Consider the following 281,977-nt stretch of genomic DNA (forward strand, 5'->3'; position numbering starts at 1 on the left):
CTGGGGGCAGGGATGGCTGGGAGGGAGGAAGGTTTTGGAGATGTCAGCGGTGAGAATGTATGTAACGGGAGCCTGGTACGGGCAGATATTCACTATTCGCTTGTTACACAGGAGTCAAGGGTGCAGGGGAGCGGGCACCCGATAAAACACAGCTGGCAGGGCTAAGAGCTGGCACAACCTCTTTGGAGAGCAATTTGATATTAGTGACCAAAATTACTTTTTTTTCAATAAAGATTTTATTTATTTATCTGACAGAGAGAGACACAGCGAGAGAGGGAACACAGCAGAGGGAGTCGGAGAGGGAGAAGAAGGTTTCTCGCCGAGCAGAGAGCCCGATGCAGGGTTTGATCCCAGGACCCTGGGATCATGACCTGAGCCAAAGGCAGAGGCTTATACTTTATACAAAATTACTTTTGAGGAGCGCCTGGGTGGCTCAGTGGGTTAAGCTTCCGACTCGATTTTGGCTCAGGTCCTGATCTTGGGGCCTTGAGATCAAACACCCCTTCGGGGCTCCTCTTGCTCAGGGAGGAGCCTGCTTGAGCTCCTCTCTCCCTCTGTCCCTCCCCCAACTTGTGCTTTCCCTCACTCTCTCCCATAAATAAATAAATCTTTAAAAAATTATTATTATTATTTTTAAAGTTTATTTATTTGACAGCGAGAGAGAAGGCGAGAGAGGGAATACAAGCAGGGGAAGTGGGAGAGGGAGAAGCAGGCTCCCCACTGAGCAGGGAGCCCAATGTGGGGCTGGATCTCAGGATCCTAGGATCAAGACCTGAGCCAAAGGCAGACGCTTAATGACTGAGCCACGCAGGCGCCCCTAAAAAATTATTTATTAAATACAGATACTTTTTTTTTTTTTAAGATTTTACTTATTTATTTGAGAGAGAGAGAGAGATCTCGGTGCGGGACTCCATCTGGGGACTCGATCTGGGAACTGCGAGATCATGACCTGAGCCGAAGGCTGTCACTCAACCAACTGAGCCACCCAAGTGCCCTGCAGATACCTTTTGATCCAGCAATTCCACTTTTAGGAATTTGTGCTGTGTATAAAATGTACATAGTATAGACTTGTATGCATAAGGATGTTAATTGCATCCTTGTTTGTGATAGCAAAACACTTGACATTAACCTGAGTGCCCGTCAGTAAGGGACTGGTTAAATAAAGATTGCTGTATCTATAGCAGAGAGTACCACCTAGTCTTGAAAAACAGTGAGTTGGAACTATTTGAGCAGCTATAGAATGATCTCCGGGACAGATGACTGGTAAATGAAACAAAGCAAGAGTCCTAACAATGGCGATGGTGAATGCCCATAAAGGAGAAGTACAGAAACAGACACAAATATATACTTGCTTATCTCCCATCGGGGATACAAGAAATGAGAACTGTTCCCAATTCTGGGAACAGGGCTGGGGGACTGGGTGGGATTCCTCTACCATGGAAGGGACACATTTTATTATACATCTAATTTGAATTCTCTAAACCAGGCATGTTCATTAATTTTAAAATAAAAATCAGTTGAAAATATATACCACAGCTTCCTAAATATAATATCAAAGATAGAAATCATAGATTCCATTTCTTTCCTTCAAACATTCTTGGCAAAGCCTACCAGGTACCCGGCACTAGGGTTTGGCAGTGGGCTAACAGATGTGGTGAGGAAATCAGGTGTTGAAAAAGCAATTACAGAATGAATATTATAAAAGAAGTTGGGGGGCGCCTGGGTGGCTCAGTGGGCTAAAGCCTCTGCCTTCGGCTCAGGTCATGATCTCAGGGTCCTGGGATCAAGCTCTACTCAGCGGGGGGCCTGCTTCCCCACCCCCCTCACCTGCCTCTCTGCCTACTTGTGATCTCTGTCAAATAAACAAATGAAATCTTAAAAAAAAAAAAAAAGAAGAAGTAAAAAGTGGTAAGTAAGGAATTTAAGACTTTCGTGCTTCTGGTGTCAAACCGTCACCCCAAGATGACTCCTAATTACAAAGGGAAGAATGTGCCTTTACGGAACCTAATCAAGTGTAAGATATACTTTCAGTTTGTGGGCAATACTGGGGGAAGAGGAACAAATTAAATAATACACAAGGAAAGAGGGGTGCCTGGGTGGCTCAGTGGGTTAAGCCTCTGCCTTCAGCTCAGGTCATGATCTCAGGTTCCTGGGATCGAGTCCCGCATCGGGCTCTCTGCTCAGCAGGGAGCCTGCTTTCCCCTCTCTCTCTGCCTGTCAAATAAATAAATAAAATCTTTAAAAAAAAAAATACGCAAGGAAAGACTCAGACAAATCCCCAATGTGAACACACGACGAGACATGTGTCCTTGACTGGGGTAAGTCAACATCAGGAGAAAAGAGGAGGACTGTTCTAGATTTACAAAATACTGAGAAGACGTCCTTTTCAAAGGAAATGCAGGATCTTAATTTGATCATGAGTTAATAAAACCAGTGGTTAGGGACACCTGGGTGGCTCAGTTGGTTGAGCAGCTGCCTTCGGCTCAGGTCATGATCCCAGCGTCCTGGGATCGAGTCCCACATCGGGCTCCTTGCTCAGCGGGGAGCCTGCTTCTCCCTCTGCCTCTGCTGCCACTCGGCCTGCCTGTGCTCGCTCTCTCTCTCTCTCTAAATAAATAAATAAAATCTTAAAAAAAAAAAAAAACCAGTGGTTAGAGTCCTTCTGGGACCAATGGCAACATTTTAACTATAGGCTGGATAGAAGATGATGTTAGAAATCACTGTGAGCATTTTCAGGTGTGAAAATCACATCATAGTTACAGAGAATGCCCTCATTCTTAGAATAACATGTGATAAACATTTTGGGTTCAAGCATCATGATATCTGCAAATTACTTCCAAATATACTGACTTCCATTAACGGGACTCCTTGAGTGTTGAGTATTATACTGTTGCGCTATTATTTACACTTTTCTATATATTCAACATTTACCGTAAGAAAGAAATGGGGAATGATTTTTTAAAAGATATTATTTATTTATTTGACAGACAGAGATCACAAGTAGGCAGAGAGGCAGGCAGAGAGAGGGGGGAAGCAGGCTTCCCACTGAGCAGAGAGCCCAATGCGGGGCTCCATGCGGGGCTCGATCCCAGGACCCTGAGATCATGACCTGAGCCGAAGGCAGAGGCTTTAACCCACTGAGCACCCAGGCACCCCTGGGGAATGATTTTTTAAAACCTATGTTCCCCCAGTAGGAACATTCCTGCACTGTTGGGGGGAATGCCAAATGGTGCAGGCACTTTGTGGAAGACGGTATGGTGGCTCCTCAAAAAATTCCAAACTAGGGGCGCCTGGGTGGCTCAGTGGGTTAAGCTGCTGCCTTCGGCTCAGGTCATGATCCCAGGGTCCTGGGATTGAGCCCCGCATCAGGCTCTCTGCTCAGCAGGAAGCCTGCTTCCCTTCCTCTCTCTCTGCTTGCCTCTCTGCCTACTTGTGATCTCTCTCTGTCAAATAAATAAATAAAATATTTAAAAAAAAAGGGGGGGGGCGCCTGGATGGCTCAGTGGGTTACAGCCTCTGCCTTCGGCTCAGGTCATGATCCCAGGGTCCTGGGATCGAGCCCCACATCGGGCTCTCTGCTCAGCAGGGAGCCTGCTTCCTCCTCTCTCTCTGCCTGCTGCTCTGCCTACTTGTGATTTCTCTCTGTCAAATAAACAAATAAAATATTTTAAAAAAAAAATTCCAAACTAAACTACCCTATGACCCAATAATCACACTGCTGTGTACTTACCCAAAGAATACAAAAACACTCCATTAAAGGGATCCCTATGTTCATGGCAGCATTATTTACAAAAGCCAAATTATAGAAGCAACCTAAGTGTCCACTAATAGATATGTATATCTCTATATTGGATATATCTCTATATATCAATGGAATATTGATCATCCATAAAAAAAATGAAATCTTGCCATTTGCAACAACATGGATGGAACTGGAGAATATAAATACGAAATAAGTGAGTCAGAGAAAGACCATGAGCCTATGACTTCACTCATATGTGAAATTTAAGAAGCAAAGAAACAAATAAAGGGGAGGGAATAAAAGGGGCAAGCCAAGAAACAGACTCTTAACTCTAGAGAACACACTGCTGGTTGCAGGGGGGCGGGATGGGAGAACAGGTGATGGGGATGAAGGAGTGCACGTGTTCGAGTGATGTGTTGAGCACTGGGTCATGTATGAAAGTGTTAAATTGCTTTATACATCTGAACCTGATATAATACTGTATGTGAACTACACTGGAATTAAAATTAAAAATAAACAAATAAACAAAACATATGTTCTCCCAAACAATCTTGAGGCTAAATTAAAAAGTCAAGAAGCAAGGGGTGCCTGGGTGGCTCAGTTGGTTAAGCATCTGCCTTTGGCTCAGGTCATGATCCCAGGGTCCTGGGATTGAGCCCCACATTGGACTCCCTGCTCAATGGGAAGCCTGCTTCTCCCTCTCCCATTCCTCTGCTGTGTTCCCTCTCTTGCTCTGTCTCTGTCAAATAAATAAGTAAAGTCTTCAGGAAAAAAAAATAAAATAAAATATTTCTTTAAAAAAAAAAGGCAAGAAGCAAACTGAAGAAAAGTACAGCATAAACGACAGGCAGATTACCAACCTTAATACATTAAACATATAAACAATACAACAAATTAATTAAAAACTCACAAAGTAGCCAAAATATATACATCTTAAAATGGTCTGTTCCACTGGTAATAGCATAAATCAACAAACACAATGACTGTTTTCTTTTTGGCAGTCAGACTGACAGAGATTTTCTTAAATCTCTCGACATCCTACCCAGCAGAGGATGTCGAGAAACAGGCAGTCTTCTGGGCTGCGGGTCATACAAGAAATTAATGTGACTTTTTCAGAGACCGATTTGCCTGTTCACGTCCTTGATCCAACAATTCCAGTTTTAAGAGTTCATCCCAAAGAAGTAAGAAGGGATGCAAGCCAATGACAAGGATTTAGCGGTAAGGGGGTGCTTGGCTGCCTCAATCGGTTAAGCATTTGCCTTTAGCTCAGATCACGGTCCCAGAACCCTGGGACCCTGGGACCGTGACCTTGGGCTTCCTGCTCAGCAAGGAACCGGCTTCTCCCTCCTGCTGCCCCTCCCCTCTGCCTGTGCTCACTCTCTCTCTCAAGTAGATAAATAAAATCCAGAAAATAAGAAAAAAGATTCAGCAATAAGAATACTCACCACGGCATTCTTTGTAGTATCAAACAAACGGATATAATTTGGAAGTCCAATAATGAACTATTGGTTATATAAACTATGCTCTCTGTCTAATGGGTTATCATGAGACAATTGAAATGCCGTCGGGAAGTAACATATAACATGTCACCATAAAAAGGATAGGTAGAAAAATAGACATTAGATACATAGAGTACACACTCACAGCATATGTACTTGAAAGAAATCCTTAAAAATAAATCTCTTGAAAGAGATACACTACAATAAATCACCGATTTATTTGTAAATTATTTCTATAGTGAACTTGTCAATGAGTTTTTCCTTTCCTTTTTGCCTGTCTGCATAACTGAATGAATATAGACTCCTTTTTTAAATGATTTTATTTATTTATTTATTTATTTATTTATTTATTTATTTCAGATAGAGACAGAGAGAGCAAGAGCAAGGGGAGGGGCAGAGGGAGAGGGCAAAGCAGACTCCCACTGAGCAGGGAGACCCATGCAGGGCTCCATCTTAGGACCCCGGGATCATAACCTGAGCTGAAGGCGGATGCTTGCCCCACGGAGCCACCCAGGCATCCCTAGACTTCTTTTCGTGCAAGAAAAAAGATGTTCTTTTAAAAAGCAAAGTAGCACCTGGCGTGTGTTTGCTCCTCTTCACAGACTGTAGGTGAGCACGCTCCCACGTGCACACACACCTACACTTGGCCTCCAGAACTCTGGGGAAGCTGCGGTCAGGAGGAGAGGCTGCCCTCACCCCGCCCACTCCATCCCTGCCCTCCAGAGCACCAGCGTTTGGAGGGGACAGGAGGATTTCTGCACAGGTGAGGGTTGGGGGCCGTTGCTCAAGGTGCTGATTTGTCGGCTTTTGCGGACTTCAGAGAAAAGACCCACCCCCAAGAGACTGCTCTGGTTTCCGGTCATCAGTAAGGATTAGGGCTTGGAAATGGAAGCCTTGGCTTCTGGGAGAAAGTGGCAGAGTCCAAAGGCACTGATTTATGGCAGCTAATAAACACGCCAGGTAGAGTCAGTGCCCCGGAAGGGGGTGGGCAAGAAAAGCCCCCATGCCCCCTCTGAGTAAGTGGCACGCCGAATGAAGGAGACCTGTACCAGTGCCAGGGTCCCTTCCATCTGGGAGGGGTCGCAGGTGTGAATCCCTGGGCCTTCCTCCCTACCACCTGCCCTAGGAACCTTTTTCCCAGGGAATGAGGGAGGACTGCCAAGCCTCGTCATCTGCGCTGGGAGGAGGAAGGGTCCAGGCTCCCCTGCCTTCCCTGGCCACTCATGCCAGCCTTGCGCAGTGAGGCCATGAGCCTTGGGCAGAAATGTACCCTATTCCTGGAAGCTTGCTCATGCCCAGCCAAGGGTGGGGCCTGCTGACTCTGGCTGTCAGGCTGTCGCTGGGCTCCACCAGCTCCCAGGGACCTGGCGGGCACCTGCCTCCCCACCCCCTCACCCATTCTCTCTCTCTCTCTTCTCTCTCTCTCTCTCTGGGGCCCTATCTTCCCTTATATGGTGAAGGCAGTTCCTAGAGGAAGGGGGTGGTGGGGACAAAGGTCGCTCTCCTGCAGCCAGCTTGCCACAACTCCCTGAGACCTCCCAGGTGGCAGCTGCCTCCCCTGGACAGGTAAGGCAACCCTGTGGGACACTGGACAGCAGGCTGTGGGAGACGACAGGACAGGGGTCCTGGCTTCTCCCTGGCAATGTAGGGCCTCCTTAGCACCCTGGAGCGGAGGTGAGGGAGGGGCTTGGCTTTCAGGAGCGTCTGGAAAGAGCAGGAAGCACACTGCGGCTTCCTGGGCCTCCAATGAAAGAATTTTTCAGTTTCCACTCTAGACAACTGCTCATTCAGAGGCGCACCTGATGCTAGCTTCACCTCAGGTGTCCAACCATCCCGATTGCTCTGAATGGGGACAATCTGGAGACACAGGACTTTGAGATTTAAAATTTGGACACTCCTGGGCAAACCAGGACCAGTCACCCTGACCTCACTCTGCCTCCCTTTCCCCTGCCCCACCCCGTTTCTCTGCCCATTTGTTCTTTATCTGAAACCGTTTATTTCTTTGTGCTGCCATTCCCCGTGACACTGCTGGGGCCTCGGCACCCTTGGGTCCTCGGGTGTGAGCAACAGCCATCAGGAATTGAATGGACAAAGGCAGAGAGAGGCAGGGGGCTGGTGACTGGCAGGGGCCTTTTGGCCCTGATCCATGCCTGGCCCCCCAGGCCTGAGCTTGTGTCCCATCTCCCCTCCACCAGGACCCACCATCTGGCCTTACCAGCCATGGTGGCTGAAATGGGTGGGTAGTGGGGGATGTAGAAGCCAAGTCCAGACCAGAATCCTGGGACATCTGTCCACCCCTTCCCAGAAAGCCTGTGAAGGCATCCCAGGTCTGGAGGGACAGAATCTGCAGGCTGGGACGCTGGGGTGTGTCCTCTCTCCCTGCTCTCCTGGGCTCGGGGAAGCAGGAGGCTGTCCTGGGTTTTAGGGCCTGCCGCATCCCTGTCTAGCTCATAAGAGCATGACTGGGGACTGAGAGCAGTGACAGTTCCCTGCAGGTCTCTGAAGCTGGAACACTGAAGACAACGGGGCGGCAGTTAAGCAAGGAAAGATGGGACCTGGGGGGGCGGGAGCCCTATCTCCCGATAGGGCTCCAACATGGTCCACCCCTTCCATTCCACCGTTCTGACTTTAAGCCCTGGGAACATTTGTTGAGCATCTACTATGTGCTAAGAGCTGGGGAGCTATACAGATGACACTGTTTAGGTCCTTGACCTTGGAGACCTCAGACTTAGAAACAGATCCTTTCATTACCATGTGGTCAAGGGGTCAAGAGAGGCATGGGTCCAGGGTGACTTGGAGCCCCCGGGAGGGGCCCTTGGTCTAGCCTGAGGATTCTGGGAAGGTCTCCTGGAAGAAATAAGAACTAAAATGAGTCTAGAGGAGCATGTAGCATTTAGCCACGTGAGGAAAGGTGGGGAGGGCATTTGGTAAAGGGAAGAGCAGGGGTAAGGACATAGGCGGAGGGAGAGAAGCAGCCTGGGAGGACCAAGGCAAGCAAGCAGTCCAGCATCACTAGAAGGCAGCGAGTGAGCAGAGAGAGGCAAGGGGCACGTTGGGGGCAGGCTGGAGAAACATTCATGTGGACAGAGGGGCAGGAGAGGAAGGGGTCCAGGGTGTTGCACAGGTAACTGACTTTGGGGCGTGGGAGGAAAGGTGCCCTTCCTCAAGTAGGAGGCAGAGAATACTGGGGACCAGAAGGGAGGGGGGCAGCCAGCAAACTCCGGTTGAGGGACGAGGCAGTGCATACCCAAACCTGGGGCCATGCTGTGGGCATGGGGGGAGTGAGGAGCCCATAATCCTCCTACCAGATCAGAAGCAACAGCCTCTCAGGGGAGGGCTCACCCGGGGTGGGGTGCAGAGGCATCTGCTCGGACCAACACGGATGAAAGCAGGAGCTGTTGGAGAGTATCTGGGAGGGTACCTTTGGAGTATGAGCTCACCTCTCAGAGCCACCCCCCTCAGGATCCCCTTGCCCCCCACCCCAGTGGAGGCTCCCTCTTCCCAGTTCAGGCGGCAGGAGGTCCCGAATCCTGATTTTCCTCTAGGGAGGGAGGCTTATCCAAGTCCCTGCTCCCCCAAATCTCCACTCATCCAATGGGCAAGAAGTGGCTCCTCCTGTCTCCTGTCAGTTCCTCTTGCTGCTCACTCCTAGGATCAGAGCATTTCCCTAGAGGTCATCTAGTTGACCTGACCCTCCCCCCATTCCTAGATGAAGAACTGGGACTCATGTTCATTCAGCCAGGGAGTGCCAAAGGGTCTGTCTCAGAGAAAGGAAGATATAGACCAAGGTGGAAAATGAAGTAACACAGAAAACCTTTTTCTCCTTTGTACCCAAACTGGTCCTACCGGCCCAGGAGTCCTGGGAACCTGCGGTCTCTGTGGGTTGAGAAATGCCTCAGAGAGGGGCCATGGCCCACAGGGGCACTGGACAGGACCCAGGCACCAGGGGTTCCAACAAACACAGTGCTGGTGACTGGACCTGGTTCCCTGAGCTGCCAGAGGGGGTGCTAATCAGAGGCTGGGCAGGGAGACCTTGCCCCAAACTCCAGAATGCCAGGGAGAGAGGTCACCCACCCCTCAGGACTCAGAAGAGGGTGTTTCCCAGCAGTAAAGGACCAGGTCATTGTTCTGAGAGGTGACTCAGAGTCAAGGTGCCATGAGAGATTAGATAGGGAAGTTCCAGGCTGTCAGCACCGGAAGCCTGACCCTTGGGGCCACATGACCTTTCATTTGTTGGTCATCAATCCAAGGAGCATTCAAGGAGTCTTCTTGGAGGGCAACTCTGACAGGTTGTGGCAGGCTGGGAGGTGGGCTTGGTGGGGAATGGGGGTGACCTTCAGCTTGACAGGGAAAGGCAGGAAACCAGGGATGAGAGTAACGGGGGACAAACGGATCTCCACCCTGGCTAATATCAGAGTCTCTGGGAAGTCTTTATTTTAAAGATTTTACTGTGTATTTTAAAGAGAGACCAACCAAGTGGGAGGGTTAGGGGAGAGGGGGAGAGAGAAAGAGAGAGAGAATCTCAAGCAGACTCTGCATTGAGCATGGAGCCCAACATGGGGGAGATCATGACCTGGGCCCAACCAAGGTTGGACCCTTAACCAACTGAGCCACCCAGGCACCCTCTCTGGAAAGCTTTAAAAACACCCATGACCCGCTTCCCAAAAGGCAGCAAATAAAGTACCCGTGCCTGGGCCCCACCCAGCCTAATTAAATCAGAGTCCCTGCTGATAGACCTGAGCATCATCAAAGCACTGATATTGTTTAAAAGCTCTGTAGGTGATTCTGGCGAGCCCCTGCAGCAGGGCACAGAGCCACAGGTGAAAACAGAATGAGCCGTAAAAGATACCATAAAAGAAGCTTGGGGAGGAAGGTTTCTTTCAGCTCAGTGGGTGAAGGCTGGTTTACACAGGGAGAGTTCACTCTGTCAACCACCCATCCATCCACCCACCCATCCATCCATCATCCATCCATCCATCCATCCATCCATCATCCATCCACCCATCCATCCATCCATCATCCATCCACCCATCCATCCATCCACCCATCCATCCATCCACCCATCCATCCATCCATCCATCCATCCATCCATCCATCCATCCATCCATTTACCCACTCTGCAAAGCGCCCACATGGTGTTAGATGCTGGGGGTTCAGTACTGAGCAATATGGTCTCTGCCTGTGGGGACTAGACCTTGAGCACCACCACAACAGTGACCGAGGGGTGTTTGGGGATAGCTAGGAAGGAACATGAAACTGCTGCATGTACTTTTTCCTATCATGGTAAAATACACATAAGATTCATCATTTTGACCACCTTAATGGACATAGTCCAGGGGCATTCAGGACATTCACGATGTCTGCTACAACCAGCACCACTGTCTAGTTCCAGAATTTTTTCCTCATCCCGAATGGAAACTCTGTGCCCACTAGCAGGCCCTCCTCTGCCCCTCCCTCCAGCCCCTGACAGCCACTGATCCACTTGCTGTGGGCATGGATTTGCCTGTGCTGGATTGTTCATATAAAGGGACTCACACAACACATGGCCTTTTGTGTCCAGTTTCTTTCACGAAGCCTAATGTTCTCAAGGGTCATTAGTGTTGCAGCCTGTATTAGCGCTTCGTTCCTTTTTATGGCAGAATAATATTCCATTGTGGGAGAGCCATATATATTTACACATATACACCATCTTTTGTTGATGGATATTTGGGTGTTTCTACCTTTTGGTTATTGTAAACAGAGCTGCTATGAATCCCAAATGCACGTTTTGTTTGAACACCTGTTTTTTCTTTTGGGTGAATACCCTTTGGGGCCCTTATTTATTTATTCTTTCCTTTCCTTTTCTTTAAACCTGCATGATTTTTTTTTCCCCAAAGGATTAGAAAAACTGTTTGAGGCTAAAGAAGGGCCTTGAACGGTAGGCTGAAGAGTAGGGGTTTAATCAGGTAATAGGGAGTTGGGTAGGGGTTTGAGCAGAAGAGTGACCAGATCGGAGTGTGGTCGGGGGGGAAGACTGGAAGCTCTGCCCTCAGCCAGCTGGGGGCGGTGGGGGGTGGACCGCCAAGCCCTTGCCTCCCCAAGTCCCTGAGCCCTGGCCTCCCGCTGGAGCTGTCTGGAGGAGCTCTCCAGGCCTGGGATGGAATGGCAGCGCCAGATGCACCAGAAGCACCTTTCCAGCTTCTCATCCCTTGCTCCCTGTCCCCTAGGCTCCTCCGCCATGACCAAACTGAGTGACCAGGTCAAAGGCTCCCTCAATGTCACCACCCCAGGGGTGCAGATATGGAGGATCGAGGTGAGCTCTGCCGGGGTGCTGGGGGCTCTGCAAGCTGGGGTGGACTGAGGGAAGGGAGGAGCCTGAGGTTACTCTGCCTTCCTGGGGTGCAAGCCTCTGGTGCCTATCCCCAAGGCTGTCTTCCTCTCTTCTCAGACCTCCTCCTACTATCCTCCTTTTCCTCTTCCCATCGTCACATCCATTCTTCAGGTCAGCTTCCTCAGGCCCCTCTCCTGCTGGTTCTCTGCCTCTCCTAGCTCTCCCTGGGGTCAAGGGCAGCAGGACAGCTGGGGGTTCTAGGGGTGCCAAGATGACCCCTCTGAGCTCCCTCCTCTCCCTAGGCCATGAAGATGGTGCCTGTTCCTTCCAGCACCTTCGGTAGCTTCTATGACGGTGACTGCTACATAGTCTTGGCTGTGAGTGGTGGTGGGGAGGGCGGGGCACGGGAGAGGCTGAGCTGAGAGCAAAGGCCTCTGTGGCATCAGGGAGGAAATTTGAGGCTGGGGGAGGGGAGAGGAGGGCTGGCTGGGCTTTACCCCTAGCCAGCATTCCCCGGGTGTGCCAGGGGCTGAGCCAGTAGGACGTCACCCTACCACGTTTCCGACATCCACAGTCCCCTTCGTCTCACCTTCTGGGTTTTGCCACAACCTGTACTATTGAAGGCATTTCTATTTGTCCTTATATTGCCTCACTTTTCACATTTAAATCCACTTATTCAAAAATGTAACTCCCCATCATGATCATGATGAGTGGAAGGCAGGGTCCCAGGTCACAAATGGAAAGTAGCTCTAGAATATTTACTTAATCCTTTCCTACGCGCATTTGTACACCCCCCAAATCGCCTCACAGGCCTCTGACCCCCCACCTCCCACACACCTCACCTTGGGAAATGCTGCTCATGAAACCAACTTATTTCCAAGATGAGAGGAGCAAGACCTCGAGGGTCTCAGAGAGTCTGTGGCGGGGCGGGGGGGCGGTCCTTCAGGTTCCTGACCACCAGCCCCGCCGGCTTCCCCGCCTGCCAAGCTCACCCCTGCCCCTGGGACCCAGGTGTGTGTGAAACCTGGCAGAGCAGGGAGGCGGCAAGCAGGCGGGTCTGTGAACCCAGGGCCTCGGGCACACCGTGCATCCCCTCTCCTCCCTAGATCCACAAGACGGGCAGCAACTTGTCCTATGACATCCACTACTGGATCGGTCAGGCCTCGTCCCAGGATGAGCAAGGGGCAGCTGCCATCTACACTACACAGATGGACGACTTCCTGAAGGGCCGGGCCGTCCAGCACCGCGAGGTCCAGGGCAACGAGAGCGAGGCCTTCCGAGGCTACTTCAAACAGGGCCTGGTGTACGGATGGGCGGCGCTGTGGGCGGGGAGGGGCCGGGGCACGGGAGGGGACCAGCTGGGGCCTTCGGGGAGCCTCTGAGGGAGACCTACCATGGGCCTTTGGAGAATTCTGCTCTTTCTGCTTCCCCACTCTCATTTATGTTGCTGCCCCATCCCTGTTCTATCCCTCTGAGTGTCTTTAGCTGCCCCAGAGGCTGTTGTGAAAGTCTGTACACCATGAATTTTTGCAGATCAACCCCTATTTAAACATTCTGGAGAGCTCAGTGCCAAAGGAGGCCTTCCAGGACATCGCAGCAAGTCTTCCTTCTGGCCCATGGGCAGTTGACTTGCTCCTCCATTCCCTAAAGCAGCACTTTCCACTAAACACTCCGATTGCTAGCTTTTCTTGAAAAGCCTAAAGTTCTGGACTCTGGGCTTTTCCTGTGGAAACACACAGTCAAGATCAAGTTGCAACTGACCAGTAGGATAGGCCAGAAGCTCTCTGCTGAGCCACAGTCCCCACCCCTCCCCTTTGTCTTGCTCCTCTTGTTCCCACACTTAGAGCAACAGCCCACCCCTTCGGGCACTGGAGCAGGCAGCTCTCTTGTCTGCTTGGGCTGCCCTAACAAAATACCACAGAATAAGTAGCTTAAACAATGGAAATTAATGTTCTCACAGTTCTGGAGGTTGGGAGATCCAAGATCAAGGTGGTCAGGTGATTGGGTTGCTGGTGAGAGCCCCCTTGCTGGCTTGCAGATGGCCACCTTCTCACTGTGTCCTCCCATGGTGAAGACAGTGAGCAAACTCTCCAGTGTCTCTTCCCATAAAGGCACTAACCTCATCACGGAGACCCACCCTCAGGACCCCTACTAAACTTCATCTAAGTCTACCCCCTCCCAAGGGCCCCATCCCCGAATACCACCACACTGCGGTTAAGGCTTCAACAAAGGAGTTGGGAGGAGACACAATTCAGTCCGCAGCACACACACACACACACACCCGCCTCCGAGTCCTGTCCTGTCCTTCCACAAATCCACATCACCATTTGCCCTTCTTTGCGGGGCAGGGACTACATAGGATGGGGAGCGAGGCATCTAGGACGCAAACTTTAAGAAGGCTGAAGAAGGCACGCACAGGCAGGCGGAACACTGACCTTGCACTTCCATGACCCGGAGAGGGAGAGCCTCAGAGCAGGCAACGTAGGCACCTGTGCCCCTCATCCTAATCTGGGGCCCCGCCCTCAGCTGGGCTGAGCCCCAACACCTGGGCTCTCTCACACTTCCCAGCCACTCCCTCCCTTGGGTCAACTCCCTCTCTTCTCAGGATCCGGAAGGGGGGTGTGGCTTCTGGCATGAAGCACGTGGAGACCAACTCCTACAAGGTCCGGCGGCTGCTGCACGTCAAGGGCAAGAGGAATGTGGTGGCCGGAGAGGTGGGCATCGCCCAGGGCCCTGGGGCAGGGCCTCCTGTCTCCCCTCCCAGCCTGGGCAGAGGGAGGGGATAGGAGGTGGGGATGGGAAGAGACGTGGATTGGGGCAAGTATCTGAGCAGAGGGGTCCTGTGGCCCTCCAGGTGGAGGTGTCTTGGAACAGTTTCAACTGCGGGGATGTTTTTCTCCTGGACCTGGGGAGGATTATCATCCAGTGGAATGGGCCGGAGAGCAACCGCATGGAGAGACTCAGGGTGAGCCCCAGCACTAGCCCTCTCCCCAGCTGCGCTCTGCCCTGGCGTGGTCCCTTGCACCCGCGCTTCTCCTGCCCGCCACACTCGCCAGACTTCTGCCGGCCCCTCGCGGCTGACTGCCCTGGACAGTGTGTTCAAAGGTAGATCTGAGTCTCCGTGGGGGTTCGCATGCGTTCCCGTGGCTCACCCAGGAGGTGTAACACGGCCCTGCTGCGGGGTGGGTCCCGTGCCAAGCGTAAATGAGGTAGGCAGAGCCCTGGCGCTGGCCTCCAGCCGGCCCTTGAGTGGGGAGAGGAGCTGAGAAGTGAGGGGTGGGTGTGCGGCACTGGGGGTTCTAGGAAGGCTTTCAGGAGAAGGTGGGGTGGGGTGGAGAAGGCCCTAAGGCAGGGGAGAAGTGGCTGGGGTGGGGAGGGCGCAGGGTGGCGATTGCAGGGAGCTGGGAGAAGAGAGAGTTCTCGCTCTGGCTCTTGGGGCATGTTCTGTGGCCAGGAGGCCGTAGGAGAGGGCTGGGGTCTGTTCCTGGTGCCCAGGAGCTCTGAAGGTCGTCCTGACTTCTGAGGGGGAGGAGGGGTATGGAGGGGCTGCAGGCAGTCAGGGAGCCAGCAGCCACCTGTGTGAAGATGGGGACGGGAGAGGTGGCAGGGCCCCTGGGACAGTAGGCACGGATCCGCTGGCCTTACCTGTGTGGCCGATGGGGCCGAGGAGAGAGAGGCCTTGGGCTTGAGTCCCATGGAAGGGACGCAGTCCCATTTCCTGAGATGGGAAAGGAGACACGGATTGGGGCGGGTGGGGGCGGGGTGGAGGGGGGAATCAAGTTCAGTTTGGGGCATCTTAAAACGGGTTATCACAGAGGTTGGGAAAATGAGAAGAGAGCAAGGAGCTGCGCTGGGACAGAAATAGGAGGAAGCCCCCGGTCAGGGGCTGGGTGGGGACTGAAATGCCAGTCCCCAGAGCGTAGGCCATCGGACTGAGAAGGGGGAGCCAGGGTGTGAGTGTGTGTGCACATGCGTGTGAACACACTTGAGGCCGTGTAGATGCACATGTGTGTGTGTCCGTGCACATGCAAGCTCATGCTGGGGCAAAGAGACTGAGCCCCCCGAGATCCAGGCTTCCGCTTTTGTCCCCAGCTGTGAAGTAAAATCACAAATTGCAATGTCAAAATGGAAGGCCCAGCAAGTATACCCCAAACAACCTCCTGCCAACAAGAAACCTGCTTCCCCAAATGGGGTTCACTTGGTGACCTCACGGAGGGGGGTGAAGGCAGGACAGATGCCTTGTCCCCGGGGTGCTGGAGTGGGGGCTGGGTTCTGTGGCTTGGGGGGCAGCCACAGCCCCTCCGGCCTGCCTCCCCCCCACCCCAACCGGGGCCTTCACGGGTCACTGGGCCCTCCCTGCAGGGCATGACCTTGGCCAAGGAGATCCGAGACCAGGAGCGGGGTGGGCGGACTTACGTGGGCGTGGTGGATGGGGAGAATGAGAAGGAGTCCCCGAAGCTGATGGAGATCATGAACCACGTGCTGGGCCAGCGGGGGTCCCTGAAGGCCGCGGTGCCAGACGACGTGGTGGAGCCCGCGGTCAAGGCCGCCCTCAAGTTGTATCAGTGAGTATGTGCCCAGCTGGGCTCTTCGTGGCCACGGGGCATCCCTCTGGGGGCTGGGCTATGGGACCCCTGCACCCCAAACCCTGCTGTGCCTTTGTCCTGCAGCGTGTCTGACTCGGAGGGAAAGCTGGTGGTTAGAGAAGTCGCCACAAGGCCACTCACCCAGGACCTGCTCAGTCACGAGGTGCGAGAATGTGGAGGCCCCCAGCCCCAGCTCCCATCCCACTGCACGCTGCCTGGAATCCCCCCAGCAGGATTACGGCAGGGGGCTGGAGCCACTTTGGTCCCAGCAGCTCTGTGGTTGGACACCACCCGCAGGCTCAGGTTCCCATGTGGCATCTCTCTCTCCCCACCAGGACTGTTACATTCTGGACCAGGGGGGACTGAAGATCTACGTGTGGAAGGGGAAGAATGCTAATGCCCAGGAGCGGACGGAAGCCATGAACCAAGCCTTGGTGGGCATGGGGGTCCAGGAGGGGAAGGGACAGAAGCAGACACAGCAGGGAGGGGCAAGTGGGGTCAGACTGGGTGTAGCACCAGGCAGAGGCCTTGGAAAGCTCTGGGCCTGACCCAGCTGGGGTGCTAAGGGTCAGTTCCATAGCCGTCTTGAGGGTTCTCTGTATGTCGGGGGCGGGGGGGGGGAAGGCTCCAGGCAACCCGGGGGCCCCCTCTCAGGATATGAGCTCCCACCTCAATTTGGTTCAGAGAAAGGAGGGAGAAACGGCGGCTGGCCTTCCTGCAAGCCTTCCTGCAAGCGGGGAGTGGGTTGGCCGGGGGCTGGGGCCAAGTCAGAGTTTGGGGTCATTATTAGAGCTAGACTCAGTAACCCTAGCTGGCTTGGGCTCAGCGTTAGAATGGGGGTTGGGCTCAAGGTTGGAGATGGCAGCTGGGGATTGGGGTTAGAATTGAGGTAGGCTCAAGTTTGGGATCTCTTTGGGGCTTTCGTGTTGGGACCAGAGCAGGGTTTAGCTTTGGGGTCAGCACTGGGACTGGGGCCAGGTTCAGGTTTGGGCTTGGGAACCAGGGGTAGGTTTGTGGTTGGGTCTGGTTGGGTTCGAGCTAGGCTGTGGCTTGCTTTTGGGGGCCTGTGGGGGTTAAGAGAGGGACACAGCCCCAGCCAGACCTTTTCCTTCCCAGAACTTCATCAAAGCGAAGCAGTACCCACCCAGCACGCAGGTGGAGGTACAGAATGATGGGGCCGAGTCGGCTGTCTTTCAGCAGCTCTTCCAGAAGTGGACTCTGCCGAACCAGACTTCAGGCCTGGGCAAAACCCACACCTTGGGCTCCGTGGGTGAGGACCAGCCCAAGGCAGGAGTGGGGCTCGGAGGGTGCCTACACCTGCCTCCTTGCCTGCTTCCCAGACACATCCCTTCCATGTGCGCCCCCCCAACCCTTGGCTCTGGGCTCCCCCAATAGGGTGGGGGCACGAGGGAACACGGGTAAACTCAGCTGTCCCAAAAAGGGAGCTGAGAAGCACCTGTCTGTCCTTTGGAATGGGGTTGTCTCCCTGGAAACCAGACAGCATCGGTGTCTCACCAGACAATATTTGCTGGAGGAAAGCTCAGGGCAAGGCCCCTGGAGGAAGATAAAAGGGCTGTTTCTCTCCTGGCTCCTCGGGGAGGCCATGGTGAAGCCCGAGTCTCAGGGTGGGAGACGGAGGTTCGCATTGTAACTGCCACTTTCTAGCTCTGTGACCTTGGGAAGACCTCCTATCTCTCTAGCCTTGGCTTCCCCATCTGTGAAATGGATCTAAGAATTGTAGCCATCACTCAGAGCTATTGTGAAGACCCTGGGGACCTCAGCTGCTGACAGCTGGTGTCCTGATGCCCCTCCCCCTTCAGCCAAAGTGGAACAGGTGAAGTTTGATGCCACATCCATGCACGTGCAGCCTCAGGTGGCTGCCCAGCAGAAGATGGTGGACGACGGGAGTGGAGAGGTGGAGGTATGGAGAGGGCAGGAGGCTGGGGCTGGGTGGGGTGAGGTTGGCAGAACCCGTCCCTGCCCTCTTACTGGCCTGGCAATGGCCCCAGGTGTGGCGCATTGAGGACCTAGAGCTGGTGCCGGTGGATTCCAAGTGGCTAGGCCACTTCTACGGGGGTGACTGCTACCTGCTCCTCTACACCTACCTGATCGGCGAGAAGAAGCACTACCTGCTCTACATTTGGCAGGTTAGGTCCTACCCTTCCCTGTCTGGACCAGGGCCAGCTCAGCTCCCACTCCAAGCGGCCCTCACCTTTGAGTTGAATACCTCCGGTGATGGGGAGCTCACCCTTTTCCCACCTTGGGAGTGCTTTGGCTATGAGATCCCATGGGCACAGGGTACCCCCATTCACGACCCTTGTCCCTTCTCTGAGTTCTTGGAGTCTCCCTTCCGATTTCCATGGCTTCCAGAAATTCCCTTCCTCTGCTCAAAGCACCGTGGGTTTCTGGGTCCAGATGTGAGTGTGCAGGGAGATGCTAGGGTGCTGGAGGGAGTGGTATGGTAGCCTTGGTGTTCCCCCGACTAAGAAGGGGAGGAGGTCTGGGGTTAAGGGCGAAGTAGCAGGGGAGCTAGGGTTGGTGGGGGGCTGGGAAAGGATTAGGTGTGGGGCTGGGATCAAACGGGTCTGGGTCACGTTGGGTTTGGGCTATGCCCAGGGCACTCTTTGGTGGGGCAGATAGTTGGGTTTGGGGCCAGGTGAGAATCAGGGATGGAGTTGTAGTTGCAGCTGGGGACGGGCTCAGGGCTAGGGCCGACTGCATCTCCCCAACTTCCATCGTGCTTGTCCCCAGGGTAGCCAGGCCAGCCAGGATGAAATAGCAGCTTCTGCCTATCAAGCTGTCATCTTGGACCAGAAGTACAACAACGAACCAGTCCAGATCCGGGTCCCGATGGGCAAGGAGCCACCGCACCTCTTGGCCATCTTCAAGGGACGAATGGTGGTCTACCAGGTGTGGCTGCTGGCGCGCAGCGCCTGGGAGGACCCATGATTGTGGCCTGGTGGGCAACAGGAGATGGGGAAGGAGGCCTGGGGTGGGGGCGGGGGGTGCCCAGGGGTGAAGCGCATCCTCCACGGGCAGGACTGTGTGAGGCCCCATCCCCCATGTGGAACTGGCAGTAGAAACCACCACACCATAGGAACCAGTATGCAACAGGAATGCCCAGCATGGGCAAGTCCGTTTCTGTCTACACCCCCCTCCACCCACACCCAGTCCTCTGCATGACAAAGGCACCACAGTGAGTCTGTCCAAGGGCATCCGTGCCTTCCAACGCAATGGAGCAGACATCTGCCCTCATTTAAGAAATCAACTGTTTCTCAAGCACCCAGGAGCCTGCAGCCCTCTGCAAGGCCTGTGTTCCTGTGTTCCTGTTGCCAGTCTTGTTGGGAGAGTGGAGGACAGCCAGAGGCACCATGTGGTTCAATGCAGAGTGTAAATACAATAATCTGGGGCAGGCAGGGAGTTGGAGCCCGAGCCCGAGGTGGGGTTTGGAGGGGCTCTTGACATGAGGGTCAGAGTTGAGGCGCTCGGCAGAGGTAAAATGAGGGCCCAGAGGAGGGGATCCGTGACACGGAGCAGGGAGAAGCCCGGCTGAGCTAAACAGGAGGGTCTAGAGAGAGCAGAGTGAGTCTGGGAGGGCAGTGTTGAGCTGGTTCTAGCCTATAAACGATGGGAGCCATTGAAGTTGTCTGAGCAGGGGAGTGCCGTGACCATTTGGAAAGGCTAGTCTGGGGATGATGCGGAAGAAGATCTGGGTGCAACCACACCCCATCCAACCTCTCCTCCACTCTGTTCTCCGTGCCTCTTTCCAGAATCTTCCATGGTCTGTACTAAGTTGCTCCCACTGCTCTCTCTGCAGGGAGGCACCTCGAGGGCCAACCAGCTGGAGCCAGTGCCCTCCACCCGGCTGTTCCAGGTGCAGGGAACCAGCGCCAACAACACCAAGGCCTTTGAGATCCAACCCCGGGCCAGCTCCCTCAACTCCAATGACGTCTTCATCCTTAAGACCCAGTCCTGCTGCTACCTGTGGTGCGGAAAGGTGTGTGCAGGGCCTGGGGGCCTCCCCTTGCCAAGTGGGTCTTAGGGGGTCCCCAGGCCTCAGGGGAGCCCCTGGCCTGTAAGTCCTTCTGGCTCATTTCCCAGCTGCCCTGAGCCAGTCTCCATCCCCCCTCACATTCACTGCCTCTATGCCTGGTTCAGTCTCTCTCATTCTGTTTGTCTCAGCCACTCCTGTCTGTCCCAGTGTTGGTCTGTCTTTGTGTCTGGGGCTCTCTCCATTATCCCCATACCTGTCACTGCCTCTCCTGGATCTCATCTTCTTGGATGTCTCCTCTTGCCCTGTAAGGAGAGTGCAGACTCCTGTCCCCTCTGTGTGCTACGGAGTGTCAAGGACAGAGGAAGGGTGTGCTTGGGGTCCTGATCCGGGCAGGAGGGACCCTCTTGGACCCAGGAGTTCTGGGCCAGTAAACATGGTGGAAGGGGGGGTTAGCCGTGGCCGTAGAGATGGTCTCCCCCAACACAGCTGACTCCCTTTCCCCAGGGCTGTAGCGGGGACGAGCGCGAGATGGCTAAGATGGTTTCGGACAACATCTCCAGGACAGAGAAGCAAGTGGTGGTGGAGGGACAGGAGCCGGCCAGCTTCTGGGTAGCCCTGGGTGGAAAGGCTCCCTACGCCAGCACCAAGAGGTAACTATGGGGTGTCTCTGCCCCCAGTTTGCCTTTTTATTTTTTAAAAGATTTTATTTATTGGAGCGCCTGGGTGGCTCAGTGGGTTAAAGCCTCTGCTTTCGGCTCTGGTCGTGATCCCAGGGTCCTGGGATCGAGCCCCGCTTCGGGTTCTCTGCTCGGCGGGGAGCCTGCTTCCCCCTCTCTCTCTGCCTGCCTCTCTGCCTGCTTGTGATCTCTGTCTGTCAAATAAATAAATAAAATCTTAAAAAAAAAAGACTTTATTTATTTATTTGACAGACAGAGATCACAAGCAGGCAGAGAGGCAGAGAGAGAGAGGAAGGGAAGCAGGCTCCCCGCTGAGCAGAGAGCCCCATGCGGGGCTCGATCCCAGGACCCTGGGATCACGACCTGAGTGGAAGGCAGAGGCTTTAACCCACTGAGCCACCCAGGTGCCCCACCAGCTTGCCTTCTGAGGCTGGGGAGCCTCCCAGCACCTCCATGCCTTGGCCCAGAGCCTGCAGTGGGCACGGACTGAGGACTCTGTGTACCAGGTCCCAGAGCTACAAGATGAAGGAAGAAGGGACAGCCCATTGGGCCCCCACACCCTTTGAGCCCAGGGGCTGTGTCTGTGCTGGTGTACCTGGGGCCCGGTACAGGGTCAGGGACGGCAGTTTCTTGGCCAATGGTGTTCACCAGCTAGGAAGCAACTCAAAGAGAGGGCCAGGGCTTGCCCTTGCAGAAATCCGCCCGAACCCCACTCTTTAGTCCTGACACAGGATCTGGATGCTGTGAAGCCCCGGCCGGAAACGCTCTTTCCAGGGGTTTTTCTAAAGAAAACGCAGGGTCCACTATTCCCCCACCCAGAAGCAAAAAGGCATTCCTGCAGTGGCAGGAGGAGGCCTAGAAGGAAGATAGCAGAACTTCCCAACAGTCCTACAGAAAGCCCCGGGAACGCACGTCCTGGAAAGGCAGTGGGATTTCTCCCTCAGAGCGCTGTCGGACTCCCGTGTGAGGAGGGGGCCGCTTTTCGCGTGATCAGAAAGAGCATTTTCCTAGAAGCTGGGCCTTCCGTGTCAAAGTCCTGTGTCCTCCGTTCTTCCTCTCGACACCGTCCTCCTGCCGCCACAATTTTCTCTGTATCCTGCAGGCTGAAGGAGGAGACTCTTGCCATCGCCCCCCGGCTCTTTGAATGTTCCAACCAGACCGGGCGCTTCCTGGCCACAGAAATCCCTGACTTCAATCAGGATGACTTGGAAGAGGATGATGTGTTCCTGCTCGATGTCTGGGACCAGGTACGGTTGAGGCCTGGGGCCCTCCCTTCCCACCAGCTCAAGCCCCAGGGCCAAGAAATAGTGACTTTATGGACAGGTAAGGTTTGGCCTTCTCCTGGCTCCCTCATTCGTCCTGGGAGTAGTACCCTGGACAACAAGAGCCTAAGAAGAAGGAGGCAGGTAGAGAGGAATTGTAATTGGCTTTATGAGCGGCGTATTTTCCCAAAGCCCTGTTTTTTTCATGTGGCAGGAGCATGTTTTTAAGGCTCTGAGGCTCTAGAGAGGTCAGGAGTCCCGCACTGGTAGCGTCTCCAAGTAGAGGGCATCTGTCCAACTTCTTCATGTCCCAGATGCAAAGTCAAGGCCAGATGGGGTCTGCCCGAGGTCACTAAGCTTCACTGTTGGTCACTGGAGCCTGATGGAAACGAGGTGGAGCGTGGTGGGCCAGGGAGCATGGGAAGGCCTGCCGGAACTCTGGATTCCCCACAGGTCTTCTTCTGGATTGGGAAGCATGCCAACGAGGAGGAGAAGAAAGCCGCAGCCATCACGGCCCAGGAGTACCTCAAGACCCATCCCAGTGGCCGTGACCCCGAGACCCCCATCATTGTGGTGAAGCAGGGACACGAACCCCCCACATTCACAGGCTGGTTCCTGGCGTGGGATCCCTTCAAGTGGAATGTGAGTGGCTACCCCCAATCCCAAATCCTTCTAGCCCAGCAGGATCTTCTCCAGGAGGCTGCTCACGGCACACCCCAAGGGCAGGGCAGACTTCCGGGCTCTTCTATCCGTTGTGATAGACGACCAGTGATAGATTTTTTAAAGGGGCCTGAGGGGGCCTCAAATAAAAAGGCAGACTGTATTAAGTCCATGAAGCCCTCTGGTGAGGGAAGAGGGAAGGAAGTTGATCAAAAACCCAGGCTCGGGACGCCTGGGTGTCTCAGTCGGTTAAGCGGCTGCCTTCAGTTCAGGTCATGATCCCAGCGTCCTGGGATCGAGTCCCGCATCAGGCTCCTTGCTCGGCAGCGAGCCTGCTTCTCCCTCTGCCTCTGCTGCCACTCGGCCTGCCTGTGCTCGCTCTTTCTCTCTCTGACAAATAAATAAATAAGACCTTTAAAAAAAAATACCAAACTTAAATAAAAGTTGTAAATCAAACTTCATAATCCTTTAAAAAAAACAAAACAAAACAAAACAAAAACCCCAGGCTCGTGGGTGCCTGGGCGGCTCAGGGGGTTAAAGCCTCTGTCTTGGGTCCCAATCATGATCCCAGGGTCCTGGGATGGAGCCCTACATCAGACTCTCTGCTCAGCAGGGAGCCTGCTTCCTTTTCGCAGTCTCTGCCTGCCTCTCTGCCTACTTGTGATCACTGTCTCTCTGCCAAATAAATAAATATTTATTTTATAAAATAAATAAATAAATATTTATAAATAAATAAATATTCAAATAAAATACTTATTTTATAAAAATTTATTTAAAAAAAAGTCTATCAAAAACCCAGGCTCATGACCGTGCCTTTCTTGAGCACTGGATATAGCTCAAAGCTGATGGATATTCTTGCTAAGAGCTGTACTGACCACTTGAACTTAAATTAACTAGAGTTAAACAAAATGGGGCACCTGGATGGCTCAGTTGTTAAGCATCTGCCTTTGGCTCAGGTCATGATCCCAGGGTCCTGGGGTCGAGCACTGCATCAGGCTCCCTGTTCAGTGGGGAGCCTGCTTCTCCCTCTCCCACTCCCCCTGCTTGTGCTCCCTCTCTTGCCAGCTCTCTGCCAAATAAATAAATAAAATCTTTCAAATAAATAAAGCTAAAATTAAAGCTTCAATTTCTCACAAGCCCCAAGGTAAGTACTTCGTCGTTCCCTATGGCTAGTGGCCCCAGGTCAGAGAAAGAACATTTCCATTGTTGTAGAAATTTCTTTGGGACAGTGTTGGTGGATCCTCAAGCCAGATGGGGATGACACATGTCAGTTCTAAAGGACGGACGAGTGTCTCCCTGGCACCTGCTTCTAAGCAAAGTGGGTCATACATGTGGACCTTACCTGAGGGACAGTAAGACTTCCACACGGTTCTCCTGAACTGGCCCCGGACAGAAGCAGAGAGCAGGTCGTCAAGGCGGAAGCCCGTGCGAGTTTTCTGCAGGAAGGAGGAAGGCCAAAGGTGGCTTTGGGTGCACGAAAGTGCATAACAGATGATTTGAGGGAATTAGAGCTTAGATGAATTTCCTCAAATGCATTTTTTGAAAGCATTTGTTCAGGGCTTGAGGGGCTAGATTAAGTCTTGAGTATAGATTAAACAAGTCTCCAGGCTGCAAATCTAACTGCCAGAACTTCTTAAATTCCTCTCAGGGTCCCTGGGCCCAAGCTCTGGCCGCCCTTCCCTCCCCTCCAGTCTGTGCTGGTTTCCCTTGCTGGCCGAGCGCCATGCTTGGGGCCAGGCCCTGGACATGTAGAGACATGCGGTTCCTCATGGAACCAGGGTTCCTCTGACTCCCTTCAGCCCTTTGCGGCAGGGACTCCTCCAGGCTCTGGGAGGAGCCCCCCGTTCTCCAGGCTGCCCCTATGCTCCCCAGAGCCTCCTCGGCGGAGGCAGCGTCTCCAGGCTGCACGTGCCTCTGAAGGCGGACTCCGTCCTTGCGTGGGGCCGAGCAGGGTCTTCCTGACTACTCAGCCCCGTGGGTCCCCACCCTCACCATTCAGCCTCCTTTTTCAGGGTCCCTGCCCCAGTCCCCACCTGAGCCCCCCTCCGCCCCTTTCTACCCCCAGGCCTGAGGCCAACCTTCTTTCAACCCCCAAAAGGAAGAAAATTCTGCCATGCCCTCTGCTGAGAGCCGGGTCTAACTTGTAATTGGGTTTATGTGCAGAACACCAAATCCTATGAGGACTTGAAGGCGGAGCTTGGAAACTCCAGGGACTGGGATGAGATCACTGTGGTGAGTACAGGGCAGGCGGCTAACTGACACAACCCTGTGGGAGTTGAGAAATTTCCAGAAAAGACAGCTGGGCCCTGGGCTTCCCTTTCCAAGGGGTCCCCCCACCCCCACCGGCTCAGAGAAGTGCTTCTCCCTGTTGAACTTCAAGGCTACCAGCTGTTTCTTCTGCTCCGTGTGCTAGTCTGAGCATGAGTAAGAAAGCCTCTGTCCAGGTGATGGGAGCCAGGAGCGAGGTGGGGACAGCCGGTTAAAACACAGATCCCAAAGTCCCCCCAATTCTGGTGCGTCGAATCAGGCTGAGCCCGGGAATATGCCTGTTTTAAATGAAGAGCTAGGGAATTTGACACAGTTCGTCCACTTCAAGAAAGAATGATTTGTCTACTGTGGTCACCCCTGGGGTCCTTTCTCCAGAGGCAAACTGTGGTCTCTCAATTAGTGACCAGAACGGCACTGAGCCCATGGGCGCAGGGTTATGGGACTCTGAAAGCAAAACCTTTCCTTCGGGAAGTTCACAGGCTCACAGGGGAAGGAGCCCCAAGCAGACTCTGTAGAAATGTGTCCCGAACAAGGTTTCACAAGCACGTGGGGTCATCAGCTGATAAGTCTGCTTCCTGGGCCCCACCCGCAGGCTGAGTGCCCCGTGCTGCCAATAAACCCTTCTCACTGGGCTGATGGTGCAGGCAGGAAAGCATGGACGGAAAGGGCAAGGCTGGAGGAATTTACTGATGACAGTGTCATAACAGATAAGAGAAAGAGGGTCATAAACGTCCAAGGTGGATCTTGAACATCTGTGGGAAGCCATGGAGAGAAGTTCATAAGTCATAGAACGAAATAATCATCTCGGACCCACGGGCTCTGGTTGGATACAAACCACCAAGTTGTAGCTCACAGGTCAAGCAGGTGTTGTGCTCTGAGGAGTGTGTGTATGGGCAGGTGGGGGCAGGTACTGAAGGCTTCTCGAAGGAGATGCCCTAAAATCAGTGCTGATTCTGGAGAAAAAAGGCAGCCTGGGAGGGAGCCCCAAACCCGCAGAATGAACCAGTGGTTTCCTTTTCTTCCCTAGGAGATCACCAGCTCTAAGCTGGACACATTCGATGTGAACAGCAACCTCGTTTCTGGGCCTCTACCCATCTTTCCCCTGGAGCAGTTGGTGAACAAGCCTGTGGAGGAGCTCCCCGAGGGGGTGGACCCCAGCAGGAAGGAGGTAGGTCGGCCTCTAAGGGGAGGGTGGAGAGAGCTGGTGGGCCGTGGGCTGCACAACACTGACGTTGGTTAGGTGAGTAGGTGCTGGGGATGTGCTGGGAAACAGAGCATATCTGGTCCCCTCCTTCCCGTGAGGGGACCTCTCAGTGGGGACAGAGGGTTCAAAGGACCCTGATTACACTATGATTTCATTTCAGTGATGATGAGTGCCACAAAGGTGAAGTACAGGTGCGGTGAAGGGTCTTCCAAGAAGGAAGCTAACTCAGTCCGAGATTTCCTTCTGAAAGGTGACCAGGAACTATTCAGGCAAAATGGATTATTCCCGGAGAAGGGGACAGCGTGCGTGGAGCCCGGAGGCAGGGAATGGGCACAGAGGGCAGTGTGGCTGTGGTGTGCGGAGCCAGAGAGCAGCAGGCCGAGGGGCCGGGGGCCTAATGGAGCAGGGTCTGCTATGCCCCGTTAGGGAATAAGGTGTCTGTCCTGAAAGTGGACAGGAGCCATTATGGTCGAAGCAGGGGTGCGGCGGGAGTGGCAGTCAGGTTTATGCCTTTAAAAGACCACGATAGGGGCCCCTGGCTGGCTCTGTTGGTAGGACGTGTGCCTCTTGATCGCGGGGTGTCAGTTCGAGCCCCATGTTGGGTGCTGAGAGTACTTGTAAAAAGTTTTAAAAACTTAACAAAAAAATAATAAAGATTTTATTTTTAAGTAATCTAGAATAGGTAGGTGGTGGCTGGGGGAGTAGAGGAAGGGGAGTGGTTTAGAGGAATTTTAGGAGGTCAAGTCAATGACACTGGATGAAGGGTGTGTGGGTAGGGGAGGAGGTAAGGGAATCATTTTTGGAGATAAAAAGATCCGGGGTCAGACTGAGCTTAGAGGGGGACGACCGTGAGTTTGGTGGTAGCCATGCCATTTGAGGTACATGGGGACATCCGGGGTGAGGCATATTTGGTGCCCAGGCTACTCAGAGACCTGCTGAGGCAGAGACCCGCCAGCGTGCAGTCCTCCTGGTGGCTGCGGCTGCAGACCCACGTGTGTCACTCGTGCAGAGAGAGTGTGGCAAGAAGAGAGCTTGTTAAACACCCATTTCCAATATTCACTCCCACTATAGGAAAATCCAAAGTGGGTGACAAATCTAGCTTCATGGGGGGATGGAGAGACAATGTGCTCTGGGTATGATAAACCATAAAGAATCTTGCTAATGAATTAAGGAATCTGTAGAAGAGAGATGCCCAATTTCTCCAACAAGTCTGCTACAGGTTTGGGCTCCATATATGTTTAAGTGTATTGTTCCCAGAGCATCTGTGGCCTGCCCTTCTCCTTGGCGGCCATGTTCATGCATTCTCTCCCCGATGGACCCATCTGTGTCCTCGCCGGAATGTGGAGATGATCCCAACATACTTTTTGTAACAGTGATGCTGTGAATATTGTTTGCCCAGCACCTTGTACGTGGGAAGTGCTGCGTAAATGTAAGCTGTTATGACCGCCTGGGAAAACTGGAGGGAGGGCGAGTGACTGGCCTGATGTGACTGACATAGCTACGGGGCAGCCGAGGCAGAGCCAGAGCCCGGTCCTCAGAGTCCTGCCGCTCCCATCGTGTCACGTAGCATGATGTGTTTCTAAAAGGCAGTGCAGCCAGTGTCATTGAACCAGGTGACTGAGAGGAGGCTGAACGGATGTTGAATTCTGACCGGGACCAACAGAATCGAGACAACCCCATCATGGTAGACAGTCTACAAAATCTAAGATCTTTTTATTTATTTATTTTTTAAGATTTTATTCATTTATTTGACAGAGAAAGATCACAAGGAGGCAGAGAGCAGGCAGAGAGAGAGGAGGAAGCAGGCTCCCCGCTGAGCAGAGAGCCCGATACGGGGCTTGATCCCAGGACCCTGAGATCATGACCTGAGCCAAAGGCAGCAGCTTAACCCACCCAGGCGCCCCTAAGATCTTTTTAAAAAGTCAGTAGTCTGTTGCTGATTTTTTTTTTAAGAGATTCATTATTTGAGAGAGAGAAAGAGAGTGAGCGAGTGCAGTTGCAAGGGGGGGGGGGGCAGAGGGTAAAGGAAGGGAATCCCGAGAGACTCCTCTTCAAGAGCGAAGCCCAAGGAGTGGGGCTTGATCTCCAGACCCTGAGATCATGACAAGCCAGAACCAAGAGTCAGATGCTGAACCGACTGTGCCACCCAGGCGCCCCAGTACATTCTTGTGGGAGAGCTGTCGGTCAATGTTAAGTGGAGAGAGTAGGAGGGGTCTTCAGACCTCTCTGGCGCTCCAGACTCGGAAGGGGGAGCCAGCGACAGGGAATGGTGGGGTGCTGGGTCTGGCTGCAGGCAGTAGCAAGAGAATAATCTGGGTGTTTGAGTATCAGTGAGTAAGCCAGAGAGAGGCGGATGTGGGTATGGGTGAGGCCAGTAATCAGCTGGCAGGACCACAGAGTCCAAGAGCAGGACAAGAGGAAAGATACAAGTCCACTGGGATGGGCAGTTCCTGCTATCCACCTTTGGGGTCAGAGTCCAGAAGTCTCGGCAAGCTGTGGAGCCAGCCTGGCGGGGGCCAGAGACAGACCTCGGCCTCCGCTGTGAGGGACCTGGGCCCCGGGCTCTGCTACAAACTGGTTTGGGGCAGTCAGCTCTTCCCCACCCACTGATGCCCAAACCCCTCCCCCTTCCTCTCTTCCCCTCTGCCTGGGGCAGTGGGCAGGGCTCTCAGTGGACTTGAGGACAGAATTGGGTGGGGGGTGGGGAGTCCAAACCTAGAGACGGAGCTTGAAGTCCACCTACAGAGGTTGTCTGAAACTGTTCAGTTTACGGGCTCTCTGCAGAGCTGGATCAAACACTGTCCTGGGGCGGCGGGAGTGGGGGCTCGTATTGAAAAGAAACCCATGGCTCTAACCACCTTCTTGGTGCCTGGGGAGCAGAGATGAAGGCTGGGAGATGCTCTTGGGTGCAGTTTCAGTTTGGGGTTCTCACGTTGAGTGTGCCTTGAGGATACCTGGCTTGCCTGAAGCAGTATCACCTGTTGGGGGGCTAAGGTCATTTCAGGCACTCCCCTCATCTAATGGAGGAAAGATACAGACGCCTGGCTTAGAAAGCTGTCTTCCAGTCCCGATCGCTAAGTCAAGAGTAAAAAAAGGTAGAATTGTGCTAGCCAAGCTTCTGTATCATTCATAGGTTGGGGAGAAGCTGGTAGAAGTCACCCAAATATTTTGTTTCTGCTCAGAATGGCCAGGGGTTTTGCAAGTGCCACGGCTGTATCTGCACGCTAGCTAGGCTGCTGTTTGCTCTGGGCCCGCGGTGCTGGGGCGGTGCTGGGGTGGCCAGCCTGCTCCCGAGATCCCCAGCAAGGCAGGGCCCAGGAGGGCCAAGGCCCTCCCAAGGGTCATGGTTCTCGCTAGCAGAGCTGGGTGTCCTTCTGTGGTGACAGCAACTGGGTCTCAAACATTCAGACCTGGGCAGGATTCCCTTCCTGGCTCATCTGCTTACCTGTGGGCCAGACTTAAAGGAAGAAGGATCCTCTCGCTTAGGGTCACTGTTTACTGAGTACAGACAGATGAACAAGATACCTTGTTTCCAGTACCCTTACATGAGTCATACTGTTTTCATCCCGTAAAAGCATTACAGAGATTTTTCTCAAGAGAGGAAAACTAAGACGTTCTCAAAGCTAGCGAATTCCCTAGCCAAGCGAAGCCAAATGTCCCAATTCCCTTTGCAGAGCTAGGTGCTCTTGGAGCTCAATCTATTTCATGCTCATCATGTTCCACATTCAGGGATCACACTTCTTGGAGCTCAGCATACCACCTGGCTTCTCCCCGTCTCTTCCCGGGGTCTCCAGACATTACCTGCCCTGTCCTTCAGGTGATTGCTATGCCACACCTACAGGACTCGCCTGTAAACCCTGAGGTAGGGAATGTGACCATTGCCCTCTGGTTCCTCTTCTTCTAGGCACACCTGTCCATCGAGGATTTCACCAAGGCCTTTGGGATGACACCCACTGCCTTCTCTGCCCTCCCTCGATGGAAGCAACAAAACCTCAAGAAGAAAAAGGCCTGTTTTGAGAAGCGGGAGCGGTTGTGGTTGGCGAGCATTTCCCTACCTGCTTGCAGTTTTGTTGTTTCATGACTGGTATATTAGTCCTATACTAATTTTGAAGTGAAATTTTACCTGTGAGCAAACCGCTCTACCTTCCTTCCAGAGTGGTACCTCCATAAAGAGACTGCCATCCCAATTTCAGCTCTTAAACAGGTGGTCGTATTGTTTCGACTCTGGCACGGTATGTCACTCTTGACCATCCTGTTCTAGAGCTTCCCTTCTTAGAGAAGAGCGAACACTCCACAGGACATCCTAATTCTGAGGAGTACTCCCTAGGTTTCCCTCCTGTAACTGATGTTTAACCATGAGAGTGGAAGGAAGCATTTTGTGGTTTCACATCTTTCCCCAAGTAATGGCTTTTCTTTCTCACATACTCTCCTCACTGACTTAGACGAGAAGTTAAAGGGCCCTCCTTTGCAAGAGCTGAATGGCCTGGGAAAGGGCCCTGTTAGGAAGTTTCACAACACTAACCGGTCCCCAGCGATAGCAGCACACCCACTGGGTCCAGAATGGAGGCCATTTCACCCCCGGTCTGGTACTAATAAGGCAAAGAGCTTAGCTAAGGCCAACACCGAGTTTCCAAGCCGTTATCCAGAAACCTCTGCCACGCTCCCCGAAGGGCCATTGTCGGTCTGCCCTTCCATTTCCTGGAAGGTGGAATGGTTGCCGCATGAAGTCCGAGTCGGAAAGCCACAGAAAGTGTTTCACAACCTCAAACACATGGTGGGTTAAGTGTCTGCAAGGTAAGTCCTTTCCAGAAATAACAGTCAAACCAACGCAAGGTTAATAAAGGCTTTAATTTCACACACACAGAAAACTCTATGCATAATTTAAAAAGGAAAACAAAAACAAGGAAAAACCGTAAAGGATACAGAGGAACAGTTCTGCTAAAACACAGATAAAGTGCCGCTCCATTACGAACAACATAAAGAATCAGAATCAAGTCACTCTGAACACAAAGAAAGAAAATCACCTCACAAAATAATGTGGCCAAAGCTGCCAGCAAATCTGGTAGTGGCTCAATTAGGCAAAGTGTAGGACCCTTCCTCCTGTTTTCCTCTCTATAGCATAAGTAAACAAACACTGACAACAGGCCAGAGGAACTGGGATGGAAGGACAAGGTCCGAGAGGGAGGGAAACCTGGGGACAGGAGGTGTGTAGTCTCACTCCCCGTATTGCCTCTGTTTCTTGAAAACCGGCCAGGTCAGTGGACTGCTCTTGTTTTGGCGTCTGACCTTCTGAACCTGGGTCTTGATCCAGACCTGCATCCCCTCTACTGTTTCATCAGTGAACATGCCTATACTTTGAACCTCTTAATGTACTTTAAGAAAAGTTCAATGTTACTAAAATCAACTGCTTTATACTTATACTGGCACACTTTTTATTAAAAACTTCAAAACCTCAGACATATAGCACACATGGAAAGAAAAACTTACTGTGTATAAATATGCTACAACGGAAGAGACGGCCAGAAGTCCAGTAATCAAGCATGCCGTAAAGGAGTCAGTGAGTGCGGTGACAACAGCAAAAGAAAGGTCACAAAACTCTCAAGGCCTACCAAACTGTAGTTTTCCAATAAAATCTGATGTTTTCCAGATGTTAATAAGACATACCAACAGAGACAAAATTAGGATTTTGAAGTACTGCATTCAAAAGACATCAGATGGCAGAAATCCATTAGCTTTTGTACTACTTAGGGAGCATTACTCAGTGGCAAAGCAAGATGGGAGAAGGAAGAGGACACGCCTGTTTCGTGGGGGATACTCAACGGGATTGCCCGTGGTACCGGGTTGTTGATTTTTCTAAAAATCTCCAGATATATACAAGATCCAAATGTACTTGGGAGATCTAGCTCTGTTTCCCTGATTTAAAACTCCACCTATGGGGGTGTGGGGTGGGGGGGCTGCCAATTAAAGCAAAGAGAAAAAAAAAAAGAAGTCTGGATGACTAAGAGCATCCACTGTGGTCATTTCAGAGGACAAAGAAGAGTAATATTTTTGTTTTAATATAAAGTCTTTTCAGATCAGGAATGAGTTTACAAATTTCTTTCTGTATGTTTCCAAACCTCACCCCCAAGCTTGCTCTATACTCGTAACACTCAACTATAGAGATGTGCCAAAAATCTCTCAGGTGTTTCCAAATCATTTTCATCATATGACTGTGTCTGTAGCTGTACATGTGCAGAGCTATGTTCATAGAGTTACATAACGGTCACTGCACTATGGAAGAGTAAGTAAATTCATGAATTCACTTGCTGAGGTTTTAATTCTTAAAGTTTCTCTTTTGGAAGAATTCTACACTTGAACAAGAAGAGAAGTAAAGAAATGTAGTCTAGTATTTGCCTTCCAGAGTTAATCAGCTGTTCTGTAAGTATCACTGTACAATTCTAAAAACGTAAACACATTTACATTTATTACATGTTACTGAGCCATTAAGTTAGGCCTGAAATTAACAGCCCATGGCAAGTAAACAAATAGCTTTTGGAATCAAAATATAAATAGAAGAACAATTCATGGGCTTGCTGCTTCTTATTCTCTCCTGCTGAGACGAAGCGCATGAGTGTGCACACACCTGTAAATACATTCCCCGCAAAACAGAGTCTGTCTTCTCACGGGCCTAAATTACAGTCATGGCTACTAATTAGGGACAGCAGTCACCTGGCCACATGCAGCTTCCAATTCTCCATAATACTAGGTGATAAGAATCAGTAAGTTTGAATTTTAGCTTAGTTTTCCCTTCCAAAAAATTTCAATTAAGATCAGCTGTCTGTAGAAGTAAGTGCTGTCAAGTTCCAATTCAACATCAGTTAAAGTAATGTAACCATTTTTGGGTATTTTCAGTAGAAAGGTGACTGGGTAGGCTGCCTGGGACTGAAGCACTCTGTCCCTCTCTGACTTGTCCCTTCCCGGCGCCAACACAACCAAATGCCCCATTCCCCCGATTCTGAGCAAACTGATCATACTGTGCAAAAAAATAATATATTATCTACTTACACTTTTTAAATATATACAACCAGCTCAAAAAAACAATAAACCCTTTTAATGCGGTCCAGCTGAAATGTCCACCTGTAGTCATGAACCCAAATGAGAACTAAAGCGTAGTGAAAGGGGGGATAACAGAGCACGGGAAGGGAGGGATGCTGACACGAGCACAACAATGCACGGCTACAGAGAAAAAGTCAAGCCCCAAATTCGCAAGCACATTAGCAGTTAAGATAATTCATCTACCTCAGTAACCTATTTTCAACTAGCAAGTCCAGCCCAAGAAATGAAGATCAAATCCAACCAGGTTTCTGAGCCATGAGTACTTCTAAACCACACACACACACACGCTACAAAAAGCAAGTCAAATGAGGGCACTTCATGGGCATGGAGCTAATGGCATCATTTCTATTTAATGCCCTAATGCATCCCCACTTCAAAATGTTTCCAGTCATTTCTAACAGCACCTTTCAAAGCTCTCAAATGCAAACACGCAGGAGAAGAGTCCTAACGAGCTATCGAATTTGATCACCACTTCACTCATCTGGGAGAAAACCAGTTATTTTCGAGCAAAAGCTATTGTTTCTAAACCAAGTATTTTCCTCTGCTCTGTTCTGCTCACGTGCAGCCGACCAGCACACCCTTTCGCTACATTCACTGTGGTAGTGTGTAGGTACACGGCGGGAGGCAGAACATTCATCTGTAGTTAAGCAATGTGCTGGGGCCATTTACAATGTAAAAACCAAGAATTTTAGAACAAGTTACTATGTCAGAACATGTCCCAAGTGTGGGATCTGGAGCTCTCTTAAGGTGATCTTCTAGAAAAGACGTTGCACCTTCTGTGATGATGGACTTTAACATGTTTCTTCCCCTTGAAAAACTGAGGTGGTTTTTGTCCCTACCTCAGAACTGAACCAAGAATTCCCTCCTTATTGAAAAAAAAAAAAAAAAGTAAAAAATGAAAGAATATACTGAAGGTTTCATTTTGCTTCATTTTGCACACTTAACTGTGCAAACCTAATGATTCCCAGGCTTACAAAGTTATTCTGTGGACAGAATTCACCCCTCGAACTCATTCTTTTTGTGGCTTCCCCGGCTCCCCAATATCCACGCTGGTCATGCCAGCTGAGTGACTACTGTGGCACGGACTGCTGCACCGCTGCTTAGCCTCAACTCAGAGCACCTAAAAGATAAAATATATTATACACCTTTGTTATCTTTTGGTTCTTGAGATTACTTAAACCAATCTCATTCTCGTTCTCATCCTGTTTTTAAGGGGAAAGATAGACAGCAAATGATAAATGCTCAAGCTTCATCTAAGTTCACGTACTTAATTTCCCACTTGCAGTAGGGCTTCTCGTGGTCCGAGTGTTTAGCTTTCACACAAGAATCCTCAGCCTGAACTCTCCATGTATGAGAGACAGATGCCAGCATTCTTCCTTATCCCCAAGTGTCCTTGCTGGGGAATCCCAACTGGGATATTATTTCTTACCTCTTAAATTTTGGTTGCAATCTTTTAGGGCAATGCTGCTCCATGGAAGAATGACACAGAAGAAAGGAAAAGATTCTATCTTCACTACCATAATAATATAGATGACATACAATGAATATACTGTGAAGGATATCTCTTTTAAAGAAAATACAAAGTGTACAATGAATACCAAACAGGGGACCATAACCCATTCCAGAGCACCAACAATCCATTTCTTGGGACTGCATGTAAACAGCAAAAGCGTTACAAATCCATGAAGTAATTTTATACAAAAAAGCTCCTCACGTCAGGTGGCAGAAATGCCTCTCCTTTGCAAGGAGGACAAAACTGTCATTAGTGTAACATGGAGAGCTGGCTTTCCAGTGACTTTACTAATAAGAAACACACATGAAAGATTATAGACTTGAGTGAAACTACTCAAGGAACAGAAAAGCTAAATGCCAACTGATATGTACATCTTTCCACCTCTCTCAGGTGAATGGACTCTGACACCTTCATTTCTTCTCCAAACTGCTGTGCTATTTGTTCTGAGCAGGCATACTGCGGTGGCTCATCCCAACTCTTTTAAGGCTCCATTCATTCCACATGTATGTGTGCGCATACGTATGTACATATATATATATATATGTATATATATATATATTTACAACATGTATCCTAAGACAAAAGGAAGTGCCACTCTTGTAGGAGAAGAGAGGGTATCAGCTACAGATGTGAGACCAAAGTTTCCATAAAACAATTAGCATGGAGCGTTCCACATAATTGCAATTTTCGTCTTTTGGTTTGGCCCTGAGCTGTTTGTTGCTCCCGCATCAAGTAGAATTCCGAATTCTCCTCCTGCAGAGGTGAGGTGAGGTGGGCAGCAGTAAGAAGGAATACGCAGTGCACACTGCCGACCCAGGAGTCTGTTCCTCACAAGGCCTGACGAGTGGTCTTCCCCCACTTCCATGCTAAGTGCCTGAGAATTCTTTTCCGTTTCCAGCAGCTCATCAAAGATCTCCCTTAAAAAACAAACAAGAAACAAAACAGGATATTCAGTGAGCAAAACCGAAGGACAGACAGAAGATAATGATAAAGCCTGCACAATCCCACTTGGTGCCTAAATTTTATTAAATAAGCAGCTCATTTATTTGATCACTATCTTAACCCCAAGTGCAGATTTTTGAGAACACTGGAGGCACAATGGCACTGGCTACCCCTGGTAACAATGCTATGTAGTTCCCAGCCATCCAGGGAATGCAGATCTTCTAGCTGCTGTAACTGGAAGACCAGAAAGGTTTACGAGAGGACAGCTTTATTATAGAACAGTCTCAAGTTCCACACCTCAACACTACTGTGAGATAAGTAATTAACATGGAATTAAGACATCAACACATGGGGCGCCTGGATGGCTCAGTGGGTTAAGCCTCTGCCTTCGGCTCGGGTCATGATCTCAGGGTCCTGGGATCGAGCCCCACATGGGGCTCTCTGCTTGGCAGGGAACCTGCTTCGCCCTCTCTCTGCCTGACTCTGCCTACTTGTGATCTCTCTCTCAAATAAATAAACAAAATCTTAAAAAAAAAAAAAAGACATCAACATATAAGCCCTAAGCAAAGATAACAAAAGTCAAAAATTGTCAACTAATAACTGATTTGTCCTTACAGGGGGGAAAAAAAAAAAAGGAAAAAGAAGAGTTTGGGAGATGTTCAGCCCACAGCTCCAGACCTGGCAGTATCTTACTTGTGCATATAAAAGAAGATATAACCACTCCGGTCCCGATCGCTCTGCACAGAAGCCTCTTGGATTTTAGACACCTCGAGATCGTTGTAAGTATACCATGCCTGCTTCTTAATGTCGTACACATCACTAATGTAGTGACCTAAAATAAATAAAATCTTAAAATTGTGGTTATTAAAACACACTGCATTTTTCTCAGGTATAGGAAGTTTTGGAGAGAGAAACAGCTCCCCCCATCCACCCTATCCCCACAACATTTCTAAGAACCATTCAGAAAAATGTACAGGAATTTAAGGGAGAAATATACTACACCAGCACAACTTCTGGATAAATATATATGTCTACATATATATATTTACATACAAACATAAAGGGGAATTTGGGTCGTTTATAAATAAAGAAGAAAGTTGCACCTCCAACACAATTCACACTGAGTGTGATCAAAGGAAAGATTTAAAACTTTTTCGTGATGCATTCCAACTTCTAGCTCACGGAGACAGGCACAGAGCAAACTAACAGGGAGGAAATGCTGGCTACCCTCATTTGTAAAATGCTGAAATCATAATGTCCATTTACCTGAAGAAGAGGTGCTACCAATGTGACTGACGACGCTAATGAGGTCGGTAAGAATGAGGAAGATTCCTGTCTGGAAAACCAAGTGGGCACAACCTTTAACTCTTAATTTGAATAAAAGCAAAACACTAAGTTTAAATTTATTATCAAAGCTAACAAGGCCGAGTTTCAGTGTGTGTGTAGTCAAACTCAATAAAAAAAAAATCCAGTGTTTATATTTTTCAAACCTTTTGACCCAAGAATTCTACTTCCAACTAAGAATTCATCCTAGGAAATTCCAAAGGAGAATTCCAAAGGAGAAAAGAGAAAAGAGTACATGTATAAAATCATTCACTGTAGCACTATCTCTAATAATGAAAAGTTGGAACTAACCACAGGCCCAATAGCAGTGGAGTGGTCAGTGGGATACCAACGCAATGCAGTATTATTTAGTGGGCCAGCAACACGTTCACTTGTTTTTCAAACCCACATGAATGCACACAGTAACCACAGCTCTAGAAAAGCAGGTATGTTAATGATTAAGTACTGGAAAAACACAATGAACAAATGAAAAGAGCTGCAGTGGTGCTGCAGGGATTACGGATAAACTTGTACATTCTAAATATTTTTTTAAAAATGCTATTAAAATACTGTTAGTAGAAAAATTGTAAAAACCTGGGAAGTGACATTCATGCACTGCAGGTAGCACTATAAGGTACAAATTTGGGAAGGAATATAGGTATATGTAAAACAGAAAACCATTAAAATGTTTCTCAACTTTGAAGCAGTAATTTACTTTTGGGAATTTACTCAAAGAAGAAAATCTTAAATACAGAAAATATACAATCATCCACAGTTCCTCAATGTATTTTTAAAGATTTTTTCTTTTCAAAGTAATCTCTACACTTAACATGGGTCTTGAACCTACAAACCCTGAGATCAAAGTTGCACGCTCTACTGACTGAGCCAGCCAGACACCTCCCAATGTATTCTTTATTACCAGCAGAATAACAGAAACTTAAATATTTGTGGTTAAAAATTAAATGAAATAACAGTATGTTGGTCTGAGGCAATATAGTACATACAGCCAAATAAAATGCTTATAAGTAATCTTTTACATCTAAGCAGATAAAAACTGTGCTTATGACGTTTTATTATTTTTTTAAAGATTATTTGACAGAGAGAGAGACAGCGAGAGAGGGAACACAAGCTGGGGGAGTGGCAGAGGAGAAGCAGGCTTCCTGCTGAGCAGGGAGCCCGATGCGGGGCTTGATGTGGGGCTTGATCCCAGGACCTTGGGATCATGACCTGAGCCAAAGGCAGATCCTTAACGACTGAGCCACCCAGGCGTCCCTGTACTTATGACGTTTTAAAAGCACACTTGGAGGTAGGGCTAACAAAATAATATGTAAAAATGCTAACGGTAGTTGCATTAGGATAGTGGAGTTCTGTGTAATTAGAATTATAAAAAAAATTGGTAAATGGTAAAAAGGTAATTTTTCAGAAAAAAGAAGGGCAAAAAAAGTTTATAATGTATTCTAGTTTAATGTCTTTAATCCAGGAGTTTTTACTAAGTAACAACCAACTAGTTCTGTTATTTCACTTTAAAGATAATACAGTTCTGGCAGAACTATGGGTGAATTCATATATATATATGACATCGAGAGCCATGTTACTCAGTTACTACCTCACACACACAAGAGGGAGTCAGGATATCTTTCTAGTTTTGTTTCATTTATTTTGAATCTTGTGTATACGAAATGAGGAGCAGGGCGCCTGGCTGGCTCAGCTGGTTAAGTGTCCCAATTCTTGGTTTTGGGCTCAGGTCATGGTCTCAGGGTCCTGGGGTCAAGCCATGCATTGTGTTCTGGGTACAGCAAGGAAACTGCTTGGGATTCTCTCTCCCCCTCCCTTTGCCCCTCCCCTCATCCACAGGCTCTTTCTCTCTCTTAAATAAATAAGTAAATAAGTAAATAAAATCTAAAGTGTAAAAAAAAAAAAAAAGGACAAGAGAAAGTGAAGAGCATCTGATGACTGCCACAGCGGACACTGCCAGTTGGGCCTTGGAAGAAAAACAGCAGGAGAAGTAATGCCGGCAGCCTGAGCAATCCTCCTTAGGAGTTAAGCAGCCTACCTCTGCATTCTTTTTAGTTCCCTCTGCCTCGGCTTCTGTGTACTCCATGTCTAAAACATCCTCATTGCCAGAGTCCTCATCGGAACCCAATGAATCCAGAAAAGAGTTGTTAAATTCTGCAGAATACAAAGTATTGTGAAAGTTCTTAGAATAGACACAAATGATATGATTAGAAAGAAAAAAAAAAAACAGCTTGGGCTACTTATTTTATCATCCTAAGGAAACCTAAATCTTTATTAGGATTTCAATTTACCCAGCCTGCTCTGGGAAGTACAATTCAGGTACCAGGTATCTGAAACAGAAATGTCCCTTTTCTTTTAAAGAAATTTATATGAAAGGGATATAATGCTAATAAGAAGGAATACAACTGAAAAAAGGATTATGATTTCACAGATAACCCAATTTCACTACATGTCACATTATATAACTGTGTGTTAGATTTCAAGTACTTGGTATGCGTCGTAGGTGCTCCCAGAAAATACAAATGATACAGACAAGTGACCGTGAAAAAAATCAGTATCCTTTCATGTTCTTCAATATTACATCTTTTGAAACTTAACAATACAATGGAAATTTAACCTTTTAAAAAAAAGATTTTATTTCTTTCTTTGAGTGGGGGTAGAGAGAGAGAGAGCACAAGCAGGGGGAGGGAGAAGCAGCTCCCTTGAGGTACGGCTCGACCCTAGGACCCTGGGATCACAACCCCAGTGGAAGGCAGACACTCAACCGACTGAGCCACCCAGGTCTCCCTGGAATTTAATCTTTACCTTAAGTTTCACTAAAATACACTACACTAACAACTAAATTCAAGATCTGCTTTTTTCTTAATAAAGTGTTTCCACTGGCAGAATCCATCTTTATGAATGACTTTAAATAAAGAATCATGGGGGTGTGAGGGTTGGGTGTGCACTGGGTGGCTCAGTTGGTTAAGAGGCTGACTTCAGCTCAGGTCATGATCTCACAGTCCTGGCAGCAAGCCCCACTTTGGGCTTCTTGCTCAGTGGGGAGTCTGCTTGTCCCTCTGCCCCTCCTCCTGTTCATGTCCTAATAATAAATAAAATCTTAAAACAAACAGAAAAACCCCAGAATCATTTGTACTTAAGTGTCTCTTTGCTTTAAAATACAATTAATTCCGGGGTGCCTGGTGGCTCAGTGGGTTAAAGCCTTGCCTTCGGCTCAGGTCATGATCCCGGGGTCCTGGGATCCAGCCCCACATCGCGGCTCTCTGCTCAGCAGGGGAAAAGCCTGCTTCCCTCCTCTCTCTCTGCCTGCCTCTCTGCCTACTTGTGTTCTCTCTCTGTCAAATAAATAAATAAAATCTTTAAAAAAAATAAAATAAAATACAATTAATTCCACTCAAAATCACAGTATAGAGTTATTTATAAGACATGAACACCTAAGAATGGGAAGAACAGAAAAAGAGACTGTAACATCAGAATTCTGGAAGCTGGAAAGCGGATGGTGCCTGACTTAGCAGACCTAGGAAAGCCAAAGCCAAATCCTAAGCCAGTAACAGAAAAGCTGAGAACCAATCCGATTTACATCTTGTTCAAAAGACATACAGTTTTGAAGTTACTAGGTACCCTTGAAACTGAGGCTAGGAGTAGACAAAAATAAGGATTGATGGAAAGTATTTGAGAAACACACTCCCAGGATCCCCTCTCTCCCCACTTCATGCTGCTGAGCAATGAGAGAAGTCTGGAGTTTTAACCTCTGGAGAGGATGAAACAGTGTCTGGATAAGGGATGTCAGGCACATATTGAAAATAGCGGAGGCAGCCACAGTTTGCATGCGTCAGATGAATGTGACCTCTAGCCCTAATGCTCTCTTTGGCTCCTGAACTTTGGCAGCCACATTTTTTACCTTTAGGCAAAGGTAAGAGATTAGAAAACTCTTTTTTAGGAATCCGACCAGCCCAAGAGAAAGGCCTAAAATAACATTAACATCATCCCTAAAACAGTTCTGCCTTGTAAAAACTCAGAGTTGACAAGCTCTAGCTTTCATGTGCTCAGGGCTTCCAACCAACCTTTTAGTCTCCTTTTCTAATCATGAACCTACAGCCAAGGACTACTAGGTATCTGAGGAAAGTCTCTAATAAATATAAAGAGCATAATAACCACATAGGAAAGAGCAGCAGCTGGAGGAAACAATCTATTCAGGGAGAAGAAAACTTCAAATAAACAACAAAGGAACTATACTTAATATCCTGATCTATTGAGATGGTATTGCTTCTACATAACCCCCCAAACACTTTAAAAAAAATTAATCATTAAAAATAATATTCACATGCTTTTCTGAGTGTGATACATTTCACCATTAAACAATGTAATTAAAAATAATTTCCACACCTTGAAGACTTAACGCTGTTGCTCTTTTGAGTCTCATCTTCTTTCTGTTCCCAGCTTCCTAAAGGGATAGAACACAACTAGGTTTTACAAGGTATTGAATAACTTGTTTAAGGAGTATAAAACGAGCTGTTCTGGAAGTATTTTCTAATATGTTTTCCATAACCTAAGGAATGTTTGAATATGACCTTCTGAGGGGTGTGGGAATTCTCCGTTTTTTCCAATGCTGCCCTCTAAAACATAACCTTGGGGTTAAAAAGGCTTACATGCGACCTTCTCTAGTCAGTGACATCTGATGTGCTAACCAAAGCCATTCACTGTGACGCCTGTGATGTAATTCCCGTTCTCCTTCCAGGTCTGAAATACCTGCACACAACAGGATCTACTTGGCAAATGGCTCTGTTTTCTTTCCTCTAATTTACAGCTTTTGCCAGTTTTCATGGGGTAAACACTCCCACGATGTATGGCCAGTCTGAAGCTACCGAAGGGATGCTGAGCGCGCAGCTGGGAAGTGGCAAGTATGCCTGAGCTGATGGCACGTGGGCTCCAGCACATCACTGGCCCCAAGTCTGGGGGCCAGTATTTCCACAAGACCATTATTCAAACACTTCTATTTTGTTCTTGCTAAAAAAAAACCAAACAGGCAAAACAGGACAAAACAAAAACGAAAAACAAAAAAACCACACAAGATACATACTAGATACATGGTGAAAACAAAATGATTTCGTTGTCTGTGGACTGTTATTTCTCTAATACATCTGAGGTTCTCTTAGGAAAACAAGTACCTTTGAAAATGTCTCACTGATGACTAATTGTGAAAATACGGAAATGTTGACTGTAAAAAATTTTTCCCTCTCTTCTGCAGAGAAAATATAATTTACAACTTCATGCATAAATGAAGAAACAATGTAATGTAAGCAGAATACTTTTCTCAAGTCTAGACTTGTTTTCAAGTTACTAAAGTATATAAGAAGCTCAGAATGAGCTATTCTGCCTTAAAGTCCTGGGAGCAAGAACAGTGTATTCAAAAAAGAAACAGATATTCTCTAAGAAGAAATATGATAAACTTAGGCCAGCTCTCAAGTCTATGTGGAAACCCAGGTGGTGAGAGTCTTCCAGCTGTTAACAGAATGACACAGGTACACCGGACTAAAGAACCGCATCTTCTATTTCTCAGCTATGGGAACAGGTTATAAGATAGTTTTAACTGGGTCAGCTGACAAAAAATAGGATCCCCGTCTTTGTATATGAAGAAGAGGGGTGCTGAATTTTCTCTTTCTCCACTATAAGGAACTATTGTTAAGAAATCAGACCTTGGTCTTTTAGACTAAAAATAAGTTTCTAAAACAAATGATCACTATCCATTATTTATAAAATAATGCAACTTGATGGCCAGGAGGCTAGGGAGGTACTTCTTATAAATAGAGGATACAGAACAGCTGGTTCTGAAATCATTTTAAAGCAGCAGTTCTCAACCTTGACTAAACACTAGAATCACTGTGGGAAGTTTTAAAAAATGAGGAAAGCAAGTCAGGAGGGAGGGGAGAGAGGGGGAGTCAAAGGAAGCAAGAAGGAAGGAGGAAAGGGAGGGACAGGGGAGTGAGGAGAAAGAAAAAGGAAGGAAATCTAGATGCCCAGACCACATCCTAGGATCAATTCTATCAGAATTCCTGAGGGGAAGAACAACCCAGGCATCAGTATTTTTAAAGCTCCCCAGATGATATTAATGTGTAGTTAAGATTGAACCCCACTGTTCTAGACAAATTCGATTTTTAAAAAAGATTTTATTTTTAAGTAATCTTACATCCAACAAGGGGCTCGAACTCACAACTCCAAGATCAAGAGTCACATGTTCCACCAACTAAGCCAGGCAGGGGTCCTAAGTCAAAAGCGATTTCTTGACCTGGTTATGTGTAAACATTAAAAATGTGTGTTTATTCTAAGGATTCTAGTAAACACTTTTCCTACTAATATGACTTGCATTACATTGGATTAGACAACCGTGAAGACATCACCTTTCAGTCAGATACCTCAGGCAACTGCAATGGTTGCAACCAACCAGGTCTGGCAAATATAAACATGAAGAACTAAATGTTTCAGCATAGGTTATTATATGGGGTGCGCAGCTGGCTCCGTGGAGCGTGCGACTCTTAATCCCAGGGTTGGAGTTAGAGCCCCATTTTGGGTGTAGAAACTACTTACAAATAAAATCCTACAAAAAATAGATTACTGTATAAGAGCAGATAAATGTTAGTCAATGGCTGAAATATGAAATTTCAGATAATATTCCTGAGAATTTCATTTTCAAATAATTCACAGGAAAGGATCACACTGTGAGAAGTGATGAGAACACTTCAATGCCTTAAAATATTAGTGACAAAATCATGGTGGTATGCTGGCTGTTTCTATAGCTTGCAAAACAAACTTGGCCTGGGGATGATCTCTATTAACCCACCTTGCTCTTAGCCAGGAATGAACTATAGTAATGGGAGGTTATCAACAATACATTTATTGCATTTGGATTTTCAAACAAAACCCACAAAAACCAAAAACCCATCCCTGTTTCTATTTCACACCCAAGGCAAAGCTCCAAACAAAGTTTGTTTTGATGTATCAGTGATTTACTGTATGTAAATCACCTGGAATAATGCTTGACACACACAGTAAGTGCTTAATACACATTAGCTGTTGTTATTCCTGGGGGAAGACAGGTATGGAGAAAATAGCAGTATAATCATCTCTTACTTGCTCTTGAAGGCTCTGAGCCAGTGCCTGCTGAAGCTCCTGCTCTTCCCTTTCACGCTCCATATCATACTGCTGGAGCCAATCGACCTCTCCTTGAGATCCTTCTGGAGTTTTGTTTTCTTTATTCTCATCACAATCTTTGGTTATCTCAGTAAAACTGGCAGAATCTGAGGAAGCAGAACAGGACATCACAGAAATCCTGGCTAATAAACTGAAATCTCTGGACTATAGTGACATCTACTGTTCAGAGAGTAATTTACCTGAGCCTCCTACGTAACTTGCTTGGGACACATGACTTCATCTTACTACATCTGATTCATGGTTTCTCAGTCTCAGCACTACTGACATTCTGTTTGAGGGGCTGTCGTATGCACTGCAGAAAGTCTGGCAACATCCTGGCCTCTATCTACGAGATGCCAGTAGCACCCCTCTCCCTGAGTAGTGAGAACCAAAAATGACAGACACTGTCAATGTTCCTTGGGGGACAAAACTGTTCTTGATGAGGATCACTGATCTACTGCAATGGTTCTGAAACTTAACCAATCAGAAGCATTATCGTTAAGGATGGAGAGAATGAATAGCCATATTCACAGCCAGTCATAATGTCACATGACCAAGTACAGGAACAAAGTATTGTTTAGAGTAAATGAAATAAGAATTAGGCTACAATGATTACATTAATACTGAGATTTTTTCCATCATTAAACTGTATGTCAAAAGAGTGCATATTTTCACATTAATAATCAAATAAACCCTGTATGTATTCTAAAGCCAAAAAAGCTACATGAAATATGTAATAAACACCTTATGTACTGCACAAATATAGGACACAGTATATATGTTTAAAACATTCTTCCAAGGAGGTAAGAAAAAAATTAATCTTTCATTTTTTCTTGTTCCTTCTCAATTTCTAGAACACAGCTAGCTAGGATAAACAGTATAGTCATGATTTTGTTCTGGTGAAACAGATTTTGTTCTGTGAGACGAGCAACATTTCATTATAATTTTAATACAGATAAGAGTGGTAGATATGGGCTTTCTCTTTCTCTAACACTTCACAGAAGCAAAAATTCTCATCTTAATAAGGAAATTCTCATAAAAAGAATTTATCAACAAGAATTACCTTTACAGATTCATTTTATATGGACTGCTTTAAAATCAGTATATGCTTGGGGTGCCTGGATGGCTCAGTCAGTTAAACGCTGGACTCTTGATTTCAGCTCAGGTCATGATCTCAGGGTCTTGAGATTAAGCCCCACATTGGGCTCACCACTGGGCGGGGAGCCTGCCTAGGATTCTCTCTCCCTCTCTTCCCTCACTTGTACTCTAAAATAAATACGAAAAAAAATAATAAAATTAAAAATAAAAATAAATAAGTAAATAAAATCAGTTTATGTGCTTTACCTGCCCTAATACTGCATTTTAACTACTTAAATGATAGACACTTTTCCACAGCACAGACTATAAAGTCTGAAGTTTACAGCATCTCTCTCTTTTTTTAAAGATTTTATTTGTCAGAGAGAAAGCGCACAAGCAGGGGGAGCTGCAGGAGAGGCAGAGGGAGAAGCAGGCTCCGCAATGGGCAAGGAGCCCAAAAGCGGACTTGATCCCATGGTCCTGAGGTCATGACCTAAGCTGAAGGCAGACACCTAACTAACGGAGCTACCCAGGCATCCCTGAAGTTTACAGCATCTTGATTTTAGACTCTAAGTAAGTAGTTCATCATTTTTAAATTATATTGAATTGCTGACTGAATATTTACCATTAAAACCAACTCTGAATACTCATTAAAAGAGAAAAACCCTCAGGATATATTAAGGGTAAGAGCAATATGATCCCAATTTAAAAAAATTAATATAGAAGATGTCAGTAATTTCTTCATTCCTCCATTCTTAGAGCAACAGTCATTTCCACAGTCTGGAAGGGACAGCTCTGAAGACTATTTGACCCTGCCTGTCCCTCTGGCCTTAGCTTACTGCCCCAGGAATGGATATTTGAGTCAACCAATCAGATTGTTCCTGGAAATCTGGAACTGAGGCATTCAAAGTTAGCTGATGTTGAACATTTCAAGTGGAAGAAAGATCTGGGAGTTAAGGCTGCTATTTTAGGGCCAAGATAAATATTACTTTTATTACCAAAATATATGCAATTTTAAAAAGGTGACAGAGGTAGAATTTTTCTTAATCAATAATTCTCAGCATTCCATTTATCAATGTGCCCCCACACAATCATAAATTATACTATCCATGTGACAGAGAACCAATCAGGAACGTTTCCATTAGAAAAAAAAAAGACTATTTATTTGTGTGTGTGTGTGTGTGTGTGTGTGTGTGTGTGAGAGAGAGAGAGAGAGAGAGAGAGAACACGAGAACACAAGCAGGGGAGAGGGGTAGAGGGAGAATCAGACTCCCCGCGGAACAGGGAGCCCAATGTGGGGATCCGGGCTCCATCTCAGAACTCCAGGAACATGACCTGAGCTGAAGGCAGACACTTAGCCAACTGAGCCACTCAGCACCCCAAGGAAGTTTACTTTGAGATAAACAAGACAGATTTATCTCCAGGACAAGATTATCAGATGTATACAAACATTACTTAAGATCTATGGGAACAAATATAACCATGGAATAATGACACAGCTTTAATACTGGATGGAAGGAAAACCATGTGTTAAAACTCAACATTCTTACACTGAATACAGATTATCTGCCTCTTCCCCTAACCCAAATGAAACCTCCTTTCCAACAGTCTTTATTTCAGTGAATGGGATCACCGCACACTTTTTTTTTTTTTAAGACAGAAAGCTGGTATCATTTTTACTTACCCCCTCATATCAAATAAGTCATTATTTCCTATCTCTTAAATCCATCAACTTCTTTCAAATGCCAAAACCTTGGCTTAAGGCACCATTAGCTTTTGGTCTAGACATTGCAGTAACTTCCTAACAGGTTTCAAAGGATTACTTTGGGTTCTTTAATTTATGTGCTACATTGCAGCCAGAATCATCTTTTACAAATACAAATCTTTATCAAACACTAGTCTGCTTAAAAATATGCAATAACTTCCTAATGCTTTTGAAATATAAGTCCAAACTTCTAAACATGTCTTTAGGCCACATAAAAGCTAGAGAATACATGTCTTTCTTTTGCTTTTCTTCCTCAACACCACGCTCCAACCGTGCAGATCATTCTGAATTTTTTTTGTTGTGCACTAACTTGCCAGTCTTTCTCACATCTGGGTCTTTGCAAACACTCTTCCTTCTAGTGTCTGGAGACAGCGAAACCTTACTTGGCCAGTCTTCCTGCCCCTCCTGAGTTGATTCACAAGACAATCTGTGGGGTCCCAAATATTTACTGAAAATCTACTATGCATTGGGCACTGTTGTAGAAGGTGAGGATATAATGATAATTAAAGGAAGATGGCCCTTGTCCTCAAGGAGTTTAAATACAAAGGCTCTGAGATGAGAATGAACTTAGCATATTTTGAGGGATAGAGAGAGACAAAGCCACTATGGCTAAGTAGAGTGAAAGAGTGGGAGAGTGGACATAGGTCATGTTGTTTGAGGGGCTGTCGTATGCACTGCAGCATGTTTGGTAACATCCTGGCCTCTATCTACTAGATGCCAGTAGCACCCCTCTTCCTGAGTAGTGAGAACCAAAAATGACAGACACTGTTAAATGTTCCCTGGGGGACAAAAATGTCCTTGGATGAGAATCACTGATCTACTGCATGGTTCTGAAACTTAACCAATCAGGAGCATTATTGTTAAGGATGGAAAAGAACGAAGAGCCATATTCACAGCCAGTCCATAATGTCACATCCAAGAAGCTGGGATGAAGTGTAGTGGCAAGTCAAATAAATTTTTAGCAGCATAATAATGTGATTTATGCTTCAAAAAGATTGCTTTGGGGACGCCTGGGTGGCTCAGTTGGTTGGACAACTGCCTTCGGCTCAGGTCATGATCCCAGAGTCCTGGGATCGAGTCCCGCATCAGGCTCCCAGCTCCATGGGGAGTCTGCTTCTCCCTCTGACCTTCTCCTAGCTCATGCTCTCTCTCACTGTATCTCTCTCAAATAAATAAATAAAATGTTTAAAAAAAAAAAAGATTACTTTGGTTGCTTTGTTCATCAAAGAAGGTCTGGAAGGACCTGGGTGGCTCAGACGGTTAAACAACTGCCTTCAGCTTAGGTCATGATCTCCAGTTCCTGGGATCAAGCCCTACGTAGGGCTCCTACCTCAACAGGGACTCTGCTTCTCCCTCTCCCTCTGCTTCTCTCCCTGCCTATGCGCTCTCAAAGGAATATATAACATCTTAAAAAAAAAAAAAAAAAAAAAAAGGTCTGTAGGGGGGCAAGAATGGTGGAAGAGGCGTTAGGAATCATTTATAGTGGCTCAGGTGAGAGACAGAAGACTAGAATTGTAGCTATGAAGATAATAAATGGGTGGATTTAGGACATATTTAGTACATCTGACCAGATGGACTGAAGGTAAGGTGTGAAGTAAAACAGAAAAAGTTAAGTGAGATGTGTTTTTTGGCTTGAGTAACTGGATTTATGATGGTACCATTTGGTGACATAGGGAAGGCGTATTTGGCTGGAGAGTGGGGAATGAAAAATTAGTCAAATGGACTAATTTTCAAGTAGGCATCTCAATAAAAAAATTTAAAGCTCATGGGAGAGATATCTGGATTAGAGGTACGAATTTGGTTATGTGAGGCTGTGGTAAAACACGAGATCACTCAGGGAGAAGCTTCAGCAGAGAAGATAGCTAAGGTTGGTGTCCTGGGAATACTCCAACAGTCAGAGTTCTGAGGTGAGGAGGGATGGATAACCGAAGTGGGTAGCTGGCTTAGTAGGAAGAAAACCCCCTGCCAAGTGTGGTATCATGGAAGCTCAGAGAAAAAAAGCTTATAAAAGTTTTAAATGTTAAGAAGCGAGTGGTGAATTATGTGAAATACTACTAATGTAAACTTGACAAACACCACTTCAGTGGAGTGATGGGGAAGAAAACCTACTTGGAGAGGGTTGACAAGAGAATGGGGAGGTGGTGAGAAAACAAAGAGAATGAATAAAACAACCTTTCAAATATTTTGCTGTGAGCAAAGAAAGGGGGCAGTAGCAGTAGGGGAATGTAAGGTCACAAGAGGGTTTTTTAAAGATTTTTTTTTTTTTTAAGATTTTATTTATTTATTTGACAGACAGAGATCACAAGCAGGCAGAGAGGCAGGCGGGGGTGCGGGGGGGTGGGGAGTGGGGGTGGGGGTAGGAAGCAGGCTCCTTGCAGAGCAGAGAGCCTGATGTGGGGCTAGATGCCAGGACCCTGGGATCATGACTTCTGCTGAAGGCAGAAGCTTTAACCCACTGAGCCATCCAGGTGGCCCTAAAGATGGGGTTTTAATCACTTTAAAATTAAGACAGACAAAGGGTGCCTGGGTCCCGGATCAGGCTCTCTGCTCAGCCCGGGAGACTGCTTCCCCCTCCCCCTCTGCCTGCTTCTCTGCCTATTTGTGATCTGTGTGTCTGTGTGAAATAAATTTAAAAAATCTTTTTTTTTTTTTAAATTAAGGCGGACAAGAATTATTTATTTATTATTAGAGAGAAAGAGAGAGACAGGGAGAGAGGAAACAGAGCAGGGGCGGGTGAGAGAGGGTGAAGCGGGCTTCCCACCAAGCAGGGAGCTCCATGCAGGGCTCAATCCCAGAACCCTGGGATCATGACCTGAGCCTCAAGCAGACACTTAATGACTGAGCCACCCAGGTACCCCAGACAAGAATAACTTAAAAGAGAGGGAAGACCAGATGCAGGAGAGAGTAAAATTTCAAGAGAAAAGGTCTTTAGATGGCACAGTGGGTGAAATTCTGAATATGAATAGAGGGATTGGCCTTACATAAGAGCCAGGCTAGTTCCTCCGTAACATAGGCAGAGTTTTCATCTGACTACATCTCTCCTCTTTGAAAAGCACACAGCTTAGCTATAAAGCTAGAGTGTGTGTGGAAAGAGAAGTGGAGATTTGAGGAAGACATAACAGAGAATGAGAAAAGAAATTTACTAAGGAAGTATGACAGAACTGACTAGTCACATTTAGTGCCCACTTAAGAGTGCAGTCATGAATAAGAGAGAAGTCTAGTCAGCACGAAATTGTGATTTTCTCCAGTAATCTTCAGCTGCTTGGGTGTACGTATGGAATACAAAACTAGTTGAGCTGGGAGCTAGGCTGTGTCAGGTGACTGTGACAAAAGAAAAGAGAGGAAGGAGAGGAGAGTACCAAGATCGGCCCACAGGATGGGAAAGTGACAAGAGTTGCTCAATAGCAAAAAAGAATTTTTTTTTTTTTTAAAGTAGGCTCCACACCCAGCATGGAGCCCAACATGGGGCCTGAACTCACAAGCCTGAGATCAACACCTGAGCCAAGATCAAGAGTCGTACACTCAACTGACTGAGCCACCCAGGCACCCCCCGACTGGAAATTTTAATGACATCAAGTTATCACTGAAAACAGAACATAACACTAAGTAAGCTGGAAGGAGAGAAGGATATACGAAATCAAGATTTCAAAGGCAGTACAGTTACTGATGAAGACAAAGTCAAGGGGATCAATTCTCAAACTACCATGCATCAGAATCATTTGGAATCAAAACACCAAACACTGACTCTTATATCCAGAGTTTCTTATTCAGTAAGTCTGGGGTGGGGCCACAGATGCATTTCCAGCAAGTTCCCACATGATACTGATGATCTAGGGACATACTATGAGAACCACTAATTTAGGATAGGACTTCTGTCAGTGATCAAGATGGGGTATGAAAAAGATTTAGAATTAAGATCAGGAATTAAGAAACCAGGCTGTTGAAAGGACCATTTATGAAGATGCTGAATGCCCTAAGAATGTTGATAAGAGAGAATGAAAGGTAAAAGACAGCTATAGAAGGAGAAAATAGGAGGCAAAGTTTCAGGTCTTATACTTCAAGGAGCTGGGATTTTTGCAGGATAAAAGGAGACCAAAGGGTTGGAGATGGCAGAGGGCAACAAGGAGAAAACCTATCCCATCTCCAGGCTCTGAATTATCAGGGTATAGGGGAAAAAACAACTTATACTTAAAGAACAGTAGGGCAATCCATAATGGGAGTCTTTCAAAGAAAAACTGGCCTTGACTAAATACTAACGGGACCTAACAACTAAATGCAGTGGGTAAGCTTTGGGTGTACATACATACACATACACACACACACACACGAATGAGACAATTGGGGAAATGCATATGGACTTCATACTAGAGTTATATATGGAAACACTGTTAGTATTGTTAGGGGCGGTAACTGTTATGTAGGAAAATTTCCATATATTTGGAGATTCAGGCTGAAGTGTTTTAGGGTGAAATATGTTACCTGCAATTTCAAACAGTTGCTTTAAAAAAGAAAAGTGCATGTGTCCACATGTGTAGTCTGCAAAGACGGCTTCCAATGAACTAGAGAGTATTGTCACTGTCGGTATTTGTACTCTTGTGTAGTTACCCCAGAGTGAATCTGGGTAGATTCTCACTGCGACTGCTTTAAGAACAAAATGTGGTGGAACTGATTCCCTGCTAACTCTGAGCCTAAACATTACATTAAGGAGGCCAGGCAGCTTCGTCCCCTTTTGTGCTCTGGGAGCCCTGAGCTATCATGTAAGAAGCTGGCTACCTTGCTGGAAAGATCATGTGGAGAGGGACAGGCCCTGAGATTACGTGGAGATGAAAAGATGAAGAGAAGAGGGGGAAGGGAAAGAAAGAATGGGGAGGATATCCAGCCACCCCAATGGACCTGTCTAGCCAACATCACTAAGGTGCCTAGCTGAGCCATCTTGGATGTTACAACCTAGTCACAACCAGACAATCCAGAGTTACAAGAGATATTAAAATGTTTTAAGATACTGATTTTGGGTAACTGCCATACAACTACATACATAGACACACACGGTGAGGGGAGAAAGCAAATGTGAAAAAATGTTAAATAATCAAACTATTTAATTTCTCTGTGGATTTGAACACTTTCAAAATAAAAGACTTACAGTGGATTTTGATATTTGATCATTCCTTGGTTTTATTGTTAATTTTTAAAAGTATGACAGTGGGATTGAGGCTGTGTTTTTTAAATCTTTTTTTTTTTTTTAAGATTTTTTAATTTTTTTTTTATTTGACAGAGAGAGATCACAAGTAGACAGAGAGGCAGGCAGAGAGAGAGAGAGAGGGGGAAGCAGGCTCCCTGCCGAGCAGAGAGCCCGATGCGGGACTCGATCCCAGGACCCTGAGATCATGACCTGAGCCGAAGGCAGCGGCTTAACCCACTGAGCCACCCAGGCGCCCCTGAGGCTGTGTTTTTTAAAAAAGAGTTCTTTTAGAGACACCTGGGTGGCTCAAAGTCCTGCATCAGGCTCCCTCCTCAGCAGGGAGCCCGCTTCTCGCTCTGCCTGCTGCTCCCCGGGCTTGTGGCCCCCACCTCTCTCTGACAAAAAAAAAAAAAAAAAAAAAAAAAAAAAAGAATAAAATCTAAAAAAAAAAAGTTCTTTTAAATATATTAAAATTTTTACTGATAAAATTATCTAATATCTGGGATTTACTTCTAAATAATCTAGGGGATGGGGTGAAGAAGGAAGATGGGATATATATGAAGCAAGACTGTCTTGTTTATGATAATTATTGTTAAAGTGTTTTAGGGTAAAATATGGTATCTGCAATTTCAAACAGTTGCTTTAAAAAAGAACATTATTGTTGATAACGGATACAAGGGGGAAGATTCATCACACTCATCTCTCTACTTTTGTCCTTGCTCCATATTTCCTGTAAGTTAAAAAAAGAAATGTTGCAGCAGAACCAATGTCTTTGGGTTTCAGTTACAGTAAGGTGAATGGAACAGTGATATTAAAGAAACAAGAGGCAAAAGAAGGCGTGCATCCAACTGGGGAAGACAGTCGCTAGAGAACAGGATTTTATTTAAAAAGGCTATAAAGTACTTACTAATAAGTTTGTTCTCCCCAAAGCTGCTATATGGTCGTAAGCCACTGTGGTTATTAATGATTTTGATAACTAGTGTTCTCCCCCACTGGCACAGAGAATCTAGAACTAACTATACGTAAAAATAACTTCCTTTGTTAATTTTAGGGAGATGTAGGACTGGGCAAAGATGTGAAAGGAAGAGCTGAAAGCAGGAATTACTGGCAAAAGGCAAAAGCAGTAATGTTAACCAATGATATCTAATGGCAGTGACTGTAAGTTTAATAAGAGAAAGGGACGTCCTAAGGATACTTGCATCAAAAAGGGAGGAAAAAAAGGACTATCTATATCCAAAAACCATCAGCTTTTTGCATCCAATTAGACTGAGGATATACTAATTCTTACACCTTTACTTGCACATAAAGTAATTCACAATTGATGAGGCTTAACCCCAAGAATACAGAAAATAATTGTGATTTACTACTATTCTCTTCACCTCCCAAATTCTAGGCTTGACATACTGAAACACATCAGCTACATAGACAGATAAACATACATTTTAGGGATATCTGGAGAAAAATATTAGAGTTGGTTATAGGACGAGGTAGTAAAAGTTTTCTACCTAAAAAATCTTTAAATACCCACAGTGTACAAGGCAAGGAGGGTCTGTTTTTCCCATTGACAGATTGAAAAATATCAAAATATGAATAATTACCACAAAATAAATTTTTGTCTGTATAGCACTTTACACTATATATGTATATAGGTGACCTAACATTCTACTCACAATCTTCTGAAGTATGGCTGGTGTATCCCCGTATAGAGATAAGAAAATTGAGCACCAAAGAGGTTAAATCGCCTGTTTAGAAAATTCTATGGGTCACCTGGGTGGCTCAGCTGGTTAGGCATCCAAATCTTGATTTCAGCTTAGGTCGTGATCTCAGGGTTGTGAGATCAAGCCCAGCATCGGGTCCATGCTCAGTTTAGTCTGTCTGTCCCTCTCCTGCCCCCTCTGCTCCTCCCCTTGCTCTTTCTCTAGAAATGAATAAATAAAACCTTTAAAATAAATTCAGAGGTACTGAGTGGTACAGCCAAGATGAGGGGCTTTAAACCTAACCTCTTAGTTCAGGGGTCTTTCTACCATTATAAAGGGATGAATCCAAAGGAGAATGGAGAACTTGAATTATTTTATACACTAAAACCTGGTACAAATTCAGATATAGAAAAATGAGGAAATAATTACAGATTTCTGAGAGTAGTGGGGAAAAAAAAGTGACCAAAAAAAAATGACATATTTACTTAACTGCACAAAAGAATCCTAACTTTTCTTCTGATGTACACTTAAAGGGATATAGCATACTTTACCAACAGCCTCTGGAAACTACTCACAATATATACACTTCTCATTTTTTAAACTGATTTTTTAAAAAAAGCATGAAAATATGATTAGTTCTATTACCCGGATCCATATTACCTCCCATTATTTACAAGCCACTTGTCCCTATAAGGACACAATTGTGCCTAACAGATGTTTATTTTCATTAAACCTACCGGGCTCTGTGACTGTTTTGGGCTTCTCAGTCTCCACAGGGTCTTGATTTTCAGGCATTTCTTGAATATCATCTTCTGCAAATCCGGTATCTGGGCTGCTGGTTGGTTTATCATCATCTTCATGACTCAGAGTTGGTGAAGCTTCTCTCTTACTCATCTCTAACACAGCTGCTAGAAGCTCTTCTTCGCTCATTCCGTCAAATCCGGAGTTTTCCAATTCAGACTTATCAGGATCTACCCTACATGATCTTGAATCCTGAAAAAGAGAGTCACTTTTAGAGGAAACCTGATTGTCTGAGAGTACAGCAATCTTAGAGTTTAAAGTGAGTTTATTTATTTCTAACATTTATTTCTAAAATGTTTCCTCTCTTTGATGTTTTGAGTTGACAATCAATAGCCAATATATGAACTCACTGGCAAGCCTAATTTTCTTCTAATAAATATATAGGGACACATGTTTATTTTATTGATTACAGTAAGTGTTAAGTAAAGGATTTGGGAAATACATAAAAAATAAAATAAATTCACTCAAAATCCATCACTCAGAGATAATTACAGTAAGTATTTTTGGTGTATTTTCTTCCAGATGTATGTGGGTCACACTATGGACACTGTCACCACACCTAGTATTTTTCTGTTTCTAAAAATTATTTTATATTTTTAAATTTTTTACTTAAATTCGATTTAGTTAACATACAGTGTATTATTAGATTCGGGGGTAGAATTTAGTGATTCATCAGTTGCATATAACACCCCGTGTTCATAACATCAAGGGCTCTCCTTAATGTCCAATTACCTCATTCCCCCATTCATCTCTCCTCCAGCAACCCTGTTTGTTTCCTATCATCAAGAGTCTCTAGCAGTTTGCTCCCTGTTTTTATTATTTTATTTTCCTTGGCTTTCCTTATGTTCATCTGTTTTGTTTCTTAAATTTCACCATACGAATGAAATCATATGGTATGTCTTTCTCTGACTGACTTATTTCACTTAGCAAGATACCCTCTATTTCTATCCACATTGTTATGAATTGCAAGATTTCACTCTTTTGATGGCTGAGTAATGTTCCATTGTATGTATATACCACATTTTCTTTACCCATTCATCCGTTGATGGGCATCTGGGCACTTTCCATAGTTTGGCTATTGTGGACACTGCTGCTATAAACATTGGGGTGCATGTGCCCCTTCAGATCACTATGTTTGAATCCTTTGGATAAATAGTAGCATAATTGTTGGGTCACAGGGTAGTTCTATTTTTAACTTTTTTGAGGGACCTCCATAATGTTTTCCAGAATGGTTGCACCAGTCTGCATTCCCACCAACAGTGTAAAAGGGTTCCCCTTTCACCACATCCTCACCAACATCTATTCTTTCCTGAGTTGTTAACTTTAGCCATTCTGACTGTACACCCAATATTTTTTCCCTAATATTTCTATTTAAATGTTGAGTCACCATGTTTTTCTTTTTTCCAAATGAGAAAAATAAAAACATCAATATTATATAAATATTCAGAAGTTATTTTCTCTCGTTTCTGGGAGAACTTCTGACTTTCTACCATTTCTCACTCAAGGTGAACAGCCAAAAACTATCTTCAGCTTTGAATAAGATGGGAAACAAGCCAATAAAAATTTACTAAATTGTTATCTTAATAAAAGGGAAATTTATAATCAGTCACATGAAATGATGCAAACTCCTAGGGAAACTTGTATCTTCAAAGTATTAACTATCATTATACGTCAAGATAGAAAATGATGAAGTTATGCCTTCTCACATTATTTAAACCTCTACATTACCTGCTTGACTGCTGATGTAAAACGTTTACTACAGTCCCCCATATATTTTTTTATTTTTTTATTTTTTATAAACATATATTTTTATCCCCAGGGGTACAGGTCTGCGAATCGCCAGGTTTACACACTTCACAGCACTCACCATAGCACATACCCTCCCCAATGTTCATAACCCCACCCCCCCTTCTCCAACCCCCCTCCCCCTAGCAACCCTCAGTTTGTTTTGTGAGATTAAGAGTCACTTATGGTTTGTCTCCCTCCCAATCCCATCTTGTTTCATTTATTCTTCTCCTAACCCCTTAACCCCCCATGTTGCATCTCCACTTCCTCATATCAGGGAGATCATATGATAGTTGTCTTTCTCCGATTGACTTATTTCGCTAAGCACGATACCCTCTAGTTCCATCCACGTCGTCGCAAATGGCAAGATTTCATTTCTTTTGATACAGTCCCCCATATATTAACAATTAGTATTAAATAAAGCAAATGATTACTTCAGATCCCACACGTAAAAGTAGCTCTGAAGATTAATAGGTGAAAGCAATTTACCTGTCACTGCTAAAGTATCAATCACAGAAACAACCCAAGTGTCCATCAATGGATAAATAAAAATGTGGTATACATATACAATAGGATACTATTCTGCCACAAAAAAACAGAACACTGCCATTTGCAACAAAATGGATGGACCTTGAAGGTATTAAGCTAAGTGAAATAAGTCAGATAGAAAAAGACAAATACCATATAATCTTGCTTACCTGTGGAGTCTAACAAAACAAAACAAAACAAAACAAAACAAAACAAAACCCCACCAAGCTCACAGATGTAGAGAACAGACTACTGGTAGTTAGGGATGGAAGCCTGTGTGTGTGTGTGTGTGTGTGTGAGAGAGAGAGAGAGAGAGAGAGAGACAGACAGACAGACAGAAATGGGTAAAGCAGGCCAACTTCCAGTTATAAATAAGTCATGAGGATGATGAGGATGTAATGTACAGAATTAGACTACTGTTTTTATTGCAGATTTGAAAGTTGCTTAAGAGAACAGATCTTAGAAGTCCTTCCCACAAGAAAAGAATTTTTTTTTGCTAACTATGTATGGTAATGGATGTTAACTAGACTTACTGAGGTAATCCTATTGCAAAACATACAAATACTGAATCAATATGCTGTACACCTGAAACTAAAATGTCAATTACACCTCAATAAAAAAAGTCCCAATCCATTTTTATTTTTTTTAAAGATTTTATTTATTTTTTTAACAGAAACATAGCAAGAGAGGGAACACAAGCAGGGGGAGTGGAAGAGGGAGAAGCAGGCTCCCTGCTAAGCAGGGAGCCTGATGCGGGGCTGGATCCCAGGACTCTGGGATCATGACCTGAGCCAAAGGCAGATGCTTTACAACTAAGCCACCCAGACACCCTGTCCCAGTCCATTTTTTAAACAGACTGGTTTTGTAGTTACAGAAAGTATACTCTTTCAAACTAGTGTTTCAACAGACCCATTCAGTTTATGAATTTATGATCTACGCTATTTTATTAAGTTTGCTTAAAAAAAAGTTTGCCAATGCTCATTATAAAGGCATTTGTTTGGACAGTAAGAGCTATACAAATATTTGTCAAGTATTTTGATGAGAAATTACTTACTTTTTCCAGGTCTTCCGGCTGCTGTTCGCAGCCTGACATTTCACAGATTCTCTGGCTAAGGGCCACAGAGCGCTTCAGCTCATCCTCACTGTCTGAATCAAGGCATAAAGCCAAGGAGCTCTTGGATTTGAAGGGGAAATTCCTGTAATTTAAGAAAAAAAAACCTCTATGAGTCTGATAAATTAACATTTGTCCTTGTTATTCCCTTGATGTGTAAATACCAAAATAGAAAACTTTTCCATTATTGAAAATGATTTACAGAGAAAAAAAGATATAGCAAAAGTGGTGTGTTTTAAGCATTACCTTTGCCCCACTCCAAAACAGCCATGCTTTGAAAATTTGACAATTGTTATGCTATAATAAAATCCATCTGTAAACCAATCACTTTGTGCCTTTTTTCTTTTAATGATCAACCCCAAAGTTTTTGTTTTTATAAAGCAAGTTCTCTACTGAATGCATGCAGACATAGCAATGAAAAAATGTTTTTGACAACACTGTGCATGAGGGCTAATTTTTAATCTTTTAAGTTATGATCCATGTATTTTAAAATTAACAGTAACATTCCACTTATCCAATTATATGTAGGTCAGACTTCTGGCAACCTCTACCTTCCAGAACACAGGGATTCAAAAGTAAGAAAAAAGGCTTCTGAGAAAAGCAGTAGTTTCAAAGCCAATGTACTTTACTCTTTAGACAGGAACCCTTTCTTTCCCAGGAAATGGTGTATAAAATAACATAGCAAGTTCATCAAGAAATGAGAGCTAGGAAATGAGAGAGAATAACCACAAAAAGGGCAATAAAGAACTATGAAGTCATTTAATATAAACTGTTTTATAAGAATTAAAAGCCTCTGAGGGCATTATCATATTAAAACACAGGGCAGTAAGTGACACTCATAATGCTGATTCTAAGTCATTAAAATATATTTAAATTATCTTCAGTGTTTTATTTAGGAATAGAAGGAATTCTGTAAGGTTACAGAGTATATAACCATCTAAAATGGCTAAGCATCTTAGAGATTAATGCTTAAAAAAGCAATATTAAGTTATGTAAAAATTTGTATGTGGAATATCAAATATCATTCTTCAGTGATACCAGATAAGTAAGGTGTTACTGCATTGTCTTCTAAGTGAGCTGAAAATAAACCAAAAGAAAAAGTGGTAAAGGTCAAAGAGCACGAACTTCTTTGATGGAGGTTAACATAAATTCATATACTATACTGGAAAAAAAAAAAAAAACTAAAATGGAAATTGGAAAAATGCAATTAATCTAAATGTAAAAACTGTAAATAAACATATAGAATGATGGCACCAAGAAATAAGAGGCCACAATGGAAACCAGGAGGATTGCATAGCAATGTAGATCAAAGAAAAGAGGCAAGTGGTCAGTGATAAACCCAAACATAGTCTGTGGCTGAGAGCACCCAGGTTATCACTGCACTCCAGCCTATACACTTAAATAGCCTCCCATTATGTGTTCAAAAGGGTTTTCAGTATAACTTAGAAATAGCCAATTAGCCATCTTAATTCCTCATTTCTGATTTCATGCTCACCAAGCAAAGCTGAATGTATTAATTTGTTTACCCACGTAAACACTTTGCTGAAGGACGGTGACACCTGGCTACAAATATACCAGGGTCAAATGTGACAAAGGACATTGCAGAAGAACCAACGGTATTCTTGTTCATAACTCAGCCTCTTTTAAGTTTGATCGGCATGACAGGTCTTCGAGGGCCTAATTATCCTTTTTTGACCAACTCTCAAATTCTCATACCAGTAGACCCTGGAGAACAGATGACCATGCCAAATATAATGATGCCCAATGAAACCCTCTCCTTCTTGAAACTATAGTGATTTGGTACATAAAGAGTGCATTCCATTAATAATTACTATATTCACAGAAGGCAGCTTGCCTGTAGTAAGGAAAAATATTCATCCTGTAAATGCATCACTTGCTCACTTTCTAAGCAGCCAAGTGGTATTGCTCATTTGTATCTTGAGAACGGGCAAGAGTATTCATATCGGTACCATTTCAGATTTCTAGTCATGTTAGTCATCTGGTTTTAATTGCACTGAAAAATAATTAACAGGAGGAAAAGAAAATAGCAGTTCCCAAATATCATTTTATGGTTATATAAGCCCCCCAAAGCCCTTAAACAACAGAAGTGTCTCTTTCCTAAAAGTACTTTGGGACATCAAATTTTCAGAAAAATGAATTTTAAAGATAAATGACAACCAAGTCATTTAGAACTGTTTAATCAAGAACTGTGGTTCTAGTTAAATCATAGAGGAGCTGTATTTTTTTTTAAAAAGTATCTGCTTCCCTTCTTGGACAAATTTTTCCATCTTAAGTAAAAAATATAGAACATCGGAATAGCTACATTTCACCGTGTGTTTGTTTTCTTGTTGCCTTTCAGAATTGCTCCAGTTCAGTGTCTAAGATAGGAAGTCCCAGACTGGCTAGCAACAGGTGAAAAGATATTTTGGGAACCCCATGTGTAGCTTTGAGGAACAGTGCTTTATACCAACAGTGGTTATCTATCCCTTCAGGCCTTAAAATCCCTTGTCATCAGCCAATTTCTATAGTTGTAGGTTGAAAATATAACGGATTAACAGATGATTTAAGAAGTTTAAAAACAAAATTTTGAGAAGATCATCTGAATGTGCTTCATTCTGTTAAAGATTTGTTATATCCTAGGTTATACTTCAAAGCAGATTCAGGAAAATTACAAAGTATAGTAATACAGAGCAGTTATCATGCAAAGAAAAACAAAGAAAAGGGGAGGGGATAATCTTGGAAATTAGGGTAAGCCAAATCCTTAAAAATACAAATTTTGGGTACACAAGAAATATAACTCACTTTGAAGGTGTAGAAGGGCTGGTGATGCAGGAATTCACCATTTGAGAGGCTTTCAATGGTCTAGAACTATCAGAAAATTAGAAAATATATAATGTATATAATTACATTATTAAATAATATATTTAACTTATAAACTGAATTATTCTATACTATAGCTCCTTATATATCCTTTTGAAAAGCAAATAATTATAATACTTCTACTAGCAATAGAGGCCAAAAGACAAAACAAAACACCATCTGTAGGCTCTTCCTGATCCAATGATCTAAAAAAACAGCATTGGAAATGAAGTCAAAGGTAATGCATATGAAAGAACAACTTGGGAAAAATTATCTTGCCTCAGTTCTTTACTTTTAAGCAATAAAATAATAATAGCTCTCATTTATTGAGGACTTACTGGCTCTCAGACACTGGAGTAGGAGCTCATGTGTACTACCTCACTTAATGTTCACACCATCCTATTATTTCCCCATACACAGGTCAAAGAACTTGTCCAAAGTATTCAAGCCATTCCACTGTGGAATCACAGAGCCTGGTCTCAGGCCTGTGATCATAAATCACCCACACTGATGGCCACAAAGAGTAACAGTTCTACCAGCAGAGGGCAGTTTGCATTAAGCAAAAACATCTATTCTGATGAAAGCCAGTAAGAGAAAACCCAGAAACACTCAAGACTCTGGGAAAATATCTTTATTAGTAAGAGTCCTTCAGTGTAAACTTACACAATGTAGCATATATTTCAATTATTAATCCAAGGAAAATACATTTTATAAAACTGAATCAATTATCGTTAGCAAATACATTCACCTTCTGAGAGGTCTATTTATTCTACGTTAGCCAAGAGACCTGGCTCTTCCAGTTACTAACTGCATCGTGACCTTAAGAAAATCACTTACTCTCCTTGGATCTTCTCTGCAAAGCTAAAAATTTAGACAAAATCTCTAAGATCCTTTTCACTTCTAAAGTTGGAGAACTTTGTGATTCTTCCAAATTAGAGTTCAAGTATAAAAAAGAACCACAATACATGGCTCCTAAGTAATGCAACAAGAGTAATGCAAGAAAGAGCCATGTTCAGAGAAGTCCTAAGGTCTTCCCAGCACACATGAGGATGCAAAATCAAAAGTAAAGGTTATTTCTTTTATCACAGAAAAATTTCTAGGAACCGCAGAAGTTCTTCATTCACACTGGTGATAATACATTTATGAAAATACAATCAATCTGGGGGGCACTAAATCAAATTTAGTACACCATTTCTCAAACTTGCATATCCCAAAGAGTCAGCAAAGGCATTTTAAAAAATACTTATTTTCAAGACCTATCTCAGATCTACTAAAACAGAACTATTAGGAAAGAACACAAGAATTAGTATTTTTTAGTGTTCAGTGACTCTTATGAACAAGCAAATTTGATTTATATTCCCCAAATGTACCAAACTTGTCTTCTAGTAATCTAAAAGATTAAGAGCACTCTCTAAAAAGGTTAACTTATTATGAAAGGCAATTAATGTACTCAGAAAAACTTTAAGCATTTTATTTAATTACTTCCATTAGGCAGGAATTTTGACACAAAATCCCAAAATGAAGCAAAATTAACATCTCCTTCTTGGTCCGATTTTACCTGAGAGTCCGTGTTATCTAGTTCAGTCATTGTTTTGATCAGATACTAAAGCCCTTCTACTTCAAAAGGAATGGTAAAGAAATTCTCTCTCAAGGACTTACATTGCCATATGTGCACTCCAACCAAGAGTGAAGGGTGGTTTTGTATTTTCAGTGCAATGAGAGGATAGGGTCAGGTATCTTGGGATGATGACTTGCTGCCCAATCTTGTTGTTAAGTGAGAGAGTAACATTGAAGCTATATCGTTTCAAATGCAGAATGAGGATCCTGAAAAACAGGAGATGACACAACTAATTCACACATAACAAAGCTAGCTCTCTTACCAGTAACTAACCATGTTAGACAGTTCGTGACTTAAAGAATACTTTTGGCTAAAGATCCTTCAAAGAACATTTACTGAATAGCTGCCACGTGCCAGGCATTATGCTAGGTACTAAGAATATAAATAAAAATAAAACATGGGCACTGGGTGGATAAATGAGGTCTGGGTAAAATATTTATAATGCTCACAGAAAAAATAGAAAAAACCACCAAATAAAACACACTGCATTTTAAAATGTTGGTATTGGGGGACACCTGGGTGACGAAGTTGGTTGAGTATCGGACTCTCAGCTTTGGCTCAGGTCATGATCTCAGAGTCATGAGACTGAGCTCCCAAGTTGGGCTCCACACTCAGCATGGAGTCTGTATAGTTTCTCTCTCCCTCTGAGCCCCTCCCCCTGATTCCCTCTCTAAAATAAATAAATCCTAAAAAAATATATTTTTAAATTACTAAAATGTTGGTATTGGGTTAAATCCTTAAATTATTTACTTTAATGTTACATAGTTTACAAAAAAATAGGCATTATATAACAATTAATGGTAATCTAAAGTGTTAAATAGCCCTTATGTTTGACGGTGAACATTAATTTTTCACGATGATTTTTAACAAGAACTGTTTTTTTTAAAAGTAGGCTCCAGGGGCACCTGGGTGGCTCAGTGGGTTAAGCCGCTGCCTTCGGCTCAGGTCATGATCTCAGGGTCCTGGGATCAAGTCCCACGTCGGGCTCTCTGCTCAGCAGGGAGCCTGCTTCCCTTCCTCTCTCTCTGCCTGCCTCTCTGCCTATTTGTGCTCTCTCTCTGTCAAATAAATAAATAAAATCTTAAAAAAATAAAATAAAATAAAATAAAATAAAAGTAGGCTCCATGCCCAGCATGGAGCCCAACACAGGGCTTGAACTCATGACCCCATAATTAAGACCTGAGCTGCGATCAAGAGTCAAACACTTAACTGAGTAACCCAGGCACTCTTGACAAGAACTGTTCTTATTTCAAAGTGTAGCACTTTCTCTGGAAAAAAGCTAAGAAAGAAATAGGAAAGTTTTCTCAACTTACAAAAAGTTCTCCAAAATTTACATGCCAAATCTGGGTTGCGGGTCTGAAAAGGCTTTTAGCTCTGTAGAAACACTTCTTTTTAGTTACTACTGTGCCAACCTTTTCACCTCTGATACAGACCATAATCTCTGCTTGATGGACTAAATATATTTCATAGCCCACAAGAACACTTTAAAATTTGAATTTCAGAACTCTTATGGGAATAAACCCCAATTCTAGGCAAAATAATGTCTGCTTTATGGAGAACGGTTTCCTTTCTTACCATATGTATCTTTATCACAGAAGCCATAAACTAAAAAAATTGTAAATTAAAGTTACTATGTTTTTCTTTAGAAAGTATGCTAGAACTCATAATCTTCAAATTCACAACTTGAGAGAACACAAGGATCTAAATGGTATAAAGAGATTAAAACTAATGTCAAATATTTCCACTAAATGTCCAAATAATCCTACCAAAATAAAAGGTAATATAAAACAGACAGATGATAGTCAAAATCACTTTTCTACAAAGATGAGGTGGACTAAAACTGAACATATTTGATAAAGATACCCGGCCCTTCAAGAATAAAAGTAAACTGGCTTTAATACTGAAATGCAAAAGTCTGACAATCAGGATTTATGATACAAAGGCTTCTAAAGTTCAGAATAAGTAGACCTGTAACACAAGCGACCTACCAGAAAAAAAGGAAAACCAAGGGAAAAAATTTCCCTTGGTTATTTTTTTTTTCTCACTAAAAGAACAAATAGCTAGACACTAGAAAAAGGATCAGACATTCAGCTTGCCAGGTCAAACAAGTATTTCAAATCGTACATGCTTCCCTTAGTTAATGACAGCTGGTAACAATCAATCCTTTGCCTTAAGGTTTGTCTCCTCCACCTCCTGCCTCAAAAACACTCACCAATAGGAAAGAATAAGTCTCTCGAGTAGGAAATGGTCAATATAATACTGCTATGATTTAGAAAGTCATTTCTTTAAAAGAAATTCATTTTCTAGAAAAGAGAAAATGGAATGTAAAAGAACTAGTCTCTAGGGGCTAGGTTCCAGAAACTCTACACTTACAGAAAAGTGAAGCTAATAAAAGAAAGTAAAGCACTTTGCAGGCAAAGTGCCACATAAATACTTAATAATAACAACCTTGTTTGTGGTTGAGATCTATTCTTGGAAAGAACTAGAAGCTGCACTATAATCACATCATATTTTGTCTAACTAGTTTGGTTTTATGTATGTTTACACAGAGCTAATGTAAGTTAATTTCATTCCTAATTCTGAATTGTTTTGATTATAGGAAACTTACTAACAAGATGCTTTGAATAAAGGAATAAAAAAAAAAAAAAACCCACAAACCTCTGCAGAAAACTACTCTTCTTGTTTTATTTTCATGCACACACACGTATGTATTTGTGGAAGATTTTTACTGCAGGTTTCGGAGAAGAGGAGGCTAGCACACAATCAAACTGCAAATTATAACTGGATGTCATACATTACCAAATTAAAAATCTACTACCTAGTCCCTACCATTGTTCCAAAGTCTCACCAGCTATGTCCTTACTGCCATCTTTCAAGGAATCTCAAGTGACTTCCCTTGTTCAGCATTCCAAATCGTCTTCCTTTCTTACACAAGAGCACCCTAACCTTCCATCTTCTACCTTCTCCTACCTCAGCTTTGCTTTCCCAATCCACTCTAGTGAGCCACTAACAAGTAATATCTGTGAGTACTTTAAAGAAGAAAAACTGGGGGCGCCTGGGTGGCTCAGTGGGTTAAGCCGCTGCCTTCGGCTCGGGTCATGATCTCGGGGTCCTGGGATCGAGCCCCGCATTGGACTCTCTGCTCAGCAGGGAGCCTGCTTCCTCCTCTCTCTCTGCCTGCCTCTCTGCCTACTTGTGATCTCTCTCTGTCAGATAAATAAATAAAGTCTTTAAAAAAAATTTAAAAAAAAAAAGAAAAAAAAAAAGAAGAAAAACTGAAGAGCAATTCATTTTACCTGGGTAGCCTGTTAAATTTGTGCCTGACAAGAGCACACTTCCCACCACACTTCTCACAGGAATACTCAAGTTCTTCTGCCTGTAAAGAGACAAGAGGGAAAAATAAAGAAGCATGAAGTTGAATCAGCACTACCCCATTATATGCTAACACTCTTTTCTAGTCAACTAGTTTAGTGCAATGACAACTCCAAACAGTTTAAATTTTGTGTCTAGAGTCACAAGCCTTACTAAATTGACCTAATCCTCAAAATAGATATAATATCATGCCCTATTTCAGAATTCCTAATTTCCTTTTTTACCATGGAAACATCTCAATTTATGACAGCAACTAGACTCTACAGTAGCAGATTCTCAACCTTTTCCCCATGGATGCACAAGAACCACTGCCAAGAGTATATCCAGATTGTAACATTTGGCCATAGCAGAGATAAGATCACCTTTGGGTTAGGCGGAGTTCCTGGTCTGTTAGGTGTAACTCTACCCCTTTCTTATAATGGAACTCAATCTTCTGGTGACAGCCCACTAAGAACTGTTCTAAAAGGACCAAAGTTTGGGGTGGATATCATTACCTAGAGAAAACTGAAACAAGAAATCCTTAAAAAATGGGGGTAAAGATACACAGGAAAAGCTTCAAATTCTATGATAATAACAGGAATAGTAAGGAATGATAAAACAAAAAGAAAAGCAGAGTATTTATCCTTGGGTGGAGCTGAATGTTCATCATTTAAAGAACAGAATTTTTTTTTAAACCTCAGGAAGACAACCCTGCCTATTTGCTACAACAAAACAAGACCCACTGTTAAAGAGACAAAGGGTGATCCTGGCAAATTTTCTCGGTTATAAAGGATTGCTACACAACAGGTCCAATTATGCCCCCAAAACTTGCTGAGTATCTGTGACAGAGGATCACAGAAACATATTTATCTACAGTTTTGACTAAATATGACTTTTCCCTTTTGTTTCTAACAGGTTACATACAACCTAAGGAAAAGAGTATTTTTTCATTCCTCAGATCTCAGATACAAACTCATATAGCATCTCTAATTTTTATCAACACTACCAAATTTTAGCAATGCTTCAAGTTAATATTTGTTTACAAATAACTGCTTCTAAGGTTGTCTAAAACACCTGCTATTGAATTCATGTATATTCTACTTAGCCAATCAACAGTCTTCTTCAATGAGTTAACAATTAGATTTATCAAGCTCTTAAAATTAAATTTTATAAATATTTCTCATTTGTTTTTCCCTTCATGTAATTTTGTTGAAACTCTGTCTTAAAGAAACCAATTTCAAATACAATTACCTATGCTATATAAAACTTAGGTATGTGAAGATACCAAAAGATATTATTTACCCTAAAGAAAAGATCAAGAGAATCTTGAATTGAACGAGGAGGGAGTGGCTTTTTCCTTCGAGGAAGGTCAATGGAGAGGTCATTAAACTGTTCTCTCTTGGGAATAATCTCTCCACATCTGTCCGAATAAAAGAACACAAATGGAAGCATTTAGAAGTCCAACTGTGCAATACAAAATAAATACAAATATACTTCAGAAACACTGTGCCTGCAGAGAACTTCGCAGGTACTGACAAAGACTATCCTTAGTTGATAAGCAATATACAACACGTGAGACTTGCAAGTATTTAAGTACTTTATCAGAATGCTAATTTTTTTTAAAAAGCCCCAAAAGCTAAAAACACTGAAGTACGACATACACATAGAAAAGTGAACCAAAGTTGTACAGTTGACATACACATAGAAAAGTGAACCAAAGTTGTACAGTTTCATGAATTATCAGTACAGTTTCACAAATTATCAGTTAACACCACTTACTTAAATCAAGAAATAAAACATTATAAACTCCCCAGAAGCCCTCTCACGTGCCCCTTTCCAGTCACTATTCCTTTCTCCCAAAAGATAACTATTATCCTGACTTCTAACACAACAGGGGAGTATTGCCTGTTTTTGAACCTTATATAAATGAAAGCATACAGTATGTTTAGTATCTTTTGTTCAACATGATTGTGAGATTCAAACATGCTTGCTGCACGTGGCTATAGTGCACCTTCACTGTTGGCTTACATTAAGCTGCTCTGAGCACCCCATAATTTATCTACACTACTACTGATGGACATTTGCATTGTTTCTAGTTTTTGATTATACAAACAATGCTTTAAAATTCTATGTGTTCCGCAACTCTTTCTGCTCACAGGTCCTGTACCCGTGCTTTAATAATAGAAACACCTTTTGCACTGAAAATAAAATAAAAATCCTGTGTGTTCTTAGGGTGCCTGGGTGGCTTAGTTGGTCAAGCATCCAACTCTTGGTTCCAGCTCAGGTCATGATCTCAGGTCATGAGGTCAGGCTCCATGATCAGCACAAAGTCTGCTTAAGATTCTCTCTCTCCCTCTGCCCCTCCCCAAGCATGCACTCTAAAATAAAATAATCTTTTAAAAAAATTCTAGGTGTTCTGGTGAATTTCTATTAGTAGAACTGTTTGATCACTGGATATATTTCTACAGAATTTTTAAAAATGGCTCAGAGATCAAAACACTGTACTTATCTGGAAGCAAATTCTGTTTTTTAAAAATAGTTTTAGTTGATGTTTTTCCTTCTCTCTGTATAGCAGCATTTTTAGTAATATTCAATCTCCTGCCCCAGTTGAAGACTGGAGATCTTCAAAATATATCCTTCATTCAGCAAATATTTGAGTGCCTCTGACAGGCAGAATTCTAAGATGACCCTTATCCTTTGTATAATTCCATCCCCTTTTTAAATTTTTTTTAAAATTTTTAAATGTTATTTATTTTTTTAAAGATTTTATTTATTTATCTGACAGACAGAGATCACAAGCAGGCAGAGAGGCAGGCCAAGAGAGAGGGGGAAGCAGGCTCCCCACTGAGCAGAGAGCCCAACGCGGGGCTCGACCCCAGGACCCTGGGATCATGACCTGAGCCGAAGGCAGAGGCTTTAGCCCACTGAGCCATCCAGGCGCCCCAAATGTTATTTATTTTTTGACAGAGATCTCAAGTAGGCAGAGAGGCAGGCGAGAGAGAGGGGGAAGCAGTCTCTCCGCCGAACAGAGAGCCTGACATGTGGCTCGATCCCAGGACCCTGAGATCATGATCTGAGAGGAAAGCAGAGGCTTAACCCACTGAGCCACCCAGGTGCCCCTAATTCCATCCCCTTTAAAGAGAACTTGTGACCATGATGAGCTTTTATTCCCATGATCAAGTTGCTTTAAGACAAAGGGATTTTGCAGATATGATTAATGTTACTAATCTTGAGTTGATTTAAAAAAAGGAGATTATCTGAGTGGTCAGACAATCACTTGAGCTCTTTAAATCTGGGTCTAGAGGTCTCAAACAGAGGAAGTCAGGGATTCAAACTCAGACATGTACTGCTGACCTGAAAGAAAAGCAACAGGACTGCTGTGAACTGCCTCTGTAAGCCATAGAGCATGAACCTACAGACAGCCTTTTGTAAATGAGTAGTTGCAGCTAACAGCTGGGAAGAAAATGGGGAGTTCAGTACCACAATCGTAAGGAACGAAATCCTGCCCACACCTTTAATGACTGTGGAGGGGGATCCAGATGAGAATAAGCAATACCTTGACTTCAGTCTTCTGACACCATGAGCAGAGAAATTGGCCACACCCTACCTAGACTTCTGACCTATGGAACTGAGTTAATAAATACTGTTTTGAGCTGATGAATTTGGGCAATTTCTTAGGCATCAGTAAACATGCCTCCTATATGCCAGAAACTGTTCTAGTAGCACTGGGGTTACAGCAATGAACAAACTCAAGATAAAATACCTCACTGCACAAAGCTATATTGGAGGGAAAAGACAGTAAAAAAACATATAAGTAGGGGTGCCTGGGTGGCTCAGATGGTTGTGTCTGCCTTTGGCTCAGGGCACGATCTCAGGGTCCTGGGATGGAGCCCAGTGCTGGGCTTCCTGCTCAGCAAGGAGCCTGCTTCTCTGTCTCCGTGCTCCTGTTCCCACCACCACCCCCACTATCTGTATCTCTCAAAATAAATAAATAAAATCTTAAAAAAAAAAAAAAAACCCAACCATATAATTAATATGTATGGTATGTTAAAGTGATAGTGATAAGTGCTAAGGGAAAAAAATAGTGAAAGATCAGAGTAGATGGTTGGAATTTAAATAGGGTAAATGTCTAGAAAATGAGTTGCTGAGCAAATGGCTTTTACATAAAGATATGGAGGGGAATATGGGGAAAGAGATTCTGAGATAAAGGGACGAGTAAGTGAAAAGGTCATTAGGTACCAGGATCTGGCATTAAAAAAAAATAAAGAAAGGAAGTTAATTTGGTAGGAACAGAATGAGGAAGGCCAAGAGTAGCAGGAGATCAAGCTAGAGTTAACTGGGGGAAGAGAAGCTGCTAAAAAACAGATCAAACAGGATTTTGCATATTACAGTAAGAAATTCAGCTTTTATAGGTTAAGGAGGAGAGGGCTAACATGATCTAACTTCCACTTTAAATGGATCACTTTGGCTAATGTGTTCAAAAAAGACTAAAGAGAGAGACAGGATAGAAACACAGAGACCAGTTTAGAAGGTATTCCAACAATCCAGGCAAGAGATGATGGTGGCTTTGATCAGAATGGTGGCAAGAGGTCAGATCCTGGGATATACTCTGAAGGAAGAGCTGAAAGGATTTCCTGACATATGAGATGGAGGGATGCAAGATAAAGAGAAGAGTTAAGAAACACACCAGGTTTTTGGCTGATAAGCTCTGAGTATGGAACTGTTATTACTGAGATTTATTACTGAGCTAGGGAAGACTGCAAAAGGTTTTATGGAGAATTCCACTTAGTTTTAGATAATTTAAGTTCTTTGAATGGAGAATTCTTCATATTCAATAATATACTGCCATACCAAAATACCTTATAAAGTAATTGAAAACAATTTAAACTACAGCATTTAAACTACATTCCATTTAAACTACAACAGTTTTGGGACGCCTGGGTGGCTCAGTTGGTTTAGCAGCTGCCTTCGGCTCAGGTCATGATTCCAGTGTCCTGGGATTGAGTCCCGCATCGGGCTCCTTGCTCAGCAGGAGCCTGCTTCTCCCTCTGCCTCTGCCTGCCATTCTGTCTGCCTGTGCTTGCTCTCTCTCCCTCTCTCTCTGACAAATAAATAAAATCTTAAACTACAACAGTTTAAAAAAATAAGTACACTTGGCAAATTGGCCAAACTAACCTATAGTGAGATAGGACAGAGGCTAAACAATGGAAATTACAATCTGAGGTGTATGTGATCTTCCGAGAGCCAAAACCTATTTTGTGTTTAAGAAACTGTCTTAAAGAAAATTGCTAATGAAGCAACAAAAGCAAGGTCTTTAAGGAGGTGGTTGTACCACTGCTGCTGTGGCCTCACAGTGTCTTGCTGCCACCCAGACTCGCCACACTCTTGGGCCGCTGCTCAGTCTACCCGCCTGGAGTATCTAACATCCCATGTGCTATGTCACTTCACGCACAGTGCACACACCTCAAACATCCACCCAATATCTGGGTGCTGCGTAAGGGGACGGCCTGACTGATGCCGCTGGCACAGGACAGCAGCCGCTACTTTGATGCGGCCTTCTTGCTTCTTGTGCTGCCTGTAGCCATTTCTGTCAGGGACCACTGAAATTTTCCCATAAAAAAAAATGTGGTTGGCACCCCCACAATTAAGTAACAATAATTAAAACTTTGCCTAACCTGAACAAATTTGTTGGTAAAGTATGTTAGAAGAAAAGGAAAAAATAACTAGCTATTAGCTGCTGGTGGGCTCTCCAGCTTTTAGGAGATGGACTACATTTATAAGATGTGGACTTTTTGGGACGCCTGGGTGGCTCAGTTAGTTAAGCCGCTGCCTTCAGCTCGGGTCATGATCCCAAGGTCCCAGGATCTAGTCCCACATCCGGCTCCTTGCTCGGCAGGGAACCTGCTTCTCTGCCTGCCACTCTGCCTGCTTGTGGGCGTGCTCTCTCTCTCTTGCTCTCTCTTGCTCTCTCTGACAAATAAATAAATAAAATCTTTAAAAAAAAAAAAAGAGTAAAATTTGCCTTTAAAAAAAAAACAACAAAACCTGGACTATAGAGATGTTTGGTAGAATCTATGCATTTATGTGGCCTTATGACAAAGAAAGGAAGAATTAAAACCTTCTAAAAGAATTTTGATCACTTGCCATAAAGAATTAAAAGGACGGAGAGTTTTCTTAGAGGCTACTTACGCTTTACAGATGATGGAGTGCTGAACCTCAAACTCCAAGTTAGTAATAACAGGGCAGGTGTACACTCTGGCGGCTGAAATATCTGACGAATTTTCTTCTCCAGGAACAGGTTCGGTCTTCCAAGTTTTATTTAACTTTTCCATGTCCTCTTTCAGCTGGTCTAAGCACTGACTTAAAAATTCATGAGCATCCTAAGAAGGCACAATATCTTTAATCATAAAATCAGAACATTTCCTATCACAGTGATAGCTTGCTAACACTGTGACTTACACAACTAAAGCACTTGGAGGTCAGTACCATATGTGAAAAAGGTCAGATTTACTCTAACAATCTGGGGGTACATATTTTGTGAATAAGACTAAATGACACTGCACCTGGTGAATCACCTAATTTTACCTCTGAAACTAAGAATGCACTATATTATTGTATAGTGTTGCATGTTGTATTACACACACAACACATAGTGTCTTATTACAAAGACAACACTATATGTTAACTGAACTGAATTTAAAGAAACATTAAAAAAAAAAGGACAGATTTTATATTCTTAACTACCAGTTGGATTAGCATGAATGTATAAATGAATCACTCCTTTAAGATAAAGTATTTTTTTCTAAAATAGCCTTTGTAGCTAAAAGAGCCTAAGCTCCTATTATGGCAAATGAGATTTGTATTTTCCAAATATGGTAAAATACACAGAAGAGTCTTATTAACCCTTAACGTAAGTCCTCAGTTCTTTCAACCTGTGATGAACACACGTACACAAATCTCATTTTTAAATGGAAATTAGATAATACACTGGTATCATTTCAATTTCCTTTATCTCAAAAATGTTTAAAAACAATTAGTACTCACATTCTGCATATAACCAGAGAATCTCTCTGCTGTAGCGGAAATGGCATTTTTAACCTTCTTGAGTAAATCTTTTTTGGTCTCTGAATTACAGATATCTTTTTTAACAAGCAAGTGTGCAAAGCGTCTGTTAAAAGAAGAGACAAGTTTGGTGTTATTTTACAGAAGTTTGGTTAGCATATTTTAAAGACTGTTAGCAATGGCACATAAAACTTTTCAGTGTCTATAACTCTGCTACTCCATAATCAATAAGGTAAAAGGTTACTTAGTAAGAATGTAACAATTACCTGATAAGTGCATTGAGTGGAATTTTCTTCCATGGGATACCTTGCTTAAGCAAGTCATTTGCAAATGATTGAAGTGAAAAAAGAGATTGTAAGATAGCATTCATATAGCAGGTATTTCCCAAATTGGAGAAGCTGAAAATGAAAAAATAGTACTGTTGAAGATTACAGTAGTTCCTGACATATGTTCATTAAAGTAGGGGGTTCTCCAGTACAGCACACATCAGAATCACATGGAGGGCTTGTTAAAATACATATCACTCGGCCCCAAATAGAAACTATAGATCTAGACAGAGAGAGTGCAAAACTGTGCATTTCTAACAGGACTCCAGTTGATACTGATGCTGTTGGTCTAGGGACCATACTTTGAGAACCACTGGATTATAAGATTATAATAAGGGAAATTATACATTTTCAAATGAAAGCTAAAAATAACTGGGGACTTATCCAAAGAGCTATTTGTTCTTGTTTATAATTTTAATTTTTTCCCTGAGATATAACTTAACTCATTTCTCTTTTGTATATCCCCAGAAGTAGAACAGCTGGGTCATAGGATATATGTGTTTAGGTTTAATGGGTATTGCCACTTTTCTAAAGCAAACTTTAAAAAAAAACTTTTATTTAAAAATATTCCCTTGGGGCACCTGGGTGGCTCAGTGGGTTAAAGCCTCTGCCTTTGGCTTGGGTCATGATCCCAGGGCCCTGGGATCGAGCCCCGCATCAGGCTCTCTGCTCTGCAGGGAGCCTGCTTCCTCCTCTCTCTCTGCCTGCCTCTCTGCCTACTTGTAATCTCTGTCTGTCAAATAAATAAATAAAATCTTAAAAAAAAAAATCCCAAACTCTCAAAAAAGTTGCACAAGAATATTCTTTATCCATATTCACCAACAGTTAATCTTCTGTACTATACGCTTTACCATTTAATGCACCTCTCCCTGTATTCCTCCTGAACCACATGAAAGTAAGTTACATAGATCACAGCCCTTCAGCCCTAAATACTTCACGGTGTATTTCACAAGAACAAGAAGATTCTCTTATATAATCAAAGCAAAGTTAGCAGCTTTATAAAATTTAATGCCGATATGCTCTTATCTAACATACATTGACATTTGCGAAGAATACAACCTCCCCCACCCCACCACTGGTTTTTAATGGACTGTTCCTCATGTTGGGTTTGCTATTTCTTCATGAAGAGATTCAGTTCAGGCTGGAAAAACACATAGTGACACAGTGATACTGTGTCCTTCCAAGGGTATCACACTCAAAGGTACATGATATTCCTGTGCTGATCACTGGCGATGTCAATTTTGAATACCCTGGAGAACTTCCACTTCAGACTATGAGAAAGTATCTGGGTCTGGAATTATCCTCCTATCATGGACAATGAAAAAAAAAAAAAAAACAGTGGACAAAACACTTAACAATAGGCAGCACCAAGACTATGATCCTTAAGAGAAGGGAAACAAACGGTGTGCGTACATCCATTATGCAGGGTTTCTGGCTGCAGGCAGTTTGTGAACTCTGTCCAGGGAGGGGTACCCAAACAGAGCCTAGAAATCATGCTGTACTGAGTTGAAAGAAACTGGAGTTTGATAGGCTGAGGCTGCTAAGATTTCTGGGACAGAGTATCTGAGAGGAGGGAGCTGTACAAAGAACTCCAGAAATACGCAGTCTGTTGAGTATTCGGCTGAATACCAGCCTGTGCATTCTTGCGGTAAAACCCCATGACACCAGTGAAGAACTTCAAGAAAAAGAATGATTACTGGGAAGCTATTAGCAGAATAATTCCCAGAGGTCATGCAGGACCCAAAATTGTTTGAGTTCCCACCAGAGTGGAGAGACTTAGGACATTACTCATAGGACATTACTAGAAATCCCAGAGGAGCCATGATTTAGAAAAGGAATTAAATTAGTCTTAGAATAAAGTCCTCTCTAGATTTGACACTAAAGAGCTTAAACACATGTCTCAGAATAATTAAACCCAACTGCAGATATTAAAACAGCTACTATAAATATGCTTCAGGTGATGACAGGTACAAAGGAAAACATTAAACCTTTAAAGGAAAGAAACAGAAGATACAAAAGAAGAGCCCCAAATTAATTTTAGAGGTGGAAAACACAACAGATGAAAATATTATTGAATGAGATTACCAGCAGATTAAACACTGAAGAAAACACCAGTGAACTTGGGGACACAGCAACTTAAAATTTTAAAAAGTGAAGTATCTATATATTTTATGTAATACACAAAATTCAGATTAAAATATTATAATTCAAACACATGAAATATTAAATATAATATTACACTTTAACATATTCCATTTTATATATTTGAAAGTTTATACATATAAGCAAACATGTATTTTATTATTTCTCCTTTTTTTCATAAAAAACAAAAGATAGAATGCTATACAGTGTATACTCTTTAGTGACTTTTTTAATTAAACACATACTTTGTTATTTTCAGGTTTCTTTTTTAAAATTATAGCCATCTCAGTGAGTGTAAAATGGTATCTCATTTTGGCTTTGAGTTCATATACCTTCTTCAACTTTTTATACTTTTTCAGAGCTGCACAATTTTCCCTTGTTTCTAGAAATCTGCCCATTTCATCCAGTTATCTAATTTGGTGGTGAAATCATAGTATTGTCTTAAAATCCTTCTTACTTTGGTAAGGTTGGTGGTAATATACTAACTTCTGTTTCTGATTTTAGTTATGTGAATATTCTCTTTTTATCAGTTTAGATAAAGGTTTGTTGATCTTTTCAAAGAATCAACTTTGTTGATTTTTGTACTTCTCTTGTATTTCTAGTCCCTATTTTATTTCTCTCTAATCTTCCTTCTGATAACTTTTGGGTTTAGTTTGGTCTTCTTGTTCTACTTCCTTAAGGTGTAAAGTTAGGTTATTGATTTGAGGTCATTTTTTTAAAATCATGATAAAATACACATACAATTTACCATTTAACCATTTTTATAAAAAAAATTTTAAGCAAACTCTATGCTGAATAGGGCTCAAACTCATGACGCAGAGATCACGAGTCACGTGCATGCCCTACTGAATGAGCCAGCAGGCGCTCCACTATTTTAAGGTACACGGTTTCAGATCCATCAAGTACACTCACAATATTGTACAGCTATCACCACTATCAATCTCCAGAACTGTTCCATTTTCTGGAATTGAATTATTGTACCCAATTAACAATAATTCCCTATTGCCCTCCCCTTGGCAATCACCACTCTACTTTCTGACTCCATGAATCTGACTATTGTGAGTAATTCATGTAGGTGAAATCATACAGTTTTGTCCTTTGGTGACCAGCTTATTTCACTTAGCCCGTCTTTAAGTTTCATCCATATTGTACCATGTGTCAGAATTTCTTTCCTATTTAAAGCTAAACAGTGGGCACCTCGGTGGCTCAGTCAGTTGACTGTCTGCCTTTGGCTTAGGTTGTGATCCCAGGGTCCTGGGATCAAGTACCGAATCAGGATCCTTGCTGGTCAGGAAGCCTGCTTCTCCCTCTGCCTCTGCTGCTTCCCCTGCTTGTGTTCTCTCTCTTTCAAATAAATAATTGAAATCTTTTTTAAAAAACTGGTTAAATAAAGCTAAATAGTATTCCCTTACATGTATAAAACACATTTAGTTTATTTACTCATGCACTGGACACTTGGGCTGCCTTCACCTTTAGGTGAGACATGGATATATAAATATCTGTTCAAGTCACTGCTCTCAGTTCTTTTGGATATATACCCAGAAACAGGCTTGCTGGATTGTATGGTCATTCTACTTTTAATTCTTTGAGGAACTGCTATACTATATCCATAGCAGCTGCACCATTTTACATTCCCACCAGCAAAGTCCAAGGGTTCTATCTTCTTCACAGCCTCACCATTTCTTTTTTAATGTAGGTGTTTCCTACTATTGATATCCCTCTGAGCACTGCTTCTGCTGCATCCCATCAATTCTGGCATGCCGCTAGAGTTTTCATTCATCTCTAAATATTTTTAAATTTCCCTTGTGATTTCTTCTTTGACATTACTGGTTAAGAGTGTGTTATTTAATTTCTACGTATTTCCAGTTTTCCATCTGTAACTGATTTCCAGCTTCATTTTATTGTGGTTCAAAAAGAAACTTTAGATGATTTCAAACCTTTAAAATTGAAACTTATTTTGTGGCCTAACATATGGTCTCTCCTAGAGAATGTTTCATGTCCATTTGAGAAGAATGTGTATTGTGTTGTTGCGGGGTGGAGTGTTCTATATACATCCATAAGATCTAGGAAACTTAGAGTGTTGCTGAAATCCTATATTTTCTTATTGATTTTTCTGCTTACATATTCTATCCATTATTGAAGGTGGAGTACTGATCATATTCAGCTATTATTTTACAACTGTTTTTCTCTCTGCAATTTATTTAAACATCTTGCCTATTGTGTTGCCTGGGTGACTCAGTCGGTTAAATGTCTGACTCTTGATTTCTGCATAGGTGATGATCTCAGGGTCGTGAGATCGAGCCTCCTATCAGGCTTTGAGGCTGCTTATGATTCTCTACCTCTCCCCACTGCTTGCATGTGCATGCACTTAGTCTCTCTAAAAAAAAAAAAGAGCTCAGAGAAAAGAAACAGGTAAGCAGAGAATAAAGTGAAATAGTTTCACTGCAAATTTTATGTTATATGCTAAGACATTAAGCATATATATTATAATGGATAAGCCAAATTGGAAGAGGTCACTCATTCAAGTAAAAAAAATAACCTTAAAGCTGGTACAAAAACAGTAATTTGAGTAATACTGAAAACAAGCTGATAGTTTGAGGAGAGCAATTTGGTAATAAAACATTTCAAAGTGCCTTCCTTTAATCTAAATGAAAATACACTTCCAAGAATTTATCCTATAGAAAAGTTTCAATAAATTTTTAAAAAGAGGGACGCCTGGGTGGCTCAGTTAGTTAAGCAGCTGCCTTCGGCCCAGGTCATGATCCCAGCGTCCTGGGATCGAGTCCCACATCGGGCTCCTTGCTCATCAGGGAGCCTGCTTCTCCCTCTGCCTCTGCCTGCCATTCTGTCTGCCTGTGCTCGCTCTCTCTCCCTCTCTCTCTCTGACAAATAAATAAATAAAAATCTTTAAAAAAAAAAAAAATTTTTAAAGATATGTATATGAGAATGTTCATTCTAGCCTGGATTGTAAAGGGAAATCTAAATGTGTACTAACATGGTTGAAGGTTATGTATTAATATATGAGGAAGGGGGCACCTGGGACTGAGCCCTGCATTGGGCTCCCTGCTCAATGGGAAGCCTGCTTCTCCCTCTCCCACCCCCGCAGCTTCTGTTCCCTCTTGCTGTGTCTCTGTCAAATAAATAAATAAAATCTTAAAAAAATACACACACACACACAGAAAAACACACACACGGGTATGTGTGTGTATATATACATATACATATATATATACATATTATAAAAAAATTTTTACGCAAACTCTATGCTTAATAGGGCTCAAACTCATGACCCATGATTAATGTGGAGTGATAAAATTAGGGAAGAGAGAATAGAGCAAAGTGGTTAAGAATGCAAGTGGAGGGGAGCCTGGGTGGCTCAGTCAGTTGAACATTCAGCTTTTTTTTTGGCTCAGTCATGATTGATCGATCTCAGGGTATGAAATCAAGCTCTGCGCCAGGCTCTGGACTCAGTGTGGAGTCTGTTTGAGATTCCCTCTTTCCCTTTCCCTCTGCTCCTCCCCCTGCTCATGCATGTCCACTCTTTCTTTCTTTAAAAATAAATAAATAAAATCTTAAAAAAAATAAAAAGAATGCAAGTGAAGTCCAACTGACTAGATTTACTACTGTTGTATCACTGACTGTATCACCTTGAGAAAGTTAACTTTTTTTATTTTATTTTATTTTTTTAAAGATTTTATTTATTTATTTGACAGAGAGAGATCACAAGTAGACAGAGAGGCAAGCAGAGAGAGAGAGGAGGAAGCAGGCTCCCTGCTGAGCAGAGAGCCCGATGCAGAACTCGATCCCAGGACCCTGAGATCATGACCTGAGCCGATGGCAGCGGCTTAACCCACTGAGCCACCCAGGCGCCCAAGAAAGTTAACTTTTCTAAGCCTTGGTTACTTCATTTGTGAAAGCAGATTTTTGATACATCTAGCTCACAGTGGGGCTGTGAGGATTTAAAGAAAAAAATCTATTTAAACACTTAGCACACAGTATTTGTCATATAACAAACACTTCAGGTAAGGCTGCTACTATTATCATTAGTTATTAATTATGATATCTTTATGTATTTAATAAAATTTTAGTATGAAGGGGATGGGGAGGTTATACATAAAATAGTGTTGAAGTATCTCAGGAGTATGACGAAGTGTATGTGATTGGAGAATACGCCTTTTCTACTTAATGATTAGTATGGTCTATACAAGCACTTTTTTTCAACGTTCAAAAATTGGAGACTAGATAATGGAGTTATCATTACTTATGGTGTGATGAATCTTTAATAAGTGAGTGCATATTTGAGAACTATAATTAATATGACTCCTTTCATCATTTTTTTTAAAAAAAGATTTTATTTATTTATTTGACAGAGATTACAAGTAGGCAGTGAGGCAGGCAGAGAGAGGAGGAAGAAGGCTACCTGCTAAGCAGAGAGCCTGATGCAGGGCTCGATCCCGGGACCCTGAGATCATGACCTGAGCTGAAGGCAGAGGTTTTAACCCACTGAGCCACCCAGGCACCCCTCCTTTAATCATTTTTTTGACATCAAGCAGAATATACTTCAGTTAATGACTTAATAAAAAGAAAGCAAACTATAAAGAATTTACCTACCCCTGCAGTTGCTGTTGTTGGTGAGAGGAAAGGGGCACTCTTGGCTTGTTCCAGCCAGTGTAATCCTGGTTACACCTCAGTTTTTTAACAGAAAGAGGAGCTGGTTGAGGAAGAAATCCCAAACTTCTTTTGGCAGAGGGAGTTTGGCTTGAAACATTAGTCCTATAAAAAAGAACAGATAGTGCATAAGCAAAACAATTTTGCATGCTATTTTTTCCCCTAGCAGATTCAGAGAAGTCAGTATCTGGGAAAAAAAAAATTCTAAACTTGAAGAAATATCAGTAATAATGGTCACCTCCGGAAAAACTCCCCAAGTGTAAATTAGCAAGTCTGTCAATAGACAGCTGAAGAGGCATATGATACGATACCTACTTAACCTATCGTTATTCATGACTTGAGAAAAACTATAATATAGTTCTAATTTGCTATTTACTTTTAGTCACTTAATGGATGTGATACATCAGTTTTCCTAGTCTTAAAAACATTTAGGCAGTTATTTTTTTCCTATTACAAATAACGACACAAAAATACTCTTTTACATCATCTCCTGGAGAACTTCCTTTAGTTTATATGCTTAGAAGTGAAAGTGCGAGAAGTAAGCATTTTTAATTTTTACTTTTCTGAGACCTTGTAATTGTTTTCCAAAAACACTGTACCAATTTTCATTTCCACTAACAGTGAACTACCATTTCACATGGTTTCCATTAATGAGTGAAACTGATCTCACTGTTGTTCTATTTTGCATATTCCTGATTACTGCTGAAGTTGAACGTATTTTTACAACTGTTTGTTATTCTCTGAACTGCTTCTGTGTACCCTTAGTTTTATATTGGGTTCTTAATGATTTGTAGTTTTCCATGTATTTCATATTCTAATCCTTTGTCTATTATATGTTCTAAGGTTTTTTTTTTGTTTTTTTTTTTAAGATTTTTACTTATTTGACAGAGAGCGCAAGCAGGGGGAGTGGCAGGCAAAGGAAAAGGGAGAAGCAGGCTCCCTTGCTGAGCAGGGAGCAGGCTGTGGGGCTTGATCCCAGGACACTGGCATCACAACCTGAGCTGAAGGCAACGCTTACCCGACTAAGCCACGCAGGAGTCCTGCATATGTTTTAAGTTTTAAGCCTTTACACAGTTTTTAATCAACCTTTTATGTTTTTTTTTTTTCTTTCAGAATTCACTTTCTACTGGTTGTTCTGAGGAGCAGTAGACATTTCAATTTGTACACAATTCTTAGTGTATGTACCAAAAATCTAAAAAATCATGTAGTTGTTAATTATTTTATAAAATTTCTCGGGACGCCTGGGTGGCTCAGTTGGTTGAGCAGCTGCCTTCAGCCCAGGTCATGATCCCAGCGTCCTGGGATCGAGTCCCACATCAGACTCCTTGCTTGGCAGGGAGCCTGCTTCTCCCTCTGCCTCTGCCTGCCATTCTGTCTGCCTGTGCTCGCTCTCTCTCCCTCTCTCTCTCTGACAAATAAATAAATAAAATCTTTTAAAAAAATAAATAAATAAAAAAAATAAAATTTCTTCCAGTGACCTTCCAGCTTAAAATTTGAAGGCAAATTTTCCTTAATCAAGTACCAATTTATGATAATTAATATGTGATAATTTTTCTTACCAAGTATCAATAGCTTCAAAAGGTGACATGCTGTTACACTGTTAAGTCCCACTAATTTGCAATTTAATATCATATACTCTACATACTCAAATTTTCAATCTTGCACAGCACATTAACAAGGTTACTAGGAAAACTGGACTGCCAGGACCAAGATGTTACAGAGTGTACAAAATTCTGACACGGGGAGCCAGGATCAAGAAGTGGTTTTCTTGGGGCGCCTGGGTGGCTCAGTGGGTTGAGCCGCTGCCTTCGGCTCAGGTCATGATCCCAGGTCCTGGGTTCGAGCCCCGCGTCGGGCTTTCTGTTCAGCGGGGAGCCTGCTTCCTCCTCTCTCTCTGCCTGCCTCTCTGCCTACTTGTGATTTCTCTCTGTCAAATAAATAAATAAAATCTTTAAAAAAAAAAAAAGTGGTTTTCTTTAGGAAAAAATTCTACCAAAAATATGGGGAAAGAGTAATTTAAAATGTTCATGACCTATTAAATGCATGACTAACTCCAAACTGCCATTTAGTATGCTTGGTATTATGGGTTAGAAAAAGTATCCCATCTAGGAAATGTTAAGCTGACACCCAAGACAATCAAAGCCTCCCATATTTGATATCCCACTACTTTCTGGCTGTACCAAGAAACAATTAGCAAATGATTTAACCTCTTAAAAAAAATACACTTAAAAAAATGGGATGTGGTGGGATTTCCTCCTTAAATATGTTTCTAGAGCTACTAAAAAACTTGCATTTATAATATAATTGATAAAAATCTTTCTCTAGATCATACAAGAAGGGAGAAAGGGACCACTGATAAGACATGGTTTATGGTTATTAATCAGATGTGGCTTTCTCTCCTGCTTCATCTGAGGCTGGACGCTCCTCATTTTTAGCTTCTCCATTTTCTTTCTTTTTTAAAAAAGCTTTTAATTATTTATTTGAGAGAGAGAGAGAGAGCGCCCAAGCAGAGGGAGCTACAAAGAGGGAGAAGGAGGACCCCCACTGAGCAGGGAGCCCAACATAGGGCTCAATCCCAGAACCCTGGGCTCACAACCAGAGCCAAAGGCGATGTTTAACTAAATAAGCCACCCAGAGGCCCCAGTTTGTGTTTTCTGCAGGTAAGTCTTTTGTTTACTGGTTAGCCACTTTAGCCTGTTTCACTTTGCTTCCCTTTTCTCCCTTTGTTTCAACTTTTTTTTTGGTCTGAAGGTTTGTCCTTTCCTACTGCCTTTTTCTGGCTTTGTTTAGCAGGTTTCTCCTCCTCTGCTGCCTCCTTGGCACCCCCCCAACCCCAGAGCTGACCTCCCTCTTGGGCATCCTGGTGGCAGGCCACAGCGCAACTAGAGCCTCTTTGCAAAGCTGGGCTGCCTGGCCACTGCCCTATGGTTTCAATTTTTGTGTCTTAAGAATTAATTTTATAATTCTGTAATGTAAAGTCACAGAATATTTTCCTCTAGAAGTTTTTTTTTTTTTTTTTTAAGATTTTTATTTATTTATTTGACAGAGAGCACAAGCAGGGAGCGGGATAGGGAGAAACAGGCTCCCTGCTGGTAGGGAGCCCAATGCAGGGCTCCTGCATTGATTCCAGGACCTTGGGATCATAAGCTGAGCCAAAGGCAGACACTTAACTGAACAACCCAGGAGCCCCTCTCCTAAAACTTTTAATTCTCATCTTCCTCCTACTTTAGTCTTTAATCTCCCTAGACTTTCTTTTTTTAAGATTTTATTTGTAAGTAATCTCTACACTCAATGCAGGTCTGGTACTCACAAATCCAAGATTAAGGGTCACATGCTCTACTGACTGAACCAGCTAGGTGTCCTTACCCTAAAGTTTATCATTAGCTTTCTATTAGTTTTATCTCTTACTGTGCATTACTACACACCGCAAGGTGTATTTGCTTCCATCTTTTTTCATCTTTATATTGTAATTGTTTCTTTTAAATAGAATATAGATTATTTTTCTTCCTTTAAAGTCCAGTCTTTCTGGGGCGCCTGGGTGGCTCAGAGGGTTAAAGCCTCTGCCTTCGGCTCGGGTCATGATCCCAGGGTCCTGGGATCGAGCCCCACATCGGGCTCTTTCCTTGGTAGGGAGCCTGCTTCCTCCTCTCTCTCTCTCTCTGCCTGCCTCTCTGCCTACTTGTGATCTCTCTCTGTCCAATAAACAAATAAAATCTAAAAAAATAAATAAATAAATAAAGTCCAGTCTTTCTTCCCCCCCCCCCCCTTCCAGTCTTTCTCTTTAACTGGAACACTTTGTATTTATATTTAATGTCATGACTGATTTGGACTAGTAACCTTAATTTTTTTTTTGGATTAGTAACTTTTAATATCCGTGTACTAATTCTATCACCTTTGTCGTTTCTGAGTATTTATTAATTTTTCTCCTCCATGTGAATTGTATTTTTCTGCTTGTCTGCCTAGTATGTTTCCTTGGACGTCAAACATGGAAAATTTTATCTTATTGGGTGCTAGATATTTTTGATTTCTATAAACATTCTGGAATTCTGCTCTGAGATGTGGTTAGGTTACCTGGAAACAGTATGTTATTTTGGGGTCTTTCCTTTTAAGGTTTCTTATATGGGAACAGAGCAGCAGTTAGTTCAGGGATAGATTTCCTTTCCAACAAGACAAGACCTTTCTTAGCACGCAAACTCCTGCTATCAGGAAAAGGAATGATGTCTGGCTTTATGTGAACTTCAAGTATTATTCCCTTAGATCCTGTGGGTGCTTCCTTCCCAGGCCTTGGCTAGTTTTCTCACCTGTATAAGCTGATCAGCAGTCAACCAAATACTCAAGGGGGACCCTCTGCAGATCTCTGCCATTCTTGCTCTGTGCAGTTATCCCCTCTCGTCTCTCTTCTGTGAATTCCAGATGCCTTGGCCTCCCACAACTCCTAGTTCCATCTCCTCAACTCAGGAAGAGCACAGGGCTCTGCTTGGTTCCCCCTTCTTACATGGCAGCCTGGGAACTTTCTCCAAGAAGCAACGTGGGGCAGTCATAAGGCTAATGTCATTTGTTTCCCATCTCTCATGGATTACTGTCCTTCATTGCCTCACGTCCAATGTCATGAGACCCGTAATATTTCATGCATTTTGTCCAGGTCCTCAGTTGCTTCATGAAGGAGGGCAAATCTGGTTCCTCTTACTTCATCTTGGCCAGAAGTGGAAGTTACCTTTAACTTTTTAATATGTGTTACTTGAGTTCTCAAAAGTAACTTAAAATGTATTAATTGCCCTACACTCTACCCCACTCCTATACTTCTCCTTATTGTCTAATATTTTATTAAGTTTTTTGCTTTCAAGCCTATTGTATCCTCATTTTATAAAAACTATCAAACTATTTAGATGTATAAAATAATCCCTAATGGATATTAGTAATAGTATTTGCCTCTGGAAAAATAAACAACTAGGAATTAAAATAGAAAGGGAGATTTACTTTCCACTGTACGTACCCTGCAACTTCTAAAGTTTCTACCATATGCACTTATTAATTATACAAAAGAATTTTAAAAGTATTTAGATATTTAAATATGCTTTTATAATTTTTTTGCTGATATTTTCATTCCTTCCTTTGTTCAGTTTGCTTCTTGCAGAATAAACTGTCTCTGTATCTAAAAACAGCATTATTTGTCTGCACTCTTGAATTTTAGCTTGGCTGGGTATAGAATTCTTTTATGCTATTACTCCAGTGTCTTCCGTTTCTGTTGTTGCAAATGTCAACTCCTTTCCCTTTATAAATGATGTATTTTCCTTCAAGGAGCTTTTAAAATTTCATCTACAATGTGGATTTTTTTTTTTTTTTTTTTTTTTTAAGTACCTGCTGTTTGGTATTTGCTAAAGCTTTTCACTGTGTGGACTTTCATCACTTTCATCCATTGTTTGTCTGACAAATTCCTTGTCTTTATGTTCCTTGGCCTTATTTTCTCCAAAATGCTATTAAGACATGAAAGATAGGGGTGCCTGGGTGGCTTAGTTGGCTAAGCCTGTGACTCTAGGTTTCAGCTCAGGTCATCATCTCATGGTTGTCAGATAGAGCCCTACATCCAGCTCTGTGCTCAATGGTGAATCTGCTTAAGAGTGTCTCTCTCCCTCTGCTCTCCCTCCCCCGCTACCTGGCTCATGTGCTTTCTCTAAAATAAATCTTAAAAAAAAAAAAAGACATGGAGGATACACCATGGAGCCCAACATAACTCTCCTCATTTCACTGCACACTAAACACTTTCTGTGTTGCATTCCACAATCAGGCACTCCTAACTTATTTAGTAGTTGCCACAGTATGGACCTCTAAGCTGCATGGGACTTCAGAGATTCAGAACTCCTGCCCCTATGCAGGTAACACAAATGCCAGTCACTGAAATTCCCATTTCTGTGTATCTGCACTCTGCTTAGGGAGCATTAGGCAAGCAGCACATTTATGGTTCCAAACCCAAGTGTTTTGCCTTGGCTTATTAGCACAGAGAGCAATTCTGAATTTGTAGCTTTATATAAGAAACCAAATTCTGGCCTGGGGTCATGTTCAGTTCCCTATCTCATGCTGGTTTCCTAAACACTTGACTCTAGTCTGTTTTCCATGTGCCCTATGACTTCAGTCTTTACTCAGTATCAGTTTTTTCTCATTGATTTGGAAATTTTCACTTCATCTTTGAACAAAGCTTTGCATTAAAAAAAATTTCTTTCCCTTAGCCAACCTGATGTGCAGTGAATTCTATTATTTTGAGGGGAAATTTGTACATTTCATTATTTACAAACTAAATTTAGTTTTTGTAAAAACTTGGATTCCTTTAAGTTTTTTTATTTTTTAGTTTAATTTTTTAAAAAAGATTTTATTTATTTGACAGAGAGGTAGTGAGAGAATGCAAGTAGAGAGAGCCACCGGCAGAGGTACAGAAGCAAGCAGGCTCTCTGCTATGCAAGGAGCCCTATGTGGGGCTTGATCCCAGGATGCTGGGATTATGACCTGAGCGGAAGGCAGCCACTTAACTGAATGAGACACCCAGGCACCACTAAGAATCTTCTAATAAGCAGATATATATCTTTCTCTTAAATCCAAATAACTTAGTTACCAGTGCAGTTATAAAGTGAAATACCACCCACGACTGAATATACCTAAAAACACAGTATCAAATTCTTTACTTCACCTCAATCATTTGAGGTTTTTCTTTTTTAACTACTTTGAATGAAATGCTACTAAAAAACAAAGTATCCATAGGTCATTTTATAGCCTATCTATTATACATCACCATTACACTTACCTTTTTATATTTACCACTGCCCCTCTGGACTACATTCCAAGATCATACCTTCTTCACAAGTACTCAGCAGTTGTCTTATATATTTATATTCAGTAAGTCTCAAAAAAAAAATTAAACTTTATCTATAGGATCAGCAGTTAAATTTCTGAGCAGCCTTTTTCAGTAAAAGATACTAATTGTAAAAATGTGTACAACTTGTTTTTTTTTTTTTTTTTTTTTTTTTTTAAAGATTTTTTTTTTTATTTATTTATTTGACAGAGAGAAATCACAAGTAAGCAGAGAGGCAGGCAGAGAGAGAGGAGGAAGCAGGCTCCCTGCTGAGGAGAAAGCCCGATGTGGAGCTCGAACCCAGGACCTGGGATCATGACCTGAGCCGAAGGCAGCGGCCCAACCCACTGAGCCACCCAGGCGCCCCACAACTTGTTTTTTTAAAGAAAATGTCTCAACTTTTGGTAGTAGCTTAACGAATACACAGGCAACGAAGGCAGCTCAAAAATGCCTTAGGAGAGATCTTAGTATGTTCATCACTTGGCATGATGGAAAATACACTGTCTAGAATGTGATCACTTTGCCAGTCACAACCTATGGCCTCAGTACAAATCTCCCTAGACCTCACAGTTTATTCATTTGTTGATAAACATAAAAAAAAAAATTTTTTTAAAGAAACATCTGAAAATTAAAACATTTCCAGAGTACTGTCTAACTAAAATGTCATGGGTCTCTGATTCTCATCAATTTTGTTATTTTAAAGTATTCTCTTAGACCATAATGGACAGCCTACCCCCTTAATTCAATATTCTGAAGAAGAGAGCACTTCAAGTTCTTCACAAGGTATATAACCAACACATACCTGTCTAAATTAGTGCTACCAGAGGTGTAGTCCTTGGATCCAGTTCTGCTACCATAAAAGGATGATGACTGTAAAGGTAAAAGCCCTTTAAAAAAAAAAGGAAAAATTTAATTCCTGAATCAACCATTCAAATTCACTTAGTCGTAAAATTATGCATTAGGCCTGTTCATATTTAACTCCTTTTCCCCCTTTTTTCTTCATCAAAGTAATATAGATGCATGTTAAAAGATCAACACTTTGGAAATGTTATTAACAGCAAAGAACACTCTCCTGCCCCAAAACTCTACAAATTATGCTTCTAAATTCTAACCATTTTTTAAAACTTAAGTTTTCCTCATTTCTTTCATATAGATAGATAGTTTCTACTATTTAATTTATTCATTATAGTTATCAGTTACCTCCATTATGAAAAATTAGAATTTCTCATTTACATCACCCAATTCTTGTTCTCTTCTCTCCTTATTCTCTTGTTAGTTTCACTAATTACCTTTGTGACTTTAACACACTTAAAGCTTCTACATTTGGTTCTATGAACCTTATCACATGACCACTTACTTCCTTCTCCTTCCTCTTCCACATCAACTTTTGAAAGACATACCTTAACTTCAACATTATTAAGGCTTATTACATCTTTAAGCATTCTGTTTTCTAATTATAGGTTGATTATAAAAGCTAAAAACCCATAAGTGGAGTTAATGTGATGTATTATTATTTCAGAGGTAAGAATTATATTAGACCCTTCTTTCTGGAGGAGTCGGATCTCACAATCCTATACCACTAAAAGAAGAATGTTCCTAGAGTCCTAATCAAATGAATTCTCTTAAACTCTCAAAATCATGCCATATTTTAGTTTGCTTCAATTTAATTTCCAGCTGACATATAACATTCAAATGAATGCCACATGGATGAGTCTCTAAGGAGTTCAGAGGATCAGAGAGATATGTTAAATGTGGGAAACACTGACATCAATTCGTGGACAGTCTTTTAGTTTTTGTAAAAACAGGGTACAAGGTGAGCTTAACAACTGCTTTAGGCCATAATTCCAAGATCTTCTGGAACTTCTAACATGTAACAACACTGATAAAATTCAGTTTCAGCCCCTTTAACTCCTTGGATTCACTCTATGATCCAGGTACTTTGATAATGAAAGAGTTTAATTTTAGGCAGTTAAATAGGGAAGAAGGTAAAGGTTAGATTCTTTGTCAAAAGAAAAAATATTCCCTTATATTTCTAATACTTTAGCCAAGTACTGGATACAAATTTGGCACCCAATAACTAGTACTGAATCAAGCAGTACTCCTGAATAATGTAGAGAGGTATGTCTCAGTTTAGGTTTTTATTTCTAATCTAAAACAATATATCATATAATAAATGAGGATCTTATATTAAGACCAAATACTTACCTGATGTCCTATTCTCTTCTGACTGTTTCAAACTCAGCTGCTTCTCTCTACTGCTGGTTAAATACTTTCTGGAAGGATCTGTCATAGCCTTGTTGTTCCTACAGTTAATGATTTAATTCAATATATATATATATATATATATATATATACACACACACACACACACACAAACACACACACACACACACAGGTGTATAAAGACATAGTTATCATTTCAGAATATTTACATCTCACATACAGTTAAAAATTTCTTAAGTCGCATTTCCCCCATCTATTATTCCCAAATACCTGAACCTACACAAGTGGAACGGGACCATCAGAGATGTGCTCGTGCTTTGATTAAAAGTGCTAATTTTAGAAGGACCATTGTGCATAAAGCCTGTGGCACATAATGCAGATACTCTACCCAGATTCCCTCTTACCCCATTTTTGTGTCCTCTCTTCCACGCCAATTTAGGTATGTATTTGACAGCGAGTACTTAGGGTTCTTTTTCACAGATTGTCCTCAAGCTACTAGAGATCCTTTGCCTACACTCTGAGAGAATCACAGGTAAGGTCAAAGAGCCCAGCTCACTTGCCTTGGATTAGAAAAAGTTAAAGTGAAAAAAAATTTTTTTTCTAAGGTGAAATTTATATAACAGATTTTCTCTCTGGAATTAGATTAACCTCTTTTTTTTTTAAGATTTTATTTATTTGACACAGAGAGATCACAGTAGGCAAAGAGGCAGGCAGAGAGAGAGGGGGAAGCAGGCTCCCTGCTGAGCAGAGAGCCCGATGTGGGGCTCGATCCCAGAACCCTGAGATTATGACCTGAGCCAAAGGCAGAGGCTTAACCCACTGAGCCACCCAGGCACCCCATAGATCAACCTCTGTTATATAAACCTCTGCTTGATTTTCGTGTGAGAACACACTCAGGCTTAATTCTGACTTGCTTTCCCCACTCCCTTCCTGGTATCCCCTGGGAGTACTTTCTTAATAAAATCTCCATTTCAGGGTCTGCTTCTGGAGAACTTGATCTACAACAGCTGGTTCTAGAAATGGGCCTAGGAAGCACACGTCTATGGAGAATATTTTGGAATTGGACTACTTATTTGGCAATAGCAAAATAAATCTCACTGCTGGCAATAACACCTTTGGGACCTTATAGTTTACAATTACTGTGATTTTTCATCTGTAGTGAATTAGGATGGGATAAATGAGAAGAGAATATGGCTTGTGCAGTATCTCTAGCATTCAAGAAATGTGGTAGATCACACAACGGATCTTATTGGGGTTATAGAAATGTTCTAAAACTGGATTATGGTGACAGTTGCACAACTCAATAAATTTACCCAAAATTACTGAACTGTACATTTTAAACAAGTACATTTTATTTTTAAAATATTAAAATAAATATTAATATTAAATTTTAAAATTTAAAAATACATCCCAAATTATTCCTTTCCTTGACCCTAGATCCCCCATCAAGAAACCCAGTCTAGTCTATATTCCTATCCTTTAATGGGGCTGGCCTTGTGATTTCCTTTCCCCAAAAGACTCCAAAAGACATAACAGTGTGTAAGTCCTGACTGTAAGGCTAAAGGCACCTTGCAATTTACATTCACTCTCTTGGAACCCTGACATTGCTATGTGAATAGCTCTAGGCAAATGCACCACATGATGAAAGACACATGGCCCAATCACCCTCATCACCCAACCAATAGGCCGACAATGGCCAGTCATATCGGTAACGCCATTGTGCACCAACCGGTGACTAGCCAAACCAACAACTGACCATGTGCATGAGAAAATGAGAGAACCCAGCACCAATCAGCCAATTCTGGCCCTGATAAGCAGAACCACTCAAGTCTCCATCAACTCATAGGCAATAATAGTTACTATTTTCTTTTAAAGCTTTTATTTATTTATTTGACAGAGCGAGGGAAACAGCAAGAGAGGGAACATAAGCAGAGGGAGTGGAAGAGGGAGAAGCAGGCCTCCCGCTGAGCAGGGATCCTGGCGCGGGGCTTGATCCCAGGACCCCAGGATCATGACCTAAGCCAAAGGCAGAATCCTAACGACTGAGCCACCCATGCGCCCCAACAGTTACTATTTTAAGTCACTAAGTTTTGGAGTGGTCTGTTATACAGCCACAGATAACTGATATATGTTATATGGAATAATAACCATAAAGACTACATAACTGGTTGGGTGTTGCTATGAGTACTGATCTGCTCTACTATAATGATAGATTCAGTTGAGCCAACTACCAACTTAAAGACAAAATACCATGAAGAATCACTCATCCAACGATAGTTGCAGCCCAGATCTTTAGGATTTGAGAACAAGACCAGGCTGTCTCCAGCAAAGTAAGTACACACTCCTTAACACTACTCCTGGCATAGGACTAAGACCTGAAGAGACTGAATCTGACTATGGGTCGTCAGTCAGAGCGAGGCATCATGAACTGGGTGCTAACATCCCCTAAGAGCCGTAAGACCAGGAAGTTACAAAAGTAATGCAGCATTAATATGGAAGTGATATATCTGGGATGAGTTCTAAGTAAGCAGGAATATGAAACAAGAACTTATAAAACAAGGCTTTATAAGTACTCCCTATAACCAATTGAAAGAGAAGAAAAAGAAAAACTTGGCCTAATTCATGGATACATCATCTTGCTGTCTTGCTAGAGGATAAAAATGAACTGCTGCTGCATTACAGACCCATTGGGGGCTGCCCAAAAAGACAACAGTGAAAGGAAAGCCTCCAGTGTGCAGAATTTGAGAGGTACACTTCATTATCCACTTCGTGTGAGAAAAGAGTGGGCCATGGATTCCTGGATACAGGATGGATAGACAGACAAATCTGCATGGACAGTCAGCGGCCTGCAAGTAGCAAGCCTGAAAGATGAGGGAGAAATGATTATGGAAAAGGTGTATGAACAGCCATATGGAAATGTGTACACTTCATATTAGCCAAAAGGCCGAGAAGCGATTGGAAATGTGTGAGGGTGAGGATCTTTTTCACATACTAATGCTCATCAGAGAACTCCACTAGAAGTGAGTTCTAGACATCGAACAATCAGGTCCTGGTTCCCAGAGGGGGAACTTTTTTTCCACCTGTGGGGACAGTAAGAATCCCATTTAATCTATAGCTATGGCTGCTACTCATTTTGGGCTCCTCATGTTGGTAGAGCATTAGGCAAAGAAAGGAACTGCCATACATCAGAAGTAACTGACTTTGATTATTATAAGGAGGTGCATGGCTGATGGTAGATAACGAGGGCAGGAGGAATACTGAGTAACGGGGACTTACTAGGGAATCTCTTAGTGTTTGTCACATTCAGTTTTAACTACAAATGGGCAATTTCAGCAACTATGGCCGGCACAAGCACATAGTGATCAGGGGCTCATCCCCACAAGGATGAAGATCTTAGTTTTATCACTAGGCAAATCACCAAGACCAGCAGAAGTATTAATGGAGAATGCAGCAAATCTAGAATAAATGGTAGAAGAAAAAGATGATAACATCGGTTACAACCTCAAGGCTATCTATACAAATAAGGACAAAAAGGACTATAGCTCATCCCTCTAATCTTCCCTTTTTAGGATTTTCATGCAGAAATTGGGCAGCATCAATGAGAAGAATCTGCAATAACATGGAATGAACTTAATACTTACGCTCTATCAGAGCCCTTCGGACCCCTTTTTATAGTGTTCACACCTCCAGACTATATGTTTCAACACACCTGCAGTTCTTCTTTAGAGGACTGCCTTTGGGCTACTTAAAATACTTTGCCCAATGGGCAGAGCCACAGAAACAACGACCGTACAGTATGAGAACATTGAAAGCCCCCTTTCTTACTTCAAATTGGAACAGGCTCAGCGCCCCCTGCTGGATCGAGATGAAGCCTACTCTCCCTGAGAGACACCCTCATAGGCTTTCAGCTTCCGTTCCTTCCCTGTCTTACTTTCTTCACTTTGATCTCTCCTATGAGCACTTTCTTAACAAGTCACTTGTACAAGTATATTAATCTAGAGTCTTCTAGGAAACTCAAACTTCAAAAAAATCTAACTGTAATATTGTGAGAAGTGTTATTAGCCCAGAACAAAGATCAGAAATGCAGGGCTCATGGGACAGAATTCTAAGTGGATAAAGTGGGGTGATCCCAAAGTGTGGTGAATGTGGTGAACTGGCAGGGAACACACTATTACAATTACCTTTTGGTGCATCTGTCCCATGAAACCTAGAAAGCTAAAACACTTCACTTCCTAGTTATTGTTCAAGATGTGAAGTAAGAGAAGATATGTGTTCAAGATGTGAATTAAGATAATTACATATAACTGAGTAATAGCTGGAAAGTGGAAGTAAGGCAAAGGTCATGTGTTCTCTCTGTGATGGCAAAAATCATTTTGGAGGTGTCTGATTTCTCCTTAAAGATTTCTCATCTTGGTAGTGGAAGCATGGCTCCAAGATGACAGTTTCCGACTCAGCTATTCACTTTTTTTTTTTTTTAAGATTTTATTTACTTATTTGACAGAGAGAGATCACAAGTAGACAGAGAGGCAGGCAGAGAGAGAGAGAGGGAAGCAGGCTTCCCGCTGAGCAGAGAGCCCGATGTGGGACTCGATCCCAGGACCCTGAGATCATGACCTGAGCCGAAGGCAGCGGCTTAACCCACTGAGCCACCCAGGCGCCCCTCAGCTATTCACTTTGATGACAACCAGCAGCATCTTTGGTGACCTGATCTGGGGCACAGCTCTCAAAATCATTCTGAAAGTTTAACACACGGGCTATCTTTTCAGCTTTCCTAATGATTCTGTAAATCACTTCATAGTCTCTAAAGGCAAACACCTTTGTGTGTAAACTAGATAACTGAATTTTGTTTCCTACAACTAGACCCTGAATCCACAAATGCTGTTACTAGAAGAGGGTGCTGCCATAACAAGCCTGAACTACATAGCACTAGCCACAGTAGGAAGGTGGAGAGTAAGGACATAGATATTACATACTGGAAAGCAATGAGGACTGTTACATTGCACCAAAATATTTATAAAACTGTTATCTGTAAGGGCCCCTGGGTGGCTCAGTCGGTTAAGTATCTTACTCTTGGTTTCAACTCAGGTCATGATCTCAGGGTTGTGAGATCAAGGCCTATATCAGGCTCTGCACTCAGCGGGGAGTCTGTTTGAGAGTCTCTCTCCCCTCTTCCTCTGCCCCTCCCAGAACTCACATACGCGCATGCATGCACACTCTAATAAATACTTTTTTTCACTTCTTAAAATTTTTATTTTTATTATTTATTTATTTTTATTTCTTTTCAGCGTAACAGTATTCATTGTTTTTGAACCACACCCAGTGCTCCATGCAATATGTGCCCTCCCTAATATCCTCTAATAAATATTTTTAAAAAACCAAAACAACCCTGCTATCTGCAGTCCTGAGAAGCAGACTGCATACTTACTGAACCTATAGCTCTAAAAGTGAACCAATAAGAGCACTGGTCTGTGGTTTCAACAAGGTCCTTTTCAAGACAGATAAATTCGGGTAAGGGCTAGCCACCTTATATTCAAGGACTGTAAGGCCCAGAATTGAAACTGTCTGGTAATTTGAGACCATATGGGATCAAAAAAATCCAATTGCTTCTGATTCTCAAACTGAGGCAATGACAGGAGGTAACTGAGGAAGTAGTTTGTGGGGAAAAAAAAACCAACAACTCGATGTTAATATTAAGGGAAACACGCTAAGGGTATACAGCAACATTCTATATTGTCTTCACATGTTTTCTGTAAAACTAAAATTATTTCAAAACTTAAGACTTTATTAAAACAAAAAATCCAAACAACAAAAATTTTGGCCCCAATTCTTTCTCAAGCCTATAAAATCCTGTTTGCTCTACCTTTAAAGAAACTTCTAGCTTTCCAGAACTCCTAGATTTCTGGATACTTCCAAACTCCCAGAACTATATCAGCATGAAGCAGGCTACAAAAGCTGCAAGGCCCCAAGGAAGAACAGTCTTCAAGATCCACTTCAGCTCTGGCCTTGAAAGATAACAGACAAAGGAAATCTACCAGAAGACAAAGTTAGGAGTCAAATGAAGTACAATGAGGAAGGGAGTTTCTCCCAGAGGATAGAACAGAGACTGCTATAAGGACTAATCAAGAACTTACTCTGCTACTTTCACTGTCTTCACAACCTCTGCCTACCAAGATTTTATTGCTGCTACAAAACAGCAATTCAAGTTTCCTATTCTTGTCTTTTCTAAATGGAAACTTTTACTGTGGTTATCCTACGCCTATGGCAGCAATGTATAATGATATATGTATGGAGATGGGAGTGGGGAATACAGATGAACATGGCTTTTAGGGTTTTTTTAGGTAACAGACCATAAGGCACATCATTGAAGGCACATTTAGACCTCTGGAGAGAACTGCACATCACCCAGAGATCCTGACTCTGAACTGGATACAGTGACTAACCCTATGGGAAGAACAATTAACAGATCTATTTCTATGGCCACAGGGGTAAACTACAGCAGACTGTCAGTTGTTCCCAAATAACAACTGTACCGTTCTGCCATAACAGAATTTGGGTTAGGCTAGGTATATTTTCCAGAGTTTCTCTTAATTTGATATAACCATATGACCAAATTCTGGCCAATGTGCACTGAAGTGGTGTGTAAAAAATTTCCAGCATAAAGGAAAGCAGTATGCCCTGCCTTTGTTTCTTTCCCCGTTCCCACCAACAGGCATGCAGAAATCAAAGTGGATGCTGAAGCAGCTATCTTGGTTCACAAAGTGGACGTTAGTTATTAAGAATTATAAATCAGTAAGATAGAAGGAATCTGAGTCCATGGTGACTATAGTTTCAGATGTCACACCAGTCCTATCACCTACTCAGTTTTACATCTGTTATAGAAGCAGAACAAAAATTCCCATAAATACATAAAGTTTCCTTAACTTTTTCCCAACTTCCTTCTGGTGACCTTTAACCTACAATACCAGTTCTTTGACTATCAACGGATTTTTGTTATGGTACTAATTGACCATTTGCAATGATGTGCATGGAGCCAGAGAGTATTATGCTAAGCAAAATAAGTCAGTCAGAGAGATAAATACCATATGATTTTACTCATATGTGTAATTCAAGAAATGATCTAGAGAACAATGAGAGGAAAATCAAAAAACAGGCTACAGTCTCTTAACTATAGAGAACAAACTGATAGTTACAAGAGGAGAGGTGGGTGGGAAGATGGGTTAAAAAGGGGTTGGGGATTGGGGCACCTGGGTGGCTCAGTGGGTTAAAGCCTCTGCCTTTGGCTCAGGTCATGATCCCAGGGTCCTGGGATTGAGCCCCGCATCGGGCTCTCTGCTCAGCAGGGAGCCTGCTTCCTCCTCTCTCTCTGCCTGCCTCTCTGCCTACTTGTGATCTCTGTCTGTCAAATAAATAAATAAAATCTTTAAAAAAAAAAAGGGGGGGGTTGGGGATTAAGGAGAACATGTGTTGAGTAGTGAGTGTTGTATGTAAGTGCTGAATCACTAAATTGTACACGTAAGTATCACACTGTATGTTGACTGAAAATTAAATAAAAACTTAAAAAAAAAAAAAAAGGTATTAACTGAGGTATTTCATAACAGTGTAATAAATATTCTCCCCCAAACAGTTAAAACCAAACCAAACCAAACCCTCTCATGATGAGGAAGAGACCAGTTGGTGACTGTCCTGCTGTGGGTTTATCCTCTTTTGTTCAACCAGAAAATAACTCTAAAAGATTGGTGTTCCTCGCCTAGAACCCATGTCTGGTTTACAGCACACCCCCCGCCGCTTTTTTTTTTTTTTAAGAGAGGAAGCTCATGTGCCGGGAGTGGGGGTGTGGGGATGGTGTGGGAAGGAGAGAGAACCTTAAGCAGGCTTCACACCCAGTATGGAGCCCGACATGGGGCTCAATTTCACAACCCTGAGATCATGACCTGAGCTGAAATCACGAGTTGGATCCTTAACTGACTGAGCCACCCAAGCACCCCGGGTTCACATCCTTTTACTCCTAGGCTAACTTTTCATGGGTTGGGGGGATCGCAAAGGGAAGGAAAGAATTCACAACAGAAGAGCAGCCAACGAGAAACATCTGTTTCAGGGGCACCTGGGTGGCTCAGTCGGTTAAGCATCTGACTCTTGGTTTAAGCTCAGGTCATGACTTTAGGGTCATGAAACAGGGCCCCACATGGGGCTCTCTGCCCAGTGGAGAATCTGCTCCCCCACCCCTTTTGCCCTCCCCTCATTCATGTACATTCTCTCAAATAAAGAAACCTTTAAAAGATTTTTAAAAAATTAAAAAAAAAAATCTGCTTAGAGTTCTTTAATTCTATTCTTCCTCTGAGTATTGCAGATTAAAAAAAGCTAGGATGGCAGAAGGGCAATGGAATAAGCAGAGCAACAGCAACGGCCAAACACTCTATGAAGCCTGTAATCTACCATCACCAAAATACTTTAAATTCTTTTTTTAAAATTTTATTTATTTGAGAGAGAGAGAGAGTAAGCAAGCATGAGGCGGGTGGAGGGGCAGAAGGAGATGGAGAAGCAGCAGACTCCCTGGTGAGCAGGGAGGCCAATGCAGGGCTCCATCCCAGGACCCCAAAATCATGACCCGAGCTAAAGGCAGACCCCTTAAGCAACTGAGTCCCCAAGGTGCCCCAAAATACTTTAAATTCTATTCTATCTTTAGAATTCTCATAAACTGAACCCCTCTCCCCACCGCCAATTTTCCATAGTGAGTGTACTTTCCAATATAAGAAACACTGTGCCATAGGGTTTTTGTTTTGTTTTTTTGTTTGTTTTGTTTTGTTTTGTTTTTTAAGGATTTTATTTTATTTATTTGAGAGAGAGAAAGAGCACAGTACAGGGAGGGGCCGGAGGGCAGACAGGGAGAGGGAGAAGCAGACTCCCTGCTGAGCAAGGACACTGACTCAGGGTTCGAATCTCAGGACCCTGAAATCATGACCTGAGGTAAAGGCAGATACTTAATGGATTGAGCCACCCAGGCACCCCTAGTGCCATAGGGGTTCTTAAAGCAACTTACGATGATGAATCATTTTCCTTAGGGTAATCTTCATTCAGTTCTGAGCCAGATAACATTCTTTTCCTCTTTTCAGTCCTGTAGAGGACAAAGAAAAAGTTATTTTAAAAAGTCATAATTCATACCATTAAAAAGTATAAACCAACATACTCAAGGACAGGAACTGTGATTACTGCTGCTTAGTTCTCTAAACCATATTTTGATTAATATACCATACATCTGGGGCACTTGGGTGGCTCAGATGGTTAAGCGTCTGCCTTCAGCTCAGGTCATGATCTCGAGCCCCTTGTCAGGCTCCCAGCAGAACAGAGAGTTTGCTTTGCTGCTTCTCCCTCTCCCTCTGCCTCTCCCCAACTTGTGCATTCTCTCTCTCTTTCTCAAATGAATAAATAAAATCTTTAAAAGATATATACTGTATATCTGCATGCTCAGTATTTGTCACTAACATAAATCATAAAAAACCCATTACTAATTACCTACTAAAAATATATATTTTTAATAAGATGTTTAGTTTCTTCTAACATATTTTATGAACTAGACAATCTCCTTTTTCTCAAAGTATCTGCCTTTCTAAAAGGTCTAAAAGACATTTATAAATAGCCACAGCTAATGACTAAGAAAAAGAAAGTAAGTCTTCCATACCTATTTTCTAATAACCCTGATCTAAGAGGGGTTGATGTAGATGTCAAAGAGGGAATTGTCCGGGTGACAGTTATTCCACTTCCTGTCGCAGTCTTAATTGATCCTCTACCTGGATTACCAAGAACTTTTCGAAATGGAATATCATCTTTAGTTTCCAAACTTCCTCTTTTTGAAGATGCCTGTAAGAGTAAAGTTTAACATAGCTAAATATTCAAATTAATTGGCATGCTTTTAGATCACTGATTCTCATGTGGACTCAATTTTAAAAAATAAAACTGAAAACCCATCTCCAGACATTCTAGCCTAATTGGCCTGGGGTGAAGCCCATTCATAAGTAGTTTTTTTTTTAAAGCATTCTCACTGATTATAATGTACAATCTGTATCAGAAATTGAACTTGACACAAATTTTCTTCTGGCATGCCTATAAATTTAAAATTTTCACAATATGACTAGAGGCAGAAAGGAATTTGCTTTAAATACCTGACTTCTTAAGAAAAGACTCAGATACCCACTATGTGATTCTAGTGATGAGGATGAAAACCAATCTTCAGAGAAAAAAAAAAATCCAATTATGCTTTTGATAAAGTAACATAGTGTAGGAAAAAGGAGCAACGAAAACATTTGGTTGCCACAACTTAAATGCAAAGTTATAAATACCTCATATAACTTTTGATGGGGAGAATGAATGTAAGAGAGAGTCCCCTGGCAGATAATGAATCAAAGAATCTACCTTAAAGACACAGCAAGAATATTCAGAGTGAATACAACAATTTAAACATATTAGTTGGGAAATAGTGCTTTTGACCAGCATTCTGCCAGTAAATTTCATAACTAGATTAAAAGCTATGTGATTTGTATATGGAATAAATTTCCAATTTCTTTCTTTCTACAGAATTACATATATTAGCATAGAAAAGAAAAAATCTTGGAGATCACCTGAATGAACAGTTTTAAAAAGTTAGAATTTATTTTCAAATGGGTGATACAGTCTCAAGATTCAAAAATCAAAATACTATTATCAAAGCCATTTCCTGGGAGTCTCATTTTTATCTACTGCCATATATTCAATTCTTTCCCATTTTCTTGTCCCTTGTAAGTATTCTTCTTTATGCAAATGTAAAGCAATTTTATCCTTTTTGTTATACATGCGGTAGAATACTGTATGTATGCTGTTTTGCATTTTTTAACCTTTTTGACCATGAGCTCTACTTAGTAGAAATATTTTACATCACAACTACTATAAGTACATATAAATAACCAAAAGTTTCAGAAATCAATACTTACCCTTACTATGTACAATACCTCCTCAATTGATTTTCTATTCTGTTCCTTTTTTATTTAATCCCAGTTATGACCCATAATATTGACTTTACAATCCCACTGATAAAAATCATTACTTGTGAGCGTGTAAGTATTTGCTGGTCATATATGATAACATCTATACGTTTAAATATTCTAACAGTTCAAATTTCTACCCATAGATGAATCTCAAAGTAATTACAATGAGTGAAAAACCTAGACAAAAAAAATTACACAATGATTACATTTATACGAAACTCTAGAAAATGCAAACTAATCTGTAACGACAGAAAGCAAACCAGTTGTGGTTTAGGGATGGGGCCAGAGAGAAAGCAGGAAGGAAGAATTACAAAGAGGGAGGAGAAAACTTTTAAGGGGTATGGTTCTGTTCTCTTGGTTGATTTTATGGTGATGATTTTACAGGTATACACATAAGTCAAAATGTATCAAATTGTACACTTCAAGTATGTGCAATTTAGAGCATGTCAATTATACCTCAATTAAAATGTAAAAAAAAAAACCCACAACATATTTAAAAAACTAACAAAAATAAAATCTTATTCATTGCATAGCAAATGAACTAAGTAATCACCTCTCTGCACATCCAAATAGAACTCATCAGTTTACTTATAGGATGGTTTCCAGTTTTTCTTAGTTTATGCCCGGTTTCTCTACAGAATAAATTTTCAAAGACATAGGTCTGCTAAATTGCAATAATACAAAGGAAGTCTTATGACTGTCTGAATATTTATCAAAGAGAAACTATTTAAAAAACAAACAGAAGACCTCAATAAAACACCCTGATATCACACAGTATAGGGGTAAAGTTCATAATGCACAACAGACCCAAAGGACATCACAGAAATAATAGTAGCAAACATTTATAGCATTGTTAGTATATGGTACTGTAGGCTAATAAGCACTTTTACATGCATTATCTCACAGCAACCCTTAAAATATTACTGCTGCCCCAATTTTACAGATGGAGAGTAAGGCCAGGATACTTAAGGAACTTCTTCAAAGACCCACAACTACTAAGTATCAGCACCAAATTTCCAACCCACATCTAACTCCAAAACTATGCTTTTTAAAAACTACACTTTACTGTGGTTCATAATGACCATGAGACACAGAGCATAAATTATACGTTCAGTAAAACTACATGTAAGAAGGATAGGATGCGATAAATTTTGAAAAGATGTTCATAATAGAGGCACCTGGATGGCTCAGTCGTTAAGCATCTGCCTTCGGCTCAGGTCATGATCCCAGGGTCCTGGGATCAAGCCCCACAGTAGGCTCCCTGCTTGGTGGGAAGCCTACTTCTCCCTCTCCCACTCCCAATGCTTGTAATCCCTCTCTCACTTTCTCTTTCTCTCTCTCTCAAATAAAATCTTTAAAAAAAAAAAAAAAAGATGATCATAATAACAGTTGATTATAACTTTTATTTTTTTTTAAAGATTTTATTTATTTATTTGACAGAGATTATAAGTAGGCAGAGAGGCAGGCAGAGAGAGAGGAGGAAGCAGGCTCCCTGCTGAGCAGAGAGCCGGATTCGGGGCTCGATCCCAGGACCCTGGAATCACGACTCGAGCCAAAGGCAGAGGCTTTAATCCATTGAACCCCCAGGCACCCCAATTATAACTTTCCCTAAAAGCTAGAAAGATTCAAATGAACATACCTGATTGTCTGAGTAAGAAAGCTGCCTGTTGGTTTCCTTCTGTGACGTCCTGCTGCCCAGAATAGCTCCAAAACTACCAGACCCCTGAGAAGGTTTCATGGCTGGTAGGGGGGAAATAAATAAATAATCCCACATCATTTACTTTAATAAAGAGATTAATCATCATTATAGAATACTGAAAAAACAGAAGCATAAAAAATGAAAGTGCTTAACAACCAATTCTTTCTCAAAGTATATCTGATATAAACAGTAATTAAAATTCAGAGCTAGATTCTCAAGCAAAAAATGAAATAACATGCACAAATTTGGGAAGATGTAACAGAAAAATAAAATTTTAAGTGCAAAATGAAAATGCTAGAAATTCTCCTATATAAATACCTGGTAATTAACACTACAGAAAATTCAGTGACTATGTGTTTATGGCATGAACACTGACAACAGATACCAAGGAACCATGTAACACATGAGTTGGTACTAAATGGCAAGCAACCATAATTTTTTTTTAATTTTACAAGGAAAAGTAGTGTATCAAATACATATTAAATACAAGCAAAGTAGCACTGCTACCTCTTCATTTTCTAGTATTTTTATTATATTTAAGTTAAAAAACTCAATTAAAAGTCTGTCAACTCTAAAATATTAGTAATAAAGTTCTGCTAGAGAGCTGGAGACTAACAGTAATAGTGGAAAACTCATTTGAAGCACTAAATTCTTTCTTTCTTTCTTTTTTTTTTTTTGTTAAGGATTTATTTATCTGACAGAGAGAAAGAAAGCAGAAACAGGGGGAATAGGGGAGAGAGACGGAGGCTCCCCACTGAGCAGGGAGCCCAATGCAGGACATGATCCAGACCCTGCGATCAGGACCTGAGCGGAAGGCAGATGCTTAACCATCTGAGCCAGTCAGATGCCCAGTACTCCATTATTTCTTAAGAAAAGGTCTATTAAAGGGCACCCAGGTGGCTCAGTCATCAAGTATTAGTATTATATTGGATAGTAGGGGAGAGGGTATCCTTGCCTTGTTCCTTATCTTAAAGGAAAATCTTTCAGTTTTTCACTGTTGAGTATGTTAGCTGTGGGCTTTTCATATACGGCATTTATTAGGTTAAGGTAGTTTCCTTCTTTTCCTGGTTGGTTGAGTGTTTTTATCATGAGAGGGTTTTGAGGGGTACCTGGGTGGCTCGGTTGGTTAAGCCTCTGCCTTCGGCTCAGGTCATAATCTCAGAGTCCTGGGATCAAGCCCTGCATCAGGCTCTCTGCTCAGCAGGGAGCCTGCTTCTTCCTCTCTCTCTCTGTCTACTTGTGATCTCTCTCTCTGTCAAGTAAGTGAGTAAAATCTTTAAAAAAAAAAAAAGGGTTTTGAATTTTATCAAATACTTTTTCTGCATGAAAAGAATCACATGGCTTTTGTCCTTCATTCACTCATCTGGTACATCACATTGATTTTTCATATCTCGGACCATTCTTGCATTCCAGAAATAAATCCCACTTAGAGAGAGAGAGTATGCATACGGGGGCAGAGGGACAAGCAGACTCCTTGCTGAATTCGGAGCCTGATGTGAGAGGGAGACTTAATCCCATGACACTGAGATCATGACTTGAGCCAAAACCAAGAGTGGGATACTTAACTGAACTGAGCCACACAGGTGCCCCAGTATATAATCCTTTTCATATACTGTTGAATTCATGGCTAGTGTTTTGTTGGAGATTTTGTGTCAATATTCATCAGTGATACTGATCTACCAACTAGTAATATTCTTTTGTAACTGTTAATGGCAAACCCTGGGAAGATCAGTGCTCACCCGCATGAAGTCTGTTTTGATGGACTGCATCTAGAAACAACCTCATTTCCTCTGCATCCTTACTTGGTACTTTGTCAATAGACAAGAAGCTGTTATCCTGTAGAGTTAACATTAGGCGGCTTTGTTTCGCTCCACTCGGTCGAAGCACCACATTTTTAATGTTATGACTTAGCTAATCAACAGAAAAGGAAAACTGTTATTGTAAAAAATGTACAGGAACAAAGTATAGTAAGTTGTATAAGCCATACTAAATTTTATATTTTCTAAATTACATTTCTTAGTCTTTCCTGTATTAATTTAGGGTTTTTCCTCCAACCAGGAAGAGTTCCCATTTCTTGATACACTTAAAGATTTCATGTTTAGGAAAGGCAAACACCTACTATTAAAACTTATTTTACAAAGTAACCCTAGCACTATTGATTTTATGGTAGGGAATTGGGTATTTTCAGCCATAGTTGCAAAACTAAAAAATTAGTGAGTTAACAATTTACAGAGCCTAGATGGTTACACTAGCACTAGTTTAGAAAGCCATATTGTGTTAGAGGCTTTTTCTTTCTTCCCCCTTTAAAAAACAAAACAAAACAAAAAACACAACACCTGTAAAATATCTGGCAATTGGTGTAGGTAGCTGTAATTTAAAAGGATTTATTAATCCAAACTATAACCTGCAAAAGAATTCCACCTCTCAAAAACAAATCAAAACAAACCTTTATCAATGCGAAAAGACATCTTCTTCTATCATCTATCTATATATACGTATGTATTTTTTTTAAAAAGACTATATTTAAGTAATCTCTATACCCAATATGGGACTCAAACTTACAACCTTGAGATCAAGAGTCTCATGCTTTACCCACTGAGCCAGCCAGGCGCCCCTATCTTTCTTTCTTTTTTAATCGTGTAAGCAGGCTCATTTAACTTTCATTCAATCATGAAGATCATGAGCACTCTGAACTCTTAGCTCACTTCTTCCATTCCCTACAACTGGCTCGATAATTTGTCCTATACTCTCCCAGATTCTGGCTATGTGCTATGAAGTAATAACTTTCATTTTCTTTTGGCTGAAATTTCTCCAAGACCAAATTAAATCTTGCAGTTTACTACCTAAATAATTCTTGCCAACTAGGCATCTTTATTCTCTAATGTTCTCCCTCAGCAGGCATATACAAAGGTTTCAAAAGCTGCCTTTTGCTGAAGACATACCTCTTGAATAGCATAAAGAAATAAGTAATAGTATTTTATATTTTTTAAACTGGAACTGATCTTTGTCAATTTTTAGGTAAGAATGAAAATTTTATCAGACTTAATTTATATTAAAATTTCAAATGATATATACATATTCAAAGTGGGTCTTAAATTCATGTCCTTCAGTAAAAATTCTATCATAAAGCACAATAGTCTCAATAGCTTTAACTCTGAAATACTTAAACAAGAAATTTAACATACGAAAGGAAAAGATCACATAAAACAACTATTTCAGATCAATATACCACTTTTTAAAAATGAAAGATATATAAGGGAAAAAGTTTATGAACAAACAAGATGAGAGAATAATCCTGAATTTGAAGTCTTCAACAACTGAAAGTCCTATGAAGCCTAGTTTTATTAACTACCATATGGTGAGGCCTTCCATCTTTTCTCTAAGTCCAGACCTCTCTGCTGGAGTTCCAGTGCTATTTACCTAACGCCTACTAGATACCAACATCTGAATGCCTGACACCTCAAACAATTCATTTCTCTTAATCCTCCTACCCCAATTCTTTCCCTCTGCTCCCTACCAAGACATGAAAGGCATGGCCATCCATTCAGAAATTTGGGAATATTCCCAGTCTTTTCTTTCTCACTCCCTAAATCTAATGAGTCAAGTCATCTTGAAATCTCTTCAAATCCATTCTTTCCTCCTCCTGTTTCTTCCTGCTGTCTTATCCTTTAATCAGGACTTTTATTCCTCATGGGAACTCCCACAATAACCTCCTATATGTCCCTATTCTTCCACTATCTCTTGAAATGGTCATCTGCCTAGCCTCTAAATGAAAGTGAACTTGAGATTCTTGACTCCTTAGAAGCTAAGATCCTCTTATTATGACTAGTAAGATACTTCAAGATCTGGTTCAAATCTAGCTCTTCAGCCTCTACTTCTGCCATACACTCCCCACTGTCCATTTATTTTAAAATAATTTTCTGGTTCCCTAAGGGTTGATACACACTTGCATGTGTTTATCCATGGATAGAAATCATCTCTGCCCTACCTCCACTATTTGGCAAACTCCTATTTATCCTCTAAATGCTCAGGCACAAACCATTCTCTTCTTTGCATTACTTCAGTGTCTCTGAAATATTTTTACATCTGAAAATCCTTCTGATTACGCCTAAGTTTGAGAAGAAAAGCATCTCGTTCAGCTCCGTATTCTTAGCCCTTAGTACACTACCCACCACAGTAATCTGTAGGCGGTTAGCAAAATAAATGCTGAACGGAAACTGATCTAGAACTGCGATGAGGCTGGAATCACAGGCAGAATCCTCACGCTCCTAAAGAACTGTTTGCTTAAATATTTAAATATTTACTGACTGCTACTTTGGGCTAAGGACTGAGAAACCGAATCTCTATTTGAAAAGGAATCTTTCTTTCACTGAGATGACCAAATAGTAGATACATGTATGTGGCAGAAACTATTGTTTCTACTTCCCATGTCACCACCTCCAATCTATTTAAGAGTATCTTTGATACACAAAATCCTAAGCAATTTATTTTCACAGTTCAAATGTAAAGAGAAATGGAAATTTTACCCTAGCTCTAGGGTTCTCAAGCATAAAATTTCATAAATTGTTATTCAACAAAGTACTTCAGTTTAGAATGAATATTATACTTTTGTAGTATCAAATTAACAAATACGGAATTTTAAAGTGCAGAAAAATGATAACTGCTTTCCTTAAATCATATCAAGATGAGTAGCTCTTAGCTATAGAGAATAAACAGTATAGAAGTAAAAATAAAATTAACTATTTTCTGCAGTGATAAAACTATGAAATTCTTCAAAAGTTTATAGTTAGAAGAAAACATCAGTAAGAATGACCTTGAATAATCATTCTTGAAAGGTCCATACCACAACCTTTGGCAGGATTATTTAGGAAGTAGGCATTAGTTTTAGAAGACACTAGTAAGTGATATTCAAAGCTAATACTACACAGTGATGAATCTATTATATATACTAAGGAAAAACAAGGAATAACTAAAGTTATCCTATTGTAGTTTTTAAAATAGCTTGATAGAAAACTCAGTTCTCTCAGCTTCCTCCTCGTTTTCTTTTCAATAATGGTGACTACTTCCTGCTCTTTATTTTATACCATCAACGATGCTATTCAAAAATTCATAAAATATGCACACAAAACTTAGTGTCCCAGAAATAAGAAGAAACGTTAATCTAGGAGGAGGGTTACCATTACACTTACTATGGTACAGAGAAGGTATTCACTAAAGGGTGTGATTCAAGATCTATTCCACATCAAAATACAGTAATACCTGAAATATCCTTGGAATTCCTCCAGTATTGTAGTGAACTACTAGGCTGACTTTATTCTCTTTTTCCACAATTTCAAAGGACCCTTCTTTCCATTTCGTAATTCCAGTCTGCATACTTCGAATTCTGATAGGACCGTGTATCTTCAGAGGAGACATACTTTCTTTAAAAATAAATTGCTTCTAGCCAAATTAAAAAGCAAAAATACACCTTCACCTGACAGATTCTATGGAAGAAAAATAAAATAGTAAGTTAAAATTCACTAAGATAAGAGTGATTAAGAGTTTGAAAGAGCATATAATAAACCATGTTATGTCCTTCTATTTCAATAAACTATTTTTTCTTAAGCATTCTTAAAGGCCTTGATTAGCTGATAGGCACAAAAAAGACAACTAAATTATCACAAACATCAGTGACTAAATCCACCCACCCTTCTTTCTTCTCTACATGTTCCCTTCTTTGCATATGTCCAGTATCTATGCCCTAACAGTGCTTAAATTTTGCATTTTGCACTATCAATAACCAGATTGGTGCCACTAAAGGCAGGTCAATCAGGAAAACAGAAGATTCCACAAAGATTCCAAAGTGATTGCCCACAGCAGTATAACTAAATTTTATCTTCCTTCATGAATGCTGAAGGGTCTTGAATTTCAAATGTAAGTTAAAAAATATTTTCAGTCAGCTGACTCCATTTCTTAGAATGGAGTTCCTTTCAAAATACCAAAATCGTATCACAAAACAATTCCTTCCACCAGGCAGTAGGGTAAGCATATCCACACGTATTGAAAACACTAAGCGAATAAAAAAAATTTAAGAATAATCAAGTTAGTTTAACTTCCAGAATTATATTGAGAAAGTAATTTATTCTCTAGGCGAAACAAACAAACAAAACTCTCTTCCTAAGAACCAACCTAGCACTTATGCTTAATATTACCATAAAGTGGAAAGAACCTTTACCAATTTTATCTTTGACAAATACTCAAATTTCTGAATGAACTTCTAAATACTTAAAAACTACTTACAGCAATAAAAAATATCTAAGACCTTCAAACTAGCTTACCAAATATCAGCAAGTAAATACAACTATAATAGCAAAGAACATTAAGTAGTATCATGTATATACATAAACATATGCACAATCATCTAAAATTATTAAGACATTTTATTTATACTCTTTCCAACTCTCTAAAAACAATGCTAATACAGGGGTGCCTGGGTGGCTCAGTCAGTTGCGTGTCTGCCTCTGGCTCCAAGATCGTGATCCCAGGGACCTGGGATTGAGCCCCTGCATAGTTGTTGAGCTCTAGCTCCCTGCTCAGTGGAGAGCCTGCTTCTCCCCGAACCCACGCCCCCTCCCTGCCATCCCCTCCTCAAATAAAAACATTGCTAATACAGACTCTTGCTTATAATTTAAGAAATTAAAAATCATCATACTTTGCCTGTCCCTGAACAACTAGAAAAGCTTAAAAAAAGTAGTATACAAAAGAAAAACACAGGAGACTGAGCTATTAGGCGACAGCTGTCCCTAATTTATAACTTCCCTTTCTAACTATTAGTCTTCTCAACTGTAAATAGGAATAGCAAATGCCATAGTGTTGCATAACTAAATGAAATAACACACATTTGGCACCCAACAGATAAAAGCTTTAACATGAATGAAATCAGTATTCACTTTCTGAATTTATTCTTTGCCTGCAACACCTTTCTCTAAAGACGTCCAATAAATAAGCTGTTAACAGGGGGTCAAACTCAACTGCCTAGAAGGGCCATGCAGGTGACATGACTGAAGTAGGCAAACCATAAAAACTACTAGTGAAATCTAACTAATTTTACCAGGTAGAATTAGTCAACTCAGTTATTGCCACATCAGCAAACTTTTCAAGAACATGAATTCCAAATATTTATGCAAAACTTCCCATTTAAAATTGTGGGCAATGATTTCAAATTTATTTTTATAAAAGCTACAAATCAAACAAAACCCCTATACACAGGATACAGCCTGGGGCCCCCGAGTTTGAGGCCTCTAGGTGCTGTAATATCAAATAACTGGGAGTAAAATTTTTAAAAAGATGTGAAAACACTCTGAATAGTTAAAAGATGTTATGCATTTTAAGTCCTCCATGACTATTCACTTATATCATCAATTTCTTGAATGCCTACTTTGGCCAGATTTAGATAGGATAATTTGCTAGGTATATAAATCCATCAAAGTAACAAAGTCCACTACTGTTTAAAGACATGTTAACACGGCACTGCTCAAACTAGTAACTACAGAATTTGGACCAGCAATGCGTGTTTATAATACTTTTTTTGCAATCAATAATTTGGTGCTTCATTGTCTGGATGTGTCCTTAGACTTCTTTCCACTCTGCTCTCAACACTGTCAAGAATATGTTACCCTTCTCCTACCCCAGTTGTCCATCCAGAAACATAGGAGTTAACTTCGATTTCTCTTGATGATTACTGGTATTGAACTGGAAATGGAAGATCACGGTAGAGTCCCGTCAATTCTACCTCCATACACCTTTCAGACATCTTTATTATAATGAACTGTAGATCAAATCACATCATTCTCCTCCTTAATATCATTCAACAGTTCCCCACTGCCCTCATAAATAAACAATAAAATCTAGACTCAATAAAATCGTGACATAAACACCCTTTATGATCAGGGCCTACTTACCTCTCTATCCCCCACAAGCCCTCCAAAGCCAGCTATCTGAACTATGTAATTGCCCCCCAAAAGCCTTAATGTTCTCATACCACCATACTTTTGCATGCACTATGGTTTACCTCTGGAGAATTTGTATGGGCTCTCCCCACCCCCCCAAAAACCCCTGTGATTTCTTCTCTTGGCTATAAAATCAAGGCTCAGCTTAGATGTTCTCTTCTTTAAGAAGCCTTTCCTAGCTACCTTTCCCTTTTTCTCTCAATCCCATATTCACACTGAGACTATTTCAAGCTTCTGTATTCTCCTGCTGTCCCCTGTGCTTGCTTCCAGTATAACATTGTATCATAAACTGTTTACTTCTTTGTCTCTATCTACACTTTGCTATTTGAAGACAGTGAATATATTCTTTAAACTCTGAGTCCCCATTATGGCAGTGTCTGACACACAAGAAACAAACTTATTATTCAAGAATAATGAAATCAGTACTATCAATTCTATTCAATTTACTGTTAAAATACACAAGAGCAGATACTGAAGCCATAAATCCCTCTTAAATAGCCAATACAGGGTTATATTTACTAAACTCTTTATAAAAGTACCACTAGGCACTGTAATTCATATAACTCATGTTTTGAACACTGCATCTAAACTTTTCTACTAAATGCAAAGCTGTCTTCATATCTTAATCAAAATTCAGTAAGAGAGGGGCTCGGTTGGTTAAGCATCTATCTGCCTTCAGCTCAGGTCATGATCCCAGAGTTCTGGGATCGAGTCCCACACTGGGCTCCCTGCTCAGTGGGGAGACTGCTTCTCCCTCTCCCTCTGCTGCTCCCTCTGCTTGTGCTCTCTCTTGCTCTGTCAAATAAATAATAAAATCTTTAAAAAAAAATTCAATGAGACAAAAATCATTTGTGGAAAAACAAGAATTAATATGCAGTTACAGAATGCATTAAAGCAAAAACATTAGTAAACCTGCTTAAACTGGGATTCATACTATTCATTGCTCAATGAAGAAACTCCATTTTAAGAGTTCTGCCAAATTCCCTCACCTTTCCTGAAATGTCATTAGGGGTCAGGGTACCAATTAAAAGAGAAAACAAAACCCCATTACCTTAGTGTTTTCTTTATAGAGCAAAAGTGAGTAAAGGTCAATGACCTTAAATTCCTCTAACAAAACATATTTTTAAAAATTATATTATTCAACAAAATTGGAGGTGAAGATTTCCAAGTTCACTAAAGCACATGAGAAAAAACTTTATTGCTTACTTCTGTTTCTATATATAATTTCTCTGTACAATTCTCAAAACATTTTGATGCAAAGATTTAAGTATATGAAATTTTACTTCAGATACTGAACACTTCCTTGACCATTTCTACTACCAACCGTTCTTTCCTCTAAGGAAAAAAAGAAGACCCTAAAAGGTACAGGACATAAAATTTGTAGAGCCAACAAAACTTTTTCTTAATCCCTTAATGTAGTCCATTCCTGGCTCTTGCACTAAATGAATTAACTATATCTACTTTTATACATTCATTATACTATCAAGGTTTGTCCTATTCTATTAAGAGAAAAAACAAACAAACAAAACTAAGTTTCTTTTTCAGTATGCAGCATGATCCAGTAGTAACAGTTAAACTTTCTATGAACCTAGGCCAATGAGAAGGTTTCTTTGAACTCTATGATGCTAATTCCATATCAAAGCAACATTACTAAAACAAGGTGTAACAAGATCAAATCATTCTTTAAGTAGGTCCAAATAGAGTCCTCTTTCCCTAGCTTTTCTCACAATTATTAGAATTACTGTTTAACTCTGAGCATTCTATGAAAGCTCAATCAATAATATTGACAAAAATGTTTCCGTACCCTGTACGGTTATTTAAATGCACATATTTTAAGTACTACTCTGAAAACATCCTTATGTATGGGGTGTTCTGTGGTAGACCAAACATGCTAAAATAAAACCATTACTACAAAATAGAAGAAAGAACTGTTAATTCTCGCCAATTTGCATACTCTTGGAAACACACATCCAAATAAAAACATTACTTACTTTTCAGTGACTTTTACTGAAAAACCCTATGTAATAACAATTCACCTTTATTCTGATCCTTGTGCCAAAGGCAATGCACTCTTCTTGGGGAACTACTCATATTTTGCAGCTATGCCAGTTCTCCGGAAGCCATCAACTCAGCTAAAGAAAATATAAGTGTGCCTTTTTAAAAGAATCCAATTTACCAAAATTAAAATTAAAAAAAAAAAATCAATCATTTTATACAACAAAGATGAACTCTTCTTGATTATTTAAAAACTACAAGCTACCTTACTAAAAACATTTAAAATATAATGCTTAAGATACACACATATATACACCATTGACTTTAGGGATTTATCTGCTGTGCAAAATGAGGGACTCCAGGCCTGTACCTTATCCATTTGTGTTCTTGGTGTATTTATCCCTGCTACATTTTGAAACTAAAAGGGCAGTGAAAAAGAGTATATTCTTTGTTGACTTTATAAACATTGTTACATAATGATGTCTTAAGTCTGAAAAAACTATTTCCATGATGTGCTGCTACAAATTTCAAAAGGTGAGTAAATTTGGTTTTTACTTTTCTTTATGGGTTTGTTCCTCAAATTTAGGCTCTCTAAGCCTCAACTGTCCCTGAAGTTCTAACCAAACATCTTTCACTGCCCTCTTGAATGCTATAATATCAACTTTAAACTCATTTGTTCACTTAGTAAAAAAATGACTGAGCTACTTTAATTTGACAGCACCGTGGAAATACAAATGTGAGGATGATACAGTCCATGCCCTCATTATCAGAGGCTCCCAGACTTCTCTACATTTTCCTTCCACCATCATTCCAGAAAAAAAAAAAAAGAAAGAAAAAGAAAAAAGAAAAAAAGAAAAAAAAAATAGCATCAGCTTTTCCCTCTTTCTCATTCATCTGAAACCCAGCCTTTTCATAGCTGCTACCCTGATTCGGAAACTCCTCATTTTGCCATCACTCCCACCTAACATTTATTATGCAATTACTGACTAAGCATAGTGTTAAGCATCATGCATGCATTATCTCATTTAATTTTCCCAATAATCTTAAAAGACAGGGATTATTATCTCTATTTCACAGATGAGGAAACGGAGACTTAGATTAAGTTAATTTATCCAGTTATGGATTCATTAAAAGACAAAACTAAGTCTAACACCAGAACCCACATTTTTAACCACTACCACAGTGCATCCTCATCAATGATTTGCAGCAACAATCACTTTCCATTCTCCATTCGCTCAGGATGTTTCTATCCAATGAATCCTGTGCCCTACAATGCCCTTTCTAAAGAACTACTCTCTCGGCAAGTAAAGAGTGCACTATTTGTCTCCTTAACTTTCTCCTAAGTGATTGGGGGCGGGGGCAGGAACCTACCTTATTTCTTTTGTACTACAAAAAAATAAGACTTAGTAAGTGCTAACTACTTGTTACTGAAGCCAATTCTCTCCCATTTTTTTAAATTTTATTTTACTGTGGTAAAAATATTTAATATGAGATCTATCCTCTTAACAAAACCTTAAGTGTACAATACGATACTGTTAACTAGAGGTACAATACTGTACAGCATCTCTCTAGAATGTTCTCATCTTGCTTAACTGAAACATTCTCCCTGACTGAAACATTTTTAACGGCTCATCACTACACATAAAATTAACCCAAATGCCTTTCTGTGTTTGGCACTCATATACTTCCTATATTTATTTCCATTTTTCAACACAAATCCTGTTCTATATACACAAATTATTAAATTTTAATACTTTCCACATCCACCAACAATAACTTACTTAAATATGGAACTTTCCTTTATTTTTGGAAATCTCATCCTCACTATGCTCATAGTTTAACCTGTTGGTAAAATATATAAACCACTGTTCTGATTTCTAAGAGCTTTCTTTCCTAAAAAGATCCAAAAAACAAACGCAGAGATAAAATTAGTATATGACTAAAAGGGAGAAATCGACCTAGATAAAGTTTATCTTCAATTCAGAGCCTACAATCTGAATGATTTTTATGCCCTAAGCATGAGTAAAATCATCCATAGCTGGAAAACTCTTGGGTTATTCTCTTGCATCCTTTAATTTGTTAGAAGAGTGAAAACGTTCTTGTCATCAGATGACATCAATAAACTAGTACTCCGAAAGACATGATGGTTCCTAAAACAAGCTTCAGTTTACTTATTTACTTAACAAATTCTTGAGAAATAAAAATGAAATAGCTACTACTAGCATACATTCTAATAGGATACATGCTTTAAATAATCACACAATATATAATTACAAGTTCTAAAAAATAATACAAATATAAAGTCATGACAAGACATTATAATAGAGTACCTGATTTAAGACTCGGTGGGTAGAAGGAAGAGGCAAAGGCTAAGCTAGTATTAAAAAATGAGTTAAACAGGGATGGTCGTGCTGGAACAATCAGCATGTGCAAAGGCCCAGTAGTTGGAAAATAACCTGGTGTGACTAATGAAATGAAAAGCAGTTCAGCTAGAGTTTAGTGAGCAAGAAGGGGCTGGAACAAGATAAAGCTAGTGAAGCCGGGAAGAATCAAGTTATGTAGAATCCTGTAGACCACAGTAAGGATTTTGAATTTTACCCTAAATATAATAAACAGTTTAGTGATGGGAAACCCACTGAAGCAGAGAAATAACATGTTATTGTTGAATGGAGAAGTGATTGTTTGGGTTTGGGGAGGAGAGTAAAAGGAGGAAGAATGAAAGAAAACAGGGCAGACGAGAATACTGAAGTGTTGCAGCTTATAATAACAATTACAATAACAATGGTCATTGGCTATTTACTGTGTGCCATGTGCCATTTAATCCTCTTAACAATCAAATAAAATGATTATTAGTCCCATTTTTACAGATGAGAATATAAGGAACCAGTGACTAATTAAGTCTGAGTGAAAGATTTGCAGCTTGAGCTCAAAAAGTGATACTGAAGGGCGCCTGGGTGGCTCAGTGGCTTAAAGCCTCTGCCTTCAGCTCAGGTCATGATCCCAGGGTCCTGGGTTCGAGCCCCGCGCTGGGCTTTCTGTTCAGCGGGGAGCCTGCATCCTCCTCTCTCTCTGCCCGCCTCTCTGCCTACTTGTGATCTCTCTCTCTCTGTCAAATAAATAAATAAAATCTTAAAAAAAAAAAAAGTGATACTGAAGATGTATAGAAATACATTCAGACATACAGATGAGCCTTGAACAACATGGGTTTGAAATGTATGGAGTTACATATACACAATTTTTTTTTAAAGATTTTATTTATTTATTTGACAGAGAGAAATCACAAGTAGGCAGAGAGGCAGGCAGAGAGAGAGGAGGAAGCAGGCTCCCCGCTGAGCAGAAAGCCCGATGCGGGGCTCGAACCCAGGACCTGGGATCATGACCTGAGCCGAAGGCAGTGGCTCAACCCACTGAGCCACCCAGGCGCCCCCATATACACAATTTTTTTTTTCAATAAATGTATTTTCTTTAAGATTTTCTTAACACTTTTGTCTAACTTACTTTATTCTAAGAGTACAACATAAAATATATATAGCATACAGCGTATGTATTAAGTGACTGTTTATGCTACTGGCATTCCAGTTAACAGTAGGCTGTTAGTAGCTAGGTTTGAGGGGAGTCAAAAGTTACATGTGGATTTTCAATTCGAAGGGGTCCATGCCCCTAACCCTTACGCTATTCAAGGGCCAACTGTGTTGGATATAGAATAAACAGAACTTAAAAATACATGGGATGAAGTAGAAGTCAAGAATGGACTTCAAGTTTCTAGCTTATGTTAGTTGATAAATGAATATGCCACTTAATGAAATAGAATACTGAAGGACAAAGAATTTGGGATACAGAGAGAAAAATTAAGACTTTGGTTTTAGATGTATCATATTTGAAATTCCTAAGGGAAAAAAAAATCAAGTGGAGATGTCAAGCAGACAACTGAACTGGTTATTTAATCTTGAGCTGAAAATAAAGGGAAAAGGCTGGAAATTAAAATTCTTAAGTCTTCAATATACAGGTGGAATTTAAAGCTTAGGACAGAAGAGTAAAAGGTGAACAAGACCCTCACACTAAAGCCAGATACTCCATTTCACTTCATCAAACATTTCTCGCCGTGATCATCGATTACTTTGATGTCACCAGGCTTTACAATCCTCATTCAACTTTATCTTTCAACAGAATTCAACACTATCGATTACTTCTTTCATCTCTTTTTACAAAAGACTCGCCCTCCTCTATACAGTTATTAATCACCAAGAATCCCTCCGTGCTCCATCCTGGGTCCGTTTTTTCTAGTACTACACTCTCCTTAGGCAATTTCATCCACATGCATAACTTCACTTACTATCAACATGGCAGATGATATACACACATTAGTTTATACAGCCTGCCCAAAACTCTCCTCTGAGCTCCAACTGCCCCCTTGACAGCCTGTCTCAAGCATCTTTTCCAGTTAGAGACTTGTTAGATACTGCCTACCCGCCCCCCACAAAAGGCATTTAAATAGAGCCGAAATTTTGAAGACGAATACCACAAAACCACTACAGGCCAACTCTCCAGAACACAGGATTTTATCATCAGTGATCATTTCCTTTCATGGATCATGACCTAAAATAGGTAAACCTGACAACCTGGTCTGATAGCTAGAAGACGCGGAACAACCAAACGCACGACAAAAATACAATTCCTGCGTTTTAGTGATAAATGGTTCGGAAAGGGAAGATGCAGAATGGTCAAGAGTGAACGTCCAAGGCCTGATGGGTGCGCGGCAACGGAAGACACCTGAAGAGACAGTAGGCCTTGCCAAGGGGCGAGTGGCGGACGACGACAGCCCCCAGCGAAAAGGGGCCAGGTTTGGGTTGCGGAGGAAGAGCGTGACAGTAAAGACTAGGTCAAAGGAGAGGGAAAGCCTGGGGGGGAACCCAAGAGGAGTACCTGTGAGGCCCTGGGAGCGTCGTGGGAGTAGGGGTGAGCTAAGCAGCAGCGGGGCGAACTCCAGAAGAGTGAACACCGAGTGGGCGGACCGCAAGCGGGGAGGGGGGGCCCCGGGGGGGAGGGGGACCTGGGGAAAACGGCTCAGTTGAGAAGCTCGTCCGCCTGCCGCGCCTTACCTGTGCCTGCGGGTCCGGAGCCCGGCACTGGCCTGCCGGAAGCAGAGTCCGCGCGGAGGGGGAGGAGCCGGGGGTAAGGAAGGAAGGGACACCGGGCACGAAAAAGAGGGGCCGCTCACTCCCCCTAGTCAGGGAGAGCGGCTGATGGCGGGAACTGTGACCACACGCAAACACGCACGCACGCACGCACACTCGACGCGACCAGACGAAGCGCGTGCGCGCAAGCCTACAAACTCCGCCCCTCCTGAGCCTTCGTCCCGCCCCAGGACGGAGCGAAGTCTGGACGAGAAAGCTCCGCCCCCGGCGTGCAGTAGTACGCATGCGCACTATCCACTTCGCGCCCTATGAACCTCCCACCATTTCCCTCCTACACAGCCCAATCGGGCATGCGCACTACTTGTCCTCCGAGACTGCTCGGCTTTTCCCGCCTTTCACTGGCCTCTGGAGGAGAGTCAGAGTTCACGCCCCTCTTTGGGGATACCTGCTCGCAGCCAGAGGATGCGGGGACTAGTGGGTGGGGGACGTCCTTCTGGCCCAGAATCTTAAGGGGCAAAGGACAGACTTTTGGATTGTAAACTCCGCCGGGAGCTGGGAGGCGGGAAGAGGTGTGTGGGCGGGGTCAGGGGTGAAAGGTCATAGGGCTGCGAAGGGGGCGGAGCGAGCCGGAGGCGGATGGCGGCTGCCGCGGCTCTTCATCTTTGGCGGCAGAGTCACTGAAACGGGGACGCGGCTGCGACGCGTCCGGCAGTGGGAGGAGAGCGGCGGCCGCTCCCAACATGCACAGCCTGGCGACAGCTGCGGTGAGTGACTGGGCGTTCCGGTCTGGGCCCAGACCCCCTCTAGCTCCGCGTTTCGGCCTGCTCTCCCAGGTCCCCGTGTGGGGCCGGGAGTCCAGCTCCTCCTGCCCTCAGTCTGCGAGGCCCCGGCCCCCTCCTCGTCGCTCCTTGACTGTGGTGGAGCCGGCCCCCACTTTCCTCTCTGTTGGCTCTCGCGGCCTCCTGCGCCGCGTATCGCGTTCTTTTCCGGCCCCGGGGCCTGGTCCCGCGCCGGAGCGCCTCCCTCGCGGCCGGGACGGGCCATTCATTGATTCATTGCGCTGACCGACGGTTTCAGGGTGCCGGTTGCGTGCTGGGCGCCGGCGGGGATGAAGGGGAATTCCGTGGTCAATCTGACACGGCCCTTGCTCTCGGAACTCACTGCCCGGGCACTTCGCAGTGGGAAGGAAATGGCTTCTAACTTACACCACTTGCTTTATAGGTGGAAAATAGAAGACCGGGAGAAATGAACAATTATCATGCCCGACTTAACGATCCTCTGCGCTTAAAACCTTTTTCCCACATCTCATTTTACCAGGGCGATCTCTGGACAAGAAAAATGGATCGTGTAATACACCTGGCTGAACTAATTTTTTTGCTTTCCATTGCATTTAGATAAAATCCAGACTCCTTGCTGTGGCCTACAAGGCCCTCCCTCTACCATACGTACCATACGGTCTTTACCCACGTTTACGGTCTAGTCTTATGTCACTTGCTCCGTAAGCTCCAGCCACATTGGCCTCCTGCCCATCCCTTATACCTGTGCTTTTACATTCCACTTGCACTTTCCGATCTCTATTCCTGGGACACTCTTCTTACCATGTACCCCCCCCCCCAATTGCACACGCACATACACACTCAGCATATGGGTGTAACTGCCTCTTCTTCCCTGGGGTCTCTTCCTAAATCTTCCTAGAGTAACCTTCCCTGACCACTCTATTTAAAGAAGTTCTGTAACCCCCAACTTTCCTGTTAAAAATATCTTTCTCAGCGGTGATCTCAATTTTGTCATTTTTGTATTCATTTACTTTCTTGTTGACCTAAGGGTAAGGTTACCCCAAGTGCCAGGACAGTTCCTGGCACAAAGTAAGGGCACAAACACTTTGCTGGATGAAAAAGTATGTATGAGGGAGATCACTACTGAGAGCTGGATGAAAAAATATGTATGAGGGAGATGACTACTGAGAGCACACACCCATAATGGAAAAACGAGATCGTATGATTGGAGTGCACTCTTCTGAATACTGGTGGCATTTATCAATTACAGCAAGATGAAGTGACTGAAGGGGGTAGTGTACTGACATTGCGTTATCAGGCAAATGACTTAAGTATTAAATAGAGAACCAAAAAAATTGCTTTTACTTTAAATATAGAAAGTGAAAAGGTATGCTGAATATGACCCGACTATAGAATATATTGTCATTTCCAGTGCCAGTGGCATCTCTGCCCCTGTTGCCATATTTCTAAGTATTTGTAAGTACTCAGAGTGGATACCTTTCCATCTTTCATTTAGGTGATTGCAACTTCCCCAGCATTTTTGTTTCTTCTCCCAAATTATACATGTAATTTGGGAAGAAACAAGTCAGATGATGAGGTTGCTGAGGGACACCTGGGTGGCTCAGTCAGTTAAGCCTCAGCCTTTGGCTCAGGTGGTGATCTCAGGGTTCTGGAATCCAGTGCTGCATCGGGCTCCCTATTCAGCAAGGAGCCCGCTTCTCCCTCAGCCTGCTGCTCCTCCTGTTTGTGCAGGCGTGTGGGCGCTCACTCTCTCTGACAAATAAAAATCTTTGGGGGTGGGGGAAGATGAGGTTTCTGCTGGTAGGGGAGGGGCAATTTACACAAGGGATTCTTCTAATCTTGGCTTGTCTAGTTCCTGGACATCTTCTCAGGCTTTGATACTAAACTGCTTTTTTCCCCATGACTCTGTAAACTCTATTTCTATTCACTTCCTTTTCTTTTCACTTGTTCCCTAATGCATCTTTTTTTTTTTTTTTTTTTTTTTTTAATTTACTCATTTATTTTGAGAGAATGGCATGGGGCCAGGGGAGGGCAGGGCAGAGACAGAGTCTCAAGCAGACTCCCTGCTGAGTGTGGCACTCCACCCAGGGCTCAGTCCCACAACCCTGAGATCATGACCTGAAATCAAGAAGTTGGATGTTTAACCGACTAAACCATGCTGGTGCCCCAACCTAATGCATCTTTTGAACAGCCATTAGAGCTGTGGTTCATTACTTGTGATAAATATACAATACTTGTTTCTTCAGTTACATTTACAGTGCTTTACATTGATTTAAAATTTAAGCTTTTAGATAGATTTTCATCTATTAATGCTATTGGGCTCCAGCAGAAGCTCTGAGAAGTTCCTTTGTACACTCATTCACTAGACTATTTGGTCACTGAGGAAATGGAAGCAGAGAAAAGTTGAGCCACCTCTTTCCCAATCCTTCACGCATTCTTATAGACTAAATTGCCTGTATTACTCTGATCTACATAAAGGACAGTAGTGGTGTATATTACTGGAAACTGAGAAGAGTTAATGATAACATGCAACAGTTCCTACAATAATCTAAGTTACTTGAGAAGATTTTTTTTTAATGATGACATGTTTTATACTTGTGTGCACCTTTATTTTTCTCTTTTTTAAAATAACAGGTAAGGGATGCCTTTGTGGCTCAGTCGGTTAAGTGTCTGCCTTTGGCTCAGGTCATGATCCTAACGTCCTGGCATCAAGTCCCACACTGGGCTCCCTGCTTAGCGGGGAGCCTGCTTCTCTCTCTACCTGCTGCTCTCTCAATCTCTCTGACAAATAAAAAATAAATTTTTAAAAATAAAATAACACGGGGCGCCTGGGTGGCTCAGTGGGTTAAGCCGCTGCCTTCGGCTCAGGTCATGATCTCAGGGTCCTGGGATCGAGTCCCGCATCGGGCTCTCTGCTCAGCAGGGAGCCTGCTTCTCTCTCTCTCTCTCTCTGCCTGCCTCTCTGTCTACTTGTGATCTCTCTCTGTCAAATAAATTAAAAAAAAAAAATCTTTAAAAAAAATAAAATAAAATAACAGGTAAATCATCACTTCAGCTAGGGAGATGGTACTATCAATGGAGAATGTGATCACATGAACATAGGATTTTATTCACTAAAGAGAAGAACTAAGAATTTGACAAGTATCTTAAATTTTGACCCTTGAATAGTATTTTATTAGGCTAGAAATACACAATGTGTGCTTGTCATACTTTATAGCATACATTTTAATGTTGCCATTATTGCCACCACACAATATTTCTCACATCGATGAAATAGGGACAGAAATACCATGCAAGATTATCCTAAAGATGAAATAAGAATATCAAAGTACTTGGTGGTTGGCTGGGTATAGTCCTTGTTTATATGACTTGCTCCCATACTTGAGCCTTGGGGCTATAATTCCTGCCTCAACAAAGTAACAAATCACTTTGTTGTGGACCTTGGAGGTTGTTTCAGAGTAGTAGAACTACAAATCTTCCTATACTATGTAGGTCTTTAATGAATGTTATGCTAGGTGGCTAAAATAGTCAAAGGTAAATCTTTAAGAGACTCATTGGCTATGCATTTTTTTAAAAAATTCCCAATAGGAGACCCTGGGTGGCTCAGTAGGTTAAGCGTCTGCCTTTGGCTCAGGTCATGATCCCAGTGTCCTGGGATCGAGCCCCGCGTGAGGCTCCCTGCTCCTTGGGGAGCCTGCCTCTTCCTCTCCCTCTTCCTGCCACTCCTGCTTGTTCGTGTGTGCTCGCACTCACTCTCACTCGCTCGCTCTCTGTCAAATAATTTCCCCGCTAATTTGCACTGGCAGTTTTAACATCCTTATATACGTGTTTTCCCCCCTCATTTTCCACCTAACCAGTAGCATCATCAGTACATCTTTTTGTGGGAGCTGTGCCAGACTCCCAGATGCTCTCCTCTTCGGCAAGTAAAAAGAACATTGTGCACTCCGAGGGATCTGATTCATTTTTTTTTTAAAAAGATTTTATTTATGTGAGAGAAAACAAGCAGGGCAAGGTGCAGAAAGGGAGCGGGGGGAGAAGCAGACTCCCCACCAAGCAGGGGACCCGACGTGGGGCTCAATCCCAGGACCCCAAGACCATGACCTGAGCTGAAGGCAGACACTGAACCAACTGAGCCACCCAGGTGCCCCGTGAGGGATCTGATTTAAACACTGTCTCCTCCCGTGTCTTCTGATGAAGCTTCAAGCAAATTGCCTAACCTTTTTGGTTGTTCATTTCCATTTCTGTAAATTTTTTTTAATTTACTTATTTGAGAGAGAATGAGAGAGAGCATGAGAGGAGAGAAGTCAGTGGGAGAAGCAGACTTCCTCCTGAGCCGGGAGCCTGATGTGGGACTTGATCCCGGGACTTCAGGATCATGACCTGAGTCGAAGTTGCTTGACCAACTGAGCCACCCAGGCACCCCAACATTTCCATTTTTAAAAAGATATTTTGAAGAATATTCTGGCCCTTACAAAGATGAGGATAATGAAGCTAATGTAATATTTCCCTTTGGCATATTTAGAAAGTGTGTTTTCTTGGATTATCATCATTATGTAGACACCAAAGCTACATGTTGAGTCATTTCCAGACTTAGGAAAATAATTTCTCATTCAGTCTTATGCCATTCCTTTTTTTTTTTTTTTTAAAAAGATTTTATTTATTTATTTGACAGAGATCACAAGTAGGCAGAGAGGCAGGCAGAGAGAGAGGGAAGGAAGCAGGCTCCCTGCTGAGCAGAGAGCCCGATGCAGGGCTCAATCCCAAGACCCCGAGATCATGACCTGAGCTGAAGGCAGAGGCCTCAACCCACTGAGCCACCCAGGCGCCCCTGCCATTCCTTCTTTATTTGCTGTCACATATTATTGGTAGGAAAACCAACAGGTATTTTGGCCCTTGAATATAAAGTTATATTGAGAGATTTGGTTATTTTCCGTTTAAAAAATCAATATCATTTTTTAAATTTACTTGATGGGGGGTATGTCATATTTTGTTCCCATTTATGGATAATGTGGGTCTTTTTTTTTTTTAAAGTTCTAAATATCATGCTTCTTTTCATTTAGAGTCCAGATCTTTCAGAGATAGAAGACCAACTGTCAGTACCCTATGTTTGTGACACTTAGAGTCAACCATTAATGACTGACTTTGGCAAATGTCTTGCCTGTGTTAAGCTTTGTTGAAATAAAAAAGTTACTTGAAATACATTTTTCAGATCCAAACCATTAAACAGAAAAGAGGAGAGTGAGTCCCTCCTAAATTTTGATCATATAAACATTTTTAAAACATATCTGTTACAAGGAAAAGGACCACTAACTTTAAGGAGGGTATACCTAAAAATATATAGTTATATATGACTTCTAATCTTGGAAATAAGCATCGAGGATGATAACTAATAGTACAAATCATACTTCTCATAAATGATTTTCTGGTTTCTGCGTGTGTTATTTTTTTTTTTTAAATATTTTATTTATTTGACAGAGATCAAAAGCAGGCAGAGAGGCAGGCAGAGAGAGAGGGGGAAGCAGGCTCCCCGCGGAGTAGAGAGCCCGATGCGGGGCTCGATCCCAGGACCCTGGGATCATGACCTGAGCTGAAGGCAGAGGCTTTAACCCACTGAGCCACCCAGGCGCCCCTCTGTGTGTGTTATTGAACCCACTGTTTATCCAAGTCCAACCGTTAATGAGCTGTATTAGAATATTAAACTTAGAGTTCTGTATTAAGTTCTTAAAAAATAATTTCTTCAACTTGGATCATTGTAATTGCAGTCCTGTAGACCATGTAGGGCTCACTGATTGTAGAAAGAGGTAGACAACAGTTTGAATCTAATTCTGCCATATACTCACGGTGTGAATTTGAGTCTGCTAAACCTCCCTGAATCAGTTTGCTCTTGCAATTTTGAGAATAAGGGGAGGTAATAATCCACAGTGATTGGTACATTGACATAAGCAAGGATTTGTTTAACACATGTCACCACCTGGGGCGCCTGGGTGGCTCTCTCTCTCTCTCTGCCTGCCTGCCTCTCTGTCTACTTGTGATCTCTCTCTGTCAAATAAATAAATAAAACCTTTTAAAAAAAAAATACATGTCACCACCTATAAATAATTTCTAGAAAAGACAACCTATAGGGGCAGAATGCTTATCCATGGTTGCCTAGGACTGGGTGTGGGGTTTACTGAAAGAAGTGCTCGAGAACTTTTAAGAACGGTGGAAGAGGTCTATCTCTTGGTTGTGGTGGTGGCTAGTCAAGTGTGTAGATTTCTCAAAATCGAAATATACACATAAAATGGGTATGCTTAAAACTTTATGCAAATTAACCTTGATAAAATTAACTTTTTAAAAAAGATTTTATTTATTTATTTATTTATTTGAGAGGCGGAGAAAGGGGCAGAGGGAGAGGAAGAAGTAGACTCCCCACTGAGCAGGGAGCCCACTGTGGGACTCAGTCCCGGGACCCTGGGATCACAACCTGAGCCAAAGACAGATGCTTAACCAACTGAGCCACCCAGGCGCCCCTAAAATTAACTTTTTAAAAAGATCTCTTAGATTAGTCTCTCAGTCACAACTAAGAGCTAAATAAAATAATTTCCAAGATTTTAAAGCTGCTGGGACTTTAATAATCATAGTTCCCTTATTTTACCAATGATAAAATTGAGGCTTGGGTTAGTAAATGACTTATCCTAGGTCATACAGTTATAGAAATGGCAAAACCGTGTTTTGAAACCATTTCTGGCTCCAGTCCAGGGTGTGTTCCACTTACTTTATTTGTGTAGTTACATGTAAACCAGGTCTTTTCTGTTCTTTAACTCAGTAAACAGGTTTTTAATTCTGGATCATGTATAGGTTTCATAGGGTCAATGAATTCTTTGAAATTATGTGTAAATTTTGTGGAAAAGAAATTATGTGCAAAACCATTTACGCTGGGGCACCTGGTGGCTCAGTGGGTTAAGCCTCTGCCTTCCACTCAGATCATGATCCCAGGGTCCTAGGATTGAGCCCCACATCGAGCTCTCTGTCTCTGCCTACTTGTGATCTCTGCCAAATAAATAAATCAATAAAATCTTTTAAAAAAAAAGAACCATTTGCGCTTGTCTGATTCAAGAAGTGTTAACCTCTGTTCTTGTGGTATTATCCTGTTATTTTTAATATGTTTAAGTTAAATAGTCTCCAATAGAGAATTCATAGATGAATTGCTTATCAGCCACTGAGCAGTTTGTGCTACTAGCTGTGGAGTTCCATATCAGCCACAGTCTCAGAAAGTATTAGTAAATCATAAGTTAAAAGAATTTTAGTAATTGGCTTAGGAATCTTTAGAGGTGATCTTTAAATAGAGAATGGGAGGAGGAGGAAACCTGCCATGGTTTACTCATAGTTTCATCAGTTATAAAATGAGGATAACAACCATGTTATTCTGACCATTAGATGAAACCATGTTTTAAAAAGTGTACCTGGGTGCCTGGGTGGCTCAGTCAGTTAAGTGTCTGACTCCGGTTTTGGCTCAGGTCATGATAGGGTTGTGAGATCAAGCCCTGCATTGGGCTCCACATTGGGTATGTGAATTGTCACCCTTAGGGTGCCTGGGTGGCTCAGTCAGTTAAGCATATGTCTTTGGCTCAGGTCGTGATCCCAGGGTCCTGGGATCGAGCCCTTTGTGGGGCTCCTGGCTCAGCAGGGAGCCTGCTTCTCCCTCTCCCCCCTGCTCATGCTTGCGCTCTCTCTCTCTCTCAAATAAATAAATCTTTAAAAATAAACACATCTCCCTCTGCCCTGCTTGCGTACACATGCTTTCTCTTTCTCTCTCTCTCAAAATACATACCTGTGTAAATAAAGTATACAGTATAGTTCTGTTTCATGTCTCATTCACCCCACTCCCTCTTTCACTTCTCACACCCTTTTAGGAAGACCTCGATTTCTACATTCTCATATTTTTGTGAAAGGTGTGCCTAAATGATCCTTGGGATTTCGAAGGAGAGTAAGATACATTTGGGGGTTTTATTACCATGAAGATCTAGTGAGATGCTGGAGTTATGCTTTGGAATTTTATTTAAGGATAACGTCCAAAGTATTTCATCAGTTGTTAATATTAGTACAGGTGACCCTTGAACAAGGTGGGTGTTAGGAGTGCTGACCCCAATCCCCACACACAGTCAAAAATCTGAACATGCAACTTTTTTTTTTAAGATTTTATTTATTTGACAGAGATCACAAGTAGGCAGAGAGGCAGGCAGAGAGAGAGGGGGAAGCAGGCTCCCCGCTGAGCAGAAAGCCCGATGCGGGACTTGATCCCAGGACCCCGAGATCATGACCCGAGCCGAAGGCAGCGGCTCAACCCACTGAGCCACCCAGGCACCCTGAACATGCAACTTTTGACTGCCCCAAAACTTACCTCCTAATCGCCTACTAGTGACTACTAACTTTATTGATAACAGTTGATTAACACCTATTTTGTAGGTTATAAATATTACATACCCTATTCTTATTAAAGTAGAAGAAAACGTTAAGGCAAATTGTAAGGAAGAGAAAATATACTTAGAGTACTGTACTGTATCGAAGAAATCTGCATATGAGTGGACATGTGCAGTTCAAACCCATGTTCAAGAGTCATCTGTACTTATCAATATGTAACTGAAAATGTAAATATATTTTCCTTTATTTTCCAAAATAACTAAACTTCTGCATGTATTATAAAATTACCTGTTGATATATGTGGGGGAGGTGTGCGTGTGTTAGTGGCTATCACTAGCTGGATTATTCCCATGTGAACCATGATTTGACATAGGGAATTATGTCAAATGGTCTCACTGACTTTCTTATTAAAATGATCAACTATCTTGTAATCTCAATTAAGTTGAGAATTTCTCTTCACCTCAATGGTATCATTCATGGTGCTGATTGTTTTTCAGATTCTGCTGAACTCATAGCAGTGACATTTCAGTTTTTGTCTGAGATGTTTACATATTCCCTGTCTCTTGTCTAGGTCACAGGAAATGTTTGTTTGTTTGTTTGTTTGTTTGTTTTTTGAAAGTCATCTTTAGATCAGACCTAATCTTTCAGGAAGGTGAGAAGCAACCTTAGCAAAGCAGTTAAGAGAACAGACTCTGTTGCCAGGCTGCCTGGGTTCAAATTTTGACTTTGGCACTTAAGTGTTAAATAAGTTCTCTGTTCCTCTATAAAGTGAGGGTGGTGACAAGTATTTATTTGGGACAGTGCCTGACAGAGTAAACACTACATGTTAGCTCCCATTTTTATTTTCAGAAAAAATTGTATTTATCCCATAACAAATTGGTATTTGGTGGGTTTAAACTAAGTCCTGCTATTAAGTTGGGAGCAAAATTCACCAGGGATAATGTAAAGGAGGGTTCTTATCCCAAGTATTTCCTGGCATCAAACTGCTCTCACTGCCTTCCCATTGCTAGAATGGCTACAGAGCCCCTAGCTCTCTTGGAACCAAAGCCCCATGGAAGCTGCAGTTCCTGTAAGTAGCCTCAAAAGTTTGAGTATTTAAAAAAAAAAAAAAAAAAAAAGTTGGAGTGTTGCTGGCAGCAGGTGGCCATGACCTTAGGTACCCAAATTGTCACCAGGCATTGGCCCTTTAGGGTGTTCACATCACTCCAGGGGCACCATCCCTTTGCTGAAGTCAGGCGGGCTTTGGGAATGGAGTGTGTAGGGGTGGGGCCTGGTGTCCAGAAGCGATGATACGCTGGAGTGGGAGCTACCGGTCCATCCTGCTATTCACCTGGGGCTCCCCAGGGCAGCATGAGGATAGGAATTCCAGATACGAGTCGCAGGCTGGCTCTAGTGGGGGCAATAGAGCTTACTGCTGGTGGTGTCTGGGCGACAGGACTTTAGGGAGAGTTGCATGAGTGTGACTAATCAAGACAGATGCTGTATTGCTGGGGGAGTGTCTGAAGCCCCTTTAGTTACTGGATTGTGGGTCGTCCAAGGGACTGGGCTAAAATTTTAGCCCTTGTTTCCACTGAGCTTTTAAGGTGATGTAATACTCGAAATAAACATACCCTGTCTTCTGGTGGGAATTACATTTCCAAAAATAATTTTAAGTTGAAGGCCTATGTGGAGCAGCCTGGAAAGTGCACGTGGTGGGTCAGTCCTGCTTTTGCTGTTGGGGGATGGGAAGGACTGCCCTGTTCATATTGTTGCTGTGGGAGCCTGTGTTTCCTTGAGGAGCATCACTGGAGGAAGCTACAAAGCACCTTCTGACAGATTACTCTAAGGCACTAAGGAAGACTTGAGCTGCATGGTATTTCAGTCCATTTAGCAAAATGCCTTGTGGTTCATTCTGTCAAGCAAGTGAAATGATAAACATTAAGCTAAAAGCTTATCATCAAGCTTCCATTTAGAGAAGGCTGCTGTTCAGCTTGGGTAGAGTGATTGTGAGTACACCTCATAGTCTGTCTTAACTTTTGTTCTTCAACAAAGACAGTTGTCCTCTCAGTTCCTCATCTTTCCGTATGGACGATGGTAAGGTTGTCATTCTGTCACACTAAAGTGTAGTGGGAACGTGTAAATGCCATGGGAAGCTGTAGTTCCCATGGCAGTTCAAGAAGGCACTGGAATATGCAACTGCATACTTGGTGAATTGAGCAGGTTAATTCCTCTGAGTGTTAGCTCTTTCATCTACAAGCGTAGTTGACTTTTTTCTACCAATTCACCCTGTCTACCTATCTATTCCCCTTGGTTGGGGGAATTAAGTGAGAAAATATTGGGCATAGAGCTAGAAATCATGAGTTTGTAATAGCAATGGTAATCATTTTTCTAGCCTATTATCTTATTTTCCAGAAGAGTAATTAAGGAACTTAACCAAGGTCACAAGGCTGTTTGACAAGTATGGAGAATTATAGAAATGCTCGGGTTTTTTTGGAATGGTGTGATGCTTTAGTACAATAATGAAAGAATGTTCTCTCTGTGGCCCCTACATGAGTAAGTAATGAGTGATTCTCAAAGGGACTGAGTTAGAGTATGTATAAGAATCATTAGAAGGGGAGCATTCCCAAATTACATAGGTTTTCTGCTCCATGGAGGAGGATGCTGGAATTACTGCGGAAGGACCAGCAATGGGTGGAGAGGGTATAAATTGTTTTCTTTCAGGAACTATTATAGATATATGCTTTAAAAAAGTTTAAGCTATGCAGTAGATTTTATTGTATACAACAAAAAGTAAATTAGGGCACCTGGGTGGCTCAGTTGGTTGAGCCTCCAACTCTTGGTTTTGGCTCAGGTCATGACCTCAGTGTCTTGAGATTGGGTCTTGAGATTGAGCTCTGCATTAGGGTCTTCCTCCAGAGTCAGCTTGGATTCTTCCCCTCTCCCTCCCGCTCTGTTCCCTCCACCCCCCACCCCATGTGCTCACATGCTCTCTTGTGTGCTCTCGCTCTCAAATAAATCTTTTTTAAAAAAAAGTAAATCTCTCATATAGGTTCCTACCTCAGCAGTAATTACAGTTTTTTGTTGTAGTTGTTACTGTTATGTGTCATTCTGGAAACATTGTATATAAATATATAAGAATACAGTTGTGTATATTAATGGATTATATATAAGGTTCTGTACTTTCTGTGTTTTTTTATTTTGTATCAGCACATATAGAGCTATTTTTTAAAAAGGCCTACATAGTATTACAAATATAGATGTACCCATACATATTTAAAATTTCCTTTGATAGAAATTTACTATTTCAAGATTTTGCTTTTAAAACAATGCAGCTGGGACACCTGGGTGGCTCAGTCGGTTAAGCTGCTGCCTTTGGCTCAGGTCATGATCCCAGGGTCCTAGGATCAGAGTCCCACATCGGGCTCCTTGCTCAGCAGGGAGCCTGCTTCTCTCTCTGACTCTGCCTGCTTGTGCTCGGTCTCTCTTTCTCTGAGAAATAAATAAGTAAAATCTTCAAAACAAAACAGTGCAATAGTAAACATCCTGGTGTATCTTCAGTACAGCCCAAGTATACTTGGATAAATTCCTAAACATGGAATTACTAAAGGAAGTATGCATTTTAGATTTTATTTTTTAAAGATTTTATTTATTTATTTGACAGAGAGAGCAAGAGCACAAGCAGGGTGAGTGGTAGGCAGCAGGAGAGGGAGAAGCAGGCTCCCCGCAGAGCAAAGGGAGCCCGATGTAGGACTCGATCCCAGGACCCCGGGTCATGACCTGAGCCGAAGGCAGTTGCTTAACCAACTGAGCCACAGGCACCCTGCATTTTAGATTTTGATCAATTGGCTTAAGTGTATATATTTAGAAAAGCTCTCCTGGTATTTAGAAAAAAATATATTCCTTCTAAAGCGGAGTAAGACTTGGTTTGATTCTAATGAAATTCACATGTTTACTTTCTTGTTTTCACTTAAAGCCTGTGCCTACTGCACTGGCTCAGGTAGATAGAGAAAAAATCTATCAGTGGATCAATGAGCTGTCCAGTCCTGAGACGAGGGAAAACGCTTTGCTGGAGCTGAGTAAGAAGCGAGAATCTGTTCCTGATCTTGCACCCATGCTGTGGCATTCTTTTGGTACTATTGCAGCACTTTTACAGGTGGGTATATATCTGGGAGTTGCAGGTCAGTCCTGTTCACCACACTGTCTCTCTGCCTTGGCTCAAATGATTTTGAAGTCTTGAGTAGAATGATTCTTTAAATGTTAGCATTTTAAGACTCTGTTTTAGAAAAGTGTAAGGTGCTTGTTGCAATGCAGGTTAATAGATCTCACCCAAAAGATTTATTTAATCTGAGATTAAAAATCTGTGTTTTTAACAAGCAGCTGCCCCATTCTTAAGTCATTCTGATGCAGGCAGTCTGAGAACCACACTTTGAGAAACACAGCTTTAGGACTACTACAAGACATTTCTAGGTGACATAGGAGAAAAGGTGGAAGGCAGAGTATAAGAACTGCAGAGTATATTCTGGTGAACAGAAATGTTAAGATATAACAGCTATAGGATTAGAAGTAGGTATGCTTGTACATTAAAGAATAATCCCTGAAATGTGGTTCTGACTGTAACGGTCATTGGTGAGGAATAAGTTGATACAGTATAATCCTAAAATACCAAGATAATGGCATAATCATCCTTTAAAGTATTGTCTAAAATTCCCAATAATTAATTTTTCAAATCTGTTATGTAAATTTGCATTCAGTTCCTACTTCATGTAGCCAAGAAACTAATCTTTTTTAAATTTATTTTTTATTTTTATTTTTTAAAGATTTTATTTATTTATTTGAGAGACAGAGAGTGAGAGAACATGAGAGGGCAGAGGGTGAGAGGGAGAAGCAGACTCCCCGCTGAGCAGGGAGTCCAATGTAGGACTCAATACCAGGACTCTGGGATCATGACCTGAGCTGAAGGCAGTCACTTAACCCAGCTAAGCCACCCAGGTGCCTGAAACTAACCTCTTTTTTAACTAAAGTATAGTTAGCATACGATGTTCTATTAGTTTCAGGTGTTCAACATAATGATTCAACAGTTGAACGATTCTGTACTCACTGCTTATCACAATAGGTATATTCTTAATCCCCAAAACTAATCTTTTTTTATAGGAACATTTTCAATAACAGTTTTACAGTTAAAAGGAATTGTATATAGCAAATCATCCCCTTTGGATACAGATTATACATATTCACTGCATATATTCCTATTCTTATCTCTCCCTTTTTGTACTTGCTACCTGACCAAACTCAGACTGCTTTCTAAGTACTGTGGCTGATTTACTGAAACTTATTATCTGACCACTTATCTAATCATGGTAACTTAAAACAGGGTGTTAACAAAAAGAAGGGATTATAACAGCCACAGCCCCTCAAGCAAAGGCCAGATGCTGGATGTAAGAGGAAATATAGGTGACCACAGTTTCCTCCAGAGGAATCTTCTAGAGACCTATGTAGAAATGTCACATAGTCTCAGGTGTATTTGTGATGAAAAGATAGGAGCATTATTTATTTTTGCTTGGACTTTGATGATTCAGCTACAGGGTATATGGAATTAAGGGTTGGGGTTTGTAGGGTTTTGCTTTAATACCATCAAAATTAATTGTGAAATAGTTATTCTTTATTCATCTGGTGCTGGTTTCCATTTTTTAGGAAATTGTAAATATTTATCCATCTATCAACCCACCCACTTTGACAGCACACCAGTCTAATAGAGTTTGCAATGCTCTGGCATTACTACAATGTGTGGCATCACACCCAGAAACCAGGTGAGTGCTTGGATGAGTCTGGCAATGGAGGTTTGTATCAAATATGGTCTTTTTCTGATTGATGAGCGGAAGGACATGCAATAGGAGTAGGAATCACGTGCGTAGATGTGGATCTTGAGGATTCTTGTCTGCTTTTTTTTTCCCCTGAAGAATTTCTCTTCTCTAATTCAAGTTTTCATGTAGTACCAGTATAGTATTGTTTATTAGTTCTAAGTTTTTTTTATTATGATAAAATATATATGACATAAACTTACCATTTCAGCCATCTTTAAGCATAGAGTTCAGTAGTATTAAATATATTTATAATAGGCAACTATCCCCACCATACATCTCCTTAACTCTTTTCGTAGTGTAAAACTAAAACGGTACCCATTAAACCGTAATTGCCCATTACCGTACCCCCTGTAACCATCATTCTACTTTGTGTCTCTTTGATTTTGACTACTCTACTACCTTAGTTAAATGGAATCGTTCAGTATTTGTCTTTTTGTGCTTGGCTTATCTCATTTAGTGTAATATCCATATTGTAGCAGATGTCGGAATTTCCTTCCTTGCTAAGGCTGAATAATAATCCATTGTCTCATTTACTTTTTACCCATCCATTTATAGCAATGAACTATTAAGGAGTGTTCACGGGGTCTGTGGCCAACTCAGTCAGTAGAGCATGTGATTCTTGATCTCAGGGTCATGAGTTCGAGCCCCACATTGGGGGTAGAGTTTACTATTAAAAAAATTAAAGTAAGAGTGATGTTCACATCTCAAGAAAGATAGGCATGTAGATATTTCTTCCTCCTGAATCCGTGGCAGGCATCCCTATGTAAGGCACAGTGCATGGCATTTACTACCAGTTCAATAAATATTTGACCCCAATATTTTTTTCCCACTGAACCTAGTTTGGCTTCATAATCTTTCTTAACACAGGATCCTAGGCAATCTGGTAACAGATCAGAATTGGCATGCCAGTTGGCATGCTACATCTGATAAGAAAAGGGAAATCCTGTTCAATAATCCTGTTTTGTGACCTTTATGGTTCTAAAGCATTTAACAGTCATCTTATTAAAGTCTTTTGTCTCTTTATCAATTATAAAATCTGAGTGCTAAGTTGGCACTGACATCACAGAATTTCAGAGAAGTTACTGTGAAAATTATTCTTAAGCACTTAAGGAAAATGCAAGAGTACTTTGAGTGTTAAAAATTTAAAGAGTTTGTTCTCCCATAAGATTAGTTATCTATAAATAATACAAAGTAATAGATTGGTTCTATATTAGTTGCCTGAGATACTAGCTTCAGATTACAATGTTTTTAGAGGGGCACCTGTGTGGCTCAGTTGGTTAGGCCTCTAATTCTTGGTTTCAGCTCAGGTCTTGATCTCAGGGTCATGAGGTCAAGCCCCAAGTTGGGTTCCACACTCAGCATGGAATCTGCTTGGGATTCTTTTCCCTTCCCTCTCCCTCCCCTTCTGTTCCTCCCCCCACCCCCTTGCATGTGTGCTCTCTTTCTCTAAAATAAGTAAATCTTTAAAATGTTTTTAGAATACTTAGTATATCAGAACTACTCTAACAAAAAAAGAACAGTGTGCATTGAAACATAGCAGATAGGGGCACCTGGGTGGCTCAGTGGTTTAAAGCCTCTGCCTTCAGCTCGGGTCATGATCCCAGGGTCCTGGGATAGAGCCCCACATCAGCCTCTCTGCTCAACGGGGAGCCTGCTTTCTCCTCTCTCTCTGCCTGCCTCTCTGCCTACTTGTGCTCTCTGTCAAATAAATAAATAAAATCTTAAAAAAAAAAAGAAACATAGCAGATAAATCTCATAATGGCTGCTTTGTTTCTTCATCTTGGTTTATAATGTTTTGTCTGACTTTACCTGTGAATATTATTATTCAGTCATAAATTAGGTGAGGGAAGGCACCTAGGAGATTCTCCTGGGCAGTTAATAGCATTTTTATGACCTATTTTTTAAAATCCACAGTTGGATATTTTATCAGTTTTCTAGGAACTTGGTACTAATTACAGGGAAAATTTTGTATTCTCTTAACCATAAACCTAGAGTAGATTTTTTTAACCGTGACATTACCATTTTGAGCTAGATTTTGTGGTGGGAGGAAGGGGAGGAAAGGGGGCTCTCCTGTGCACTGTTGGATGTTTAGCAGCATTCCTGGCCTCTGCTCACTGGATGCCAGTAGCACCCCATTGGTTGTGACAACCAAAAATATCTCCAGACATTGTCACATGTACCCTGATGAGCAGAATCACCCCAGCTAAGAACCGTTCTTAGCTAAGAACCCCCAGCTAAGAACCGTTGACCAACAACTCTTTTCTAGAGATTCCTTGGTTAGGTGACATTACAGGCCCTAACAAAATAAACTGCCTGGAAATTGAATGTTCAGAATCCTTAGAAATGAACTCTGAGCTCTGATTGGGATTATGTTTTTCTTCCAGGTCAGCATTTCTTGCAGCACACATCCCACTTTTTTTGTATCCCTTTTTGCACACCGTCAGCAAAACACGGCCCTTTGAGTACCTTCGGCTAACCAGTCTTGGAGTTATTGGTAAGTTATTGGGGTGGTTTTGCAAGTCTGAAATCTTTGGTGTTTTGTTTTTTATAGCTTTTGTTCCCCAATTGTTCATTTTTGTCTTCGAGGTTGAGTCTATTTCACTAATGAGGGCATAATAATAAATAGTAATAAATAATAAATATTTATTAAGTAATAAGTAAATAAGTAATACAGTGGTTCTTACCAAGTAGCATTCTGAGTGTTGTTAATAAGGGTGTGAAGACCCAGCATTTGGGATTAAATTCAGCATAGGTGTAGAAACAATTACTGGAATCATAGGGAGAATAAAGAACAAGCTGAAGTCAACAAAGAGTATTATTGCAGAAATAAGAATTTGAGTTGGTTTTTTTTGGAGGGGGATGCCTGGGTGGCTCAGTCTGTTAAGTGTGCAACTCTTGATTTCAGCTCAGGTCATCATCTCAGGGTTGTGAGACTGAGCCCCTATTGGGTTCTGTTCTGAGTGTGGTGCCTGCTTGGGTTGTTTTGTCCTATAACTACAGATGTTCATCCTCTATTTCACCTTCTTAAATTTTTGCATGCCAAAGGTAATGTTTCCATGTATATTTACTAAGATGTGTCTAAAGTACATTTTACTCAACAAAATAATATATTAGCTGTTTCAGAGCTTAGACTCCCAGATAATAAAGAACTGTCTTTGGATTTATGAAAAATAAATACATTCAAGAAGGGTTTTTTTTAAATTCCCTTCAGTGTCTTTTTCTCATAGTTTTTGCTCACATGCTGGCCAAACAGTAAGAACATCGATTGTATAAACTTTGGTTATTGTGTTTATGTTCAACCTGTTTTCATATCCCTATAATTATAAACCATAGATCAGGAAGTATACTGTAAGAGTTTAATACTTCTATCGCTTCTCGACCTTTTGGTTAAGATCAAGTGTATTGTCTGTTCTTACCAGTTGAAAAGTTTAGTATTTCTGAGACATATTTCTCAGAAACATTTTATTGTACATTTAAGGAGTAGCTGCTATCTCATGTACTCCACATGAAAGTTACTGTTTTTTACATCCCCTCCAAAATAGTAGTCTTAGTTAGAAACATTTTTCCCCAATATATTTTATAATTTTAAGTATAAAAATTTCTCATGTAGGATTTAAAACATGAGTAAGCCAAAAGAAAACAATTCTATCATTAATTCCGATTTAAATTGTCCTAGTTCTGCTGGTATTTTTTACCACAACAGGCAGATGATGCATTAGGAGATGTTAGGATAAAGTTAACTGTAGGGGGATAAAAAAGATATTTGTATATATTGGAGAATGATGACTGCATTAACATCCATCACCACACATGGGCTGGCTCAGTTGACGGAGCATGGGACTCCTGATCTCGGGGCTGAGTTCATGTCCCACATTGGGTGTAGAGATTACTTAAAATCTTTAAAAAATCCAGCACCACACATAGTTAAAGTTTTTTTTTCTTCTGATGAAAACCTTTAAGATTTATCATCTTAACCACTTTCAAATATGCAATACAATATTGTTACTATAGTCACTGTACATTACATCTGCAGGGCTTCTTTATAACCGAAGGTTTCATACTTTTTGACCACCCTTACCCATTCACCCATCCCCAGTTTTTTACTAAAAAAAAATCAGTGGAATTAATAAACCTCTAACCAGATAGACTGGGAGAAAAAAAGAAAACACAAATTACAGGTTCCAGGAATGAAAAGGTATATGTTATATCAGACTGTATAGACATTAGAAGAATAATGAGTACTGCTAATAATTCTAAGCCCGTAAATTTGACAACTTAGGTGAAATGGACAAATTTTATGAAAGATTCAGTCTGCCGGACTATACTCAAGCGAAAATAGACAATCTGAATAGTTTTACATCTATTAATTTGTTTTTGTAGTTAAAAACCTTCCATCATAGAAAACTCCGGACCCAAGTGATTTCACTGATGAAGTCTAACAAAAATTTAAAGCGGAAATAACCAATTCCACAAAACTTTTCCAGAACATAGAGACTTCTAAACTCTTGATGAGGCCAGCATTAATTACTCTGAAATAAAACCAGAAAAAGACATTATAAGAAAACTATAGGCCTCTATCCCTCAAAAACATAGATTCAGAAATTCTCAAAAAAATGTTAACAAATCAAGTCCAACAAAATGTAAAAAGGATCATCATGATGAAGTGGGTTTATCCCAGGAACGCATGGTGGTTTAACTTTCAAAAGTCAGTCAATACAGGGGCACCTGGGTGGATCAGTGGTTTAAGCCTCTGCCTTCGGCTCGGGTCATGATCTCAGGGTTCTGGGATCGGGCCCCGCATCAGGCTCTCTGCTCAGCGGGGAGCCTGCTTCCCTCTCTCTCTCTCTCTCTGCCTGCCTTTCTGCCTACTTATGATCTCTCTCTGTCAAATAGATAAATTCTTTAAAAAAAAAAAAAAAAAAGTCAGTCAATACAGGGGTGTCTGGTTGACTCCGTTGTTAAAGTATGCAACTCTTGATCTCAGGGTTGTGAATTCAAGACCTACAGTGAATATAGAGATTACTTAAAAATAAAATCTTAAAAAAAAAATCAGTCAATATAGTTGGCCATATAAACAGACTAAAGAAGAAACAATGTATAACCATTTCTTTAGTTTAAAAAATAAAAAGCCTTTGATGGTACTCAGCATCCATTTATGATAAAAACTCCAGCAAAGTAGAAATAGAGGGAACTTTCTCAATCCAAATAAGTTTAAAAAATAAATCCTGCAGTTAAGATCACAGTTAATGTGAAAAACCAAGCATTGTCCCCCCAAAATTGAGAACAAGACAAAGATATTTATTCTCACCACTCCCGCTCAGTATCATCCTGGAAATCCTACCTGTTGCAATAAGGCAAGAGAAAAAAATAAAAGGCATACAAATTAGAAAAAAATTAGATTGTTCATTTTTATGTGCTAGCTAAAACAGTCAGAAATTGAAAATTTAAAAACCTACCATTTGTAATAGCACCAAAACATGATGTAAGTCTTACAAAAGATAGTGCAAGATCTATAGCTAAAAAACTACAAGGCAATGATGAAAGAAGTCAAAGAAAACCCAAATAAATGCAGATATATACCGTGTTCATTGATTGGTATATCAGTGATTCAGTATTGTTGAGATGTCCGTTCTCCCCAGACTGGTTGTATAGTATAGGGTTAGGGCAATTCCAACAAAATCCCAGAACTTTTTTTTCATGGAAACTGACAGGCTCTTTCTGAAATTTACCTGGAGAGGCAAATGAACTAGAATATCCAGGGTTTCTTTTGGTTTGTTTTAAAAGATTTATTTATTTATTTTAGAGAGAGTATGTGTGAGCCCGGGGAGGGGCAGGGGAAGAGGGGAAGCAGAGCCCAACATGGGGCTCAATCCCAGGACCCTGATATCGTGACCTGAGCTAAAACCAAGAGTCGGTCATTCAACAAACTGAGCCACCCTGGCGCCCCTAGAATACCAGTTTTTAAAAAGAAGGACAAAGCTGGAAGATGTATACTACCTAATTTCAAGACCTACTGGAAAACCAGTTGTCAAGATAGTATAGTATTGGAGAAAAGCTAGACTTCTAGATCAATGGAGCAGAACTGGGGAGTCCAGAAGTTGACCCATACAGATATGGTTAATTGATTTTTTTTTTAAGATTTTATTTATTTATTTGACAGAGATCACAGGCAGGCAGAGAGAGAGGAAGGGAAGCAGACTCCCTGCCGAGCAGAAAGCCCAATGCAGGGCTCCATCCCAGGACCCTGGGATCATAACCTGAGCCAAAGGCAGAGGCTTTAACCCACTGAGCCACCCAGGCACCCCGGTTAATTGATTTTTGACAGAGGTACAAAGACAGTTTAATGGAGAAAGGATAGTCTTTTCAATAAATGGTGCTGGAACAATTAGATATCCATATGTAAAACAAGGAACCATGATCTATACCTTGTACTGTATATAAAATTAGAATGGGGGCACCTGGGTGGCTCAGTCATTAAGCGGCTGTGTTCGGCTCAGGTCATGATCCCAGGGTCCTGGGTTCGAGCCCTGCATCGGGCTCCCTGCTTGGCCGGAAGCCGGCTTCTCCTTCTCCCATTTCCTCTGCTTGTGTTCCCTCTCTCACTGTTTCTCTCTGTCAAATAAATAAAATCTTAAAAAAAAAAAATTAACTCAGAATGGATTTTAGACCTACATGTAAAGTTAAAATGAAATAGTAATTGGACATCTGCTTTAGGGCATATTAGTGAATTATGGTATATGCTGTTTGCTGTGGCGTTTAAAGATGTAGCATTTGTAGATTGCCAGTTCTTGTTAAATGATACTCCTTTCTCTTCTAAAGTGATTGATTTTGGTTATTACAGATCTGATTAATCTAGGCCTTTTTGTATAAAAGCTAGTTGATACATTGGGCAACTTGGGAACCAGTCATTTGTTTAATGGGGCTCTGCTTCCGTATGTACAGAATGGAGAAATTAACACTGAACTGTGTCTGTTGCCTGGTCAATGGTGTCAGGTTAAAACTCAACAGAATAGAATTGGAATGAATTTTAAAAATCATTTGTTCCAATTCTTATTTTATAGATAAACAGAGGCCTGTAAAGAGGTGGTAACTTTTACAAATTTAGGCAAACTAGTTGTGGAACTAGGATTAGAGTGTGTGTGTGTTTTATTTGGGTATACCCTTCCATGTGTGCACTTCTTCAAGAAAGTGACAGTTAAACAACCAAGAAGCAATGTTTGTTTATGTCCGAATATCCTTTTCTACTGATAGGAAATTCTTCTCTCTTACCTAAAATAAATGGAGAATAGATGGTGATATTATTGTGTGGTTGTCTACCAAGAGTGATAGAAAAATGATTTAGAGGGCTGACCTGCTGCTAACTATGTGGTGGACCAAACTTGGTACCTGATCTTTGAAATGCTGACCGATACATTTCAGTCAACGTGGGCTTTCTCTTCCATTTCTTTTTTTTTTTTTTTAAATATCAGTTTGAATCGGGTTCTCTGGCATGAACCCCAGTTTGTGTTCTCTGTTATTTAAGTTCCACAACTAGCTGGATGAACCCTACAAAGTTCATTTTCATTAAAACCCTGACTCTGAAACAATTTTGTTTGTCCATATTTTCTCTAGGGGCCCTAGTGAAAACAGATGAGCAGGAAGTAATCAACTTTTTATTGACAACAGAAATTATCCCTTTGTGTTTGCGCATTATGGAATCTGGAAGTGAACTTTCCAAAACGGTATGTGCTTTTCAACTTAGATTCTGTATTGTGTTGGCTCTTGGACTGCTTCATCGTCCTAGGATCATTTTCTGTGTCCCTTGGGCTTTTTGAAACTTCCCTGTATTTATTTTCTTTTAGATAAAAATTGTTTAAAAATGATCATTTAAAAACCCCAACCCTTAAGAGGAATATAAAGTTAAACACTGAATTTCTCCCTTTTCTCTGAACCCACTTTTCCAAAGGTGTATTATTCTGTACGTTTTTTTTTTTTAATTTCTTTATTTGAGAGAGAGAGTGCATACATGCGTGAGAGAGCATGAGCAGCAGGGGAGAGGGAGAAGCAGGCTCCCCACTGAGCCGAGAGCCTGACACAGGGCTTGATCGCAGGACTCTAGGATCATGACCTGAGCCGAAGACAGACACTTATAAGACTGAACCACCCAGGCACTCATTATTCCAGACATTTTTTAATGCACACTCAAGTGTATACATATTTGAGCTTCTGCTTACTTTGATTTTTAACCATGAATGACAACGTGACTGGGTATAAAATTCTTACATAATTTTCTCTGTCAGAACTCTGTTGCCATAGCTCTGTTGTCTTCTGATATTGAATATACAGTGAAATCTTGGGGCAGCCTAAGTTTTTCCTTTTCTTGGAGAATATGCTTTTTCTGTGTGGATGTCTGTAAGCTTTTATTATTTTATGTTCATTTGATAATCTTACATCAAATTTTTTTCCAAAAGAGCATATTCTTCGTGTCTCTTGTTAATTTTCATAGTATTTTTCATTTGTTTTGGCCTCTTACTTCGGCAACATCAGTTATGCTATGTATATATATTTTTTAAAGATTTTATTTGTTTGACAGAGAGATCACAAATAGGCAGAGAGGCAGGCAGAGAGAGAGGGGGAAGCAGGCTTTCTGCTGAGCAGGGAGCCCAACGCAGGACTTGTTCCCAGGACCCTGGGATCATGACCTGAGCCAAGGGCAGACACTTAACCAACTGAGCCACCCAGGCGTCCCTCAGACATGCTATATTATATATCTTTTCTTTTTTCCCCTCTAATAGCTTTCTACTTTATTTATTTTTTTTTTTAAGATTTTATTTATTTTATTTGACAGATAGAGATCACAAGTAGGCAGAGAGGCAGGCAGAGAGAGAGAGGAGGAAGCAGGCTCCCTGCTGAGCAGAGAGTCCGATGTGGGGCTCGATCCCAGGACCCTGGGATCATGACCTGAGCCGAAGGCAGAGGCTTTAATCCACTGAGCCACCCTACTTTATTTTATGTCATGTTTTTTTTTTTCTCAAGGCTACTTTTCCATGTTGCTATTTTTAGCAATATCCAACCTCTGCTTCTATAGTATGCGCAGTCGCTTTGAATTAATTAATATTTAATGCTGAGTTGGATGTAAGCAGATGTAATGATTTTTAAAATTTTGTATTTTTAACATGCAATACAGGGGCACCTGGTAATCAGAAGAGCACGTGGCTCTTGATCTCAGGTTTGTGAATTCAAGTCCCACGTTAGGTGTAAATATTACTTAAAAAAATAAACTTTAAACGTGTTACAGATATAAAGTAGAAAATTCAAGTAGTACAAATAAAAGTAAGTCTCCTACCTCAGCCTCTCAATTCTCCCTGAAAGTAACCAGCATTACCACTTTCTTGTATCTTTCTGGAAGTAGTTTATACGTGTGTGTGTGTGTTACAGCTTAATTTTGTATTGATATTTTCCTTAGTGTTTGCCTTCTCACTTCTCGTGTCTTTTCAGCTCTTCTTCGAAATTTTTATCCTTTTTGAATTGTTTTTTGATATTTTTTAAAATCCATGTTTTCTTCAATTTCTTTGAAAATGTAGGTAATTATTACTTGTTACCTCTTCTCCAAGTATGTCTGTGCAAACGTCTTCAGTTGAGAGCAATTCTACCCAAGATCGCTATTTGTTTAAAAATAATGGATGGAAAGCAAGGTGGTAGGAGCTCACACTGGCATACTTTTATTTTATTTTAAGATTTTATTTATTTGTCAGAGAGAGAGAGTACACACAAGCAGGCAGAGAGGCAGGTAGAGAGAGAGGAGGAAGCAGGCTCCCCTGCCAAGCAAGGAGCCCAAAGCGGGACTCGATCCCAGGACCCCAGGACCATGACCTGAGCCGAAGGCAGTGGCTTAACTAACTGAGCCACCCAGGCGTCCCTCACACTGGCATACTTTTAAATCAAGTGTTTTACCTGAGTATTTTCTACCCACACTACCAGTCTGGGGTATATGTGTTAGAGAGGTATCTATACCTCTGTATTCATTTTTCTGCTTAAACACATAAAGGGTAAGTGACGGTTGGATCTATATGTGTGCCTGTCTCATTTCTTCCTTAATTTTAGAGGGTTTTGTTAATTTCAGTGGGTTTCTGGGGCAGATTCAGAATGGATACAACTGTACTCTGTCATCTTATATTAGTGGTTGCCTGTGAATAGGTTTTTCAAGTTGGTTTCTTATAGATGGGGTAGAAAAAGACCCCTTTCTTTTGTGGCATCTCTCCTTTTTTCAGGAGCCTCATTCTAATGATCCCTGTTTACCTTCTTTGTGCATTAGTGGAGTTAATCCATTCTGAGTACATGTAGGTTCCCATTAGCTTATATGGCATATCCTGCTTGGTATGGTGAATAGCTCCTGGCTTGTCTTCCTTTGCTCCATGCAGGCAGAGACCTTACCACATTTGCTTTTTATGTACAATACTTAATCTAACACCTTGCTCTAGTAGGTGCTCCCTAAAGCAGAGGGTCTCAATTAGGGATGTGTGGAATGATCACCTGTGAAGTGGTTTTTGTTTTTTGAGGGGAGAGTGGGTACGGGGGCAGTGGGGAGCAGGGGGAAAGAATCTTAAGCCGGGGCACCTGGGTGGCTCATTTGGTTAAGCAACTGCCTTCAGCTCAGGTCATGATCCTGGAGTTCCGGGATCAAGTCCCGCATCAGGCTTCCTACTTGGCAGAGAGTCTGCTTCTCCCTCTGACCTCCCCCTTCTCATGCTCGCTCTCTCTCTCTCTCTCATTCTCTCTTTCAAATAATAAAATCTTTAAAAAAAAGAATCTTAAGCAGGCTCCATGCCCAGTGCAGAGCTCAACGAGGGACTTGATCTCACAACCCTGAGATCATGACCTGAGCTGAAATCAAGAGTCTGACACTCAATTGGCTAAGCCACCCTGGCACCCCAGTGAAGGGTTTTAAAACCGGACATGCCCAGGCCCCATCTCTGACCTACTGAGTCATTCTCTATGGTGATAAAGTCTGGACATTGGTGTGTTTTGTTTTGTTTTGTTTTTTAAGATTTTATTACTTATTTGATAGAAATCACAAGTAGGCAGAGAGGGAGGGGAAGCAGGCTCCCTGCTGAGCAGAGAGCCTGATGCGGGGCTCGATCCCAGGACCCTGAGATCTTGTCCTGAGCCGTAGGCAGAGGCTTAACCCACTGAGGCACCCAGGCGCCCCTGGACATTGGTGTTTTTTAAAACCCCCCCCAGGTGAGAGTATGATGTAACCATTTTGGGAGACCATCTGGCAGTATCCACCATCAGCATAATCCTATGCTGTGACCCAGCAGTCCCACTCTTGGGTGTATGGCCAAGAGAAAGGAGTTCTTATGTACATCACAGTATGTAGAAGAATGTTTATAACAGCATTATGCATAAAAGATAAATTGTAGTATAGCCACAGAATCAACTCCACAGTAATGAGGAAGAATACTGATATAGGCAGGATAGTTGGTGCTCATGGGGATGCTCATAGAGATAGCTGATGCTTATATATTGAGCAAGAGCAACCAGCACATGCATGAATTCGTACTGTATGATTCCATTTAAGTGAAAGTCAAGAATGGGCAAAACCACTCAGTGAGGATCCGTCTGAATAGTGTTTACTTCTCAGGGAAGGGTTTATGGTGTTTTTTGTTTTGGTTTGGTTTAAGATTTATTTGAGGAGAACGTGCTCAAGCAGGAGAAGGGACAGAGGGAGAGGGCAAAGCAGACTCCCCATTCAGCGCAGAGCCTGATGTGGGGCTCCATCCCAAGACCCTGAGATCATGACCTGAGCCAAATTTGGACACTTGACTGAGTCACCTTGGCACCCTCTCAGGGAAGGGTATTGACTGAGAAAAGGCACAACGGAATCTCCTGGAGTGCTGGAAATCTTTTGTATTTTAATCTGCTTGTGGTTCCTAAATGTGTACATAGGTAAAAATGCATTAAGATACACTGAAGAGGGGTGCCTGGGTGGCTCAGTGGGTTAAAGCCTCTGCCTTCGGCTTAGGTCATGATCCCAGGGTTCTGGGATTGGGCCCCACATCGGGCTCTCTGCTTAGCAGGAAGCCTGCTTCCCTTCCTCTCTCTCCACCTGCCTCTCTGGCTACTTGTGATCTCTGTCTGTCAAATAAATAAATCTTTAAAAAAAAAATACACTGAAGATAGTGCACTTCAAGCACTGTACACATTTTACTGTGTGTATTTCCTCTCGTTCCCATGACAAATGCCCACGCTTGGTGGTTAAAACAACACAAATTTGTTCTCTTACAGTTCTGCAACTTGAAAATTATCAATCAGTTTCACCAAGCTAAAGTCAGAGTGTTGGTAGGGCAATATTCCTTCTGGAGCCTCTAGGAGAGCATCCCTTTCTTAGCTTTTTCCAGCTTCGAGAATTACATTCTTTGGCTCACGCTCTCCTCCTCCATCTTCAAAGCCAGCTGTGTAACGTGTTCAGATCTCTTTGTGCTCTGTCATATCGCTTCTTTCTCCTATGTGATCAAATCTCCCTCCACCTCCCTCTTACAAGGACACTTGAAATTCTGTTTAAGGCCCTCTTGGATAATCGAGAATGATTCATCTCCCCAAGATTCATCTCCCCAAGATCTTTTTTTTTTTTTTTTTTTTTTTTTTTTTTTTTTTTTTAATAATCTCTACACTGAAGATAGGACTCAAACTTACAACCCTGGGATCAAGAGTCATGTGCTCTTCCAACTGAGCCAGCCAGGCAACCCTGTCCCCAAGATCCTTAATCACTTTTGCAGAGTCACTTTTTCTGTAGAAGGTAGCATTCACCAAGTTTGCTTATTGGGACCTGGATATCTCTGGGGGCCATTATTTAGCTCAACCACAATTTTATACCCAAGTAAAATAGTAAAATAAAATAAAACAGTTGCCACAGCTGGTTCTGATGAGCAGCCAAGGAAGGGAGTCATTAAAATAATTGTTTGACTTGAATTAAGCTAGTATTTTTTAGTCCCTTCTGTGCAAGAGTTAATTGAATTTAAATTGAGGATATTCTTATGTGTGTATGTGTATGTATGTATACAGGTAATTTTTTAAAATCAACCTATAATGTTTGTTTCAGAGGTATAGGACTGTGATTCATCAGTCTTACACAATTCACAGCACTCACCATAGCACATACCCTCCCCAGTGCCCATCACCCAGCCACCCCATCCCTCCCACCTTCTCCCCTCCATCCTCCCTTAGTTTTTGTTTCCTGAGATAAAGAGTGTCATATGGTTTGTCTCCCTCTCTGGTTTTGTCTTGTTTCAATTTTTCCTCTCTTCCCCTGTGATCCTCTGCCTTGTTTCCCAAATTCCACCTATCAGTGAGATCATATGATAATTGTCTTTCTCTGACTTACTTCACTTAGCATAATGCCCTCTAGTTCCATCCACGTCGTTGGAAAAGGCCAGATAAAATTGCGGATATTCTTTACTATTGTTGGAATAGTGTTAGAAGGGAGGCTTCAAAAATCTTAATTTTTAAAGATCTTTTAAAAGTAGAAAAAGCCTGGAGCCCCTGGGTGGCTCAGTCAGTTAAGCGTTTTGATCCCAGCTCAGGTCTCAATCTCCGAGTCATGAGTTCAGGTGCTGCACTGGGCTCTATACTGGGTATGGAGCCTACTTTAAAAAAAAAAAAAAAAAAAAAAAAAAAAGGAGTAGGCAAAGCTCTGATTACCTCATTTGGAAGAGATGAGGCACAGCTGAATTTCTAAACTCATCTTTGTTCATGGAAAAAGAGAAAAAGGTCTGTATTCAGAGGAGGTTTGGACCTCAACTCTACAACTTCGAGGTTTTGTCACTTGGGACCTTAACCTGACAAGTTATTAATTAGCGCTTATGCCTGGCACACAGTGTTTGGTAACTGAAAAAGTATCTACATTTTAAAGAATTTCATAATTACCCAGAACCTACTCTTTTATGTAAAAAGAGAGTAACAGTGGTACCTACCTCATAGGTTTATTGTGAAAATGAGGCAGGGGCACCTGGGTGGCTCAGTTGGTTAAGTGTCTGCCTTCGGCTCAGGTCATGATCCTAGGGTCCTGGGATCGAGTCCTGCATTGGGCTCCCTGCTCAGCAAAGAACCTGTTTCTCCCTTTCCCTCTGCCTGCTGCTCCCCTGCTGTGATGTGCTTTGTCAAATAAATAAATAAAATTTAAAAAAAAAAAAAAAAGGCATGTTATACCTTTAGGAAATACTTTGGCACACAGTAAGTATTCACTATGGTAATGTGTTTATTACTAATTTTGTTTAAACTGTGCATTACACATATGGTTGGGGTCTCTGCTTAATTTTCTGCTTCACAATTCTTCCTGGACAATGAATCGACCATTGGAAGACAAGTCTGAGCAACGTTTTGGACTCCTTAATTTTTGTTTTTACTCCAGGTTGCCACATTTATCCTCCAGAAAATCCTCTTAGATGACACAGGTTTGGCATATATATGTCAGACATACGAGCGTTTCTCCCACGTTGCCATGATCCTGGTGAGTTCTTTCATCTAACCCCCTTGAAGTTACTTGTGATCACACAGCTTAGTCCCTTTGCAGCCGACACTGAACAGCTTCTTGGAACCTTGTGTGACGATTCTTAAAATATCTGATCTCTGATGTCAACTGGGATTATTTTGTGTTTATGTGTTTTTTCCTACCCCAACCCTTTCTGGGGGAAAACAGGGTAAGATGGTCCTGCAGCTCTCCAAAGAGCCTTCCGCCCGTCTGCTGAAGCACGTAGTGAGGTGTTACCTGCGACTCTCAGATAACCCCAGGTAAACATTTATAGGATTTCTAGGACTTTGGGGAAATGCCCTGGTGAATAGTTGCCTCATCTCATGGCATAGCTCCTATATCTTTAGGGTTGGGGAGTGATATAACGATAATTAGTCTGGCAGAACTTGATTAAATCCTTTTAAAATCTGAAGTGCTAAATTTAAAAATCCATCAGAGTTTTGGGGATGCCTGGCTGGCCCAGTAGAGCATGTGACTCTTGATCTCGGAGTCACGAGTTCAAGCTCCACGCTGGGCACAGAGCGTACTTTTAAAAAAGCCCATCAGAGTTTTCTCTCTGTCACTCTGTATCCTCCTTTGGAATTCCAGAGAGTTCAGACAGTTCCCAGGGAACCTTATGATACATTACTCCTGTGGTTTGAGCTCTCTGTTGCTGCCCCAGGTGGTCAGGATGATAAGTATATTTTCAAAGATCTTGTAAGAAAGGAATGGAGCCCAGAGGGCACTTGAATTATATTTTCAGTTCTCTGATTCCTGTAAAGTCATTGAGCTAATTATTTTATCTCCCTATGTTCATAATCTTTCTGTCAGAAATCATACATTGTAGATACAGTGCATTTTAGAAGTGTTTGACCTTTTGCTTTGTAAATCCATAATTCATGCTGAAAGCCACTTGCTTAGGTTCTGCTAAACCACATAATGGGGCAATTTCTGTGTTCCTAGGAGTGGGGATAACTCGATTTAATGTGAGCTCAGCCTTCTGCCCCTGAGGTTATTCAAGCCCGAGCTGTTTCTTCATCATTTTTTCCTGTTCTTCAGTGGTTCCTGTTTTCTTCAGTTTGAAAATATGTTTCTTTAAACTAGTCTGAGTACAAAAGCTATAACTATTTAAAACAGTTTTATAAACCATTAGCATTTATCTTTTGGAGGTTTTCAGATTTCACTTTCCACTGGTCATCTTTTAAAGAAAGTGAAACATTTGAAAGTTCATCTGATAGTGTTGCCACCATAGATTGTTTTTACATCTCATCTCTTATTAAGCATTTTAGTTATAAAACTGAAGCAGGGGTGTCTGGTGGGCTCAGTCAGTAGAGCATGTGATTCTTGATTTCAGAGTCATTCATTCGAGCCCCACATTGGACATAGAACTTACTTTTTAAAAAAAGGAAAGAGAAAAAGAAACAGGCACTTTTTTGAAAGACACAAAATCATATTAATTTAGAATTAAAGTTCACTAATTTATCATACTGTGAGTTGGGTCATCTCCCCTATTCATGTACTGATTTTGGAACTGTTCATTTACTATAACCCATCGATTTTTACCATGAGCATATTGACATTATTTAATGGAATAAATCAGTGAATTGAACTGTCGCACCATTTCATTCCATTTTGCTGTGTCTTGGAATTCCACATTGAGCCATCATCCTGAAAATGTTCACAGGTGACAGACCCTGGAGATCTGAGCCCATAGCTAATACAAGTTGTAAGGAATTTTAATGGATTCTTAAGATAACTTGACTGAACCTCATATTCCCGGGATTCTGTATATTTATGTCTAAGAAAGGGCTTTTTCCCTGTCTCCCCAAATGTGGGTTTATTTGCTGGTCTCCCTGGTTGGCTTGTTTGTCTCTGATGTAGGGCACGTGAAGCGCTCAGGCAGTGCCTCCCTGACCAGCTGAAGGACACGACCTTCGCCCAGGTGCTAAAAGATGACACCACCACGAAACGCTGGCTTGCACAATTGGTGAAGAACCTGCAGGAGGGCCAGGTCACCGATCCCCGGGGCATCCCCTTGCCCCCTCAGTGATCCTCCCCCACCCCCTCCTACCACTCCCCCAAGCTGGGGAAGGGAGGGGGAACCCGCGAGGGAAAACAGCTCAGGTTTTACCGCTGACCAGGAATAGACAACCTCAATGCTGAACTGCACTGGAGAAGAGGGGCGAGGTCACCCCGCTGGGGTGAACGGGCTGCCATCTTGGGCTGCCTCCGGGACCCGGGCTCCCTCCGCTACTCCCAGGAGATGGGCCCCTGACACAGCAGTCTGCCACCACAGCTCCAGGAGGGTGTCAACACCAGCAAATGCTGTGTCTGCAGCGTGCCAGCGATGGCCCTTCTCCCCGACCCGTACTAGCCACTGGCGGGGAGGGGGACGTGGCGGTGGTAGCACGCTAGGCATGCCGAACGCCTGGGACCAAGCCGTGTGGCGGTCTTCTATTTTGCCTTCCTGGAAGACTCAAGACGTGTCTCTTCATCCTCTCTCTCAGTATTTGTTTACTTTGGTCTCTTGTTTTTGATGTCAGAGAGAGGTGTGTTTAGTGGACACGAGCTGTAATACTCAGCAGAACTTTGTCAATTGGCACTGTTTACAAGTCTGTTAGCTGCATAAGCTTAATAAAAAATTGGTCTGGGCATTACATCCCCTCTAACAGGCCAACAGCTGCATGAACTGTGGGGAGGAACGGGAGGCAAGGGAAGGATAAAGCCAAAGGACAGCAGGACCCCATCGCCTCTTTCCCTTCCCTTTCCGTTCTTCTGCCCCCAGTTCCAGATGCCACAAGGACCCTAACCTTGTTTCTGGCTCTAGCTGCTAGCTTTTCCAAATCTCAGTGCTTTTCCCTTTTCCACATCCCTCCTATTAAACTTCCAACAGACGTCTTAATTCATCAGGCTGTCCTGGAAGGGTATTGTACTGGGGGAGGAGAGGTGGCTTGGGCCTCACCTTCAATTCCAGTCCTCAGAGAGGTTTCCTGGGTAACTTTTAAAGGGGAAGGTGCCTGGGGACCAAGATGACAGGCTGCTTGATCCCATTCTTTAGTATGAATTTCTGCAGCTCCATCTGTGTTCATGATTGTACTTGAAGTGGCATTAGCTGAATGAGTTCATCTTACTCAGATTTAAGACAGAGGTCGGGACTCTGCTTCTTCACTGTTTTTTTTTTTCCCTGACACATTCCCTATCGGTCTATGGGAATTACAGGGTTGCCACTAAAGTACTTCCTCTTGTTCATATCGAGTCAGTGAAACCCCCTTCCTTCTTTGGAGCTCCAGATGACTTCACAATCCAGAGACTTGAATCTGTAACGCAGTGTAAACTGCCTTGCTTTCCCCCAGTCCTTCCCTCTGCCAACACCTGCTCTCTCTCTCTCATCCCCACCTCCAGTCAAAGATGGGATTATTAATCCAACTCTAGAGAGAGACGAGGTATTTTCTATCCACATCTCCCCAGTGAAGGTATCTCCGAACAAGTTTGGGGAGGGTCCGTCTGTAAGGAGCAAGCTCCGAGAAACCTCTGTGGAGGCAGTTCGGCCAACCCAAGGGCTCTTCAAGCCGACTTTCACAAGGGGAGCCGGCCTTGTCAGTTGGCTTCTGTCTCTAGAGCCGACAAAGTAGTAATTGAGTAGCCTAGATGTAGGAAGGGTAGAAGAAGCACTTACTCCCCTGCCTTCCAAAATGAAGAGGAGAACCAGGTGAGCTCTCAGTCTCAAGCCTGAAGAGAAGAGGTCTTGGAGGAAGCAGAGAACAGCATGGACTGGACAGACGTCTGGACTTCCCTCAGCTCATAGTTTCATGAGCTGGAGAGGCCAGCTGAGGGATCTCTGATTTTTGCCAACTGCCTTCCTGCTGAGCCAAAGTTTTCTCATTCCCCCTTCACTGGGGAAGCAGCTGAGGCCCAGGGCCTTGCTCCCTGGGAAATTATCTTCTCGCTCCATCTTCTGGTGCATTGGCCATGTTACTGTGCCAATAGTGTCTTAACTCCTGTTCCATCTATTCTCAGCTGGCCTTGGACCCCACCTAGGAGTTGGGGGAGGGATGAAAATGGGTATTATTCCTTGTAGTTGATCCTGATGTCATGTGTGTATAAAGAGACCCCTCCATTTTTTTTTTTGTTTGTTTGTTTTCCATCCCTCTCACTCCCTAACAGGATTGAAATAAAACCTGTTTCTGTTTTTATAAAAATAATTTTTCCTTTAAACTGGAGACTTGATTTTGTCAATATAGAGACCTCTAGGCACTCTGGGCACATGATCCTGGTCCCCCTGCCTCTGCCATCTGTTCGACACAAACACACTGTTCTGCCAAGAGGGCAGAGATGGTTCCCCTGTGGCTGGGTCCTTTGGGAAGAGCCCTGCTGCCAGATGAAAGCTGTTGGGGAGGCTGGGGCGGTACCCTTTATCTGGTTCTGTTTGCTGAAACAACCTCACTCCTCGCTGTTGTGGCCAGAGTTTAGTATGGTGCGGGAGAGACCTGAAGTGAAGAGGTAGCACTGGAAACATTTTATCACAGACTTTAATATACTTTTCCTCCCTAGTTTCAAGACTTAGCACACATCCCCAGAGTTTCCATGCCTGCTTCGGGCACTCAGCAGGACAGAGGTAACCTCTGCTTCCAGCTTTTTTCCAAGGCATCGGAGGGCCCATGACTGAGTGGTGGAACAGGGCATGGAGAGGCACTGGTAGCCTTCAGAGCCTGCCTGCCTTCCTGTCTACATAGCATTCCTTTGCTCACTACTCCTGCTGCTCAAAGGCTGAGATAGGGTTGGGGGGGCGGGATATACAAAGGTATTGCTGTCAAAAGCCCAAGGAATAGAAAAGCATACAATGAAATGAAACTCCTAAATGCTGTGAAATTTAATTTTTTAAAAAATTATTTTAAAGGATTTGTTTCAAAAGCTAATATAACAGATGAGTTGAACAACACAAGTAACAAGCCTAACTTAATTGATAAACAGAACACTGTACTCTAAGCAACAATGTGCATACTGTCTTCAGGCCAGAAGCATTTACTAAAATTGGTCACAGTGGGCCATCAGGCCTCAGAAAATTTTTAAAAATTAAAATAATGTTCTGTGAACACGGGATTAGGTCACGAAAAAAAGAGAACTGGAAAACTCTTAACTTTAAAAATAAACAGGCAGGGTCGGGGCGCCTGGGTGGCTCAGTGGGTTAAAGCCTCTGCCTTCGGCTCAGGTCAAGATCCCAGGGTCCTGGGATCGAGCCCCACATCGGGCTCAATGCTCGGCAGATAGCCTGCTTCCCTCTCTCTCTCTGCCTTCCTCTCTGCCTGCTTGTGATCTCTGTCTGTCAAATAAATAAATAAAATCTTTTAAAAATAAATAAATAAACAGGGGTGCCTGGGTGGCTCGATGGGTTAAAGCCTCTGCCTTCAGCTCAGGTCATGATCCCAGGGTCCTGGGATTGAGCCCCACATTGGGCTCTCTGCTCAGCAGGGAGCCTGCTTCTCCCTCTCTCTCTGCCTGCCTGCCTACTTGTGATCTCTGTCAAATAAATAAATAAAATCTTTAAAAAAATAGGCAGTTTATTTACAGTTCTAAATAACCCATGGGTCACAGGAGAAATCACAAAGTTAGAAAAAAAATTGATAAGATACATCATATCAAAATCTGTGGCATACAAGTAAAGTAATAGTGAATATGGCTTTAATTCACATGTTATAAAAGAAAGGCTGAAGTCAGTGATCTAAGGTTTTATGTCAAGAAACAGGATAACAAATTCAAAAAATAAGAAAATACCAAAAAAGCAAAAGCCAGTGAAATAGAAAACAAATCTCCAAGAAAGAAAAAATCAATGAAATGGGAAGTCATTACCTTGAAAACATCAATAAAATTGGTAAAACCTTAGTAGACCTTAGATCAGACCAAAAACATTTTGGAAAAAGGGACATCACTCATATCTTACACTCACTAATCTTCCATGACGTTCAGAGACTGTAGAATAAGGGCACAGGTCCCCATTCACTTTTGAGGCCACCAAAACCCAGCAAGGGTATCACAGGAAAACCAGGGGTTGAACTCTCCTGTGAATGTAGGTGTAAAATTCCTGGAAAAAATAGGCAAATCAGATCTAGGAGGGAAAAAAAAAAAAAAAAGATAATACACCATACCCAATCTGGGTTTACTGAAAAAAAAAACAGGTTTGATTCAATATGTGAAAAATAATGTAATTAACAATCAACAAATATTAGTAAGGAGAGAAATAGTTGTCTAGGCAGATACACAAAAGAACACTACAAAATTCAGTACATATTCATGATTAAAAGAAAACACTTTAGAAAACCGGAATTAGGAGGGCACATCCTTAAATCTAACAAAAGGTATCAACAAAAATGCTATAGGAAACTTCCAAAAAAAATACAAAGTCCTCCTCCATGAAATGAGGATTGAGCCAAAGATACCCACTGCCACACCTTCAGGTATCATACCGGTTCAAGCCTGTGTGATAAACCAAGAAAATACAAGGATCATAAAGGTAAAAAAATTTGCTGACAATATGACTATGTACACTCATAATCTGCAAACTCTTAGAATCTGCAAACTCTTAGAATGAAAGGAATTTAGCACAGTCCCAGAATACAAAGTCAATATGCAAAAAAAAAAAAAAAAAAAAAAAAACACGTGTTTCTAAATAACAAGGAATTTCAAAAATATAACGGGGAGTCTGGCTAGCTCTTTTTGGAAGAGTGTGTGGCTTTGATCTCAGGGTGGTGAGTTTGAGCCCCATGTAGGATGTAAAGATTACTTGGAAAAAAAAAAGCGGGGGGGGGGGGGCGCCTGGGTGGCTCAGTGGGTTAAAGTCTCTGCCTTTGGCTCAGGTCATGATCCCAGAGTCCTGGAATTGAGCCCTGAATCGGGCTCTCTGTTCAGCGGGCAGCCTGCTTCCCTTCCAATCTCTCTCTCTGCCTGCCTCTCTGCCTACTTGTGATCTCTGTCAAATAAATAAATAAAACCTTTTAAAAAAAATAGCATAAGAAATCAAATAACTCAAAATAGATACATTGAAAGATGTGCAGAACTTTTACATTGAAAACAACAAAACACTCTTGGAAAGAAACACCTACATAAATGAATGGAAGGATATATCTTCTCCATGGATTAGAAAACAATATTGTAAGGATGCCAGTGATTGATCTTCTGATTAAACTCAGTTCTAAGTAAAATCCCAGCAGGTTATTTCTATGAAATTGATAAGCGGATTCTAAAATCTGTATGGAAATGCGAAGTGCCAAATAGCCAAGGCAATCTTAAATAAGGACAAAAGTGAAGTCTCCATTCCCAGATGTGTTCCTTTAACTTTCAGCCTTTTTTTTTTTAAAGATTTTATTTATTTATTTGACAGAGAGAGATCACAAGTAGGCAGAGAGGCAGGCAGAGAGAGAGAGGGAAGCAGACTCCCTGCTGAGCAGAGAGCCCGATGCGGGGCTCGATCCCAGGACTCTGAGATCATGACCTGAGCTGAAGGCAGCGGCTTAACCCACTGAGCCACCCAGGCGCCCCAACTTTCAGCCTTTTTTGTTGTTAAGATTTATGCAGCGGTTTATTTTTTTAACAACTTTTTGTAGACGTGTGTCTTACAAATAGCACATACCTGTATTTCGTTTCCTGACCTTTTCTGAAGGTTTCGTCTCTGTGCAATATTATGCCGTTTGTATTTTTTATTCTAATTCCATCATCTTATTCTGATTTAATACCTCTTTGTTCCCCTTCACCTTGAGTTTTCTATTTTTAATGTCAGAATTGAGGAATGGCTATATATTCTCTGGTCCTTTGAAGTTATGCATCCTGGCTTTTAATTCCACAAATAGTCTCATATTGATGATTTTTTAAGTGGAACTTAATATTTTGAACTGCATTTTTGACCACGAAGAAGATGGTCTTTATTTAAGTTTGACTGGCTTGGCTGCTTAGACTGGGGAATTGGTCTCTGACTCTCTTGTCCTGAGAAGCAAGATGTTTAGGGCATCTCCCTGTGTATAAGGAGGGGAGTCTAGGTTTGTCTGTGTGGCAGTCGGAGAGGACAGTGTTTAGGTCTCCCTCTTTGCCAGCTGCCCCATCATTTCAATTTAGGGCTTCTGGGCCTTTTCTGGGCATGGTTCCCAGAAAATCCCTCTGCTGCTGCTGCTGCCCTGATCAAGTTTCTGGGTCTGTTAATAATAGACAACAGCGGGGGAAGGGCCAGGATCATTATGGAAATAGGAACAACCAAACCACATGGACTGTTCCGTACCAGCCCCCCCACTCCAACCCTGTCTGTCTGCTCCCCCCCCACTTAATCTAAAGATCACCCTGCAGCAGCGGGCACGTTAGCTACTCTTTGGAGCCATTCTAACCTTGTAAAGGTCTCCCAAGTGCCTGCCCCCCAAAATTAGAACGCATGATCTGAGGAGGATGGGTCTGTTTATGAGAACACTGAAAAGGAATATTTAAGATCTGAACTCTCCCAGAAAATCCAGGAAGAATGAAAATTCCTCACCGAACCCCCAGAAGGGAAGGAAGTTAGGCAGCAATTAGGCGAGGCAAATAGAGGCAAAACATACATATAATCCCGGAGTGTAGAAGGCATGAGCAATGTGAGGGAGAAGCATGGAAAACTAAGGACATGATGATGTTAAGGGAGGAGAAATGGGAGAGGAAGACGGGCTCCAGTAAATAAAACGTGAAGCCAGCGCCATTTAAATTTTGATGCCCCCTAATCTTTCTATTCCCCATGAATGGCCTCCCTCTTCAGCCTCCCCTCCCTGCATACTCTACTTCCTTTATCAAAACCTGCTCTCAGGCACCTGGCTGGCTCAGGCAAAAGAGCATGGAACTCTTGATCTCAGGGTTGCAAGTTCAAGCAAGGTAGTGAGATTACTTAAGAAAGTAAATAAACTTAAAAAAAAAAATCCCTTGGGGCGCCTGGGTGGCTCAGTGGGTTAAGCCGCTGCCTTCAGCTCAGGTCATGATCCCAGGTCCTGGGTTCGGGCCCCACATCGGGCTTTCTGCTCGGCGGGGAGCCTGCTTCCTCCTCTCTCTCTCTGCCTGCCTCTCTGCCTACTTGTGATTTCTCTCTGTCAAATAAATAAATAAAATCTTTAAAAAAAAAAAAAAATCCCAAACAAAAAACTCTGCTCTCAGTAAAATATGGAAACTCAACCAGTGAATTGTGGAAAACCAATAAAACTTCAGAAAGTACCAGTTGCAAAAATCAGAAACCCTCTTGTAAAATATAACACAGATACAGAACAATATGTAAAATGTATAGTTAGGGGTACCTGGCTGGCTCAGTTGGTGGAGCGTGCGATTCTTGACCTCAGGGATGCAAGTTCGAGCCCCATGTTGGGTGAAGAGATGACTTTAAAAACAAAACAAACAAAAAAAACGACTGGAGCACCTGGTGGCTCTGTAGGGTGCCCCAGGCACCCCGGGGTCATCAATTCTTGATTTCAGCCAGGATCATGATCTGAGGGTCACGAGATTGAGCCCCTCGTTGGGCTCCACACTGAGCATGGTGTCTGCTTGAGTTTCTCTTTCCCTCTCCTTCTGCCCCTCCCCACTCCTCCTGTGCGCTCTCTAAGTAAACAAATAAATAAAATCATTTTAAAAGTTACTTTTAGGGGCGCCTGGGTGGCTCAGTGGGTTGAAGCCTCTGCCTTCGGCTCGGGTCATGATCTCAGGGTCCTGGGATTGAGCCCCGCATCGGGCTCTCTGCTCCATGGAGCGCCTGCTTCCTCATCTCTCTCTGCCTGCCTCCCTGCATACTTGTGATCCCTGTCTGTCAAATAAATACATAAAAATAAAAAAAAAATCTTTAAAAGTTACTTTTTAAAAAGAAAGGAAAATGTATAACTGAATAAGTTACAAAGGGAAGACCCTCGTTAGCATCCGGGACTAGAAATTAGAACTTAGCCAGCTATTCCAGAAGCCAGCTATGTGCCCAATCCTATCACAACTCTCCCTCCTCCCAGAAGTAACCACAATCCTGACATTTATGGTAATCACTTAGGAGGATTTTATTTTAATGGGACTAAAGGTTTAGCTATAAATAATCACTAATGGTCAAATATTAGGCATTCAAAGGGTGTTTGGGGGAGCCCGGAGTGGTAGCCAGATCTCAGCACACTTAAAATCACATCATTTTGTACAGTTAGTTCCCTCTATGCCTAGATTAAAACACACCTCACTGGAAAGGAGGCACAGAAGTCCAAGTCCAGGGCTGTGCCCTGTGCGCTCAGCTGCCTGACACCCATCCACTGGGCCAGAAAGCTCCATACCCCACAGTCTTTCCAAGGCACAGCAAAAGTAGGTCCCAGCTCACAGTGCTTGGGAGAGGGCCAGGGACTACTCGTCTCTGCTGCTGACATGTGAGCCCAGGACGTTGCCAAGACTTCCCTGGGTCTTGGTCTCAGTGTATAGTACGGGGCCATAATGAAGCCTTTTATGATCCCCTATAGTCCTCTCCTAACTTGCTCCCCTGTCCTCAATCTTGGTTTCTGTTTCAGCCACCTGCTCGTTCACCTCGCAAGAAGCTCATCACCTTTCTTCCCCCCTGGGTGTCTTTCCAATCTTGTGCCCCACTTTTTGCCCTTGATTCTTACAATACCACAGGTCCACGTCCTCTCTACACACATCTTTATGAAGACATACACACGTCATTGCACACTGGAGGTGCTGAACAAACGTTCCTAGAATGCATCCATGTAAAGAAAGACTGAATGAATTGTTTCATGCACGAATGTATGTATTCCTTCAATATTTAGCGAATGCCCAAAGTATACGGAGATACTAATCTGTCCCTCTACCCTCTAGGATTCTTCTCCTCCCTTTCTCCTCAGGTGCCTCCTTCCCCGTCCTATTTCTTTTTTCCTTCCCCTGTACCACAGAGCTAGACCGAGTTCTCTGCAAGGCAGGATGCGGAGACACAGAAGCCGGCCGGTGGAACAGACACCCTGGAAAGGAGCCAGATGAAATAAGGGCACAGACAGCTGTGTGACATGCAGGGAGAACCCGTGCAGAATGAAAAGCAGTGATTCATGGAGCACTGCAACTCAGACACTCCTCTGGCTTCACTCAGAGCTACTATAGGATTGGGGTCAATGAGGGCTGGCATCAAGACGAAGGGCAGCCTGGCTTCTCCTCCTTTAATCCTTGTCTGCCCACCCCTCCCCCAGTACTCCCTCCCATTGACCAGTGTCCTGGGCCTTTAAGAGTTGGAAGGGCTGGACTGAGGCGAGAGTTCATACCTCTCCCCTCCCTACTCCTTCCCTTTGGCTGCAAGTCCGCCAGTCACAGCAGCAAACTGCGGTAGAAAAGGGGAGGAAGCCAGCGAGCCAGCGAGAGAGGAGAGAGAGAGCCCAGCTGGGTTTCCTCGTCCCACAGGAGAGAGCATCGCACAGCTCACAGACACAGGACCACTCTCCTGCCCACGGTAAGGGTCCCGGAGGCTCTGACCAGCCTCTGCTCCAAATTCTGCCTTGCCTGAGTCCCTAACTCTGTCTGCCACATGCTTATCCTCGCCCTGATTAAATCGTACCCCGGACTCCTTAGCCCTAACATGTCTGCAAGGCTCCCACGTTTTGGTTCTCTCTAGCCCTCTGATTTACAGTTTCCTCCTGACTGTGGCAGTCGCCCTTTACACGAGGACCTCTTAGCTACCGCTCAGAAGTGAGCCCCATCCTAGTAAGGGAAGATAGAGATTGGAGTAAGGATAGATTCATTAACAGAATGTTGAGGATTCCCGAAGACCCAGGGGAGATGATAGAGATTTCCTTAGACAGAGCTGGGGTTTGAGCTCCCTACTTGTTCTTAGCCTGCTCCATGGGCCGGGACAGTTGGTTGGCATGGCCAAGGGCTGTGCTGGGAAAAGCACCTGCTTCTAGTCCTGATTCTGCCACACTAACCAGCTATGTGACTTTGGACAGCAGCTTCCTGATCTGTGATAGGAATTTACAGTTTCCCAGACTTGCGTGTGTCATAAGGGCTCTTTTTTTTTTTTAAAGATTTTACTTATTTATTTGACAGACAGAGATCACAAGTAGGCGAAGAGGCAGGCGGGGGTGGGGGGTGGGGGGGTGGGGAAGCAGGCTCCCTGCTAAGCAGAGAGCCAGATGCGGGGCTCGGGGCTCGATCCCAGGACCCTGTGATCATGACCTGAGCAAAACGCAGAGGCTTTAACCCACTGAGCCACCCAGGCACCCCAGGGATTCTTTTTTAAAATAAATATTCCTGAGCTCCCTCCTGGCAAATTCTGATCCGGTAGATTTTGGGTGAGGCTAAGGAATCTCTATTTGACCTAGGATTTCAATATAGCCAGGAACTTCTGGATTAGATGAGTTATGAAAACAAGAGTCTTCAAGCTTTAACCTTCTGAAGGCTACCTATGACCGGAGCCATTCTGTCTTCTTTATATGGATGAGGTCACCCAATAATCCTGCTCAGAAGCAAGAGAGTAGACATAATGATTCTCTTCCTTCCTGCCCCTTCAGAGAACCCTGAGACACCCCGAATTTCACCATAATGTCATTGGCACTATTGGCAACTCTGCCAAGGTCCATCTCTTACAGCCACCTGTAATCTTACTGGGCAGCCCCGGCCACTTCCCACCTTACTTTGTGTCTTTTCTCTCATGTGTATTATAGAGGTCATGATCTGTGTCCTTGAGGATCTCCACATTCGCGTCTAGGAGTGAACAGTTAAGACCCAATCTCATACTCTCAGTCTTCATCCTCTGCCCCTCACCTCTTGCTCTTGCTCCCACTCCCAGTCCTTTGTTCCTTCTCTCCCCTACTGCACCTGCATCACCATCCTTCCCATCCTACCTTCAGACACCAGAGGCAACACCATGACCTAGAACACCTGGGTTCTAAGTCGCATTCTCTGGACAGTGTGTTCAGTCCATCTCCTAGGATACGGGGGAAGTGAGGCTGAGGGCAGGGGTGTGCTCCTGTGGGTCCTTCTCCCTCCTGGATCTCAGGCTCAGAATCCCCACAGAGGACGAGAACCCGACGTATTGGGAATTAGAGGATAAAGAAAAAGAGGAAGAGGTGAGGGAAGGAGGAGTGCGGAGAAGGATAAGGAGAGGAGAGCACAGAGAGGCTGACAAGTGAGCAAGTAGGGGGCAGATGGGATCAGAAGAGAAGAGTGAGCTGGGAGAAAGGAAAAGAAAGGCACCAGGATGGGGAAAGGAGAGAAATGGGAAGAGAGAAAAGAAAAGCTATCAAGTGGGACATGGTGGGGGCTGAGAATGACAGAGGCAGGGAGACAAATTATCCATGTCCCTTGTTGGTTCTTAGCCCTGCTCTAACTGGCTTTCTAAGTTTTCCTTTGGAAAGAAAGGATTTTCCTTTTTTTTTTTTTAAGGTTTATTCATTTATTTTAGATAGAGCAGGAGGAGGGGCAAAGGAAGAGGGAGAGATAGGATATCAAGCAGACTCTGTGCTGAGCATGGAGCTTGATGTAGGGCTCTATCCCACAAGCATGACATCATGACCTGAGCAGAAACCAAGAGTTGGGCATGCAATGGACTGAGCCACCCAGGGGCCCCTGGAGAAAACCCTTTCTAAGGGCAGGGCCATGCTGAGATCACTGAGCTAGTCACAAGGAACCATGGTTCTGGTCCCACTTCTATCACGTAATTCCTTCAATGGCTCTGGCACTTCAGCTAATCTTTCTAGCCCTTCTGTATAAAACGAAGTCCAAGTCTGACATTCTGTGGTTCTCTGAGTTGAAATTGGCCATCATATGGCCACAAGTCACCTGGATCTAGGTTTGAAATAGTGAGTCAGGAATGGGAGGAGGATTGGAAGAGCACGTGCTTAGCCCTGGGGTTGGAAGAGTTTGGCAAGGATAAAATAATTTTCCAAGGCTTGTTTGAGAGGAGATAGGCTCCAAAATAGGGGTGTCCTGGCACTTTGAGCAGAGGCGTCCCATGTTTCAGGACACAATTGTGAGGTTCCTGGGTCCAGGTATAGGGGAAGGGAATTCTGTCTTCTCCCAGGGCCGAGATCCATCCCATCCCATGGTCCCTATGCCCCAGATATGGGAGCTGAAATTCAAAGAGGAGATAAAGCAGGTTGTTGGCAAGAGGGACCAGAATCCCAGGCTTCCCTCTTCCTCTGGAGTCTGGGGACCTGAGACACTTAGGAGAGACCTGTTAGTTCTGTCCTCATCCAGTTTTTGCAGGCTTTGGTCGCCAAGCTCCATCACCAGCCCGAAAAGGGGAGCTGCGCTTCTGCCTCTCATGAAGCACTCTGGGTCCCTTCATCCATCCAGAGGCTTCTTCTGGTCTCACCCAGGCTCACTATATTCAGCCTCAGCCAGCAAAACCTTGGCTTTTTGGAACTGTCGCAGGGTTCTGTCTCTCCTGAGGGCTGCCTTGAGTTATCTTTCCCACTTAGGTACAGACTGGCTCCCAACCTTCCCTTCTCCCTCTGGGCACCTGTGTATTTGTTACTCCTTGGAAAGCCTTCTCTAGGTCCTCCAGTCAGAGGAACGGTATTTTTAGTGACCTCTACTTTCTTCCTAAAGATTTAACCACCCCTGGGTGACTTGATAGGCTCTTCCAGCTAAAGAGAGGCGGGGGAGCCCTGAGATGCTGTGTGACCCCAGACAAGTCACACCACATTTCTGGACTTCCTGCTTTTCATCTGTGAGACCCAACAAGTGGAACCACACCGTGTTCTAAGAGAGTACCAACTGAATGATGACTTTAGAAATGCTTTTCGTGTTTTAAACGCTCACCATTGTCAAAATGTAAACTTATCTCTTAAAAAACGCAGCATCTCTATTCGAGTGCCGTCCCTCTGCTTATGCAAAGCATAGAGCTTTATGTTTCTTGCGCTTTGCTTCATCCAGAACGATTTGGTCAAGAGTTGATGATTTCCTAGAGGGCACAGCTCGAATCAATGTGGCTACATATCGAGCTTTCTGGCTCTTTTTTAAAGATTAATTAATTAACTAATTAATTTATGAGTGAGTGAGAGAGAGAGAGTGTGTGCACAAGCTGGGGGAGGGCAGAGGGAGAGGGAGAAGCAAGCACCCCACTGAGCAAGGAGCCCAACGCAGGGGTCGATCCTAGGACTCCAGGATCATGACCCAAGGTGAAGGCAGATGTTTAACCAACGGAACCACCCAGGTGTCCCCTCTTTTGCCCTTTCGAGAGCAGTTTGTTGTTACCTACTAGGGCGACTTAACCAGGTCCTAAATGAGCATGTATCTTAATGTGGGCTCTGTTCTTCAGGAGGCAGAGAAAACTTGAAACTGCATTTCTAAGACTATGTAGCTCACCTGGTCCATTAAGCTGTTGGGAACAACTGCTAGGCTAAGGCGTGTAAAGTGTGTCTTACTGTGGGAAGGCAAAAGAAGGTGGCTTGTGTAGCAAGTATGGCACAAGGGGTCACTTTAGAGGCAAAAGCAGCACTCTGCCTTGGGCCCTCTGGTGCTGGGGGTGGGTGGGGGGAGATACAGCAGCTGGGGTGAGTCCCGTGGAGAAGAGAAGGCTAGGATATAGAGAGATTCCAGGTTCTGAAAGGGCGCAGCCAGCAAGATGGTGGTCCCTAATAATCAGGAGCTGAGGGGTGACTCTGGGGTTTTGGACAAAAAGCCCTTCTACAACCCTCTGTGGAGATGACTATGGAAAAGAGCAGACTCTGTGGGATCAGACATTTGGCTTTAAATTCTGAATCCTTATGTGATCTGATGCAAGTTTTGTAGCCCCTCTAAGCCTCACAGTCATCAGACTCAAACTAGACATACAAAAGAGCTTAAGACTATGTGGATGGGGGCGTCTGGGTGGCTCAGTGGATTAAGCGTCTGCCTTTAGCTCAGGTCATGATCCCAGGGTCCTGGGATCAAGCCCCGGATCTGGCTCCCTGCTCAGTGGGGAGTCTGCTTCTCCCTCTCCCTCTGCTTTTCCCCCTGCTTGTGTTCTCTCTCTGTCTCTCTCTCTATCTCTGTCAAATAAATAAATAAAATATTTTTTAAAAAGAAGAGTAGGTGGGTGAAGCTCCTGGCTCCTCATGCGCCATCAGAATGCACAGGTTTCCTTCACTTCCTCCTTTAATCTCTTATTGTAAGATCCCCAGTATGAACCCAGAACCCTTCATTCCTCCTTGCTCCTCCAGGTGACTCCGGCACCAGCTGGTGGAGCAGTGGGTGATGGCGTCTCTGATGCAAGGCCGTGAGTACCCCAGGGATGGGGAGGCGGGGAGGAGTCTGGGCCCCTGGTCAAGAATGCCTCCTGGGCCCTCCACCCTTCCTGCCGGCTGCCCAGCCAGCCCCTTCTTCTCCTGGCCCAGGGCTGCCCATCAGTGAAGACTTGCTGCTGATGCAGAAAGGCACGCTGATGCGCAAGGTGAGGTCCAAAAGCTGGAAGAAGCTAAGATACTTCAGACTTCAGGATGATGGCATGACAGTCTGGCACGCCAGGCAGGCGGGAGGCACTGCCAAGCCCACCTGTGAGTCATGTGGATAGCTAGGCACAGACGTGGTGGCGGGGGGTGGGGGGCCGGTGGGGATCGGACCCTAAAGAGTCCAGCGGCTTGAGAACAGGGGAGGGACGAGGGTCCTATGCTGTGTCCTCATGCTGTCCCTCTTACATCTACCTCTGAGCCTGTAGAGTGGGAATTACAATAGTACTTGCCTCTTAAAGCTATTTATGAAAATTCAATCCATTATTGCACATAAAAGGCTTAGGAGGGTTCTGGCTCATAATAAGGCTCAGTAAGTCCTAGGTTCTGTTTTATTATCATTATAGTGAGAGCATGACCTCATGCATCAGACAGCCCGGATCAAAGCTCTGGCTCGGCCATTTTCTAGCTGAGTGGCTTTGGACAAGTTGCATTAAGCTTTGGTTTCCTCATTTGCAAAATGAGGACTGAACGGTTCCTGCCTAGAAGGTTACAAGGACTCGGCAAGTTAATGTACAAAGTGCCTAACGTGTCACCTGAAGCCAGGATGACTTTCATAAATTAGCCATTATGATGAATATTATTTTTAAAAGATTTTATTTATTTATTTGAGAGAGCACAAGTAGGGGAGCAGCAGGCAGAGGGAGAGGGAGAAGCAGGCTCCCCTTGGAGCAGGGAGCCCAAGGTGGGCTCCTGGGCATGATCCCAGGACCCCGAGATCATGACCTGAGCCAAAGGAAGATGCTTAACTGACTGAGTCACCCAGGCGCCCCTATGGTGAATATTTTTAAGTATCATAAATGCAGCACAACCATGTGTATCCTCTTGGCCAGATGCTTTATGCCCCCTCTAAAAATGTGATCACAGGACGCATCTGAGAGAGTCTGCTTTAGAGACACAATCAAAGCTCACGAGCCCCAGCACCCCCAGCTGAGGAAAGGGGGTGGAATAATTTCTCTGGCTCTTTCCTAGACATCTGGAAAGAGGAGGCCCTCAAGCCTGGAATGGGGACATTGAACTTGGACATACCATGCTTTGGTGTAACCGCTTCTACCTTTAAGTGTGTTTCCACCCATCAGCCACACCAGGGGTCACCAGGTGGACTGGCCATAGATGGGACCATCCCTTATTTCAGACGAGGGTGCTGAGGGCTTAAGTCATTTTGGTCTGTGTCACACTGCCAGCCAGTGTCCTGAAGCCAGGTCTTGCACTCCCAGCACAGGCGCCTTGCCAGCCTGCCTCTGAACATGGCAGTGACTCACGGGGAATCCTGAATCCCAGAGATCTGCCTCTCCCTGTACTCTGTCTTTAGGGGTTTCAGCCTGTGGAGGTTGGGGTTCCTTCGACCCTTTGCCCCTGCAATTTGGCAGACTCTTGTCCCCCATGTCCCCCCATTTCCTCCCTGGCAGTCTCGATTTCTGATGTGGAGAGCGTGCGGGAGGGCCAGGAGTCCGAGCTGCTGCGCAGCCTGGCGGAGGAGCTCCCCCTGGAGCAGGGCTTCACCATCGTCTTCCATGGCCGCCGCTCCAACCTGGACCTGGTGGCCAACAGTGCCGAGGAGGCCAAGATATGGATGCAGGGACTGCAGCTTCTGGTTGACTTTGTCACCGGCATGGACCAACAGGAGCGGCTAGACCAGTATCGGCAGGATGGAGTCAGAGTGGGGGGCTGGAGGTCATTGAAAGAGTCAGAAGCCACAAGGCTAGAGACAGGCGGGGGTGCACTGCACTGAGCGGGGAGTGGCTAAGAGTCTGGATGGGGTGGGCAAGGGCACCTCAGGCCACTGTGAGGCAGAGGACATCAAAGGCGTAATGGAGGCTTGGGATGCCAAAGGCATAACCAGGCAGAGGGGGGGCAGAAATCCAGCCTTTCGGGATGGGTGGAAGGGACGTGAGAGGCAAAGGACCCAACAAGGTGCTGATCTTGAGAGCTGAGCAGAAGATCCCAGTGGCATGAACTACGCCAGAACTAGGAAGCGGAACTTGATAGTGTTGACTCATTCAGGCTTCCTAGATTGTATTCACCTTCCATGCGAGGTCTTTCATTCATTTTTTTTGTTGATTCATTCATTCATTCACTGTCTATGAAGCAGAAGGTATCAGGCACTGTGCCAGGCTTTTGGGGTGAAAAGATGAATGAGACTCAGGCATTGTTTTAGTCGGTGCAGAAAAGGGATTTGTGTAAATCATCTAAGTACCCTGGAAGTGAACTTCCAGTGGACTGAAATTATTTGAGGGTATTCAAAGGAAGGAAAAACATTTAATTCTAGCTGAGAGAGTTCTGGGAAAACGTCAGGGAGGAAGTTGCATGTGAGCTGAGCCTTGAAAAGGAGTAGAACTTGAACATAAAGAAAGGAGGGAAGAAGGCTCTCCTGCCTGAGGGAACGGCATGAGGAAAGGCTCAGAGACATCAAAGAACAGGAGGGAGGACACTGAAGAGCAGGAGGGAGAGTCTGGCTTAAGTATGGGGAAAACAGAAGTGTATTGAGGAAGGCTGTGGTGGGGGGCCAGATCGTGGGGATGAAGACCTTCAATCTAGGTTTAAAAATTTGGGCTTCTTTCTGTAGGCAATAGGAAGAACCCTGCAGGCATCTGAGCCATGCAGGGACAAGATTATTCTGGAAGCTAATATGGAAAATGCACTGGTATGGAGGAGACACTTGTAGCAAAGCTAGGGGAGACAATGTCAGTGGATGAACAGGCACACACATCTGCATACACAAACACACACAGTGCTTTGGCCTTGACTCCCACCTGGATGGCTGAGTGACTGGTTCCAGCGTGGAGATAAGAACCAGGATGGCCGGATGAGTTTCCAGGAAGTCCAGCGTTTACTGCACCTGATGAACATGAAAATGGACCAAGAATATGCCTTCCAGCTTTTCCAGGTGAGTCTTTTTTGGGGAACGATCTTCAGAAGCCAGCCAAGGCCACGTTCTCATGCGGCCCGATGTAGGTGAGCCTATCCAGCATCACTCTTTATTGAATCTCTCCTATATGCCTTACCACTATGCCAGGTTCACTGGAGAGTGTAGGCCATGGTTCTTACCCTTCCGTCTTCTGAGAAAGATGATGCCTAGTCTTATGACAGGGGAACAACCATATGTTACTGTGTCAGATCTCAAGGACATCTCTGTCCATGACCAGAACTTCCTAGGTGCCTAGTCACAATGGAAAAGTCCCACCGGAATGTGAATGAAATAGGAAGAGGGATCTTTAGACCTTTTAGGCACTTGCTGGGACATTTAACCCTTTCTAATTGAAATTTTTTCTCTAGTAGCAAATGGTAAGGCTGCCATTTTGTTTTTTACTTACCAAAGCGGCTTCTGTGAACACAAAGTGTCAGGACCCCTGGGAGAATTTTGTGGAAACATGTTTGTACCCACCTGTCAGCCAGATGGCCATACAATGTGCTCTTAAAAGGAATTTTCCACCATCCTCTAAACCCTCACTTGCAGGCAGCAGACATGTCCGAGTCTGGGACTCTGGAGGGACAAGAGTTTGTAGAGTTCTATAAGGCGCTGACTAAGCGTACGGAGGTGCAAGAGCTGTTTGAAAACTTTTCGGCGGATGGGCAGAAGCTGACCCTGCTGGAATTTGTGGACTTCCTCCAAGAGGAGCAGAAAGAAGGAGAGCGAGCTTCTGACCTTGCTCTGGAACTCATCGACCGCTATGAGCCCTCAGATAGTGGTAAGAGGGTTAGGGCGGAGGGGCACTGGACATGCCGGAGGAGGGGGACTTTAGAAAGGTCCAGAGATAAGCCACCTTCTGCCTAACTCAGGGAACGCTGAGCCCCACCCCTACCTACCCCAGCCCCTGCACAAGCAGCTTACCTCATTCAACCACTCCCAGGGAAGGAGACCAGCAGTTTCCTGCCCAGGTAAGACAGGAGTCTCCTCCATAACACTGCATCCCCCAGAAGGAAGATCATTCCATAAGCTCCCTTTCCTCCACAATGCTCATGCTCCACTTTTAGAGTAAGTTTGTCCTGATGTTAACGTTTGCCCCCAGTGGAAAAGGAAGGTCCTTGGTCCTCTCCCTTTTGCTTCTTCATAAGCACCTGATTCCTTTTCTTACATCTCCTTTCATGGTTTCTGTTTGCTGTTTCTTTAAATGCTGGCTCCCTGCCCTTTCTTGAGCTTTCTCCAAATTCTCCAAGTGGTTCTGGAGTGGCTCAGCCCCTGGGCCAGGAAGCTAGTTAGTCTGACTGAGGCGGAAGAGGAGGCCAGTCATCTAGCTTCAGCAGCACAGCTCAAATAGGCCCTCTCTGTCTTCAGCACTTTCTCCTTGTTCCTTCGATAGACATCACCTTGCCCTCCATCCCCTCCAGAATGAGAGGAATTTACATTAATAATAAATGATTTACAAGGTACTTTCACATCACTTACTTCCTCTAGCCCTCACTATAATCTTGTAAATCGAAAGCATAATCCTTATTCAGCTTCTGCTAAATATCCCATTAATGTGCTAACATCCCTACATGTCTTTTCTCATCCTTCCAAGGACCAGTTGAAGTGGCTTCTGTTATTGTCAGTTGTGCCAAAGAGGAAAACTCAAATTTAGAAAGGTCAAATGATTTGTTCAAAGCCAACAGCTAATGAGAAGAAGAATTGGGATTCAAACCCCGGTCACCTTACCCTTACCTAAGAGCTCTGTTGAGCATGAGAATTAGAGATGAGACGGATGAGAGGTGCCTGGGTGGCTCCGTGGGTTAAGCATCTGCCTTCAGCTCAGGTCAAGATCTCAGGGTCCTGGGATCTGAGTCAGGCTCCCTGCTCAACAGGGAGTCTATTTCTCCCTCTCCCTCTGCTCCTCCCCCCTACCCTTGCGCTTGTGCACTCGCTTGCACACTCTCTCCCTCTCAAATAAATAAACAAAATCTTTTTTTAAAAAGATTTTGTTTATTTATTTGAAACAGAGAGAGAGCACAAGGTAGGGAGAGCAGCAGGCAGAGGGAAAAGCAGGCTCCTCACAGAGCAGGGAGCCTGGTGCTGGCCTTGATCCCAGGACTGAGGGATCATGACCTGAGCCAAAAGCAGACACTTAATGACTGAGCCACCCAGGTGCCCCAATATATAAAATCTTAGAGAGAGAGATGAGATGAATGAGAACTGGACAATTGACCCACATTTCCTAGGTCTCAACTGCCACTCCTTCCATTCATTCATTCATTCATTCATTCACTCACTACTTCAGCTGATGCTTCTTGAGTCCCTGTCATGAGCCAGGACCTAGGCTCAGACCCAGAGATACAGCAGAAGGTCCGACAAGAACACCACCAAACAGAAAGGGTTGGAATCACTGATTCCAGATTCTATGTCTGTGCTCAGGGAACAAAGGGGGCCGTAAAGCAATCATTTCAGAAAAATAAATAGAAGAGGAATGCATAAAGGTTAAGAAATAAGATCTTCTCTCTCCAGCGAAGGACCCAGTAGACATCAGTTACTTTTATTCTGCCGCGTGCCCCTCTGGGTGGTGTCCCCACCCCTGCACTCAGCTGTCAGGTACTATAGTCTGGCTGCAGGGGTAGTCTCCTCCAGGGGACCTGGGCTCAAGGCCCCACTGTGCTTCTTATTAACTGAGTTATCCTGGCCAAGCTGCTTAACCCCACAGAGGCTCGATTTTCTGTTTCGTAAAACACTTGGTGACCAAATGAAATGACAGGCATGAAAGGCATCCGGCAACAGTGGGTTTACTCTCTCAAGTTAAGTCCTTACTGTTAAGAATGAAACTTCCTGGAACGCCTGGGTGGCTCAGTTGGTTAAGCGGCTGCCTTCGGCTCAGGTCATGATCCCAGCGTCCTGGGATCAAGTCCCACATCGGGCTCCTTGCTCGGCGGGGAGCCTGCTTCTCCCTCTGCCTCTGCCTGCCTCTCTGTCTGCCTGTGCTCGCTCACTCTCTCTCCCTCTGTCTCTGACAAATAAATAAATAAAATCTTAAAAAAAAAAAAAAAAAGAATGAGACTTCCTGCCTGACTTCTGGCCGTTCTCCACTATCTGTAGGCCTTGTCAAAGCTGGAGTGACGAAGCTGGGCATTGGGCTTGAGATGTTCCACCTCCCAAGGGCCCCCCCCCGCCCCCCGCAGCAGTGTTCCCCTCAGTGAGACCGCGCAGTCCAGTGGGATGGGCATAGCTCAGACACCTGCCAGCCGGGGTTCGAATCCCAGTTCCTCCAGTTACTGATTTTATTCCCTAACCTCCCTGGACAGATTCTATTCTATCTACCTCATCACGTTGGTGAGAGCATTCAGAGAGACACTGCATGGGGTGTCCCGGGCACGGAGCAAGTGCTTGGTACTTGTCGTTATTGTTGGTATCATTGGTGAGGGCTATGGAAGGAGTGACAGGGCCCTGCCCTCAAAGGGCCTAACTCAGGCCCTTTGGGCATATTATAGTCCAGGAGTATATTAGACAAACACTCTTGAAAACACCATACGGGAATTGATGCTAGGAAGAAACCCTCAGGTCGTAGCTGGAGCGGCTACACAGCCCAGGGAATGGAACACAGGTACCTTGGTTACGTAGCTAAAAATCTTTGACTTTGTTGGTCTCGGGGCCTCAGTTTCCCCATATATAAAATTAGCCCTTTACACTGAATACTATGCTGTCCCTTACGCTAACCATGAGCTCCATGTGACTATTTTTTTAAGTTTTTTTTTTAAGATATTTATTTATTTGAGAGGGAGAGAGCACTTGAGTGCGGGCACTCACATGAGCAGTGGGAAGAGCAGAGGGGGATGGGGAGGGACGAGCTGACTCCATGCTGAGTGCAGAGCAGCCTATGATATGGGGCTCAATCCCACAAACCCAAGCTCATGACCTGAGCTGGGACCAAGATGGATGCTCAAGTGACTCAGCCACCCAAGCGCCCCTCTGTGTGACTATTTAAATTTAAATTAACAAGGTACCAGGTGACTGTCTGTGAAGCCTCCGCTCTTGATTTTGGCTCAGGTCCTGATCTCAGGGTTTTGAGAATGAGCCCCGTGTTGGGCTCTGTACTCAGGAGAGTCTGCTTGGGATTCTCTCTCTCCCTCTCCCTCTGCTCCCACCCCCACTCTCGGGCACATGCATGCACATGTGTGTTCTAACTTAAAAAAAATAAATAAAATCTTAAAAATAATAAGATAAATTTAAATTCTCTAAAATTGGGGCATCTGGCTGGCTCAGTTGGAAAAGCACATGACTCTTGATCTTGGGGTCATGAGTCCGAGCCCCACTTCGGGTGTAGAGATTACTTCAATGAATAAATAAGTAAAAACTTTCCAATATTTAATGAATTAATTAATTAAAATCAAAATTTTAAATTCAGTTCTTCTGTCACACAGCCACATCTCAAGTGCTCGATAGCCACACGTGTCTAGAGGCTAGCGTACTGGACCGCACAGAAGAGAATGTCTCCATCATTGCAGAAAGTTCTATTGGCTACCACTGAACTAGAATGGTCTTCATGATTCTCCACGTGGCTTTAACTCTCCCTGAGGGTGGGGCTGATTGAAATGACAGATGGTGGGTGGGGTACATTTGGCAGCTGGAGGCCGGGAGTGGACTCCATCTGAAAGGCAGGACCCTGGAGAGGGGCGAAGTGAGGGCTGTGCTGGAGGGGTGCTGGGATGCCCTAACTCAGAGCTTCTCACTGTAGCCTTCCCCTACTCTGCACCTCAGGCAAATTGCGACACGTGCTGAGCATGGACGGTTTCCTCAACTACCTCTGCTCGAAGGATGGAGATATCTTCAACCCAACCTGCCTCCCGGTTTACCAGGATATGACTCAACCCCTGAACCATTACTACATCAACTCCTCTCACAATACCTACCTCGTGGGGGACCAGCTTTATGGCCAGAGCAGCGTTGAGGGATACATACGGTGTGTGGGGAGTTAGGGGGAAGGGTTCCCGCTCATGAAAGGGGGCCATCTGTGTTGTCAGTGGATAACAGGGATCAAAAAGGTGTTGTGGGGGGTTTGGGGCTGAGGACCCCTGGATTCCTGAGAGACTTGGAGGAGACGTTGAAGACTGACAGGAGGGTAGTACTGAAACTCTATGGGTAAATGGAGCTTCTTTCTCTTTCATAAGCTGCGAAACTCTCTTGGAACTCAGAGGTCCTGACAGATTTATTTTGAACAGATGAAGAAACTAAATGTTACATGGAAGGCAATAGAGCACAGAAGTTAGAAACATAGGTTCTGGAGTCAGACCATATGAAGTCAAATCCTAGCTGTCTCACTTGGTGCTCTTGTTCTAAGTAACCTCTCTGGGCCTCAGTATCCCCATCTGTGAAATAGGGATGGTAACAATGCCTATTCTGTCTGAGTTGTGAGGATTAAATGAGATAATCCATGTGCTAATAGCCAATAAGTGATCACTGCTTTTACAGTGATTAATCATGGATTGGGTCAAAGAGTCAAGATAATCTTTGTAGTGGCACCAACTGATCTAGTAGCTTCAGGGTATAAAAGATGAGTGGAACACATTGTTTCTGCCCTAGGATGTCTAGTAGAGAAGATAAAGTATAAATTTACTGAGAGTTTGAGGGGGATCTGGCTGGCTCAGTCAGTACAGCATGCAACTCTAGATCTTGGGGGTCATGAGTTCAAGCTCCACATTGACCATAGAGCTTACTTTTTTTTTTTTAATTTGACAGAGAGCGAGAGATCACAAGTAGGCAGAGAGGCAGGCAGAGAGAGAGGGGGAAGCAAGCTCCATGCTGAGCAGAGAGCCTGATGTGGGACTGGATCCCAGGACCCCAAGACCATGACTTGAGCTGAAGGCAGAGGCTTAACCCACTGACCCACCCAGGTGCCCCCAAAGAGCTTACTTTAAAAACAAACAAACAAATTACTGAGAGGTTGACTAAGTCAGGTGTTGCAGAATGCCATACAACCAGAACACTAGAAGCATCACAAGGCAATACGTGATGTTGAAGGAAGATCGTGAGTTGGAGAGGGTAGGGGGTGGAAGTAGCATGAGCCACAGCAGTATCCCGGTGGACAGGGAAGGGTTCACAGAGATGCAGCTTGCAGGGGTCTTGGGGACTAAGTGCCAGTGAGCACAGTTCTCCCCAGAGTGGGGAGAGAGTCCCTAGACAGATGATACAACCTTGATCTCTCTGTCCCTGGGGGCTTGGGGTTCTTGCAGGGCCCTGAAGAGGGGGTGCCGCTGCGTGGAGGTGGATATATGGGATGGACCTAGCGGGGAACCTATCGTTTACCATGGACACACACTGACCTCCCGCATCCCATTCAAAGATGTCGTGGCCACTGTGGCACAGTACGCCTTCCAGGTAGGAGTCCCGGGATGGGCGTCCTAGAGGGAAGATGATCTGAGGGAAGAGTGGCTGCCTCTGGATCTGGAAAAGGTAGATGGGGGCGGGGGAGGCTGTGTCAAATGGCCGAGATGGACAAGAGATTTTAACTGGGAAGCATCAGACAAATATTGAGGGATTGTGAATAAGGGTTGGATGTATCACTAGTAGTTAGTAGTCCTAGAGCTAATTGCTAGGGATCAGTAACTCTTACTTCTAGTCACTGTCACCCTTATGCTTACAACTGACACAACACCCTAGACACTGACAACTGTCATCCATCTTGGAGAGGGTGGATAAGGAAACAGAAGAAGTGGTGGGTAGGGCTGGGGGACAACAGGAGTCTGGAGATGAGAGTATAACATGAACACATAATCAGGGGAATGGCCTAGCCTTCCCACTCTGAGCCTAAAAGCTCAAAGGTCCTAGAGGGACCTCGGCACAGCTGGTATAGGTCTGAGATTTGGGATCCCAACAGTGACTTTTAGATGTGGGGTGGGCCCCAGACCCAGCAAGACCTCCTTGATGCCCAGAACAGGGTCAGAGGGGTTTGGCAATCAGGGTACTCCAAGTGAGTCACCAGGAAAGGTCTAGAGAGGAAGGGAGGTTCCATATTTTGAATCTTTGGCTCTAGCATTCTCTCTCTTCCCCATCAGACATCAGACTATCCAGTCATCTTGTCCCTGGAAAACCACTGCAGCTGGGAGCAGCAGCAGGTCATGGCATACCATCTGACCGAGATCTTGGGGGAGCAGCTGCTGAGCACTACCTTGGATGGGCTGCTACCCACTCAGCTCCCCTCACCCGAGGTAGGCACCCTCGTCCGCCAGCCCAGGCTCTGCCATGGCTTCCATACTCTCCCACCCTTGCCCCTCCATGCCCTTCCTGTTCCCTCCTTCTCAGCCCTCCATGGAACATTTTACTCTTAAATATCCTTGGAGACAATTTGAATTTTCCAAAAGTCCAGTTGAAGGAAGAATGGTTGATAGGTCTTCTAAATTTTAAATCAATTATTTTCTTCTTATTTCCTTTTTCAGTGGAATGATCTTGATTTTTTTCCCTGATGGCTCATAGGTGTATACATATTTGCACTTCTAAGAACGCTTGGGGTCATTTTCTATATCCCTTTTATATGTCACATACAATAGATATTATGAATGTCTTTTCGTGTATAATTTTTTCCCTTTTAGTAGCTCTGTGGGATTCCATTTTATGTTGTGAACCATTATTTATTTAGCCAGCAAATAGTAAACATTCAGGTCATTGGTAATTTTTCACTTGTACATATAGCTTTGTCCATTTACTGCCGCCCTTCTTCTTCTTTTCAGATTTCTTTATTTGAGGGGCACCTGAGTGGCTCAGTTGTTAAGTGACTACCTTCGGCTCAGGTCATGATCCCAGGGTCCTGGGATTGAGTCCTGGATCAGGCTCCCTGCTCAGTGGGAAGCCTGCTTCTCCCTCTCCCACTCCCCCTGCTTGTGTTCCCTCTCTCGCTGTGTCTTTCTCTGCCAAATAAACTCTTAAAAAAAAAAAAAAGATTTATTTGAGAGAAAGAGAGAGCACAAGCATGCAGGGGGTGGGTGGGTAGGGGCAGAGGGAGAGAATCTCAGACACCCTGCAGAGCATGGAGCCTGACACAGGGCTTGATCCCACAACCCTGAGATCATGACTTGAATCAAAATCAAGAGTCAGATGTTTAACCAACTGAGCCACCCAGGCGCCCTGTTCACTCTTTCTCTGAGATGGATTCCTAGAAGTACATTGCTGGGTTGAAGAGTACTTGTGTTGATATTTTGGTTATTACTGCCAAGCTGCCGCCTGGAAAAAAAAAGCAAGTTGCACTCTGACCAACAGTGTAAGAGACGGACCACAAATAACTTCAGTAGTAAGATGATTCACAGTGACAAATGTGGAAAAAAAAAAAAAAAAGTCAAGTTAAAAAAAAAAAAAGTCTAGGGCACCTGGGTGGCTCAGTGGGTTAAGACTCTGCCTTTGACTCAGGTCATGATCTCAGAGTCCTGGGATCAAGGCCCGCATCGGGCTCTCTGCTCAGTGGGAGCCTGCTTTCCCCTCTCTTTCTACCCGCCTCTCTGTGTACTTATGATCTCTCTCTCTGTCAAATAAATAAATAAAATCTTTAAAAAAAGAAAAAGAAAAAAGAAAAGTCTAGGGGTGCCTGGGTGGCTCAGTGGGTTAAGCCTCTGCCTTTGGCTCAGGTCCTGATCTCAGGGTCCTAGGGTCAAACCCCGCATCGGGCTCTCCGCTTAGCAGGGAGCTGCTTCCCCCTCTCTCTGCCTGCCTCTCTGCCTTCTTGTGATCTCTCTATCAAATAGACAAATAAAATATTTCAAAAAATAAGATAAAAAATGAGAGTCTATATTTTCTTCTTTTGAATTAATAGATATGATTTACCCACTTTTATTGGGGTTTATACTCTTTACCGGTATATAACAAGTTTTTAAATGTTAAAGACATTGATGCTTTGGGAAATTTGTTTTTGCGGCCTTTGCTTTTGGATCATAGCATCTTCTGCCGTAGGGAGGATTTTAAGCTTTATGTAGTCAAATAGGACAGTCCTTTGTATGTCTTCTGAGTTACGGATGATAACAGGATATGTCCTATTTCTTTTCTTTCTTTCTTTTTTTTTTTTTTTTTTTTTTTGAGAGAGAGAGAGTGGGAGCAGAGTGAGAGGGAGAGAATCTCAAGCAGACTCCTCACCCAGCACAGTCCCCGACAGGGCGCGATCTCAGGACTCTGAGATCATGAGATGAGCCAAAACCAAGAGTCGAACACTTAACCAACTGAGCCACCCGGGTGCCCCTCATCTCCTGTTTCTAAAGCCTTTCCTACTTTAAGATTATTCAAAAAGATTCTTCATTTTCTTCTAATACTCTTATGTCCTTTCATTTACATGTAAATTTTGAATATGGGCAGAATCTCTATGTGTCATATGTGAGGTATTTTTTATTTTGTGTTTTCCAGTTGGATAGAGATGTGACGAGTTGGCTTAATGACAGGAACCCCTACTGTACGTATCAGGCAGCCACCCCGTGGGGACTCTAGCCCACTCACGTCTTCTGCCTTTGAGGTGGTCCTGTGAGAGCACTGGGAGCCGCAGGGCTCCCCAGGAGGGTCCCAGAGCAGACAGGGAAACAAGCCCCTTCATTTCTATCTCCAGGAGCTTCGGAGGAAGATCCTGGTGAAGGGGAAGAAGTTAAGGACACTTGAGGAGGATCTTGAGGAAGAGGAAGAGGAGGAAGAGCTAGAGTGCGAGCTGGAGAGGGAGCAGGAAGCCGACACAGAGCTGGAGGCCCAGCTGGAGTCTGAGTCCCAGGAGTTGAGCCCACGCAGTAAGGACAAAAAGAAGGAGAAGGTGCGCCAGGAGGGTGATCTTTCTGCTCTGGCATTTGGTCAGTCTGTATTGTAAATGGAGTTCATGTGTGGAGAGACCAGTGAGCCAGGCAGGGTGGAGGGCCAAGGAGCAAAATGCCCCTCGCCCCCAGGGAAAGAACTGTAAGGGGGCGCATGGCATCGCCATTACTATCGTATGGAGAGAGATGGCAGTGGCTTTCTGACTTCTTTGGGCCATGGAATGGTTTGTGACTGAAATCTTACATGGGAACTCTGTGTACAAAAGCGATTGAAGCGGAGCCATCCCAGCTGAAGCACCCATTTGATCTCTCCGGAGTCCCCTGAGGACTCTTGAGACATCTTTGTACTTCTCGGTCTCTTTAAAGGCTAGTTTGAAAACCACTGGTGTGCGCGTGCATGCACGCAAGTTTGTGTGTGTGAGAGAGAGAGAGATTGTGTACCCGCACTATTGTACTGGGGCATAGGGCTTACTCAAGTGACTGCTGTGACAGCATCTGAAATGGGCTTAGAGAAGGCTTCTTGGAAAAGGTGAGTCTGAGAAGGGGCCAGAAGTAGCCAAAAAAAAAAAAAAAAAAAAAAAAAAGGAGCAGAAAGAGTTGGGGAAAGTGAAGGCTCTGAGAAGACTGTGCCCAAGTGGCCCAGCTCCCTGTGGGGAAGGGGTGCCATTGGTGGGACAGCCAAGATCCTGGTTAGAAGTCTGCCTTTCTGATTCTCATGTTCTTCCTTGACTTAGCTAACTTCTAACTTATCCTGTCCTCTCCGGGGCTGTGGTGTCTAGCTTGCTACCATGTCCAGGGAAGGAAATGGGAATTTAGGAGAAAAATGTAGAGATATTATTCTGGGACCCTCACATCCTTCCGGTGTGACTTCCCCGGACATTTGCATACCTCGACATTAACTGTCTGGGTTCATGAGCATTTTCACCAAAATATACTATTAATGTTTTTTTTAAAAGGCGAGAGGTAAGGAGGACACCTCTCTACTTCAAAATAATCATCAAAAACCTGTTACCCAGAAAGTAACAGTAGAGCAGACCCTTTAAGCCCAGAGGCTGAAACCGATCCCATCAGGTTTCAAAGGACTGCCTTTATTCCCATTCCCATCCCCAGGTTGTGATGTGTCCGCTGTTTTGTCCGCCTATCTGTTGTGAGGTTATGGTTCAGGCTCCTATTTCCAAGGCTGGGTCCCTTCTCTTTTCCAAGCAGGTGAGGCAGGAGGGAGAACGCAAAGGGGAGGCAGTGGGCAGAGGCTTAGGTTGGATGGGGAAATTCAGATCCTGGCCATCGGCTCTTTTCCTCTCGGCTCGCTGAAGGTTCAATTCCATCTTCCTGTCTGTTTTCTCCTCTTCCAGAAATCCAAACCCATCTTGTGTCCATCCCTCTCTGCCCTGGTTGTCTACTTGAAGTCTGTCTCATTCCACAGCTTCACTCATTCGAGGGAGCACTACCGCTTCTATGAGACCTCCTCTTTCTCTGAAGCCAAGGCCAGAAGCCTCATCAAGGAGGCCGGTCAGGACCAAAATGGAGAGCCAGGGAGGGGACTGGGATGGGTAGGGTCAGGCTGCTGGGCAGGAGGACGAGTCCCAAGAAAGAGGACCAAGGGCCTAAGGAGGGATGAGGGAGCCAAGCGACTCCTCAGAGCACGCACTGGGACAGGAGCTCTGAGCAGCGGGCTCAAGGCTCTAGGGGGAGGAAAGCTGGCCTCAGGAGATGCTGGGGACAAAAGCGAAGTGGGTAGGCAGTGTCCCTGAGGCCAGGGAAGTGGAGAGATCCTCCCGTCGCCGTCTACCTACTATACCCTCTATGCAGGCAACGAGTTTGTGCAACACAATGCCTGGCAGCTAAGCCGTGTGTACCCCAGCGGCCTGAGGACAGATTCGTCCAACTACAACCCCCAGGAACTCTGGAACGCTGGCTGCCAGATGGGTGAGGGGGCAGCAGCAACAGCGGGGAGGTTACATGCCCCAGGGGCCGGCCAGGAGGGTCAGGGAATGCTTGAAGGGTGCTAGGCTGAGAGAGATGCGATCTGCGGAGGGTGTTCCAGCAGGCCCTCGTATACCCAATCCATCTCTTTCATTCCCTGAAAGAGGGGCTAGAGGGCTCCTGAGACGTATGCTTCCCTCCCTTTCTCCCGGGACCCACAGTGGCCATGAACGTGCAGACTGCGGGGCTGGAGATGGACATCTGTGACGGGTTCTTCCGCCAGAATGGTGGCTGTGGCTACGTGCTGAAGCCCTACTTCCTGCGTGATGCCCAGAGCTCCTTCCACCCTGAGCGGCCCATCAGCCCTTTCAAGGCCCAGACCCTCCTAATCCAGGTACTGTGGTGAGCGAAACCGTGGGAAAGAACCTGGAGTGGCCAGGATGGAAGCAGGGGGTCGAGGCAGCAGGGCCTGGTAGGGACGCAGCGGGTGACGAACGCCTCAGGAGAGACACGCGAGCCCGTGCATGGTGGGGATTTGAGAACCAGCTACCTAGGTTCGAACCTGCTCACTAGTGTAACTCCGGGCAAGTTCCTGAACCCCAGGCTCCTCCCCTGCAAAATGGGAGAAACGCTAGTCCCCCTCACAGGGTTGCTGTGATAGGTGATCTAAAAGTACCCAGGGCAATGCCTGGGGTCGAGTCAGGTCCCGAAAGGGTTTGCTGAACCCACCTTCTTTCACACCTTGTTCAATTTCTACTCTGATGGATTTTAAATCACACATAGGTTACTAGAGGAGCATATATTCCTCAAAGCCAGAGGCTAGAGTGCCCCTCCCCCTGCCCCTCCCCACCCCACGCGGGTGTAAGAGCGAGCCAGAGTGCTGCTGAGCTGAACAGGAACCAGTGAGTTTCCAGAGTTCTGCTTGCAGGTCATCAGCGGGCAGCAACTCCCCAAGGAGGACACGAGTAAAGAGAGGTCCATCGTGGATCCACTGGTGAGAGTGGAGATCTTTGGCGTCCGCCCAGACAAAAGCCGGCAAGAGACCAGCTACGTGGAGAACAACGGTGAGGCTGGGCGGTGCTGGGCTGTGCTGGGCAGGGGTGAGGGGGTTGGTGGTGGGAGTTAGGTGGGAGGAACGTGGCTGTTTCCCTACCGCACTGTCCTCCCTGAAACACAGTCCCTGTCCCCACCCCCTCCCACCTCCATGGGAGGCAGCATGTAACAGGACAAAGAATAAGGGCTTGGATGTCTTTGATCTGAATCCTTGTCCCTTACTTGTGAGCTCTGGTGACCTGGACAAATTGCTTATCGGCTCTGGGCCGCAATCCCCTCACCTGTGAAATGCTGATCGCAGGGAAAATTGCGAGACCACAAGGGGACACGCCTAAAGCAAAGAACCAGCAAGGTCGCTTCCTTCATTCCCTCTATCCTCCGCCCTGCCCCAGGGTTTAATCCATACTGGGGGCAGACGCTGAGCTTCCAAGTCCTGGTACCCCAGCTGGCCCTGCTGCGTTTTGTGGTCGAGGACTACAATCGGAAATCCCGAAATGACTTTATCGGGCAGTACACGGTGCCTTGGAGCTGCATGCAGCAAGGTGGGCCGGTCCTCCCATCCTCCCACCCCTGCCACCACCACCCTGGCCCCGGCCGCCCTTTAACGCCCTCCTCCCCCCTCTGCAGGCTACCGCCATGTACACCTACTCTCCAAGGATGGCATCAGCCTCCACCCGGCTTCCATCTTCGTGCATATCAGCATCCAGGAAGGGCCAGAGGGGGATGAATCCTAAGGTGGGCCCTTCTTGGGAAGGGTGGGTGCACTGGCTTGAGATGGTAAGAAAAACCTGGAAGGACGCTCCCGAAAGCAAAGAGAGGTGGTGAAAACCATCGTTTTGGACTGTGCATTCCTAAGCACAAAAATTACCTCACTCTTCCTAACAAGCACACCTAGGGCCTGATTTTTCACTCTCTTCCCTTCCTTCATTTCTTCACGTCTGTGGTATCCTTTCTGTCCCCTTCCTTCACATACTCTCTACTGGACTTCCTTCTTTCCTCTTGCCATAGGTTCAATCCCCTGCCCAGATCTAGGACTAATCTCTCTCGTCAGCCCTGGCTGGCCCAAAGGTTGGCTGCAGCTGGACAGCCCGAGAGGGGCCTGGACCAGAGGGACACAAAGAGGCATTACCCGCTCCACCCAAACCGCCTCAAAGCCCAGAGCCAAGGGAAAGAGAAATCGAGCCTCAAGGCTCCCCAGGCAAAGGCTGGGGGAGGATGGCGAACCCCCAAGACCATACTACGACTCGTGAGAAAACACTGCACAGGCCCGAGTCCCCACTGGACTGCTCTCCCCTCTCCCCACCTGTAATAATAGAGCTTTTCTACCCAGTTCGGCTTGAGTATGGTCTGTTGCTGGGCAAGAAGAAGAGGCATGAAGCTTGGGGGACACTTGGGGAGATAGGTGGGGCAGGGAAGGGGTGGAAAAATAAGTGTCCAGCCCCCACACCCCACATGTGCTACATAGAAGGGTACAGAAGAAATATGGCTTCCAAGGACGAGAGGAGGAGACAAAGGGTTACATGATCCACACCCTCCCGAGAGTTTGCCTGGAACAGTCACGGTTTATGCCTACCGCCCCACTATAATTATTAAAAGTACCTTTTGTCATTTCCCCAGTGTGTCACAGTTTCAATGACTGAGCATACGGTCACTGTGAGGAACTCACGGAATTCTGGATTACAGAGTCTCATCACCCCCCTTCCCTCAAGTCGTGCGCCTTTCCCACTATCTTGTGATTTAACTCCTGTGCAGCTGCTGGGCCAGGCTGAGGATGGAGGCCGAATTAAAGCTACTTCCAGGGGGAGGCTGACTGCTAGGCCTACAAGTAGACCTCGGGGCTCAGAAATCAGGAGCAGGGCAAGGGCCAAGACTGGCTCAAGGGCAGAGAGAAGGCAGACCCGGGAACATTTCGGAATCCCTCGGTGAAGATGGAAGGAGACGAAGGAGAGACAGAGGTGTGAGAGGGAATGGGCCAGAGCGAGAGGACAGCCCGGCTGTGCTCAGTCAGGGACATGGATGCGTGGGTAAGCTCGTCACCACTGTTTAACATGCTTCAGAGAGCAGGAGACGCAACAGCACATGCGGTCAGATACAACCGTCTGGATGGTGCTGGAAAACCACAGGACCAGACAGAGCAGGGAGGAAGGGGGCAGAATGGGCAAAACCCAAGGTCTCAGAGCCGGGAGCCCTGGGGGAGCGATGAAGGAAGCGGGAACTCACGGGTTAGAAACAGGGTGTCTCAACTGGAAATCAATCTGTGGTCCATGTCACTCCTTTATACGGCCATCAGCGTCCCGGTACTACAGCCTGAGCCTCGAAACCTCGAAGCCAGCCCTTCCTTCGGCCCTGGAGCCGCAGGCGAGCTCTGCTTCTGGTCTGCAGGTCTGCAAGTACGGGACCACCTCCTCTGTGATGGTGGAGGAGGGGGCAGGAGCTCAGCCCTCGGGTCCAGTCGGGGGAGCAGCAGGAGCAGGAGGGCTGGGGTCCTCCAGCTGCACGTCATGCAGGTGCACCGTGGGGGTGGTGGGGTCTTTCCCCACTCCTTGGTTCGGGTCGGCCTGGTCCGGGTGGTGCCGGCGCACGTGCTTCACCACCTGGAACTTCTGCTTGGCCTTGTAGCTGCAGAGGCGGCAGAAGAAGGGGTGCCGGTCGGTGTGGGTGAGGGCGTGATGGCGCAGGCCGGCGGCCCAGCGGAAAGCACGGTGGCACACATTGCACACGTAGGGCTTGGCCTCACTGTGCTTGCGGAGGTGGGTGCGCAGCAAGAAGCGGGTCTTGAAGGCCTTGCCGCACTGCTCGCACATGAAGGCCCGTGCCTCCCGGTGCCGAGTCTCCTGGTGCACGCGCAGCGCGTCGGCCCGGTTGGTGCAGTACTCGCACTCGGGGCACTGGTATGGCTTCAGGCCTATAGGATGGGGCAGGGCCAACGGACAAAGTCACTATCAGAGCTGGTGAAGCCACGTGGAGTGGGCCCAGGAGTCACTGGGATCCCGGGACAAGACACAAGCAGCACACTGACTCACGACTGCCATCTGTGGAATGTTCCAGCTCCATCTGGCATTTCTTTGCCCTCCTCCCAACACAGCCCCTTTTGCACAGTGAGTGCCCAATGGATGCTGATAACCAACTGGACCCCTGAGTAGCCACCTGACGGCGATGACCACTCACTCAGATACCACCCGGTTTCCGGATGGGGAACTCCAACCCCTTATGATCATGGGGTACCCGTGGAACTTGGGGATCCATTTAAAGAGAACTCCGTGTTCAACTCAGAAAGGAAAAGAAAATTCTTAAGGGGAAAGGATTAGATGCAAGAGAGCGGCATCCATAGGTGCAGAGCACCCTGAAACGCATCTGGTTATTGCCTGGACGCGAGGGGATCCTATGCGTAATACAGACATATGGCCGTTTAGCCGCTCGCGGAGCACCTGTAGTTCCCGGACTCCGTACCCAAGAGAAACAAAGCAGCTAAAACAGGCAAACTTTTCATGTTCCCATTACTCCTAGTAGCTCCACTGTGTCTGCAGTAACTAAGCAGACCTCTGTCAGCCACATTTATGTTGTGGGGCTCTCAGCAGGGGGTCGGTGGCCTAGGGCCGTGGTCAGCAGAGAAGCTTTTACAGAGTACACCCAGGCCCTCAGGCTCACCTCTCTTCTGATTCTCCCAGCTCTTCAGTGGGTTGGGAAGCTATTCTGGCCCATCAGCCTCTCCCCCACCTCTCAATGTGCACCCCGAATCTGAGTAAGGACATCCACCACCTCAGGGAGGCTGGTCGTGCCAGGAATGGGGGGGACCCCATGGGCCCATGGAAACCACACAGACTCACCTGTGTGCTTGGTCATGTGGTACTTGAGTTGGTTGACCCACTTGCACTTGTAGCCACAGTCGGGGCACAGATACTTCCGTTCCTCCCTATGGATCCGCATGTGGTACTATGTGGGGGGGAAGAGCAGAGTGTGCCTAGAAAATGCGCACACTTGGTCCTCGGTGAAGTTGCTCCCAACCCAGCCGTGCTCCCTCCACCAAGCGGGCTCCCCGGTGCAGCCACTCTGCCCACACCTAACCTGCTGGGCCGCCACCCAAACTCGCTGGGCCGAACTCTCAGTCTGCCCCTTCTCAGCTCTGCCACTTACTACCTGTGCCCAAACTCCCAGTCTATTAATCTGTGAAATGAGAAACAGCAGCACTAACTCCACGTCCTGTGTTGCAAGGATTAAAATTACAGCAAGCACGCAATAGTGCTCAATAAAAGCCTTCGTCACAGGCCATGCTCGCATAAGGGCATCTCCGCTTTGCAACCGTGCTATCAAGTATCAGCACCTCCTTCAATGGGGGGCCGCTAGGGGGCTTGACGGAGATCCCAGAACTGATAACCAGGAGTAGGGACCAGAGGACCCAGGGAGCTTCCCCCCACCCCCCCAGAGCCCGTCCACCTTCACCTCCCACCACGCCCCCTCCCCGCCCTCCGCCTCAGTGGCTTCCCCCCACCAGCCTCACCTTGAGGCGGGAGGGGTCGGCACAGGCGTAGGGACAGAGGTGGCAGCGGTAGGGCTTCTCTCCCGTGTGGATGCGGCTGTGCCAGGTGATCTTCTGGCGGTTCTTGGTGCTGTATGCACAGTCAGTGCACTTGTACAGCCGGGTGCCGCCGTGCCCCTTCACGTGGTGGTCCAGCACCAGCTGGTGGCGGCACGCGAAGTCACAGAAGGGGCAGCGCAGGGGGGGCTGGCCGGCCCCCGCACCGCCCTCCGGAGTCTCCGCACCTGCTACCGCCGCCTCCTCCTCTTCCTCCTCGTGCTGCTCCAGGTAGTGCCTAACCAGGCCAGCGCGTTCCCGGGCTGCAAAGTCACAAAGCTGGCAGCGGTGGCTGAAGTGCTGCTGCCGCCGGTGCTCGTCCAGGGCCGGCCGGCTGGGGAAGGCCTCCTGGCAGGCCCCACACTCCAGTCGCGGGTGCTGCTTGCGGGTGTGGCCCCGCAGGCTGGCTGGGCTGGCGCACAGCAGCCCACAGCGGGAGCAGCGCAGGGGGCCCTCGGTGGCAGGGGAGCCCGGCGAGGTGGGGGGCGGCTCGGGGTGCCGGCGCAGCGCATGCTGCTTGAGCGCCGTCTCTGAGCTGAACTGCGCCTCGCACTGGGGGCAGGCGAAGGCGGGGGTGCCCTGGTGGCAGCTGTTGACGTGGCGCGTGATGTCATGTCGCAGGTAGCCGCTATAGTCGCACAGCGGGCAGAAGTGGGTGGGCGTCTTATCGTGGACCCGCAGCCGGTGCAGGCGCAGTTTCGAGTTGGTACCGAATGTCTGCGGGCAGGAGCTGCAGGGGATGCGGCCGACCCCCGTGTGGCGGGACTGGTGGGCCTCCAGCCGGTACCGCCTAGTGGTGGAGAAGTCACAGAAGGGGCACTGGTGGGGCTTCACTCCCTCGTGCTTGAGCCGCCGGTGCTGCTGGAGGCAGCGGCTCTGCTTGCAGGTGAAGCCACAGTCCCCGCACTGGAGTGGGGGCCGGGGCCCGCGGGCCGGGGGGGCGGTGGTGGGGTGCCTCCGCTTCTGGTGGAGCCTGAGGGTGGCAGCAGCGGCGGCGGTGAAGGAGCAGAGGCTGCAGTGCAGCTCTCCAGACTCTCCGAGGGGGCAGCCCCGGCTCTGGTGCGTCCTCAGGGCCCGCTCCTGGCGGCAGCTGAAGGGGCACGTCGGGCAGGAGAAGCGGGCCCCCTTCTGCTTTGGAGCCAGTGCCGTGTCCCCAGTCCTGGGGCTGCCCTCTGCACTCCCACTGCTGGGGGAGACAGAGTCCCCACGGCTCAGAAGAGAGGCCCCTCGCTTTCCTCCCCCGCCACGGCCCCCCCGGCAGCCTTCAGCCACATGAGAGGTGATGGAGGAGAGCCGGGAGCACAGGAACGGGCATGAGTGGCAGTGAAACTTGCCCTGCTCGAAGTGGAACTTCTCAGGGGTCTCTGCGGGTAAGGTGTCCCCGGACATGGAGCGCAGGCCAGGGGGCTCCTCTACTTCTTCTGGCTCCCCGGGAAGTGCAGCAGCAGCCTCTTTGGGGAGCACTGGCTCTCCTCCTAGTGGGGCAGGGGAGGACTTCACACCTTCTGTGTCCTCGGAGACCTGGGTACCTGGGGGCAGTGGGGAGCCCTGTCCAGGCAAAGCCTTGTTCTTCCTGAGCAGAGCGGGACACTTCTTCAGCAGGTGGGTGCTGAGGCCACGCTGTTGCTTGAAGCTGGCTCCACACTCGGGGCACAGCAGGGGCCCTCGGCGGCCCTGGCACCCGGTCCTGGAGTGCACGCTCAGGGCCTTCTCCCGGCGGGTAATGAACGGGCAGTGTGGGCAGCGGAAGGCGCGCCCCTCTCCCTGGATGACTACCATCTGAACCCGCCCCTCCAGGACCAGAGCCTCGGCCTGCTCTTTGTCCTGCCTCCGCAGGGCCTTGAGCAGGGACTCCGACTCGGGGAACTGGGGGAGCGGAGTGCTCTCAGCGGGCAGAGTGGCCTTTAAGGCTCCCGCCCAGCTGTCAGGGGGCTCCTCTGAGGAAGGGAGGTTTTGGGGGGCCTCTGGGACTGGCTTTTCCAGAACAGGCTCTTCTTCAGCACCCAAATCAGAAGCCCCGGCAGCTTCAAAGGCAGATAGCTCAGTCAAAGTTCCATCTGGCCCTTCAAGTCTCAGGGGCCCTGCGGGATCCAGGGGCCTGAAGGCCACAGGGGTGGTTTCAGTGATCTCCTCCAGGGGTGGCTCAGCCACGGGCTCCAGCTCTACGCCCAAGGCCTCTAGGTGCAGGGTGCACCCTCCCTCATCGACCTCCGCCAGACTGGGGCTGCCAGCCAGGTCGTCAACCTGCGGAACCCCACTGCCATCCTGTCTCCCGGTGCTCTCCTCCTCGCTGGTCTCTGGCGGGGCCAGGTCCGAGTGGGGCTCCACTGCCAGTGCAGGGTCCCGGTCTGGCCCCTCAGGCGGGGCGGGCGGCTGGCTGTGGGGCTCGGAGTCCAGTCGGGGCATCGGGCCCGGCCCAGCCCCCTCAGGCTCCTGGCCAGCATAGCGGAGCTGCCACACCTGGTCGCCGGGCACATAGCCGTGGACCTTGCGCTTGTGGAAGAAGAGGGTGGTGTTGCTGAAGGTACGGTAGTCACAGAGCGGGCAGCGGAACTCGCGCAGGCGGGTGTGCTTGCAGTTCTCGTGGCTCAGCAGCGCCTGCTTGTGGCGGCTCTGGTAGCTGCAGTAGCGGCAGGGGTAGAGTGGGGCCGGCGGGCCTGGGTGGTGCTGGGAGGCCATGTGCTTCTGCAGCTCGTACTTCCTCTTGCACGCAAAAGCGCACACCTCGCACATCAGGGACTTGCCCTGGTGGCGCAGCTTGTGGCTGCTCAGCTGATCGGCCCGGTGGCAGCGATAAGAGCACTGGTTGCACTGGTATCTGGTTGGGGGGTGGGGAGGCAAAGTGGCCAGGCTCAGTCTCCCAGAACCCATGAATACTTCCTGTGGACAAGGCTCCGCACTCAGGGCAGGACTCGTGTCATCTAAGCCATTCTCTACCACTACCCCACAGACTGGGCATCTGCTTCCAAAGGAGGAGACTCAAGCACAGAGGTTAATGACCTGCCTCCGGTCACAAAGAAGCGAAGGGCAGACAGCCCACCTTCAGTGCTTGTGTTCCGACCCCTGCTCTATGTTGCTCCCACAGGGAAGACAGCACGGATCAGCCACCTGCTGTAGACTCTGAGGAACTGCGGGGCTACGGCCTCACGGGGCTGGTGTCTGTGCCTAGATCCCATTCTCCCCCAGAGGCGTGAAAGCTCAGCAGAGACCCCCTGGCCAGCAGAGCCACAGCACAGCGGGGAACTTTGCCTGGATGGGGAACGTGGCTAGGATGGGGGGTCCAAGTGTTGTCTCCCAACTTTCCTAGGCATGGACTTTGTGAGAGCTCAAGGGACACCATCACATCTGGGCCTGGACTCTGGGTCTATGCTCCTTTCCCTGAGCCCAGAGAGTTCTCCCCGTGCAGAGGGGGCCACAGGCACAGAAGCCAGCTACCGGCAATGGAGCAGAGACCAGATGAGCAGAGAGGAGCACAGGGAGGAGTCATTCTGAGGCCAGGAGAGCACGGTGAGTTCAAGAGGAGGCTAGCTTAGCGTCAGCTTCCTGGGTGAGGGTGGGAGCGGGGAGGGCACACGCACTCATACCTGAGGTCCCCCGCGTGTTTCCGCATGTGCACACTGAGGTAATGCTTCCACTTGGTGACGTAGCCACACTCAGTGCACATGTAATCCTTGGTGTTGGAGTGGGTCAGCATGTGCTTGGACAGGTAGCTCACGTCTCGGCATGTGAAATCGCAGAGTTCACACTTATGAGGTTTCTCACCTTGGGTGTGGGTGGGGGTAGGGATGGGAGGGGAGGAAACAGGTCAGACGTGGATTGAGGGGGTGCACAGACCGTGCTCCCACACGCAAGCTTGCCCTGATGCTGAGCACAAGCGAAAGTCTCCCTCACCGCCCGGTGTGTGGCTCCCAACGGTCAGCGCTGCTTCTGGCCCTCTCCCCGGCTCCGACATGGAGGAAGCCAGGGGGAAAGTGAAGACCATACTTTCCACGACCAGTCTGCAAGTCTACCTGGATGCTATAGAGCTTGTTAGCTCTAATGGCCGACCGCTCCACTTACCCGAATTCCCTCCAGTTTTGCAGAAAAGGAGAAAAAAACTAGGCCGTGTGACGTAGTGGTTAAGAATTTGGACTCTGGAGTCCAACCCATTAATAAGGATATTAATAGCTAACATGGACAGAACGTGCATTATAAAAATGCCCCCTCTTGGGGAGCCTGGGTGGCTCAGTTGGTTAAACAACTGCCTCTGGCTCAAGTCACCATCCCAGGGTCCTGAGATCGAGCCCCATGTCGGGCTCTCTGCTCAGCAAGGAGTGTGCTTCTCCCTCTCCCTCTGCCTGCTGCTCCCCCTGCTTCTGCTCTCTTGTTCTGTCAAATACATAAATAAAATCTTTAAAAAAACATGTCTGCTCTTACTGACTCTTCCTGGCAGCCCTATGAAGCAGGTCCTAGGACTGCCTCATTTTATAAAGAAAGAAGGCGGGGCGTGGGGAAACCACAGAGCTATGAAGTGGTGGTTTAGATCCCAGCTGACTACTACTACGTGGTCTTGGACAAGTCACATAACCCCTCCGAGGCTGCTTTTCCTTGTCTCCAAAGAGGGGGGCAACAAAAATACTGATTCCTCAAGGCTGGTGAGAAGATTAAGTAAGACATCCCAAAGTCCTCAGTGGTGCCCCGCAAGGACTCAAGGAAGAGCTGTCTATGGGATTGGGTAAGAGCTGGTGCTAAGAGGCCGGGGGCACGTTCCTTCAGGACCCTTCCCTGTGATCCCTGCCTGCCCACTCAGCCCGTTTCCCTGGTGAAAGGCAAGCGAAATGGTACTCTGGCTCCAGTTCTAACATTAGCAGTATGATCCCGCAACAGGGCATTTAAATGTTCAGTTCCTCTCCTTCACCTGCCTCCCTTGCAAGACTGTCTTTATGCATTAAATGAGACAATGTAAAAAGAACTCGGCAAACTATAGAGCACTGTAGAGATGGGAAATTTTATGAAGGGCCTTAGAAAAATGACCTTTGGTGACTAAGGCATGCACAGAAATGAACTGTTCACTGGAAACAATGGCTTTGCCCCAAGCTGCCTAAGAGCTATCCTCCTAAACTAGAATCTTCGACAAGATTTTTTTTTTAAATGTCTTGTCAACCCACTGATGCTTGCTTAGAGATTGCAAGTGGGGCGGGGCCACAGCAGGAAGCTTAATCTGGTTGTCACTCAAAGCATCAGTATAATGCTGGCAACCAATTATAGTCTGAGTCAGCTCCCAAGGCTCTCTCATGTATGGGCGGCTTGGGCCACTTGCCCCTCATCTCCAAACCTGAATCACAAAGGAAGGTATCTCTCCATGACCTTCGGCTCAGACCACCTTGACTCCCATCCTAGCTTAACCATTTCACTACCCGAGGGACCCTCAACTTAAGGCTCCTTAGTAAACTACAAATGGTAGATCTGGTTCTAGGAACGACGGACGCAGAGCCCCTTGTGGGCCTCGTATCCGGCACATGAGCCCAGCAACGGCCATGTGACCAGTGTGACTGCAGGGGCAGAAGGTGGGCTCACCGGTGTGCAGCAGCATGTGGCGAATGAGCACCCTCTTGTGGGCGGTGGCGAAGGCGCACTCGGGGCACTGGTGGATCTTCTCGTGGGCATGCATCTTGCCCACGTGGTCCTGGTAGGCCACGGGGTTGAAGGTGGCGAAGGGGCAGAAGGTGCAGCGCAGCTCCTCGCTGCCCGCATGGCCCTGCTTCTTGTGTTTGCGGAACGCGTGCTTGTTGGAGCAGGCGAAGTCGCAGTGTGGGCAGTGGAAAGCATAGTGGCTCTTGCGGTGTGCCTCCATGGCCTCGGCGCTGGCGAAGAGCAGGGGGCACGAGTGATGGCGGCACTCGACAGCCCTCGCGCCGTGGCTCTCCTTCAGGTGCTTGATGAAGGCCTTGCGGTCGGGGGCCGCGTAGCCGCAGCCCTCCTGAAAGCAGCGCAGGGGCAGCGGCCCCGCGGCGGCCGCCGCCGTGTGGCTCTTGAGGTGCTCCTTCAGGGCCTGGCTGAGGCGGAACTCCTCCCGGCACACGGGGCAGGCGTAGGTGTCCGAGTAGAAGTTGGAAATGTCCTCGTGCATGCTGGCCATGTGGCGGTTCAGCGCATTCCTCTCCACGGCGCTGTAGTGGCACAGCGGGCAGCGGTGGGCCTTCTGGCCCAGCTCCCGCAGCAGGTGCGTCTTCAGCTTGCTCTTGCTGGTGAAGAACTTCTGGCAGTTGGGGCATTGCAGGCTGGGGTCGGGGAAGTGCAGGTGCAGGTGCTCCACCAGGTGTGTCCGCTTCTTGAAGCAACGCTTGCACTCCGGGCACATGTGAGTCTTGAAGAGGGACTCGGTGCCAGGAGGCACATTCCCTGGAGAGGGAAAGGGAGAGAGGGTTGTTGGCGAGATTCTCTGAGAAGCCGGGGGCTGGCCAGCTCACGGGAGAACCATGATTTGTCCGGACATGACGTTAGGAGGCCTTTCATCTCTCTCTGTGGGGAACCTAACAACGGCATCTCCAGCAGGGCAGGCTCACAAAGGGGGCGAGAAGTTCAAGTACTGAAGGAAGCCAAATCACAAGGATTTTTCTGACCTGGTTGTGGGCCCATCTGAAGTGCTTCCCCAGCTCCCCACTATTCCCGAGCCTTTGTCTAGAGCTGCTCAAGAGAACAATCTGGAAGAAGCATTCTCACTCTTCCTGCCCTTGTTTGTGAGGGTAGGCAGCGGGATTGGCAGGGTTGGTTGGAAGGCCAAGAAACCCGCAGAGTATGTAAAAGGGAAGAGAAGAAGGTCAAGTACTCCTGCATCTAAACACTGGTTCACTGAGTTCGAGATCAGAGAGAACTGGTCATATACACAATCAGATCTTTTCTGGTCACTTGACAGGAAACGTGCTCTGTGGGGGAAGGATGGGTTGCAAATGTGGTTCTACAGAGTTGGAAAGCTGGGAAGCAAGGATTCAGAAATAAAAATCTTCGTGGGCCCAATGCCAGACAAAACAGGCTGCTGACCAGTGACCTCCGGCATCTTTATATAATCAATATCACCGTCTCCTTCCCTGCAAAAGAGCCTCTGCCTGAGGAAGACCAGCCTAGGAGAGCAATCCCTACTCTGTGTTTCTACAGTCTTTACCCATTTATCATTTTCCCACTACATAGGTCAAAGTGGAAGGGTAAGAACCAGAGGCCATGAGCCAACACCCAGAAAACCAAACCCCAGAGAGCCTCAATGTCAGTCTCTCCACAATCCATTCCTCCCACCACCAAGAGGTTCACGCCTAACCATGTCATTACCTTCTAACTGCTGAGCTCCCTGGCCCTTCTCCAGGCCTTTTTGGGTGTCCTTCAGAGCGCCACTCTCTTCTTCCTCTGCGTCCCCTTCATCTGCTGACTGCTCCCTGGGCAAGGGCGCCTCTGCTCGTTCTGATGGCTCGCCCCCTCTAGGGGGCAGTTTGGGAGCTGGAGACACATAAAACTTGATGTCTATGGGAGCCAACGACCACAATGACTGTTTCTCCTGCTCCTCTTCCGGGCTGGCAGGACTGCCCCCTCCCCATTTAGAATAAGAGAATCTTGCGCTTGGATTCTAGGTCTATCCATTTATTACCACTCAAGACAGGAGAAGCTAAGCTATCATTAACACTCCAACCTAAAGCAAATCAAACCTCAGAGGACACCATCCTCACACCCTTTGAAGGCAAGGGCTTTGAGATCACTGCAGTGGGGGTAGGGGGCTGGGAGGTACAGACTGGGGAGACTGCACTTCCTTGGCCCGGGTTCCCAGGGCTAATGGCTGGCGGCTCAGTGCAGGTGAACATAGCCAGACCTCTAAACCGGTCTACTGAGAAGCTGAACTCAGCAATTCAGGGTCATACCCTGTCCCCTCCGATCCATCGCTCTACCCCTCCACAGAGGCGGTTGCTTCAATAAGGCCAAGGTGTAAGGCTATTTCCCAGGAAAGAGGGGTCTTCTCTTTGGGAACACGGCACTGACTGGTCTCAGCAAGCCTAGGTCTTGTAGCAGAATCCTGGTCTCTCCCAGCCTATTTCCTCCTCCTCCTCTATTCATCCCATGCCCTCTTTTTGAGACAAAAAAAAAAAAAAAAAAAAGACCCGGTCTCATACCTGGCAGCAGCTCCTGGGCCGGAGGACCCTGCCGGGCAGAGAGCTCTCCCTGTGGCCCAGGCCCGTGGCTCCGCTGATGCTGCCGGAAGAGTTTGACGTTGGAACCCATAAAGCTGCAATGGTTGCAGTGGAAGGGGTAATGGGCCTGTCGGTGCAGCTCCATGGCCCGCCGGCTCCCGAAGAGCAGGGGGCAGCCCCGGAAAGAACACGGCACAGGGACCGCGGCATGGGCCTGCCTCAGGTGGAGCTGCAGGGCCTTGCGATCTTCCGCGGAGAATGTACAGCCGGACTCCGGGCAGGGGAAGGTGGCGGGAGGGCCCCGGTGACTCTTGAAGTGGCTCTTCAGGGCCTGGGGCTGGGCAAACTCCTGTCTACACACGGGGCATGGCAAGGGGCTATCTGGCAGGCCCTGCCCCTGCACAGGGCCAGAGAGAGGGAGGTTGCCGGGGGTGAGCTCCTCGGAGCATGGGGGGCCAGAGAGGCCCGGCAGAGGCTGTATGAGGGGCTCAGCACACTGGTGCAGGGCCAGCAGAGTGGGCTCTGCAAAGCTCTGCTCACAGCGCTCACAGAAGTACACCTCCACCACCTTTACCAGGACACCTGCAGGCAGAGGACCGAAAGAGAAGCACGGCATCAGATGGAACGAGACTCCTAAGCGTTAGCTACTAGTAGAAAACGTAGGTGAATCTTTTAATATTGGTGGGATGCAGATAGACGTTAAGACTTATACGGGGATGGTAAGCCCCATAAGGTCAGGGACAGTCTATTTGCATGTGACCTGGGTTCCCAGTATGTAGCACAATATGCCAACATAAAACAGGTATTTAATAAACATTTGCTAAATGAATACAACAAGCATTAATCAATTCTGGAAAGCATTAAGGAAAGGCAATACGTTTGGCCCAAATGAAAACTTGCAGAAGAAGAAAATGACGCTCTAAGGGTAATATCTGCAGCTTTTTTTTTTTTTTTTAAGATTTTATTTATTTGCCAGAGAGAGAGAGAGAGAGAGAGAGAGAGCGCAAGCGAGTACACACAAGCAGGCAGAGAGGCAGGCAGAGGCAGAAGCAGGTTCCCTGCCGAGCAAGGAGCCCGATGCGGGACTCGATCCCAAGACCCTGGGATCATGACCTGAGCCGAAGGCAGCGGCTTAACCCACTGAGCCACCCAGGCGTCCCATATCTGCAGCTTTGAATGACAAAGTCTTACTTTCTACTTTCTGGAAAGAGATTTTTTTTTTCAAAGGCACAGTAATTCATAAAATGAAGAACATCTGTTTCCAAAAGACCCAAATCATACAAGTAATCACTGGCATTTCTTTAGCAATGGGCAGGACCTTGATAAAGAAAGGCTTAGGAAACACTCACTGGGTCCTCTAGCTGCCCTTCGAGAAGAAGGACCCAGAGTCCTGGGAGGTTAAAGACTGTGCTTGCTCATGGCAGAGCCTTGACTCCAGCCCAGGTTTGTGCCATTTCTACTCTGCTGGTTTTCTATCTTTTTTTTTTTTTTTTTTAAAGATTTTATTTATTTATTTGACACAGAGAGAGAGAGAGAGAGATCATAAGTAGGCAGAGAGGCAGGCAGAGAGAGATGGGGAAGCAGGCCCCCCTGCCGAGCAGAGAACCCAATGAGGGGCTCGATCCCAGGACCCTGAGATCATGACCTGAGCCTCAGTCAGAGGCTTAACCCATTGAACCACCCAGGCGCCCTGTTTTTCTTTTTTTAAAAAAAAATTCAGTGCAACAATTCAAATGACACAGATGTACCTCCAGAAAGAATAACCAACCCCACCCTTACACACACAGTTTGGTCTATATTGTTTTAGGCCTTTAGGAGTCATTTCTCTGCAATTTGCTGCCCCCCTCACTCCCTGCCACCACTTGCTATAGATCAGATACTTTTTTCTATGATTGCCTTTAGATCTAATATATTTTTTTGTCCAATTCATAGTACCTCTGAGCACAAACACGTCAAAATGAGGGCTTGCCTTTACTAATGGACATTTGGGTCATTTGGAACCCTTGTAAGTAAAGCTGCTCTAGACATCCTCATCCCTGTATTCTTGTGCATGTGTGTGAGTCTTTCTAGAGGACGGGGCCCTGGAAATGGAATTTCTCGGTCAGAGTATGCATATTTTCAAATTTGTTATGTAAATAAATTGACCTTCAAAAGGTTATGCTAAATTTATACTCTCTGTAAGCTGTAAGACAGTATCTGTTTTCCCACCAACACTAGATATTATAAAAGATGTTTAATTTTTGCCAAAACTGAGAAACAACAATGGCATATCATAGTAATTATTATTTTTTTAAGGTTTTGTTGTTTTTTCTTTAGTAATCTCTACATCCATCATGAGGCTTGAACTCACAACCCTAACCTCAAGAGTCACAGGCTCTTCCAACTGAGCCAGCCAAGCACCCCTCATAATTATTTTTAAGTGAAATTTATTTGTGTGTTGAGATTAAGCATTCTTGTGGTTTTTGACTACTTTTATTCTTCTTTACTAACTGCATGTAGGTTTTTCTTCCCTCTCAAAAAAACCAAAACACCCTTTTTCTTATTATGGAGCTCTTTGAATTTTAAAGAGATTAACCCGGGGTGCCTGGGTTAGCTCAGGTTATGCTCTTAGGATGAAGCCCCGCCTCAGGGGTCTTGGATGTCTTGGGATGGAGCCCCACATCAGGCTCCCACTTCTCTCTCTGCCCCACCCTCCTGCTCTGCTCTTGCTCTCTCTCTCTGATAAATAATATTTACAAAAAAATAGAGTTTAATTCTCCCTTATATATTGCAACTGTTTTTCCCTTGTTTGTTCTTTATTATTTGCTTCCCCACACAGAAGCTTAGAAACACTCTATGATCAAATTAGCTAATCTTTTCCAGGATTTGTTGTCACCATACCACACTGCCAAGGGAAGTTGTGACAACTGTAGCCGGAGGATGGCAGTTAACAAACGGGGAAGTTACCTAAAAATAAGAAGTTGTAGCTATGGGAAGAATAAAGGGGAGAACCATTTTTCTAGCATAAACATAAATGCTCAACTCCCATTCCTGACAACACGCCTTGGATGAGTTACATATGTTACACACAAGAAACTAGGGCAAGGAAATACCAGATTACTTCTGGGAAGCCCTGCCAAGCCCAGGGTGGTAGAGACACTGGGCCTTTTGCCTAATCCCTGGCTGCAGTTCCTGAGTGGGAGGGTCGATACACTATAGGAGTAAGGATTGGGTGGAGGTGTCAGAAAGGTCTTCCCATCTGGATCCCTGCCTAGCAGACATGAAGTCCTTGCAGGAAGAGACTCTGCCAAGAGCTTGGTACCAGCTTGTGAACCACCTTGCCAGGCTTCAATCAACATTCACCAACTGCAAATCAAATGACAACATCTCTAAGAATAAAAATAAGATGCTACCTTGTGTTCTCATCATATTTATATAGAAGGGTCAAAAATAGCACAGACAAAACCTCAGGGCTGATTGTCCCAGTGGCCTGCTAGCAACAGAGTGGGTACCTGGGGTCTCTCCAGGAGCACCTGGGGACAGGTTTCCAGCCACTGTTTCCACAATGATCTCCATGTTCCCTGTGTCCTCTTCAGTTGCTGTGGCCTCTACCAGCAGGCAGCCTGGGTCAGCAGGCAAAGGTGTGGGGTTCCCAGCAGGACAGGGACTCTGGACGGGCTCCAGGATTCCACGGTTAGAGAGAGATGGGGGGATCAGCAATAGCTCCGGGCATAGTCCATCCATCTCCCCAGTGTTGTTGGTTGGCTGTGAGTCCAACACGGGGTCTGTCATCACCAATGACTGGTGTTCTGTGGTCTCCTTATGTGCTGGTAAGCCTATGGAAGAGAATCCAAACAAATCAGAGTTGGAAATCTCACCTTCCTCCCCGTTGATGCCGGGGCATGGCCCAGTGTCTGCCCACTTAGGCATTTCCTTTGATGGTAATGTGCCACACCTAGCTAACCTAGAAGTTTTCTTTTTATAACAATGTTCAGAACAAAAACTAGACAGATGCTAATAGGAATCAGCATCAGGAGAGAGCCAACAAGTTTTGGCCAATATATTAAAAAGTGAAGGTTATATCTCTTGGAGCTAAGTGACCTTGGTGAAATCATTAAGCAATCTGAGCCTCAGTTTTCTTATATGCAACAAAACTGGGGCCAAGGGATCTCAGAGGTCCCTTCCCCTCTTAACATACTATGATCTCACTATTCCTTACTATGGGTGTAAGGCCCTTCCTTCAGGATCTGGCCTGGCTGACCTCTCCAGACTCATCTTCCACCTCGCCCCTTAACAGACCTCTGACCCAGCCATATTAATGAGCTGCCACTCCCCAAGCTCACCACATTCTCTTTTGCTCCCATACACTCACACATGCCTTTCCCTCTCCATGTGATGGGCCTCTTCCCTTTCTTCATCTCTCTCATCTGGCTAACCAATGCCTGTCCTTTAAGAATCTGCACAATGTCACTTTGGCTATGAAGGCTTCTTGACACCGTTCATAGAAGTTATTCTCTCTGGGGTCCCACTGGCACCTTGTACCTAGCTCTGTTGGAAACTGTCTCACTGCAGCGTTGTGACCTATCAGTCTCCCTCCCTAGATATGGAGCTTTCTGAGTACAACTGACTGACATTATCACTTCACTGAACACAAACCACAACAATCTATGTAAGTCAGACAGACGAGATTCTAGTGAAGAACTGTAGACACGGAGCTCCATCAGAGGAGAGTTAGATTTCTACAAGGATAACAAACCAGTGCCTCTCTAGGTATGAAGGAACCCACCTGGAGGAATATCAAACTCATTAACTATGGCCTCATATTGAAAACACTAGAACACAACCAAGAAATGAACGGCAACTAAACTGCATATCCAGTTATACAGGGCCAAAGTTACCTGAAGCCGAATAATTAGTAATGTATAAGAATGATAGTAATGTATAAGAATAATTAGTAATGTATAAGAATGTATTAGTAACGTATACAGTAATGTGTAAGAATGAAACTGAGTCATGCCCCTCAAGTGAGGGCTTAGGGCCAGGAAACCAGGTTGCTGGTGAAAATTCTGCAACTCAAAATCTCGGCTCAGGGAATTCAGAAGGTAGCTGGGAAGTGCACTTCCACGGTCAGAGGGTTCTCTGGAAACCATAGCTTCCACTTACTGAATATTATCACCACTCTGCGGGGAGCCAAGGAGGACTATCCGTCTAGATGGAGAACCTGAACCTTCAGCCGCTGGAAGGCGGGTAAGGTGGCAGACAGGTAGTCACAAGAGGCATTGAGGAAGAGAAAGGACAAATTAAGGTGGAGAGAGGGCCTGCGGAAAGAATGAGACCCGAGGCACCCGGGTTTCCACCTGCCTTTGGGCTCTGACTCACCGCGTGGCCTCAGACAGATACAGTCACCTCGCTTCCCAGGGCCTCAGCTTTCCTATCTATAAAGTGGAGGTGATGACAGCGTCCACATCGTTGGGCGGGAGCGGGAATCACAAGAGCCAGCAAATGGCAAGGTCGTTTTGTAACCTGCAAAGCTTGGGATGGAGCATCGTCATGATTACTGTCCAGAGGCGAGGCAGCGGATAGTCGGGCGGGGTCCAGAGCAGTGACGCGGCTGGGGCACCGGGACTGTTGCTGTGATGCGCCGGGGCCCCGATCGTCGGCGTGCTCCGTTCAGCACCTCCTCCCGAGGGGTCCCGCCGCCCAGGCCCACCCTCATCCTGGGGCTCGAGAAACTTTTGCCTCCGGCCCGCTCCACACGTACCCCCTCCTACTTCCCGCCCGGCAGCCGCTCACTCACCTCCCGGCCCAGGGCGGGCGGGAGCCGCGTCTCTATGGTCCGCCAGCCGCTGGAGCGGCCTCCCGGGACTCCCTTTGTGCGACCGCCTCCGGCCCAGCCGCCTCTAGGACTTCGGGCCGATGGAGGCCGCTCTCTCTTCCCCTTGTCGGCTGGCGGGGTACTCTATGGTTTTCTCTGGCGTCTCCCCTTACCCCTTCCTCCAACCGAGAAGCCCAAGGAGTACCATCGAGAGTTGTGGGGCAGAGTGGCACGGTCCGCTGGGTGGGTGTGGCGGGAAGTAGGTGAAGGTACACGGGGGCGGGGCCGAGCGGCGTTTCCCTCAACTGTGCGAGGCTGAAACCATCGAGAGGGAGGGCCAGAGAGTCATGGCGGTAAGGGGGCGGAGTGACGGGTTACTCCAAGCCACGCCGCCCGAGGCGCGAGCTGGGGTGTTAAGAGGGTTCGGGAGGGGGCTTCTGGGTGTCCGACAAGGGACGGGAGGGGGAAGCGCTTTGTCTGAGGCCTTCCATGCATAGATATTTTGGCATTCTGGGTTCTATTCTGAGCCTCGGCGGTGGTCTCGGCTGTCAGTTCACCGCCACGCGTGCCCCCTGCGCCCTACGCAAAGTGGCAGAGGCCAGGAAGGTGTAGAAACAACGTAGCCTCCTGTCCCTCGGGATCTCTAGAATTAGACTCGGTCACGTTTTATTGGGGGGGAATTCGGGGAAAAGCTCCATGGAGGAAGCAGCTGATGGACAGGTCTTCTATTGGAAAGAAGGAAGGAATCAATTAGAATGGGCGTTCCGAGTAAAGACACCCGCTTGAGCAAGAACAAACTGGTTTGAGTATTTGTACAACAGGGAGTTTTAGGCGCTAAGCTATGAAAGATAGGTGGGCGCCGTGTTGTGGAGGGTGTTGAGTACCGGGCAGAGGAATTTTTACCTAATTCAGGGATCCGTTGAGAGCCAGCCATTGGAGGTGTTGCAGTAGGGAGAGTAATAGGATTGAAGCAGATTTAGGAAGGAAGTTCTGGGTCCTTGTGTAGCAATTTGGTGAAGCATTAAGATGACATTTCAAGAACTAAAATTAATCTTAAGGAGGCAGTTTAGTTGGGAAGTAATAAAGGGCTAAAAAGGACATTAACAATTGAACATGTAAAGGACAGGGTATTTCAAGGTCATTAATCATGGTGATAAGGCATGAGATTAGTGACAGGTCAGTGGAAGAAAATAGCTTCTTCGTTCTCTGTTTATTCTGTCCAGTGGGCTCCTTTCTATCTCAGCTAGTTCCAGGGACCACAAAAAATTCTTTCCGTCATCCTGATGAGACACTGACTACATTGCTTTCTCATGTTTAAACAATCTTCAGACCTAGTCCTCTGGCAGGAAATGAGATACGAACAGGATAATCAAGGGCAAAATGGAAAGAGGGGCCTGAAGTGTCGGCTCTTGCCTTCTAGCCCCTCCCTCCACCCCACAGAGAATATTGAAAACACAGTAGCACTGACCTATCCTTCCTGCACCCTGCTTCTGCAGTGGTTTTGGGGGAGGCGGGGACAAGGGTGAGGATGGATTGCAGAGTCTGGTTTCTAAACTGATCTTGTGTTTTGTCCCATTTCCACTACCCCCACCCCCAGGTTTTGAAAATGCCTTAGAGCCTGTAAGTTCAGTGTTTCCCTCTCAAGATGCCCCTCTCAGACTTTATTCTCGCCCTGAAGGACAATCCCTACTTTGGGGCTGGCTTTGGGCTTGTGGGTGTGGGCACAGCCCTGGCCCTGGCCCGGAAGGGTGCCCAGTTGGGCCTGGTGGCATTCCGGCGTCATTACATGATCACGCTGGAAGTCCCTGCTCGAGACCGAAGCTACGCCTGGTTGCTTAGCTGGCTCACCCAGCATAGTACCCGTACTCAGCACCTCAGTGTTGAGACTTCATACCTTCAGCATGAGAGTGGGCGCATCTCCACCAAGTTTGAATTTGTCCCCAGCCCTGGAAACCACTTTATCTGGTAAGTTTGGGAACCAGGGAGGGCTCCAAGAGTAGAGGAGGAGAATGAGGGGAGCTGGATTTGACCCATTCATTCATTCACCCCACGTGGACCACTTTTATGCAGGTATCAGGGGAAATGGATCCGAGTGGAACGAAGCCGAGAGATGCAGATGATAGACCTGCAGACAGGAACCCCTTGGGAATCTGTCACCTTCACAGCTCTGGGCACTGACCGAAAGGTCTTCTTCAACATCCTGGAGGAAGGTGTGGGATGGCAGGGGCTGGCTTTGTTGTGAGGGTTGCAGGGATGGGGGCATTTGACATTGGAGCAAGGGAAGCTTGGATCTGAGCCCAGGGGACCAAGAGGGAAGCTCTTTTGGCACAGCTTGGCCTAATTGCATGGCAAAGAGGAATTACTGGCTTCCTCTCATCTTCTCCCTCCCAGCTCGAGAGCTGGCCTTGCAGCAGGAGGAAGGGAAGACGGTGATGTACACAGCCATGGGCTCTGAGTGGCGTCCTTTTGGCTATCCACGCCGCCGGCGGCCACTGAATTCTGTGGTTCTAGAACAGGGTCTGGCCAACCGAATTGTCAGAGATGTCCAGGAATTCATTGATAATCCCAAGTGGTACACTGACAGAGGTGAGCAGCAGCCGGGGTCTTGGCTGGGGTGTGTTTGATGCGATGTCAGAGCTGGGGAAACAGGCTGGTCTCCGTGACCAGACAGGGCGAGTATAAAGCTCTAGCCTACTTCCCAGAGATCAAAGGTAAAGAACAGTTGTCACGGGCGTGATTTCTTCTCACACTAAGGTCATCAGGCCACCAGGGGGCAGGGTTGGGAATGAATGTGGACATCTGGGGTAGAGTACAGGAATTCATTTTAGGTCTTGATGATCCCCTTGGCGGTTTCCTAGGCATTCCCTACAGACGTGGCTACCTGCTTTATGGGCCCCCTGGCTGTGGAAAAAGCAGTTTTATGTGAGTAGGGTCACATTTCCTTGTAATCTGTAAACTGGAAAAAAAAAAAAAAAAAGGCTGTGGGGTTGGAAAGGGACTTGAATGTGGGGACTGGGGAGCAGGATAAATGTGGGATATGAGAAGCGTTCGGGTGATAGAAGGGTTAGGTCTCTGAGACCCACCCAGCACAGCGAGGACAAGCATTTGGGTCTGAGAATGGATCCCCAGGTTGCCCACCTCCTGTCCTCCCATCCCCCACAGCACAGCCCTGGCGGGGGAACTGGAGCACAGCATCTGCCTGCTGAGCCTCACAGACTCCAGCCTCTCTGATGACCGGCTCAACCACCTGCTGAGTGTGGCCCCGCAGCAGAGCCTGGTGCTCCTGGAGGACGTGGACGCAGCCTTTCTTAGCCGGGACCTAGCTGCAGAGAGTGAGTGAGGGGAGTTTTGAGGGAAGGGGAAGGTTAAGCATATAGGAGTAAGTGAGGAGCAGTGGAAGAAAAAGGAAATCCAGAGGGCTGACCGAGGATGCCTGGGGTTGGCAGGAGTCCATGAGGGGCACTGATACACCGGGGAATGTGGTGGGAGTAGAGGGTTTAAGCAAAGTCATGATCAGCCACACTGCTTTATCTCTGCCTCTCTCTAGACCCAGTCAAGTACCAAGGTCTAGGTCGCCTCACCTTCAGCGGACTGCTCAATGCCTTGGATGGCGTGGCGTCCACGGAGGCCCGCATCGTGTTCATGACTACCAACCATGTTGACAGGTAAGGAGGGGTGAGGCCCGCTGAGGCTGTGAGGCAAGACTGCACCCCCTCAGCACCTGAACCGTCATTTCTGGGGGGGTCCCAGTGGTATTTGTGTCTATGACTCTGCCTTTGCTGCCTTGTTCTCTTAGGCTGGACCCTGCCCTGATACGCCCCGGACGAGTAGACATGAAGGAGTATGTGGGCTACTGTTCACACTGGCAGCTGACCCAGATGTTCCAGAGGTTCTATCCAGGGCAAGCACCTTCCTTGGCTGAGGCCTTTGCAGGACGTGTCCTTCAGGTTACGACTCACATCAGTCCCGCCCAGGTACAGGGCTACTTCATGCTGTATAAGAATGACCCTGCAGGGGCAATTCACAATGCTGAGTCTCTGAGGACATGACGCGCAGGCTGTGCTCGGCTCTCCCCCTCAGGAGCAATAAATACCTGCCACAGCACTCTGGTCTCTAACCTCCCTGGATGGGTACTTAAGTAAAAAGCAGGGGCCCTCAGGCATCCACAGAGGCAAGTGCTGGGGACAGAAGCTAAGGCCAAGTTGGAAGAGACACTATGGTAAACAGGGAAGTGTAGTCTTCCATCTAGACGCATTCAATTTTTTTAAAAATGTGGATGTATACGAAGGGTGTGTGTGCATGTTATGTTCCCGCATATTTTGCTTAAATGTGGCCTCTACCAGTTTTCCTGAACCCTACCACACTCACTGAGATGTCAGACCCGTTCTTATTCAGACCCTGGGCTCTTGGGAAAAATGGGACTTCAGAGCAAAGCCAAGGCTATCCTGCCACACTTGTCTTGCTAGAAATTCAGAAAGAGCCATGCTGCACAGGCTAGGCACTACTACTAAGTAAAGAGAGCCAAACAAGGCCAAGTCTCTTTATTGTCCCCCTGCCCCCCCATCCCTGCCCCCCACAGTACTGCTAGGAACCATCCTCAGACTCCAGGCTCAGGGGCTCCCTTCGAGTGCCAGGACGATAGGCTCCCCGACCCCGAGGCAGGCGGGGGTAGGAAGAACCCGGTGTCCGACCCTTGGAACGCTCCCAGCGAGCACAGTCCCGAGTCCTGCGGGGTGGGGGACCCTGCCAGTTGCCAGGGCCCTTCTCTTGGGGAGGACCTTCAAGACCTTGGCTATAGGGTTCTGGCTTTAGGTCCATGGGCTCCTTGAGGGGCCCCTCGGGAGGTGGCAGTTCCTGGGTGTCACTGGCACCTTTGTGGGCATGGCACTCCCCTCCCTTTAGGTGCCTCCGTTCGGGCTGTTTCCAGGGGCCTCGACTGGCCCGGGGGGGATCTAGCATAGCTTTCTGGGTTTCACCCAACCTTTGCTGATTTGGCCCAGCCCCTGGAATCTTCTCACACGTGTACTGGGAGGCCACAGGCAGAGGGGCTGCCGGGTCGGGCTGGGCAGTTGCTGAGGCCGACAGTTCTGTGGCAAGGGCGCTGGGTGGACGGGCTCCTCTGGAGGCCTCTACCGCTGACTCGGGCTCCACAGGGGCGGGAGGCTAGAAAGAAGGGAGCGCGCGTGCGCGCGGTGAGGGAGATGCAGTTCCCCAAAGCAGGGAACCGCAGGCCCATCGCTCACTACCGGGGCTTTCCCCACCAGCCTGTAACCTCAAGGGCAGAACAGAGCTCACCCTGCGACCAGCAGGGCAGAGGGGCGCCGGTGGGAAGGTCAGCAGCAGTCAGGGAGGAGTGGGAAAGCCTGTCCTCACCTGCTGGAGGCTGATGAAGTACCGGTTCCGCTCAGCCTCAAGGTCAATGATGCCCCCCCGCTCCTGCTGCCTCTGGTAGAGCCGCCTGCGCTCTTCCTGTTGGCGCAAGCTCTCTGCGCTGGGCTGGTATAGCTCCTGCAGGGAAGGGAGTAGGACGACAGGGGGAAAAGTAAGCAGCAGAAGGCAGACTCGAACCCTGCTCTTTCAGGACCACGTCAGGAGATCCGCAAGAGGTTCCTGGGTTTGTCCCTCATATCTGGGCTCCCAGATCCTTAGCCTGGGGCAGGGCACTGCAGCTCTGCAAAAAGGTCCCACGCCGGAGCAGCCCAATTCCAGAGATCCCATTCAAGGCCAGCAAGATGCCATCCCTCCCTCCTTGGAGAACACCACTATTCCTGGCTCAGATGAGAAGGGAGTCCCCTTACCATGGGCTGTTGGGGCTCAGGGGCTGCTTTCAATGAGGCAAGATCATACACGAGGGGCTCCCTGCACACCGGACACTGCACACCGACTGCCTTCTAAAAATAGAGGAGAAATCTCAGCCCTGCTTCGAAGTGCGCAGTGCTCGCCAGCTGCCCCAACCCGTCAGCCAGCCTAACCTGCACGGGGCAAGCACGAAGGGCACTGGCATTCTGTTCAGCAGTGAAGCAGGACAGGGCGGGGGCTACCTCCCTAGGCAGAGCTCTGGGAACTCTGAAACTGCATGCAGTGGGTACATGTGTATATCTGAATGCCCTTTTCCTCTGGACAGAGGTGAGCTTTCGCTAACCTCAGATATCCGTGACCCCTAAAAGGTGATGAGGCACTGGAGCAGAGGGGTAGGAAAGGATGTGATTTGGGGGGTCGGGTGAGCGCAGGGACTGGTGTGCTGACCTGCTTGGCCTCGGCATGCTGCCGCTCGTGCTCCTGGCCTTGAACCTGTAGCTCATGCTCCATGTGTTGGATGTACCGGGCGAGGCAGTGGCAGTGGAAATAGTGGTAACATGGTGTTTTGGTAAAGGCCTCCTTCTCCTGAAGGGAGAACAGGCATAGGGCAGGGCCTCAGAGCTTTCACAAACCCTCCAGTGCCCGTCCTGAGCTGACCCCAGGTCCCAAGAGCGAGCCCCACCTGGAAACCATAGAGGCAGATGACGCACTGGCCATGAGGGATGTTGTTGTCTGTGAGGATTTCCTTCCCCTTCTGGGAGGAGAGAAGACACTGTTCAGACAAGGAGGCAGGGGCAAGAACTGTGTGCACAAAGCTTGTCACTTATTCCCAGGACGGACTGCGGGACCGTCTCCCACCAAGCTAGTGTGGTAGCGTTCATGCCTTTCTGTCTGGGCCTGGAATCAATTCCCCACGGCCCTGCCCCTCCTGCCCTATCTACCCAGCTGCAAAACTCACCTCCACTGATCTCCCAATTCATTCGATAACCTTTAATACAGCTCAGGAATGAAAATAACAGACCTGGACAGAACAGGATGTTCTGGTGACACTCCTATCTTCTGGGACGCCTTCTGTGGTTCACCCCCTCTGATGATCACTTCCCCCAAAAAAACTGTTCTTAGAGCCAGCTTTCAGAAAAAGCTAAGGCATGGACAGCCCCAACGGACAGAGAACTCAAAGGTGTCCTGTTGGGCTACGAACTAACTCATGGGCATGGCTGTCTAAATAGCTCATACTCTGGAATTCCACAGAGTTCCACGCTGCATTGTGGAAGCCGGCCTCAGGAGCACTACAGTGGTCTAAGCCCACGCTGACTCCAGACCGCCCACCTTCATTCTTTTCTGAACATTCTTCTTCAAAACTTAAAGCTGAGGAAAACAAGACTGTACTAAATTGTGTGTTTTTAATCCCAAGCAACAGAAGTTATCTGTGTATGTGAACTTGTAGCTCGGGGCAGCCCCTGTGGGTTGTTAACTTCATTAGGGTACAAACTCTTGAGTAGAAGAACCAGGACTTTTTAGTCCGCTCCAAAGGCAGGCTAGCCTTCAAATGTTCATTCCTGGTGAGACCCTCTAAGCAAGGTCCCTATCTCTGGCTACTTCCGGATGCCATTGCCAAAAGAACGCACTGAAATGGAATCAAGAAAAATCCAAGTAAAAGAGGCAAAATCATAGGTATAGGCCACTTGGGGAAGCTACAGAACTGTCGTTGGGGGGAATTCTTACAGAAGAAAATCTCTTTTTGAATTTAGGCCTCACCTCAACAAGGACTAACAATGAATGACCCCATATGTACGTGAGATTCTGGGACCACCACCTCCCTTGAAAGAAACAGCTCTTGCAGCTTCCAGAGCTAGCACACCTCTTACCTCAATCAGTTCATAGAGCATGGCAGTACCCAGACCAGCACTGGCCACCTGGCTCAGTGCCTGTGAAATCCTGGAAAAGGGCAAAGCACACATTAGGCCTGCCCCCTCCTCTCACCAGACTGAGCTGTATCCCGTTTTCCCTGCTCTGTCCAGCCCAACTTACTTTTGGATCTGTTCATCTGAGAGTCCTCGGGGGTTACGGATAGAGATCTGTGGCACCTCATTGGGGTACTAGCGGGAGGAGATAAGGTTACTGCTAAAGCACCCACCCCAGGGCTTCTCCCCTTCCTTGCTTTGCTGCCCTAAAGCCGGGGCCTCACCTGTGCCGGGACCCGAAGCACCAGAGTGAAGCACACATACTGTGAATCCTGGTCTTCTGCGGTGGCAGGGTGCAAGGTGATGAAGATCTCCCACGGTGAGGATCTGCAGGTAGAAGAAGTCGGGGGTGGGGAAGTGACTGGGCAGGAGTTTGAGGACGGGGGAAGATGGGAGTGAGACAGTAAAGTGGGTGCAGGAAGTGAGCACTGGACGCTTTCTTTTGGGGGTGATTAAAGGAGTTGTCTTGGTCTCCATGAGAACAACATTTTCTCTGAATCAAAGCTCAGGGATTCTGCATGGAATCCTCTCATCAGTAAGAGGACTCCTGCCCACGTCTAGTCGAATACGTACCTGCCGTTTCCTTTAACCACCTGTAGTTCATCCAGATAGATAGACTCTAACACCTCGACTTCAGAAGGCAGTACCCTAGAGAGACAGGGGGAGATTGACTCACCATTATAGCTCTCCCCATTAAAGCCTGCTAGAGCTCACGAAGGCTGGCTTTATAGGAAACTGGCAATCGGCCTGAGTGCGTGCTCTTGCTAACCCCCATAAAAATGGGGGAAATAGGTTTTCTGAAGTTGTCAAGTGGCCAGGTGGGAAGCATGGGAATCAGAGTTTAAGGGACCATTTCTGTCTACGGTTGAGGAAATGGATTCCTGGGAAGGAGAAATGACTAGCTCAAATATCAAAGTTTAACAGAGGCAGAACTAGAACCGGAGCCAGGTTTCTGGACTCCCTGTTTAAGTTCCATCGTGCTGCTGGCGGGCCAGCGCTCTGACTGAGAAATAAGATGTCCACTGATTCACATCTAGGTTATCAATACCACTCCTGGCTTTCCCTCCACCACTGTTCACGCGAATGCCAGTGTCTACACATAATGCCAATATCAGTTGCCCTAAGCCTACTCAAAGGAGATACCAACCAGAACAGAAAAAGAGATCTAGGTGGTATAAAGGCCATGATGTAGTAGAAGAGCCATCAGCTTTGGAGTAATAGGCACCAATCAGCAGCTACATGATCTGAGTAAGTATCTCTGTAAGTTTGAGTCACACTGTCTACCATATATAGATAATACCACCTACTCTCCAGGATTATTGTGAGGATAAAAAGTTGTTTATGTAAAGTACCTAATAATATCTTGGCCATGGTAGCTAATCTATGTTCTCTTTTCTCCTATTTTGTATATAATCTTCTCCCTTAAAAGGAAAGAAGAAAGGATATAGTAGCATTCAGTGTATTTATGAGCCTTGCTATCTGGCAGATCTCGATCAACCTGGTTAGGTTAGGATCTGGTGGTCCTGATGTAAATGAGAGGACATGCATGTTTAATGATAGAAACAGCTGCTGTAATGACATTGAAGATTAGTGATAAGCTCGAGTCCATAGCTCTCCCCAGGTAATGCATGTAAAGACGCAAGTTCAGTCTCCTTTCTTAATAGGTATTGTTCCTTCATCCAGAACAGGGCTGCCTTAGCATGACTCATATATTACTGGTTCTCAAATTTTCTTAAATTTAAGTCTTAGACACCTCCAAATATAAAATAGGTTACTGTGGAGTAGTTTTGGTTGACATACGTGTGGGAATCTCAGAGCACCACAAGTCAGCTGTGCAATCACTACTGCCCTCTCCATGGCTCGAAATGTCTCCTCAGAATCTTAAAAGTTCCGCCCAAACAAGGTGAAAACCATGAGCCTAGAGGAGCTCAAAAAAGACGACACTGGCTGGGTTCCCTGAACCAATAAAATACTGAGGTGTAACGTCCATTAAGAGGCCCTTCCATACTTTACCCACCCTAGCTGTGACTTGGGCCTGGATGTGAGGTATGGAATGGGATGATGGTAAGGTGGTGACAAAAAAAAGGGGAGGGGTGTCGGGGGATTGTATAATGTCCTAGTACTAAAAACGGTGAGATTCTTCAGAGGCAGATAACCTGGATTCCTAGTCAAAACTACGTACCTTTATAGCAAATTGATTTACGTCTTCAGGCCTCATCTAGTCCCCTCACAGACCCACATCTTAGTTACAAAAAGAAGGCTTTTATGTTACAAATCCGCGGTGATCCTCTCAACTATTCTGAGGTAGATGCCACACCCACTTTTTTTTTTTTTTTTTTTTTTTTTTTAACCTCGGAGGACACTGACTCACAGAACCGTGAGGTGGCCTGGTCAGCATCACACGCTAATAAAATGTGGAGTGAACCCACATTTATCCTATTTCCAATCCCAGAGTCCTTCCAGGTTTTGGTCTCTTGTTGAGAATGCTTCAGAGAAGGACTAGGAGAGCTTTTTGTGAGGTGTAAAGCTTTATTTAGACAATGGTCCTCAGTGCGGTCGGGGAGGGAGAAGGCTGAGAAAGGCCTCGGCGGAAATAGGCTGATCCAAGGGGAAAGGGGGTCGGGGGCTGGAGGACATCGGTTTCGGGAGGTAAAAAAGGCGGTGGGGGGAGCTGATAAGCAGACATCCTCCGGGACCCCGAGCAAATCCACTTCAGGACAATGGGAGGAGTGAGGCCGGAGAAGAGGGATCGAGCCAGATAAGCCGCAGCCCGAGCGGGCCTGACCGGCGCAGATCCGGCCTCTTCTCCCATCAGATCAGTGCCCCTCCACCCTCCTGTTCTGTTCCCCAGTACAGAAGCTCTCTTAGGAAGACATGTCAGCGTCTCTGTCATCCCTTTTCCCTCGCTCCGCCCCACAAGCCCGCCGTGCGGATCGTGCGCGGCCACTACGAGTTCCCCGGACCGGATCCAGGCGGCCAGCCAAAGCCCATGCCCCCAAAGTTACCAGTCCTCCTCCCCTGCAGCCGCCGACGCAGACGCCGCCATGTCTTCTCCGGCCCACAGCCGGAACCGGAAATACTCTCGGGGAAGTCAGGGGCGGTAAGTTAGAGGGAGGGAGGCAGGCAGGGAGGCAAGCGGCCGTTTCTAGGCAACCGTAGACTCCAGGTCCTTCGTGGGTCCTGATGCCCGAGAGACGGTTCGGAAGTGCCCTAGGAAGTGCCTGTGGGCGGTCCGCCGTCTCTCCCAACACCTCTGAACGCCTTCGTCCTGTATACCTCCCTGACCAGTTCCCGCGAGTACAGCTCGTAGCAGTGGGAGTCTAAAGAGACCGGCGGTGGGGGTGGAGAAGAGTTATAAGTCAGGCAAAGTCTGCAGGCAGCCGGAAGGGGCGGGGCTGAAGGCCTGGGTCGACGTTCCTCGGCCTGAGGAGCTTGAAGCTCCTAGGCTGGGGGTGAGAGAGGGGCTCCGGTCTGCGAAGTGCGCGGGCAGGGGGCGTGGGAGGGGTGCTGAGGAGCCTGGAGGTGTCAGGAGCTTGGGAGAGGCTGGAAGAAGAGGGGTCCGTAGGTGAGGCTGGATGGAGGGGGCGGGGTCGGGTGGGCGAGGCTGGGCGGAGGGGGGCGGGGTCGGGTGGGCGAGGCTGGGAGGAGGGGGCGGGGCCTGAGGGGCGAGGCCGGTTAAGCGAGGGAGAAGGAGAGGGAGAGGAAGAGGGACAGGGGGAGGGGTCGGGTGGGCGGGGCTGCGTGGAGGTGGAAGGGGGACTCGGGGTCCGGTGGGAACGAGATTGGCCTGGGGGACAGGAGGTGGCTGAAAGGGAGGGAGAACGACAAGAGGCGCTCTGTTCGTTCCAAGATCTCTACCCTACGATGTTTTTGAGAGCTGATTATTATGAAAAAGGAAAAGACAAGGTGGCTAACATTAATTAACCTTTCTTCCATGCCCGAACCAGGCCTCCTAGATGTGTGGAACTGTCCCCGGGAGCTGTAGCCCTTCACCACCATCTCTACCTCCTTTCTTCTGAGGGAGCCTGAAACCTCTGTCATGGAAAAGTACCACGTGTTGGAGATGATTGGAGAAGGCTCCTTTGGGAGGGTGTACAAGGGTCGAAGAAAATACAGTGCTCAGGTGGTGAACAAAGAGGGGTATCTCTTGGGTGGGATTCTGTACTTAAAGCCACGGTGGAAAATGGGACCAGAATACCGACCTGTGTTCCTGAGGAACTGACTCCCTCATTCCTCTCACAGAGTATTGGGCCCTAATATTGGATTACTTGAGTTCAGATCCTAGATAAGTAGTTTGAACAAGTTACTTAAACTCTGTGTCTGTTTCCTCATCTCTACAATAAGGATAATTATGAGTAGTATCTGATTAATGGAGTTCGAGGATTAAATGTGATTTGTGCTGAATTACTATACTAGTACAGTGTCTGCCATATAGTAAACAATAAATAAATTTTGTTTACTGTTAATTTTCCTCTATCATACCATGTAAGAAGAGATTGACCACTTGAACTCTGTTCTTTTTTCCTCATTGTTTCTTCCTTCTCTTTCCCCTAAATCTCTTTTTTTTTTTTAAGATTTTATTTATTTATTTGACAGAGAGAAATCACAAGTAGGCAGAGAGGCAGGCAGAGAGTGAGGAGGAAGCAGGCTCCCTGCTGAGCAGAAAGCCCGATGTGGGGCTTGAACCCAGGACCTGGGATCATGACCTGAGCCGAAGGCAGTGGCTTAACCCACTGAGCCACCCAGGCGCCCCTCTTTCCCCTAAATCTCTTAAATCAGAGTTCTTTACCCAGATCAGAACACCTCTCCCAGAAGCCACCAAAGGGATCTGTCTGGCCAAGGCTGGTGTTTCCTAGGGCAAGGGGTTGGCGGGGGGGGGGGGGGGGGGGGTGGAGGAGCTGGATAAGGCCAAGGTACCATGGGGAAGGGGAGTAGGAGACTGGTGAGGAATGAGAATTTGCTTTCACAATCGAAAGCCTGAATTCTGGAGCTCTCAGGTGAATGTTTCAATAGTGTGGTTAGGCCTTTACTCTTTTTCATCTTACCACTGACAGGTGGTGGCCCTGAAGTTCATTCCAAAACTGGGACGCTCAGAGAAGGAGCTGAGAAATCTGCAACGAGAGATTGAAATCATGCGGGGTCTGCGGCATCCCAACATTGTACATATGCTTGACAGCTTTGAGACGGACAAAGAGGTGCCTTTCGGTTTTGGGTCACCCTTCCCGGAAAAGAACGGTCCCAGAAATTTCCCGGCCTCAGAATGTATCAAGCTGGAGTCATCGGGACCTCTGCCTTCTCCTTGCAGGTGGTGGTGGTGACAGACTACGCTGAGGGAGAGCTCTTTCAGATCTTGGAAGATGACGGAAAACTTCCTGAAGACCAGGTATGTTCCCTAGCTCAAACTTCTCCCCTCCCCTGACCTCTTTTCAGCTTAAGAGACTGATAGGGAAAGCTGAGGGCACTGAGAGTTACCATTTTGAAAACTCCCAAGGAAAATGCAAGACTCTGGGTGTAAATGGAGACAGTGTGGTATGCCAGGAAATTATGTGAACACTGGAGCCAAAGTCTCAGAGTGCAAAGGCTGACCCTGCCACTTTCTAGCTGGTTCTTCAGGGGCAAGTTACTTTAACCTCTTTGTTCTCAGTTTCTTCATTTAAAAAATGGATATAATTATAATGTCTGTCTCATGAGGCTGTTGTGAAGGTTCGTGAATTAATCCATGTAAAGGGTTTAAAAGAGTGCCTGACACACAGCATTCAACATAGTTAACTATTGTTATCATTATTATTATTATTTAAGATTTTATTTATTCATCTGACAGAGAGAGAGAGAGAGAGAGCACAAGCAGGGAGAACAGTAGGTTCTTCCCTTCCCTTCCAAGATCTGAAAGGGAGAGGGAGAAGCAGGCTCTCTGCTGAGCAGGGAGCCCAATACAGGGCTTGATCCCAGGGCCCCAGGATCCTGATCTGAGCCAAAGGGAGACTCTTAACTGACTGAGTCACCCAGGTACCCCTAGTTAGCTATTAGTAATGCTGTTGATGTCACTAAGCACCTTTAGGGAAGAAGAGCTAGTGTGATGGTATCAAGAGGGCAGGAAAGGGTAAGGGTTGTGCTGAAGGCAGGATCCACCACCAAGATTTAGTGGTTAACAGCGGGATTGGGACAAACATGTTCCCCAGCCACACTTGTTCTAGGGATTTCTCTGTACCTAGCAAGTAGACCCCCTCCGGATATCCTGTTGAAGCGTGCCATCTCCCTCTGAGCATTATTATTTGTAAGTCATCATCTTGCTCATTTTGTGTATCTTATTTGTTTGACCATGTCTCTTGAGAAAAAGGACTTTGTTTTATTTAACAATAGCTAATGTGTATTGAAGGCTTACTAAGTGCCAGATACCATTCTGAGCATGGTGTGCTGTAACTTCTTTAATCCTTGTACTAACCCTATAAGGGAGGTGGTTTTTTTTTTTTTTTTTAAGATTTTATTTATTTGGGGCGCCTGGGTGGCTCAGTGGGTTAAGCCGCTGCCTTCGGCTCAGGTCATGATCTCAGGGTCCTGGGATCGAGTCCCACATCGGGCTCTCTGCTCAGCAAGAAGCCTGCTTCCCTCTCTCTCTCTCTGCCTGCCTCTCCGTCTACTTGTGATCTCTCTCTGTCAAATAAATAAATAAAATCTTTAAAAAAAAAAAAGATTTTATTTATTTATTTGAGAGTGAGAGAGATAGCAGGAGCAGGGGGAGAGGGAGAAGCAGGCTCCCTGCTGAGCAGGGATCCCGATGCAGGAGGTGGTATCATTATTATTTTTTTTTAAAGATTTTTATTTATTTATTTAATTGATGGGGGTGCAGGGAGAGGGAGAGACAGCGAGAGAGGGAACACAAGCGGGGGGAGTGGGAGAGAGAGAAGCAGGCTTCCCTCCAAGCAGGGAGCCTAATGCAGAGCTCAATCCCAGGACCCTGGGATCATGACCTGAGCCAAAGGCAGACACCTAATGACTGACCCAGCCAGGCGCCCCAGGAGGTGGTGGTATTATCATCAGCTTATAAATGATGCATCTGAGAGGCATGGGATAATCTGTCCATCCATGGTTGTTTTTCTTCAACGAGTGAGTGAACAAATGAAAGAATGAATGAATGGGGGGCAAGAACTAAGGCAGGTGTCAAGGGAAGCTCTATAAGAAAGAAAAAGAAGAGATGATCACATCAATAATATAGGGAAGTGTCTTTGGGTTCCTCAGTAGGTTCCTTCCTCTGACCTCTCCTTTCTTTCTCCTACCTGTGTGACCCCTAGGTTCAGGCCATTGCCGCCCAGTTGGTGTCCGCTCTGTACTATCTGCACTCCCACCGCATTCTCCACCGAGACATGAAACCTCAGAACATCCTTCTTGCCAAGGGTGGTGGCATCAAGCTCTGTGACTTTGGGTGAGAGGTCTGACCTTCCGTCGCTGCCTCTCATTCTGCCGGGAGTGTTAGACCATATGCTTGACTTCCCTGGGCCTCACTGTAGAAGCCGAGCTGGAGACTGGGATTCCCATCAGGTGTTTAGGAAGGTGCTGTCTGTATAGGTTTGGGATAACTCACGCAGTGATAGGCGGTGGTCACCAGGGCTGGTTTGTATTGTTCACGTTCTCTCTTCCCGTTTCCATTCCATCATCTCCCGCAGATTCGCCCGGGCGATGAGCACCAACACAATGGTGCTGACGTCCATCAAAGGCACACCACTTTACATGTCTCCAGAGCTGGTGGAAGAGCGCCCGTACGACCACACTGCAGACCTCTGGTCCGTGGGCTGCATACTGTATGAGCTGGCGGTGGGCACCCCTCCCTTCTACACGACGAGCATCTTTCAGCTGGTCAGTCTCATCCTCAAGGACCCTGTGCGCTGGCCGACCGCCATTAGTCCTTGCTTCAAGGTAATGAATGTAGAAAGGGAGTTCACTTTGCATCAGAAACCCGTCTTCCTCTGCCCCTGTTCCCTTTTCCAAAATCTGGGGCAAGATTTTGCTGTTAATGAGTACAGAAGCTGGGCCCAGCTGCCTTGCTTTTCTCCTCTAGGGACTGATTCTGGGAGGCTGTTCTAAGGTCCACCAAACTTGGACCTAGCAGCTCCTTCTTGGGGCGGGTTATTCTTTATCTCAATGGAAAGGTAATTTTAAGCCACCAGGGACAGCTGCTGTTCTTTTACACACTCTCTGTCCCACTTATTTCCTATCAGATGCAAGGTCCAGATGGTATCTAGATTTGCCCACAGAACTTCTAGTCTTCTTCCTGAAAGAAGGAATCTTCAGACATTCAAATGGCCAGAGCCAGTGGGACTAGCTCAGCTATTAGGGGCAGGTGACAGAGGTGGTGCCCTCTGATTGCAGCGAACTCACAGTGGGGGAGGGGAGGATGAGGAAGGGAGGGAGAAAGAAGAGTTCACCCTTTTTATTTCTTATCTAGGGCAAAATTTGGGCCCTCAGTGGAATTTAAATGCAACCTTTTCCCAGAGTGTAGTCTCATTATAACTTTCCTTTGCTCTAAGAGGAAAAGGGACAAGTCTCTCCCCAATCTCTTTAGTTGGGGAAGCTCCAGTAATTATCAGAAAGAATCTAAACAAAAGAAACTTAAGTGGGCGATAGGCCATTCCTTCTCCCTCAGAGCCAACATGCAGTCATCTTCGTTCAGCGAGAGCCACAGATGACACCTTGTTTTAGAACAGTGGTCATCAGCTACCAGTACCTTCTGTTCCCATCTGAGGCCCAACTGAGGATGTTCCCAAGGATACCTCATAACAGATGTGCCCCTTTCAGAGGCAGTCTCCCTTCCCCACCACCATATGAAGACTTGCCGAAGGATTTCTGTGTTGGCGGGCTCCCAAACCCGTCTGTACGCAATGACTTGAGTGTGAGTCTGCTCTTCACCACTAACGCATCTGTTCCCGCCCAGCAGACAAGCCCGCCATTGGAGGGAGGGCACAGTGAGCCATTTGGACTCCTTTGAATGTTTGCCTTCTGAAGGTGATTGTGAAGATGCCAGAATGACTTTGGACAGGACAGGGGGCTCTCCCGGAGGGGAGGCAGTGAAGTCTGTTCCTGGAGCCAGGGAAATGAGGCCTACGGATAGGAGTAGAGGGTGGTCAAGACCAGCCAGTTTACTGAAGGAATGGACCCCGGAGTCTTGGTTTCCTGCTTCTGCTGGTGAGTTAAAGAGAACCTATAGGAAAGCGAAGACCCATGAGGTATTCTTTTCTCTCCACAGAGCTTTCTACAGGGGCTGCTCACCAAGGACCCCAGGCAGCGTCTGTCCTGGCCAGACCTCTTACATCACCCCTTTATAGCTGGTCGTGTCACCAGTGAGTCCTTACGGTTCCCAGGGCTTTGGTACTTCCCCAGGCTCTTCCCCATCTGCCCGCATTCCCCAGGGTCTGGATGCAGTGCATTACTCTACCAGCTCGAACTTTCTCCCTTGCCCTTTGCCTAATCTTTGCCACCCTACTCCCTCTTTGTCATGTTGTCAAAATGGTTTCCTTCCACAGAAGCCTGAAGACACGGAAGTTGTCTCTGGCCAAGTGGAGATGGTGGCACAGCTCTAGTGTGATCACGTGTTCTTCTTTCCTCCCTGTAGTAATAACTGAATCAGGAAACCCAGATTTGGGCACCCCATTCACCAGTCGCCTACCACCAGAACTTCAGGTCCTCAAGGACCAACAGGTACATCGGCTGGCCCCCAAGGGCAATCAGTCTCGCATCTTGCGACAAGCCTGTAAGCGTATGGCTGAGGAGGCCAAGCAGAAGGTATGTGGGACAGAGGGGATGGGTGACATGACCAGGCTAGTAACTGGGGATGTTGGAGAAGGAAGGTTAAGGAAGGACCACAAGTAGGATTCGTATTGCCCTATGGCAACCAAATAGTTTTGATTCAGTGTCTCCTGCCCACTTCCCACAGAAACACCAGAACACAGGACCTGCCCTTGAGCAAGAGGACAGGATCAGCAAGATGGCTTGTGGCACAGCCCCTCTGCCTAGACTAAGAGCCACTCCTCAGGAACCAGGCCTCTTGGCTGGGATCTTGGCCTCAGAAATGAAGAGCAGCTGGGCTGAGTGGGGGGCTGGAGAGGCCACCCCTGCACCTCGGTGAGGAGGGGATAGCTAGGGATTTATGGAGTAAAGTATCTTGCAGATCTTCGGCTTTAGCCAAAGCAAATACAACATGGTGCTGTCACTAGCCACCGTCTCATGGGGCAGGGCCCTGGGAGTCCGAGTCCTGGGTTCTTGAATTCTGATTCTGGATATTTTCCTGATTCATCGGGAATTGTGGGAATTTTCTTTTCTCTATGCCTCAATTGTACATTAACTGAGAAGGAAAGAATTGTTTCCATGCAAAAGGGAAGATTATTTGAGTTGAGAGCTACAGGTGGAAACTGCCAAGGTAGACTTGAGAGTAAGATCCAAAGTGGAAGGACAGTTAAGGACATGTGTGGAGTGGTCAACATCCTGTCCTGGCCTATCCTAGAAGAAAGCTCTCCCCGCTCTGATCCTGTATGGCTTGTTCTTCATTCTTACCTTGGACCCAGAACGATGGACATGTTAATGAACCCTGAGCATCACGGGTCTGGAACTCCTCCTACTTGCTGTTCCTCTGGCAGGGAAAACCGGATTGCCCAGGACTGTGAACATATTCTTCCAGAGCCGAGACCAGATGTGGTGGGCCAGAGGAGCATTGATGCAGTGGACCTAGAAAATGAGGTAAGCCCTAGGGGCTCCTCTTGGCCTTGACCCTGCCGTGGGATGTTGGGTCCGGGTAGATGTTTTTCTAGAACAGTGATTTCCAACTATCCCAGGTATGAGCTCCCCTTGTGTTAAAAATTTCTTTTTTATCATCAATTTGTAGATTCATAGGATAATTGCATAACATCTGAACATGTAATTAGCAAAAACTGGAACACATGGGTAAAAATGAAAGTCCGTTTTGAGCCTCACCCCAATCCCAGTGGTGTCTGCTGTTGATAGTTTAACCTTTCTTTTTCTAAACTTGCTGAATTTTTACAGATACGTATATGCACACAGAAATCTATAGTTTGGCCATTTTTTATCACCCGAGTTCACACCGCAAGTACTGTTTTACATCATGCCTCACTTACCATATGATCTGTTTTGGAGATCCTTCTACATCTGAACATGTCATCTTTGGGGGATTTTAATGTTTTGTTTGTAATAGTTTCAAACTATTATAATTGTGAGGATGCCACAAAGAATTCCTGTGTACCTTCACAATATTTCCTAAGATGGATGTGCCATGATTTCTTATTCCCTTACTGATTGGCCTTATGACATTTCCATTTTTTTTTTAAAGATTTTATTTATTTGACAGAGATCACAAGTAGGCAGAGAGGCAGGCAGAGAGAGAGGGGAGGAAGCAGGCTCCCTGCGAAGCAGAGAGCCCGATGTGGGGCTCGATCCCAGGACCCTGGGATCATGACCTGAGCTGAAGGCAGAGGCTTTAACCCACTGAGCCACCCAGGCGCCCCTCCTTTTTTTTTTTTTTTTTTTAATCATAAACCATGCTGCAATAGACCTGTCTGTAGGTATCTCTTCATGAACTTGTGCCCGTGTTTTCGGAGAGACTTTTCAAGACCCCTCTCATACTGCCAGCTCTACCTTTTGAAACCGGTGGTTGAAATGAATACATCTGTGCTGAAGAACTCATTGGTTCTTGCATTTACTCCCTAATTCCCCAGGCTGGGCGCTACTGTCCTTGAACCCGACATGCTCCTGACCTCTTTCACCCCCCTATGCCTCAGGAGCCAGACAGCGACGATGAGTGGCAGCACCTACTAGAGACCGTGGAGCCAGTGCCTGTCCAGCTGAAGGCCCCACTCACTCTGCTGTGCAATCCTGACTTCTGCCAGCGCATCCAAGGCCAGCTGCACGAGGCCGGGGGGCAGGTAATGGGCCCACGGAATGGAATTTCAGACTATTGTGGTCACAGATGAGGCATTAAAAAACACGAGAAATAGAAAGTTTGTCCCTTTTCAGTTCTCTTTCACTTTATCTATTTAATTCAAGATTTGCTGGCCTCCTTTAGTAACACATCAATCCTTAAGCAAAGGGGGCTCCTGGGAGGCTCAATCAGTTAAGTGTCCGGCTCTGGGTATCAGCTCAGGTCATGATCTCAGGATGGAGAGACGTAATCCTGCCTCTAGTTCCACACTCAGTGGGGAGTCCGCTTCCCATTCTTCTCTCCCTCTCTGCTCCTCCACCCACTGAGCATGCACGTTCTCTCTTTTGCTCTAATAAATAAATACATCTTTTTTTAAATAAAGATTCTATTTATTTGAGAGAGAGAGAGGTAGCAAGTGAGAGCATGAGCAGGGGGCAGGCAGAGGGAGAAGCAGGCTTCCCACTGAGCAGGGAGCCTGGCACAGGGCTCCATCCCAGGACCCTGAGATCATGACCTGAGCCAAAGGCAGATGCCCAACTGACTCAGCCACCCAGGTGCCCATAAGTAAATAAATCTTGAAAAAAGAAAGAAAGAAAACAGGCCTCTTTTCTCTTTCTGAAGGGAAAGGCATTCATTTAAAGCAGGGGTTGGCAAACTTGGGTGGTAAACATTTTGGGCATTGAAGAGTAAAAGGCAAAAATGGAGGATATTATTGAGTACTTCTATAATGAGAGAGAGCACTTTTCCACATAATTTTTATGGATGATGATGTGATCAGCACTGGGTATTATACACAACGGAAAAATTACTGAACACTACATCTGAAATTAGTGATGTACAATATATTGGCTAATCGAATTTCAATAAAAAAATTTTGTTGATGATGGGGCGCCTGGGTGGCTCAGTGGGTTGGGGCCGCTGCCTTCGGCTCAGGTCATGATCCCAGGTCCTGGGTTCGAGCCCCACATCGGGCTTTCTGCTCAGCGGGGAGCCTGCTTCCTCCTCTTTCTCTGCCTGCCTCTCTGCTTACTTGTGATTTCTCTCTGTCAAATAAATAAATAAAAAATCTTAAAAAAAAAAAAAATTTGTTGATGAAATTTAAAATGTAGACATAATAAATATACAGACGTTTCTGATACAGGTGTACTAATGAGAAAAACGAGATTCTTTTTAAAAGGGTAACATTTTACTTAATTGGTATTCATAATTAATATTCTTTATTCATTCACCAGTTGATGGACATTTGAATTGTTTCCACTGTTTGGCTTTTATGAGTGATTTTGCCATGAACATTCACATGGAAGTCTTTGTGTGGACATACGTTTTCATTTTTATTTCTTGGGTATTTTGCAATTGCTGGGTTGTATGGTAATTTATATTTACCATTTTAAGAAGCTGCTAGACTATTTTCCAAAGTGGCTGCCTCATTTTGTATTCCCACCAGCACCATGTGAGGGTCTCCGTGTCCCCATGTTCTTGCCAGCATGTATTGTCTGTTTTTATCACAGCCATTTCTAGTGAATGCGAAATCATGTCTTATTGTCATTTTAATTTGCATTTTGCTAATAACTCATGTGGAGCATCTTTTCATGTGCTTATTAGCCCTTTGTATTATCTTCTTTGCTGAAATATCTATTCAGTTCTTGTGCTTATTTTTAAATTGGGTTGTTTGTCCCCTTGAGTTGTAAGAGTTCTTTGTATATTCTGGATAGAAGACCTTTATCACAGTGTGGTTTGCAAATATTTTCTCCCAGTCTGTGATTTGTTCTTTTACTTTCATAAGAGTGTTTTTTGAAGCACAAAGGTTTTGAATGTCAATGACATCCAATTACCATTTTTTTCTTTTGTGGATGATGCTTCTGGTGTTATGTGGAAGAAATCTTTTCCAGACCCAAACCCAAAGCCCAGAAGATTTCCTCCTGTGTTTTCTTCTAAAAGCTTTTTAGTTGGAGCTCTACCATTTAGGTCTCTCGCCCATTTTGAGTTACTTTTTATATATAATGTGAGGTAGGGATCTAAGTTCATCTTTTTGCATGGGGCTCTACAGTCATCCCAGCACCCTTGGTCCGAGACTCTCCTTTCCCCATTGAATTGCCTTGGACCTTGCCTCCCCCTGGCCCTTCCATGCTGTCCTTGTAGTGGGGTGGTGGCGTCTGTAGGGAGGCCGGTGAAAATTCTGCCTCCAGGGTAAGTCTTGTGGACTCGAATTCCAGCTGAACTACTCTTCAGCTGTGTGGTAATTGACCCCTTAACCTATCTAGAGGCTTTAGTTTTGTCTTCTGTAAAATGGGTAATTGTGTTTACTAGGCAGGATGGTTGTAAAGAGTAAATAAGCAAATAAGTGAAAAGATTTAGAAATGGTGAATGACGTAAAGCACTTGATGTAAATGTTATTCTTTCCTGAAGGGTTAACTTTTGAAGAACAACTCTTCGAAAGTATCAGAGTGCCCTTACCTTGCAGGTTATGTATAAATAAGTGGCAGACCGGATTTGGCCTGTGGGTCATAGTCAAGCCCTGATTTAGAGTTAGATAATTCGGTTTTATCTGTCTGGAGTTGAATGACATTGTTTTGTGTCTGTTGTTTTATATCTTTGGAAGTGCGTGTGTGCGTGCATGCGTGTGTGTGTGTGTGTGTGTGTGTGTGTGTGTGTGTGTATGTATAAGGTGAAGGGCTGGAGAAGGGAAGGAGCAGATAGGAATGGCACTGGGGAGACAGACGCCTGGGTGGCTCAATCAGTTAAGCACCTGCCTTTGGCTTGGGTCGTGATCCTAGGGTCCTGGGATCGAGTCCCGCATTGGGCTCCCTGCTTCATGGGGAGTCTGCTTTTCCCTTTGCGCTCCCTCTGCTTGTTCTCTCTCTCTCTCTATGATAAGTAAAATAAATAAAACTTTCAAAAAAAAAAAAAAAAGAATGGCACTGGGTCCCACAGAGATGGAGGGGAGGTCCCCTTTCCCTTGGTCGAGTCTCTTTTTCTCTGTTCTCCTTCTCTGGGTTTTAGACCCAAGGAAAGGAGTGGGAACATCTGGTCTGCTTTGGCCGCTCATTAGGGACACTGGTATCTGTGACTCTCCTTTTCCCTCTGATAATATCGATTCCTGTGTGTTTCCCTCCTGTCACCCAGATCCTGAAAGGCGTGCTGGAGGGTGCATCCCAGATCCTCCCGGCACTCCGGGTCCTGAGCAGTCTTCTGTCTAGCTGCTGTGACTCGGTTCCCTTGTACTCATTCTGCCGCGAGGCGGGTCTCCCTGGCCTCCTGTTCAGCCTGCTCAGATACAGCCAGGAGAGCAGCAGTATCCAGCAGGTAAGCCCTATGCCAGGAGCCTCGGAAGACTTCAAGGAGTTTCTTCACCTGGGATTTCTCTCCTTCAGATGTCCTCCTCTTCCGTTTCTCCACCTTGGATTTCTATTTGGCCCGCTGCCTTTTCTTTTCTTTCCTCCTGTCTAGTTAGTAGATAATGAGTCGCAAACCCTGCTGCCCTCTGAGGCCAGACAGATCCTGTCACGCAGGGAAGTAGACCGTATGCATGACCGTATGAGCAGTGGGGAATATGGTAAACTAGAGAGCCTGTGCCCAGTCTGAATGGGACATCCCCTCTGCTCCGGCTCACTGTTGCCACGTGAGAACATGGGCCCAGTGTTATCAGATCTTCCAGTTTTCTAAGAGAAGCTGGAAAACCAGAGGCGCCTGGGTGGCTCAGTCAGAAAGCATCTGCTTTCAGTGGAACTACTCCTTGGTTGCGTGATAAAGCTTCTGGAATTGAGCCCCATGTCGGGCTCAGCAGAGAGCCTGCTTCTCCCTCTCCCTCTGCTGCTCCCCCTGCTTGAATGCTTGCTCTCTCTCTCCCTCTGTGCCAAATAAAGTCTTTTAAAAAGAAAGAAAGAAAAGAAAGGAGCTAGAAATCTGGATTTGTATGCACAGTTTCCCACTCTGTAGAGCACTGTGTTTTGGAATGTTAAATCCTAGGCTTTCATTGCCCTGATTTTGTAGAACCGAGTACTGAAATTCAGAGATTCACCAACTCATACACAGGCACTAACTTATAAATGGTCACAGGGACGATGAGTGGAGGAGCTAGGACTGAGGCTCAGTGTGTCAGAGGCGGAATTCCTCCCTCCCCATGCTGTGTTCTGCTGTGGCCGGGCTGAGAGGAGAGAATATGGAAACGTTTAACGGGGCCTCGGCTCAGGCAGCTGAAAGTGGCCTTCTGCTCATGAGTACTAACCTCAAGCGTTTTTAAGGAATTTAGAGAACAATTTGAGCTATTTTGAAAAACAGAGCCTCCTAGACTCCTGAATGCTATTCAGGCCAAACCGGACACATTTTCAGGCTGTTTACCCGCCACTGGCCGCCACTTTGTTACCTCTAGATTTCCCTTCTCTGTCCAGTGGTCCTCTTCCCTCTGCCCCTTCCTGTTCGGTCAACCTGACTGGATATCGGACTTCTTTTTTCTTTCTTTTCTTTTCTTTTCTTTCTCTCTTTCTTTCTTTCTTTCTTTCTTTCTTTCTTTCTTTTTTTTTTACTGCTTTTTCTCTTCTTCGTCTCCATCGTCTGCGTCGCCCTCACTCTCCGTCCTCTTCCCTGGCAGCAGTGTTGGTATGGGACCTTCTCACGGGACCTGATGGCTGTGATTCAGGCCTACTTTGGCTGCACCTTCAATTTGGAGAGGAGCCAGACAGGTGACAGGTGGGACAAGAGCCAGCTCTGCTCCATTGGCCACTTTGGCTTCGATTTCTACCCCCATTTCTTCCCCACTCTGTTAGGAGGAGGCTGAGTAAGGAGAAGCCGAAGGGTTAGGGATCGGCTGTCTGACTGGGAGTCAGCTGGGAGTCTAGCTAATCCTCCTAAGGACCCCGAGACCCCTTTAAGTTCACCCCAAGACTTGCAGGCTCTAAGGGTCCCCATACACTAAAGGGAAGGGTCACAATATGAATGACCTAGAGGAAATGGCAAAGAAGGAATGAGGAGGGTGTGTATAGCAGACTGTGTGTTCAGCAGGAGAGAGAGGAGGGAGTGTTCTGAGATGTTCCTTTGCAGGGACTCTCCTGTCTGCCCAGAACTGACCCCTTTACCACATGTGGGCTCTTAGGGAGACGGGCTATTTTTTCCCAGCCTACAGGTGTTTCAGGAGGCCGCCAACCTCTTTTTGGACCTGTTGGGGAAACTGCTGGCCCAACCAGATGACTCTGAGCAGACCTTGCGGAGGGATAGCCTTATGGTAATCTGCTCCCTTGTCCAGATTTCCATCTTGATGTCTTTCCCTATGCTTCTCCCTTCCCCTTTCTTATAACTACAGACGGTTAGGTTGAGTTAATACAACAAACATTTCCCAACTGTGTGCCATATGGGTAAGAGAAATCCCTGCCTTCAAGAGACTGGAAATAATCTAGTAGAGGAGATGAAAAATGATCAAGGACAACAGTGTGAGAAGTATATTAGAACTTGTATAAAACTTGTATGAAATACAGAAGCACCACTGAAGAAGGTATGATTAATGCTACTTGGGGAGTCCTAGAAGAAATCTTGAAAGAAATTATCTTTGCTAGGATTTGAAGAACTCATAAAAGTTTGTTGGTGTGTGAGGCAGGAAGTAGGGAGAACATTCCAGGCAGAAGGCACAGCATATATAAAGATCTAGAGGCATTAAGCCCTGTGGCCTTTTTCAGGGAACCACAAGTTGAAGTATTCCTTCTTGAAGAGACTTGCAGATGGGCTAGTATTTCCCAAATTTATTTGTCCTATGGACCAGTAAACTAGTGGGTTCTCATCCCTGGACTATGGAAGTGAGGGACAGGAGAATGGAGAATGGAGCAAGAAGATAGCTGGGTTCTGACGGATCTCAGAGGAGTTAGAGAGGAACATCAGTGAGGAAGTAAGCAATTGCCTAGTCATTGTTCAAACAGGCCAGCCCCGTGGGGGACACAAATCTGGGCTGCATTTCAGCCTCCAGCTAGCAGTCCAGTCCACCTCTTCTAGTCTGAAAGCCTAGTTTAACATCCCTTAACTCTTTCGAGTTAGGAAGCTTTTTCAATGTCTAACCTAAATTTGGGGCATCAGTGACTCACATTATCGGCTAGCATTTATCTTATAGGTCACGGTGCTGCGAGTGCATGGAGAGTTTGGAATAAATACCCTACCACCCAAAATTCTGAACCAGTAGCACTGGGTTGGGAGGGACCCAGGAATCCCCAGGAATTCATTTGCTCATGGTCTATAGCTAACACTTCGAGAGGTATCATCTGGGAGGCAGCCGATCAGAGAATAGAAGGCTTGCCATCTAAAATTGCCATCCTCAAAATGTGAAGACAGTTATAATGCAAGGAATACTTCATCACTGCTGGTCCCTCTGGGTTTTCTCTCTTTTTCTCAGGTTCTCGGGGGTTTCTTGCTCCTTACCCTCAGCCCCATCACTTTTCTGCTGCCCTCACGTTGACCCCACCCTTGTCTTCCTTAGTGCTTTACTGTTCTGTGCGAAGCCATGGATGGGAACAGCTGGACTGTCTCCAAAGCCTTTTACTCCAGCCTGCTGACGACTCAGCGGGCGGTGCTGGATGGGCTGCTCCACGGCTTGACGGTTCCCCAGCTGCCTTTCCACAGCCCCCCAGGTAACTGGAGTAGAGCACTGAGGTTCTGGTGACTCCCGGGCAACTCTGGCTCTGCGTCCCTACCCATCCCCCCAACTGCCATTGCCTTGATTAGCACCTGGCATCTGGCAAATGCTCAGTAACTAGCTGCGCACTGGAAGAATGAATGGGGAGCTGAGAGAAACAACCAGACCCAACCCTGCGTTCTTTGCCTTTCTCCATAGGAGCCCCCCAAGTGAGCCAGCCGTTGCGGGAGCAAAGCGAGGATCTGCCGGGAGCCATGTCCTCTGCATTGGCGGCCATCTGTACTGCGCCAGTGGGGCTGCCCAGCTGCTGGGAAGCCAAGGAGCAGGTCTGAGCTGCAGTGTCTGCTTCCTCTCATCCGGTTGCTGGAGATGAGGGAGCTGGCCTCAGCTCCTCAGAAAGGCAGAAAAACAAGCATTCATGCTTTCCCTTACTCTGTACTTCCAGAAACAGATGCTCCCACCCTGGGTCTGGGCCACTTATAGAACACGATGTCCCCTGAATCCCAGAGCCCTTGGCTAGCCGATTAGAGAGCTTGGTGACAAACTGCCCGTTTGGCAGGGTGGCTGATCCGAAGCTGCCCGTGATGCTCCTTGAAGGGCTCAGGGTTTAGATTTCCTGCCCCCTTTCAGCCAGCAATGCTTTCCTCTGCACCTGCCTGCACTAGGGCTAAACTAGGCCAAACTAGGCCTTTGGTTCTCCATCGGCCATGGGGACTGGGGGTGGGATGAGGTTTGAAGTTCCTGGTGAACCTGAGGGAGGGTGGCTAGCAAGGGGTTGAGAAACCTGATTCATTGAAGATAGGAGAGGAATAGGATGGGAATCTTGGGAACGGGATGGGGATGGAGATCTTAGGTGTGTCCCTACAGATCTCTCGGCATTTGGCGAATCAGCTAACTGAAGACAGCAGCCAGCTGAGGCTGTCCTTGATCTCTGGCTTGCAGCATCCCATCCTGTGCCTCCACCTCCTCAAGGTATGCCTGTCCTCCAGATCTCTGTTCATTCGTTCTTTTTTAGGGGGGCAAGGGGCAGAGGGAGACGGAGAATCTTAAGCAGGCTCCATGCTGTGTATGGGACGTGGGGCTAGATCTCATGACCCTGAGATCATGACCTGAGCCAAAATCAAGAGTTGGACACTTAACTGACTGAGCCACCCAGGTGTCCCAGATTTCTTTTCGGTCCCCAGGACTGAGAGAGACAGAGACAGAGAAGGTCCCTTTCTGCTTTTAAATCTATTCCACCGAGATGGCCCCAGTGTTAGTTAGTGCTCACCAGAACAGAGAAGTAGCCTGATCTCAGTGTCTTGTGGCAAGAGGTGGAAGTGGCCTGGACTTCTCTATGATCCCCGGGGTGGACACAGGGTCTATTGAGAGGCTAACCTGCTTGTAAGCCCAGGGGTCGCTCAGCCTCACTGACCAACTGCTTCCTACTCCCTCAGGTTCTCTACTCCTGCTGCCACGTCAGCGAGCACCTGTGCCACCTTCTAGGGCATGAGCCCCTGGCCTTGGAGTCACTGTTGTTGTTGGTCCAGGGCAAGGTAGGCCGGCAACATAGGCGGGTGCATTGCGGTGGCCCCACTCTCTCAGTGGGAAGCTGCTCTGCTATCTGAGGGTTTCCCTTGTAGGTAAAGGTCGTGGATTGGGAAGAGGCTACCGAAGTGGCACTTTATCTCCTGTCCCTTCTTGTCCTCCGGTTGCAAGATCTGCCTTCCGGGTAAGCCATGAAGTGGGGTCTTGCCTCTGGGATCTTCCATCCCCACAGCTCACCTTGACTTCAGATTGGGGGAATGGCACCCTGCAGCCTGTGCTGAGGAGGGATTGGCATGGAGAGAGTGAAGTCTTCTCTACAAACAACAGACTTAGCGTCCCACCAACTTTGTGCTTTGGCGACAGTTGACAGCCCCTGGGAGAGTGCCATCCAGCGGGGAGGGAAGCCCCTCACCAGCCTCCTTTCCCTCAGCAGCACCCTTTGACATATCCCCTTTTTCCAGAATGGAGAAGCTAGGCAACGAGATTGCTACTCTGTTTACCCACTCACACATCGTCTCTCTCGTGGTGAGTTCTCGGCTTCTCTCTTCCTCTCCTTTTCCCCCTGCCATCCAGCCCTTCAGGGGGAGCATGGGCATCACTGTCTCAGCAGCAGCTGGTTCGGAGGCATTCCATGGGGCCTGACGGAGACTGCATGTTCTTCCTGCTGTGCAGACTCAGACTTTCCTTCTCCTCTGACTCCTCCCAGAGTGCAGCAGCCTGTCTGTTGGGACAACTTGGTCAGCAAGGGGTGACCTTTGACCTCCAGCCTGTGGAGTGGATTGCCGCAGCGTCGCATGCTCTGTCTGCCCCTGCAGAGGTGAGGTGGGCCAGGGAGGACATGACGCAGACCCAGAACTCCACTCTGGGAAGAGACTGAAGCGCCAGCCCGCCTGGGGCAAACCAAGGAGTGGGAAAGGAGCCAAGGAGTCTTTCCTTTCCTCTCTGTCGGCCCCCAGATAACAGCCCCCTCTGAGCCCAGATTGGCAGGCCAAGAAGGGGAGAGGGAGGGGGACCCGACTTACCAGAGGATGAGATTTCCTGCCTACTTTAGTTCCCTCCTCCAGCAGCTCCTGCGATCTTTTCAAAAGCTTCATCTGTTCTCCTCTGCCTGCAGTTTGCACTCCCCATCCCCCCTCCTTCTCCTTAACTGAGATGGGAAAGATGGCTAGGGTCCTGAGAATTCGTCAGGAATTCGGTCCACCATGTAGCCTCCTTGTCGCTTTCTCTTTTTCAAGGCCTTCCCCGCCTTCGTTTTTAGATACCTGGAAATCCGTATTTCTGTCATTTTGTAAAAGGAAGGATAGACTTTGTGCTCAGATGATTGTCATCCCCATAGACACAGAATTCCTTATAACTTAGAAAGCACTTTGCATGTCCTCGCACAACATGCTCGAAAGAGAGACACATGAAATGTAAGGACACTCACCTGCTTTTTCTAGATGAAGTTGAACTTCAGAGAGAAAGTAGGGATGGCATTCCCATTCATCCAGGAGCCCCAGTCAGCGACCTGGGAGTCCTCATAGACTGTGCCCTCTGCTCCGTTATTCCCCCATCTAGATGGTTCCCCAGGTCCCATGTGCTCTGCCTTCCTGTCATCACTCAGATCTTCTGCTGCCCACCATCGTCACTGCCCTGCCTTAGAATGTGTGCACATCATTGATCTTAGACTGTGGCACTTGCCTTCCGAAGGATCTCTTTTCTAGACTCTCTCCTCCCCTGTCTACTCTCTTCACTGCCACCAGGGTGAGCTTTCTTAAAAGTCTAATCATTTGTTCAACCAATAAGTATCCAGTACAGAAATATGTCTTGAGGACCAGACACTATTCTGGGCTCGGAGGATACAGCAGTAAATAAAAGAGACAAAAATCTTGCCCATGTAGACTTTGCATAAGTGCTCAGTGGCTTCCCCTGCTTCTGGGATAAAGTCCAAACTCCTTTACCTTCTTCTCAAAGCTCACCTGTTTCCTCTGGGCTCTATAATCCAGCTGTGCCCAGATTTACCCCTTCCAAAATTCACCATCATCCCTCATGAGCTGCTTTATTTATGCTATGAGTTCTACTTGGAATGCTGTCCCTTCCTACCACCTCCTTCTCTTGACTGCCTTTGAAACTTTCAGTTCACCAGTGTTCTACCTCTAGAAGGCAGAGTAAGGCCTTCTCCACCGCGTCTCCATCCTCACACCGCCCTTGCTGCTTGTCCAGCAAGTATCTTCCTATCCTAACAGCTTATGTGTCTCTGGGGTAGAGGTAGTCATTGAATGAACAGTTGGGAACCCAAACTGCTGAGTCCAGAAGAGCTGTCCGCACTGCCCCGGGCTGGGGAAGAGCTCTTTCTGCCTGACCGGGAGTTGCATGTGTGGGACCTGCATTCTTCCTGCCTCTCTCCAACAGGTCCGGCTGACCCCACCGGCTGGCTGTGGATTTTATGATGGCCTCCTCATCCTCCTGCTTCACCTCCTCACCCAGGTGCGGGTGCCTCCTAGGTTGATGAACCGCTAGACAATGAATGAAAGCAACCCACATTCACCTTTTCTGTCCAACTAGAATGCCACCTGTGATAGCCCTCAGCACAGACCCTTTCTGGGGAATCACAGCTGCCTCCTCAGTGGGGGAGGAGAGCTGTAATTCCCTGGTTTCCAGCAGACACACACATGGGTTAAAATGTGGGAAGAAAGGGAACTCAGACAACAGGGAAATCCTTGGTCATTGGGAAAAACAGAGGAATTATTTTTGGATGCTCTTTCCTTGTAGGTCAGGGATAAGAGTGGGAAGAAAAAAAAAAAAAAGGCACGTTTGAGGTTTGACTTCGACCTCCCTACCCACCCTCCTTCAATTTCTTCTCCAGCCAGGGAAGGGCAGCCTGATAAGGGATGTGGCTAGCTCAGAAATGTGGACCGTTCTGTGGCACCGCTTCTCCATGGCCCTAAGGCTCCCCGAGGAGGTGTCTGCCCAGGAAGAGGAGCCCTCCCTGTCCAGGCCACAGAGCCCGGAGCCAGACTGGACACTGATTTCCCCCCAAGGTATCTTTCCATCAGTGTGACTTCCATTGAGGGGCCAAAGTATTGAGGCCCCTTTTCAAGAGGAGGCCGCCCAGCCCTGGGTCAGTCCACAGAGATGACTGTGACTTGTCGCTTGGGGAGAGGATGGCGCAGGCTATGCTTGGTGGGAAAGGGACTAAGTGGGGGGAGCCCTCAAGCAGCAGGAGCACCTGGGCCTCTTGCCTGCTCCACTGAGTCTCCATTCTGGGTGTTTCCAGGCGTGGCCGCCCTGTTGAGCCTGGCCGTGGCCACCTTCACCCAGGAGCCCCAGTTATGCCTGAGCCACCTGTTGCAGCGTGGAAGTACCCTCATGTCCACCTTGAAGCATCTGCTGTCCCCCAGCTTCCTGCATCCTCTGGGCCGAGCGTGAGTCGGAGCTGGAGGAGGGAGACTGGGCAGACTGGAGGGTCTGCACGGCGGGGGAGGGGACGGGGGAGGCGCCGTAGCTGACAGCTTGAGCTATGAGACTGAGCAGTGGGATTGATGAGGTGGGGGAAGGGGAGCCGGGCTTGGAGATTTGAGCAGGGGGCAGAGAATGGTAAAGGGTGGGTGAGGAAGACCCAGCCAATCCTTCCGCACTGCCCTCCTTAGGCCTCACGGGTCTGAATTTCTGCCCTTCGTGGTGCTCTCTGTCTGCCAGCTCCTCTGCTTTCCCTTCGCCCTGGACGTGGATGACGACCTCCTCGGAGGTGTCTTGGCTGACTTTGTGGACTCCGAAATCGCAGCCCACCTGCTGCAGGTACATGGGAAGCTCCTCAGGCACAAAAGTCGGCGGGGGGGGAGCGGTGAGGGGGGAAGATGGCCATCCTCTTGTACTCGAATTATTCAGTTGTCAGCAGCTCCAGGGCTCTCCCATGCCCCTGGAAGAGAGGAGGCCCGGCTCCAGCTAAGAGCTGGGAGTGGAAAAAGCACTCAGGCCTGAGCAGAGGCACTGCTTGGAGCTGGGTTGGCCCCTCCTCTCTCCACCAGTCCCTCTTCTGGATCCGTCAGAGCTCCATGGGGAGGACATCCCAGTCTAGGCACTGGAGACCCAGCTCCTCAGCCAGGAGTCACCTCTCTGGCGATTGCTGGCACTAAGCAGTGGGCCTCTGAAGGCAGAGCGAGCACGGCCTTGCAGAGCAAGGAATGCTCGTACACCCGTGCCCCTGGGCTCCACACTGCGTCTCGCATGGAGGGCTTGGCTCAGGTCTTCCCATTCCCTGTGGTATTTCTCAGCCTAGCTTGGCTGTTCTCTCTGCCAGAGCTGGGGCTCCTTCGAGCTGGCTCGCTGCAATGAGTGCTCCCTCTCCCTGACCCCCTTCTGCCGGCTGCCCCTGCCCCTCTTTCCCCAGGTCTGCTGTCACCACCTTCCATTGCCTCAAGCTGAGTTGCCTGTCAGTCTCCTCACACGCCTGGCCCTCACGGATCCCTCCTCGCTCAACCAATTCGTGAACGTGGTGGCTGCCTCCCCTCGAACTGTCATCTCCTTCTTCTCAGTTGCCCTCCTGGGTGACCAGCCAGTGCTCACCTCCGACCTTCTCTCGCTGCTGGCCCACACATCCCGAGTGCTGTCTCCCAGCCACTTGTCCTTTATCCAGGAACTCCTGGCCGGCTCTGATGAATCCTATCGGCCACTGCGGAGTCTCCTGGGCCACCCAGAGAACTCCGTGCGGGCCCGCACTTATGGGCTCCTGGGACACTTGCTGCAGCACAGCATGGCCCTGCGGGGGGCGCTGCAGAGCCAGGCTGGGCTGCTCAACCTCCTGCTGCTGGGGCTTGGAGACAAGGACCCTGCCGTGCGGCGCAGTGCCAGCTTCGCTGTAGGCAATGCAGCCTACCAGGCGGGTCCCCTGGGCCCGGCCTTGGCTGCCGCGGTACCCGGTATGACCCAGCTCCTCGGAGATCCTCAGGCCGGCATCCGGCGCAACGCCGCGTCGGCTCTGGGCAACTTGGGGCCTGAGGGCCTGGGGGCAGAGCTGATACAGTGCCAAGTACCGCAGCGACTCCTGGAGATGGCTTGTGGGGACCCACAGCTGAATGTGAAGGAGGCCGCCCTCATTGCCCTCCGGAGCCTCCAGCAGGAGCCCTGCATCCATCAGGTACACCCCTGGGGGACTTGTGGACCCCAATGGTGGGCTTGTATGTCACAACATTTTTCCGAGGGAGTCTTTAAGGCATTGGGATACCCCCAGACCCCCTGTCCAGAAGTGGGAAATGAAGCACTCCTCTCCCACCTCCCACCCTGGAGAAGGGCAGGAGTGCAGGAGAGGGCTCCAAGGAGTGGGAAGTTCTGCGATCTCAAAGACCAGGGTTTCCGTCTTGAGGCTGTGTGGGATAGAGGTGAGGACACACTAGGCCATCTTGAGGCATAGAGGCGTTTCATCCTGGGCGGCATGAAGCAGGTAGCCCATCTTTTTTCAGCACTTACCACGTGACAAGCAGCATGCTAATCATTTTCCCTTTATCATCTGGTGTAAGCCATTATAGTCCCCATTTTGCAGGTGAGGACATTGAGGCACTAAGAATTTGAGAACTCGTCCAAGTTACAAAGCTATTTTGGGGGGACTGGACTTCTGAGCTCAAGAGTCAGAGTCCTGAGCCCTATACTGTAACCACTGCTTTATTCTGCTTTTTCCACCCTGTCTATAAAGTAGCCTAAAGGAAACCAAACATCTACCTATGGTAAAGCTAAACGTCCAAGTTATTACAGTGCAGTGCGGTAGCCTCGGGTGGAACAGACATTTTGACAGGATGGTGATGATATAAATGATAGGATTTTCTGGCAATCCCTGTGGGGAAATAAGGAAAGGGATTCTTGGTAGCAGCGAGGTTAAGGCCCACTGGTCAGGATCCATGGCTGGGAAGCGCACTTTTGACCAACTGTCACCACGACATGTGTTACCCTTCCTGGGGACGAGCGCGCGGATCCCTTGGTGCCTCGCTTTCGTGGTATGTAACCAGAGCAAACGGGAATAGACCTCTGGTCTTGATAAGCCCCGTCTCATCAAGATGAGTCCCCAAGAGCCCATTTTCTTTTTCTTTTTCTTTCTTTTCTAGAGTGGGAATTGCTGGGCCATGTCATGTTCTGTCATCTCTTCTCTGTCCCACAGGTGCTGGTGTCCCTGGGGGCTAGTGAGCGGTTAGCCATGCTCTCTCTGGGGAACCAGTTACTGGCGCCCAGCAACCCCCGGCCCGCCTCTGCCAGACACTGCAGGAAACTCATTCACCTCTTGAGGCCAACACACAGCACGTGATCTCAGATTCCTGTGGTCCGTCCTCCAGCCTTTTTGGCCCCTTATTGCCAACCTCTCCTTTTTCTACTGTATGAGACACCAACTCAACCAAGAGCTAAAGAGACTAAAAAAAAAAAAAAAAAGAGAGAGAGAGAGAGATAAGCTGCAAGTCAACTGATTTGAGAATGAAAAACTAGAAGAGATTTATGTATAAAGCTCCCTCCTTTCCCCAGATACTGATTTCAACCAGTAAACTTCATGATGTTGGTGCCACAGAAGATTCCTTCCTTTTCTACATCGAAGACTCTTTCTCTGATCATGTGCCTTTAATCCCAAGAACATGCCTCCTGGATATCAGGGATGTATCTTCTATCTGGGAGTTCTCTTGCTTTCTGGAGCTCCTACAATCCTTCCAGCAGGTTCTTACCTTAGCACACTGGCCCCAGGACAGTGATAAGGACAGAGCCTGTCTCACTGCTGTGGATGGTTCTCGGACCCATAGCCCACATTCCTGTCTGTGGGTTAGGGTGGAGGGTCGTTCTTTTCTCTTTTTCTTTCTTTCTTTTTTCCTTTCCCTCCCTGCCTGCCTGCCTGCCTGTCTTCCTCTCTCTCCCTTTTTTTTTCTTTCTTGCCTTCTTGCCTTCCTGCCTGCCTTCTGCTTATCCTTCCTCTGTTTGTAAATTCTTGCATAGAATGTATATCTTACCTTGCTTGGAGCTGCCAGGGTCAGAGGTCAAGGTGGGGCTCAACTCCTCTCTCAGCTGCTGTGGGGTGCCAGAAGCAATTGTGTCCTGTTCACACGGGATCCTGGCTTCCATTCTGGTTGGAAAGATGATGAGCTTACTAAAATCAGTAAATTCTGTATAGCACATAGAGAGGTGAGAAAAGCTCTGGAGAAAAATGAAGCACAGAAAGAGGATGAGTGCTGAGTTGGATGGTCAGGCTAGGCCTCACTCAGATGACCTTTGAGCAAAGACTTGAAGATGAGGGAATGAATGCAGCTATCTGAGGGAAAATTTGAGGCAGAGACAATAATCACTTCAAAGGCCCTGAGACGGAAGCATGCTTGAGGCGCTGTGAGGAAGGCCAGTTTGGATGGAATATATTTTGAACATAGAGAAAATAAGATTTTTTTTAACTGACCGGATGTGGGGGTGTGAACAAAGGAAAGTAGACAAGGATGACTCTCAGATTTTTGGCCTAAGCAATTGGGAGAATGGTATTGCCATTAACTAAAATGAAGAAGGCTATTAGTGGAGTGGTAGTGGGTGGGAAAATTCAAGTTCAGTTTTGAACATGTGAAGTCTATTCGTTGGAAATTTTTAAACACCCAGAAGTAGAGGCGTGAACTCTGTGAACTCCATTATGGTTCCAACAGCTGCCATAGCTATTCTTCTTCTATTCAAGAATTTTATTTATTTATTTTTAAGTACTCTAAAACAAATCTTGGGAAACATGTGATGTTACCTAAGTACTTTGGTGTATATCTTTAACAGATCAGAACTCCTGTTTTTGTTTTTAGCAAAACCACAGTACTTCAATAAGACTTGTCTGGATTCAGGCAAATACGGTATTGTATTTTTTTTTTAAGATTTTATTTTTTTATTTGACACAGAAATCACAAGTAGGCAGAGAGGCAGGCAGACAGAGAGGGAGAAGCAAGTTCCCCGCCAAGCAGAGAGCCCAATGTGGGGCTTGATCCCAGGACCCTGAGACCATGACCCGAGCCGAAGGCAGAGGCTTAACCCATTGGGCCACCCAGGCGCCCCGGTATTGTATTTTTAAATCTAGATTTTTTTTCCCCCATAAAAGATGAACTAGGAAGAATTACCTTAGCAAAGAATTCTTTTTCCCCAAATAATTCATTAAATACTAGCTAGAAATACCATGCTTGTCTGGTACATAAAAAATTTGATGTAGAGAAATTAAATATACCAACCTTTTAGGTTTTCACATAAAGAGTTAATCATATCATGAGAGCATAATAAGGAGACACGTTTCCATTCTTGAGAGCATAGAATCTAAGGGATTTGCAATATGTAAACAATGTCACTTCTTTTTATATCATTGCACAAAGTATTGAGAAGATTTGATGTGGATTTGATGAATGGTCTGAGTAGTGCCTAGAATTCAGAGAATGTCTGGAAGGTTCGAGGATTTGCGCCTGTGTTTGGTTTTGCATGTGAATGAGAGTATATTTGTTTCAACTCTTCTAGTGTGAGAGGCAGGTTCATGTTTTCAAACATTAAAAGTGGAGAATAGCGTCATGAGCTCCCAAGCCCTGATCCCACAGATTTGGCTGTTAAAAACATTTTGTCATACTGGCTCTACCTATTCCTTCTTCTTTTTTTTTTTTTTTAAGATTTTATTTATTCATTCGAGAGATCACAAGCAGGCAGAGAGAGAGAGGAAAGCAGGCTCCCCGCTGAGCAGAGAGCCCGATGCGATGCGGGACTTGATCCAGGACCCTGAGATCATGACCTGAGCTGAAGACAGAGGCTTAACTCACTGAGCCACCCAGGCACCCCCTACCTATTCCTTCTTAAATTTTGTCATTGCTGTAGTTTAAAAAATCACTCTGTTTTGGAGTAATTTAAAATTTAAAGAAGAGTTGAAAGAACAGTTACAAAGAACTTGCATATACCCTTCACCCCAATTCACTGATTAACATTTTGCCACATTTGCTTTTACCAGATTTTTCTGAACCATTTGTTAGTAAGTTGTAAGTATCATGTCCTTTTACCTTTACATACTTGAGAATTTTTTTTTTAAGATTTTATGTATTTATTCATCAGAGAGAGAGAGAGAGAAGCAGAGGGAGAAGCAGGCTCCCTGCTCCCCCGATACGGGATTCAATCCCAGGACCCGGGGTTCATGACCTGAGCTAAAGACAGATGCTTTACCATCGGAGCCACCCACATGCTCCACGTGGGAATTTCTTAAGATCAAGGACATTCACTTATATAATCACAACATGATTAGCAAAATCAGGAAATTTAACACTGATGTAATTCTATTAACTCGTCCGCTGCCCATATTCAAATATTGTCAATTGTAATAATTTTTTTTTCAAAATGGTTCTCTATTTTTTTTCAAATTTTTATTTAATTTCTAGTTAACCTGTAGTGTAATATTTGTTTCAGGAGTAGAATTTAGTGATCTGTCCCTTACATATAGCACCCAATAGTCATTGTAACAAGTGCCCTTCTTAATACACATTACCCATTTAGCCTAACTCCTGCTCGCCTCCCTCTGGTAATGTTCTTTATACCAATTTTTTTTTCTGGTCCAGAATCCAACAAAAGATCATGCTTTGTGTTAGTTGTGTTGTCTCTAATCTAGAACCATCCCATATCTTTTCTTTTGCCTTTTTGGACACTGATGGACATTTTGAAGAATACAGGCCAATTTGGGTATATCTGATGATTTCTGTGTGATTTGATTCAGTTTATATATTTTTATTTTTATTTTTTTCAAGGTTTTCTTTATTTGAGAGAGAGTAAGAGAGAGATCGTGAGCAGTGCAGAGGAGCAGAGGGAGAAGCAGAGTCCTCACTGAGCAAGGAGCCCGACTTGGGACTCCATCCCAGGACCCTGGGATCAGGACCCGAGCCAAAGGCAGAAGCTTAACCAATGAGCCACCCAGTGCCCCACAGGTTATACATCTTTAGCAGAAACACTACATAAGTGGTGATGTGTCTTCTACTGTATCATATATCACATCTGAAGCTAATGATGTCACCTTTTCCCATTATTGATGAAGTTACCTTTGGTCACTTGGTTAAGGTGGTCTGGGCACATTTCTTTTGATGTAGGTTGTTTTTTTTTTAAATATACTTTATATCTTAGAACAGTTTTAGATTTACAGAAAAGTTGAGCAGATGGTAGAGAGAATTCATATGTTATACCTCTCCACAGTTTTCCCCTATTATTAACATCTTATATTATTATGATACAATTGTAATCAGTGAACTGATACTGATATCCTATTAACCAAAGCCTGTCTTTTATTCAGATTTCCTTGTGGTTTTTGCTTTTTGGTTTTTGTTTTTGTTTTTACCTGATTTCCTTTTCTGTGCCATGATCTCAGTACACGTTACATTTAGTTGTCTCCTTAGGCTCCCCTGACTACAACAATTTCTCAGAAGTTTCTTGCTTTTGATGAATTTGTCAATTTTGAGAAGATTGGTCAGGTATTTTGTAGGATGCCGTCTATTGGAATTTATTTGATGTTTCTCATGGCTAGACTGGATTATGGGTTTGGGGGAGGAAGATCACAAAAGTAAAGTGCCATTTTCATAGCCTGTCCAAGCCGTGTATTATGTATCTGATTTCTGACTGTTGATGTTGACCTTGATTACCTGGCTGAAGTAGTGTTTGTCAGATTTTTCTCTTGTTAACTACTTTTGCCCTACTCCACCCTTTCTGCCTTTCCTTACTGTGCTCCTGGAAAGAAGTCACTTTGCACAGCCCCTACTTAACGAATGGGGAGTTATGCTTCCCCTTCTGGAGGAGTATCTCTATACTTTATTTGGAATTATTCTGCACAGGAAATTTGTGTCTCTACTGCATCGAGGACATATTGAACCATTTATTTATACTAGGGACTCATGGATATTTGTTTTATACTTTTGGTTATAAACCACTACTACTTTATTCAATTTTGTTGCTCAAACTTTTCCAGCTTTGGTCATTGGGCGTTCTTTCAGTTAGCTCCTGTGACACACTCCCACTAATGTGATTTTTCTTTCTGGCACCACAAAATGCTTCAGACTCATCTTGTATATTTCTTACCCCCATCCTGGAATCAGCCATTTCTTCAAGGAGCCCCTGTACTTTTTAATGGAGAATGGTATTAGAAAGTAGGACCTGGGTGCTAGGTGTGCTCATTGCCTCTAGAGTGTTTGCTATCTGTATTTTAAAGCAAAAGCAAACCCCTGGCATCATGTCTAATTGCTAAAAAATGTATGTGAAAAATAAGAGTATTTTCTTTTTAAAGAGATTTCATTTATTTGACAGAAAGAGAGAGAGAGCACAAGCACAGGGATCAGCAGAGGGAGAGGGAGAAGCAGGCTCCCCACTGAGCAGGAAGCCCGATGTGGGGCTTGATCCCAGGTCATGACATGAGCCAAAGGCAGAGGCTTAACCCACTGAGCCGCCCAGGTGCCCCAATAAGGGTATTTTTAAAAAATAACCAAAATGTCAAAGTATCCTGTAGCTGCCACAATAAATTACCTCAAATTTAATGGCTTAAAATAAGAGACATTTTTTCTTTCACAGTTCTGGAGGCCAAAAGTCTGAAATCACGCTGTCTTAAGGACCTCCATTCCCTCAGAAGGCTCTACGGAACAATCCGCTTCTCGCTTCTTCCACCTTCTGGTGGCTCCAGGCATTCCTTGGCTTGTATCCACATCAGTCCAGTCTCTGCCTCCTTGGTCACATTGCCGCCTCCTCTTTTCTTTTTTCTTTTAAAAAAGATTTTATTTATTTGAGAGAGAGAGAGAGCACAAACAGGGGGAGTGGGAGGCACGGGGAGAAGGAGAAGCAGGCTCCCTTTTGAGAAAGGAGCCCAACGTGGGGCTCGATCCCAGGACCCTGGGACCGTGACCTGAGCTGAAGGCAGGCACTTAACTGACTGAGCCACCCCGGTGCTCCCTCCTCCTCTTTTCTGTGTCTTCTCTCTGTCACATCTCCCTTGGCCTCATGAAGGATACCTGCTTTGGGATTTAGGGCCCACTCAGAAAATCCAGGAAAACTCCCTAATCCTCTCAAAATCCTTTTGCCATATAATATTTACAGGTTACTGGAGTTAGAATATAGCTATATCTTGGGGGGGGGGCACCATTCAGTCAAATGCATAACAAAATAAATAATGGTTTCTTAACATCTGTCTTTGTTCTTAATGTCCCCAGTCCATATTCAGATTTCTCCATTGTCTCAAAAAATATCTTTTACAGTTGGTTTGTTTGAATCAGGATCCAAACAAGGTCCACTCACTGAATTTGATAGTCTCTGGAGTCTCTCACAATCTAGAACACCTCACTTTTTTTAAAAAAACTCTGAAACTATTGAAGAAATGAGGTCATTCATCTGTACCTTGGCCCACATTCTGGATTCATCAATTGCTTTCTTGCAGTGTCATTATTTCTCTTTATTTCCTATAAACTGGAAGTTGGAGCCAAAGCTTGATTAGATTCAGATTCAACTATTTTTTGACAAAAATACACTACTTCCGGGGCGCCTGGGTGGCTCAGTGGGTTAAAGCCTCTGCCTTTGGCTCAGGTCATGATCCCAGAGTCCTGGGATCGAGCCCCACATCGAGCTCTCTGCTCAGCAGGGAGCCTGCTTCCTCCCCTCTCTCTCTGCCTGCCTCTCTGCCTACTTGTGATCTCTGTCTGTCAAATAAATAAAAATCTTAAAAAAAAAAATACACTACTTCCTAAATGTTGTATAGTTCAAATTGCATCACATTAGGAAACATAATTTATAGCTGTCCTTAATTTCATGATCTAAGATTGGTTAAAATCTAAAGGGGATCCTTCCAGTGTAAAATTCCCCCAATCGGTCCTTCAACGGTTTTAGCATCTGCCAATACTGTTGCCGGAATCAATTACTTATTAAGTAAGGTTCCTTACTTTGGTCCAGATTGTTTTTACTAGGTTAGTTTCACCTTTTACTGTCCCCTTTATTTCTGTAGCCTACTGTTTAGAAAAGACCTTTTCACCCTTCAGCTCTCTTTCGATTTTCTTTTTCTCTTTTTTATTTTTATTTTTTTTTTTCAAAGAGAGAGAGAGAGAGAGAGGGAGCGAGCATGAGCACAGGCAGACAGAGTGGTAGGCAGAGGCAGAGGGAGAAGCAGGCTCCCCGCTGAGCAAGGAGCCCGATGTGGGACTTGATTCCAGGACGCTGGGATCATGACCTGAGCCGAAGGCAGCCGCTTAACCAACTGAGCCACCCAGGCGTCCCTCTTTTTCTCTTTTTTAAAGGTTTTTTATTTGTGAGAGAGACAGAGGGAGCATGCGCGCATGTGATCAGGGGCGGGGCAGAGGGAGAAGTTAGAAGCAGTCTCCCGGCTGAGCAGGGAGCCCGATGTGAGTGGGGCTGGATCTCAGTGGGGCTGGACCCCAATATCATGACCCCAGCAGAAGGCAGACGCTTAACTAACTAAGCCACCCAGACGCCCCTCTCCTTTGATTTTCAAATCCATTTGAACATCGGGGGCACGGTCTGCGTTGCCTAGGGAGACGATGAATTGAGTTAGTGTTTTCTAAGTGCATACCTGAAGCCCATAGCTTCAGGTGGTTGTAATAGTACTCTTTTGAGTAGATTGGAGTTAGGGGAAAGTTGGTTGGCGGGAAACAGCGGATCTGGCGGTGTCTTCTTTTCTGGGGTCAAATTCGAAAGACTTCTGCTGAAAAGGACTACTAAGAAACTTCTTTAATAAGGTCTGAACTCTTTGATTTTAGAGGAGCGGATTGAAGCATGGCCAAAAAAAGAGTCCATTCAGGTGAGGTGGTATCAAGGCCCGGAGAAGGCGAGAATCCTGGAATCCCAGATTGTAGTCTTTTATGGTGGGGATGGGTGGGGGGGTAAGGGGGGGTGCGTCTGGCTTTCTGTCTCGGGACTACATCTCCCAGAATTCCGCTCTCAAGGCTCACGCGCACTGAAGCGATTGCGCATGCGCAAGGCAGGTGATGGCCTGCCTTCCCAGGCCCCACAACCCCCGAGATTCCGCGCGCCTGCCTCCCGCGCGTCGGCCGCGATCGCCCCTTCCAGGCCCTCGGTCTGTCCGCTGGGGGCGCGCGCAGTGCCTGGCAGGCGGCCTCGGCGCCGGCGGCTGGGAGCGCGGGTCGCGTGGCGGTGCGTGGTTGCTAGGGGCGTCTGAGGCCGCCGGCTTGCCCAGCAGGCCGAGGGAGGAAGCAGCGCAGAGCCGGCGCCGAGCCGGAGCGAAGCTGGGTCCTCTAGGTGAGTGCGACGGCGAAGCCCTGGCAACGACCGTCCGCCCGCCGACTCTCCCGCCCCTCCCTCTTGCCCGGGTCCTTTCGCGCGGGTCCCCAGCCCTCCGGCGGCTCCCGCCTCAGCCCCGCTTCCTGCCCGCCACCTCTCCATATCCAGGGAGGCGAGGGGGCTGCGGCCTTCCACCGGGTCAGGTCCTCACGCGTCCCTGGGACCCTTCTCCCGCCCCCCCCCCCGCCACGCCCCGTGAACTTAGTCAGCCCTGCCTCTGGGTGCCCGAACCCTTGCAGCATCCCCTCACCCTGGGCCTCCGTGCCGCCTCTTTCCCGCCGCGCTGCGGTTTAAATTCTCGCGGGGGTGGGAGCCCAAGCTCCTCTCAATTCGTAGCTGAATCGGAACATGAATGCCCACTTTTTTCTTTCCCCATCTTTAGGAGCTATAGAGAAATACTTTCCTAAACTGTAGAGTTTCGAACAGAATTTGAGATCTTGTACATTTAACCCCTAATTTATCCATCCCTTTATGTAAGCACTCACTCAACAAATTTTTACAAACATCGAGAAGTATTTAGTGAACCAAGGCACTGTGGAAGGCGCTGGGGGTGGCAACAGTGAACAAGGCAGGCATGTCTTCACCGAGCTTACAGTCTAGGGGGGATTTTTAACCAAGTAAACAAGCATTTGCCATACTGTGTGGTGTGTGCTCTGATAAAACACTAGAAACATAGTTAACCCAGACTTGCTTGGAAAAATATACAATCCCTATTCCCTGGTCTTCACATTCTTACTCTGGATCCAGAAAATGTTTTGATCCTTTATGGAATCATCCTTGCTCCCTCAGATACTCCAGATCACATCTTTCTCAACTTCATCACCTGTTGATTTAGCCAATCAGCAAGTAGCTGGGGGACTTTTGGGATAGTATTCTGTCCATCCTTCATTTCTTTTTTTTTTTTTTTTAAGATTTTATTTATTTATTTGACAGAGAGAAATCACAAGTAAGGAGAGAGGCAGGCAGAGAGAGAGGAGGAAGCAGGCTCCCTGCTGAGCAGAAAGCCCGACGTGGGGCTCGAACCCAGGACCTGGGATCATGACCTGAGCCGAAGGCAGCGGCTTAACCCACTGAGCCACCCAGGCGCCCCCATCCTTCATTTCTTGCAGTAAAAATATGAGACTCTGTATGAGACCCACCCGCTTGATGCTGAGAAAGTTACCAGCTGCTTATTGGTTTGGCTAAATGGAACCTTGAAAAATTATCAAGTGTCTTCTGGGAATAAAGAAGTTGAGAGCACATTCCAGATACAAAGTAGCTTTAGAAAATATACAGCAAGGTCTAAAAAGAGAATTGGAAACAGTTTGACAGACCTGAGCTGGGTTTGGGGGTAGCCATCCAATGACAAATAGGAAGAGGGAAATTAATAGGGGTTAGATCACAAAGGGCTGTAGATGCTTTGTTGAAGAGAATGGTATCCTCTGGCTTTTCAAGCAGGGTGATTGGGGCCCAGGACTGCCAAGGAATATACCTGCACATACAGCTTTAGAAGAATCAGTGTCCAAATCCTCAGCTTCCAAATGAATGCTTCTGAAACTGACCTGACAAGAAGAGGTGGGGCCGGAGGGATGGAATATCCCTCCCACCTCCCAAATTATAATGTTTTGTCCCAAGTATAAAAATTTCAAGTGGGTGGCTCAGTTGGTTAAGCATCTGCCTTCAGCTCAGGTCATGATCCCAGGACTGGCTCCTTGCTCAGTGGGTAGCCTGCTTCTCCCTCTCCCTCTGCCTGCTGTTCCCCCTGCTTGTGCTTGCTCGCTCGCTCTCTCTCTCTTTGTCAAATAAATAAAACCTTTAAAAAAGGGGGGGGGCAGTTTGCCAAGTGGAGTCTTAGGAAATACTGATTTCAAGAAGTCCTCCTTTGATGATTAAATTACTTTGGAAAACTCAGAAGGCTTCCTGTCTTCCCCTAATACACATTGCTATTAGGGTAAGTCTTGATTGGTATTGTGGTATTCTGAATTCAGACGAACTCAGCAGTTAAATGTGGCTAGAATGTTTTTTGGGACCATGGGTTTTTCAAGCTATAGGATAAAACTTGCATAAAAAACTTTTAAAGAGATTTCTTTTAATTTAGGTGTGTATTTTTCAGTAAGGTAGTTAAAAATTATTTTACCAAATCATGAAATGCTTATTCAAATTATAGTTAATCCTTAACTTAGCTCTTTTTATAGAATGCTTAGCAGATTCGACCTCCTTTTAACAAAAGAATAAGCTTGTTTAAACTTGTGACAAGAAACCTTAGAATTAAACTTAAATGTGCAAGGAATACATGATTTAAATTCTTTTGGGGATACATGAGTAAAACCATTTGAAGAGTATGTTGCAGGAAAACCACAGAAAAGATAATTAGCAGGAAGATAACGTTAGATTTGTGTTTGAGGTTCCTGTAGCATCAGCGTGTGGGGTTGAATAGGAAGGATTTTAGACTGGAGGCAGGGAGCCAGTGAGAAAACTTGAGACAAGTCTAGAGATGATGAGGGCTCTATGTTGGCTGCAGTGGGCATGGAGATGTTAAAGATGGAGTAGACAAGGCCTGGTGGCAAAATAGATATACAGAGATTGGGACAAGAGCAGTTTGGAACGATCCTAAGTTCAGACTTTAATGACTGGGTGGGTGGTGATGTAGGAGAAACTATTAGGATGAAGGGCAGATTTGAGGAGAAAGATAAAGGGGTTCACTTTGGACATGACGAATTGAGGTCCCTACAGCATATCTAGGTAGAGAGGTCCAGGAGGTCATTCTGTAGGTCTGGAGCTCTCCTGACAGAAGTCTGGGGATGATAAAAAATTGAGAATGGAGGAGGTGGTTGCAGTCATGGGATGGAAGAGACTGCTCTAGGAGAGTTTATTGAATACTGACCATGTGCCGGGCAGAGTGAGAAGACTGAACTCTTAGGAACACCAACACTGAGAGAGTACGTGGAAGGAAAGGGATGAAAGAGAATTTATTACCAAATACAAAAATGAGCGTGTAAGTGAAAGGTTACTTGCTAAACAGCTATATCTGGATGAAGCCTTAACTTTAGGATCTGACACTCACGCTCTGGAGTTGAGTTTACATTCCTTTGTGAACTTGAACTGTCTGATTATAGGCTTCCTGGATTCCAGCATGGGATCAGACGCTTTGGTCTGTCAGTGAAATGCAGAGAAAAATTTTCTTAAGTGCCCTGAACTTCTTACCCTCTCCTCTGGCAGAAGTGGGAGACCAAACTGGGCATTTGGGAATAAATATGGAGAGTGCTAATTTCTCTTAGGCCCTGTAATATAGAGAAATTTGTCCTTCGGTGCCCTCGGGGATATTCTGGACAGGAAATGGTGTTTTAAACCAGAGGTGCTCAGACTTACTGCTTTTAGGACTCCTTTATGCACTTCAGAACCTCTCCGGGGCCTTCAATGTATTTTTTAATGTGGGATATATAATCTTGATGTTTACCATATTAGAAATTGAAATACTTATTAGTTTTTTCACTTATCACTTATTAAAAATACTTTTTTCCATTTTTTTAAATTATGTTCAGTTAGCTGCCATATATTACATCCTTAGTTTTTGATGTAGTGTTCAGTGATTCATTAGTTGCATATAATAGCCAGTGCTCATCACAACACGTGCCCTCCTTAATACCCATCACCCTGTTACCCTATCCCCCACCCTATTAATTCATTTAGAAGTACTAAATGCATTACAAGTTAACATAGGTAGAATTTTTATTTTATTTTTATTTTTAAAAAGATTTTATTTATTTATTTATTTATGTGAGCGAGAGCTCAGGAGCAGCGGGGAGGAACAGACAGAGAGGGACAAGCCCGCTGAGTCCAGAGCCTAACACGGGACTTTATCTCATGACCTGGATATATGACCCGAGCCAAAATCACAAGTCAGACAGCTGACCAACTGAGCCACCCAGGTACCCCCATAAGCTAATTTTTAAAATGAAAAATGATAATGTTTCAAAAAGATTAGTGAGAAGAGTAGCACTGTCTTTGCAAATCTCTTTAACATCTGGCTGTATAGAAGATAGGTGGATTTTCATATCTCTTTCTGTGCTCTGTCAGTTGTGATGTGTTGCTTTGGTTGAATTACTAAGAAAACCCAGCCTCACAGCCATTCAGTTGGTAATTGTGGGTGTTCTTTGGTATTACACAAAGGTTAACAAGGGATGTTTTATGGAGGTTATTGCAGTGTGGAATCTGAAAATAACTTTTCATACTTCGTTACGTTAAAATCCACTGGTCTGTCTCTCTCTTTTTTTTTTTAAGATTTTATTTATTTATTTGACACAGAGAGACAGCCAGAGAGGGAACACAAGCAGGGGGAGTGGGAGAGGGAGAAGCAGGCTCCCCGCTGAGCAGGGAGCCTGATGCAGGACTCAATCCTAGGACCCGGGGATAATGACCCAAGCCGAAGGCAGACGCCCAATGACTGAGCCATTTTGACTGGGTCTTTTTTTTCTTTTTTATTCCTGTTTCTTTTTGCCGGGGGCCTTTTACCCAGACATGATTCTGTAACATTGTGATAGGTATCTGGAAAAGACTGTTTTCATTGGTTACACAGCTCTTCCAAATATTGTCACATTTTATTAACAGTATCCAAAAAAGAAAAGAAAAGAAAAGAAAAGAAATCATTCTTATTATCACCACACTTTCATCAGAAAAATGCTTAACTTTTGGGAAGCTGTCAAACTGTCAAACCAAATTCTAATTTTTCTCTTGAAAACTGAAATTTTATCACTGGCAACAAATACTATCAGTTGGTTGTCTCACTTTGTTTTGTTTTCTAGAAAACGTTTGCCAAATGCCAAAGTCTGAATAACCCATCACTTTCGTGTCATTTATTCTATGAAGTGAACATATTGTCCCACAGAAAAATTTTGCAATTCGAACACACAGTGCTTGCCTTAGAGGTGGCCATCACCTTCTGTACGCGAAGGAAGTGTTTTACACGTGCTCCTTGTGTTGTCACACAGAGCATTAAAAAGATGCACTCCCAGATTGAGATTTAAGATAATCTGTACTGTGTCATCAAGGATGTCTTTGGGTAAAGCTGGCATTCTTCTACTGTGTGGTGAGGAAGCCTGTGGAGGGCAAGGATCCGGCTCCGTGTGCTGCTGTCTCCGACCTTGCTGGGGCACTGACAGTATGACCCATCCCTGCTTTTGAACCGTCATGGAGAGACCGGCACAATTAAAAAGGCAAATCACATCTTAGTTTTGTTGGGAAACTAGTTTCCCTAGCAGACCCTGTGGACAGTACCCTGAGGACCACACTCCACCCTTAGGAGGAGGATGGAGGTTCCTTTCTGAAGGTGGTAATAAGCCAAGGCTCTAGGAGAGCTCGTCACCTAATTATGTTAAGCCTTCAACAGCTTTCACTTTTCAGGAATTTGTAGATTGGCCCCCCTCGGCTCTAGGTGCTGATAGCTCTGTTTCTCGGCTTCGCCACCTCCTTCTGCATTGCCGAACCGTGTTCTGCGAAAGCCATCTGTCTTAACCTGTGGTCCTGATCCTCCCTTCTCAAAGGGCTGGGGTTTTGACCTTCCTTGCTCAGTAGGCCTTCAAGAAGTTCATTGCCCCTCCAACTTTGTTTAGGGAGATATAGCTAGGGATTTATCTTGTAAGAGAAAATGAGGATGATTCCTACAATCCTCCCCATTCTCTTTGGTTCCTGGTAAGTCAGTCCTGTCTTCTAAAAGAACTACTGAGCAGATAAAGCAATCTCATTCAAGATGTTTCAAATGGTGGACACTGAACCATTTCTGATGTCCTGAGTTCCCCTGGTGACCGAGGGAAGCTCCTAGGCGGAGGAGAATGAGGAAACTGCAGGTCCCGAGACACACACACACACACACACACACACACACACTCCTGTAATACAGGAGAGCGATTTAATCAGCGGGTAATGAATAATTGCTTTCTGTAGAAATAGATACCTTGTCCCAGCTGGTCTGGGCCCGGCCTCTAGAGACTTGGTGATTTGAAACAACAGCCGTAGATTTTCCTGGCATAGGCTGTTCTTCGTTCACTCTTGACTAAGGAGGAAATTTGAGGCAAAACTACATCTCACAGAGTGGAAGGCACAATGAGATAGGCAGATTCCGAGTGCTGTATAAAGATGACAAAGCAGGTTGGTGTGATTCCTGAGGCTGGCCGCTGAGACTGCAGCCGGGGACGGCGGTCGGGATTCTACTGCAAGACGCCTGCACTTGGTCAGCTGGGTGCTGGGAGGGGTGGGGATTGGGTTGAGCCCGGCCTGTAAATAGAAAGGGGTGTTTGAGGCCATTTTCTCTTTAGAATGCTCTGTGGTTCTTCATCCTCCTTTCTTACTCTTTAGTCAATATTTTTGGTTTGTTTTCTTTTTAACTGCTTTGTGGTGGTAACTGATAAGGAGCGGGTCCATCACACCAAGTCAATTGTTTTTGAAACTTTGTTCCAGGGACCAAGTGCCCTACTTGGTCCGTAAGTTGTTTGGGGAGGAGACATGGCCGGCATTGCTAAGGTGATCTTCCCTGCTCCTGCCAGATGAGCTTTGCTCCTGTCTGTTACAGGTACCCAGGGATTCCCTGTAGAAACCATCCGTGCAGGTTACGAGGCACCTCCATGTGAAAGAGAACAGTGGGGAAGAGTAGCCTTTGTGAAGTATCAAATTAGAGGGCTCGAGATGCAGGACATACTCATGGAGGGGGTGGGGCTTGAGCTGTGCCTGGAAAAGGTAAAGAAAATGTAATGATTCAGAAGGAAGAGGCTTAGTGGAGCAAAGGCCTGCAGACCAGTTTGAAAGGTTTATTCCAGGAGTTTAGTGTTTAAGACCAGCACAGTTCATAGGGCAGAGTTCACGGTGGAAGGAGGTGGAAACTCCTTCCAACCCAAACTAAGAAATCTAGATTATATTTGCTGATTCAGGTGAGAATCATCTGGAATGCAGACTCCCAGCCCTACCCCAGACCCACACTGAATCTACTTTGAAGATGGGACTTGGGAATCTGCAGCCCATGTTTGTTCTGTTTTGTTTTGTTTTTTATTTATTTATTTTTGTTTTAAGCAGGCTCCCCGCCCAGCATGGGGCTTGAACTCATAACCGTGAGTTCAAGAGTCGCACACTATACTGACTGATCCAGCCAGGCCCCCTGCACCCAATTTTGTTGCAGGTGATTGGTGGGCTGCTATGATATTTAGTGAGGACTCCTAGGAAATTTCTGAAAGGGGAGTAACCTGATCAAGTAAAATCAATTAGAGTTAATCTGGAGGCTGCCTACAGGGTGGACTTGGGAAGGGCGGACCCTGGAAACAGACCTCAGTCTGGGTGTTCCTGCGTGGTCCGGCTCAGGGGCGGGGGGGGGGGGGGGGGGGTGCGGAGAAATGGAGGAAGCATGCTAGGGAGAAAGAATCTCTCTCAAGTTTTATAACTGGCTTGGCTCTGGAGAATTAAGGAAAGGAAGAAGTCAGAAGTGGCTTAAGTGTTCCTCTTAGGCAACTGAGAGAAAGAAGCTTCCACTGAAAGAAATGGAGGGTCAAGTGTGCAGAGCTGGTGTGACAGGCTTGAAGATATTGGATATGCATGTGGAAAAGGTGGCCAAGACAGTTGGTGACGAGGACATGAAGCTTGAGAGAGGTCGGGTCTGAAGAGTGGAGCTTCTGCGGATAATGGTTGAAACAGCGAGAGCAGATTGGTTGGACATCGTGGGGGAGGATAAAACGGGAGCCATGGAGGACTTTGGAGGGGGCACCATGGGGAGGAAAAGGTTGCCCTGAAGTAGCTGGTGTGGTTGTGGCTGAGTTCCTGCACTGAGGAGAGAAGTAGCAGCAAGGAGACGGTGGTGGGAAAAAAGAAGCTGATTCATCTGCAGAGGGCCCGCAGTGGCCGTGCTGGGTTTTACCTCTGTAGACGCCTGTGTGTATTCGGCAAATATTTCATGAGCCCTGATTACATTTCCAGGGCTGGGCGTAGACTGTGTAAACAAGGTCCCAGTTCTCAAAGAGCTTTCATGCTGGAAGAGAAGATAAATGCACAACAAAGGAATGCAGAAATAGTTGAAGTTTCTACTTTAAAAATAATGAACAGGGTTTTTGACTCAGTGATTCATTTATATAGCCAGAAATTAAAATGATCGAAAAGGTATACATGCTTAGCTCTCATACCCCATTGGTATCCTTTATTAAAAAAAAAAAAAATCAGTTCTCATTTATTCGTCCACCATTTCTTTAGCAGTTATAAGGAAATATTAACATTGAGTAATTTCAGCTAGTAGAAGAGTGAAACAGATTAGAATAAGGTAATGGGATAGGGACTGATCCGGGGTGGGGCAGTATTGGTATTGACAGGCTCTTTGGGCTGGTGGTGGTTGCTGATTCCTGAGTGAGGGAACTGAGTGTTTCAGAGGGAACAACAAGGCCCCTGGAGCACAGGTGGGAACAGGCCTGCTGAGGAGGAAGAGTGACTTGCATAAGTTCGGAGAGAGAGGGGGGGGGGGGGAGTCAGATCATGTGGGCCATGGAGCCACCGGATAGCTTTAAGTACATTCTAAGAAGAGCACCTCGACCACAGTCTGGAGAATTGATTGTAAAGAAGGTGTTAGGAGTTAGAAGCAGGGAAAACCAGCAGGTGAGAGGGGATAGTGGTGTGGACTAAGGGAATAATGGTGGAAGGGCAATAGATGGCTCCAGGCACATATACTTGAGGCCGGAAAGACTTGTGAATGGATTGGGTGAGTAGGAGTGAAGATTGGAGGTCGGGGTGAAATCATTACCCAGGGCATGGTGGGAGTTTGGGTGTTGTATGAACGCCTGTTCCAGGGACTCAGACCCTTCTGCCTGCAAATGTTTTTTTTAACTGAAGTCTTTGCGCAGGTGCAGCTTATTTACTGCCCCTGACTCTGTAAGGTTAATTGGCTTTAAAAGTGAATCAATTAAGTGAGGGATGTGATTGATGCCTTCTTATCTCAGCCCTGCTCCCATTGTCCTTAGCATGACTTTATTAAAATCTGACATTCTCATCTAATTTCAAGGAGATTAAGAGGAAGCATGTTCCCTTCTTGAATCATAGAAACTCTTGAGTTTCCCATTTTGTCCCTGTGATCCCCTGAGTCTAGCCAGTCCTTGTCTCAGCCTCTCGGTTTCTGTTTCCCAGATGGTGGCAGCAGTAACTGCTTTCTAGGTTAAAGGCAAGACAAGGACTTGTGTTTTGTTGGGCAGTGAGATTTTTCACATAGAATCCGGTTTAAACATCACTTCTCCCCTAAAAAAAAACCAAGATATCCCTGAAAACTGTGCGCTGATGGGCCCCAGGGAAAGTGCTGTTGAACATCAGCTGTCAGGCTCTGGTGTTTGCCTTCTCCCTCAAACTCCCCTTAAGCCAGAGTTTGTCACTTCAGGGGCCGATTAGAGCAGAGTGTGCTGGGTGGCTGGCTCATAGTAAGGTGACTACACTGGGAAGACTGATGTCCTGGGGATGCCCTTCATAAGGCAGGTGACCTTAGTTCTTGAACCTTGGTGATGGCAGGTGGATCCCCACTCAAGCCGGCTTCAGGTAATGGAGTGGAGGAGTGAGTCCTGCTTCACTGGGGGGAATCACTCCCTCGTAAAATCCATTCCTGCCAGTCTTCTTTCAAAGAATTGAAGGTAATTGTGTACTGCCTGCCCCCTAGTCTGAGGAAAACCAAACTTCCCTTTAAAAGTTGTAATAAACTTTTTTTCCCTTAACTTTTATTTTGAAATGATTTCAGACTTGCAAAAAAGCTGCAAAAATAATACGAAGAATTCCTATTTACTTTTTAAAAAATTTATTTATTTATTTATTTATTTATTTGCCGGACAGAGAGAGAGGGGGAACACAAGCAGGGAAAGTAGGAGTGGGAGAAGCAGATTCCCTGCCGAGGTGGGCACCCGATGCGGGACTCGATCCCAGGACCCCAGGACCGTGACCTGAGCCAAAGGCAGACACTCAACGACTAAGCCACCCAGATGCCCCCTATTTACTTTTTACCCAAGTTTATCAAATGTTACTATTTTATCACACTTGCTTTAGTGTTCATAAGTGAAATACAAATTGTTTTTTGAAATGTTTGCCAGTAGCTTGCAGTCATGAAACCCCTTCGTATCTGAATATTTCCTAAAAACTTCCTGTTTTCTAAAACAATGATATTCTCTTAAATCGACACAGTATATTGATCAAAATCAGGAAACTAATGTTGATATAATACCATATACTGTAATGTTGTTATCAGATCTACCTTATTTGGACGTTGTCAGTTGTCCTGTCACTGTCCTGTTTTTTTAGCAGCACAACTGCATTTGGTTGTCTTGTCGTTTTTGCCTCCTGTAAGTGGAATAGTTCCTCAGCCTTTGTCTTTCATGAGCTTGACACTGTTGGAGAGTACAGACTAGTTATTCTGTAGAATGACCTTCAACTTGGTGTTGTCTGATATTTCCCTTTGTATTCAGGTGGTGCATTTAGGTCAGGAAATCACAGATGTGATGACGAGTCCTTCAGTGAGTCCTGTCATGAAGGGCATAGTGCCAATTTGTGCTCTTCCTGATGATGGGAACTTTGATCACTTGATTATGGTTATGTCTGCCTGGTTTCTCCACTGTAAAGTTATGGGTTTGGGGTTTTTTTTTTCAAGATGTATTTATTTATTTATGTGAGAGAGGGTACACATGGCTGGGAGTGGGGAGAGGGAGAGAGAAACTAAGCAGACTCCATGCTGAACATGGAGCCAACGTGGAGCTTGATCTCATGACCCTGAGATCACCATCCAAAACAAAACCAACAGCGCAAGGCTCAACAGAGTGGGCCACCCAAACACCCCAAGTTGTTTCTTTTTTCCCTTTTGTAATTAATAAATATCTGTGGAGAGGTATTTTGAGACAATAGAATGATCCCATTTCCCAGTAATCTTTCACCCACCAATTTTAGGATCCACTGATGAGTTTTGCCTGAAGCAGTTATTACCATGGTGGTTGTCAGTGGTGATTTTCTGTTCTTATCCGTTGGAGTTCTTTTGTGAGGGAGCGTTGTTCCTTCTCCCCCATTCATTCATTCATTCTTTTATTTATTTATATCACTGTGGATTCATGGATTCTTGCTTTACGTAGTCTGATACTCATTTATTTTGCTGCTCAGGTTGTCCCAGATTTGATTAGAGGGAGCCTCTTTAGGCCCTTTAAATCCTTTTTTCCTCTTCCACCTTTAATGACTTCATTGAGGTATAATTTACATACCATGCAATTGATTCCTTTACTGTAAAAGTAGAGCTCAATCACTTTTAGTAAGTTTGTAAGTTTGTGCAACCATCACCACCATCTGGTTTCATTTTTTATTTTATTTAATTTATTTATTTATTTATTTATTTATTTTTAAGATTTTACTTATTTATTAGAGAGAGAGAGAGCGAGCAAGAGCATGCAGAGAGAGTGACAAGGAGAGGGAGATTCCCCACTGAGTGGAGAGCCCGATGAGGGGCTTGATCCCAAGACCCTGAGATCATGACCTGAGCCAAAGACAGACTCTTAACCATCGAGGGGCACCACCCAGGTGCCCCCACCATCTGCTTCTAGAACACTTTCATCACCCTCATTAAATTCCCTCATTCCCAATTATAGTCATTCCTTGTTCCCACCCTCAGCCTCAGGCAACCACTGATCTACTTTCTATCCCTATAATTTTGTCTTTTTTAGAAATTTTATAAAAGTAGAATCCTACAATATATAGTCTTTTGTGTCTGGCCTCTTTTTCTTAGCAGAATGTTTTTGAGGTTAATCTAGGTTGTTGCCTTTTATTGCTGAGTAACATTCCATTAAATGGCTATATCATATTTTGTTTATTGTTATTATTACCAGTTGATGGACATTTGGATTATTTCTAGTCTTTGCCTATTAAGAAAAATGCTGCTATGAATATTCGTGTGTAAGTGTTTGGACATAATGCTTTGATTTTTCTTTGGTAGATACTTGAGAGTGGAATCGTTGGGTCATTATATGTTAGTTTTTACAAAACTCATAATTTTTTTTTAAAAGATTTTATTTATTTATTTAACAGAGAGAGAGAGACAGATCACAAGTAGGCAGAGAGGCAGGAGGGGATGGGGGAAGCAGGCTCCCTGCTGAGCAGAGAGCCTGATGTGGGGCTTGATCCCAGGACCCTGAGATCATGACCTAAGCTGAAGGCAGAGGCTTAACGCACTGAGCCACCCAGGCACCCAAAACTCATAATGGTTTTCAAAGTGGCTGTATCATTGTATCATTGTATATTCCCATCAGCAATGTAGGAAGATTCCAATTTCTCCATATTGTGGTCAACACTGTTATCAGTCCATGTTGGTTATAGCCATTCTAGTGGGTATCTTATTGTGGTTTTAATTGTCATTTTCCTAATGACTGAAGATATTCATCATCTTTTCTTGTGCTTATTAGTCACCTATGTATTTATTTAGTGAAATATTTATTCAGATGTTTTGGCTATCTTCAAAATTGCCTATTTAAATATTTTTTTAATTGGGTTGGTTTTCATCTTCTTGAGTTCTGAGAGTTCATAGCATATTTTGGATACAAGTCCATTATAATTGCAAATATTTTCTCCCAGTTTGTAGATTTTTCTTTTCATTCTCTCAGTAGTGTTTTTCTAAATTCTTCATTGATATAATCCAGTTAATAGCTGGACTATTTTTTTTAAGATTTTATTTATTTGAGAGAGACAGCAAGAGAGGGAACACAAGCAGGGGGAGTGGGAGAGGGAGAAGCACGCTCCTTGCTCTAGTCCTGATGTGGGACTAGGTCCCAGGACCCTGGGATCATGACCTGAGCTGAAGGCAGACGCTTAACAACTGAGCCACCCAGGCTCCCCAACAGCTGGACTGTTAGCACATTTTCTCTTAAAAATTTTCAATTGCCCAAAGCCAGTAACATTTTCTCCTATGTTTTCTGCCTGAAGTTTTATAGTTTTAGTTCTTATATTTAGCTCTCTGATCCAGTTTGAGTTAATTTATTGTATAAGGTAAGAGTCCGAGTTCATTTTTTTATACACAAATAGCCACTTATTCCAACATCATTTGTTAAAGGTTATCCTTTTCCTCATTAAGTTGCATAGGCAACCTTATTGTGAATTAATTCACCATAAATGGAAGGGTCTATTTTTAGACTCTGTTTGGTTCTGTTGATCTATATGTCTATTCTTATGCAAATACCATATTATCTTGATTACTATAGCTTTATACTAAATTTTGAAATCAGGTAGTGTAAGTTCAGTTTTGTTCTTTTTTTTTTTTTTTTCCAAAATTGTTTTTGGCTGGTCTAGGTCTTTTCCATTTCATATAAATTTTAGGATCAGCTTATTAGTTTCTCCAGAAAAGCCTGCTGGGATTTTGATAGGAATTGTGTTTACTCCATAGGTCAGTTTGGGAAGAATTTGCCATCTTAACAATATTGAGTCTTCTAATTCATGAACATGTTATATCGCTCCATTTATTTAACTTTTTAATTTCTCTTGGGAGTGTTTTGTAGTTTTCAGTGTACTTTTTTAATTTCAGTTTTTACTTGTTAGTGTATGAAAATAAATCAGTTTTTGTATCTTGATCTTGTATCCTACAATCTTGCTAAACTTGCTTATTTTAGTAGTTTTTTTGTAGATTTCTTGGGATTATCTATGTACAAGATGATGTCTCTGGCAAGTAAGTATAGTTTCACTTCTTCCTTTATAATCTGCATGCATTTAATTTCTTTTTCTTGCCTTGTTGGACTGGCTAGAATTGCCAGTGCAATGTTGAATAGAAATGAGGAGAGTAGGCATCCTTGCCTTGTTCTCAGTCTTAGAGGGAAAACATCTAGTGTTTTACTGTTAACTGTTACGTGAACTATTTCTATGATCTTATGATATGTCTCTATCAAAATTTGAGAATTTCCTCAGTTTTTGCAGCATAAGAGACAGTCAGGTTCATCTGATACTTTTCCTGCTCCAGCTGTTCTCCAAGGAGCTCTAGTTACTTGGTTTCTTTTATTGACAAATAGTATGTAGTGATCAGGGTCCAGGCAGTAGGTGAGTAACAATCGCTTTTTAACTTTTCTCCCAGTGTTTTTGGAAATCCCAGCCATCTAGTTATATAAAAACTGTAAGAGCCAGAAGCAAGGGTTTTCTTTGAGTATATCCCAAAGCACTTTTCAGTTGTTTTTTTAGTGCCAAGTCAGACCTGCCACTGAAGAACCCAATTACTGGTAATATAATAAATTTCACAGAAGTTTCCAGATGACAAGACTACTGTGTCTTTTTATTAAAAGAACACTATATGTACTGGCTGAAATTTTGCAGTGGAATACTTGTTGCCTTCTCCAGGTGCGTCCCCCTCCCCACCCTTCTTCTTGGTAGCTTGAGAAGAGGGCTGAGGGGAGAAAGAGCATTTGATGCCAGTCGTAACGAGCATGATCACTGCCATCCCTTGACTGTTTAGTGTGGACCATGTGCTGTGCTGTATGTGAATTCTCTAATTTGATTTCACCACTACCCCGCAGGAGGTTATGATACTTCCTTTCTTTTCTTTTCCCAAACATTCCAGCTGTGTGGTTTTAGCACTGAATGAATTCACTGTTCATCAGAGCTCAGACTTGAGTTATGAAGGGGTGGTGACTACTGGTCCAGCAGGGCCGAAAGGAGCAGTAGTGCCCTGGAGACTCTCAGAATACTGCACACAAATGTCATGTGGTTGTTTGTTGTTTGTTTGTTTTGAAAGACTAAACAAGCAAACTAGAGAACTGTTCCCCCACCCCTGCCCCATCCTCCTCTCACCCGTCTCCCCAAGGTATCTGCCATAATAGTTTGGCGTAAATTCTTCCAGATCTTTGGTATTTTTAAAAAATTATTTTAATTTTTATAATTATTTAATTATTTAAATTATTAATTATTTTAATTTTTAAAATTATTTTAGTTTGGGCTCCCAGCATGGAGCCCAGCACAGAGTTTCAACTCATGACCCCAAGATCAAGACCTGAGCTGAAATCAAGAGTCAGATGCTTACCTGACGGAGCCACCCAGGCGCCCCAAGATTTTGTTTTGGCATAAACATATTTGAATGTTCTGAGAGCTGTTTCAGAGAGACTCTCGTTCCCAAGAACCTTCTCCTAAGCTGCTCTGCCCTAAACTAACCTTTCTTTTCAGCTGGGCATTTTCCTGTTTGGACTTTGATTAAGGAACTTAACCAGAAACAGACTTCTTTTGTTTTTTTTTTTTTAGATTTATTTGTTTATTTGTCAGAGAGAGAGTGCACAAGCAGGGGGAGCAGCAGGCAGAGGGGAGGGAGCAGCAGGCTTCCCGCCGAGCAGGGAGCCCGATGCAGGGCTCTATCCCAGGACCCTGGGATCATGACCCGAGCTGAAGGCAGATGAAGGCAGACACTTAACCGACTGAGCCACGCAGGCGCCCCCAGAAACAGGCTTCTAAACTCGCACTCTGCGGACAATAGAATAGTGTTTGTATCCCCTCTTCAGCCCTTAAGTCCTCTTATTCCCCAGAGATAATGTGTAGGAGCAAGAAAGATAGAAGATTAATAGCTCTGTGAAATGTGTTAGATTGTTCAAAATCCTTTTTTCCAGGTGAGGTCAGTGTGTTGACTCCTCAAGTAAGTCCCTCACAAGCTGTCGATTGGAGGGTCGACTGATGGTGGATCCTTTAGGTTTAGTCAGAGAGTAAGTATGAGTGCCTTTGGTTATTTTTAAGTAGGGGATATATGTGGTTTAGAAGTGTATGAAAATTGAATGAAAATAATGGGATCTGTAAATCCTTTAATTTATATAATCACCAATTACTCTAAGTTTAGGTTTGCTTCAGTTGGGTATTTTTTAAAGCAAGGCTTCCATTAGTAGCCTGTGTGTGAGGCTTCCTATGTATATAAATGCCTTTCCTTCTTCTCTTGTCTTTGATGTCTCATCCTAAAATGTTTCCTTTGAGATGGGCAGGCCATCTGTGAGAACTGTAGGTACACACACAGACACATCAAGTGTGTGTCACCACAGTGCACTTAGAAACTTGAGGGAGGTGGAGGGAAGGATCTCCCAGGCATTGTGTCAGGAGCCCAGGGGACAGGCTTTGTGGCCTCCGGGAAGAATAGCCTTCTGAGAGTATGCTCTCTGTGGGGACTGGCTGCCAGACAGTGTTTGCCTGTCTAGAGTCTGACTTTATGGCAGAAACCACAATTCTCAGGGTGTTGTATTTTGCAACTATTTCTCACTTCCTCTACTTCTTATATCTTGGACCACCTAGGACTTTTCCAAGTTTGTCACTCCTCATTCCTATAAGAAGATGGGGTCCTTCCTTGGCACCTGAATGGCAATGCTATTAACGGCCCTGTCTTGGAAAAGGTGGCCTGTGGCAGCAGTAAGAGGGTCCTGGGACCTGGGTTGCCTGAATTCTCTGGCCAGGTCCCTGCTTCCCTTCCACATGGGGTTTTGATTTCATCAAGAATCTCTGTAAAGAGAAGGAAGAGGGCTGCTTTTAGCAACCATTTCCTCATCTAAACCAGACAGTACTTCTGAGGCAGGAACTGTGATACCAGGTCAGAACATTTGTATGTGGTACTGTTAGGAGTGATACTGTTTACCTCATGTTCTCGAATCTAGTCCGTGCAGATTATCTGACGTGACAGACTTGTTTTGCTTGGCATTTCCTGACAGTCATCTTAGCCAACCCTGGCCATCGTTTACTTTCAATGGGGCCCTTTCCCGGAAAGAGACTTCTATTGAACCGTCTTCTCATCTGCTTGGCCCCTGTGTCCAGATAATGCTTCCTTAGGAAGACAGGTGGCTCTTTTCTAAGCTGCCATCCTACACATCACGGGGACTGTGAGAGGAAACAAAGTGTGGGGAACAGCCACTGCAAAGACATAAAAGATCTGGAATCGCACTAGAGAGAGAAGAGTCCCTTTGACTCTCTCTGGCGCTTGCCCAGCTGGCCAGCTTTGCACTCTACCTGGGAGCGGGCCACTTGCAGCCTCTGAAGAGGGTGGGAGCGTATTCTTGGCTTCCCTCTTCCTCATCTGGATTAGCAGTCAAGTTAGCCAGATGCCAGGCCACTCGCATTCAGTATTCCTGGCCCTGGAGATTCGTGTGCTATAACGCAGAGAGGCAGATGCCTCCTGGTGTGTGCAGAAGGGAGGAGTGGAGGGTTCTGTTCACTTGGCCCCGGGGTGGTGTGCAGTACTCGTGGCAGGGGGTGGGGTGGGAGAACGCATGCTCTTACAAGCTTCACCCCCCAGGGCCTCAGTATGAACTGGGAGAGTGGTTCCAATCTGAGCTCTGTCTTGTCCCTGAAACCGAAGGGTGATTTGAGGGGACAGGGACTGAGCATGTTTCCTTCCTGTTTAAGAGGCATGTGGAGTCAGACAAACTCGAGTTTTAGTCTTGGCACCACTCATTATTGGTTGTTTAATTATAGAAGAGTTATTTCGCTTTTCTGATTCTCGGATTCATTGTCAGTAAATCGAGTGTAAGGTTTTTGTGAGGATTGCATAAGAGAACAGAGGTAAAGTGCCTAGCACAGCACCTGGCATTTATTAGGTGCCCAGATCAGTGTTGATCACTGCCAGTGTGTGTCCCCTTCATTTACTGAACTTTTGCAGTTTATTCATTCAACAGAATACTGAGCGCGTACTGTGTTCCAGATGCTGCAGGGGACACGAGCTAGTGGAAAATGCGCGTGTGGCTCCTGGTCAGACAAGTGGTACATTATTCAAATTCGGGGTCGTAGAAACAGCGACAGTGGCCGGCACGCGGCTGAGGCACCCCCTTCAAAGTGGAGAGTCTGGGAAGGCTCCCTAGAGAAGGGGGTATTCAAGTTGAGTACTTTTCAAGTCTGGTCAAAGAGAAGGAAAGGACTCCAGGGAGGAGCACTTACAAAGGCCTGAGGTCTGAGGTAGCAGGATGCGCATGAGGAACCACAAAATGGGTATTTTTCAAGCCGACCAGTGCAGTTCTATTTCCTTGGCCCTTCTCTCCCGTCACTTTGGTGTGTCTGTTGGCCTGCACGGGTAGGGCAAGGCATGGATTCCTGGAAGAGGATGACGTGAGTTGGGACTGAATCTGTTGAGTATACACAACACACACACGCGGTCTGGTAAAGTCCCTGGCAGACTTTGACTCTTCCCTTGTGTCTGCTTCGCTGTCATAAATGCACGGAGTGTAATTAGCCCCTGCACCGTATTTCCGTGGTTTAGACTCGGTGGAGGTCCATTTTCTGTCTCCTTAATTTGAGGTTACAGGCATCAAAATCTAGTTTTAGAACTTAGGCTGTTTTTAGCCCACTCTGAGATGGAATGTTGGCAGTCATGAGTCATGGTTCTTGTCCTCTCTCCTTGAGAAAGAATCCACATAAGTCAGCCTTTGCCCAAAAAGAGAGTGACGTCATGTGGCTTCTGTAGGCTTTGTGTTTGTAGACAACACCAACAGTTCCTACAGGTGGAGGCAGGAGTCATGGATCTTCCTTGGCCATTAGTCTCTTATCAGAATACGAGGTCCTCTCCCCGTTGAAGTTTGTATTTTAAAGTAACTTGAACAAAAAAATTCTCTGCTAATTCTTTCCCTCTAGCCACTGCAAAAACACTTCCTTGGAAAGGATGCCAGGATTCCATTCAGAATTATCCCAGATGAGTGACTTCTTATAGAAGAGTCTTGTTTTTCCCCCTCTGGATGCTGTCATTTGTGAAAACTGGAGATTATTTTGTGACTTTGATTTAGAAAGTAAGTGACCATGCCTAACGACTGTTTGGAACTCAGAATTAACTGGCTGGTTTTGCCATAGAGGAAACATCGAATGAGGGCCTGAGACAGGCCCTCCCTCCCTGCTCTCTGCCGCCTACCCCCCCCCCCGCCCCCTCCCCCCGCCAAGATTAGCCCAACTGACACCTGGGGGCTTGGGATAAAGCAAGCTCTCCTCCTCCTTCCCCTGTTTTCTACCCCCTAAACTTTCCTGTCCAACCATGGCTGCCGTAAATAAGGTCACTTTAAGAAAAAACAATGTTGGTGTCCAGTTCCATTTTGTTTCTTCTTTTTCCCAGTGACACATGGGATGGGCTCTAAGTCTGTATAGCTTATAGCGAGACGATTAAAGAGGTGAAGTCACGGTCTCAGCTTCCGAGTGAACTCCGGAGGTCAGTAAGGGGAATTATCTGCTTGTATCTCATCTTGTCACACCTAGCCGTGAAAAGCAGACCACACTAGGGGCTGCTGAGAATTGGTCAGGGACGAGTAGATGTAAAATAGGTTTCTCAAGTGACCCCTGAGCTTTCAGAATTGGATGGGGAGGAGGAAGATATTGGCTGGTTTCTCTGCCACCCCCAGACTTGCCTTATTCCGAGCCCCACTGGGCTTAGGAGAGGAAGGAAGCCACTCAGAGAAGTCACGGGTGGTGAGATAGATGTAGTTTTCCCTGGAGAGAGAGCTGAGGGCTCCGAGGGAGCGGGAAAACGTGAGCAGACTGCTTGGTGGAGCTATAAAGTCCCAGTCCTTGACAGAGCTGGCCCTGATTGCTTGAGGGCAGGCGGAAGACCCCTGCAGACCCCGTAGGAGTCCAGTGTCCTCTCTGGGTCCTAAATGACAGCTACGGCTGGTTCCCCCTGGGAAACGGAGGTGGGGCTCTGTTGCTTCACTAAGGACCCCTGTAGCCCACGCTTTGTCCTCCCGGGACAGTAACATCCCCAATGGATTCTCCTCCCTCCAGGTGGATAGATGGTGAGGATGCAGCTGCGACTACTGGAGGTGCGTGGCACCTGTTCCGAGTCTGGCCACGAGGCCATGTGGCCATGATGGGTGCCCCTCATGGCCTCAGCAGGAACCGAGCACTACAGTATTGGCCTCCGCCGGGGAAACAGCTTCAAGCAGAGAGGCCCCTCAGGCTCCGTGCCCACCCGGCCACCAGAGAGACCCTCTGAGGGCAGAGGCTGGGCTCAGGCCCATCAGCAGGTGAAGCCAATCTGGAAGCTGGAGAGGAAGCACGTGGGGACACTGTCAGCAGGCTTGGGCCCTGGCCCCTTGGGTGTTCCGCCGCAGCCAGCCTATTTCTTCTGCCCCAGTGCTTTATGTAGCTCAGGGCGCTCAGCCGTCCTTGCGAGCCCCAGCAGCTCCTGTTACCTGCCCTCCCTCCCGGACCTGTTCAGCGGGACCCTGCTGTACCGCCGCGCCAGCTACAGGCACAAACCTTACCAGCAGCTGGAGTCCTTCTGCCTGCGCTCAGGCCTGCCGGAAAGAAGACCTCTCTCTCTCCCTCAGAAGAGCCTCCCCATCAGACTCACTGCCAATAAGGCCCCTTCTTTCACGTTCTCCCCCATGGCCCAGCCCATGGCGTCCTCATCCACAGATCCATACCTCTCACTGGGAGCGGCCGGGGAAAACCCTTCAGGGAAGAGCCTGGCCTCTGCCATCTCAGGGAAGATCCCGTCTCCGCTCGCCGCCCCCTCTGCCTACAAGCCCACGCTGAATAACAACTCCTTCATGCGGCCAAATAGCACTAAAGTGCCTTTATCGAAGGCCCCAGAGGGCCTGAAGCCAGTATCCTCCCCCATGATCCATCTTGTCCCCTGGCATCATTCGGGGGGCACCGGGGACTGTGTACTCCAGCCTGTGGAACATAAGGTGCCCAAGAGCGATGGCACTGTCCTTGGTGAGGCCCCCGCCCCTGGCACCCTGTCTGCCCCTAGCTCTTTAGACACTTTGACCACCAGCGTGGCCTCTGCCCCGTACACCCGGAGTCACTTAGCCACCAGAACAGAGCTGCCCCCCTGTGGCCTGGATGGTGGCTTTGTTTCTCAGGCTCTGGCTAAGGAGGTTCGGTTCACTGAGGCTGTGAGGAAGTTGACTGCAAGAGGCTTTGAGAAGACGCCAAGGCCAGGCGGCCAGTTTGAACAGGCTTGTTTCATGAGCCCCAGCTTGCAGTGTGATCTCCTCACCAGGAACCGGCAGTGGAAGTCTCCCATGGTTGGCCAGCAGTTCCCTCAGGAGGATGCTGGAGCGAACAAGCAGGCCCTCCCTAGCACCTCGGACACCTTGGAGTTGGACAGTACCGTCTTCTGTACCAAACGCATCAGCATTCACCTCCTTGCCTCACATGCCAGTTCGCTCAGCCACAGCCCTGCCTGTGGATCTGCGATTGACCCCCCAGCACTTGGAGAAGACAAAACTCCCATCCTGCCTTCTCCCCCTCAGCCCCTTGGTGTAGCCGATGTGGCCACCCGCCTCTCTTCCATCCATCTGGGCCAGCTTGGGAAGGAGGGGCCTAAGGAAGCCAGGGGCCCGGACTCCCCTACTAGGGATAGCAGGTAAGTTAGAGAAAGTTTTCGATGCCTTTAGAGCAGTGGACTATATACACCATAATTTGGTGACCCTAACCCTGCATCTCTGAAAGTGGTTTTATTTTTTTGGCTGCCCTGGCATTTTGGTTTCCAATTTAGGGCAGAGGTTGGCAAACTAGACCAGCATGTGGGCCAAATCTTACCTGCTGCGGGCTTTTATAAATAAAGTTTTATTGAAACGCAGCCTCACCCATTCGTTTACTGCCGTCTGTGGCTACTTTCATGTCCCGATGGTAGGATTGAGTAGTTGCAGCAAACTGAATGGCCCGCAAAACTGGAAAGATTCACTATCTAGTCCTTTAGAGAGAGTTTGGCAGCCCTGCTTCAGGTTATAATCAGGAAGAGATAATGCCAAATATTGGGGCCTGCAAATTCTCTACTTAATTCCATGCCAAACCAGACTCTCTGTCATTCCTTGTTTGGTAGCCATTTCAGAGTTAGGGCATACACAAACTTGGCTCCTTCTCTTGTGCCTTGTTACTTCTCTGGAACCTTGGTCCACCAAGGCCTTGTGCAGAATTCCGAGGTCTAGGGGCCTTTGAAGTCAATTACCAGACATTCATTGATGGTGTTTTGTATGCAGAACTTTGCACTGATGTGCTATGAGGGAGAAGATGGGAGATGGAGTGCCTCTCTGTACAACAGGGGCTGTAGGGTTGAGGAACTATGGCTAGACTGAAACTCTGAGGGCCAGAAAAATGAGTTGTGAGATCTGGACAAGAGACAGCAAGTCATCGAGTGGGGAGGAGACGAACACTGGGAAGTGATGAAGCGATGAGAATCTAGCTGTGACCTCCCTTACGGAGGTTGGGCTGGGGCATGATTCTTTCTTATAGTTCACCTGCAGACGTGCAGCTAGACCTAGGTGAGGCTGAAGATCTAGAAGAAGAGCTAGTCGATGGTTTGGAGGACTGCTGTAGCCATGATGAGAATGAAGAGGAAGAGGGTAAGTAAGGGGCCCTCTCCCCTCCCAGCTGGGAAGTGGTCACCACCCTCGAGAGAAGGGCTGACAGTTGTATGCTGGGTCCTTGACTCACTTTATCACCTGCAGTAATCGTTTGCCTTATGGGTCCGAGGGTGGCAGTGGCTTCTGGGAAATTGGTTCACTAGCCCTGCAGTCCACCAGTCTTCTTTCCTCTGTGCTACTGCTAAGCTCACAGAAGGCTGTTCGAGGCTGCATGTTGGTGCTCGTGGCTCCGCGGGAAGGCTGAGCCGGGATGCCCAAGGAAGCACAGCCTGGGCGTGGTGGGTTTGTGTAGCAGCCTCTGCCAGTGGAACGTCTCTGCTCTGTCCCCTCCAGGAGACTCAGAGTGCTCCTCGTTCAGTGCCGTGTCCACCAGCGAGTCGGTAGCGGTGATCTCCCGGTGAGTGTTGTGTCGATTGTTGGTACAGGCTTATTTGCTGTCTCTTTAAGATTATAAAGAGAGGGGTGCTTGGATGGCTCAGTCAGTTGAGCATCCGACTCTGGGTTTCAGCTCTGATTATGGTCTCTGCACTCAGCAGGGAGTCTGTCGAAGATTCTTCCCCTCACGGCTCCCCTCATTGCTCCCCGCCTCCACCCCCTCCCCTGCTTGCTCACCTGTGCACTCTCTCTTTCTCTCAAATAAAGACAATAAATCTTTAAAAAACAGAAGATTATAAAGTCATGAATGGCCATGTTAACTGTAACTCATTTTTACCAGATTTTGGCATTTGGGACTTTAGTTTTCAAATAAGGACCAATGGAAGGGACTAGAAGCATATTTTATTGTTCGGGCTTAAAAATAGTACAGTGTTTCTTAGACTGCAGTTTGGTCGTTAGTTTCTAAGAAATTGTTCCAAGTAAAAAGAAAAGGATTTCAAGCAGTGCTTAGAAAATTAATTAGGAGTTAATGGAGAAACATAATATTTGGCCACCCCACAAGGGTCATTGCCACCTTACATCATAAGTGTGCCCCACTATCAGACACAGTTCTGAGATGTACATATTTTTGTGTGAACATAATCTTTGTCCCTCTGAGCTCAGTGTCCAGGAGTGCAGTTGCTGGGTCGTATGGTAGTTGCGTGTTTAATTGTTGTGTTTCTTAAAGATTTTATTTATTTGAGAGAGTGAGCATGAGGGGTGAGCAGAGGGGGAGGGAGGAGGAAAGAATCTAGTGCGGAGTTCGACTCGGGGCTGGATCTCACAACCCTGAGCTCATGACCTAGTTCACCGACTGAGCCACCCAAGCGCCCCACTTGTTTAGTTTTTTTAAGAAACCGCCAAAACTTTTCCAGAGTGGCTTTACCATTTTACATTCCTGTCTTGTCTTATTTCTAAGCCTTAACTCCTTCTCCTTGATTTTCAGCAGTCTTAAATTCTAATACTCCATAAATTAAAAAGCTTTGAAATAAAATATTTTGGAAATGAGGAATTGAGAGTTGAATTCATTGGAACTATTTAGCTGAGAATTAGTATTTAACTGGACCCAGTAACATTTTGAAATAATCTTAAAGATTTCAAACAACCGAAGTGTTTTCCGTACTAGTGCCCATTTCTGTTGTGCTGCAAAATAACAGGTAGAATGGCTCTTTATAAGCTAAAGATTAGTCTTAAATAGTAATCTTTGTGGGTCATGTCAGCTCAGCAGAGAGAGTGATAACTGCTATTTAAAGACATGGTCTGGGTCTCTCCTGTACCCGATAGCTGAGGTGTTCAGTTTTTAGAGATCCCTTGAGATCGCCTTGGCTACGCCATGGTGGGAGCAACGGTTGGACCCCAGCGGCCCACTGCTCCAGATTCCCAGACCTGCATTATCACACTGATGTCCCAGATCATTTACAAAATGGCGAGCAGCCTTCATCATCTGCACATCTTCAGATTAGCCTAAATATAAAATGAGTTAGAAGTATCCCTATTTCTTTCCTTTCTGTTGCTTTTTCCCCTTTATCTTTTTAAAACTCTCTATACTTCTTCTTAGGTCTTTTCTGCTCTTCTTTCTTTTTCATTATCCATATCGTTTTCTCTCCTCACTTACTCCTCTTTGTTCAAGTGTTTCATACCTGCTCTCAGAAGCACTCTTTCCAGGGCTTTCCCTGCCCATGGCTTGTCAGGGGAAATGTTGGAGCTGTGTCACAGAAGGGAGTATGGGAAGGTCTGGCCTTTATGTGACATGTACCGGTGTTAGCTCTGGCACCGTGTAGATTCGTAGTTGCAGAACACTTACTGAGTACTTGTCTTTGCGGAATCCCAGTGCAAAAGACCGCACCCCTGAGGAAAGGACACAGTGACAGCACTTCGGGGGCGTGTCCTCCCCTTTCTCTACCACACGTCTGTTTTGCATCGTAGGAGCTGCGCGGAAATTCTGACCAAACCCCTCTCCAGTGAGAAAGTTGTCCGGCCAGCCCTTGTCTACAGCCTCTTTCCCAACGTGCCCCCTACCATCTATTTTGGCACCCGGGACGAGAGAGGTAACCCTAGCCAAGGGTCTGAGCCCCAAAGTGCCCCCAGGAGAAGGGTGCTAGCCAAGTTGGGAGGAGTGGGCAGGGGGGTGAAAGGGGCTTTCCAGAATGACCTTTCTGGTGCTCAGTTCCCCGCCTGGTTCACCAGCCTGATACTCGGAACTTTTCCATGTCTGTCCCTCAGCTGACTCTTGTCAGCTGCATCATCTCATGCTTCATTCCTGCCAACCTCCCTCCAGTCCATGTCCCTCAACTGCTGCGGCCCCCCTCTTCCTGCCAAGGGTGCTCCTTTGAAACTCTGGCCCAGAACACTTCTTAGTGACTCGTCTCCCTAGTGCAGGCTGGGCAGCGGCACCACCTTTCCACTTCTAACCCTGACTCTCCTGGTCTCCTTCACCCTCACCCCCCCCCCATCCCTTTCCCCAGTGGAGAAACTTCCCTGGGAGCAGAGGAAGCTGCTCCGGTGGAAGATGAGCACTGTGACCCCCAACATTGTCAAGCAGACCATTGGACGGTCCCACTTCAAAATCAGCAAGAGTGAGTCACCGGCCTTACTGTGAGCTTGTCCCCTGCCCTGTCAGATGGCCTCAGGGTTGGGGGAGAGCCCTGCGTACCTCCTGCTCTGCGGGGACCCTGGCCTGGATTTCCCACCTCATGGGAAGACATAGCTCTGAAGTCTCTCCGGACCGGAGCCTGGTCCTCGAAGTTAGAAGACAGAGAGCCATTGTTATGTTCCTGACCCCAGGGTCTCACGTAGGACAGCTCCACAGCGGCTCTTAGAAAACTGGGTCTGGGAGCTGTGCCCGGGCCCAACAGTGTGTCTAGGGCCTCTGAGCCTCTTGGCCCCAAGGACTGAGCTGCTAGCGGGACTGACTCCCTGATGTGCCTCCTGTAGGAAATGACGACTGGCTGGGCTGCTGGGGTCACCACATGAAGTCTCCTAGTTTCCGATCTATTCGGGAGCATCAGAAGGTAGGGGTCCTTTCTGGGGAGTCCCTCTCTTGGACTTCGGACCCGGCAGGAGGAGGTTGGTATGGGCAGGGGGAAAGAGGAGGGTGACCACGGAGAAGCCAGGACCATGCACAGAGCAGAGGTGGTACGGGAGGAGCGGGCAGCGGGGCCCTCGCGGGTCTATGGCTGTCCAGCAGCACAGTGCGCTGCACTGCAGTGCCCCGAGGAGCTGCAGCCCCCCAAAACACTTCCTTCTCCAATGTGGCTTGAGCTGCGGCATCTGTTTCTGTGACTCCTGTCTCTGCTGTGACTGCTGTGCATTGCCTCCAGTCCTCCAAGTTGGGTGTGCACAAAGAGGACTCTGGTCTCCTGTTGTGACAGAGGAGTCCCTTGCCCCAGACTTAATGAAGGCCAGGTGCTTTCCTGTCTTTGCCCTACAGGCCGTTACGGCAGTAGACACTTACAGGAAATATCTTGTCTGACTTAATCACTGTTCTCTGGTTGTTCATGAGCTATCTACCCCTTGGGGGCACTACATTTTGGTGTTTTTTGTTTGTGTTTTAATCATCTTTTGGTGAGTGCTCTGCGGAGGAGTACTTATCATCAGGTGGTGACGGTAGAAGTGGATTGAGAGCTCAGTGTGTTGCTAAGGAAGTTGAAAGGACCCTGTGAGTCTTGCTGTCTTCCTCCTGGCCTTACCCAGGCCCTCTCCCTGCTCTCCCACTTTGTCCCTTCTGTAGCTGAACCACTTCCCAGGTTCCTTCCAGATCGGGCGAAAGGACCGGCTGTGGCGGAACCTGTCTCGCATGCAGAGCCGCTTTGGCAAGAAGGAGTTCAGTTTCTTCCCCCAGTCCTTCATCCTGCCCCAGGACGCCAAGCTCCTGCGCAAAGCCTGGGAGAGCAGCAGCCGCCAGAAGTGGATTGTTAAACCGGTGAGTGGATGGCGGCAGGCAGCGGGCCGAGGTCCGAGAGTGGGAGCAATGGAGTATTGGGCCGGCAGCAAATCTCCTCTCCCTTCCGCTTGCCTTCTAGCCAGCGTCAGCCCGAGGCATTGGCATCCAGGTCATTCACAAGTGGAGTCAGCTCCCCAAGCGAAGGCCCCTCCTGGTACAGAGGTGAGCTTGTCACCAGCTCACGCCCTACTCCTCATTTTCCCACCTCCCCAGCCCAGAGGGTCCCTTTTTATAGCGTTTCCCTGCCCTTTGTTCTCCCAGCCATCGACCTCCTTCAGCCAGCGGTTTTAAGGTCTTTACTTTGGGGACTGCTCGCTGGCTTCTGCTGTTTTACGTATTGAGCCCCATCTCATCGGTCACATCCCTGAAGCTGGCCATTCCCTGTTTAGGTATCTACACAAACCCTACCTCATCAGTGGCAGCAAGTTCGACCTGCGAATCTATGTTTACGTCACCTCCTACGATCCTCTGCGGATTTACCTCTTTTCCGACGGACTTGTCCGCTTTGCCAGTTGCAAGTACGTGGTCGTGCTGAGGCCTCACCCTGACAGCTCTGGGGACTTGTTTTCCTGAGAATGAGGGGAACTGGAGGATGCCGGGCTGAAAAACAACACATTTTGTGGGCAAAGGAGAAGTAGGTGTATCTGGAAAACCCAATCTTCCTTTCCTCTTGTGTGTCTCCTATCACACTGAACACTTCTGCCACTTCTGGTCACCAAATGCGTGGGACTTTTCCCCACAGGAGGCAGTTCTTTGCAACGTCAGCTGGGTAGCCTGCATTTTAACTCCTGTCTGACACTGGCCACCCCCCCCCACACACACACCCCACCAGAGTCTGAGCCCCCAGCTTGGGGCTCCGCGTCACGAGGTTGCCCCTTCCTCCTGCTTCAGACGCTGGTCACCAGTCCAGGTGCCTGTGCTTCTTACGGTCAGCTGGAAGTCAGAGGTTCCCGGAACCCCCTTCTCAGCTTCCATTAATTTGTCAGAGCAGCTCATCATAGCAGATGGTAAAGTTCGGTTACAGGCTAAGAGCCAGAGAGAAGAGACCAGGTGAGGTGTCAGAGGAGACAAGGCACAGGGCGGCGTGTGTGACAAGGGGTGCCCCGCTCCCTGGCCCTCTCTGGTCCCTACTCCCAGCACATCCCACAGGATCCCCCGCCCAGAACACGCACCTTGTATTTGGGGATTTTAGGGAGGCTTCATCACGTAGGCATGATTGATTCTCTTTTTAGCCCTTCTCCCTCTTAAGCGGGGAGAGGGGGCAGGGCCGAAAATTCCAAGCTTCTAATCATGGGTTGGTCTGTCTGGTAATCAGACCCTATCCAGGAACCCACCCAAAGTTGCCTCATTAGAACACAAGACGCTCCTATTGCCCAGGAAATTACAAGGGTTTCAGGAGCTGTGTGTCAGGAACTGGGATCAAAGACCAAAAGATGGTCTGATGGTGCTCTTATCACTGAGGAATTTATAAGGGATTTAGAAACTCTGTGCCAGGAACCAGGGACAGGGACATGCATGTAAGTTTCTTATTATAAATCGCATTGTCACGTGGGGAAGAGGAAACGAGAAGGTTCTCTACCTCAGTGACTGTGGGCTGTGTCCTCCTTGCAGGACTGAGGTGGGACGAAGGCGATCAGTCCCACGCGCCTTGCCCTGTGCTTCTCTTGCGCTCGGCCGGATCTTTTGTCATCTTCTTATATGAGAAATGAGTAAACATAAGTAAACTTTTCCTGAGTTCTGTGAGCTGCTCAAGATAAAGGAGCTGTGGTGTTCTAGAAACCTTGCCAACAGACATACTTCTCAGGCTCTTATGCATCTGGAAAGATCTATTTACTTGTCCTTTACTGCCTTGGGATTTGGGGAAACGTTTGGACCTCTGTCCACCTGCTGTCTCCCTATCTTACCTCTGCCTTTCTCCTCACTTCTAGGTATTCCCCTTCCATGAAGAGCCTTGGCAACAAGTTCATGCACCTGACCAACTACAGTGTCAATAAAAAGAATGCTGAGTACCAGGCCAATGCGGATGAAACAGCCTGCCAGGGCCACAAATGGTACCCAGGCTGCGTCCCCGTCAGGCGGAGGCCTAGGGGAACACAGGGTTCTGGGCTTTGGGGAGGCTCAGGGGCATGGTCAATGAGGTCAATGATGTAAAACCCAAAGGTCATATAAACACTGGGCAATTCAGAATTGGTCTGTTTCCATCCAAGCTCCTCTCTTTCTGAATTGAAAATCTCAAAAGAGACATGGAGAGAGCGCCTTTGGACCTCTTACTCCTTTTTCTTTCTCTTTTCGTCATCACCCATTCATAGAATATAACCCCACCCCCCCACCCCACCCCCGCCTTGCAGGGCACTGAAGGCTTTGTGGAACTACCTGAGCCAGAAGGGAGTCAATAGTGACGCCATCTGGGAGAAGATAAAGGATGTTGTTGTCAAAACCATCATCTCGTGAGTCACGCTGCTACCCTGGGTGTGGGGCCTTCCATGGCCTCCCCTTTTTTCACGGGCCTGCACACGGCTGTGCCCCAGACGCTGACCACACTGGGCGTCAGTTTCTGAGGACCAGAAATAGGAAGGAGTGGCTAGAATTCTGCCCTTTTACTGAACTTCCTCTCCAGAATCTGGCTCCAGATCAGAGGCTTCCCTAGGGAACTGCTTTTCCTGGGGTTCTTCTGTTCTCTCGTCTCTGGGCAGCTATAGCGAGGGCCCCGCGGGAGGAGCTGGGCTTAAGACGTGGTCTTCTCTGTGACCAGGTCGGAGCCCTACGTGACCAGCCTGCTGAAGATGTACGTGCGACGGCCCTACAGCTGCCACGAGCTCTTCGGTTTTGACATCATGCTGGATGAAAACCTCAAGCCCTGGGTCCTGGAAGTCAACATCTCCCCGAGGTAGGTGGGTTCTTGGGGCACTCGGAGCACAGCCCTGCCTGTGTCCTCACAATCCTCTTTCCGTTCTGGTCTTGCTGACTTCGGGAAGACCTTTCCTGCAGTAGATTTTGTGTTTTCCCTTCGTGATCTGTTTTTCACTCCTTCACTCATTCTAAGCCATTTTCTCAAGAAGTTGCTCTCTTCAACTTGATCCCTACCATGTGCTTTCCCCCGGCAAACAAAGGCCGTAGTCGGGAACCACCCCGAGTGAGGTGATCACTCTCTGTGGGGCAGCAAGTCCCCCGTGACAGTGCTCAGGGGTCGGGGAGGCAAGGTATCCACGGGCTAGCGCTGACTCAGGCGCATGGCTGGAAGCTATTCTGCTGCCCCTTGTACCCTTTCCCTGAAGCCTCCACTCCAGCTCCCCGCTGGACATCAGCATCAAAGGCCAGATGATCCGGGACCTTCTGAACCTGGCAGGCTTCGTCCTACCCAATGCAGAGGACGTCATGTCCAGCTCCGGCAGCCCCTGCAGCTCCAGCGCCAGGTCAGCCTCCGTGCTCGGCCCCGTGGTTCACGAGTAGCCCCCTGGGGACTCTGGGAAGGAGCAGAGCCCGAGTGCCCCTTCCTGCTCGGTCTCCCGTGCTGCACACTCTGCCCCCAAAGTCTTCCCGCGCACCTCTTCCCACATCAGTGCCCCTGAAAAGTATGGCTGGTTTTATCGCTCCTGGCTCAGGAATCTCCACAGGGCCTGGAGAATCAGCTTTAAACTCCTCACAGGGACACACGAGGCCGCGGCCTCCTTTTCCCAGGCGTCCCTCCCTCTCCTCCCCTTCCTGGCTCCTGTGCTCTGACCAGGCAGCCGCTCGCAGAAGCCCAGAGTTGAAGGATCGGTGAATGGAGTCTCCTCGATGAAATGGGCGTGGCTTCTGATTGTTCCTCCGTAATGTCCCTCCCCTCCTCTGCTCATGGGCTTTCTTCGTCCTGACACCCCCCCTCAGTCAGATCTCCCCGCTGGGACCTCACCCACCCACGAGAGCCTAGCTGCAGGGGGCATCTGCGTGAAGCCAGCTCCTCTTGGAACCACTCTTGAGGGGAGGGAGCTGATACTTGGTTGGGACCTTGCTGTGTGTCAGGAGAAAACCTGTAACTCCTCTCCACCTCAGCCCACGCAGCTGGTATCCGTGTCCTCAGCTGACAGATGCAGAGACTGGAAATCCCTGGGATTAGGCAGCCCACCCATGGTTATTCTGCTACAGAGTGGGAGAGCTGGGATTCCAGTCCCAATTTGCTGGGAACAACACTTGCTTTCCCCACCGTGTCTCGTGGACTCCGGTGTGGCTCTGGCTGTGGCTCTCACTTGACAGCCGCTGCTCTGTGGGCTCTGTGGAGGCCATCTTCGCGTCTCTGCGCAGTAGTGGTGGTGCCAGGGCTGGGGAAGCAGGGCAGGGAGTCTTGGAGTGTGCCCGGGTCGCACAGCCAGTGCCGAGCTGGGTATCGAGGGGCTGCCCACCAAATCCGACCGAACTCACGCACGCAGCGGTCCTTCCTGGCTCCTCTTTTCTTACCAGCCCATGAGGGTGCCTTGAACTCTTGTAGTTACCCCGTGCTGCTTGCTCTTCGGTGCTCAGGCTACTGCATAGAGTGCATCGCTGTCCCATCTACACAAGCAACGGGTGTTGTCTGTCCCAGCGTCTTTGTCTTCTCTCGAGAAGGGGGTGACTCCCTCCAACAAACCACTTAAACTTGGTGCCCCAGTGAGTCCCCTGACCCCAGCCAAGAGTTGTCTTCCTCCCCCAGCTATGCTAAGGGTCCTGAGAGGGACGCTCTTTCCACGTGTCCTCAGGATGCAAAGCTGCTGACCTTACCATTTGTTTCTCTTCCATCCACCGCATTAGCCTGCCCAGCTCCCCCAGGGATAAGTGTCGAGTGGCCCCGGAGCATTTCACTGCACAGAAGATGAAGAAAGCCTATTATCTGACCCAGAAAATTCCTGATCAGGTAGGAGATTTCCCTCCATCCCCAAGTGCCAACAGAAAATTTCCCTGGTGAGACATTTGGGAACCCAAGGCAAGCAGTTTTCCCTCTCTCCAAGACAGGGTTTCCTAACCCAGCTTCAGGGTCCCTTGGCGTGCAGGGATCTGCTGGCCTGTGTGTGTTTCCGGGAGAGAGTTGACGGCCTTTACCACGTGGCCAACCACTGCTCCTCACCCGATGCTTTCGTAACCATCCCCTGTTGTCTGAGCTGCCGACCCTTTGGGTTTCTTCCCTTGAGGTGCACTGAGCCCCAGGGGAGCTCGCTGTGTTCTTAGAGTCGATGAGAGTAGTAGTCCGAAGGCAGCTGCCGAGTCTGTTGCTAGATTCTGATCTTGACTCCATCCAGCAAACCTCTTAAAACCTCTGTGCTCTGGAGTATCTTCTCCAGACAGCAGAACGCCGTAGGCCTGGGAACAGACGGGGTCCCGAGCTGCCCCACTAGTCAGCCTCGGCGTTGCCTTGGGAGTCCTGCAGCCTTAGAACCTCAGAGCGGCGTTCCCGCATACCCTCCCCCGCGACCTCCTGTTCCATTCTCTTCCTCTCCATTCCTTGGGCCTTAGGACTTCTATGCGTCTGTGCTGGACATCCTGACGCCCGATGACGTGCGGATTCTGGTTGAGATGGAGGATGAGTTTTCTCGCCGTGGGCAATTTGAACGTATTTTTCCTTCTCGAATCTCCTCTCGCTATCTCCGCTTTTTTGAGCAGCCACGATATTTCAACATTCTCACCACCCAGTGGGAACAGAAGTACCATGGCAACAAGCTCAAAGGTAATGGATCCTCCCTGCCCACAGGAGGCCATGTGTAGTGAGCAATTAAATCCTAGTAGGCCAAGAAATGGGCCTCCCTGACAAGAAGAGTCCACCAATTGATTGCACCCTCTTAAGTCCCACCCCTGCTCATCTTGTTCTAGGAGTAGATCTGCTTCGCAGTTGGTGCTACAAAGGGTTCCACACAGGGGCCGTCTCGGATTCTGTTCCAGTGGTGAGTGACGCCATTGTGGGGCCAGGGGGCACCTCCAGTCAGCAGCCTCAGCCCTGCAGCTTAAGAGCACAGCATGGGTTGGTTGTAGGTCCAGACCCTCTCACTTCTCCCCTGTCTGTGTCTTCAGACCCTTCCCTTTCAGGGGAATAATGGCCTCCAGGATTCCCTGGGTGCCTTTCTTTAAAGGGTCAGAGTGCTTTGTAGCCTCAACTTCTGGTCCAAATCTGGAGAAAACGGAGATTTTTGTCCCACATGGGCCCATGCCTGAAGGGTAGGGAAGAGGCGAGCCCCACAATCACTCAGGTGGAGCCGGAAGAGAGTCCCAGGACCCTGAGCACTCCCGCCTGACTAGCCCTTTTGGCCTCACTGCTTCCTTTGCTTTTAGTGGTCTCTCCCAACATCACTTCTGACCATCCCGAAGGGTGACGTGGCACTCAGTGCGCTCTCCAAGTCCGAGACTGGCAAGCTAGGGTGAGTGCTGTCTGGGCAAGGCAAGGGTGCTGGCTGTGAGTTCAGGGAATTTTCTTCTTCCTCTCCTCCCAGATGATGATGAGCTCAGCGTTCTCCACTGGGGGTGGGGTGGGAACTCGGCCACCGTCTCTGCCTGGTGGTTCCCCGTGTGCCCGGCGCAGCTGAGCTGGAGTGTGGCTCACCTGCCCACGCAGCCCCTCTCAGCTGTGCCCGCTGCCTCTCACGTGTTCACATTTGCACCAAGCTCTCCGCCTTCAGATAAAGAAGATGTGTTTTGTGGTTCTATCTCCTATCTAGTCATGGTGTGTAGCCCCGGAAGGCTGGAAATGCCTGTCCGGACTCTGAAGGCAAATCACAGGCTAAAGTCCCAGCTACACAGCCATCTCACCCATTTCTTTCCCCACCTGTTTCAGGAAACACAGCTTCTCCGAGGGAAGCATACCGCTCTCTGAAGACGGGACCATCCCTAAGCCCAAGAAGACCCAAGCTGGCCTTTCTCCTCTCCCCGGGAAACCCAGCTCTTCCAAGGACCTTGAGGACACCAGCAAAGAGCCCAGCCTCTCCACCCAGATGTTACCTCTGATGAAGTACTCTGGGCAGACCTCGAGACTCTCTGCTTCGCCCACCTCCCAGTCAACCGGTGACTCACTCCTGGCTGCTGTGAGCTCATGACTGGCCTCTCTCCACTAGCCCCCACCTAGGAGCACCGGTGTTAGCTACCTCATGGGAACTGGCCGGCCGGCCGGCTGGCTAGCCAGCCTGAGCCCCAGCCCCTTCCTCAAAGTATTTTTTTGAAGTGGTTGAATTGCAGAGATGGGTATCTGGAGGGATGGAGGGGTGGTGGGAATGGGGAGAAGGTGAGGAAGGTTCACTGGCAGTACCTCTTATCTCTGCAGAAAAGCCACTGATGGCCACTCAGCCTTATAAAGCAGGGTTTGGTTTCTAACTTCAGAGAGCCGTGTGTGGTTTGTTTTCGACCTTGGTATGGTGAGAAGTTACAGCTCTAGAGGGGGAAACGCACCAAACACATTTTAGCCTAAAGTCCTTTGCCTGTAACTGAGGCAGTCTCTCCAAAGGTCCTTACCTCCTCAGGTCTCCCCCTCGGTCCCCGCACCCCATATCCTGTCCAAAGGAGCCACTTTGAGAACCCTTCAGACTTCTTCAGTAGACAGGCAGGGCGAGGCCACACGCAGTAAACCCGTTTCCTGTCGTCCTGGTCCTGGGGGCTTCACTTTCATGTACCCAGCAGCTAGCAGTCCTGAGCCTTCCCATTCTGACCTCATGTCGCTACCTGTTCAGCCTTCTGGACTTCTTTCTCATGGATGGTAGCTCTTAGCGCTCTGTGAGGTGAGAGGTCTCGTGAGCTTTGCAAACCTCCTGCGGCCCCAGTGAAGGAGCCCAGATAATCAGTGGCTGTGGTCTGTGTCCATGCCTCGAAGGACACAATCCAGGGGAGGGTGGCAGGAGCTGTGATTTCCCTGCAACACAGAGGGGTTCTGCTTACCCCTTTTGCGGTCTCTGATCAGCAGGGTCTGGCTCACAGGTCACGAGGGCACACAGTCTGGTGGCACGGCAGGTGGATTTCAGGAGCAGTCACCCCTGTAGGATGGCCTTCTGGTAGGACCACTGACGAAATTTTTGTAGTCTTACCTGAATCTCCCTCTCTCCCCAGGAGTCAGTAAAATGGCAAGTGTGGGATGAGTGTTGACTGGGTAAACCATGCCTACGAGGAACACGGGCATCCGAATCAGGAGGAAGCCGAGTGGCGTCCGGGGAAGCATGCAGTGTGATAGTGCAGATCAGAAAGGTGCTTTCCCCCCCAAATTGTGCCCTTCCTCGGCCCCGCACCTCCTGGTAGCTACTGGCTCCCTCCCCGGCCCTGTGGTCTCTGGTTTCCTAGCAGCCATGCCCAGTGAGCAGCCACTTGGCCCTGGGCTCTCTACCTTTGTTCTCTCCAAGTTTTGGAAGGACAGTTACCCTGCTTTGTGGCTCCTGGAGTTCTACGTGGCAAGTTGGGATGGAGCCATGGAAAAGCCACCTAGAGGCCTGCCTGGGTTCAAGGCCACCCAGTAGATGGCTATGCTGGCTGGTGTGAAGGCCATGTTGACAATTGTGAAGAAAGCTTGGTGGCAATGTCCTGGGGTAGCACCTGCCACTCAGCAGGAAGGACATCAGAGTTGGGCCCAGCAGAGAAGTCCTGGCAGGCTGGCTAAATCCTCATGACAGGGTTGGAGCCAGCTCCCTCCTCCGACCCACAGGCAGCGCCCTAGTGCGGTGTCAGACCCGGGGACGAGGGCAGGACATGTGGCCTTCTTCACAAAGCAAGCGTCCTGCTCCAGTATTTTCGGGGTGGCTGGTCCGGCCAGCCGCACTGGTTACTCTTAGGAAAGCCACTGCAGGTCTCGGCCCGACATCTGAGGGTCCCCAGACGGCATCCCTGTAACGAGAGGGGACCGGCGTTGCGGCAGCGTGGGCATGGGGGATAGAGGAAGGGCTTAGTTAAGTAAGTAATGAAAATAAGTGTGCTTGGTAGTTTAGAGCATGTTTGTGCAGACATTATTTTTCGTTTCCATCCCATCACAGCATCTGATGGTGTGCGTGTTTTACTGGGTGGGAAAAAAGAATGGGGCTTATGTTCCCCCTTCACCCTTGAGGGAAAATTGGATCTTGCTAGAGCATTCAGCACACAAGTTTAGCAGTGAATACCCATGGTATAAGGTATTCAGCTAAATAAGGACTTTGGGGGAAGTCATGAAATTTTTCCAAAGTTTAACTTCGGAATCATAGTAGGGTAAATGTCAGAACGTGTCTGCTGTTTTTTTAAGTTGATAACTCACACCCAGTCCCTGCTTGGAGACCAGGGAGAAATACGGGGTATTTCTGGATTAATGGAGTGGGGATCTGGGGTGTGGGCACAGAGGGTGGTCCCTATTCCCCTTCATTTCAGGTTCACTCAGAATTGATCAGAAGCTAATTTAGAATGAATACTAATGAAGAGGTGGCCTTGTGATAGGAGGAGAGCAGGGACCTTGTAGTCTGACCTTGGGTTCTAATCCCAGTTCTGCTGTGTGACCTTGCACATGTCATCTAACTTTTTAAAGTCAGGTGTTTAAGATTTAATTTATTTATTTTAGAGAGAGCACGTGAGTTGGGGGGAGAGGCAGGAGGCAGAGGGAGAGAGAATCTCAAGCAGACTCCACAACGAGCATGGAGCCTGATGCAGGGCTCATTCCCACTACTCTGAGACCACCACCCAAGCCGAAGCCAAGAGTTGGATGCCCAAGCGACTGAGCTACCCAGGCACCCCTTAAGTCGGGTATTTTAAATAACATGAATATAATACCTACATTGCAGGGCTGTGAAAATTGAGCAAAGCATGGTAAAAGTACGTAGTACATAAAGGGAACTTAATACATGGTTACTGCTTTCTCCATTTGCTGTCCAAGCTCCGTTCTTTGGCTAGGGGAAGGCAGGTGTGAAATGGAAAGCCCTTTCCACAAGGGAAGTGAAGTAACTGAGACATTTTAGAGAGGAGGAAAGCCAAGACGGGCTCCATATTACTTCATCACCCTCCACACAAACACTGCCAACATTATTCAGTCTACTGTTTTACTCTTCATTGGGGGTTTCTTTGGTTAATATTTTACAGAATACTTGGGACGCCTGGATGGCTCAGTTGGTTAAACGTCTGCCTTCAGCTCAGGTCACGATCCCAGGGTTTGGGAATTGAGCCCAGCATTTGGCTCCCTGCTCCGCGGGAAGCTTGCTTCTCCCTCTCCCTCCGGCTGCTCCCCCTGCTTGTGCTCTCTCTCACTCTCTCTCTCTCCATCAAATAAAAAAATAAAATTTAAAAAATATATATTTTATATAAAATATATGTTTTATATATATTTAATATATATATATATATAATATATATATTTTACAAAACACAGATTCCGTGGGACAGGAAACACATTAAGCATTGCGAGTATGTGAATTGAGCGCAGTTATTCCGTCCTATCCCAAGAGAAATCCCCATTCTGGTAGAAAAGGGAGAGCAAGGGAGCACTGGGGACCTGGTGGCTGGGAGGGGAAAGAGCAGGGTCCAGAAAGTGGGAGACCTTGAACTGGAGCCGGAGCCAAAGAACATGCACAACATGTTGTGCCAAGGGACAGTGGTTATAGGTGCATTCCTAAGCTTTTGAGCTATTCATTAAGGGCAACTGTCCCTAAAACCAAGAGCAAACAGCACACGGGTTGCCCCTAGGCCGGTGAAGGATGTGGATAACCCAGCCCATGGTAAGTACTTCCACATCCCTGTCAGCTGAATTAGTTGAATAAGAGAGTCACCAAAGGCAGCGGAGGGACCTCCCCTTCTTCTTTCCTCTGCATTTGCCCTTTAAGCCAAGATTAGGGACGCCTGGGTGGCTCAGTTGGTTAAGCAACTGCCTTTGGCTCAGGTCATGATCCTGGAGTCCTGGGATCCGTCCACATCAGGCTCCCTGCTCTGCAGGGAGTCTGCTTCTCCCTCTGACCTTCCCCCTCCCTCTTACGCGCTCTCTCTCTCTCTCTCAAATAAATAAATAAATAAAATCTTAAAAAAAAAAGAAAGAAAAGAAAAAGACTTAAGATTAAGCTGTGTAGGGGCGCCTGGGTGGCTCAGTGGGTTGGGCCTCTGCCTTTGGCTCAGGTCATGATCTCAGGGTCCTGGGATCGAGGCCCGCATCGGGCTCTCTGCTCAGCAGGGAGCCTGCTTTCTCCTCTCTCTCTATGCCTGCCTCTCTGCATACTTGTGATCTCTCTCTCTGTTTCAAATAAATAAATAAAATCTTAAAAAAAAAAAAAAAGATTAAGCTGTGTACTTACTGGTTGAATCCCCCAACTGCTTTGAGACTTTTCAGAGATGTGTAGCTGAGGGACCTCTGTTTCATGCCTTTTGGTATTCTGACCCCGACTCTCAGACCTTCCAGGCCTTTGGACCCTGCCCCTGCCCCCACCTGAGCTGAGTTTGCCATCCTTGTTAATGTCCAGAGATCAATAGATGCTCTCCTGACATGACCTTTCATCAGCTTCCGAGCAATGAAAGCTGGAAGCAATCTTACGTTGCTCTTGGCAGGTTTCCTACATAGATGAAAGTGCATAAGAAGGATCTATAGTTACTTTCTAAAACCAATTGGTGCCTTTGTTATAACGGACACAGAACGCTAGGGACTGTCACTGGAAAAGCTAACACAAATTTGAAAACCTCTTTTCTCTCTGGGCTTCAGTTAATGAAATGGGGAGACCAAAGCATACTTCATAGGGTAGTTACGAGAGTTAAATGAGAGGCAAGGGATGGATGTAAAACATAAGGCAAAGTGATTAACATTTAGTGCAGATTTAAAATAGGTTCTAGGGGTGCCTGGCTGGCTCAGAAGAATATGTGACTCTTGATCTCGGGGTCATGAATTCTAACCCCACATGTTATTTAAATAAAACTTTAAAAAAAAATAGGGGTGTCTGGGTGGCTCCGTGGGTTAAAGCCTCTGCCTTCGGCCCAGGTCATAGTCTCAGGGTCCTGGGATCGAGCCCCACATCGGGCTCTCTGCTTAGCAGGGAGCCTGCTTCCCGCCCGCTCTCTCTGCCTGCCTCTCTGCCTACTTGTGATCTCTGTCAAATAAATGAATAAAATATTTAAAAAAAATAGATTCTAAAATAAGATACGACCGCCCAAAACACTTATTCCATGAAGTAACAGTAACCTAGCATGTTACTGTTTCAACAGTTCTACAGTACTGTTACAATAGCACAATGCTACTATAAAACAAATCAAATGTACTCTAACTCTATTCATGAGATACCAAACCGGATGATTTCATCAAGATAATTAGCTCAGAAAGATGGGACCCTTTAACATTAGCTGTCAGGAAAGTGCATTTAAAACCGTAATGAGGCAGGTTCAGTGATTTGGTATATATGCCTCAGGAGGAGCCAATGGGATGAAGCTACAATCTAGGATTATAACTGAACCTCTAAGTCAGAATGTTATTGAGGCCAAATGAGAGGGCATCTTGCAGGGGCACCCTGGGCAGCATCCTGAGTGGAGAGCCACTCCTCCAGAGACACAGGTGTGGCTGGAAAGGGAGACTTTTGCACGCCAGGCAAGGCATGTTCAAGGAGAACCTCGGGTTAAACTATTTGTAGAGGACCTGCTTCTGGGTCTAGGTTGCTGTGTAGCTGAGCAGTTCCCTCCTTGGGATCTATTGAAAGTTAGCCCTTGACATAAGGGAGTGGGGGTGGGAAGGAGGCAAAACAAAAGAAAACCAAAATACAGGAAAAACTACAAGAAGACACCACTTACGTAGGAGGGTGGTTCACATGAAAAAGGCTGAAAATACAGAGCAACCGGAATGCATACATTGCTGGTGGAAATGCAAAACAGTACATCAGGAAACAGTTTGATAGTTTCCTGTAAAGTGAAACATACTCTGTAGGAGTGAATTGCTGGGTCATATGCTAATATGCTATATTAGTATATGACCATGCTATATTAGCATATGACCCAGCAACCCACTCCTGCACGCAAATGTTCATAGCAGCTGTATTCGTAGTAGCAAACACTTGGAAATGACCTAAATATCCAACAACTACTGAGTAAACAAACTGTGACATATCTGTTCAATACTACTTAGGTATAAAAAATAAACTGGGTGGCCTGGGAGGCTCAGTCAGTTAAGCGCCTGACTCTTGACTTTGGCTCAGGTCATGATCTCAGGCGCCTGAGATCGAGCCCTGCATAGGCTCTGTGCTGGGTGTGGACCCTACTTAGGATTCTCTCTCTCCCTCTCCCTCTGTCTCCCCCCGCCCCCTGTCCTGGCATACACACTTACGTTCTTTCTCTCTCGCTCTTTCTCAAAAAATAAAATAAACTGATGCATGCAACAATATGGAGGAATCTTAAGAGCACTGTGCTAAGTCAAAGAAGCCAGAAACAAAGAACTATGTATTTTTTTAAAGATTTTATTTATTTATTCATTTATTTGAGAGAGAGAGCTCAAGAAAGAAAAAGGTCAGAGGGAGAAGCAGACTCTTCTCTGAGTGGGGAGCCTGACACAGGGCTCGATCCCAGGACTCCAGGATCATGACCTGAGCCGAAGGCAGCCCCCCAACCAACTGAACCACCCAGGTGCCCCAGAACTCTATATGTTATGATTCCACTTACATTAACATTATAGAAAAGGCAAACTGCCTTGTAGCAGTTACAGACTTCGGAAATCGATGGGGAGTCCCGGCCCGAAGGAAGGATGGATGGTGAAGCCAAAAAGAGTAAAAAATATTAGAAGATTAACAAATGTGACAGTGAATTCATCATATGGTCAAAGGTACCCTAACAGTTATAAAGTAATAATTAAGTGATTTAGAAACGATTTTTAGTGGGTTTTTCCCCCCATATAAGGTGTTTCCTACACATTGTCCCTCATTTAAAACAATGAAATAGAGAGTACATGGCCAAACAAAAATTTTTGCCAGTTGTCAAAAGAAATTCCCAACACCATTATTTGATTATTTGTGGCACATCCCCAGATTTCTGGGTTTTCCTTTTCTTTCTTTTGTCTCAAGATATATTTCAGGAGCACTTGGGTGGTGCAGTCCATTAAGCAACTGACTCTTGGTTTCGGCTTAGGTCATGATCTCATGGTCGTGGGATCGAGCCCCACGTCAGGCTCTACTCTCAGCATGGAGTCCACTAAAGCTTCTCTCCCTGTCCCTCCTCTTCTGTTTCTCCTCCTGTTCTTGTGTGTGTGCTCTCTCTCTCTCTCCAAAATAAATAAAATCTTTTTAAAATAAAGATCTATTTTATTCATGCTACTCTAAATAAAGCAGATTCCTTTTACTCTAGAATAAAATGGGCTACATTTATACTTACAGATTTCCTACAGATTACATAGCCACGATATACCCCAGAGATGCAGCTATAAAAAAAAAAAAAAAAAGAGAGGAGAAACTTCATAAAATGGAGTCTAGAAGTTCAAACTGCAAATTAGATTTTATTTTATTTATATGAGAAGCCAAATTTAAGACCAGGGTTATCCATCATAGCAATCAACCTGTAGCTAATTAATTCTTCGGAGATATCTGTAGTATCTTAAATTCTACGGAGATACCTGTAGTATCTCCTTAAAGAGAGTTGTCAACTCCCATCTAACATCTATCTTGACAACTCTCTCCCCTAATACTGGAGATGGTAAACCAACTCCTTGGTATAAAAGATAACATGTTGGGAGTCAAGAGCAATTTTTAAGGGAGACAGCAATCAAGAATGTTTGCTAATTTAAAATCAATGTGATTGTTTCAGCCAAGATAAAGTAACATGGACTAGATTTGCCCTCCCCCTGAAACAACTAAAAAATTGACAAAATATGAAATAATGATTTTCATTCACTGGACATCAGGCAGCATACGACAGTGACCTGAGAGATGGGAAACAAAAAATATGATTCTTGTGGTTACCCCAGCGTACTACCTGGAGAGAGTTTCTAGGCCAAGGCTCGAGGAACTGGACCACAGGTGGAGCTTGGCAAAGCCCCTGAGCTAAAGAAGGGGAACTAGGAGTTGGGAGTCCAGGAATTCACAAGTGAATTCCCAAAGAAGAGCGCTCCACACAAGAGAGGGAGAGGGAGAGAGCTCAGGAGAACTACAGCAGGTCCCTTTTGAGCCTTTGGCTGAATTCTGATCAGCACATGCATGAGAAAAGCCTGGGGGTGACTAAGGGAACAATCCTCAGAACTCATATAGGGACAGGAATAGATTGTGTTCCCCCTAAAGTAGAAAAATGTATAATTCATGGGACTTCAGATGGAACATTCAGAGGGTTTCACCTTGATAGTGGAGAAAAATTAGTCCTAAAGTCTGTTCTAATCCCACCTAACAGAATTTAAAATCTACATGGTTGAAATCATTTATTTCCCTTCTTTGGAGATGGTTAACTTTCCATCTGGTCCCTCAATAAATATTCATTAAATAAATAACTGTGAAGTTGACTAGAGATATTTACTTTGTCTACATTTCGGCATCCAACTCCCCACTTATACAGATGCAAGGGAAGACATGGGTGAGAACATCACAGAAGTGGACTAAGGTGTGTCATTTGTTGGGGAGCCAGAATATCCCATCCCCTTCAAGATCCTTCCAGCTGAACTAAGAATCAAGTTGTCATGAGACACAGAAAATCAAACCTAACAGTGTTCATACTGGGAATCCAAACAGTCATGGAAATTCCAAAGGCAGGCAGAACGAGATATATATGTCATCCTGAACTAAGGAGAAGGGGATTGGGGTCTGGGGTTTCAGAGGGAAGGAATGCAATTCACAGGGCAGTGAGCAGGACAAATGTTGGTAATTGGATATTTTCACTGCCATACAGATGGGTCACTCAGATAAAACTTATCTTGGGTAATAACCATTATTTTGGGAAAGGCTCCCAATTTAAATTCTTCTAAGTAGTTCAGGGAAGGGCCAAAGTCCCTGTTGAGGCTGCACGGTCTTAATTGCCTTCAGCTCCAAATAATCCTCATGCCAGAGTGACCCATCTTGGGGCACCCTGCCCTGGGGCCCTCCACACTCGATTTCTATTTTCTCCTCTATCTTGCTTGTGTTCCATTTAGCAGCAGATGAATCCAGGATAAAGCT

General features: G+C 45.5%; 9 protein-coding genes and 1 pseudogene across 26 annotated transcripts; 7 read left to right on the forward strand and 3 right to left on the reverse strand.

Moving 5' to 3' along the window:
• Positions 1–6,697: 6,697 nt before the first annotated feature.
• Positions 6,698–32,283, forward strand: VIL1 (villin 1). Its single transcript, XM_047721038.1, has 20 exons — positions 6,698–6,807; positions 11,448–11,533; positions 11,854–11,928; positions 12,658–12,854; positions 14,157–14,265; positions 14,406–14,516; positions 15,914–16,116; positions 16,222–16,300; positions 16,473–16,571; positions 17,254–17,407; positions 17,958–18,058; positions 18,147–18,284; positions 18,889–19,047; positions 19,955–20,134; positions 20,636–20,781; positions 21,911–22,055; positions 22,524–22,712; positions 24,894–24,962; positions 26,026–26,166; positions 30,107–32,283. The coding sequence occupies exons 2-20, from the start codon at positions 11,459–11,461 to the stop codon at positions 30,281–30,283; spliced, it is 2,547 nt and encodes an 848-aa protein (XP_047576994.1). The 5' UTR covers positions 6,698–6,807; positions 11,448–11,458; the 3' UTR covers positions 30,284–32,283.
• On the reverse strand, positions 31,032–117,381 carry USP37 (ubiquitin specific peptidase 37). Of its 4 annotated transcripts, none has more exons than XM_047721035.1 (25): positions 117,108–117,380; positions 112,050–112,145; positions 107,285–107,508; positions 103,765–103,936; positions 101,966–102,066; positions 98,988–99,166; positions 98,349–98,423; positions 89,294–89,391; positions 87,891–87,975; positions 80,191–80,352; positions 73,378–73,509; positions 73,094–73,217; positions 72,239–72,429; positions 67,352–67,469; positions 65,995–66,074; positions 62,740–62,904; positions 61,024–61,089; positions 58,165–58,306; positions 54,734–54,989; positions 44,219–44,385; positions 41,477–41,534; positions 39,129–39,244; positions 37,019–37,088; positions 36,446–36,584; positions 31,032–35,727 (listed from the first exon to the last, which is right to left on the reverse strand). In XM_047721035.1, exons 3-25 carry the CDS (start codon positions 107,438–107,440, stop codon positions 35,466–35,468), a joined length of 3,114 nt encoding a protein of 1,037 aa, XP_047576991.1. In that variant the 5' UTR covers positions 107,441–107,508; positions 112,050–112,145; positions 117,108–117,380; the 3' UTR covers positions 31,032–35,465. The 4 variants fall into 4 exon arrangements, with proteins under 4 accessions (XP_047576991.1, XP_047576990.1, XP_047576993.1 ...); XM_047721034.1 differs by having other exon boundaries at positions 112,005–112,145; XM_047721037.1 differs by lacking the exon at positions 61,024–61,089 and having other exon boundaries at positions 112,005–112,145; positions 117,108–117,381.
• A 134-nt stretch (positions 117,382–117,515) lies between these two features.
• On the forward strand, positions 117,516–150,883 carry CNOT9 (CCR4-NOT transcription complex subunit 9). Of its 2 annotated transcripts, none has more exons than XM_047721040.1 (8): positions 117,516–117,907; positions 130,293–130,472; positions 132,011–132,126; positions 134,565–134,674; positions 139,792–139,901; positions 146,570–146,668; positions 146,858–146,949; positions 147,632–148,293. In XM_047721040.1, exons 1-8 carry the CDS (start codon positions 117,884–117,886, stop codon positions 147,651–147,653), a joined length of 753 nt encoding a protein of 250 aa, XP_047576996.1. In that variant the 5' UTR covers positions 117,516–117,883; the 3' UTR covers positions 147,654–148,293. The 2 variants fall into 2 exon arrangements, with proteins under 2 accessions (XP_047576996.1, XP_047576995.1); XM_047721039.1 differs by lacking the exon at positions 147,632–148,293 and adding an exon at positions 148,550–150,883 and having other exon boundaries at positions 117,518–117,907.
• LOC125096487 (uncharacterized) lies at positions 135,548–135,676 on the forward strand (annotated as a pseudogene).
• Positions 150,884–157,715: 6,832 nt separating the features above from the next.
• PLCD4 (phospholipase C delta 4) lies at positions 157,716–179,952 on the forward strand. The gene is made up of 16 exons (XM_047721052.1): positions 157,716–158,111; positions 162,805–162,860; positions 162,979–163,137; positions 164,499–164,727; positions 165,847–165,976; positions 166,547–166,778; positions 170,750–170,951; positions 172,222–172,366; positions 173,044–173,196; positions 175,566–175,760; positions 177,111–177,267; positions 177,568–177,684; positions 177,903–178,075; positions 178,610–178,745; positions 179,127–179,276; positions 179,362–179,952. The coding sequence occupies exons 2-16, from the start codon at positions 162,839–162,841 to the stop codon at positions 179,466–179,468; spliced, it is 2,307 nt and encodes a 768-aa protein (XP_047577008.1). The 5' UTR covers positions 157,716–158,111; positions 162,805–162,838; the 3' UTR covers positions 179,469–179,952.
• Positions 179,953–180,990: 1,038 nt separating this feature from the next.
• ZNF142 (zinc finger protein 142) lies at positions 180,991–197,460 on the reverse strand. Of its 5 annotated transcripts, XM_047721043.1 has the most exons (11): positions 197,234–197,460; positions 196,816–196,967; positions 196,600–196,672; positions 194,949–195,272; positions 191,440–192,039; positions 190,610–190,774; positions 188,864–189,688; positions 186,892–187,069; positions 183,233–186,125; positions 182,562–182,667; positions 180,991–181,639 (listed from the first exon to the last, which is right to left on the reverse strand). In XM_047721043.1, the coding sequence occupies exons 4-11, from the start codon at positions 195,226–195,228 to the stop codon at positions 181,170–181,172; spliced, it is 5,517 nt and encodes a 1,838-aa protein (XP_047576999.1). In that variant the 5' UTR covers positions 195,229–195,272; positions 196,600–196,672; positions 196,816–196,967; positions 197,234–197,460; the 3' UTR covers positions 180,991–181,169. The 5 variants fall into 5 exon arrangements, 4 of the variants coding, with proteins under 4 accessions (XP_047576999.1, XP_047577001.1, XP_047577000.1 ...); XM_047721045.1 differs by lacking the exons at positions 196,600–196,672; positions 196,816–196,967; XM_047721044.1 differs by lacking the exons at positions 196,600–196,672; positions 197,234–197,460 and having other exon boundaries at positions 196,816–197,225.
• Positions 197,461–197,511: 51 nt separating this feature from the next.
• Positions 197,512–201,355, forward strand: LOC125095100 (mitochondrial chaperone BCS1). Its single transcript, XM_047721056.1, has 8 exons — positions 197,512–197,604; positions 198,849–199,216; positions 199,322–199,461; positions 199,643–199,837; positions 200,110–200,173; positions 200,414–200,583; positions 200,799–200,916; positions 201,048–201,355. Exons 2-8 carry the CDS (start codon positions 198,897–198,899, stop codon positions 201,298–201,300), a joined length of 1,260 nt encoding a protein of 419 aa, XP_047577012.1. The 5' UTR covers positions 197,512–197,604; positions 198,849–198,896; the 3' UTR covers positions 201,301–201,355.
• Positions 201,356–201,765: 410 nt separating this feature from the next.
• RNF25 (ring finger protein 25) lies at positions 201,766–208,158 on the reverse strand. Of its 2 annotated transcripts, none has more exons than XM_047721054.1 (10): positions 208,020–208,158; positions 205,588–205,662; positions 205,239–205,341; positions 205,082–205,149; positions 204,919–204,988; positions 203,733–203,804; positions 203,498–203,635; positions 203,050–203,139; positions 202,625–202,759; positions 201,766–202,414 (listed from the first exon to the last, which is right to left on the reverse strand). In XM_047721054.1, the coding sequence occupies exons 1-10, from the start codon at positions 208,058–208,060 to the stop codon at positions 201,836–201,838; spliced, it is 1,371 nt and encodes a 456-aa protein (XP_047577010.1). In that variant the 5' UTR covers positions 208,061–208,158; the 3' UTR covers positions 201,766–201,835. The 2 variants fall into 2 exon arrangements, with proteins under 2 accessions (XP_047577010.1, XP_047577009.1); XM_047721053.1 differs by having other exon boundaries at positions 201,768–202,414; positions 203,050–203,142.
• Positions 208,159–208,296: 138 nt separating this feature from the next.
• STK36 (serine/threonine kinase 36) lies at positions 208,297–231,686 on the forward strand. 6 transcript variants are annotated; one of them, XM_047721046.1, is made up of 27 exons: positions 208,297–208,579; positions 208,962–209,137; positions 210,069–210,209; positions 210,320–210,397; positions 212,304–212,434; positions 212,676–212,925; positions 214,253–214,346; positions 214,619–214,788; positions 214,940–215,127; positions 215,568–215,739; positions 216,795–216,938; positions 220,058–220,237; positions 221,523–221,620; positions 222,047–222,152; positions 223,389–223,539; positions 223,743–223,870; positions 224,412–224,516; positions 224,981–225,079; positions 225,167–225,255; positions 225,533–225,596; positions 225,778–225,888; positions 227,463–227,537; positions 227,917–228,091; positions 228,328–228,475; positions 228,701–228,848; positions 229,441–230,187; positions 231,199–231,686. In XM_047721046.1, exons 2-27 carry the CDS (start codon positions 209,054–209,056, stop codon positions 231,340–231,342), a joined length of 4,020 nt encoding a protein of 1,339 aa, XP_047577002.1. In that variant the 5' UTR covers positions 208,297–208,579; positions 208,962–209,053; the 3' UTR covers positions 231,343–231,686. The 6 variants fall into 6 exon arrangements, with proteins under 6 accessions (XP_047577002.1, XP_047577003.1, XP_047577006.1 ...); XM_047721047.1 differs by having other exon boundaries at positions 221,526–221,620; XM_047721050.1 differs by having other exon boundaries at positions 215,640–215,739.
• A 7,354-nt stretch (positions 231,687–239,040) lies between these two features.
• Positions 239,041–273,277, forward strand: TTLL4 (tubulin tyrosine ligase like 4). 4 transcript variants are annotated; one of them, XM_047721189.1, is made up of 21 exons: positions 239,041–239,285; positions 257,886–258,037; positions 258,355–258,447; positions 259,017–260,610; positions 261,480–261,589; positions 261,944–262,007; positions 263,951–264,072; positions 264,490–264,600; positions 264,959–265,035; positions 265,755–265,946; positions 266,047–266,129; positions 266,357–266,485; positions 267,896–268,018; positions 268,316–268,414; positions 268,720–268,854; positions 269,243–269,380; positions 270,732–270,834; positions 271,431–271,641; positions 271,785–271,855; positions 272,241–272,326; positions 272,740–273,277. In XM_047721189.1, exons 4-21 carry the CDS (start codon positions 259,115–259,117, stop codon positions 272,996–272,998), a joined length of 3,609 nt encoding a protein of 1,202 aa, XP_047577145.1. In that variant the 5' UTR covers positions 239,041–239,285; positions 257,886–258,037; positions 258,355–258,447; positions 259,017–259,114; the 3' UTR covers positions 272,999–273,277. The 4 variants fall into 4 exon arrangements, with proteins under 4 accessions (XP_047577145.1, XP_047577143.1, XP_047577144.1 ...); XM_047721187.1 differs by lacking the exon at positions 258,355–258,447; XM_047721190.1 differs by lacking the exons at positions 239,041–239,285; positions 258,355–258,447 and adding an exon at positions 245,408–245,532.
• The last annotated feature ends 8,700 nt before the right edge of the window (positions 273,278–281,977 follow it).

Source organism: Lutra lutra, chromosome 3 (assembly GCF_902655055.1).
Source record: "Lutra lutra chromosome 3, mLutLut1.2, whole genome shotgun sequence".
Lineage (NCBI taxonomy): Eukaryota > Metazoa > Chordata > Mammalia > Carnivora > Mustelidae > Lutra > Lutra lutra.

Excerpts from the sequence above, each read along its gene's own strand:
- VIL1 (XM_047721038.1), top strand. The coding sequence starts at position 11,459 with ATGACCAAACTGAGTGACCAGGTCAAAGGCTCCCTCAATGTCACCACC. Across the intron at positions 14,266-14,405 it reads GGAATGTGGTGGCCGGAGAG|GTGGAGGTGTCTTGGAACAG; the intron begins GTGGGCATCGCC and ends GTGGCCCTCCAG. Across the intron at positions 24,963-26,025 it reads ACTGGGATGAGATCACTGTG|GAGATCACCAGCTCTAAGCT; the intron begins GTGAGTACAGGG and ends TTTCTTCCCTAG.
- USP37 (XM_047721036.1), bottom strand. The coding sequence starts at position 107,440 with ATGTCTCCTCTGAAGATACACGGTCCTATCAGAATTCGAAGTATGCAG. Across the intron at positions 62,905-65,994 it reads AAATTTAACAGGCTACCCAG|GATCCTCATTCTGCATTTGA; the intron begins GTAAAATGAATT and ends CCTGTTTTTCAG. Across the intron at positions 35,728-36,445 it reads ATCTTCTTTTATATGCACAA|GGAGATCTTTGATGAGCTGC; the intron begins GTAAGATACTGC and ends TTGTTTTTTAAG.
- CNOT9 (XM_047721039.1), top strand. The coding sequence starts at position 117,884 with ATGCACAGCCTGGCGACAGCTGCG. Across the intron at positions 130,473-132,010 it reads CTATTGCAGCACTTTTACAG|GAAATTGTAAATATTTATCC; the intron begins GTGGGTATATAT and ends TCCATTTTTTAG. Across the intron at positions 139,902-146,569 it reads GAAGTGAACTTTCCAAAACG|GTTGCCACATTTATCCTCCA; the intron begins GTATGTGCTTTT and ends TTTTTACTCCAG.
- PLCD4 (XM_047721052.1), top strand. The coding sequence starts at position 162,839 with ATGGCGTCTCTGATGCAAGGCC. Across the intron at positions 170,952-172,221 it reads AGCGTTGAGGGATACATACG|GGCCCTGAAGAGGGGGTGCC; the intron begins GTGTGTGGGGAG and ends GGGTTCTTGCAG. Across the intron at positions 172,367-173,043 it reads TGGCACAGTACGCCTTCCAG|ACATCAGACTATCCAGTCAT; the intron begins GTAGGAGTCCCG and ends CTTCCCCATCAG.
- ZNF142 (XM_047721045.1), bottom strand. The coding sequence starts at position 195,228 with ATGACAGACCCCGTGTTGGACTCACAGCCAACCAACAACACTGGGGAG. Across the intron at positions 187,070-188,863 it reads CCACATGCTGCTGCACACCG|GTGAGAAACCTCATAAGTGT; the intron begins GTGAGCCCACCT and ends CCCACACCCAAG. Across the intron at positions 181,640-182,561 it reads CCACATGACCAAGCACACAG|GCCTGAAGCCATACCAGTGC; the intron begins GTGAGTCTGTGT and ends CCCATCCTATAG.
- LOC125095100 (XM_047721056.1), top strand. The coding sequence starts at position 198,897 with ATGCCCCTCTCAGACTTTATTCTCGCCCTGAAGGACAATCCCTACTTT. Across the intron at positions 199,838-200,109 it reads CAAGTGGTACACTGACAGAG|GCATTCCCTACAGACGTGGC; the intron begins GTGAGCAGCAGC and ends GCGGTTTCCTAG. Across the intron at positions 200,174-200,413 it reads TGTGGAAAAAGCAGTTTTAT|CACAGCCCTGGCGGGGGAAC; the intron begins GTGAGTAGGGTC and ends CATCCCCCACAG.
- RNF25 (XM_047721053.1), bottom strand. The coding sequence starts at position 208,060 with ATGGCGGCGTCTGCGTCGGCGGCTGCAGGGGAGGAGGACTG. Across the intron at positions 205,150-205,238 it reads TGCTTCGGGTCCCGGCACAG|TACCCCAATGAGGTGCCACA; the intron begins GTGAGGCCCCGG and ends TCCTCCCGCTAG. Across the intron at positions 202,415-202,624 it reads ACTTCATCAGCCTCCAGCAG|CCTCCCGCCCCTGTGGAGCC; the intron begins GTGAGGACAGGC and ends CCTTCTTTCTAG.
- STK36 (XM_047721046.1), top strand. The coding sequence starts at position 209,054 with ATGGAAAAGTACCACGTGTTGGAGATGATTGGAGAAGGCTCCTTTGGG. Across the intron at positions 225,080-225,166 it reads TGTTGTTGGTCCAGGGCAAG|GTAAAGGTCGTGGATTGGGA; the intron begins GTAGGCCGGCAA and ends TTTCCCTTGTAG. Across the intron at positions 225,256-225,532 it reads TTGCAAGATCTGCCTTCCGG|AATGGAGAAGCTAGGCAACG; the intron begins GTAAGCCATGAA and ends CCCTTTTTCCAG.
- TTLL4 (XM_047721189.1), top strand. The coding sequence starts at position 259,115 with ATGGCCTCAGCAGGAACCGAGCACTACAGTATTGGCCTCCGCCGGGGA. Across the intron at positions 266,486-267,895 it reads GTCCGCTTTGCCAGTTGCAA|GTATTCCCCTTCCATGAAGA; the intron begins GTACGTGGTCGT and ends CCTCACTTCTAG. Across the intron at positions 268,415-268,719 it reads GTTGTCAAAACCATCATCTC|GTCGGAGCCCTACGTGACCA; the intron begins GTGAGTCACGCT and ends CTCTGTGACCAG.